We start from the raw sequence: 249487 nt of genomic DNA, 5'->3' as shown, positions 1-249487 counted from the left end.
TTATAAGTTTTATTACGAACCAAAAAATTGTCGATTGGATTTGACTAGAATTGCAACTCTTGTGTAGTCATCACGGACTGTATGATCGATCTCGCTTAAATCCCCACCAGAAGCAAGGGAAAGAAATCCTTCTGTTATAGTGTATGCAGTGTGTAGCCCCTGGAATCCCAGCACCGCAGCGTCTAGCAGCGTGTCCGTGTACAGCTGTCTTCATCAGAAGGGACTTGCATTTGGACAGTGACATTATAACTTCTTTAACAGGATTGGTGGTTATATACTTTACTTACCTGTCACCTGGTAGGAATCAGAAGGAAAAGTGTCGTGTCTTAATATGTGCTTCGTGAGTGAGTTTAGTTGTACTCAGCAATATTCTAGCTATATGGCGGAGGTTTGTAAATAATCGAATCTGGAGCAGACAATCCGGTGGTCAACGGTATGAGCATCGATCTTCGCATCTGGGAACAGATGGTATGTGCCAACATGTCAGCTTGTCTGACCACCCGATCCCGTTAGTCGACTTTCACAATGGACAAGCATGGTTACTGAAGATCGATCAGTTCTAACCCTGATCTTCACCCAGCAAACCTTGTTACCTTTATTTCAAGTACATGTACACCATATGTAAATATTCCATTAGGTCCAGAATGAAATGCATCAGTATTGTTCATACGATACGTGTTTTGGGAGTAGAAACCAGTAGCATGATCAATTTCGAGAAAGCTAATGTACCAGTTCAACAATTCAAAACATATAGGAACTGCATTTGCTTCTTTATGATTTCAGAGAACTGTTATGAAGCCGGACATTGTTCTGACATTTCTCGTGCATTGTTGTGCTTTAGCTCTGCCGTAAACACCTTATTCTCCTGCATTGTTGTCCTTTAGCTCTGCACTAAACACCGTATTCTCCTGCCATGTTGGGCTGTAGCTCCGCACTAAACACCTGATTCTCCTGTCATGGTGGACTGTAGCTCGGCACTAAACTCCTTATTCTCCTGCCATGTTGGGCTGTATCTCGGGCCTAAACACCTTATTCTAATGTCATGGTGTCATTCTCCTGCCATGTTTGATTGAAGCTCTGCACTAAACACGAGACATATTGCGCCACATATAACCATACGTCCAGTTCTGTGCTGTTAATTATCTGAGATCTGTCAAGTATTTGTTGGAGTGCGATAAAGGGTACACTACTCATAGATCATCATGTCGACAGACAGCGAAAAGCTTTATGCAGTCATGTGAACATTTTGTGAGCCGTCCTGGATATTGAGAAAGTGAGGTAATAAAGTCTGTTGAAGTGCACTGTGGAAATGAATTGGTTGGTGATAAATCCCCATTTGTGGTTTTGTACAGTATTAATCTACTAACGATTGAATATGGCTGCCATAGTAGTTATATCTGCCTCCCAATGTTATCTTTTCAAATTTGACAGTCTTTAGTCCAGGGCTCTGCGAATTTGAACGGTCGACATCCATGGTTCCTTCAGCTCTCCACGTCCACTGCACAGAAACGTCACTGGGCTTTCCCTGTGGACTTGTGTCTCTCAAACACTGACAGAACTGAAATCTAAACTAACTATACTTGAGCAAAATATGCTGTTAATATAATAATTAATTAATGTTAATGACGTTGTAATTATACTTGTATTCAGTATACAATTTTCAAAATGGAAATGACATTTGACATATCAGATGTTGGATATCTGTTGTTAAGTCACACGAGCTTCTATGTACTTATGGTACATATATGTAGGTCCATTTATGGGATATAGAGAGAAATTAGAGGATAACTACGTCCGTCGGTCAACCTGCCAAATTTCCGTCCAATGGTCAAGTCGCGACCAACATAAAGTATTTAAGGTTTACGCCGGAGGCGAACTACCGTCAACAGGTCATATGTGTACCTGTAGTGTCCAGCACCTCATCCATAATGTCAGTGTACAAAACCCACTCTCCAAACAGCAGACACTTGACCTCGCCATGACACTGTTACTCTCCAAACTGTCAGCCGGGCTGATGCTTACAGTTGATATCACCTTCACAAACAAACGCGCGCGCTCGCACACACACACGCACGCACGCACGCACACACACACACACACACACACACACACACACACACACGGACGTGCACGCACATATATACAGAACACCCTCATGCTTCTTGAACCACCGTCATCTCAGAAATTTCGCTCACATCTGATGACCTACATGACACGTCCCTGTGCTATGTCGGGTTTCAGTCATACTTCTAAAAAGTGACAGTCTTTCAGTATTTTGGTTGAATCTATTCTTTTCCTCGTGCCTTGGGTTGAGCTAATGATTAGGATTAGTCCGCCGTCATATTTCCCGAGAAGCATCTCTGGAAGCAATTGAAGCTTGCATCTTCCCAATGTAAGTACGTAATAATTCAGACCCCAAAGGATTTGGCTTCGTTTAAGCAAAACCAACTGTCACAGCGAGGTGTCGTCAGGTGTAGGGTGCTTGGACTAATGGCCATCTATGAACACAGTTTGTTCTTGTTTAAACAATAACTGGATAACCCGTCGTCAAAGAAACGTTAAGGAGATTTAGTTACGAGACACTGGACATTCTGGATTATAGTCTTTCAGGAGTATCATTGTGAATAGGGTCTCTTTCTTATGTATTTACTTTAGTGTATATTTCAGAGTGGCACATCATTTGTTGGCATGTCTGGGTCACGATCATATCAGACCCATTGTATAACATTCCATCTTCCTAGCTGAATCAGACTTCATGTCTGCGTCGGGGAGTTTGGATATGTTCTAGAAAGCTAACACATCCGTACATTGTGCACGAACTTGTGAAACATTTCTCATTTTCGTCTCATATGCTTTTTATGGGATCTAGCAGATTTTGAAGTGGAATGTAAAATGTTTGGTGGAACTAGTGTCTGAAATATACGTGTTTCGGACATTGGAGAAAGTTCATACTATAGAATTACCATGTAAGTGTTCAACTCATTGTAACAGGACAAAAATATGAATGAACATTTTACCACCACCTATCACACGTCACCGGGTCAGGATCTGCTGGCCTTTGGTTGGAATCAACGATTTGCCACGATAGCTTGTTGGTCATCGATAGCTTGTTGGTCAGCTTTAACTTGTTGGTCAGTGATAGCTTGTCGGTGAACATTAGCTTGATGGTCAGCGTTAGCTTGTTGGTCAGTGATAGTTTGTTGGTCAGCGTTAGCTTGATGGTCAGCTTTAGTTCGTTGATCAGTGAAAGCTTGTTGATAAGTGATAGCTTGTTGATCAGCGTTAGCTCATTAATGAGCGATAGTTTGTTGGTCAGCACAACACGTCCACGATCACAAAGCACTAAGGTGATCTTAAGTCACCTAGATAACCTTAGTGCAATGTTAAAGAATGGAAGTTAAGGTTAACCTTAGTAAAGGTTGCATCATGACAGGAGACCCTGGTCACGTTGTGGCAATGGCATTGAGCTGCTTCTGAAAGTGACGTCCAAGACACCTGACTATTTTCAGTATGTTCAGGGTAGCGTAAAATGTGAGAGGGTTGTTTGTATTAAAAGTATCACACATGCATAATAATTTCGTCTGTTCTTGTTTGGTTCGCTAAAATAGGTTATTACGAGACACACAAATCGGATACCATGAGAGAAATATACCCTGCATAATTCCATCAGTTGCCGGTTAGTGTTTGTGTATGAGTAACTTAGTTTATCAACGTGAAGATGAGTATTGATCGAGGACAGAAGGAATGTCACATCTTCAAATTTTAGCCCACTTTTAGATACAGTGTCTCATTTTGGTCTAATCACTTTTATCCCCCTAGGGCATTCTGCGGGTTAACTTATCCGTGTTGTAAGCGGGCAGGCGAATGAAGTGACTGTAATGTATGGATAGGCTTCAGATCATCGACCAGCATGGCAAGTTCTCATGGCTTGTCCATTGAGTGTTTGCTCCAGAAATCCTAAACCCCTAGTTACCCCACAGCTCACCCATCTAGTCACTCGACAACTTAACCCACCACTTACACATGTTCTCACTCACCCACCCATCTAGTCACTCCACATGTACTCCTTACTTGTCATCCACGGTTTCACCCATCTAGTCACATTACAGCCGATCTCACCAACAGACAGAACTGATATAACCACACCAAATGTTACGCAGGAAGCATCACTCATTAGGAGGAATCACTTTCTTTCTATGTTGTGAAATGCACGGGTTATTACATACCGATTTCTGCGTCGAGCCAAGACATAAATGCCCGGTTCTGCCACAGTTTTCAATAACCCATTCCGATATAAAATATTGGTAAAACTTTATCCAATTATCCCGTGTTAATACAGGCCCCGTTCTGTCACACCGTTCTGTCAGAAGAGCGTACATACATACAAGCCATAAAGCTATTACTTCGTGTGTGACATTACTACAGCAGAAGTATCTACCTGAGTCAACAGTGATGGGAGATGAAGCAGTGCTGATCTCGGGTATCGACCTGGCCACTCGTCCGTGCTTCACAGATATTCAGCATGTAAGTGAGTGAGTGAGTTTAGTTTTACGCCGCACTCACCAATATTACAGCTACATGTCGGCGGTCTGTAAATAATCGAGTCTGCACCAGACAATCCAGTGATCAACAACATGAGCATCGATCTGCGCAATTGGGAACTGATGACATGTTTTCAACCAAGTCAGCGAGCCTGACCACCCGATCCCGTTAGTCGCCTCTTACGACAAGCTGAGTCGCCTTTTATGGCAAACATGGGTTGCTGAAGGCCTATTCTACCCCGGGACCTTCACGGCTCTTCAGCATGTAAATATTTGGAAAAGGTCGCCGTTTAGATATTATCACGTATATGTTTTCGATATAGTTATAGGATCCCATATTAATCTTTAAAATATACTCCTTCCACTTCTGCCTGGATTCTCGTGAATGTCAACCGTCACAAACACTTGGCAGATGAGGAACTGTTCTTTCAAGGTCTGACTTTATACATCTCATTAAACTAATGTTAAATACTGTTCTAGACTAAATCATGTAAGTTATTCAGTTTGTAAAACTTTGTGTGCTAGTGTTTCCAGAATAATTTTTGCATGTTACTTTATCTAAAACACCCCTGTGTCCACCAGAGCGTTTGGTGATACGCCTAGTTCTGAATCCATGTTACTTCACAAATACTTCAAACCGCAAACTATCGGTAGTTGATATAGGATGCAAACCATCGATAGCTTTTGCTGTTGGTTACTGTGCAGATCAGTTGCGTGGCCTTGTGGATACATTTTAAAGCGTTGGTTCGTTGCCGTGCTTAATACTGGTAAGTCGGAAGAGTCTATGTCCCAGATGTTGAGACGAAGATTTACTATCTGAGAGCAGCTTATTTGGTTTTTGTTCATCAGGGGAGGCCACTCTTCCCGTGTTGAAATATGTTAGGAGATGTGTATCAATTTGACTTCAATGAACTGAAGGCATACATAGGCGTTGAAATGGACTATGACCCAGCTGACAAATTCGCGTTGTCACTATGTTGTACATTCGCTGTCACAACATTATTCTGTGGACTAACGTGTGCGTTGTCACAACGTTATTCTGTGGACCAACGTGAACGTTGTCACAACGTTATTCTGTGGACTGGCATGTACGTTGTCACAACGTTATTCTGTGGACTGGCATGTGCGTTGTCACAACGTTATTCTGTGGACTGGCATGTGCGTTGTCACAACGTTATTCTGTGGACTGACGTGTACGTTATCACAACGTTATTCTGTGGACTGACGTGTATGTTGTCACAACGTTGTGCCCTGACATAATATGTCATTTTTTACGGACCCGTGAAGGTCCGGGGTAGAATAGGCCTTCAGCTACCCATGTTTGCCATAAAAGGTGACTGTGCCTGTCGTAAGAGGCGACTAACGGGATCGGGTGGTCAGACTCGCTAACTTGGTTGACATATGTCATCGGTTCCCAATTGCGCAGATCGATGCTCATATTCAACACACATGAAAAAGCACAAAATATCTTTAAGATGCCCCCTTGTGCCAGAAGGCAGTGCATGCATTTCATGCCGTCTACAGTCTGATCTATTCATATTTTTTCTAAGTTTTTGTCCAATTTTACAAATAACATGCTTTTCTGGGTATCTTCTTATGCAACCCACTGAATGCCACATTAGGCCAAAGTGAGTTATTTTGACATATCCTCTTTGCTGTTGTGTAATTTTGAGAGATACAGAGTAACAGCACTTTCCTCATACATAGAAAAAATATTTGTAATCAGGCTCATGCTGTTGATCACTGGATTGTCTGGTCCAGACTCAATTATTTACAGACCGCCGCCATATAGCTGGAATATTGCTGAGTGCTGCGCAAAACTAAACTCACTCACTCACTCATTTTTCACGTCTCTCAATGGTTAAAGGTATATAAAGTATTTTACGTTTTCTTATTCCTCTAACAATAATAAGAAGAAACATCTCTACTGTATTCTTTCAATCTTGTATGAAAATCATTGCATGACATTCACCGACAGAAAGCATGGTCATTCTTGTGTACTGCAAACGTGACATATAGCTGCTCAGGGCGTTAGTTAATCACACCTACAATGTTTGTTGTGGTATTTACGAGTGTCTCTGATACAGGCCATGTGTTTTTGACACACAATACTCCTGGAAGCGGCAAGCCTGATAAATATGTTCCGGATGTTCTGGGTTGGATATCTCAATTGACAGCTTACATCAGATGACAAGGACATCATAAAGAATACCTTCCCTCTAACAGAAACTGAGGACCATGCTGGAATTTGTCTTTTCAGTCCTTCTTTGTCTTTCCAAATTTGACTCATGGCTTAAAATGTGTGTGAATGTAAACTTGATCTTTCACTATTTTGCTCTGACAGCGAATCCGAGTAACAAACTGAGCTCTTCCGTTGTCTTGGTCAAGTCAACCGCCGTACTGTATGCAACCATCCTCACAAACACAAACTTGTGCATATCATAATTCAGATTTATTTCCGTGAATGTCGATATTATTCAGTTAGCGGGGACAAGACATAGGAGGCAATCTGTTGTCTTGGCGAAATCTGAATCCCAGGTCACCATAAATCCCAATGTTAGTCCTGACCCAAGACAGGAAGACCGTCGTTTCCGTATAAACATGCGCATTAAGGCGTGCGCTTTGCATAACACGTTCGCGTGAATTTTAGCTCAGCACACTCGGTGAATGTGATTTGGCTGGTCTGTCGGTGTGACTGCGGCCCAGATAATTATGTCTCACGGGATCGTCTCTTTTCACCTCGAGCCTCCTCCAGAACCAACAATAAGATAATTACAATTAAAATGTCTGGCGTTAACTGAATTAATGTACCATTTACTACAAAAGTCAATAAAGTGCATTTCAAACTTACAAGTATAAACCAAATATACCTCTGATGTTCGACATTTCATCTGCTGTCACAATACCTTTATGTTCACAAGGACGAATAAGGCAGTGTTCCTATACCGTTGTCAGGGAAACGGATGGCCTCCATACGTCCACCTGCCCCTTACTCAGCCACCATTCTGTATGATTCCTTGTAAATCTGAAGAACAGTAGGCATGAGACACACAATAACTTGGTTGTAAGCGTTGTGAGACTGTTGACATATGGCGTCCTGATAAACGACTTACAGCCCCGTGTATCTGGACTTTCAAACTGACATCCTCTCCTAAAACCCCTGAACCTATGAATGTACAAATTCTAACCTCAGGAGTGGTTTCTCTTCCATCCAGAATGTCTGTCCCTTTTCAGCCACGGCCTTCAAGTTAGCTCATTCCTCAGCATCTGCTATCAAGCACTGTATCAGAGCTGCTACCTAGACCATGAACCCATTCTCTACAGTTGCTTAAACAGCATGTTTACTATAACTGGTGTTAAAGAAATACTTGCTTAAACAGTATGTTTACTGTAACTGGAGTTAAAACAATACTTGCTGAAACAGCCTGGTTACTGTGACTGATGTTAAAGTAATAGTTGCTGAAACTCTTAACTAGCCGGTTTGTAAGGGTACAAGTTTTTCGTGAGTAGAACAGACAGTCACAACAGTGTTCAGCTCAATATTTTGTATGCTGTTTTGGTGGCGGGGTAGGTTAGTGGTTAAAGCGTTCGGGTTCGAATTCCCACATGAGTGCATCAAATTTCTATGTTTTAATACACCTGAACCCGTATTATTCATATTTCAAAATGAATTTAAACAAATATTCCACAAAATATTGTTATAAATATTGCAGTAACATTTGGGTGCCGTCGGTGTTTTCAGGCTTGTCCATCCTGACTCTACAACATTATGGCTATTACACCCAAGGGCGCTTTGTAACGTTGATTACTCCAAACGTAATTGAAAAACACCCATATATCCATCACAGTTATCAAGGGACAGTATCTCTTTACATAATTCATCAAGGGATATCAATTCAGTTCTCACTGACAAAGGTAATGGCATTTCTTGTTATTATAGAGGTTTAGCATCCATTCACTGTGTCGCCATATTTGTGTGTAACGTCACCACATGCTTGTCACAACTGAATGCTGCTGCCATGTTGATTCACTCTTTTGTTGGCCCAGGTCGCCATGGTGACAGTAGAATGTATTTCTAGGCCAAATATGATTATGTTTCCGAAATACATTTTAGAAGTTTTATTACGAACTAAAAATTGTCGATTGGATTTGACTAGAATTGCAACTCTTGTGTAGTCATCACGGACTGTATGATCGATCTCGCTTAAATCCCCACCAGAAGCAAGGGAAAGAAATCCTTCTGTTATAGTGTATGCAGTGTGTAGCCCCTGGAATCCCAGCACCGCAGCCTCTAGCAGCGTGTCCGTGTACAGCTGTCTTCATCAGAAGGGACTTGCATTTAGACAGTGACATTATAACTTCTTTAACAGGATCGGTGTTCAGGCTTGCTTATTTGGTTGACACATGTTATAATATTCCAAATTGAGGAGATAGCCGCTCATTCTGGTGATCATGGAATTGACAAAACTGGAATACTTACAGATCACCTTCATACAGCTGGAATATTGCTGAGTACTGCGTAAAACTAACTCACTCAACTTCTGTACCACGTCCTTCTTCTGTTAAAAGCAAGATCAACAGTAACAATTGACGTTTTCTTAATATCAGAGATATGTCAACCTCTAACTGAAGATTCTAATATGTGCTGCTATAGGAGAAACCCTTTGTTCGTAAACCTCACCAGTCCAGACATTTTTGAAATCACTAAAGCTTATAGATAAAACTGAAACTGTCGGCGAGTTTAGACGTCTTGTCGCTTTCGCTTGTGCCTTTCGCTGTTACTATGATATATCACATTTTACTGCTGGGCATTCTTTATGATTATCATGTCATCAAGCTAAGGTAAGTAGAGTTGTGTAATGAGTGGTGAAGTGGGGAATGAAAAAAATACAAACCAAAACAGCACACACACACACACACACACACACACACACACACACACACACACACACACACACACACACACACACACACACACACACACACACACACACACACACACACACACACACACACACACACACACACACACACACACACACACACACACACACACACACACACACACACACACACACACACACACACACACACACACACACACACACACACACACACACACACACACACACACACACACACACACACCACCACCACCACCACCACCACCACCCCCACACACACTCCCCCAAAACCAAAAGCTTTGAAACAGAGATACAGGACAGGAGGAGTACACTGTTTTTCGTCTCCCCTGTTACAATTCAGAAGGAAAAGTGTCGTGTTTAAACAATATTCCGACCTACCATTGTTGTGCTGTAGATGTGGACTTAACACCTCATTCTCCTGTCATGTTGGACTTCAGCTCTAGCCTAGACGCCATGAACATTCACGTGGCATATTGACAAGCCATACCAGTCCTGGAGCAGATGACCCATGTTACGCCATGTGTAAGTATATGTCCAATCCTGCGATTTTGATTCTTTGTAACCTGTCAAGGATGTGTTGCAGTCGGAGGAAGGGGGGCAGTTCACAGATGTCCATCTCGATAGACAGAAAAGCTTCAAGCAAGCATGTTTACATTCTGTGAGCCGTGCTCGATATTCACAAAAATGAGGTAAAAGAATCTGTTGACGTGCGTTGTCGAAACAAACTGATTGTATTACAAATCCTCTTTTGTGTTTTTGTACTGTATTAATCTACTAAGGATTGAATATGGCTGCCTCAGTAGTTATGTGTTATCTGTTCAAACGTGACCGTCTTTAGTCCAGGGCGGATTTAATGTTCTAATTTTGTTAATGACGTAATTATACTTGTATTCAGTATTCAGTTTTCGACATGGAAATGATATTTGACATATCAGATGTTGGATATCTCTTGTTAAGTCACACCAGCCTGTCAGTGGGTCCACAACACTATACTGGTATTTATGTGTAGGTCCATGCAATGGGATATAGAAATAACTTAGCGGCTAATTAGGGACGTTGGTCAACCTACCAAACTCCTGTTCAATTGTCAAGTCTCGACCAACATAAAGCATTTAATATTTACCCCGGAGGCGAACCACACCACCGTCAATGGGCCATGTGTACCTGTAGTGTCCAGCACCTCATCCAAACTCCAACTGCAGGCATCTGACCTTGCCATGACCCTGTCACTCTCCACACTTTCAGTAGGGCTGATACTCCCAGTTGATATTACTTTCACACACACACACACACACACACACACACACACACACACACACACACACACACACACACACACACACACACACACACACACACACACGCACACACACACACACGCACTCGCATGCAGACACACGTGTGCACGCACACACACACACGCAGGAGATAGTGACTCATCATTTGTTGGCATGTCTGGGTCACGAACATATCAGACCCATTGTATAACATTCCATCTTCCTAGCTGAATCAGACTTCATATCTGCGTTGGGGAAGTTGGATATGTTGTAGAAAACTAACACATCCGCACACTTTGCACGAACTTTGGAAACATTTCTCATTTTCGTCTGATGTGATTTTTATGGAATCTAGCAGATGATAAAACGGATATGTTAATCATGACAGAGTCATTACTCTTGTTTGGTCTCCTTTTGCCAGCTAATGTGTTAGATGGAACAAGACCTTCGATGGTCAAATTTAACTCATGTACAATGTAAATGTTTGGGGGAACTATGGCCTGAAATATACGTTTTGGGGCATAGGAGAAAGCTCATATACTTTAGAATTAACATATAATCGTGTTCAACTCATTGTAACAGGACAAAAATATGACTGGGTATTTACCACCACCTATCACACGTCACCGGGTCAGGATCTGCTGGCCTTTGGTTGGAATCAACGATTTGCCACGATAACTTGTTGGTTAGCGTTAGTTTGTTGGTCAACGATAGCTTGATAGTCAGTGATAGTTTGTTGGTCAGCATTACCTTGTTGCTCAGTGTTAGCTTATTTGTCAGCATAACACGTCCACGATCACAAAGCACTAAGGTGATCTTAAGTCACTTCGATATTTTTAATGAATGGAAGTTAAGGTCAACCTTGGCAAAGGTTGCTTTGTGAAAGGATTCGAAGCTTCTGGTCTCTTTGCGCTGCCAGCATTAAGTTGCCTCAAACTGATATATTTTTGAAAGTGACGTCCAAGGCATCTGACTATTTTCAGTATGTTCAGGGTAGCGTAAAATGTGAGAGGGTTGATTGTATTAAAAGTATCACGCTTGCATAATAATTCCGTCTATTCTTGTTTGGTTCGCTAAATTAGGTTATTACGAGACACAGAAATCGGAAACCATGAGAAAAATAAACCCCGGATAATTCCATCATGTGCCGTTTAGTGTTTAAGAAATGAGTAACTTAGTTTATCAACGTGAAGATGAGTATTGATCGAGGACAGAAGGAATGTCACATCTTCAAATTTTAGCCCACTTTTAGATACAGTGTCTCATTTTGGTCTAATCAATTATCCCCCCAGGGCATTTCTCGGCTTAATTGGCCCCTAGTACTCTATCCGTGTTGTAAGCACACCGGCGGATGAAGTGACTGTAATGTATGGATCGTCGACCAGCATGGAACGTTTAGATGGATTTTGATTCTGATTGCTGCCCACTGTGTGTTTGCTCCAGAGATACGGCACTGGATCACCGGAAGAAAACTAATAAACAACTCACTGAAGAGTAAAACTCCGGTGATCCTACAGTTCAACCTCTCACAAATCCAAGTGTTTGACAGACCAACCACCCACTTACATATGTGTAGTTCATTCACTCAACAAAACCTTTACATGTTTTCACCCAATCTAGTCACTCGACAGTCCATCCACTTACACATGTTCTCTCACCCACATTCTTACACATGTTCTGTCACTCACTCACCCATCTAGTCACTCGTCAACTCACCCACGTACATACACATGTTCTGTCACTCACTGACCCATCTAGTCACTCAACAACTCACCCACGTACATACACATGTTCTGTCACTCACTCACCCATCTAGTCACTTGACAGCCCACCCATTTACACATGTTCTCTCTCACTCACCCATCTAGTCACTCGATAGATATTCCACATATTCTCCTTACTCGTCACCCACGCTTTCACACATCATGTCACTCTACAGCCCACCCCATCCAATACTCACTAGCTCGCAGATATTCTTACTCCAGTTGTCTTGAGCCTGTTATCTGTTGCGACAATACACAGACACAGATTCTTCCTCTGTATGAACATATCATCATATATTTCCTCAGTTATTCAACAAAGCAGTGAGATCCACCATACACCTAACGATAGAGATAAAATGTCACAGTTGGAAAGAATCACGTCAGCCGTGAATACTGGACAGAAAACATAACCTGCACAAAATGTTAAGGCTTAGTGATATAAAATGAGAACAGCTGTATTCCAATGTCAATCAAATACGACGAGACCCGTTTCCATCACTACAAGAGATATCTGCTAAAAGCAGAGTCCATTGAACAATTCCTCACAAAGCCAATAACTGCTGTCTTGGAGATGCGCCCTACACCCCTCAACACGAAGCTGGAGCAGGCGTTTACACTTAAGGTGGAATGCTATGCTTTTCAACGACACTTGGACGTTCTCATCTGTGAAGCATCAATATACAGGATGTGACTATTGTATTCCAAACATCCAGTAAATGGTTACGTTTCCGCCCATAATGACAAGTGAGTGAGCAGGGCACACCAGAACCGGGCTTCAGACGTTGTACCCATGTCTGGAATCCAACAATAACCAGTCACTGAGTGAGCTACATCAGAGCAGGGGGCACCAGAAATGGGCTTCACACGTTGTACCCATGTGGGGAATCCAACAATACCCAGAGGAGTTATAACAAGGAAAAAACTAACTCTCATATGCATACATTTTAAAGTTGATTTCTAAGAAGTAGTAACTGTACCTAATAGTAACTAAAGTATTGTGGTCATGTTCACAGAGTAAACTCCCCGAAAACACGCTGTGGGCATTGTATACGAAACTGCTGTCAAAAGCACATTTGTGGATATGACGTTTACCAACACTCTAGTGGAGTGGTATCTCTAAAGGAATCGTTAATGCAATACACACTAGGATAATAATCTACCCCGAGGTCCACACACTTGTGTCACTGTTGCCAGAAGGCAACATCTATGACAACTGTTTTGTCTCTACCATAGAGGAATACAAAATACCCACGGCTGCCCCTAAATGATTCACAGAATCGACTGTGTCAGCCTCGATACAACGTAAAGTCTCACGTAAAGTCTCACCTGAAACGTTCCTGACCAGGCATCACTTAGAATCTGTCCGTCTGAAAACTATATCAATACAACAGTGAAACAAAGCAATAACTATAATTAACACCATTCCTTCCCCAACTGCGATATTCATTTCTTAAAGGAAACATTATTTGAACGTCTATCTTAATCATTGGGTATCTCCATTGTCCGATTCCGACTTACTATAAGCAACTGTTTATAAAAATCATGATCAGTGTATCCAGCCCGGCATGTTGTACCACCACAAAGACATGCAAAGGCAGGGCACTCGGTCGCATGACATATCACAGAAACGGAAAAAGATTGGAAATGATTTGGAAATGTCTCCCACGTACAACGCAAAGCTTGGTCCCTTTCCGAGACAGCAACAATTCAAGCAACATTTTTGAGATTTGAGAATCCACACTGCACCAAAATCCATTCAATTTCAAATAGAGTAAGTCATCCCTTTCATTATATTTAGAATAAGGGGAAAATCTACGCGATATTTACTGGGCGCGGCAATACAGCTCTGTTTTGGAATCCAGAAGAAGAAAGGGACGGACAGGTACTGCCACAAGTTGATACCTATGGTACCTGGTATTACATCACAAACATTAAATATGGCAATTTGGGCTTTCACTTGTTTCAAATTCTTTGATTACAACGTAAACATATTAATGTTTAAAACAAAGTAGCAACTGAACAATACTCACCACAAAAACCAAAACATTCCCTTCACCCTTTGAATAAATACACAATTTATGGACTGTTTGCCTTTGTTGCACATCTTGCTCCAGGAACGCAAAATATTGTTGACATCGAGTTTCAGTTATATTTTCGTATTCGATTGATATAATCACTCGAAATGTTACGCACGAAGCATCACTCATTAGGAGGATTCACCTTCTTTCTGTGTTGCGAAATGCACGGCTCATATTAGTCCAAGAGGAGGCAGCGGAAAAATCTGATGTCGTAGCCTCCCCAGTAATGATTTGGTTTGACACTATTTTCAGTCAGTATGATGTCTTGGGCTCATGAAAAGGTCTGTAATACTCTCAGATTGTGGTATCAGGGTTTTTTTCACAACCATTTTTTTGGCGGGGGTCTGTGAGCATTTTCATGACATTTGGTTTGCTGCCGGACAACATCTCAAAGTTAATCATGGATAGTTTTACTACTATCAATCTGATCACTTTCATTTAGCCTTTGTGTATTGCTAACGGATGTAGAATTTTTTTGACATATTTTTGCTTTTGAAAATAATCAAAATGGACGCCATTTTGAATTGTCGTGTGTTGCCTTCTCTGCAGTTAAATCTACATAAACATTAATATCGAATGTGTCCATTTACATTCAATGTTGATACTTTTGATGTGTTTCCACACTTGTCTCTTCTAGAGTAGTGGCTTTGGCACAAAACAAATAATTGTGTGTGGTCTTGCCGGGGTAATATAATATTTTACAGCTTATTCTTTGAGACAGGGGGTGCGATTCTCCGACTTTTCTTGGAAATGTGTGGTGGTGATTTATTTATTGAAAGTTTACATTATTCCTGTTACTGGAATCAGTTGTTTTCGTTTTATGTTTACTTCTAGAGTGACAGCATGTTATATGGAATTGTTTCATATTACCCAGAATTCAAAATGGCTGCCAAGATGGCAGCCTTTGTAGTTTTACTACTTCCAGTAGAGGACTAAATTTGTACTGATATATGAAACAAACAATTCATTTGCTGTCACATGTATAGAAAAAAAACAACTAAATTTCAATGTTATGGTTAATAAAAGCTTCACATTCCTAAAGTATTTGATGAAATAACATTATCCAAAGTATTAAAAAACTATGCTTCACGGTCGATAACTGCGTCAAAGCTCTTGTTGCAGAAGTTCAAAGTGGTCTGTCAGATAACTCTTAATCACTTTTGATACATTCAGAAGCTGACAATTAACTCACTCTTCACTTTCTTTCATATCATATGTGACATTACGTCAGAATTGGAGTCATCTCCAAGCCAAAGGTGTTTGGGTAACAATCACTTGCCATGCAAAAAGACATGTGTCTGTGCACAATAAATCAGTTCATCTGCATTGACAGATCTCTCTGCTGGCATGCTGACCTTTTGCATTTACTCGACGTCAGTTCAACCAATCCACGGGGAGTAGAATCCCTCCACATCAGAACACCAGAAAAGGCATAAGCTGACCATCACAAATGCTCCAGCCATGGTCAACTGATGAAGGAATATGATTGGCTGCACGTGGTAGTTTACTTGCTCAGAGTGGTATGTTAGACTGTTGGATGTTGGTGGGAACTATTCATGTCTTGTCTCATCTACAGACATCACCGGATTGTTTGGTACATACATTGAACTAAAAGTCTGTGTGATGTGGTCTGGTAGTGTTGGTAGCCTTCTGTATCGTAAGTTCTGGATTGTAGATATTATAATACGCCCGTGTACTGATGTATTTTTGTTTTAATGTTGGACTTGTTTCTGGATGTGTTTCTGTGTTGGCAGTGTTTAGCACTGTATGGCACTGTATGGCAAAAAACAAGCACTCCTACACGGCGATAAAGTCGGGGACATCCTATTTCCATGGACAAAAACATTTCTTCTCCAGTTCACAACTTTCAAAAACAAAAGAACGAAACAAACAAGCTGTGCGGATTAGGTTATTAATGTCATCATTCCAAACATGCAAGAGTACCGAATCCTCGAATATAAACACCAACATTGTTGCCGCAGAATGTGTCTAAATTGACCTTGTTCAAATTCACATCCACATCCACATCCAGGTACACATCCACATCCACATCCACATCCACATCCACATCCACATCCACATCCACATCCACATCCAGGTACACATCCACATCCACATCCACATCCACATCCACATCCACATCCACATCCACATCCACATCCACATCCACATCCTGCTCCAGAAGAATCTCTGATCCAATTCTGTCCATGGAATGTCTTCTTGACAGTCGTCCTGCCTCTGGGGAACTTCAGGGTCCATTTCCGACCCCCAGGACGATGGCATCCACGCTCCTGATAATAAAGGTAAACCTATTTTACATCATTGGTACTGTGTGTATTAATAATAATATATATCTCCACGAGAAACAAACTCGAAAAAAAACTCAAGTTGTGACTTGCAGTAGACGCCATTGTAAACAAGGAGGCATTTTATGTTTCCTTTAAACGATCGTTCCGTGGGCGACGGTTCTATTAATAAAGGTAAACAGTATTCTACATCACCTATACTTCCCACGCATATTAAGACTGCATGAGTGTTGTTTTACACCGCTTTTAGCAACATTCCAGCTGTATCACGGCAAGAAACAATTCTCATATGGGAAATCGAATTAGGGTTGTTTGGAGCGTCATAAGCGAACGCTTTAACCATACGGTTATTCCATGATCCCAATAGATTTAAATGCAAAACAAATATGTCGGGTCGTGAAAAACAAAATGTATTCTAACTTTTAAACTGAAATATTGAAATGCTTTACCAACAGGTGGCCGCGCAGTCGGCCAGTACTCTGACTCTCAAAGTGACCATCCGGGACTTGCTTTGTCTCGAACTACCTACTGAAGGACGGAATGGTGGGTTAACACTAAGTTATGCCATCTATAGATAGCAACGTACAGGGCATGCACGAAGGGGGCCCTGTCTACACTACCACCTAAATCTACCAGTCAAGTGCAGTCAGCATTGGGCCTACTAGGGATGCTGAAAAGACTGGGACCACAGAGTGTGCCAACCCTAAACTAGCTGGGTTGCTGTAACAACCATCCTGACTGTACAATCAGGCCCTAGCACCGAACGTACTCCATGTGCAGTCGACTGGACGCGTAGAGCGGACGTGCGATGGAGCCACCATGAGACAAAAGCACATCCCATCGGTCCCTCGGAAAGCCAGTGTACTCAAGTCCAGGTGGAAGGGTTTAGAGGGACACAACACCAAATCGAGAATGTGCCAGGGTTCCTGCGCCTGAAAGAAATGAGTCATGCATAAGCATCAGGAATCACATTTCTCGCGTATGTAGATTGGTTTAACAGCAGTGAGTAAGTGTGGTTTTATGCCGCTTTTGGCAATATTCCAACGACGGGCTTAAGAAGTGGGAGTGGGATATAGTACTTAAAGGTCACATGCAACGTGAAACACTTTGCATATTCTGATACCTTTTGGTATGCACTTACCGAAACAACTCAACCTAGTTGAAAAAAACTATATATATATATATATATATATATATATATATATATATATATATATATATATATATATATATATATATATATATATATATATATATATATATTTGCTGAGTGCGACGTAAAACTAAACTCACTCACTCACTCACTCACTCACTCATATATATATATATATATATATATATATATATATATATATATATATGTCTGGTTTATTGAGACCTATATATCTGCCTGCCTGTCTGACAATATGCAATACACAGCTTTAATCATTGACCACATGCAATTTGAACTTAACACCTATACACCATAAACAAAATAAATTGATTTATGACTCGTGCACCCGAGTCCTGTCTCTGCCACATTATGTAATTAGGCAAACATATATACACATGTACACGTGACACGTTTTATGTCTGTGGGTTGCAAACAAACTACATCCAATTTTCTCGGATGACTGGATCTGACGGAAACTGGTGCAAACTCTTGTCAGTTTCAAGTCCTGCTTTGTACTTGGACGAATGACAGTTTCCAGCCACGTAGTAGTTCACAATCTCTACTGAAATGATTTTTGATTGGATCTAAAGCAAATTCAGTGAATATGTATTTACAGAACCAGACATCTCCACATACATTCTTTATGGATTATGTGTAAATGATTTTGTTTGACAGCAGTATGTGAATCCATACTGAAACGACGCATCAAATACAATAAATGAAGTTGTTATCCATATAGAATCTTACCTTCTTGTGACTCGCCATACTTCTAAAATGCCCATCAAACAGATCATCATTCTGTACACACAATTAGCCCTCAACGTATCAGCAAATGAGCCAGCCAATCGGAAGCCGTCGTTAAACTTGAGTGCATCCTTATCCGCAATGACTGGGCTTCGTTTCGAGGGAAGCAAGCCCAAGTACAAAATATTGCACTTTTGAATCGCGAGTGTGCGCTTATTATTTGCTTATTTGTTTTTTCACAAGCGGCAATGTATGTTATATATCATGAATAAGTGATAATTGTGTTTTAATTAATTTTTAATTTTGCTGGTAGAACAGCCAGGTAATCAACAAGCGTGGGTTGTGAAGATGGGGTCGTCTCAAAAGCCGTTATCTGGTTACCACTTGAGATGTTCAATGGGAGTCTATCTCAAATGAGTTCTATTGGGTTTGAATCGCAATGATAGGGTGGCAATCACAAAACTGAATGAGCATGTTCTGTAAGGCTCTCATCAACCTTAAAGACAGGTGTGGTTATATTTGACTTTATGATGTCATACAGAACAGGTTTGGTTGCTTTTTCTGGATACGATATTGCTTTGTTTTGCAACCATTCTATCATGTCCCCCTTCTTACTGTTAGATGTTGGGGCCTTTGTATTACGTACTTAAACGCCATGATATGGGGCGTTATCCATGACAATCAGACTTTTGGGAGGCAGTGCTGGAACCAGTTGATTTTGTACCCATTCTAAGAAAACCATCCCGTTCATATTGGTATGATAGTCTCGGTTGTCTTTAGATTTTGCTTTGAAGACTAGGAGCAGCCGGGTAGGAATCCCAGCAACCAGCATGGAGCACAATCAGTGGCTCTCCCTTGCCGAGTGGTAATTTTCTGGCACAGGACTCTGAAGAGGAGCTAGCGAACCACTGTGTCCCTGTGACCTCTCGCACAGTGCACGTCTATTTTCTGAGCCTACTTTTTTGTAATGGAAACCAAATTTGTGAAGCAACTTCCATAATTGATATTTTGAAATGACCAAAGGATGATTTGTCTCCATGTGCTTTTTCAGAATACGCAGAGAGACAAAGGTATTCTGTTTATATAGAGACTTAATGGTGTTTCTAACCAGCTGTTGTTGAAATGAATCGACTTTCTCAAATCGTGTGGGTTTTGAGACTGTCCCCTCGGTTGTGCAGGCTGAATCGGTACAGTTTTTCAAGATAGTTTTTAACTTCCCCTCCGTCATCCCAACAGCACGTGCAGTTCGTAAACGATACCTAGCCAAAGCATATTGATGCCTACCCCTTTCACCTTCGTTTTTAAAAAGGTAAAATACTTTGCAAATAATTGACATAGTGTCGTGTGATAATCTCATTGTTTCAGGTACTGCAATCACGAATGTCTGGTTTGCCGAGCAAATCACACGTGTCAATTTCTTCGTGCACCTTGCCCACCTGGCTGTTCTACCAGCAAGAGGCCCTTCTCGTACAAAATGGCGAAAGGTGACAAGAAGTTTTGTTGCATTTATTAGATTTTGTGTTAGTGAGCAATTTATCGGTCTCAAATGGAGTCAAAAGGACTAGTATGTTTGCCGTGAAAACGTATCGATGACTGTCTCTTTAATCAAAAAAGTAAATCGAATAAAGTGAAATTAAGATTGCAAATTCCTATAATTTTACCTTGCCAACTGAACATCTAATTATCAGAATTTTATTCAACTTAGGATGAAAGTTGTTTAACAAACAACACCACCATCACATTCAACAATACATGACACACCACCACCGGCATTGCATGGGACAACACAACATCCACCGATGCATTTGTAGTTCTTAGGACGTCCTGACACCACTAATTGCGACAAAACGACAAACACCACTACCACCACTGGAACACCCAAACCACACCTGTCTCTGTATGCATGTCATCATCAAGATATGGTATGGTGCTATGGTGGACATTGATGGGTTTGTTCATCCTTTCCTTGCGCAAACTAGTTCAAAGGCGTGTTGTGATGTGACATGCGTCCTAGAAAGAAAAAGTAGGATAATACCTTTTGAATGAATTACACCTCTCGATATGGATGAATTTGACGTTAGATGAATGTGCATTTGAAACCACAATATTGACACCTATGTGATTTACAAAGTATATATGATATACTCCCAGGTTTGCGATATTCTGAAAAACACAACAATATAACTAGTCAGCTACTTTTTCCAGATGATAAGATGTTATATTTACTAGCCAGTGTTTAGAATACCACTAGGCTACATTTCCAGCTACTTGTACTTTTGCTGAATCAGCTGTCACGTTGATACAAGTCATGGTGTGGATGCATCTTCCAGTCATCGTACATTGTAGGTTAAACATTTGTGGATTTAGATCTGGTTTTACATAATCGTAGATTGTACATCTGTTTATTCAGATTTGCATCTAAATGATCGAAGATTGTACATTTATGGATTAAATCTTCAGATTTATGCCCTTAAAAATTAAAGATATTCTTGTGATCATCCGATGTTTTCATGACCTTTCTTGTGTCTTGTTTCAAGGAAGGGCATATTCGGTAGACTGGATCAACTGCACAAAGTGAGGACATAATAATATAGGACTTCACTAAACGTGAGAATCCTTGAGAATGGCTTTAAAACTAACATTCTGGGGATCGAACCTACACTAATTGTCAAAACGCTTCACTCACTTACTCACTCAGCTATTCTGGACGTTGGGATTTGATGGCCGCGTTGTATGCGTATACAATCTGGAACATTCTCTAAAATGACACTGAAGTATTTTGACCTGTTTCCAAAGTGTGTTAATAAGACGCTGTCGGGTGTAATAAAGGTTTGATTTGGGACGCTTTAATATTCAAACTGTCCACAAAATACAATGACCGACAAAATGCTGATTGTCACCTATTTATGTGAATGTAGTTGGTGTGTTTCAGATTACTTCAGTAAGACAATTCCCATTGTCCCATGTTCTACATGTTCTAAGATGGGACGGAGTGATAACACGCCTAAAACAAGATTGCCATATGACGAACGGAATCGCCGTACTTCAAACTTAATGGGGATGTGTGCAGACATAATATACTTAGACATCAGTTGCAATACGGTTGTACACAGTCTCCACCAGGCTAACTCAGTTCGGAACTCAACCGCGTCATGTTCTTAGTTACTTTGGTATCCCGTGCAAATATTCTCAAAACCAAAAATGAATTGTTCTTAAAAAGCTTGTCGTACATTTCTACTCGGTTCTAAAAGAGCGCAATGGATTCTCATTAAGTTCTTCTCGTTCTGTGTTTATGTAGGTAAGAAAGGAGGAAACGGACAAGAACTTGTTGGGTGAGGCAGCATGGCCGGACCAACAGAACTCTATCGTTCGTTCGTAGGTGCGACAAGACTAGACTTGTTGAGAGGGCCGCTGATTTGCCCCAGTGTCTTGGTAGTGGTGTGTTTTTACCAACAATCCTGGGGTCAGTTTCACAAAACTCTCGCAAGCCTAAGATCTCGTATCTTTTCTCGTAGCTCTTGTACCTGGCATACTGTAACATAGGAGGTGCAAATGCTACGAGAAAAGTTACGAGATCTTAGGCTTACGAGAGTTTTGTGAAACGGGCCCCTGACTTCTTGAGGATCATCTTTGATTCCTTCCCCTACTTTGACCGACTCTTGCATGGAATAACTGTCCCAAACAGCATCAACTCTAAAGTAGTCAGTTCGATTCCGAACTTATCTTAATGCATATCACCCAAGTCTCAAAATCTCGAAGCAGTTCCCTTTCTGCACATTTGCAATTTTGCCATTCCATTAACTATATGAAGAGCTAGCATTCTCTCCTCTGCTAATAGGGCAATGAAAGACCAGACACCCCCGTGTAAAGTTCCTCTTACAAACATCTGATGTTTTTCTTGATGTTCCATCTGAATGAGGCACTGTAAAAGGAACACCAGAAACGTCAATGTGCTATTCAGGATTGATGGAACATTCATTCAGTCTTCCAAATTAATGACGTGTCATGTCTGTATCTTATGAACATTGCAAGTGGAGATGTTGTCCCAAAGGATATAATTCATAGCTTCTTGCATGTTGAAGAGAGCAAAAGGATTAATATCATATGTAGTCAGCTGTACTCTTCCAAGACAAACTTTTGGTCACCTTTACATCGATAAAACCTGAAGCTGAAAATCTTCTGCATTGATTCCCACAAAGTCTGTAAAGCAGAGGGATGAGAAGCTCCACACAACAAATGGGTCACAATTTTGATGTTCACGAAAAGGGCTTTACATCTTGTGGACAGGTTTCTAATGTTATGTATTTACCAAATAATCTAGTGATGCTTATAGATTAAGTATTGACAAAAACTCCCGCCAACATCCAACAGTCTAAAACGTGTTATTGAGCGAGTTCACCACAATGTGCATGTGTGGATACAACTAATCATGAAGATTCCTTCACCAGTTGGCCCTGGTTGGAGCATTTGTTATGGTCAGTTTATCCCTTTTCTGATGTCGAGAGGTCCTGCTTCCCGTGGATTGGTTGAACTGACGCCGAGTAAAAAGTCAGCATGCCAACAGAGAGATCTATGTAAACGCAGATGAACTGATTTATTGTGCACAGAGACATGTCTTTTTGTATGGCAGGTGATTGTTGTCCGAACAGTTTGGCTTGTAGATGACTCCAAATCTGACAGAATGTAACATATGACATGAAAGAAAGTGAAGAGGAGGGTTAATTGTAAGCTTTTGAATGTGTCAAAAGTGATTAAGAGTTATCTGACAGACCACTTTGAATAGCTACAACAAGGCCGAAGTTAACATTTCTCAATTAAGGGAGCACTATCAACATTAAAAGGGTGTTAAATCAATACGTTTATTCATAAAAGGTAACCTGTCAAAAACTTCTAGGGAGCAGGTGTACCCCTGCTTCCTCGACCCAGTACAGTCAGAGCTTAGACGCAGTTATCGGCTTTGAAGCATACTTTTCTAACACTTTGGATGATGTTATTTCATCAACTATCTTAGGCAAGTGACGCTTTCATAAACCATACCATTGAAATGTTGTTCTTTTTCGATACTGTATAAAACATTTGACATCAAATGAATTGTTTGTTTACAGATCAGTACAAACTTAGTCCTCTGCTATGTGTAAGTAGTAAAACTACAATGACGGCCATCTTGGGAGCCATTTTGAATGCTGGGTAATATGAAACAATTCCATATAACATGCTGTGACTCTAGAAGAAAACAGGAAACAAAACAACTGATTCCAGTAACAAGAATTATGTTAACTTTCAATAAACAAATCACCACCACACATTTCCATGAAAAGTCGGAGAATCGCTAAAATCCCCTGTCTCATAGAATAAGCTGTAAACACATTATATTAACACGACATGACCATACAAAATTATCTGTTTTGGGCCCAATTTTTATGTAAATTTAACTGCCGACAACGGCGACCATTTTGATTATTTTCAAAAGAAAAATTAGGTAAAAAAAAATTCTACATCCGTTAGCAATACACAAGTCAAAATGAAAGTGATCAGATTGATAGTAGTAAAACTATCCATGATTAACTTTGAGATGTTGTCCGGCAGCATACCAAATATCATGAAAATGCTGGCAGCCCCTCGCCACATAAAATGGCTGTGAAAAAACCTGATAACACAATCTAAGAGTATTACAGGCCTTTTCATGAGCCCAAGACATCATACTAACTGAAAATAGTGTCAAACAAAATCAGTACTGGGGAGGCTACGAAATCCCATTTCCCTGCCCCTTTTGGGATTCTCCTCCTGGTCTATATCATCCCTCGTTCTGCATCCTGCCGTTACATACATGTCCATATTAAATCGCGAGTTCGGGGAATTGGCTCGCTTGGCAAGAGGTAGGACTATACCAGCCCCCACACAAAACAACACCTGAGTAAAACAAACAAGGAGTTTATTATACCGCGGTCACAGGATGATCTTTTTACACTATCATTCGATAATAGTGTGTGTTGCAATTATCGTTATCAGTCAGCTTTCAGAGAACATAAACATCATACATAGATTCGTTATACATACTAAATTAATCACGATACACACCCAAAAGTATACAACGTAATGTCATTGTTAAATTCTCTACACATCAAGTCAGAGGGCGTTTATACAATCTACATTGTCACGACTCAGTTACAAAAGAGCATAGTAATCACAACGTAATGGTTGATATAGAAGAAAGTAAAGTTACATACTTGAGTGAATTTACTAGACAGCCGCCCCCTGATTTGTGACTGTCATCCGTATTATATACATAATCCATCTGTTGCAGATAATCGCGTTTACAGATATAACTTACGATAAGGTTGTTACTGTTGGCTTGAGATTATGTCATTTAGACGGGCCGTGGCATCGATAGCCAGTCGTGAGTATGCCACGAAGATACACGTGGCACGCACGTGATTTGACCAGCGTTAACTAGCCGTAAAGACAGATACATGCACTGCACCTTGGTTCTGTTAGCTTTAGAGATACTGGTCACGGACTAAGTCCGATGCTCGTTATCACTATGACCCTTGATAGGTCTAACACTGAGGAACGTGGTCAGTTGGTCTGTAAATTTCCAGTTTCAATAACACATGTTATGAAATATTGATAAACCTTTATCCTCTGTCTCGTGTTAATACAGGCCCCATTCTGTCACACCCAGATGAACGCACATACATACACCCACCATAAAGGTATTACTGCGTGTGTGGCATTCCTACAGCAGTAGATACCTACGTCAGTCAATAGTGCTGGGAGATGAAGCAGTGCTGATCTCGGGTATCGACCTGCCCACGCGTCCGTGCTTCACAGATATTCAGCATGTAAATAATTGGAAAAGGTTTAGATATTATCACGTATGTGTTTACGATATATTTATAGGATCCCATATTAATATTTAAAATATACTCCTTCCGTTTCTCCCTGGATATTCTATTGAATGTCAACTGTGACAAACACGTGGCGGATGAGGAATTGCTCTTTCTAGGTCTGACACACATGCGACACAAACATACAAAAACATCCAAGCTACAAAAATGCAGGTAAACATTTTTTACAGTAGACACCTCAACTTGTACATGCCTACAATAATGTTTTAAAACTCACAAAAACAACCAACATTTTCAGTCGGATAATATAGTGACTCGTATAATACAGTACATGCCGGGGTCAAGTGCACGCCAGCGGACAAGAATGACAAGGTCTGCGTGAGGCCGGATATTGAGTTGCCCTTTGTGTCAATTAGACATGAATAATATAAAGCATTCCTTTTTCGCAGGAATCTCGATATCTGTTATTTTCAACGGTCACATCTTTCTTACAATCTTCAAAACAAACCACAGCCCTTTCTTTTTTATGTCCTAAAACGATTTTTGTCATTGAACAACATGTATACATTTTGATCGTATGACAAGTTAGTAATTTAATACATTATTATGTATAATGGACGTCTTTAAAACATTATAGCTCTGTTCTTAATCCATGTTCCCTGGCAAATGATTCAAACCGCAAACTCACGGTAGCTGAATGGGATGAAATGCATGGATAGTTCATGCTGTATGAAGCAGATCAGCTAGGAAGACATAGTGGATTAAGCGTTAGCTCGACGTTCTGAAGATTGGGGTTCGATTCTCTACATGGGCGCCAAACAGTAAGAACTGAGAAGAAAGGCCGTGGTTCTGGTAGGAGTTATCAAAATGAAGGCGATCAGAATGGTTATATCTAATCTTAGGTAATTGTCTTGATGGAGAAATGTTTCTACCTTCGGCTGATCTGGATTACAGTATGATGGCATAAATATTCATGGTTCTTCAACAAAGCGTCTTGCATCGACCCAGTCACTCTGGGGCACTGGTACGTTTCTGTCAAGTCATTTACATCAATCTGTTTTCAAGACAGTACACTCGCACCTGTCAACAGGCGTCACAGGAGTATATAGATTTAATCCCAGTCTTGGGTGGCAGCATCGTGTTTGTAGCTTCAGGTACTTCATCAAGATAGGGAATGTCCAGATTTTAGATCTGTGGTGTGCAGAACCTCCAAGATTTGTCAAAACTTTATTTAATCCGACAAGCACTCTACATATACCTCTCCCAATGACGATTTTACGGGATCTGACTCACTCCTTCTGCAGCGCCTCGCCATGTTCAGCCAAAGCTGTCACCGGCCTGTGTTGTTGACGCTAGAATCTCAGTATCACATACAATGCAAGGGATATCTGGCTCATTGCTGGCCAGGGTATTTATGTACTCTATGCTGTTGGAGGTGGACGATGCCATGAACGATTCATACACATGACCACCAGACATTGTTGTCTTGAAAGATGAAATGTCGATGCAAACGACTTACGAACGGGACAAAAAGGGGTGACAAGTTTGTTGTACAGAAAGTACTCTCCAGTGTCCCTTCAAATACGGTGGCGGTTTCACTTGTGAGAATCACTGACATCTGTTGACAATACGACTCTCTGAAAGCGGCGATAGAACTCACACTCCCCATGCATTGAGATGAAGACGACGTCTAGTCATCTGACCCGGACGTAGTACTGCTGTTGCCTGATGAAAGCTTTCAGAAATTGATTTGCCGTTCATGCTTGATTTTGTAGAGTCCGGTTTCGGATCAATCGAGCCTGTACTCTTGTCGCTGACCTTCGACAATCTTTACTTGGTCTGTCGTTAACATTTTTGTGTTTGTTGGTGCCCCTTGTTCCACAGTCTGCTAATCAGACTGAAACATTGAACGCATTGCACAGCCAGTTTCCAGCATGCCAACAGTCGGTAGTGACTCGAGGTTGCAGGTGCCACATCACTCTTTGATACACACACAGGATGAATTGAATGAATAAAAACACAGCCATATGAGAAACAGAATTAATAGGAAACGTAGAGATAATGCTCAATTAATCGATCTTTCTTAACATGTTCAAATCGGGCAAAAATGTGACCATGCTGCACTTGTAACTTGTAATATGTGTTTGGGATGTTTTACGAAACTAATTTAATATGAAGTTTGTCTCTTACACTATTTGTTTGTTTGCTATTTTTTCTAAAACCTGATATCAATATAAACATTTTATTATCTCCAAGATATAAGATTCAATGCAAATGGAATATTTTTCATTTAAATTAATGTGGAGGCCATTAGTGGTAATCTTTTAGGATGCCCCATGTCCTGTCCGTCTTCTATCTGTTATCAACATGATATACTCTATATCCTGTAACAAAAGAAAGCGAAATGAATTTCTGATGAAATGTTATATTTCTCTATCCTGACAAAACTTCCCCAGTGTGATAAGTGGTTCGGCTACACGTAAAGCGGGTAAAATGTATGACTGTCGGATTCCAACTATGCCGTAAGCATGTGTTAAAGAATCAGTATGACATGGTGATGACATCATAGTGATGACTTACGCCGATTATCGTATTATGCTCTACCGGCTGCTTATGTCATAAACACATGTACATGGCAGTCAGGTGTTCACCTGAAATATAACGGTAACCATATGGAACAACTAACAATGGTGACTAATGTACATTACATATCATACATGTACTACACTGCCAGTGTCAGATTACCATTGACTAATGTACATTACGTGTCATACATGTACTATATTGTCTGTGTCAGATTACCATTGACTAATGTACACTTACATTACGTATCATACATGTACTATACTGTCTGTATCAGATTACCATTGACTAATATACATTACGTATCATACATGTACTGTACTGTCTGTGTCAGATTACCATTGACTAATATACATTACGTGTCATACATGTACTATACTGTCTGTGTCAGATTACCATTGACTAATGTACATTACGTATCATACATGTACTATACTGTCTGTATCAGATTACCATTGACTAATATACATTACGTGTCATACATGTACTATACTGTCTGTGTCAGATTACCATTGACTAATGTACATTACGTATCATACATGTGCTATACCGCCAGTGTCAGATTACTATTGACTGATGTACACTTACATTACGTATCGTACATGTATTATACCGCGAGTGTCAGATTATCATTGACTGATGTACACTTACATTACGTATCGTACATGTATTATACCGCCAGTGTCCGATTACCATTGACTGATGTACACTTACATTACGTATCATACATGTACTGTACTGTGTGTGTCAGATTACCATTGACTAATGTACATTACGTATCATACATGTACTGTACTGTCTGTATCAGATTACCATTAACTAATGTACACTTACGTTACGTATCATAGATATGTTATACCGCCAGTGTCACATTACCATTGACATTGTACATTGACATTATATCACTTATAATGCATGTGCGATTTGTGTAAGCTGTGTTCTGGGGGGAGATGAAAGCCGCATCAGGGAGTGGTACTGCATAGGCACGTCGTGTCGATGTCGTCACCGCTGTTGCCTCGAGGATGGTACAGTGAAGTCGACTCCCAGGCTTGCTATTTCAAGAACAGACAGAAATATCAACACCAGCTAGCCTGCCTGTCGGCAGTGTGGCACAACCCCACTAATCAGGGCGTCTCGAGAGTGGTCGGCATCCCTCGGCCAATATCAGAAATCAAGCAAGAATAGGAAAGCTAGAAAAAATTCTTTCGTGTCCAATAAAGTGGACAACTTTGGGGTGTTGTGTTCCTCCTGCCGTTGGCTATTTGCCAATTATGTTTTAAAAAGAGACCGTTTGCATTTCGCTGTCCGGTGAGGACAAGATGAACACACACATAAAACACTCACACGCATTCTCCCACCCTCTCTCTCAACCCCACACTCACTCACACACACCACCTCCACCTGTATAAGATTCCCCCAAGTGCCAATACCATGGCATGTCTGACATCGTTTTATCTTACATGAGTGTGAAGACGCTGCCGAATGCACCGTAATGTGTCTCCATAACAATCTGAACCGAGTCTAGTAATTCTCTGTTGGTTCTGGACAGTGTGTGTGACAACCTCATTTCCACCTCTTTGCACGACAACCTCCTCCTCGTCATCGACTACAAAGCTCGGGAGCCGCCGTTGACGTCGCTTTAAACAAACTTAGAATTGCACTAATACAATACAAGCTGTAAAGTCTCGTATTGATCTTGCGTGTAGCTAAAAACAATCCACTACAGTATTTCTGTTTCAGGACGCAGTTTTAATTGAAACTGAAGTAAGTCTGGCTGAGCACGCTAGAGTCAGGTCGTCTTGTCATTATTAGAAGGAATCGTCTCCCATGATTACAGAGAATATGGCTGGGAAAGTGGCACCCATCACCTTTGAGCTGACGAAACACTCCCCATTTTTACATCATATCTACCACTCCAACACAATGCTATGTTAGAGCCTTCCTTGGGCCATTACAGTCAATCTGTGTGCTGCTTCCTCAACTCAACTTGGAGCGACGCCAATCTCCACATTATTGTAATTAGAATCCAAGAGTGGTTAAATCACGCTAACCCCAGGTTTAGGTTCCTCCTTGCATATATGCATCTCTTTGTCGTACCAAGATCAGACACCTGAACCGATTAAGGAACTACAACGGTTCTGAGCTGTCGTGCACAAGTCCATGTCATGATTTTGAAACTGACGGGGGTCGGGGGCCAGGACATGTTTTCACGTTTCACGAACTCCTGATGATATCACTGTTGTGTTGATGCCTTATTATCTGGCCCACGAACACCGGGTATCACTATGTGTATTCGGAAACAAATAGCGTCTCCAATCAAACAATATATATATATATATATATATATATATATATATATATATATATATATATATATATATATATATATATATATATATATATAAACAATCTTAAACAAAGTCTGTTTTCGATTCGCCTCGCCCCGTTTCTCCATACTCCTCCTTGTCTCGCCCTCTCGTTCACTCAGTCACTTGCTCGCTTCCTCGCTCCCTCGTTCTCTCGCTCACTCATTTGCTCGCTCCCTCGCTCCCTCGCTTGCTCACTCACCCACTCACTCACCCACTCACTCACTCACTCACTCACCCACCCACCCACTCACTCACTCACTCACTGGATCGATAGACAGCCGCTGGAGTGATTCCCGAGGATCACAACATGAGCGTGGAGCACCAGGAACCGGATATATTGTGACCCGCCATTAGCCCTATCTGTATCAATTATCTAAAAGCATTACTCGAATGCATTAATGCCAGCAATGAAGCCGAAACAGTCTGTTTTCATCCTTATCAGGCAGTGAGAAGAAACATCACCATGCGGCAGCCGTCATGTGAGTTGATCTTCAGAATGACGCCTTAATTGCAGCAATTGGTGATGGATTTGATCGGAAAAGAAATTATCTGATCCAGATAAAAATGAATAAGTTTATCTGTGGTCTATTTTTAAAAAAGAAACAAAAACCCCAAAACGTTTAGAGATGAAAACGAGATAAAGTGGAACATGTTATGAATTATAGATGCAGATTGTTTTCGTTCATGGTCGAAAAGGTCGAAGTCAGTCCCACTTGGTTAGATTAATATTGTGTTTTCTGCAGGGATAAATCATTGTACGTTCTCGTTCCTTGTCAGCGCATTGTCATCATGGTTTAGTTTAAGTTTTAATACTTTTGAACACGATGTGAGTGAGTGAGTGAGTGAGTGAGTGAGTGAGTGAGTGAGTGAGTGAGTGAGTGAGTGAGTGAGTGAGTGAGTGAGTGAGTGAGTGAGTGAGTGAGTGAGTGAGTGAGTGAGTGAGTGAGTGAGTGAGTGAGTGAGTGAGTGAGTGAGTGAGTGAATGGGTGGGTGGGTGGGTGGGTGGGTGAGTGCTGCCATTGTCAGAAGATTCAGTGTGATCTGTAATGGTAAAAGGCGGCTACGATCTATATTCTTTACGTCATTCTGCATGCAAGAGCATCGTTTTCCCAAGGTTAGCAGACACCGGGGAACTTCAGTCACCAAGATCAAAGCAATAGTTTACAGTTCAACAGCGTTTGAAACCAACAAATATATCTATAGTTCATATACACATTCAATACATCTCCATATCTTTGGCGAGTAGGTCTTCCCGGTGCAATCTAAACTGTGACTATATCATAAAGTCTGGGGAGATGACTGAATTTCGTTTGTAAATTTGATGTATAATAGATATGCATTTTAACTCACGATTCCTGTTGGTTGAACGTCTTGAGTAGTAAGTGAATACGCAAATCGATCGCCAGATCTCACTTGAGACACCAGAATGTGTTTGTTCCCTGTTAAGGTTGGAGGACTGACGCCAAGCAAGTGAAAGTGTTTGGCCACGTAGACCAGGGCGCACAGCGGAGTAGTCGACAGTAGTCATCGTCGTAGTCAGTGTATGGTACGGGGGACAGATTGGACCCGCGTAGTGCTTCATAACAGAGTCCTCTGTGACGAGGCGACACAGAGGAGGGAACAATAGAGTCACTAGCTTCAGAAACACATTGCCATTAAGTAAAGGGATTGGACAAGTCGCAAAGCTTCAATACTGGCAATGAGTATGCAGCTCCCCGGCTAGCAGCCCACTGACAGGTTAGTTTATCCTGGTCTATGGGGACATATCGTCCTTAACACCACCTACCTCCACTAATACATCACATCTCGGCAGACCAGTGTCCGAGTTCTGCCAGTCTGGCCCGAGCAGCAGACGATTGGAACGGCAAGTGTCCACTACCTTGACAGCCAATAGTTGCAGGAGGAGAATTGTGAACTGTGTGCTTCAGTCTTAGTTTAGGTCTGATCTGATCTGTCAGGGAACGAGCTGACTGTCCGTCACCGTACCCTTGTGGTCAACGGTATGCCCGACATTCAATACCGAACAGCCCGTGTTCTCCTGGATGGGATTATAAAGACAGACGACTATTGAATCTGCTAGCGTGGAATTAAAGACTGGTCATTCATTGCGGTTGAGATAGTCGGTGCTCAAGGGGATGGGTGTATCGGGCTATGGGCCAGGAATCACAAGAGCTATAATCGTTGTGTTGCCGGTTCATCCATCATCGATCAGGTCAGGATTCTTGTCCATGTGTGTGGAACTAGTCTTTCTGTGTGCAATAAGACAACGAGCATGAGGCACCGCAGCAGCAGTGCACGTGAGTAGGTAAATGTTACTTTTAACTTGTCGTCGTTGGCCATCCAACGCGAACCCCGGATGTTAACCGGCGTTGGCAGCACACAGACCTAATTTGGTAAGTGACAAAGTTGTACACTTAATTTCCTCCCTTTTACTTCATGCCAGCAAGCACTGTTGTCAGGGGACATCTCGAGGGGACGCCATGTTCGCTGGAGGACGAGTCCGTCTCATACTCCCTCAAACACATTATGTTCCATTCCACCCTGCCCTTTCTGCAAGCTAATGCATTCACTGAAGCAAGTCTAGATTTTTTCAGGTTCGGCATTTCCCATCTCACTGGGGCTCCTTCACTCAGTCTACTATAGGCCGGTATGATTTGATGTGTTTCTAGTACAGACATGTACATGCAAACAGCTCTTTCGGGTGGCTGAAGCTGTGTGACAGGGAAATCATGTTTAGTGGATAAGATTTAAGTAGCTGGTGTCTTACATATATGTATAGGAACCAGTGTTAAGTGGTTGGTTTCTCACATATGGGTATAGGAACCAGTGTTAAGTGGTTGGTTTCTCACATATGGGTATAGGAACCAGTGTTAAGTGGCGGGTGCAGATATAGATGTACAGGAAGAATTGTTTATTGGCTGATGTGTCACATAGATTTACAGGAACAAGTTGAAAGTGATTGGTGCCATACATAGATGTGTAGGAACCAGTGTTAGGTCGCTGGTGTCTCACATAGACGTATAGGAACAAGTGTTGTTTGGCTGGTGTCATACATAGACGTATAGAAACACGTGTTAAGTGGTTGATGTCATACATGTGTAGGAACAAGTGTTAAGTAGCTGGTGTCTCACATAAATCTATAAGAGCACGTCTCATTGGGCGGTGTTGCCCTTATGTGAGACATGCGACCAATTCTCACATGTCCATCATTCGCAAGTCGGGGCAGATACGACACCCACTCTCACTTGTTCACCATAGCGGCACTGGGTCCTCTCTCACGCGGCTATCTTGTTGTACTCCTTGAACGCTTTATTAGCTGGTATGAGCCATGTTGTCTTCCAGGCGTTTCAAGGCTCTTATTCTCACCTTCAGTGATCTTGTCATCCTGTTGAGAGGAGCAGGGCGGCTGGCTACGTGAGGAAGTCTTCTTTTCTTAAGTAGACCAGGTGTTGAGACACGTTTTTTTCTGTGTTTTCATGGTACCGTGTTGAGAATTGCTTATGTGTGAGTGCCTGGTGAAGTATGGACAAATGCTTCTGTGTGAGTGTCTGGTCATGTGCGGAGAACTGTTTCTATGTGAGTGTCTGGTCATATGTGGAGAACTGTTTCTGAGTGAGTGTCTGGCAATATGTGGAGAACTGCTTCTGTATAAGTGCCTGGTCATATGTAGAAAATTGCTTCTGTGTAAATGTATGGTCATATGTGAAGAACTGTTTCTGTGTGAGGGTATGGTCATGTGTGGAGAACTGTTTCTGTATGAGTGTCCTGTCACAGGTTGAGAACTGTTTCTGTGTGAGTGTCTGGTCATATGTGGAAAACTGCTTCTGTATGAGTGTCTGGTCATATGTGCAGAACTGTTTCTGTGTGAGGGTATGGTCATATGTGGAGAACTGTTTCTGTGTAAGTGTCTGGTCATATGTGGAGAACTGCTTCTGTATGAGTGTCCTGTGACAGGTTTAGAACTGCTTCTGTGTAAGTGTCTGGTCATATGTGGAGAACTGCTTCTGTGTGAGTGTCCTGTCACAGGTGGAGAACTGTTTCTGTGTAAGTGTCTGACCATATGTGGAGAACTGTTTCTGTGTGAGTGTCCTGTCACAGGTGGAGAACTGCTTCTATGTGAGTGTCTGGTCACATACGGAGAACTGCTTCTGTGTAAGTGTCTGGTCATATGTGGAGAACTGCTTCTGTGTAAGTGTCTGACCATGTGTGGAAAACTGTTTCTGTGTGAGTGTCTGGTCATGTGTGGAGAACTGCTTCTGTGTGAGGGTATGGTCATGTGTGGAGAACTGCTTCTGTGTAAGTGTCTGACCATGTGTGGAGAACTATTTCTGTGTGAGTGTCTGGCCATGTGTGGAGAACTGCTTCTGTGTGAGGGTATGGTCATGTGTGGAGAACTGCTTCTGTGTAAGTGTCTGACCATGTGTGGAGAACTATTTCTGTGTGAGTGTCTGGCCATGTGTGGAGAACTGTTTCTGTGTGAGTGTCGTGTCACAGGTGGAGAACTGCTTTTGTGTGAGTGTCTTGTTATGTGTGAAGAATTGTTTCTGTGTAAGTGTCTTTTCACAAGTGGAAATCGCTTTTGTTTAAGGGCCTATCCTAAGTTGGTGCTGCATTCCTCACACATCCAGTCAGACTAGATGACCATACATAACCAAAGACGCTACTGACCTTTAATCAATAACTTCTGAATGTGCTAAAGGGAGTATTACCTGGTCAGAGATTCTTGTATCTATTCTCGATTCATCGGGACTTTAGGGAACTAGTTGTACCAAACGTGTTTCTCATCACCGTGATTAATTAGAATTATTTAGATTGTAAACAAGGCAACCTATGACACACTCCACCAGTACAAGTTCTGAAACGATGACATAATTTAGCAAAACAGGTTCTCCACGACACACTCAAACAAACTGGTTGTAACACCATGACACACTTCAAGAAACAGGTTGTTACGCCATGACACATTCCACCGAACATGTTGTCAGACCATGAGACACTGAATGGGATCATAAAAAGCAATGCACATTTTCGTCGAGGGTAATGGGAAAATGGACAGTTAACAATGAAATATATTTTTCTGTTAAGGGAGGGACATGGAATTTTTTCTTTTAAAGACATGGGGAAGGCCTTAGAGAATAGGATTATAGAATGTACGCTAATTAGCTTACCTACCCGGCATTGTCCATGACGACACAGCGTTCTGGTCAAGGCAATGTTCACAGTTTATTAATACCCGTGCACTAGAACAACGACCGCACATAGTCCACGTTAATTGTACGCCGCCGAAAGTCATTATTAGGGGAGTACTTTTGATCCAAAGCGTAAATGAGATTGGATAAGGACGCCGAAAGTAAAATCATTGTCATTCCTGTCATCCCCATCCTTGTCAACACCCTGCCTCGGTCTCTGTGACGATGTCGGACAAAACATATCGCATAACAAGATGCCACATGATGTAGCCCCTTGTTAGGCCAAATTGGCACACGACACCATTCTCTGGATATCAAATATCAAATGGCAAATGAACACAATCACGCATCTCCATGATGTAACATTAATGTAAACAGGCGTTGTCATGCTTACTTTGGTGAGATGCTCCATCGACCAACAAGAGACAGGACTTCAATATCTGACATGTGGATATTACATTCAGAATTGTTTGACTGGTAACTCTCGCGAGTCGTAAAGTTGTGTCACCTGAGCACAAGACTCCGCAGAGAAAACGAGCCTGGTTTCAGTTGTTGTTTTCTCTTCTAGATATCGGTGCTTAAAATACATTATTGGTATTACAGAAGGCTGCTAGTGTATATTCTCAATGACGCATACACTCACAGTCATAAAGACTATGATAACTGCTGGACCTTGATTTGCGTCATTCTGAAGAGTCTCTTCATTATTTCATCAAACACGACACCTCAAATATCATTTTAACACCACAATGACGACATAAAGAGTACTCTACGTCAATACAAAACCGAAAGTCCATTGATAACATGACAAAATCATTTAAATTCAAGATATTCCAAGATCCTAAGATTTGAAATGATACTATAGCCTTGGGGTTTTGAAAGACGCAGTTCGCCGTAACGTTTGGCTATCGACAGTTTGGGAATCTACATTGAAACGCTTCGGGAAGAGTGACTGTAATTTGAGTATTATATCTTCTTTCACCACGGATTCTGTGTCTTTGTTTCATCATAGGGATAACTTTCAGCATTCAGACACAGTAATAACAACCTGATGTAGTTATGAAGACCTATTTTAAGGATATGGAATTTTTAAGGGCGGTATTTTTGGGAGGAATTAAGAAATATCTATCACTGGTTTGTCCGTTTCTGCAGACAAACGGAGGTGTCACGAGTGATGATGTAACGGTCTGGTCTGGGATACAAGCTGTGTGCTAAATACCCTCTGGCCCACTAGCCCGTGACTAGTAGAAATCCAGTCGGGCCACTGTCACTAGCCTGACTGGCTACAGACGTTTTGTAGGGACGTTTTGTAAATATTTGGCTCTCTCCGACTTGTTAAGTTATGACACACTGTTAAATCATTTAAGATTATGGCCAGATAAAGCTGTTCATCATATCAGCAACTTAATGAAGAAATCTCTGTCTGTATACAGATTTTGGTCTAATGGGTTATTTTGTGGGCTGGTAACTTTCAAGCATATCCCAACTGGCTTATATCTCACACTGGATACAAGATATTCAAGACACTGAACAATCACGACTTTCATAGCTCGTGTACTTCCTGATTTATACATGCATACATGCCGACAAGATGTATCCGGGATAGTACTGGCACAAACAACAACAACTCACCCACCCTTTCCATAGCTAAGTACTTAGACTAACGTTAATCTCTGAATACATATAATGTTTAGATTGTAGCGAATAAACCCATTTAAATTGAAAAGGAGTCCCAGGGAGACAAGAGATCCTAAACCTGGGAAAATCTAGGGCTTTAGCACTGCAGGGAGGGCTAGTCTGGTCACATGGTCCAGGGTCTGAGAGACAGGCTGCTGGGGCTTTAGCACTGCAGGGAGGGCTAGTCTGGTTACATGGTCCAGGGTCTGAGAGACAGGCTGCTGGGGCTTTAGAACTGCAGGGAGGGCTAGTCTGGTTATATGGTCCAGGGTCTGAGAGACAGGCTGCTGGGGCTTTAGCACTGCAGGGAGGGCTAGTCTGGTTACATGGTCCAGGGTCTGAAAGACAGGCTGCTGGAGCTTTAGCACTGCAGGGAGGGCTAGTCTGGTTACATGGTCCAGGGTCTGAGAGACAGGCTGCTGGGGCTTTAGCATTGCAGAGAGGGCTAGTCTGGTTACACGGTCCAGGGTCTGAAAGACAGGCTGCTGGGGCTTTAGCACTGCAGGGAGGGCTAGCCTGGTCACATGGTCCAGGGTCTGAGAGAAAGGCTGCTGGGGCTTTAGCATTGCAGAGAGGGCTAGTCTGGTTACACGGTCCAGGGTCTGAAAGACAGGCTGCTGGGGCTTTAGCACTGCAGGGAGGGCTAGTCTGGTTGCATGGTCCAGGGTCTGAGAGACAGGCTGCTGGGGCATTAGCACTGCAGGGAGGGCTAGTCTGGTTACATGGTCCAGGGTCTGAAAGACAGGCTGCTGGGGCTTTAGCACTGCAGGGAGGGCTAGGCTGGTCACATGGTCCAGGGTCTGAGAGAAAGGCTGCTGGGGCTTTAGCATTGCAGAGAGGGCTAGTCTGGTTACACGGTCCAGGGTCTGAAAGACAGGCTGCTGGGGCTTTAGCACTGCAGGGAGGGCTAGTCTGGTCACATGGTCCAGGGTCTGAAAGACAGGCTGCTGGGGCTTTAGCACTGCAAGGAGGGCTAGTCTGGTTACATGGTTCAGGGTCTGAAAGACAGGCTGCTGGGGCTTTAGCATTGCAGGGAGGGCTAGTCTGGTTACATGGTCCAGGGTCTGAAAGAAAGGCTGTTGGGGCTTTAGCACTGCAGGGAGGGCTAGTCTGGTTACATGGTCCAGGGTCTGAAAGACAGGCTGCTGGGGTTTTAGCATTGCAGAGAGGGCTAGTCTGGTTACACGGTCCAGGGTCTGAAAGACAGGCTGTTGGGGCTTTAGCATTGCAGAGAGGGCTAGTCTGGTTGCATGGTCCAGGGTCTGAAAGACAGGCTGCTGGGGCTTTAGCATTGCAGAGAGGGCTAGTCTGGTTACATGGTCCAGGGTCTGAGAGACAGTCTGCTGGGTCGTATATACAGGAACTGAGAAACGAAATGGCAAGTGCGGTTCAGCAAGCGAAATGAAACACAGAGAGACAATATTAATTCCACTTTCTCGCCACGAAATTAGTTTTACTTTCTGAGAGTTATAGTGTTGGTGCAACATTGGTGAATATTGTTCGTGGAACAAATAGCTTGAATTACATGAATCATTGATAGGAAGTATTTGGATGTGCTGCTATAGTTATCACAGTTAACGAGAGTGGACAAATTGAATCCTTCATATCGCATTTTTGCGACACCTGAGTGGACTTGAGCAAGCAGCCTGTTGGTCACGAGGCTGTGACATTGTCACGTAACGTCAGAGCTTGTCTCCATCAGTCGCTGGAACTAAAACAGTGGGTCGTTAATATTTGCATAAAAACCTTTGATTTTCATGTAAGAAATATGTTTATGGTAATGGGGACTGTTCTAAGGTCGTATTATGAAATACTCTAATGGCATTGTCACGTTATCGAGATGGAACTCAAATCAAAATGCTAAAGAGGAAGCGAATGAGAGCTGGTGATCTTGTCTTCGGGTATTTTCTTTCGCAACACGAGAATGCCCCTAACAATATGGCATTTACGACAGTGACTGCGTCATTAAGAAATCGAATGGAAACAGCAAAGCAGATAGATGGAATGTGTGTCTTTTACTATAGTCCACCAGCCCAAAACATTTCACACTTCCACCTTTGCATCTCAGGTACCATAGGAATTCATTTTTCTTACTTTTCAAGTTTAATATTGTAGATGATGAAACGGTTAGATTTTTCATCCGTCTCATTATTCAGTAATAAGCAAAGGAGCTACATTTACCCGGCAATACGCTGCCCGAGGGTTATTAACAAGACATGGCAAAATGTGACGGCTGCAATTATTAAGACGAGCTTGCTGAACCTGAAGTCTGTTTAGAACGCCCTAGTGAGTCTTCCGTCGGCTTCATCTGGGAGTTGACACGCACGTTGTCGTTGGTCACGTCGCTAATAACTGCCACCACCGAGTGCTCGGCTCAACACTCCCTGAGAACAATTTACAAACGTATACATAGATAACACATACTCGGGTCTAATGCACGTTAATATTACTACCGTTTATCTTCTAAAGTAATAGTGAGGTCAGCGCTCCTAAATACAACCGCTGATGGTTTCATGTCTAGGCGTGTAAACAACATTGTCTTGGTCTTTGTTTTGGTGTTTCATGTAACTAGATTAAAACCTGACTGTTCGTGACTTTAGTGATGTTCTTGTTTTAGCACATCACATGAACGTTTGCACACACTCCAAACCTGATCAGGTACCCGGAACAACGGTATACTGTTCCATTTGTGAGCACATACCACAAGACGTTAGTAGATAGCTCACAGAAATCCGATCAGCAAACTAATAAAGGAAAGGGGTGTTTTATCGATCTATTAATGTAGCAAGTACACGAAATGATCCTTATAACGCTATGAACGCATTTTATAGTGCTACCCGTGTCTCCTAAATCCATACCTGTTGTACTGTTCCATGTAGGCCACCTCGAGGCTGCACATAAGCCTGTACAATTATTTACCTTCAATAAAGCTATAGACTAACTTGCTGTGTGATCTGTAACATTAAGGGCAGTTACAACCACAATGTAAACTCGTCAGCATGTACAACATATATACGACATCGAATACCACTTACCCACGTACATGTGGAAGGACGTATGGCAACACCATGCAATCCTTGAAGGACATCCTCGCGTTGTCACATTGTCGGGTTGTCTCTCTCACAATAACAAGCAAAAAGTGGTAAAATTTTCCAAACAACACCCCCTATTTTCCATAGTGAAAACTCCATGACCATTACCCATGGCAAACGAATGCATGAAAACCTCAACTTTGCTCACTTTCTGGATCAACAGAACCTTGACGAACACTTGAAATCGAAACACAAAAAGAACACAAAACCGTAGTTTATTCATAGACGCAAACATGACATAGTTTGTAGTGCTGATACCTATGTTGGCATGGCGTTAACGAGTGTGGTCAGTTTCAAGATTCTTACATACCATCCCCATGTGATTAGAAACCACATTGGTATCAACAATTGAACACAATGTCAATATCTGATGTAATTTCTGCCAAATGCAAGAACAATCTTGACCTTCCTCATTCAATGAATAAGCCGTTGAGGTTAACGCTGAGGTATTGCGTGGGGTACAGTGAGAAGTAGGCAGCATACACCTGTGATGAATGGCCTCCACTGACCTCCTATCAAATCAAGAACTGAATTTAAACTCTTGTGTTTTGTTTACTAATGTCTCCATGCAACAAGTCCAGAATACCTACAGGAACTCCTCATCCTTAAAATCCTAGAAAGACAGCGCCGCTCTCAAATTCAGAACTTGCCCCCTACGCCTCGCTATAAACTTGAAGCATTTGGAAGGAAATCCTTTGCTTCCTCTGCCCCTTCTTCGTTGACCTATCGTATTAGTGTATTGCTTTCTATTCATGATGGAGGGCGTGTTCCAATACATCAAGATTTTACACTGGAAGATCTCCCAATCGACCCATTTTGCCCCAAACATGTTTCTATAGGGTGCTACCGCGTTTGTTGTAAGAAAGCACCAACGGCACTTGGACGACGTGGTCTCATGTCTGATTGGGCGTGTGTTGAGAGGATGGTCATCGAAATGTGGTGCAACAACCCGGTCTGGGATGTTAGTAATGCACCGTTGTCCATTCAGATTTTGTCTGGTCGCCACAAGGTCAAGTTTACAGTCACGTGAGATGCATTTCCGCACCATCAAACACGAGCTCTGCCGCGGGACATGAAAATGGTTTTCGGCTAAGCAATGGATCCATCCCCATAATCTAAGATTCCAGTTGCGTCGAGCGCTTCACACGGATCTGACAGCGCTGCTTTGTGCAATGAGGATAACAACGGTCGTCTGATATACCAAGTCCATTTGAAACGATTTCGGAAATGTTTCACAGACGACAATCTGGAAGCGACTCTGTGAAACGCCACTAGACATGGACCGAATAAGTCTTATGATGCTGATTGGGTTCTGCATCCTCCACGGCGGCTTTAATTTAAGTTTGCCGGTGTTTTCTGGCCAGTGGGCAGATATACGATAGATGGCAACCATCTCTTGCCTTAGCCCTCAATGAAATGCAGCCATTCCGAATATCGGTAACTTGGCATATTTGAGCAGCTGTCACCTGTGAAGGTTCAATATATGTGTTTATGAAAACTAAATTATTTAATGCTCCTAGTTATCGTGATCTGCGAACAGTTAGTGAAACTTGATATTTTGTAATGACGAGTACACATAATGCACGAGTTGCTCGCCTTTGATCGGGGTACGTGCATCTATAAGGTCGGTGTATAAGGTACATACACGGATCAAAAATGATCTTGCAAGCAATAACAATTCTGATATGATCATATAAAACTATATGGTCATCTACCGATAACGTGTTAGCATGTCAATTTCGTACTTTCTTTGTTTACGATACTCGTGAAGGTCCGAGGTGGAACAGGCCGTCAGCAACCCATTTATGCCATAAAAGCCTTTAAAACTACTGTGCTTGTCGTAAGAGGCGACTAACGGGATCGGGTGGTCAGGCTCGCTGACTTGTTTGACACATGTCATCGGTTCCCAATTGCGCAGATCGATGATCATGCTGTTTATCACTGGATTGTCTGGTCCCGACTCGATTTAAAGACCGCCGCCTTAGAGCTGGAATATTACTGAGTGCGGCGTAAAACTAAACTCACTCACTCTTTGTTTACCCCGTTTTGATAGAAAACGGAGTGATAATAAACCATCTGGAATATGGCGACATTGTTCTGATAAATGTATCATTATGAAAACAATAGCCTGAAATGTCGGTTTTACTGGCACGTAAGTCATTTTAGATAGCTTAGAAGTTATAAATCAATATATGACGAGTTGATTGCAGGCCTTGCTGTCTACGAACAAGCGTAAACTAGGGTTACAGTAGCGTCCCTTGTGAGACGGGCAATTACTCTCGCACCCGCACCGATGGACAGTCGTGAAATGCGATACAGGAGATACAGTACGTACAGGCAATTGTTACTTGACCTATGTGTAGTTACGGCACTGTCTTCCAAGCAGGTTTCAGTTTCTTTTCCAATCAGGATTTTGTCGGAATATTGCTAAAAGCGGTGTAATACAGGTACTGGTAATAGTTGTAGGATTGTAAGGACGGCATTGTATTGTTAGTTTCAGCGGTGTGCGTCTACGAGACGCGTCCCTATGTTTTCTCGTATAGTAATCTGACTCATTGCAGTGTAGAGCTGATACTCTCTGTTCAACGCGACTGATAGGGGAACTTCATCCATTTACCTTAACGTTGTTTACAGAGACAGAACATGCTAATCTTAATCAACACTATCCAGCGCGCACATATCCTGCATGATCCCCGAACATAAACATTATCAGCAGCTACCCCAGTTAACGACGTCCATTAGGACGCTTACCGTTATCTCGTATAGGTGCGCATCATTTCAGCAAACGCTTCGGCACTAGAGTTAAACATTGGTAATAACATGCCCATCAACGCGACACCAATCATGTCATGACTGTTAAAGACCAGTAGATATTTCAAACCTACCATGCACTTCACACTGATTAGTTACTACTCGTCAACGTGATATTCCAAACACGGCATGCATGTTACAGTGATGTTTTAATTATTACATACTCGTCAACGTGATATTCCAAACACGACATGCATGTTACAGTGATGTTTTAATTATTACATACTCGTCAACGTGATATTCCAAACACGACATGCATGTTACAGTGATGTTTTAATTATTACATACTCGTCAACGTGATATTCCAAACACGGCATGCATGTTACAGTGATGTTTTAATTATTACATACTCGTCAACGTGATATTCCAAACACGACATGCATGTTACAGTGATGTTTTAATTATTACATACTCGTCAACGTGATATTCCAAACACGACATGCATGTTACAGTGATGTATCAGTTATTACATACTCGTCAACGTGATATTCCAAACACGGCATGTACATCTCCATATGATCCGTGAGGGACAGTCACTATATATCATTCATGTTAAACAATAGGTCGTATGCTAATGTGAGACATGGTCAGTGTAACCTAAACCTATGAAGTCCATGCATATTTGATTCTAACGCCAGACCTTGCATATTGATATGCCATCCACAATATGCATAGTTATGTCAAATGCTATTCAGAATACTTGGGCAATTAAGCATGATATGAACCACTTAAGATATGGACATGACCACGATGCAACAATGAATTGCCACCCCCACCCTCTCCCACCTTCCCCCTTCTGCTCCCCCCTGTATATGCCCTGCATGATACCGTCATCGCTGTCATGTAACAGTTCCGATGATATCCTCCCAAGTGATCAGTATCGTGATGTGACAAGGGTGTCTGTCATCAGGGGCTGCAGTGTTATAATCTCTGGGAAATGCAATGATGCACTGCTGTAAACCCCCTGGCTGACAACCCATCAATATTCATACATCCATTATAGAGCTAAGAGGCAATGGAGTCCACAATGAGTATGACAGGCAGGTCGTGCTAAGTGGGGACATCCCAGCTGTAGTAGGACCATCTCGGACGTAGTCTCGTGTCTGGAAGAAGCTTGTAAACACTGGGGAACCTTGGTCACACTGTTGCGGTCTGGACAGAACTAGGAAATAACGACCTGTCCAATATTCATATGGACGGGAATTGGGGATTAACTATAACCGTGTATGAAGAGTGTTGTAGGATAGTGAAGAGTTATGTATGTATGTATGTATGTATGTATGTATGTATGTATGTATGTATGTATGTATGTATGTATGTATGTATGTATGTATGTATGTATGTAGGTAGGTAGGGAGGGATGGATGGATGGATGGATGGATGGATGCATGCATGCATGCATGCATGTTAGGAAGTTATTAGATAAAGGAGCCGTATTATGTTTAGGGAGCAGTGTTAGATGACGATGTCATGCATTTATGTGTAATAACTGGGCTGTAACAATATGCAGTATGGGAATTGTGGCCTTTCAATTTTGTGAGAGCTGTTGGAATATTGAACTGCCTTGAGCCATCAGTGTGGGTCATGATGTTGGAATATTGAACTGCCTTGAGCCATCAGTGTGGGTCATGATGTTGGAATATTGAACTGCCTTGAGCCATCAGTGTGGGTCATGATGTTGGAATATTGAACTGCCTTGAGCCATCAGTGTGGGTCATGATGTTGGAATATTGAACTGCCTTGAGCCATCAGTGTGGGTCATGATGTTGGAATATTGAACTGCCTTGAGAGTAAGATTGTATGAGCGACTTATCATTCTGTCCATTTGACAAAGACTACAACCGTCCGTGATGTTATGGTATGTGTCAGGTCGCCTCAGATGAACTCGATATTTCGCCTCTACTGTCGGCGACTGGTGCACTGCACTCACACCGAACACACCTCAGGGGAGACCGTGTGGCGTTATAGATGTATCCTCAAAGCAAGAATCAGTCCTAAATAACAACGAAATCAGATTTGATACGCAGTCATGTCAGCTAACATAATCACCAAACCCTGGTGACAGATGCCCTGTGCACGTGCATAAACCCTCGTTACTAGTCAGTGTAGACATTTACACACATACACTTTATATACAGGTGTGATATGACTTCATAAATCAGACCTCGGATTCCAGTAATTACTGCCAGTTTATTTCCCAGCTGGAAGATAAACCCACATATCTGGCAGACACATCTCTATGCTGGATGGCTCCTGTCACTCCAGTGCTTGTAGGTGTTATTACACACAAGGGTTGTGAATCATCTTGGCTGCACAACATTTACACAGAGTGTTGTTTCTTGCTTATGGATCCAGTCCTTTCTGACAACCTCAATAGCCGAGATCACAGACACCCGAGGATATAGTGTCGGCTGACATACTCTGATTTGTCAATGTAACAAGTCGGTTGTTATAGCTATCACTTCCCACTGCCTAACAAAGTACTGTATCGATACTAGCTGTGCGGAGATACGCCATACTAAATACTCGGAAAGAAGAGTATTTTGTCCTCGATAACGTTGCCTTTATGTGCGGGTAATTGTGCAAGGTGACAACTTTCTGTCGAGCCGGCAGTCAACGCTCTCAACGTCCATTCATACGCGCCAGTGTGCATCTATTCCCTGGCGTTCCAAAGAGAGTAGAGTCGTCACCTCGACTACCTGAACTCCATTACGTCTCCCACGTCCTCGGCGATTTACGTCTCCAACAAAGATTTCGTTTGGTGTTCTGTTGATGTAAGAGTCAGAGATCTGACACGACGTGGGAATTTCTGCACTCATCCTCAGCAATCACGTCTCATGGTGGCTGGACATGTAAGAAGTCTCAATCGCCAGAACGTATCAGAACAGAAGTAATTTTCGGATCTGAACAGTAGGTATCTATCCAGCTGTCTGATAAAGGCAAGCATAGCGTAAAACGGAACTCGCCAGAAGTCTGAGCCTCGGAGGCAGGAAAGATACGAATTATGACAGTTCGTCGTCCACGATGACGCGTAGGGTCACAGTCTGACGACGTAGCGATAGTAACAGTAATCCCGGGTCTGCCATGTCAGGTGTTGAGTAACACGTTTTACTCACGTTCCCTGGAGGTGTTGATATTGGGAATTACCAAGTTTAGTGTTGTCACCCGTGTACACTTCACTCGCCGTGTTTCCACATTCCACTTGACTACAGGAGCAGGTCGCGGTGGAGCAGACGACAGTTTGAGTTGACTTGGGAGACACTGACAGAAGCAGTGTGTGACGCGTGTAGACACATCTGAGTGAAGTATTTATACTTTCAGATTCCCCGTCAGCTCTTACTCGGGGTACCGCGAGGGTAAATAACGCTGGGATATGTGAATGGGGTCATTGAGCCGTGCGACTCCAGAACGTCAAACACAGTGAACGAGAATCTGTATCGCGGTGACCACAGAGGGGGCGGTGCCAGGAACACTTTGGAGACAGGAATGCGATAACACTGGGCATTATTTCAGAAGGATTAACTGCACATCGTACAGCACCTGGGCGTTGTAGTGTTAATTGCAACTGACCTCAGCTGAAAGGCGATATTTGAACGTGTTTACAATTCAGATATATATTTCCGTCGTCCAGAGAAAGGCTACTTGAGGAGGTAAGGCTGTAGTTTGTCTTATATTGCCATAGTGAACCTAGCCTTGTTTGTTTTCTATATTGAGCAGTGTATGAGAAGGCTCGCATGCCACTAGTGTTCAGCCCATATACCTGTCAGAACCGAAGCCGAGTTTTCTCTTTGAGATTAATCACCGTTCTCTTATCGTTTTATTGAATTTGGGGAGTCAGCTGTTTAGGAAGAATGTTGCTGGGAACACTCACAGTGTGACTTTTCTAACGGTGATGTTACAGGTGACACTCACAAGGTGTTGGTTGTCTAATGATGATGTTACAGGGGACACTCACACTGTATTCTGTCTAACGGTGTTACAGGAGACATTCACGGTGTAGATTGTGATGCTGAAAGGGACACTCACACGTTGTAGGTTGTCTAACGGTGATGCTGAAGGGGACATTTACAATTTGTAGGTTGTCTGAGAGATGACACTCAAACGGTGTATGCTGTTTAACAATGGTGTTACAGATGACACTCAAACGGTGTAGGCTGTACAGCGGTGATGTTACAGATGACACTCACACGGTGTAGGATGTTTAGCAGTAATGTTACAGATGACACTCACACGGTGTAGGCTTTACAGCGGTGATGTTACAGATGACACTCACACGATGTAGGATGTTTAGCAGTAATGTTACAGATGGCACTCACACGGTGTAGGCTGTACAGCGGTGATGTTACAGATGACACTCACGCGGTGTAGGCTGTACAGCGGTGATGTTACAGATGACACTCACACGGTGTAGGATGTTTAGCAGTGATGTTACAGATGACACTCAAACTGTGTAGGATGTTTAGCAGTAATGTTACAGATGACACTCACACGGTGTAGGATGTTTAGCAGTAATGTTACAGATGACACTCACGCGGTGTAGGCTGTACAGCGGTGATGTTACAGATGACACTCACACGGTGTAGGATGTTTAGCAGTGATGTTACAGATGACACTCACACGATGTAGGATGTTTAGCAGTAATGTTACAGATGGCACTCACACGGTGTAGGCTGTACAGCGGTGATGTTACAGATGACACTCACGCGGTGAAGGCTGTACAGCGGTGATGTTACAGATGACACTCACACGGTGTAGGATGTTTAGCAGTGATGTTACAGATGACACTCAAACTGTGTAGGATGTTTAGCAGTAATGTTACAGATGACACTCACACGGTGTAGGATGTTTAGCAGTAATGTTACAGATGACACTCACGCGGTGTAGGCTGTACAGCGGTGATGTTACAGATGACACACGGTGTAGGATGTTTAGCAGTGATGTTACAGATGACACTCACACGGTGTAGGATGTTTAGCAGTGATGTTACAGATGACACTCACACGGTGTAGGCTGTGTAGCAGTGATGTTACAGATGACACTCAAACGGTGTAGGATGTTTAGCAGTGATGTTACAGATGACACTCACACGGTGTATGATATTTAGCAGTAATGTTACAGATGACACTCAAACGGTGTAGGATGTTTAGCAATAATGTTACAGATAACACTCAAACGGTGTAGGATGTTTAGCAGTGATGTTACAGATGACTCTCAAACGGTGTAGGCTGTACAGCGGTGATGTTACAGATGACACTCACACGGTGTAGGATGTTTAGCAGTAATGTTACAGATGACACGCGGTGTAGGCTGTACAGCGGTGATGTTACAGATGACACTCAAACGGTGTAGGATGTTTAGCAGTAATGTTACAGATGACACTCACACGGTGTAAGCTGTATAGCAATGGTATTACATGAGGACTGGGTGATCCTGTTCCTGTGTGTTAAATTCAGTGAGGATTGATCTACATGTAAACAGAGTAATGTAGTGTGATGTGATTTCAGTAGTATTTATCCAAAATAAATATGCACACTCATACACATGTTAGGATACATCGCAAGCAATGATTTGTGCACCCATTCTCAACGTCACGCCATACATACAATAGACCTACCGTAGGGATGTTGATTGTTTCAATCAATATGTACATTATACATCCATCAGTTTACAGGCATAATTTGAGATATGCATTATTACAGTCATACCCAAAGTGACAATCCTCTGTGACACATGGACGTGAACAAGATTCACCAGGATCCCTTCTAAATACATACTGACGACGGGGACAGCATCGATCTGAGTACAGGGAAATCAGTCGGCATGTTATGTGTCGCGGTATATGGATGATTTCAAATCACGCATAAACAACATACGCGGATGTTTTCAAACCAACGCATATACATTAAGTGATCATGAACGTATTCGTTAATCGAAAATTACAGATCGTATGACGAAACATACATTGATTACATCGCTTCTCTTCCATTCCATAATTCAGCTAGTGCCAACACTAAACGTTTACATCCTCATATGGCCCACCCATGACCATTGTAATTCAGCTAGTGCCAACACTAAACCTTTTACATCCTAATATGGCCCACCCATAACCACTGTAATTCAGCTAGTGCCAACACTAAACGTTTACATCCTAATATGGTCCACTCATGAACACTAAACATGACTCAGCGCTTAACCATAAGCGTTCGCATTCTAACCGAAGTCACTAAAAGAGTTGACCACCACCCCTTTAAATCCACCCCCGCCCTGAGCACCTCGATCAACTCTCCACATCCCCACCCTCCTTAACTCGACCACCCAAACCACCTTCTTCCAGCATATCTCGCATAGCCTGCCTGCTGACCACATGTCAACGTGCACTTATCACAAGAACGGTCTAAACAACCGGATATGTCTGGTTGATTTTGCGCTTTCCGTTTCTTGACCTTTCCTGAACGAATTCTTGTATTCCGCGAACCTAGCTCCGGTTGAAGATGTGAAAGAAGCCAGGTGATCGATTTCTGACATTTTATACTACGTTGGTTTGCGTTCTTATCAATCTTCACTGGTCTCGAGTCGACGCGGGCAACGAGATAGGGTGCATCATATCCTTGTCTTCCTAAGTCCCCGATTATCCAGTTCTGTAGTGGCGAATGTGTGACGGTTATTTGTCATAATACAATGAAGAAGTCCTTCAGAACTGGCTTATCGAGGATACGCCCCCCGGGGATCTGGAAGTAGCATCCCCATTCTGACTGACAGTTAAATGAAGCTATGAGTCATTCAATATTGTAGTTGGTGGCAGAGTAGGCCGCACTTCGGAGAAACATCTGTGACACTTTTAATTAATTTGTGTGAGCTCGAGCTAATCAGGTATCTTTAACATAAGTTGTAAGTCCACACAGCCTTATGAAAACCTGTATGTGATGTAGGGTACTATGACCTCATCTAAAGCTGTATGTGACGTAGGGTACTATGACCTCATCTAAAGCTGTATGTGACGTAGGGTACTATGACCTCATCTAAAGCTGTATGTGATGTAGGGTACTATGGCCTTATCTAAAGCTGTATGTGATGTAGGGCACTACGGCCTTATCTAAAGCTGTATGTGATGTAGGGTACTATGGCCTTATCTAAAGCTGTATGCGATGTAGGGTACTCTGTTATCACATTTCAAGTTGTCCTTGGCACTGAGGGATTGCTTTATGCAAAAGATACAGATGGTGTTGAGCGGTACAGTCTTACACAGATGTGATCTGAAACTGTAATCGGCAAAAGTAAAGTATTTCCTGTGATTCAAGGCCATATATAAAGAAGAACAGGAGGTAGCATAAAACACCCAATAAAACCACGAAATCAGTACTGAAGTGACGCGTATGTCCCTCGATGTTTTGATGCAAAACAGCGGTAAACAACGTCTATCATCAAGTCAGAAGCATGCCACGTGCGTCACACAAGGTCACATGAAGCCAGGTGAAGAAGGAAGAGCAGGAAGAAGTTTCCGTGATAAATGATCGTGACATCCATGTTAGAGGGCGTCGGAGCTGTGGCTGTTTGCCGCACTGGAGTGTTGTCAAGTTTCGGGATGGTCACACCGATGTCCCGAGGCTGTTGCCGTAGCTGTATGTCACTCACTTGTCACAACTTTATTGCACTACACTGTAGACCTTTGAGTACACCGGAGAGGTGTTTTAAGTAGTCTCCACGAGGTTTGTCACCGCCACACCAGTGCTTGAACAGCACACTGATAAACTGGAATTTCATCGCGTCTAGTTTTCCTACAACAAATATAACATTAAGTCAAAATGTTGGTCACATACTTTCACAGTGAAGACCCCCAATAGTGTGGATGTGATACAGAATCCCTCCAGTAGTTTCAGCTGAATTCATCCGCCAATTGTCTTGCAATACATCGTGTTGTTTACGTGATATTTGATTATCAGCGTCGACAGTCATAAGTAGAAATGCATGTTTTCAGGTAGGCCATTCTTTGATGTACACATTCTGTTTGAGGATATAACTTTGAATGCATATGATCGCAAAGAGATAAGCGTTCATAAAATCCTTTTGACTAATAAACAATATTCATTACGATTGTTAGTATCTATACACGTGTATATTAGGTGGACACCAGTTAACCACGTCTTTGAAAATTGGATTTTATTTTATGATGGATAGGGTCCGGAAAAGTCGCCATAAATCTTGAGTGACCTGTTGGATAATACCCTTCAAAGAATACAGGTCACTAAACTCACTGATTTATTATTCCTCTGTTTAACCAGCGGCCATCTATTACACGGTGTCTGGTGTAATGCTGCAGCAGCTGGTTATTGACACTTGTGTCTGTGTTATACATGTTCCGTCGAACAGCAGAAGGGTTGCCCTCTAACGCTACCTCGCGTATTTTATGTGAGCTTCATCCAAGCAAGAGTCTTTTGCGCCTGCACAGAGGTCAAGTTTTGTATTAACCTTACTCCGAGTACAGAGTGTTGCAGACAGACACATGGTGTTGCCATCCTTTGTCTGTAACTTGTAATGCAGTTGTCTCGGTACTAGGAAGTCAGACTTTACAACGTAATATATTTTCTCATAACATGTGTCAGACTAGCCTGGGCTAACGCTTCGTCTCTGAAAATTAATACTTTTGATGGAAAAAAATGGCACTGTTTAAATCAAAAGTAAATGAGGTCTGAAATTCCGAACTTAAGGAAATCAACAGTTCTTTCATTCATTCCCTGTGTGTTTCAGAAAGCGTTGGGTTTTCGATAGGATTCATTCTCATGGGAGACAACTCTTATAAGCTTCATTTGATTTCGAGGCCTGTCTGAATGCCAGTGACGATACGTGGTCAAACATCCCAGGAGATGTAGTCATTCTTCACAGTGTGAGTTGTACGATGTGTCCCAACAGTGGTAAATGGCGTGATCCTGTAGCAGGCTATACTGTTAGACGCCCTGAGTTACATGTACTCACGTGGGGATGATGAAGCCCCGATATCCTGACAGTACACCAAGTAGAAATAACAGGAAAACAGTATTTTATTTTTTATAACGCGTTCTTCGGTTTTAAGGAACGAAGAGATTACAAGGGAAGGATTCTGCGCGACTGACGGGAGGATATCTATAAAATTTTAGAATGGATATTGTCCCGTTCGCACATTGGTGAACCATAGCGACAAAGCGACAATGTGATCTTGAGGATACCACACACACCCGCTCTCCATATGACGGAGAAGACACCATAATTATGCCCTGTAGGTGTCCGTGCACACAAGGCTATTGTTGGTGGTGTTTGCTCCCAGTGTTGTACACAGCCCGGTGTCCGTTATGTAGGAGGAGTGGTCTTATACTTAGATGTACGTGATGTGGTGGAGAGTCGGAATGGGGGAGAGTGGTCTTATGCAGAGATACACGTGATGTAGGACAGAGTGGTCTTATACAGAAGTACATGTGATGTAGGCGAGAGTCTTCTTATACAGATACCAACATGTGATGTAGGGGAGAATGGTCTTATACAGAGGTACGCGTGATGTAGGGGGGAGTGGTCTTATATAGAGGTACCTGTGATGTAGGGCAGAGTGGTCTTATACGGAGGTTCGCGTGTTATGTAGGGGAGAATGGTTTTATACAGAGGTACACGTGATGTAGGGGAGAGTGGTCTTATATAGAGGTACACGTGATGTAGGGGAGAGTCCTCTTATATAGAGGTACTCGTGATGTGTGGGGGGTGGTGGTCTTCTTATACAGATACCTACACGTGATGTAGGTGAGAATAGTCTTATACAAAGGCACTCGTTGTGTAGGAGAGAGTGGCCTTATTCAGGGGTACTCGTGATGTAGGGGAAAGTGGTCTTATACAGAGGTACACGTGCAGGAGGGGAGAGTCTCCTTATACAGATACCTACACGTGATGTAGGGGAGAATAGTCTTATACAGAGATACTCGTAATGTAGGAGAGAGTGGTCTTATTCAGAGGTACATGTGATGTAGGGGAGAGTGGTCTTATACAGACGGTATTAATCAGGCGGTAACAAGCTGGCTACACTTGACTGAAATGTATATTCTGACAAGATATAAATTCTGTATTTACACTGACCGTTTGTTATTTTCAAAAAGTAAATACGTTTCAACAAACGAAATCCCCTTTCGCAAAGCTTGAGAAAATACGCAGCGCAATGCTGTTAATGGTTACACGTTCACCATGTCTGTAGATATCAAGGTATGGTTTGAAGTCAGGGGATCAGCCAAACTCGCAAGACACCAACACCATCCGTCAAGGGCGACTTGAAAACTTGAACGAATAGAGCTGTTAGTTCAGAATGTTTTGGATTTAATATATATATATATATATATATATATATATATATATATATATATATATATATATATATATATATATATATATATATATATATATGTGTGTGGTCATTTGCTCATAAGCAGTTTGCAAACTGTAGCAAACATTATATACATATATACTGTGCTCTGCACATATTTCACACAAATCCATAGTAAGTATCAAATCCGAGTAAAAACTTTCTAAACTAAAGCGTTGAGAGGCCCACTAATGGTGACTGTTTTATCTAGGGTATTATGAGATTTGACTGTAAGATATTTCATCAACTACTTCCCCATCTCTGTCAAGATGCTGTAATCATCCTGGTTTGTCTTGCCTCTCCAATAACCAACACATGCATTTCTCAAAGACAGTGTTTTTGGTTTTAGCATTTGCTGGCTGATACCGATAAAGGAGCACCACTGTTGACTAGTTCCGATAAAGGAGCACCACTGTTGACTAGTTCCGATAAAGTAGCACCACTGTTTAACTAGTTCCGATAAAGGAGCACCACTGTTGACCAGTTCTGATAAAGTAGCGCCACTGTTTAACTAGTTCCGATAAAGTAGCTCCGCTGTTTAACTAGTTCCGATAAAGGAGCACCACTGCTGACCAGTTCCGATAAAGTAGCGCCACTGTTTAACTAGTTCCGATAAAGTAGCACCACTGTTTAACAGGTTACAATGAACGGGTTCCATTATGTGTTCAGCGACTGAACCGTTTCACTTTTCCCATCAAATGTAGTAGTAGTAAGTAAGTAATAACAAACTTTATTACTGGAACATAAGAATCACTGCACAAGCATGCGTCATAGGTGCAACAACGAAGTAGACGGGCACAAGACGTTTTTGCAGTTATGCAATCTTCATTACTATTAAGGATCTTTATGACAAGACACATGGTGCAGCATTCTAAGTTCTACGGGGTGACACACCTCTAGTATTCTTTAATGAAGCAGAATTCCAACGCTGACCCAACTTGCTGTAGATAATGTGGTTGTAATTATGGCATCAACAGCTCGATGCTAACAAGCAGATCGAGTGAGCATGATTTTATGCCGCACTCAGCATTATGACGACGGTCTGTAAACAATCGAGTCTGGACCAGACCAGAGACCAACATCATGAGAATCGTTGTACGTATGTGACACGATGACGTACATTAAGCAAGTCAGCGAGCCTTACCTCCCAATCCCTTTAGTCGCCTCTTAAGGCAAGCTAAGAAATTGAAAGGAGATGGTGTCATTTGAAGTTCCGGAGAGTTTATCGAGGTTGTTGTTACACGTAATGAGCGTTATACGAATTCATGTGCACGATAACATAAGCCACTCGACTGAATATTAGATTACTCCGTGCTCTGCGGCCGGTGTCGCCAGTATACACTGGTAAGTCACAGGCTTCTTATGGTCGACTTTCCAGACACATCTATGTATGTGCCGTGTTGTGTACTGTTTGAATTACATCCAATGCTTTATCATACCACTGCCGGCCATTTGTTCACTGGGGCTTCACGTAGGGCGTCAGGTAGGTTCTGTGTAGAGCTGACCTGATACGGCAACAGAGAACTATGGCTTCTAACAGAGATGGGCTTAGACACTGCCCATGTCGATTCATAGTTGTACGGATGAGCCTAAGTGACAGCTTCAAGTCAGTACCTTTGACTCGGTTCTTTACAGCTCGCAGTTATATGGATGGGATACAATGACTCGTTAAATAATAAACAAACCCACATTGGTACGGGGGAGTGGTTGAAATGTTCCGAACTTCTTTTTGCTCTGTGATTTGTGAAAGACTAAACGACAGTCAAAGCAGCGGAAGAAAATTAGTGTCACCTCTCATGGAACCAAAATCTGTTCAATCAGACAGCCAAGTGGTGGAGACCTGTCATGATCAACATAAAGCTAATCACCTTGAGAAACTCAAGAAATTCACTCATGTTCACCTCGCCCGACACTTGAAGACAGCTATCTTGCGTGCATTATGCAACTACGCGTGACGTCACTCCATATTGCCAACAATTCCAACGCAGCCCATGGTAGTTATCTAAAATAATGTGCCGTCGAGGATGCTGAGCATCCAGTGATGCTGAACCAGTTATTCCAATGAGCCATCTGAATGAGTTCCTTACATATTGACTTCGTTTTAGCCGGACGGTGGGTGTAGACTTCTTTCCCCATACTTTTAATACTTTGTAATGCTAAGTACTATATTTCTCCCTACTTAAAAATCCAGTTATGTACAGTCTGCAAGAACGATGATGATAAGGTGGGGTGTGCATGTATGTGTGTATGTGTGTTTGCGTGCGTGCGTGCGTGTGTGGAGAGGGAGAGGGGGTGGGGTGGGGGGGCATGTTGTAAACTTGCACTAGTGGGTCGTCATTGATTTATGTACACACATATTTTAAGGAGAGTTGATGTCATTCTCGTTATATTTCTCTGCTTCTCAAAGCCAATCATCATCACAGTGAGAACTACTTTACAAAATATACAGTTACATTTTTGAGCCAGTATCTGCGAGATAGGTATCAAGAATCACGTACTGCGGGGCCACCGCCATCTAAATGCTCTCTGGGCAATATGTAAGATTGTCCCACATACAGCTACAAGCAACGTCTGCGATTGCCCTGTAAACTAATGACTTCGCTTATGGCGAGGCCCATATCGTCAGAGGCGATCCACCGGTGTCGCTTGGTCGAGAAGAAGGCTCTCAGAAATGCGGCCCCGACCTTGGTGTGTTAGTCCGAAAACATGTGGATTGTTGGTCGCACTGATATTGAAACGGTATTTTTCCGTTTTATTGGCAACGGTTATTTATGAAGGTACATATTGGCTCACCTTTGCCGTCATTCTACGGCCATCACGTCACCATCAATTATCGGCTGAACTATAACAACAGACACGTGAGAAAATTATTAACATCGCCATGGTTACGCTCCTGGTGTCGTTACAGACATTGCGAGTTTCACAGTTAGGCTATTTAACACGATTAAAAATACATCCGAGGTAAAGTGGCAGACTTCGTGTCAGACGACAATGTCTCCTTGGCATATTCGTGTCCTACTGCGGCTGAACCTCTGATGAAAATTTTTATTCCGAAATATCTCTACCACAGAAATCCAAGTCCCAGGAACTGCATGTTGATGTAGGATCTTAAAAGAACTGGCATTTGTTCATGAAATAAAACTTAAACGTTTTAGAACTTCTGAACATTAACACAACTGAAATACTTTTTAAACGGCATTTTCTCGAATGCTCCAAAAATCTATTGACCGCCTACTTCTTGAAAGTGGGAAATGGAAATGTTAAGAAAGCCCCTCATATAGGAGAGCATAGAAGAAGACCTATCTGTTGAAGTTAACCATAAACTGTATGAAACGTACTGCATCAGCTGGTCAGGGGCTGATACAGGTTTCTGAGAAAGGGGTGGTTCGAGGTAAATTTTCACCCGTTTCACGAGAGTTTCATTTCAGGGCAAATTAGGGGATGCACACCACTGTATCCCCCTCTGGATTCGCCTATGCTGATTCTGTAATGTGGTCAGTTGTGTTTAATAACATGCCGTGTCCCCTGTTATCTGCTACCCCATATTCTTCTCGTAGTTCTGACCACAACAGCCTTCCAAAATCCCTGTTCCCCCATCCCTCTCTCAGTCAGCGAGACAACGTTCATGCGGTATCGACTGACCACAATGATGCATTGGCAACCTGAATTGGATAAGCCAATCTTAGCATATGGATATGGAATTCAGTTGTTACAGGGGCTGTGGGTGCACTTGCCACGGCGGGACATGCAGCTTCTAACCACGTGGGATTGCGGGTGGTTGCAAAGAATACCCGTGAAATTAAGGTTGGGAGTCTAGCATTGATGCACATGTTCAGCGGTGTATGGACTGGGGTTGGCACTTTTTAGATATAACATTATAGTCATTATAGTCTATACAGTGGAAGCTGTCTAAACCGGCACTCGTCGGGACTGAGGAAATAGTCCAGTTTAGGCAACGTGCTGGACTGTACATCTGATTAAATGTTCAAGCCACAGACGGGACTGAGATTTTAGGCTGATGTTGACACCTTGCCGGATAGGACAGATGTCGGTTTGGACAGCATCCACTGTAGTTTTAGATCTCGTGGATGTCATAAAGTGTTGTGGGAATGAGCAGTTTTGTAGTGATGAAGTCTGTGTTGTAGTCATGAAAGCATTGTCGTACTGATGAGGATATTGTAGCGATGAAGGCATGGTTGTTTTATGAAGCCTTTCTTTCTAAAGATGAAGCTATCGATTCAGTGGCAAAGAAGGTACTGTAGTGATGAAGACATGATTGTAGTGATGGAGGTATTGGAATGCTGAGCAGGGCATCGTTATCATGATGAAGGCATTTGTGTATTATGAAATGTTGTTGTAATGATGAGGAATTTGTGGTAGTGATGAAGTTACTGTTGTAGTGATGTACGTGTTGATGCATTGACCAAGGTATTGTTGTAGTGATGATGGTATTGTTGTAGTGATTAAGTCACTGGTGTAGTGAAGATGATATTGTTGTGGTGAATGCATTGTTGTAGTGATGAAGGTATTGATGTATTGACCAAGGTATTGCTGTAGGGACGAAGATATTGTAGTAGTGACGAAGATATTGTAGTAGTGTTGAAGGAATTGATGTAGCGGTGAAGGTATTGATGTAGTGATAAAGGCATTGCTGTGGTGACGAAGGTATTGATGTAGTGACGAAGGTGTTATTGTAGTGATGAAGGTATAGTCGTAGTGACGAAGTTATTGTATTGACGAAGGCATTGATATAGTGATCAATGTTATGTAGCGATGACTGTATTGATGTAGTAATGAATGTAGTGATTAGTGTATTGATGTAATGGTGAATGTATTGTTGAGTGATGAAGGCATTGATGTAGTGATGAAGGTATTGTTGTGGTGATCAAGGCAATAGCATGGTAGTGAAGGCTTTGTTGACTGAACAGGTTTTACTTTAGTAATGGAGAGGGTGGAGAAGAACTGGGTGTGTTTTAATGGACTGCTATAGTATCATCACTAAAGTATCATTGTAGAGATGAAGGTAACAGAAACTAAAACTACACTTAACTTCGATTACAGCTATGCTCATGTATATCAAAACATCGACATAAGCACAGCAACGTTTATTTATCGAACTAGCGTGCCGTTTGTGTCTGTTCTCTTGTGTCTAAAAATACTTCCTTTCATGCCTGTAACATTGCCAATGCCGGTTGTCTGGGTGAATGAGTAGGGCATACGGAGAGGTCATCATTTGTGTACCAAAGGTTTCCTGGTCGATCGTGGCATTCCAATTATTCGGCAATGAAGAAATGTTACGTGAATATGTGACGCTTTTCTATCTCACCCTGTGTCTGCCGAACTTAATAATGATTTATACCCGTGATAAGCTCGAGATCGGGATCGTGCCAGACATATATATGGCTTTTAGGGAGCCCTGACTTCCTGGTGTACTCAAGTCAGATTCATAGGGCTTCTGGCGCTGGTTCCTGTACAGGGAGGACTCTCTCCAGTGACAATCGAAGGGTGTCTGATATTAGTTCCTGTACATGAGGGACTGTCTCCAGTGACAGTCGTAGGGCGCCTGATATTGGTTTGTGTGTAGGGAGGACTCTTTCCAGTGACAGTCGAAGGACGTCTGATACTGGTTCATGTACATGAGGGACTCTCTCCAGTGACAGTCGAAAGACGTCTGATACTGGTTCCTGTACATGAGGGACTTTCCCCAATGACAGTCGTCGTGTCTGATATTGGTTCCTGTAGAGGAGGGGCTCTCTCCAGTGACAGTCGTAGGGCGTCTGATATTTGTTTATGCATAGTGAGGACTCTTTCCAGTGACAGTCGCGGGACGTCTGATACTGGTTCATGTACATGAGGCACTCTTTCCATGTGACAATCGTAGGGAGTCAGACGCAGGTTCCTGCACAGGACGTCCGTAATGGTTCCCAACGGAGGAAAGTCGCAAGTCTGCCAACCAGATCCCAGAGAATGTATTTACAACGGACACCAAATCAAGTCTTGAATGATTGGACAAGTGTAGATTGCCTTTTCTGAAGTCTGGGCCCTTTTCGATTATATCTTATTTCATTATTTACGCAGTTTTGTAAACATATACTTTTTATCAACATAACTGTATTGCTGGCCTACTTTAGTCTGGAAAAAGTCAAAGGTAAATGGTAAAGTGGGGGTTGTGGGAAAAGGGCTGTATGAAGTCCATCTGAAAAATCAAGGATGAGTCCAGCAATTCGTGTGTTTCTAATCTTGTCAAAACTATTAAGCCCCATCTATGCCCGTAAACACATAAATTTCTAATGTTAATGTTGACATGCACGGTATAACACCTAAAATCAAACAAATATTATTTCATCAGTGAGATGACTTAATGCATCAAACGCTTGTAATTCACTTGGTCGTGGCGTCACAATCACGTGCGAGGAACTTTGTTTGTAACGCCCATCCATTGTCATAGTGGAAGGTTCGAGATCAACATAGTTAGCACCTTACACAGTGACGTCAGTTGGGTAGGACGGTGATCTGTCACGCAAGCCCAAGTCTTGCGCCCAGTGCTTGCTGTCTGTAGCCGTAAATGGTCTAGATGTACCAAGACTCAAGCTCAGTGGATGTCTGAAGGGTAGCAAGGGTTGGTTTGTGTTGCGATGTTTGAAGGACAGCATGGGTTGGTTAGTGTGGCGGTGTCTGAAGGACAGCAAGAGTTGGTTAGTGTGACGGTTTCTGAAGGACTGCATGGGTTAGTTAGTGTCTCGGGGTCTGAATAACAGCATGGGTTGGTTAGTGTGGCGGTGTCTGAAGGACAGCATGGATTGGTTAGAGTGGCTGTGTCTGAAGGACACGATTGTTTGGTTTGAGTGGCAGTGTCGACAACTTTGGTCGGTTAGTGTGGCGGTCTCTGAAAGAGAGCGTTGGTTGGTTAGTGCGGTGGTGTCTAACAGGTAGTGTTGGTTGGTTAATGTGGCGATGTCTGAAGGGTAGCTTGGATTGCCCAGTGCCGTGGTGTCTGAAGGGAAGCGTGCGTTGGTTATTGTAGCGGTTTCGGAAGAGCAGCATTGGTTGGTTAGTGTGGCGTTGTCTGAAGGACAGCATTGGTTGGTTAGTGTGGCGTTGTCTGAAGGACAGCATTGGTTGGTTAGTGTGGCGTTGTCTGAAGGACAGCATTGGTTGGTTAGCTGTATTGGTCTACGCTCTGCACAATGACGTTGTGCAGCAGTGTCAGAAGGATTGCAGAAGTTGGTTCGCTATAAATCAACATTCTTTTAACTAATTTATGATGTAAATCAATCGCTTTGCTTCTGTAACAGTTTCTGATAAATGTAGATGAAAAAAGGTCACGATGGAATGTTTTTTTATGAGTGTTTAAGGTCATGAGTAATTCTGTTTATTCCCCCACTTTATCCAGCGGGGAAAATAAGATAAGAAAATGTTTTATTATTCATAGTCGGAATGAAAGTTCAAGACGGGAAACAGAAGAAATACGGACAGCTTTATGGACTGTTGTGGCGAGTGTTCTTCCACATGTTTATTATGTTACATTCAATAACAACATGCAGGAATGTCTACACATTATAAACCAAGAAAGAAATTTACAATAAATCAGGGAGTCGAAACTCTTCGAGTCATACGACTGCCGCAAACCTGTATTAAACGTCAATTAAAACTAATGATCATATTTTACAATCATTTTAAAAAAATTATATCTGTCGTAAGACCAAACTTAGTTTTGTCATTCTAAAACACGGCACAGTAGGCTTATGCTACGCTTATAACGAACTCAAAGGGACCACCAGGTCAATGTCGATTTGACCGTAGTTGGATAAGTAGTTGCAGTTGGACAAAATTATACCGCAGGTGGCCTGAACATAAAACTCCATTTCAGTATATCTGTCAGTTAAGAGTATATTCGTTTTAAGCCTAGTTTTCTGTATTTGAAAACTCGGTTGATTTATCCCCCAAGCTTTAAAATTTTGATACTTAGTATGATCTGCAGAGATAAATCATTGAACGTGCGCGTCATCGCATGACTGGCAGTGTGTATATAATGAGTTCGTGTGTCAGTGACGAATTAACAATAATCGATAAGCATTATCTCATCTGCAACACCATACTAAGATCAGCACAATATATCTCGAAATATGAAGTGGTTGGAACACCGGTCTGTAGCAAAGTGTTAGTAGAATCGACGCTGCTGCCATGACAGTTTTCATACATCCTGTTTTTTCCTCTTTTTGCAGGGACATCGCCCAGTATGGAGTACTAACGGTTTTACTCGCAGTTAACGCTAAAGAAACGTTGCTATGCAACTGCTCATCAGCACCGTGGCTCTCTAAGAATAGACCGTATTTGCGCCAATCGGGTGAGGATTGAGTGTGACGTCACCGACTTGTGTGTACAATGCCACCACCGCTCAAAGCGTCCGTGGCCACGACTGCTACAGCGAATGCTGGCAAAGGCACGACATCGTCAGGCCGCGGAAACACCGGCGTACAGTCGGACCGTACAACTCACGCGGGGGGAAATACCGCCTCTAAAACGCTGAACTCTTCAAGCCTGAAAGGAAGTGGGAGCCGGCCCACGGGGGTGCGAGTAAGTGCCACTACCGGCGGCGGCGGCCCCTCCCCCAAAATTCCAGTCAAAAATATGGGGAACGGTGCTAGCGTCACACAGGTGGTCATCGATGGGGAAACCCTGGACTTGGTCAAAATCAAGTTGCTCATCCCGTCCATGAGATCTGATCTCAAAGACAAGGATGTGAAACTGGCTGTATATGAGAAGGAAATTAAGGAGAAGAACAGGGTGATAAAGGAGAAGAATTCTGAGATTCAGAAATTAAAAGAAGAAGTTCACAAACTGAAATCAGTGTTACAGCTGAAGGTGGTCAATGAAGATGGACGGCCGGATATATTGGCCACGATTCAGGAGGGACCCGCGGTATCAGAGACCAGGTCCAAAAAACAAGGCGTGTCAGGGGAGAGCCCTATGTCATCTCAGGGAATAATTGAACTGAAGCACTTCGAGAAAGACTTTAGGTGAGTTTTGGTTATTTGTTACTTTTTGTCTGTGCATCACTTTATATGCACTTTATAAGCTTTTACACTGTCAGTTAACAGCCAGTTGCATGTTAGGCCATTGATGCCCTACAAAGGTATGAGTAGGTTCTGCAGTCAAGCATACAGTATCACTAAACATTACAAGTCAGGACACCCTAAGTCCATTTATTTAAGAAATTAAGAAAAATGTTGTTGAATTTTTAAAAAAGTTTTGATTAAAAGTGTATGTATATTGATCTCATTCAACGTTTAAGGTACCATTGGTTTTCACTCAGTTAGAATATTTTTTTACGAAAATTAAGTATGTACCATGACAGTACACATGCAGATATTGATATGACATACAAGTTCATAAATATTTTGAAATGTTGACTTCCTTACACAGGGGTTCAAAAATATGTTGAAAAGCCACTTGCCACTGGGCAAGTGACTTCAAGAAAGCAACTTGTCCTGACTGATTTTCAACTTACCCTGATTTTATGACACCATGCTTGATGCTAATGATTATTGGCTATTTATCGAAGAGTGATAATTTCACTCTCTTCTAGCTCTACTTTTTTATGATTGTTAAATTCAATAGCGTCATTATAAGTGTGGAAATTATCTAGTAGTCCAGGGACAAGTAAGATACCATTATTTTATTGCCCAAAATGAAAACTGACTTGTCCCGGGCATCAGGCAATGGGAATTTTGAACCCCTGTTACAACGTGAAATGTTTGTGATGGTCCTCTGTGTATATGAAATGGAACAGGTCTATTAATATCCAGTATCATGTGTGAAGAACAGGGAGAAAGCTAAGACAACGCTGTGTAATCAAGATAATAAGAAAATTGTCTAAGTCAGTCTTATTTAGAGAGAAGACTCCAAAGGGATATTTCCCTTTGAAGACTATTTGGAATGAATACTTATCTGACAGTAGATCCCTCCTCTTTCACTGTTCTAGAAGTTTATTAGACAATCATTAAGTGATGTAGGCAATTTTTTGGAAAAAGTCTGAATTATTCTTTCGTCCAAAAGTAACCATCAATTAATGTGTCTGAAGCCAGGTGGTTCAGGATGGAAATCAGAAGTTACCTTTTAACACTTAGACAGTTATTTAGTCATCTACCTGTATAAGACCACATATCCACTGTATTGTTTCATTTCTATTCAAATTGAGATAGCACTCATGGGTGTTTTCAAAATCATCTTCAGATGTTTCACAGATTGGATGATTGTGTAGGGTATTCCCAAAAGGTCATGGTAATCTGAGATTATGGATTCCAGGGACATCAATATCATTATAACAGATTCTGAGGACACTGAGTGAGAATTACTTTTGACAACCAAGCCATAGGGGAAGACTCTATCAAGGTGGTTGATTTTGCTCCTGGCAAGAAAGTGTTAACCAAAAGTACACACACACACTTGATTGAAAACTTTACAATTCATAAATAAAAATTTAGCTATCATTCACAGATGCAAATTGTTTTCAGGAATATTTTACCCTTTGTATATGGAAATTAATTGAAACCTTTGTCTTTCACCCAGTTTATACCACTTGAAATTTTATGGAAATATTTTATGCAAACTGTCGACACTGGGTATCAATCAGTACACACAGGACATAATTCAATGTCATTATTAATCAAATGTTTTGACTTCTCTTCGTCAAGATATGATAAATTCTCCATTGGGAAGTTCTACTGCAAACTTTCACAACATCATGGAGCTAGGTTTGGTTCTCAAATATGTACTAACGGTTGAACTGTCTGGCCCTGTATGTGTGAAGCTAATGTAAGCAGAGATTCTAGAATGGACAGTTATAAAGGCTGTTTGTATGAGCTGCTGATGAATGTTGTGCCATGCTGTTTTTGAAAGCCATGTTGACATCTGAAAACTGATGATGACATCTGCACTGTATGGTTGTTCATGCATTTACATCTTCACAACATCAGATTTGAATGTGAACATATGGGGACAAGAATAATGTAGTTGGACTTGTTACATATTTTCAATGTCCCAGAACACACATTGGGTGCCTTGTAGTAATGGGGCTCCTTTCATGAAGCAAACTTTTGTGAGGTTAACCCTTACTCTCATTCTGTAGCATTGTACTAAGGTTACTTTCACTAAATTAACCTTAGTGCAATGTTAAGGACTGGGAGTCACGGTTGGCCTTAATAAAGGTTGATTCGTGAAAAGAGCCCTTGAAGGATAGAAACTGAGAGACCAGGGGGAGTTAGTGGGGCAGCTGTAGATTAGTAACAGGTGTGTGCTTGTGTTTACTGAGTATTGCGTAATTCCTAGTTGTTGAATTGTCTGCAGAGGCAATAGTATGTCTTCTTTCCCCATTCCTATTTTGGCCCCATCATCTGAGCGTTTGTGGCGTGGGGTGAGCATTGTGACGCTACGTGAAAAGACCACTGGCCGAGCATGGAGGCTGGTTGTCATAGAGATGGATAATGCTGCTCACACATCCCACACAACTTTCATTAGTTTCAACTACTGCATGTCAGTCTTAGACTTAGACATTAACCTGCTGGGATCAGATGATGTCTGTGTCTGACATTATGACTTTGTCTGATGTCTGGTGTCTGTGTTGATGACTTTGTCTGATGATATCTGGTCTCCAGTGATGTATATACATGTATATGATGATGGCTTGTCTGATAATGTCTGTGTCTGATGATGTCTGTGTCTGATGATGTCTGTGTCTGAAAATGTCTGATGATGTCACTTATCACGGCGGATCATTGGCCCTCACTGATCAGTGATATTTGGGTAACATGTCGAATCATGGTCCTCGCTGATTTCTGATGTTTGGGTAACATGTTGAATCATGGCCCTTGCTGATCAGTGATGTTTCGGTAACATGTCGGATAGTGGCCCTTACTCATCAGTGGTGTTTGTGTAATATGTCTAATCATGACCCTCACACGTCAGTGGTGTTTGGCCCTCATTGGATAGGTATAATTTTTCCGGAGGATCAAAAGCACGAGTAAATTATGGGTTTTATATCTGTAGATCACCAATACTGGCCATTTATGGGTTTAATGGCATAATTGGGAATTGTCTACAATGGATTCTCAGGTTCTTATTGATTATGAGTGGATGCCGTCTACACAACCAGAAATGTTTCAAGGGTGAGACCAAGGCCGACATTGATCTCAAGTGTTTCTTTGACATTTCCAGGGGATCAAAGTGATTCTTCATTTGTAAACAGTTGAAAACTGTGTTGAAACTGACTACATTAAACATGTGAAATAGGCTGCTTGGCACTGGGACTGTCTGGGTTCGTGCATTGGAGATATCAGAATTATCCTGAGAATTTTCCACTAGGCTGAATACTGGAAGATAGTGTTGTTGGTCGAAGGTTTCTATGAGAATATTTTAGGTGATGTGTGTCTGAAATTACAGGTGGGCTACATTTTGAGTGAGAGAAATGTAAGTGCTTGTGCGTTGAGATGATGGATGAAAAGGTTTGCCAGAGTCATTGCAGAACAATTCAGTGTCAAGTATATCGACAGTTCTAAATGAGCTTGTCATTAAGGAATCATTAACTGTACTGTACTTTCAAGTTTAGCAATTCTGTGATGACTCAGTAACAGTATATGCCAACTGTTCTTTCCTCTTTTGCAACAACTTGTACCAATTGTGAGAAGCTTACAGGGAAAGAAATTAACAGAAACTAGCCAGCCAAGATGGTCTCAAACAGGTATCCTAGGGAGTTGTAGCATGTTCTGTTTGAGGCATTGTTGTATGTGTTATTATGTGGGCCAAGAAATGTTCAAGGATAATCTCTATTATAGGCAGTTTTCCTTGAGGAAAGGTGTCCATTTGTCAAACTGATATCAAACCGGAGTTGATACAGATTCAACATTGTAAACCTGGCTGAGCAACAGTGAGTTAGCTCTATGTTGTCAGAGATGCCAACATCTACGATTTTATCATAGTCACTACGAACTTTAGACTCAAACTACACAATTACAACTGCACTTTAAATTCTATGAAAAATGAAGAAAATTCATGAGAAATTGGATATATAGGCAAAATCATATATTTTCATTGTTAAGATACATTTCCGCCAATATGAGATTACAAGAAGTAATGTAATCCAGATAATTTGGAAGTCTGCTGTTAGAGGTTTGTGAAATTAAAACTTTACTGTTGATAAGTGGCATATTATCTTTCTCAGAATCCATCCTGATTTTAAGTATTTATTGACTGCCAATTTTTCACACTACAGTCATCCCTCGCAATAATGCGCTTCGCGATACTGCACATTCCGTTAAACCGTGGGATAATCAGTGGCTCCCATAAAAAGGTTGTACTGCGATCACACCCCTTCACGAAATCGAAAATATTTGGATATTTGAGGCTACTATTTGCAACACTTGGGGTCAGCATCTCTGCGTTGTGTTTGTTGCAGTAACATGACAGCACACGTCTGCATGACTTGTACTTCCCTTCAACATGAAGCCATGTGCCACTGCATATTAGTCCTCTGTCCACTAAATTAATAGTCCACATTTGTTGGTCATGCAGTCACTAGAAAAGGTTCCCACCAACTGACTTGGTTAACACATGACACCATATCCCAATTGCTGGATTTACAAACCACTGCCATATTGCAGGAATATTGCTGAGTGTGACATTAAACTAAACTCACTGTACCGGTTAAGGGACCAGTTTTGTTCCAGACTTGATTATTCTGGCTGCCTTCATACTGCTGAAATATAGCTGAGTGTGGCTATGTGAAATAAACCGAAGGCCATGGTGATTCTTGTTCTGATGACGGACTATCAATTACTTCAAATCAGTTTTATTGTATAAAGCCAAACACTGGATGCAAAGAACACAAACACAGTGATGATGAATTGCTCCTCAGAACTGATCGATACTGAGTGAAATTTCAGAAGTCTTAGGAATGTAAATTCTAAAAGCTTCATGGATTTTGAAGCACTACTGTTTGAACCACAGCTATCGCAGGGAATTTCTTCACAAAGTTCAGTAAAGACTAGGTGTGCCTGTCGTATTAGTGAAACAAACTGATGACTTGGCAGAATATAAAACACAAGAAATCAGCATACAAGAAGCCTGAGCTATCATCATCTGTCCTTTTCTATAGTCTGAATTAGCATTGCATTGATTAGAATTTCAGAAGGAATGTTATTACTTCCCTGTATCAATGTTATTTTGTTCATTGGTAACAGATATGAATGAAATTAACTACACCATTCCACTTTGCATGTAACAGTTTAACCCAGCATTCCCATTAGCACGGGTACATTGCTTGCATATTCATTGTTTAATTCTGTTTCCCATGGCTTACCCTTATTTTCAATTTAGTGAATGCAAAACCAAAATATTATTTTCTTTCATTGAAATTAATAGCAAAGCAATCACAAAGTTTCTACATGATCAATACTTTTAGTGCCCAGGGGTTGTGTTCCAACAATCCAACATATCATTCAGTAATTGTTGTTTCAGACAGAACAATGCTTTGAGGTTTGGTTGGAAGGGAAGGAAGAATACATTTAAGGAACTACAGATCTATTTAAGTTAAGGAAAGTTAGATAATAAAAACCTAGAAATCTAACAGAACTTTAAGCCGTGTGGTATAAAATGCATAGGATATTTTAATTCAGTAAAGCCTGCGTTGTCATATCCATAGATAGCCTAGATTCTGAGGGAGAAGATGGTCTCCATATTTCATGCTTCTTGTAAGAGTCAAATGAGTGAGTACATTTTCAAGATTGACTCAGCATCATTTCAGTCAAACAACATGAGTTTGATTTCATACATTGACTTAAGTATGTGTCATCTGTAAAAAGTGAGTGAGTATATGGCACTTTTGGCAATATTCCAGCAAAATCACAACATGGGACACCAGAAATGGGCCTCACTCATTGTTCCCATGTGGGAAATCAAACCGGATCTTCGGTGTGACAAGCTACCCTCAAGTGTAGGTGGTGAAGGGATACCATGCCATGTGGACTGGTGCTCATGCTGGTCCTCACTCAGCTACTTACAGCTGATGCAATATGCATGTCGTTCACTTTGATGAGAAATACCTTTACTCATTCCTTTTAAACTTACAACGACGGGGCTGCAGTTCCTTGTATCAAGTCTTCTCGCAGCCATCTGAATAGTATGGCTCCATTACTGATAGTCTTTCATGGCTGGAAGGCCATGAACCCAATCTCAAGTAGTCCGTGGTCATCTTTTGGCACAGGCAAAGGTCTTCAATACTCAGATTAATCAGTGATGAGGATGGGTCATATGACCAGAGATGATGAATGTGGAGAGTATTTAGTTACACTTGTTTAGTCATGTAGTGGATTTGAGCACACTATGAACAAGAGCTGAAGATAAGCATTGGAGAGTAGCTCTTGATTGAGGGCAGCAGTCATATTGTCGCTCTAGTTGATGACACCTTGTATGAAATGAGTAGTATTTAATACTGATTTGAACTGTTCTGTTATGTCACAGTGTGTCACCTTAACATGGGATGAATGATATGAACTGAATGATCCCCTGTGTCATACATTGGTGGAGTTGCCACCCTTACCCATACCAGGATTTAGGTATCTCATTTCCATAATAAGATAGTTGAACTGTCTGAGTATTTCATTGTTCTCAACAGTTTAATCAAATTATATACATATTTAATCATATCCCAGGTTAGACTGACCTACAGCGTCATAATCAGTATGCATGTCGCAACTGTGTTGAAGCTGTCTGGCTAATGCAGGATGACAACAGTCGGCCAACTTGCCTGACAATCACACTAATTATTGTGAATAGTTTCCTTGTTAGTGCTACATTTGTGCATGTGATTTGTGATCCCTTGACTCAACAGTAAACAAAGTGCCACCCCTGGGACAGCAAGTTGGCAGCAAGGATTTAGATAGACAGGCTCAGCAGCCAGGGCAGTATGCACTGCTCTATCAATATTACAGAAATGTCAAGCTTATCTGCTTATAGGTGTGACTTACATTATTGCTTCATGAAGATACCATTATTTTACTGATAACAATTCCAAGAAAGAGGGTTGAAGAGGCTTTAATGCTTACTTTTAAACAATTGCACTAACTAAACCAATTTACCCAAGATCCTCTTTTAAGATATACTGGAACCCAAGATACCGTCTTGTGGTAGAAAATTCAGTCAAATGTATATGGATGATTGATTGTCATAATTCAGATTAAAGATAATGTCCCGTTTGTCCATTGTGCTCATGTATAGGTGATTCCAATGATGTATTGTCTAGTAGGAACAAAGTGCTCCTTTATCCCATGATCAAACTCGGAAATGACTAAACTCTACACTGCCTTCAATAGGTCTGATCATGTTATATTGATCATACAACATATATCATTCTAGGAACAAATACTTCATCAAAATTGATGCAAGAATTGCTAAAGTCATCTGCAATTATTTTGGATTTGGATGTGGGATCTCATGTGACAAGTTGGCCAAGTTTGCATTGATTTTTATTCTTTACACAGTTGGATGTTGATATCCCAACTATATGTGAACAGTAGTGAGTGAGTTAGAGCAATAGTGCATCAGTAAGGCACCTGTCTGTCATGCTGAAGGCCGGGGTTCAATGCTTAGGTTTGGTTCGCGAGGTAGGTACACATACAGTATCCTTGGACAAAATACTTATATATATTGTCTCAGCTGATCCAGCTGTAAAATGGGTATATGTGAGGATGTGCTGGCGATGTGAGTGTTTAATTCATGGCGCCTAACAGGCAGCATGACTGTGAGGTCCCCAGGGAGTTGAATAAGTTTTGGATAATATCCTGTGACTGGGGATAGTAATGTATGTAGGGGAATGAGCAGGCAGTGTGCCTGTATATGAGTGCCATATAAACAGACTTATTATTACGATTGGTTCAAGTTGGAAGTCACATTGGCTGTATTTCAGATAATATTGGAAGAGAAACCACAGGAAATTTAATGATCCATCATACTGTAATACTCACTTGAAGTATCTTTCTCAAGAGAACTGTTTTAACATGAATCAAACTAAATACTGATAGCTACTGCAAATCATGTTAGATAGTCATTAAGTGGAAGACAAAGAGTTTGATCTAATTACCCAGCCAGCAGTGTTCATTCAATCTCCATGTTCGCCTGAACAGACTGTCTCCCTGGGGAGTGGTGGTATCTTAGCCCTTTATGTATAACAACTGGATCGGGGATAAACATTTTCTAAATATGCCCTACATTTCCCTGCTCTGAACTGTGACATGACCTGGCCATGTATCAATACAATTTACCATTTGTACACAACATGGAAAGGTTATCAATCTAAACGATTAGTAAAATCCTACGTTTTGCTATGATTCATCAGGAATTTATCACTGGAGTCATTTTGATTTAAGGACTCAAAGGATTAGAATCAATGTTGTTTCTATTTCTTAACTTTCGTGATGAAATGTGCCCCCTGTTTTTGAGTTTATATGTGAAGTATCTTGGATCTTGGATAATGAGGTCAATACAAAAGTTAACTAGGGCCCCTGTGATAATATGTGTTGGATGGTTAATACAACAGTTAACTAGGGCCCCTGTAATAATATGTGTTGGATGGTAAATACAACAGTTAACTAGGGCCCCTGTGATAACACATATTGGATGGTTAATACAACAGTTAACTAGGGCCCCTGTAATAATATGTTTTGGATGGTTAATACAACAGTTAACTAGGGCACCTGTAATAATATGTGTTGGATGGTTAATACAACAGTTAACTAGGGCCCCTGTAATAATATGTGTTGGATGGTCAATACAACAGTTAACTAGGGCCCCTGTAATAATATGTGTTGGATGGTCAATACAACAGTTAACTAGGGCCCCTGTAATAATCTGTGTTGGATGGTTAATACAACAGTTAGCTAGGGCCCCTGTAATAATCTGTGTTGGATGGTTAATACAACAGTTAGCTAGGGCCCCTGTAATAATCTGTGTTGGATGGTTAATACAACAGTTAACTGGGGCCCCTGTAATAATATGTGTTGGATGGTCAATACAACAGTTAACTAGGGCCCCTGTAATAATATGTGTTGGATGGTTAATACAACAGTTAACTAGGGCCCCTGTAATAATCTGTGTTGGATGGTTAATGCAACAGTTAACTAGGGCCCCTGTAATAATATGTGTTGGATGGTTAATACAACAGTTAACTAGGGCCCCTGTAATAATATGTGTTGGATGGTTAATACAACAGTTAACTAGGGCCCCTGTAATAATCTGTGTTGGATGGTTAATACAACAGTTAACTAGGGCCCCTGTGATAATCTGTGTTGGATGGTTAATACAACAGTTAACTAGGGCCCCTGTAATAATATGTGTTGGATGGTCAATACAACAGTTAACTAGGGCCCCTGTAATAATATGTGTTGGATGGTCAATACAAAAGTTAACTAGGGCCCCTGTAATAATATGTGTTGGATGGTTAATACAACAGTTAACTAGGGCCCCTGTGATAATATGTTTTGGATGGTAAATACAACAGTTAACTAGGGCCCCTGTGATAATACATGTTGGATGGTTAATACAACAGTTAACTGGGGCCCCTGTGATAACACATTGGATGGTTAATACAACTCTTAACTAGTCCTCCAAAGATAATACAGATCAGTTTATTCAGTATGTTGAACATAGGTGTCTGTGTATATGTTGGAGAGTTAAAGTTAAATTAGGCAGAATTATTGGTATATGTCAGAGAGTCACTGTCACTACATTTTAGCACCAGTTATGGCATGATTCTGATTGCATATATAAAAGAGTTTCTAAGTACCAATTACCAACACAGGATTTGGTGAAAGCAAATTTATTGATTTAGTGTTAATTACTTTGTTCATTGTTGTGAATTTGCTGTTAAAAGGAAAAAAGAAATGGTTCTGCTGTGCCTCTCCCCCATATCCCCTAAAGGAATTTCAGTAATGAGAGTGTTAGATACACTCATGACTTGCATCAAAATGGATGGGTTAATGTTTAAAAGTCAGAATGGAATTGTAATTATGTTTGACAGTTTTTCAAATTGTTGAGGTACAAATGGCATTTGTGTGTTGAACCTAAAATAGAACAACACCCACTCTGACTTGTATAACTGACAGTGAGGCCTCCATATCAGCCGGAAGTCCCTTCTAAACTCTGCTAAATACATTATTGACAAGGTATTGGCAAGCTGTGGTAATTGTCCAGATTTGATCATCCACACCTAGTGCTGATGCCATTGCCATTTACAAGCATTAATCTCAGCAGTCACAAACAGTAAATATTGATGTTGATTTTCTGTTGGTGAGATCAATAGTCACTGATTGAGTAGGTTCAGGTACCGACTAGCTGTCGTATATGAGCTTTTATAATCTGGCAGGAGTAGAAAATATGGGGACTATGTACTGTTACAAATAGATCACTCGGTCACACTGTGTCTCTAATGTGATTAAATGTAGAACTTTACCATGTTACCACATACGGTTGAAAAAGTTACATCAAATTAATCCCAAAGAATATACAGATTTAAAACTCAAATGTGTTATGTTGGTTTGTTTACGGTTTGAGAATAAATTTTAGAAATGTCTTTATGTAGCTCAATTTATGAGAATAAAAGGCCCAAAGAGATCACAAGAATTCCTAAAAGAAATGTCTAATTGCCCTTGACATTTTGTGTCTCTTTCAGTAAATAATTTAGTGTAAAGTATTCTTCTATTCATCTGTTAAGCTACAGTGAAAGAGTGTAGGATATCATGGTTAACATGAAGGGTAGAAACTGGCGCAAGGTATACCTTTCTTTATGTCATAAAGCAATGGGTCAGGAGCATTTAGTGGAAGTTGAAGAAGGTCAAGGCCACACTTGTGACCAAAACAGTGACTGATTTGTGCAATGGCACTTTGTCCTGATGGAAAAGCACACTATTGTATTTATCAGCTTTCCATTTTGTTTCATCCTGTAACTGCCACAAGAGTGCATCATAATATCCTGAGATTATTACCTGACCTTCCAGAGGACATTCCAGTATGTTGACACCCGTGGTACTCCAGATCAAGGTCATGACTATAACAGCTTCTGGGGTGATATATTCCTTCTATTGGGCTCATGTCAAATGATTTGACTGTGTTTGAAATTGAAATGGTGAAACTGGGTTTCACAGATTATAACAGGATTATTTCTGAATTAGTGTTGTAGGGGTAAATAATACTGACATACATTGTGCCTGATGCAGCTTTTATCAGATGTCACAATCTTTGGAACCATGAAGCTGGCACTTTCTTATCAGAATGTTACCTGGTATTGGAATGTGATCTGTGTGGTAAATGCTTACTGAATATGATGCTTAGGCATTCATTCCTGTCAAACCTTCAAGAGCCTTTCTGCACAAAAACTCAGTGTTGTTGCATCTGTCAATGGTGGCATAATAATGAAGATGTCAATGTTTCTGTCATCAATATCACAAAGAAAATCTATTTAATAATACTTTTTTTGTGAGATATTAGATAAACAGAACTCATAGCATGCCATGCAATTTATATCCTGGATGACGCTTCAGTGCCAGGAAAATACCCAGTACACTATATGTCATCAGTGTCGGTTCTCTTTGTGACAAGACTGAGGTGACTACTTGGGGATAGTAGACACCAGTGAGCTGAACACACAATCATGTAATTCATGAATAGTTCATGAGATCTGATATCTTCAGATGGTTCAGAGAGCTGCCACACAAAGAATACGACATGTAAACAGGTTGAATTTGCTACTTTCTGGTTAAAATTCATGAATTCTAAGTGGTTTGGGCATTGTTTATGTTTTTAGAATTTTTTGTGTGTATTTTTCATTCATTTCAACAGACAAGCTGAAGTGTGGGAACCAGTAGTATAATACTGAAGTGATGGTTTGGGACAACCATATTCTGAGTGAACTTTAGTTCCAAAGGGTAATTACGGTGTAATCATAATGTGCATTAGTCTAGAATCTTTCAGTTGCCATTACCTATAGGATACTAATCCCCATTGTGTTGTACATGACTATCATCCATCCTGAATGAGCTGTACAACAAGAGCATTTCTCATCAGTACTGTCATTTACAACCTGTGAAGATCTGGGTTAAAATTGGTCTTCAGCAACCCAGGCTTGTTGTAGGAGACCACTGACAGGATCGGGTGGTAAGGCCTGCTGACCTGGTTGACACATGTCATGGTACCCCAGTTGTGTAGATTGATGCTCATACTGTTGATCACAGGATTGTCTGGTCCAGACTCAGTTATTTTCAGAACCTGCCATAGAGCTGGAATATTGCTGAGTGCAGCTTTAAACAAAAAACATACTCTTTTATGTTTGAGTAAAACCATGTCCGATGACCATGACCTATGTAAGCCCAGGTCAAGAAACAAAGACAGGTGGTCTTACCCTATGCCAAACTGGGGTTAGGCGACAACTGTGCGTGCAAGAAGATGTATGTAAACATAAGCAACATCACAAAGTGTCTCCGAGTGGCAGATACTGATACTAATGGTGGATATGCCCAGTAGGTCCTGGTAAAAGTCCATCGGCGGAGAACATCCTCATGCCAGATTGTCTGTTATATTAACATAAGGAAGTAATTAATTCATCAGTGTTTGCCTCATCTGTTTATTATAGGACTCTGACTGAGGAAAAAACATTTGTCTATGTTCTTTCCAAGAGGGCTGTTTCAGTGAGATAGGATGTCAGTATAAATGGATTTATATTACACATACAGCAACTTGATACAGTGCCTCAATCCAGCAACATCCTGAATTGTATGTTTGAGTATACGGATTGTTTTCATAAGCACACATTGTATACAGTGAAACTCATTACTTGAGGTGGACATGAAGCTTCTGGAGTAGATTTACAGGATCCAGATTAACAAAAGCACATGGTTGTAAGTTGGCATACTAGCTATCCTATTGACAAGTTGTTTTCATGACAACAGCATTAACATTTCAAGAATTAGTTCATGGTGACCTGTGCTTTTGGAGATACGATGAAACTCTTTATTCAGTTGCAAGTCATCTTTCCCAAATGTCATGGGACATTGCTCATGATATCAATCACTGGGTGATGACTTGGTCTGAACTAGGATGTTGTCTTCTAGCAGTAAGAATACTGACCGTGGTATTGATCCAGCATGTTACAGTGCCTTGCCATATCTGTATGTGTAGCCTGTTTTCAAAGGTTTCTTTGGATTTCTACCTCTTGGCATTTAGATCTTGAACAATAGCAGTGTTTTATTGTTTTGTCAACCAAGAATTTATTTAGTTAATGCTTTTCTATGGTAGGTCAGGCAATTCCTGGATTGTACAGCCGTGTGTTCCTGGTTTAATAAGAACTCCCTGTGCAATGTAAGCCCTTTACAGTGATCTAGAGCCTCATTTGGTTAACCACCTGATAGGTCTGTTGAGTCAGCAGTTTCAGGTTACCACACCACCAGAAACACAGGTAATTTGCATGGCCAAACCAAATTTTCAATACTGACAGTTTGCATAGAGGGTTACCAATCTGGCTAGACGATTGACTAGTATGTGACTGTTGTGATGGGAAGCTGTAGCTGGCAATTCCATAGCCAAACTTTGGCTGTACACCGCTGAATGACTGGTGATTCACAGGAGCTTACAATGCCATTGCTGATGCAGATTGCCAGCAGTTTCAGCTGGTAACAACATTACACTAAATCTTCATTGCAATCTTCCCTTGATAAGCTGATAAAGTGGCAAGAAGAGACAATACGTTTGCAAATGTAACTGGGGATGTGAGGTTATCGGGAGAAAATGCCGAATGGGCCTGCGAACATCATCTGCCTCAACATCATTGCAATTACTGGTTGAGAATCACTTGCAGTTGAGGTTGTGGTAGGTGGGATGTAAAATCTGACATTGGCTTTTCTTGAATATTTAACTGTGGAGAGTGGTCAGATAAACTGTTAAAAATCATTGGAAGGTCACAACCCAAGTTCTCCAATCTGTAGAGCAGTATGGAGATTGTTATCTCTTCCTTAAGGCCACATATGTTTACAAACACGATTTGATTGCAGTGGATGGATTGATTTTCCTGATATAATATCCATAACTCCTGTCTGTGAAAACAGAGGAGCCAGTTTCTATGAGGTTATCAAGGATGTAGGTTGTGCTGGTGGCATGAGGCAGACTCAGTCAATTGAAGGTTACAACTCTCCATACAATGCTTGCCCTGAAAGCAAAGTGAATCCTGATGGTGCAGAGTTTGTGCATGTCTGCTGTGGTTCAGCTATCCTTCAGTTTGTCAACTTGTGTGAATCTATAATAATTCAAGTTTCTTGTATTTTCTGTATCCTTTTGTTATTTTGGGAAGACCAAATTCTAGGGGTTGTAGTAATTGAGTACCAATATGAAGCCCTTCAGTTTCATGTTTATTACAAGTGTTGTATATAATTATCTAATAAATTTAGTAACACATCTGGCCCTGTAATCCATGGTGCTCTAATGCATTGTCTGTGCATATTTTCCCTTGAGGAACACCAGGAACCTATGAGGTTGAATTTCTATTGTAGATTGCCCGTAAATAAGTTTTTCAGCACTGGAGCAGTGTCAGTAGTAATCTGAAAGTGATGAACATTTAAGAAGTGCATCACTTCAGGCCTTTGATCACACACCATGATATAATTCCAGTACCAGTCAAAGCAACATGAAGAAAACAAATTCAATTAAGGAAACATTTGGTTGAATCTTATTTAAAGAGGGTATTTGGGGCACAGTTGTGACCCTATTTGGCATGAACGATGAAACAATGTTCCAAGTGAGAATGGACAGTTCTGAAGTTTATTTCAGCTCATGTATATACACTGATAGCTTGTATAACTCCTTCCTATATTTGTATGCTATCACATGAAACAAGCATCACATCACAAAATACTGGCAACTAATCACCTGATGCCAGCAATATCTCACACAATACAAATAATATGTCGCATATAACTGGCAACACATCAGATAAAACAAGGAAATATGTAGCATGACCTTACATAAAGCAACCATGATATCATATCCAACTGGTAACCTGACACTACACAGTTTCAGGCTGCAAGTAAAACTACACATCAGACAGTTAATGTTACATGTAAGATGAAATTATTGTGTGTAAGGGATAAAGTTCCTACTGATCTGGATGATGAATGACCTGGAAGGGATGATGCCCCCAGTGATCTGGATGATGAATGACATTGAAGGGATGATGCCCACACTGGTCTGGGTGATGAATGACATTGAAGGGATGAAGTTCCCAGTGATCTGGATGATGAATGACATTGAAGGGATGATGCCCCCACTGATCTAGGTGATGAATGCCATGGAAGACATGATGTCCCCACTGATCTGGATGATGAATGACCTGGAAGGTATGATGTCCCCAGTGATCTGGATGATGAATGACATTGAAGGGATGATGCCCCCACTGATCTGGGTAATGAATGACATTGAAGAAATGATGCCCCCACTGATCTAGGTGATGAATGACATGGAAGACATGATGTCCCCGCTGATCTGGATGATGAATGACCTGGAAGGTATGATGTCCCCACTGATCTGGGTAATGAATGACATGGAAGAAATGATGCCCCCGCTGATCTGGGTGATTAATGACATGTAAGGGATGATGCCCACACTGGTCTGGGTGATGAATGACATTGAAGGGATGAAGTTCCCAGTGATCTGGATGATGAATGACATGGAAGGGATGATGCCCCCACTGATCTGGATACTGAATGACCTGGAGGGATGATGCCCCCACTGATCTGGGTGATTAATGACATTGAAGGGATGATGCCCCCACTGATCTGGATGATGAATGACCTGGAGGGATGATGCCCCCACTGATCTAGATGATGAATGACCTGGAGGGATGAAATCCCAACTGATCTGGATGATGAATGACATGGAAGGAATGAAGTTCCCACTGATCTGGATGATGATCTGGTGAAAGTATGATGTCCCCACTGATCTGGATGATGAATGACATGGAAAGTATGATGTCCCCACTGATCTGGATGATGAATGACATGGAAAGTATGATATCCCCACTGATCTGGATGATGAATGACATGGAAAGTATGATGTCCCCACTGATCTGGATGATGAATGACATGTAAGGTATGATGTCCCCACTGATCTGGATGATGAATGACATGTAAGGTATGATGTCCCCACTGATCTGGATGATGAATGACATGGAAAGTATGATGTCCCCACTAATCTGGATGATGAATGACATGTAAGGTATGATGTCCCCACTGATCTGGATGATGAATGACATGGAAAGTATGATGTCCCCACTGATCTGGATGATGAATGACATGTAAGGTATGATGTCCCCACTGATCTGGATGATGAATGACATGGAGAGTATGATGTCCCCAGTGATCTGGATGATGAATGACATTGAAGGGATGATGCCCCCACTAATCTGGATGATGAATGACATGGAAGGGATGATGTCCCCACTGATCTAGATGATGAATGACCTGGAGGGATGAAATCCCAACTGATCTGGATGATGAATGACCTGGAAGGAATGAAGTTCCCACTGATCTGGATGATGAATGACATGGAGAGTATGATGTCCCCACTGATCTGGATGATGAATGACATGGAGAGTATGATGTCCCCACTGATCTGGATGATGAATGACATGGAAAGTATGTTGCCCCCACTGATCTGGATGATGAATTACATGGAAAATATGATGTCCCTACTGATCTGGATGATGAATGACATGGAAAGTATGATGTCCCCACTGATCTGGGTGATGAATGACCTGGAAGGATGAAATCCCAACTGATCTGGATGATGAATGACATGTAAGGTATGATGTATCCACTGATCTAGGTAGTGAAAGACATGGAAGGGATAAAGTTCCAATTGAGCTGGGAGATGAATGACATGGAAGGAATGAAGTTCCCACTGATCTGGATGATGAATGACATGGAAAGTATGATGTCCCCACTGATCTGGATGATGAATGACATGTAAGGTATGATGTCCCCACTCATCTGGATGATGAATGACCTGGAAGGATGAAATCCCAACTGATCTGGATGATGAATGACTTTGAAGGGATGATGCCCCCACTGACCTGGATGATGAATGACCTGGAGGGATGATGCCCCCACTGATCTGGATGATGAATGACATTGAAGGGATGATGCCCCCCTCTTATCTGGATGATAAATGACCTGGAGGGATGATGCCCCCACTGATCTGGATGATGAATGACCTGGAAGGGATGATGCCCCCACTGATCTGGATGATGAATGACCTGGAGGGATGAAATCCCAACTGATCTGGATGATGAATGACATTGAAGGGATGATGCCCCCACTAATCTGGATGATGAATGACATGGTAGGGATGATGCCCCCACTGATCTAGATGATGAATGACCTGGAGGGATGAAATCCCAACTGATCTGGATGATGAATGACATGGAAGGAATGAAGTTCCCACTGATCTGGATGATGAATGACATGGAGAGTATGATGTCCCCACTGATCTGGATGATGAATGACATGGAGAGTATGTTGCCCCCACTGATCTGGATGATGAATGACATGGAAAGTATTTTGCCCCCACTGATCTGGATGATGAATGACATGGAAAGTATGTTGCCCCCACTGATCTTGATGATGAATGACATGGAAGGAATGAAGTTCCCACTGATCTGGATGATGAATGACATGGAGAGTATGATGTCCCCACTGATCTGGATGATGAATGACATGGAAAGTATGATGTCCCCACTGATCTGGATGATGAATGACATGTAAGGTATGATGTCCCCACTGATCTGGATGATGAATGACATGGAAAGTATGATGTCCCCACTGATCTGGGTGATGAATGACCTGGAAGGATGAAATCCCAACTGATCTGGATGATGAATGACATGTAAGGTATGATGTATCCACTGATCTAGGTAGTGAATGACATGGAAGGGATAAAGTTTCCATTGAGGTGGGAGATGAATGACATGGAAGGTATGATGTTCCCACTGACTTGGGTGGTAGAAGGGAAAAGGTCACACTACAGGTCACTATAGTGGTCAGGTATTTATTCAGTGAAAGATATGCTTTCAAGGATGCATCTTCTAAGAGAATAGCATATCTCTCTGGGTCTTCATCTTTGGTGATTTAGTTTGACATCCAGAATTTTAGAATGTGTCTTTTTCAGTGCTTACAAATATGGCAAAAAAAGAGTACACTTTCATTAGCATCTTTAGCTATGATTCATTTAGCTGTTCATTCAGCTAGAGTTATTTGAATATAGCTGTAAGGGAAAAGTCAAATGAACAGTTTCATGAATAGATAATATTCAAGGTACAAAAATATGTCTTCTCATTCTTCACATCTTTTTGTATACAAATGCAGTCGATAGTTTCATTAAGGAAGCTGATACAAGTAGAGTCTACAACATACACTGGCAGCATCTATACAGAAATATGCCTAATAGTCTTGTAATCCCTTCATTGGATTGGGAGTTCAATAGGATTTCCTTGTATGAACTCAGGGGGTAACAGAATATCACTGTAAGAGCTCGGGCAAATATGATATCTCCATATAAGTTCAGGGGGGCTACAGGATGCTTTTGTATGAGCTCAGGGGGCAACATGGACCATGGATATTGCTGAACGAGCTCAGGAAAACCAAGAAATCTCTGTGTAAGATCAGTGGGCTACTAGGTACTTTTATAGTTCAAGAAAATGGAAACTCATTCTCATATATAGCTTATTCAGATTTTGGGTCTGAAAAACATGCAATGTTTGAAAACCATGGATCTTTTGCGCAAATGGATCTTTTGTCACACAATATGCCTTCAGTGAAACAATTTCCAATGTCCCAGTATTTAGCGAATCATTCTGCTTCCACTAATGAGTGGGTAGGATTTGATCTGGGATGTTGAGGTCGTGGACACTGAATAGATCCTGGTGGGAAATGTATGACTACAGATTCTGATTACACTCAGATAAGAGAGATTTTGTGCTACAACAGTATTGCATGGTCTGATTGGTGAACCTACATTAATTCCGAATGCTCCCCAAGATTGGCAAAGTATCAGCAACCTAGGCTGGACTGCTATTGACTGGACACAAAGCAATTCCACAATCTGTGTTTGAAGTAGGGCTATTGCTGGTGTTTAAGCCCTAATCTAATTAGGAAAGATTCAAGAGGGGACGCAAATGGTGAAGTCAACATCATGGTCAGTGTGATCAGAATCAAAGATTTCTGAGGAGAGTTGGGAAGTCCCTGATCAGGCCTGTGAGGGGAGTGAAAGACAGAATGGTTTTCCCATTGGTCCAGTGACAATTGGGCCTTCTACTTGTTTAATTGCAGACAACTACTGTCAGACATTTGGAACCTGATGGCTCACCTTAATCATTGGTGGTGTAACTGTCTCACCTTAGTCATTGGTGATGTAACTGTATCTCACAGTATTTATTGGGAGAGTGATGTAACCGTGTCTCTGATAATTGTTGTGAGAGTGGTGTATCTGTCTCTCTTGTTAATTATTGGGAAAGTGGTGTAACTGTCTCAAACTGATCATTGGGAAAGTGGTGATGTGTACCTATGTCTCATCAATCATTGGGAGAGTGGTGTAACTGTGTCTCACACTGATCATTGGGAGAGTATTGTTATCTATCTTATGTTAATCATTAAGAGAACACTGCAACTGTATCTCATTGATCATTGTCTGCCATGTTAGTCATTAGGAGAGCGGTGTAACTGTGTCTCATCGATCATTGGGAGAGCAGTGTAACATTGTTTCTCATCGATCATTGGGAGAGAAGTGTGAATGGGTCGCTCTTCAATCATTAGGAGAGCAGTGTAACTTTGTCTCTCATTGATAATAGCCTGTCTCTGTTACTGGTCCATCATACCCTGTCTCTGTTACTGGTCCTTCATACCCTGTCCCTGTTACTGGTCCATCATACCCTGTCTCTGTTACTGGTCCTTCATAGTCTTTCTCTGTTACTGGTCCATCATAGTCTGTCTCTGTTACTGGTCCTTTTCCATTTTAAAACCATGTTTACTCAGTGAGAAAAAGGTGTTCATTGTAGTTGGTGCTAATTTGAGAGTTTCCTCACAGCAAGGAATGCCATGTTTTGCTATTAAGAAGGGGGAATTCAGGTTGTTTTGAAGGGTTTTAAGTTATATTAAAAGTAAACACTGTCACAAAAAAACAGGTTTTTTTTCTAAACACAAGTCGATGTGAGGGATGTTGGTTTGACTGGTATATGTGTCTGGTGGTCAGAATGACCACTTCAGTTACATAGCAATGTATCTGATTGACAGCCAAGACTAGCAGGAGTGTGGGGGTGTGCTGATTTGATCCATACATGGGGCTAAGTGAAGGATTGTGTCCTCGGTGCAGTGGGGGGCACACTCAGTGATGTGGACCTTACTGCCCAGGATGAATATCTTTTACCAAACTCCTGATATGTGCTGGCAAATGAATGGGTGTTGAGTTGGATGAATCACTCTTGGAACTTGACGGGTAGATGGAAAGCAATTTTCACTCTCCCTGTCTGATCTCCATAATGGACAGTAAAGAGTGGTATAGAATCATAGCTGAATTAAGCCCACACTTGATCAATCTTGCCTAATAGAGTCCATCTATCTTGTGAAAGCTGTAATAATAACGTCATTCAGCCAGGATGGCAAAATAACGTTTCCCATCATACTTTCTATCAAGGTCAATGATTTCCTCATTGTGGGCCCAGTCATGTGGCTGGTGACAACATCATTGCCAGCAGTGTGTCTAGAAGTGACTGGTGCTAGACTGTAAGCAACATGGCAGACGGTGGGGAAGCCCACTGTTGTCAAAGTCATCACTTTAACAAACCTGGTGGAAAATAGCTGGCAAAAACCTAGTGAAGCTTGCTAGCCATTTATGGCAGAAAAGAAAGCTGAAAGCTTGCACTTGACATTGTTAGAGGAGAAGCTGTCCAAGAGCCATCTTTAGAGGTTCTTCTGTATTGTGTCTAATGAAATTGTTCATTAATGGAACTAAATGCGATGTTCCTATATATAAAACTGAAATCTGAACCTGCTGTCTGATGAAGTACGTATGATTTAGAGTGCCTGTGCAATGATGGCTCTTTCAACATCTGAGATGAACTAAAGCAAGTCTACCTTTTATCTTCTATAGGAACAACATGGAAAACACCTCCAGTGGGAAATGTTCAACTTAATGAAAGTGCATAAAACATTCAAAAGCTTGGTGTGCGTTTTAGTAAACTGTAGAGGCCAAAACCATTTGTGAAACAAGTCTGTCAGAATTATGTATATGTCTGTTGTTTGACTTCATTTTTTTAAGATCTGTTCTCTCAACCAAAAACAATGAACTGTAAAATTTCTTCTTCCAAGCATCATGATATAAACGCTGGCTGTTGATTCCAGGAACATTACATGCATTGCTGTGTTTTGAAGTAGGTATTCCCCTCACACCTGATGTAGTAGCTATTACTGATGGCTTCCCTCATCAGTGAGAGCCCATGAGACATGCTTCACACAGTATTGCTCTACATCACTTACACGAGCTGTAGACCAGAGAGAATGAAACGTTGAGAAAAGGACTGAAACAATCATTTTATAATGAACACATTCCATTTTGTGGTTCTGCGCACCGATTCCTGGACTGTCCCCCAAGGCATCAGTGTTCTCGGTGAAAGTAGGTCTGGGTACTTGTTTGACAGTGTATGCAGTAAATCAGGAAATTAATGCTTCACTAAATTAATGTGCTTATAGACCTTAGGGCTCAAATGCATCATGAAATTAATGAGAGTAACCCTATCTTTGAACTTTTAAGACACATCAAGACTGTAGACGTAGAATCCAAAGATATAGTACAGGGTGATAACAGTTCAATTAACTTCAACTCCATGACATAGGAATCTAATATCCAGGAAATCAAAAGTAGGGAAACTCAGAGGACATACTCTATTGGGAAAGGCCAAATCACCAAAGACTGATGTATGGATTTTAAGAGTCGTTACACACATAGGTTTGTAACAACTGAAGATATATGAGCATCGTTAGGTATTAACCACCTCTGTTGTTATAATACAGAAAATATTAGCTATATGTTTGAGCTCTGTTTTGCTTTCTTCAGTGTGACAGGCTTGACAAGAAAGATGTGGTCATACATACTTGGCATCAGTTATTATAACTGCTTGGTAGACTTATTTAAACAAGCTGTACATACTTGACAGTAAAGATTGCAGGAAGCACTAAATCTTCTGCTGAAACACATTGTTTATCATGAACATTGTCAGGTACATCATCTTCCACACAATACATACTGAACCAACCTAACATGAAAGTATAATGTATAGTCAAGATAACAATACACCACTTCATGTATGCAAGCATAAAAAACTAATTTTTTTCCAAAATAATTTCATGAATTACAGTACTGCAGACTGTTTCATTCCAAAGCAGTTCAGCATGTCTGTGTTTGTAGTTGATACACATGCTTAATGCCTCTGAATTTTATAAAACGTATATATATACTTCTTCAGTCATGCAAGATTATAGGAAGGGTATGTGTTTGAAGCATGTTTCAATGTGTGAGGGAATTAACTTTTATTTTCCTTTCGGTTCTGGAATGTCAGTGTAAAGTCTGCCATGTAAGGATGTGTTTTTCATACCCAGTTCTCATACCCAGTGTTTGGATGAACGTTTTGGTGTTTGCACAAGTAGACTGAGAAAAGATATTTTGTTACTTGTTGCATCCACCAAAAGTGACATTTCTGTATTCCACACATTGTTGTGATCCTGTGCACTTTGAAATTCCCTGTATTTTAAGTGCTGGTGTATTGTTAGTGGAGATGACCTCAAAAGATGTAATCAAATAACTTCCTGGTGCTTCTGAAGCACCAGGACTGAACATTTGCTTAACAGCAAGACCTTGTTTGACAATATTTATGAACATGTGTAAAACCATTGGTCAAAAGTGCTTCAAGTTTTGAATGTTTATGTATATCTCCTATTATGTGTTTTTGTTAGTATTAGAAGGCTGCCAAATATTTTAGAGGTAAGAGGTCTCAGTTGGGAGCATGATCGAACAATCCAATCATCACAAATAGGGTTGGTAAACTCGCTTCATTTGCCACATACCCCATCGTGATGGGATACAGTACATATTAACTCGCATTTATCACACACACTGAGCATCAAAACACGAAATCAAATCAGATCAAGTGAGTGGCAGAAATTTCTAACCATGTATATTTAAGGTGGCATATCAGATTATAAGGTGTCATATTTGATGTATTTGCTGCCAGTAATTTCAGTCTCTGTATGTTATGCCTGCGACCAAGCAATAAATGGAATAGACTAGCCAGCCAGCTTCCAACCTCCCTACCACTCACAGCTCATAAGTTCCTCATCCCTGTTCTAGACACATGGTCAGATTCTCACACACACAGATCTGATTAGGAGGAATGATGTAGATAGACACTGACACACTGGCTCTGCCTGATCCCAGAACACCCACAGTCGTGACCTAACATTGTCTGACACACGACCATATTCAGCAAATACACGGCAAACAGTAATCAATTGTGCAAATATTGGGAACTGCAACAATTTCCAGGAGCAAATGGGCTCCCAGTTCTTTACCTTATTGATACAGGGGATGCTGTCCTGGCTTAGTGGAAACAGGAGGAATATAGCCAGGGATTCAGATGTGGCACTTTCTTCTCTGGTCTTCATTATTGTGCAGTACACAGATTACTTGATATTACATAGACATTGTCAGGCATGTGATTATTGTTCCTGGTTGGCAGTGGGTAGCGTAGATAGTACTGGAAACCACTAACCTCGGCCCAAAGGCATGGCAAAATAATAGTGGTAAATTTGGCCTGGTTGAGAGATTAGCAGCATGTAGAATGAGCACTCATTGTTTAGCATCAGATCATTCACAAACTGTAACTGGAACTGAAGCATGTTTATGAAATTCCCTCATGATTCGACCCATGAAGGTCCCGGGGTAGAATAGGCCTTCAGCAACCCATGCTTGCCATAAAAGGCGACGCAGCTTGTCGTAAGAGGCGACTAACAGGATCGGGTGGTCAGGCTCGCTGACTTGGTTGACACATGTCATCGGTTCCCAATTGCGCAGATCGATGCTCATGTTGTTGATCACTGGATTGATCCAGTGGTCCAGACTCGATTATTTACAGACCGCTGCCATATAGCTGTAATATTGTTGAGTGCGGCGTAAAACTAAACTCAATCACTCTCTCACCCTCATGATTCTGGGATTCAGCTGTGATAGTGCTGATGACATGTTACCACTCACAATAGTCACTACCATAAATCATAATGTTTGTGGACGTGACAGGAATCTGTGGTATAGTGCACTTCATAGACTTATTTATAAATCCTAATCTGTTGGGTAACTTATGGGACAGATTCTGGTCTTTGACCTGGAAATGGAGAACCCTAGTGGCCTGCATCAACCTCCCTCCAGCTGCCCTGGCCTAGAAACCAACCAGATGGGAGCACAAACTGTAGAGATATTTGTTCAGAATTGATTCAGTGACCGGCCTTCATTCTAAATCCAAGTAGACATCAATTAGGTTGTGTTATGGTGCTAACCCTTCTCCACCTAACCCAGTCTCCACTTCACTTCCTCCCCATTAGTTCATATCACAGGTCCACAGGTGTCACTACCTAGTGAGGGAGAATTGATTTGGGAGACCCTGAGTTACACATCGGCAACAGTAGGGCAACACTTCTTGGTGATAACAACACTAATGATGTGAGGAAACATTGGTCTAACTAACCATGAACAGTGAAGGAAAAGTCCATTTGTTTTTAATTACTGTTGCTCAGTAATTCTACTTAAATGCACAAGAACTGTTTACTGTATCCATCTTTTTGTCCCCTGAACAGATTAATCTAAAATTGAAGGATTTTGTGATGTTGACTGTATTCAGGTCAAAATCCTTCTCAGTGTCATATGTTAGAAGTTGCATTAATCTACGTCTCTTCCTCATGGTTACAGACAGGATCCTCACTCTGGCATCACATGACATTGCCACCTTCCCATCCTCATCACTTGGTCCTCCATACTTGGTATCCAACTGTTGGCTTGTGCTGTTTCTGTCCTACAATGCCCCAATCGTTTCTTCTTTCTTGGCCTCATGCACTCCTGTCCAGAGGAGGTAGTTTATCTCAGACTGGGGGCTCCTCACAAAAGACTCAAACAGAATACAAGTCTTTGATCATTGATAGCTAATTTGTCCCCTCATTAACCACCACTGCAAGACGCAGGTCCTACTACCTTCATCTGTATCATATGCAGATATTTTGATTGCATAATAACATTTGATCAAACTTCAGAAGCAGTGTATCCTTCTCATTCCTGGCTGCATCAAGATCCATCTCAGCACTAATATAACTTAACAAAGTTTGGAAAGATTTAAGACTTTCTGATCAGAATGTGGAAGGTCCAAGATTGGGTTTAGTTACAATTAGGCTGTTGTTTAAGTGACACTGTAGCTGCCCAAATGGATAATGTTTACATAACATCTCTTGTGACATAACATCAATTCTGGAGTAGAAGTATCAGCGAATCTGAAGCTTTCATCCCAGCTTGGTCAAGATACACATCTGAAAATAGTTGTCAAAAGTCAATACCACCAGAATCAAGGGTGTGTTTTGTGTCTGGCCTGCACAACATCACTCTGTGCAATCAATTGGTTATCAATGGCATCTAGATTGAGGAAGTGGTGAAGGGCTGTGATCAGTCCCCCTGCAGGTCAGACTTGAAGATTACTGTCATAACACTGTTAATTATTGCATGGCCGACAAAGTGCAAAGGCAGTTACAAACAAACATGTATTTATTGGCTTTGGGATTTCTATAAAACTCATTTTGAAGTGGAGCATGATGTTTTTTGGGGGTCTTTTTATATTTCAGGTGAAATATAAATAGTAGGACTAGGCAGGAATGATTTAATAATTTTGCTGGTTAGGCTCCATCAAGTCAACCTTTGTTGAATTGTTTGATTTTCATAGTTTTTTATCTTCCAGCAAGTAATATGTTCAAAAGAAATCAGAGCAATGGTTAACTTTGGTAATTGGTCTGATGTTGTCATTCAGATTCTTTCTGTAGTTTACCATTGTGAAAAGTAGAATTGATGTCATTTTTTCTCATCCTTTCAGATCAAAGCAGCTTATCAAAGATGCTATTCTTGACAACGACTTTCTCAAGAATCTGGATGCAACACAAGTTCGAGAAATTGTTGATTGTATGTACGAGAAGAAAATATGCCGAGGTCAGCACATTATACAAGAAGGAGAATCAGGACAACATCTGTATGTCTCAGCAGGTGAGTCATTCCAACAGTTGGATAGCAAGGAAAGAAACAATATTTGAACCAAGATGCTTCACACATCTCTGACAATGTGGGAACAAAGGTGTAACATCTAATCCAGCATTTGCAGTTGCAGCCAGTGTGCAAAATAGACACTGGACTACTAGCCAGTGGATAGCAAATATCCAGTTGGACCAGTAAATCTCTGGTCACTGGCCCCATTGGCTTTTGAATTTTCATGGGGTCATTTTGTAAATCTATCACTTTCTCTGAGTTGATAACTTATAATACACTTTCAAGTCATGTAAGATTATGGCCTGATAAAAAGTGTTCATTTTATCAGCATAATGAAGAAACTCACGTCATGCTGATCTTATTCTCATCTATTTTTGTAATCTTATACTTTGTTTCTGCATTCAGATTTTGGGCCAATGAATTTTGTGGGCTAGTAACCTTCAGGCATAGCTAGATCAACTGGCTAGCACAATTTGGAAACTATTATGCACACGGATTGCAGCCACATTTATCAGGCTATTCATGGCCATTACTGTGACAGTTTTCTAACAGACTATAATGAAAATTAGTTTGTGTGTGGTTGTTAGTCTTAAACATGTATGTCTCTATGATCTTAGTGTTTATGTACAAAATATTTGGAAGTGCTTGAAACTTTTATTCAGTATCTGTATTTCATAACTGCCGTTCATAGTTTACTGGCAGAGTTACTTTTCCCAACAATTTTGCTTGAGTTAGCTTCGATTTAAGAAACTCACTAAAGTAAAGCTTTATTCAGTAAAGTGTATGGATCTAGTCCCCAGTAATAAGCTCTTTAGATTATCTTTGCTTTGATATTCAACATTAATCAATGATTTCAATATGTTTCCAACACAAGGTTTTCTGCTGGTGCTGTGTGTCACTATTGTAGTGATATATACAAAGCATCTGTCTCATTGGGGAGCCTGTTCCTCTTTTGCTGATTAAAATGACATAATGTGATGCAAGTGGAACCTTCCCCAAAGACGAGCACTTACTGATGATTGTAAGAAGGAAGATTGTTAGATGATGCTAGTAGGCAAGTAGTAGCTGATGGTGTGAGTGATGTGTTGTGTGTGAGTGTATCCCTCAACCCCTGCTGCATTCTCATTACACCATCTTGTTCACAGACAGCGTATCAATGTGACAGAAATTGATTGTTGGATAAGTGAACATATTTCCTGTGGACTTCACAAGTGTTTCCTCTGAACATCAGAGGCCATCTATTCTGGTCAAGTGTTTGGATGCGAGGCCTGTCATCACACACCTTGCTTCATCCCTCCAGTCACTGTGCTGTGCAGGCCATGGCTATACAATATACTAGCATTAGCTGCAACAATTGGCTCTGGCCTTTTATGTTTTATGTCAGAGGATGTCAGTGCTTGTTTGCTGTTTCATCAACATGACTATTGGGATCATTGTCTGGAAGTCTGGTCCAATATTAAAGTCACAGTGTTATTTGTGGTGTCTTCTGTGCTGCTGATTAACGAGGTGGCTGACAGTGCTGATTAAACTGTTTTATTGATCACAATGGAATACAAGGGTTGGGTAATAAGCATGAATCGTGGTAAATACTTAAGATACATTAGCTTTAGTTGCTGTGTATTAATGGCACAGGAAGCACTGTTGGTTGGACACATCATCAGTGATTCTCAAGTGTTCTGCATCCATTTATACCCAATTGTACAGGCCAGTCTGATTAGATAGATTACAGTTAAGTAAAGAACTTAGCATGGCATTCAGTACTATTTTGGTTCAGGAAAAAAATAATTATCCTCACAAAATACATTTAATCAGCTGTAGCATTTCGCTTGTCATTAGAGTTGACAGGAACCAGTTTGAACAGATATATTTGAAGCATAAACTGATAGTCATCTGTCATTCATAAAGCACATACTGCTATCTCAGAGTCACTCTCTGATTGTTGTCTGATGTGAGACTGTTTGATTGCTTGCTGTCAAACATGGGATGATAGTCTCCTTCACCTTTTATTTCTTCCTATCAATGGCTGGGCTGTTCCCTGCTGTCCACGTTTGAGGGAAGTATAATATAGAATATTGTTATCTACAATCACTATCTTTCTTGTAATTGTACCAACAGCCCTTAACCATGAGCAGTGCTTTCTACTGAAGGTGCTGGTGGTTTTAACCTTGCCCAATACCATCCCTCACTCTCCAAGATTGTTTCCACAATGATTCTGCAGGGACTTTCCAATGTTATGCCTGAATCAATATCCTGTTAATTGAGTGTCGCAGAGCGTGTATGCTTGGACGTTTTATTGCTCAGCTATAGGGAGAAGTGCACATCTATTGGTTGTCCATCCGCACAACTCAAGCTCAGTTTCATCAAGATTCCTGCCAACCACTTTTTTGTGGCCATCTGAACCTGTTTATTTCTCCCCTATAACAACAGTTCATCAATAAACCTTATGGTTGACTTGTAGGATGTGAAGAGGTAAATGCTACAAGAGCGAGCTCTGCATCAGTGCAGACTTTACAACCTGTTCTCCAGTAAATGACAATGAGTGGAACGGAACTGATTGCTGGTTTTGAAGAGCTATTGGTTTTATAGAACAAACATGAATGTGTTGGCTCATCAGAGCTTCAAGATAGTGTGCTAGAAGATGTCCGAGTGAGTCACTGGACATTTAGGTACGTCAATCACCATGAACAGGTGCTCACCAGTTTGGGGTTGGACCCAGGTTTTACCAATCTATGAAAGGCTAGATGACTCTGAGTTAATTTTTTATACGTTTCTTTGTACATGTTCATATGGTCCATGGTTCAGATATCTGGAAATTTGTTTATCTTCACGATTTCAAGAAAAACACACGTGTTCGGATAAACGAGGCATGACTGTATTTACATATGTTCTGTAAAGAAACAGATGTGATACCCTGAAGCCCAGAGTTTAGTGAGGCCAACCATCACGCTACACCTGTTAAGCTGGGTGTAGGATACAGAGTGGAGGGAGTGGGTCATGTTAGCGAAGTATCTTTGGCCTGACTTCCTAGAACCAAACAAACCCAATACTGTTTGTTCTGTGAATCACCAGATGCCCTAAGCATTGTCATTCCCAAGATGACCTTGGTGTACATGGGGCCTTAAACCTTCATTAGAATCTGTGTAGGGAGGGATTGTTTCAGTGGGGTGCCTGTGGGTCCACAGTTGTGTACTGGCTGCTTCAGCATCTGATCAGGAATCTCTAGATACCCTGCGGATGTATACGTCTGCTCACACTGTCCATTAGATCAGTGTATACATGCTTAGCAACAGGAAGACACCGCTAAGCATGACAGGAGAGAACAGCATGCATGCACAACATTACTTTCAAAACACTGAATACATTTCAGCATGAAAACAGTACTGATCCATTAACAACTGTAAACAATATCATGACCTCAAAATAATGGTGGTTTTGATTTGAATTTATTGGAAAGATAGCTGGTGTAATATGGGCACATTTCTGTTGAGTTTTCTGGAGAGAGAGAAACTTGAATCTCCAATAAATGTTCTACCCAGTTGCTATTGATGTACTTCTTCCTCAAGACAGTTTCACCTATGGGTTCAATAGCATCAATCTCTTCTTCGGTTAAACAAAGAAACATTAAAACAAATCAACAAATTCTTTTTATTTCGAGCTCAGGGTTTTTATTCATTAGCACATGTCTGAGGGAATGTTTGTTTTAACAATTACTGCGTCAGCTCCAGCTGCAGGAGTGGCCAGTCTGTGCTGTGTTTGTTACCACACATAACTAGCTAATATTTCTTTACAAGACCTAAAAATAAGATTTGTGTTGCTTCAAGAAAAAGGCTGATAACTGCGATAGAGCTTTCAATGTTTTGTGTTTGATGCCAAGGGGAAGTGATTACTCCTGGTGGTGGCTCTGACTTCGGAGGGGAAGGGCCATCACAGTCATTCACAGTCACCGTCAAATGGAGTTTTTATGTCAATAATCAATTCTCCGATTATGGCAAAAATGGTTTTATTGCTTGAGCCAAGAGGGAATTGATTCTGGGCGTTTTGTTTAATGGAGTAAGGCACAATGTCGACAGCTCCCTAAGCTGGAGAAATAAACACGTTGACTCAATATGTCATCAGTCACAGGAGTCAAGTGAAACGTAGCTCTTTAGAACTACCTGTTAAATTATCAGTGCTTAATAAAAGATGTTGAAAGTTTATTGATACTGCAAATTGATTAAGATTTCAAACAAGTAAGTGGAAGTTGACATGCAGGCATGAAGTCAGATTGCTGGCACATGTCCTAGCATGACTAAATCTCATCACACTTTACTTGCTTCAACTGAAAGACATACAATTAATGTCTGATGGCTCATAAATGTTTGTGATGATGCCAAATTGAAGTTATAATCATACATATGTCAAGAAAGACTTAAATTACTACATCAACAACAGGCAGGTCTGATGTACATGAAAACTGGAGGAGTGAGTCAGTATGGTTTTATGCCACTTTCACCTGTAATCCAGCAACATCATGGCAAGGGACACCAGAAATGAGATTTACACATCTGGGGAATCAAACACAGGTCTTCAGCATGATGAGCAAATGCTTTAACCACTAGGCTACCCCACTGACCCCAAACCTTTGAGATAGCATTAACAGATAGTGATAATCTTTGTGATATCTCAAATGATATGTATTTTAACTTAGGTCTTAAGTTTGTGGTAGTTAGGATTTACTATAGGAATAACAGGCTTGTCACACAGTACAACAGTTTCAGTTCTGAAGTTTCAGCTGTACTTTAAGTAGAGTCAGGAAGCCAAGTGATAGAATTGAAGGTGTGATCCTTGATATGGATGGACACAGTGTGTGAAGAACCACCTTTCTGTCTAGTCTGTGATATTTCTGGCCTATGAAATGCTCAGTCACTCACTCACTCATTTGTCTTCCAGAGGGAGAACTGGAGGTTCAGAAGGAGGGTCGGACGCTGGGCAGGATGACACCAGGACGTGCATTTGGGGAGCTTGCAATCCTCTACAACTGTACCAGAACTGCCTCTGTCAAGGGTAAGTAACTTAACAGCTGGGGAAAATCTCTAGAAGTGTGAACCTGTGGCAGTTTGGAGAACTTTCCTTGAGTTTGATAAGATTTGGCTTCAGTATGACGCTGGTTACATATATTGAAAATACAGCTGTAATCGTTTATGATTTTTCATGACACAATTCAAAACTCTACAACATGGACATGTTCCATGGATCATCACTGGCCAAGAATTGAAAACAGTGCACTACAAACTCCTCATGAGATCAACTCTGTGTCCATCACTATGCATCATCAGTCAGTATTCATCTCAGTCAATGTTAACTTTACTAACGTGTTTATTTCATATCAAAATTGTTCACACTGATGTCCAGTCTCATCATTGGTACGTCAGCCTACCGTATCATTTGTACACCAGTCTACCCTTATCATTTGTGCACCAGTTTCCCCTTATCATTTGTGCACCCACCTCCCTGACACCCCAAAATTCACCTTCTTGACGCCATGAACTCCACTTGCCTGATATCTTGAACACCCACCTGTCTGACACCCAGAACTCCCAACTGTCTGACACCCTGAACATCAGCCTGACACCCTGAACACCAACCTGTCTGAGACCCAGAACACCCACCCATCTGACACCCTGAACACCTTCCTGTTCGATACCCTGAACATCCATCTGTCTGCCGCCCCAAAACGCCCACCTGTCTGACACACTGAACACCATCTGCCTGATACCCTGAACATCCACCTGTCTGCCAACCCTGACCCTGATGTGTATGTTGCAGCGGTGGTTGATGTGAAAGTGTGGGTGCTGGACCGCCGCATCTTCCAGGCCATCATGATGAAGACTGGTCTCCAGAGACGAGAAGAGAGCACAAGGTTCCTCAGAAGGTTGGTGCCATTCATCACACTAAACCTTTTAGTCTCAAACAAATTAAGTGATTCCCTGTCACTTACCTCTAGTCCTTTCATTCCATCCTTTCTTTCATGGGTTCTTGAGTTCTTGGGCTTTTTTTTTGAGTTTAGCAGACATTTACCTGTCATGATACAAGGTGAAGCAATTTCAGGGGTATTTGTCGATCTGGGGTTATTTATTACAAACCGACATGCCTAAATCACTGCTCATATGGACAACAACACTGGTTTGCCAGATAGGGCAGAATTATATTACATTACGATTTGATGGCCTTCATCCATTTAGTCATTCAGTTATTGACTGAAAGTTTAGTCAGTACTGAGTTTAACGGAAAATGTCCAGGATGTAGGAATCTTGTGGATACACTAATCGGACAGTTGTTTTGCATCAATATTTACCCTTTTATTCCCTGGTGACTAGATGATATTGGGGTTTGATATTTCCCTCCCAAGGCAGTGTGACCATGTATGTGCGTGTTGCAGGAACTCATGTGTCTGGCATTGTGCTTGTCTGGTGATTGCGTTGACCATCTTGGCTGCTGGTATGGCAGTAATGAGGTCCATCTCCATCAGCCATCTCCCAACAATGGGGAAGCAGAACAAAGTGTGCATTGGGTGTCCATAGAACTCTAATTGCCATGTTTCATGTTTGGGGTGGGCTGTCCCTGTAGGCAAATGCCAGCAGGCTGTCAACTCAGATGCTCAATGCAGCACCAATTAGTGGACTGAACATCAGACTGAGTAAATGAGATATTTAATCTGGTGCCATGTAAAAGGGGGCCAGGTGTCATATAAAGAGGGAGTGTCATGAAGAGATGTCATTTAAAGAGAGATAAATGTCATATGGACAGATGAATGAAGAGGGGGTTCAGTTGCATTCTAAAGGGTCAGGTGTCATGTAGAGAGGGATCACATCTCATGGAGAGAAAGACAAATGTCATGTGTAAAAGGGTCGGGTATTGTAAAAAGCGTTTCCTGCCATGTCATGGAGAGAGGACTCAGGCATCATGAAGTTATTTGTTTTATAGTAGCAAATGTTTGGTGTCATGAAGATTATGCATTATGTGGAATGCTGTACAGAGATTTTGAATAAGGGCTAGTGTCATGAAGAATGAGGTCAGTGTCATGTACATAATGATGTTAACATGATGTAGCAAGGATTAGGTGTCATGTAGAGGGAACCAGTTAGATACCATGTGTATGGGACCAGTGTCATGAAGAATGAGGTCAGTGTCATGAGTTACATGTCACAATGACCCTCAGGTGTTATGTAGAGAAGACGGAGGTATTGAAACTGGTGTGATGTAGAGAGGCTGTCAAGGCCCAGACAGTGTTGTGAAGTGGGAAGGCACAGCTCTCGATGCCAGAGCGCTGATGTCTGTGTCAGATGAAGGAGTGGTAGTCTGGTTCAGAGCTTCAGCTTACACATAATCGCGGCACAGTTTTAAAAGGTCTCCATCCTTCTGTTGAACCCTCTAATAGATAGTTCACGTGAATAGGCATCAACAAGTGAATATTGATTTGTCAATAATCAGTTATATATAGGGCCCCTTTCTCAGTAATTTGGCCCATATTCAAAACCACCCTCACTGACCAAGGTATCTGTTGACATCTGTAAAATTATGGTATCTCAGATGCCTGTGAAACACAGACTGAGGCTGGTGTTCGAGTTGCTGTGCCTTCTAGCATGTTCTGTAGTGACTGACACCTATCGCCTCACTGTTTGTCAGTGGCCATCACTGATATTAATGTGATTCGATAGATGGGCCTTACACACTGTGGTCTGGAATCACAAAATGGAAGTCTTTAATGAAATGTAGTATTTCATTACATTGTGAAGCACTTGCCGTGTGCTGTAATTATGGCTTGACATTCTGAGCAGGATCGTCTCAGGCATCAGTGAATTGACTCTACTTGGACTTGAAGAGTGAATCAGACATTTCACACAGCCAATAGTGCCTGACCACATCACTTAGTCAGCCATCGGTGGCCGGTCAGGGAAGGCCACCTTCAGACAGTAATACACTAGCAGTTGGACTCACAAGGCCTCTAATTCAACTCATTAACCATCTTGCATCCTGTTCCGTTAGTGAGATTAGAGTCTCAGATGATGACTGAAATGTGCGTGCGTGCTTGCGTGCGTACGTGAGTGTGTGAGTGCGTGTGTAAGGATTATGGTATCAGTAACGTATTGTCTGAATGTCATGTGCGTGCATGTGTTTGTAAGAAGTATGGTTTCAGTAACACGATGTGTGTGCGTGCTTGCATGTGTATGTAAGAATTGTGGTTTCAGTAACATGTGTGTATGCATGTATATGTAAGGATTAGAGTTTCAGTAACACAACATGTGTGTATGCGTGTGTGCATGTGTATGTAATGATTAGGGTTTCAGTAACACGATGTGTGTGTGGATGTGTATGTAAGGATTATGGTTTCAGTAACACAATATGTGTGTATGCGTGTGTGCATGTGTATGTAATGATTAGGGTTTCAGTAACACGATGTGTGTGTGCATGTGTATATAAGGATTAGGGTTTCAGTAACACAATATGTGTGTATGCGTGTGTGCATGTGTATGTAAGAATTGTGGTTTCAGTAACACGATGTGTGTGTGGATGTGTATGTAAGGATTAGGGTTTCAGTAACACAATATGTGTGTGTGCATGCATGTGTATGTAAGAATTATGGTTTCAGTAAAACAATATGTGTGTGTGCGTGCATGCATGCATGCATGGGTGCATGTGTCTGGTTATGGGTTCTTTTCCTTTGGGGGACATGGTAGAGTTGTGTTTTTCCACTGTGACTTCTTTAGAGACACTATGTCACTCACTCAAGGACATCACTCACCCTCATGTTGGGGATGGCCATTGGTGCCAGATTGTATGGCTGAACATTAACTAACCAGATCTATTGTTTATGTCATTCCTTTGAAAATACTGATATTCTATCATAGTTTAGTCAATGGTTTGCAGCAGTAGTCCCTTCAGATAGCTGGCTGTTCAGCTAACTGATGCATGTATTTGTGAAATGTGGTTGTGTTGTCTTACGAAAAGAGCATATTTCCTGATGTGGGTGATATGATGTCTTTTTAAAGTACTTGTGGCCTCAAGGGTGGCCATATCAGCATGCATTAGGTCCACACTCAGCAGTTCTGTGTCTGCTATGTAGTTTCTTCAGACATACTTTCACTTGCTCATGGAAGTACTCTTTATGTGTTAAGAAAAAGTGCAACAATTTTGAGGAATGGTTCCCTCGCCCCACAGGTCTCTAGAATCAATATGGAGCTTTTCTCCTAGCCGTTGCAAGTGGTGTTTTCCTCCTCAGTCGTGGGTCTATTATAGGTCATTTGTAACACTGAGTGCACTGTTTCTTGGGGCAGATTTGTTTGCAGTGAAATGATCAGCAGCTCAAAATAAAGATGGAGCTTATGGTCATACATTGAGAAAAGTGACAGAAAAAATAATTAATAATGCAATATAAGAAAAACAAATTGAATGTTTGAATTATCACATTACATACAGCCCTAACTATTTAAGGACACATTTTAAATCTCAACTGTTGAAAACACGATATAAAGCAAATCTTATGTGATCATGTTTTATGGTACAATGTGAATTACAATTGAAATGCTTGTCATTGTTTCCAGTGTGCCTTTACTAAAGAATCTGCAGATGGACAAACTGGCCAAGATTGCTGATGTATTGGAAATAGTGAGTAATTACAGTCAATCCTGGTTCATAATCACCCTTACATGTATTCATTGGACAAGATATTTTCATGTATTACAGATATGTCTGTCATGTTATCTCTTTCCTTGCTGTACACCCAAACACTGATAGTTTCATGGACACTTGGACTGTTTGCAACTCGTGGCTCACAGCACCAGCTCTACAAAATATGGGCACCTAAACATTAATACAGATAATATTTTAGTAGCCATAGTGACATCAACTTTTGTTTGTGACTGTTATCTCTTGTTGACACTTTTTATGTGACAAATGTCTCTTGTTGACATTTTGTATCTCTTTACCTCTTGTTGACAATGTGTATGTCTCTACCACTAGTTGACAATTTTATTTTTAGTCTATATATCTAGGTCAGCTATGGAATTATTTCTGTTCTGACTCTATGTATTCTAGACTTAGAGTTTGGAGTACAAACAATTAAAGTATTCTTTCCTAAGCTTAGATAGCACTTCCAATGATGCACTTAAGACTATTTGATGTAATGAAGGATGATCTTAATGTTCTAAAATCAGACACAGACTGTATAAGATGTCAATTTATTTAGGATAATATCAGGAATTGGAGGAAATAAGTTCTCACATATCTTAGTGGACATCTGAACCATGGTATATGCATTTATTCCTGGTCTTTAAATCACTATGGAACTGATGCAGAAAAAGTTACCCTAATCATCATTGCCCAATGTGTTTCCTATTGTAAATATATGTGCACAGTAGCCCCGCTGGTCAGTCTGATATGGCATATGTCTGTCTAGGACTTCTTCCATGAGGGGGAGTACATCATTCGCGAGGGGGCCAGCGGTGACACATTCTTCATCATCAACAAGGGGGAGGTAAGTACAGAGTCTCTATTATAGGAATATTGTCAGGAGTCAGTGAATGCATGAGTGGGTAAATTACAACACAAGTTATAGCAGTGTTCTGGCAATACCACAGTGTGAAGGAAATAGGTTTCTCACTTGGTGCCGATAGAGAGAAGCAAAAATGTAAGATGTTGTATATCTAACGAAAGAGGAATACATTCTGATTCCACAACATGTCAAATATTTCTTATCTCATACGAAAATCAGATATGTGCCCAACATTGTGTAAACTATGGTGCAATTGTATTGCAAACATGTTCCCAAGTAGCGCTGTAACTTCTGTAAAATTTTGCAGTATGTCTGAAATTTAGGATTGAGATTTTTTAGAGGCATTTACGAGTTGGTGAATGTTTAAGACAAGTATTTGGATGGCGACTTCATTTTTATTGTATAACACAACGATTCAGTTCACTTGAAGAAGGGGCAAGGAGTAGCCCAGAAATATTGTGTTATACAATCAAGAAGTTGTCATCCATGTACTCGTCTTACATGTATTCATTGTTGATATGATGACACTATCCATGTGATTTAAATATTGAAAGTTAAGTACTGTTTATTTTGTAACTGTTAATAAAGTGAACGTAAACTAACAGCCGTTATTTTGTTTTCAACAGTGTTGTTTTGAATTTTACTGATTAATGTAGCTGTCATCAACACCAAACTGACTCTTGCAGGTGAAGGTCACTCAGACAATACAAGGTTATGATGAACCGCGAGAAATACGCCGATTGAAACGTGGTGACTACTTCGGTGAAAAGGCATTATTAAGGTAAAGAGGCATAGCATATTATATTGTATATAAGGCATGTTCACATTATATAGCATTACATCAAGACTGCCACACTAGTGTCAACAGCTGTCAGTATCAGGACTATACTGTCCAGTGATGTAAGTCCACAAGAAAGATTGGCACATGCTTTCAGTACACTATGTATCATTATTTGATATGATCGTATATTTGTTGAGATTCCAAAAGTTCGAAAGGAGTGATTTCCTCAGAGACTGTAGAGATTGAAGCAGCCATAGATCTGAGTCCACATATGTAAACATATGCATTATTGCTACACAAACATATTTATAGTCAATTTCTGTAAAAATATGACAAACCCTGACCTGAATACAACCAAAGACCTTTTGGGCTACCTTGGCCATGAAGATCCAGGTTAGAACTGATCTTCGTAACCCATGCTTGTTGTAACGGGTGACTAACGGGATCGGGAGGTCAGACTCACTGACTTGGTTGACACATGTCATCGTATCCCAATTACATAGATCGATGCTCATGCTGTTGGTCACAGGATTGTCTGGTTCAGACTGCCACATAATAATTGAAATATTGCTGAGTGTGGTGTAAAACTAAACTCACACATTGGAATAAACTGATTAAGGCACTACAGCACATCACTGAAATGTTGAAACTGAGATTTCTAATCAGTATCATGAGCTGATGCCTCTGGAATGTCGTCCCCGAGGATAGCAGATGCTTCTCATGCTGACTGCACAGCCAGTACTGATACCTAGGTTGGCAATAATGTGACAGGTCGACTCAAGGTGTTGGTTGGGTGCTGATCATTTTCAAATTTGTTTCAGTGACCATTGCAAATCCTTGCATAGCACCAATTACAGGGTACTGATTGGTGATTACTTTTCATATTAATGTGATGATAGTGTCTGATCTTCTGTTTGCCTACTTGCATGTTTCATTTCCTACACGGAATCACATTTTGCTCTATAGCACAAACACAAAACTGTGGATGGTGCCATGTTAATAATCACATGTGTGTTTGGACAATTCCATGTAAACATGAGCTTTACATCATACATGATTTTCCTTCTAGCGAGGACTGCCGGACAGCCAGCGTGATTGCCCAGGCCCCTGGAGTCGAGTGTCTTACCGTAGATCGAGAGTAAGTAGCTCTACTGGTTTATAATTTGTACAAGAAGTAACCATTTTCATGAAAGACTCAGTAGGTTTCTAATTATTTCATGGCACCATTCTGGTATTGTCATGGGGTGAACCCACAAAGAAACTGGCTCTACATCTTGTATCCATTTAGCAAATCAAAGCTGTCTTACTAATGTGATCAGTGAACATGTTATCAATTCTGCTGCACCACTGTCATCCACTTCATGAAAGTACTCAAACTTGTTATATTTGCTCAAACTTGAGTTCTGCTGCAAGTTAGTAGATGTCAGATTTGATATTTGATATCTGATAAACCTTCAGTATGCCCTCTATGTTAAGGACATATACTCTCAATGTACCCTTTGAACTGTTATAACATCCACAGTTTCCAACATAACATAGCTGGTCAGGACATCCCTAAATGACTGTATATGCACAAAATGTTTGGCTTGTATGATTGAAATTTGAGGATGTTATGAAAAACATCATTTGCTTGGCAGTCTGTTGCTAATTATAAGATTGAAAAACAGATCATCAAAACAAAAAATCTTTGTTTCTTAGCTAGCTCAGGCTTCAAAGTTGTTCTGTATTTTGGCATGTATTTTCCAAAAATGGAACTGATATTATTAATTAGAAAATTCTCCTTAGCTTCTTCTTATGGTTAACAGATCAATATTCTTTTTGTTTCAAACATGAACTTCATTGATCATGTGTTTTACATAAACTGAGCCTTGAATGTTTTTACTGAAGTTTATAGAGGAATGGGACTTTTGCTTTTCAATGCACTGGTTATGTGTTTCCAGAAATCAAAAGTGAAGTTGGTAAACTAAAAGTTCTTTTGACTTTGCTTATAGGGAGCTTGTAGTGTAGTTTCATAGTTTGTATTGGATATGTGAAGTCAACTACCACCTGATGTGGATAGTCAAAGTAGCATATGGTACATTTCTCTGACAGGAACATTTTAGTACTTTCAGCACATGGTGGAAAAGAGACTGCTTCTGTTTTTACAAACACCTTTGTACGCAGTCGTTGAAGCTCCATGACTTAGTTCCACATGGCTCCCCAAGCATCATGTTCAATACAAATCTGGGAATTAACTTAGATGAAAACTATATTACCCTGCAGTTGAAAAATATATTACTCTGAAGGTGATATAGATTTGCACTTGTTCAGCAGCAGTGATTCTCATTTTCATAATGGCAGCCATCTTTAAAAAGGCAAACTACATGATGTTTGATGGAGTGTATATGTGAAAATGAGTTGATGTTTTAAAGCTTTCTTTCATGTTCTGATTCCATGAAGGCCATTTATGTACCCAGTGGATATGTATTGATTTCCTTTAGGAGGAAAAAGTTGCAGTGCCATCGTGGAATTAGCCTTTGGTAAAGCATATCCTGCTATGACTGGTGAGTTCCACAATATGGAGGCTCAAAACACTCATTTCAATAGGAGTTAAAAGCTTGAATAAAATGTGGTTCCATGGGAAGGGCTTCATTATGTTATTGTTGTGTGATTCAGTACATGCATTGTTATGATTGTGCCAACATTGCTCACCGCTCCCACCATTATGGAGCTGTCTCAAATTCATGTCTTTCCAAGTCGGGGAGAACTTTTCCCATACGCTTGCAATAAAAACCAATTTCTTCTGCACTTGATTAATGTGAACCTTGTTGGGAGGAAGGGATTTTTCTCTTTCAAGAGCAATGACAGACCAATCATAGATGAGGAATGGCATCAGAGGCGACTGACTGTGGGAGAGATTCTGTGCATCACAGGGTCGCTACAATGTCATGGTTATTCAGTTTCATCCTGTCAATCAACACAATGAAGGACAGATTTTCAGAACCATAAAGCACTCAGTGTCCACTTCAACAGCTTCAGCTCAGAATAATGAGCATTACTGGACATGTTTAGCCATACTGGAGAGTGAATATGTCTTTGTCCAAGGTTTCCATGACATTTTATCAATGTCATTGCAATGGCATGTCAATCTCATTGAATAATGTAGTACATTCGTCTGTATGTCATGATGCTGACGTGTTAGTACCTGCTTGTTTAAGGTATTAATAACCTTCTCGAAGTTAGGTTGTTGACATGACAGTACCTCACTGTCAGAGGTATTAATCGCATTCACTACGTCATGATGTTGACATGTCAGTACCTCATTGTTTGAGATATAATTGACATTCTCTGTGTCAGGATGTTGACATGTCAGTACCTCATTGTCTGAGGTATTAATGACATTCTCTGTGTCAGGATGTTGACGTGACAGTGCCTCATTGTCTGTGGTGTTAATGACATTCACTGTGTCAGGATGTTGACATGTTAGTACCTCATTGTCTGAGGTATTAATGACATTCTCTGTGTCAGGATGTTGGCGTGACAATACCTTATTGTCTGTGGTGTTAATGACATTCTCTGTGTCAGGATGTTGGCGTGACAATACCTCATTGTCTGAGGTATTAATGACATTCCGATTACATATGATGAAAGAATATGTTTCATTGATGTGTGAAGTACAATGCCAGTGAGAGTTTGTTATATACAGTTATATTTCTACTCAGGTTTGATACATATTTAGGTGAGTTACAGTGCCCACAGCACAGGTTCAGCGGCCTACCCAGTAGTGTTGGGAATTGGTCGAAGTCTCACAATTTATCATTGGTTCATTATGAATGAGCAATCATTGAAGCAACTGGAATGCACCATTTTTCAGATTGTCTCATTCAAGTTGTTACAGCAGATAAGTTTAACATGATGCAACTTGCTCCTTTAAACTAATGACTCATAAATGATGAACATAACCTTCCTGGAGTGTTCAAGAAATGTTCAGTCATTATCTTTCAGTAAGTGATGTGAGTTTCCTAAGAATTAAACACATTTGCAGGCCCTGACAACTTCTAAGATATGTTCCATCGTCAAGTGTTTCAAACACGAAAACAGTAGATCCAAAATCATTTGTATTCACTTGTGATCGAGTAAATGTGATTGATTGCTCGGTCGTTTGGCCACTGTGACCAGTCTTTGATTATTTCAGTTAATCAGAACATCACTACTATTCAGTTTCCTTTTCAAAATTTGATAATCTGATCTATAGAAATGTGTTAGATCCAGTAGTAGGAAGAGCACCATCACTCAGCAATCACTAGCGCCTTGCAGGGTGACAACAACTGATCAAGCTTGCTTGTCAGTCCTGCTGTGTCACTAATGTGAAGATGTGACATGGTGAAATTGCCAACTTGAACCTGATTAATATGACAGGAGGCCTAAAAGATCCCTCGTCGAGTTAGACTATTAATACCAGGGGAACAAACAGACGGTTATTAATGTATAGCTGTAAGAGGATCATAGTCTGGGACTAACCCCAACTGTTTCTGTATGTGAAACATGCTGACATTGAATTAGTAAGCTGTGGTGTCCACTGCTCTCTGTGTGCCGTGATGCATGTAGCCTGTAATCACGGCAACCAGCAGGGCACAGATGCAATCACGTCTCCATGCAGTCATCCAGCAGACATGGTTATTACACTCTGCATGGATTCAAAACATAAAATTATCCTCCGTCCGATTTCAGTAACCTTACCTCATTTGGCATACCCACATCACCCAGCAGGACCAATGCAGTGTGCATCAATACGTCTGATGGTAACATTCTTGCACCAAGACTAATTATCCAATCCCGTCTCGATAGAGGATTATGACAATGATTCTATGCGTTGTTACTCAAATTGACCATTCGATAACTCAACATAATGGGTAATTGATCACAGAGACAAGACACTACCTCGATATGCACAGACACTGATCAATGTAGAGTGTTCAGCCAATACTTTCTCTTACTGGCAGACAATTTCCTCAGATAGATCTCATTGATCGTTTAGTTATGATTATCAGAAATCACACTAGATGAAAATGTGTATTTATCATTTTGGCAAAATAATGAAATTCAGACAAATAAATGCACAGGATGTGTGTAAGCCTGAGCATGTGGTCAGATTGCCAGGTGGCTCAGCTATAGTTTGTTGTTGTAACGTACAGAGCATCACTCACACTTGTGAGAATGGCCAACGTATTTCTACCTTTGAACAGATCCTAAGAGCAAGATTAGTATCAAAATGTGTTTGCAGAAGCAAGAATTCAATGAATTTGGAAGAATGGCTGTTGAAAAGTAGCTCTTAACAAATCAATATAATCAAAGTCTATCTAGGTTACATAAATATTTTGCAATGTGATCAGACTATCCTCTTGTATTGATTTTGCTATGTCATGAGGAAAGAAGTTTTGCTCATTTATATGTTTTTATTTTAAATATTTAATACTACACTTAATTTTTTTTAAAAATCATCTCATTGTTATTATCTTAAAACCAAATCATTGCATGCATAAATTGTAGATTATTTCAGTGAAAAATACTGTCATTTGATATTGATGAGTTCATTTCAGTCATTTAATGTTTCCTGCAGTAAGGGATGGGTATGATAGAAACACTGAATACGTTTGAAAGATGTTATTTCCTCAACAACAATTACTGAGTTATCATACTCAAACTGCAACAGATATATCTTTTGTTGAGTCATAAATGCATCCATTGTTTCTCAAACAGTGTTCACAATGGGGGACACTGTCGGGTAGTCAAGTGGTTAAAACATTTCATGTCAAAGACCCAGGATCAATTCCCCAAATAAGTACAATGTTTGAAGCCAATGTCGTGTGTCCCCCACGATATTACTTGAATATTGGTAAAAGCAGTGTAGCACCAAACTCACTCACTCACTCATTGCAATAGATGCCTATTGCCATGGCAATGAATAATGTTGAGTGGATGCTCATAACATCAGCCTTGATTATTGCTGGATTTGATGTGAGCCAAATTAAATTATTTTTTTTAAAAAGAATTAAAAACAAAAAGTTCAAAAACAAATGTTTAGGTACACCAAGTTCTTTAAGACCACACAGTATAATTGCTTGATTAAATTGTGCATCTACTTTCTGATTTGTTGACATGGCATTTGTTGTGTTATGTCACAGTAATTTGTGTCTTCACAATAATAATGGTGTGTTGGGGTAAAACATTACCAGTTATTTTGGGACTGTTTTTGTTCTCAAAGAAAAAAATGAACTATTCTCAAGAGAATATAGTAAGATGCATCGTCAGAAATGTTGTATAAAATGTTCCTGTTTGGAATCAGTGTGTTTGAAGGCATATCTTCGTTCCACAGGTCTTTCACACAACTTATAGGGGAAGTGAATGAACTGAAAAATCGGGACTATGGAGATGAAGCACGAGGTGCTCAAAGGTAAGTACAGCAGTGTTCTCTTTTGTCTTCTCTTGTTTTGCATAATAGCAAGACCAGGTGTTGTAACACCTTGCAGAAGAATGTTCCATCCTTTTACAATGCTTGTGTTTTGTCTTACAGTGTTGTTGTGTGATTAAATGGCATGCACATATTTCATTTGAATATTTATGTTTGTGATGCAACATGACTATTTCTGCACCGTTCACACATAGTAAGTATAAAGTCACCGGTTATATACTATACTGTCTCATTGTCTATGCACTCTTTACCATACCACATTTCCCCACCATATACACCCTTCCCTCCTTACACATGCCAAATTTCCCCACCATATCCACCCTTCCCTCCTTACACATACCATATTTCCCCACCATATACACCCCTTCCTCCTTACACATACCATATGTCCCTACCATATGCACCCTTCCCTCCTTACACATCTATACCATATTTCCCCACCATATACACCCTTCCCTCCTTACACATCTATACCATATTTCCCCACCATATACACCCTTCCCTCCTTACACATCTATACCATATTTCCCCACCATATAAACCCCTCTCTCCTTACACATACCATATTTCCCCACCATATATACCCCTTCCTCCTTACACATCCAGGTCGTAGTGTCTCATCCACCCTCTTTCCTTGTCTGAGAATATTAGAACCAACCCCAACATCAACCCCCACCCTAGCCACAGCCTCAGTGTTAAACCAGCCTCACTCTAACCCCATCCTCACCCCAAAACCAGCCTCACCTTTGTCACAGCCTTACCCTATTACCAGCCTCACCCCAAAACCAGCCTCACCTTTGTCACAGCATTACCCTATTACCAGCTTCACCCCAAACCATGCTTCATCCTAACACCAGCCTCATCCGTAGCCCAAACCTTCCCCAAATACCAGCTTCACCTCAACACCAGCCTCACCCAAGCTTCACCCTCACCTTAACCCATTTATACAAGTTAATCTCAACATGCTGTCAGCTCCAATGTTGAAACTAGGCAAGACTGTCTTCAGCTGGAGACAATATCCATTAAATGTCTCTCCACTCATGACTGTTCCAATCCCTTTCCTGCTGCCACGTGATATTATCAGAGATCCTTAGATGGCCGTCTTCCTGCTGCTGCCTAAACTTGTCACCATCTGTCCTGTCACTGTATCAGGAGTCACAGACACACATGCCCCTCAAGTATAAGACATTTCTCGACAGTGTCTGATACCTGTGCCAAGTTTCACTCCAGTCATAATCACTTCCAGTCTTATCAACTTCTTTCATGATCCCCAGGATGTCAAGAATCACCAAGCCAATAAAAGAACATCAAGCATCAAGTGTAGTCCGTATGGAGAAAGTTAACACAAAGTAAATCCTTGACATCTGTAGCTTGAGTTTTGACCATTAGAATGTACTCGATGCCCTCTTGGTGGCTTGTGCTGCTCTCTCGCATGCTGCCTGACAGAGCTAGTCACTACAGACATGGTCCCTACATTTCAGATATTATCCACTTCTTCATTTTGTGAAATCAGTAGATTTTGCTTACTTGTATAAGATTGCATTTTTAATATATGATGAAAGGAGATTGATTGTTGCATGTACCAAGGTCTTCCCCTCAGATACTGCAGTCATGGCTGGTGCTTAGCATGTGACAGGCAGGTTAAGCCTGTTAGGCCCAAGTGATGCTGTTCTTGATCTTCCTCCGACAAGGACTGCCCTCTACATGCATGTGATGTGGCTTGAGTTGACCTCCTGTAATCCTAGGCCTTAAATGCATTAGTAGATGGTTCTGGAGTCAGTGGATGTGACAGGTGCTCTACTTGTTCACCAGTTTGCCAGGCTCTCCTTTATTTATCTATACCTGATCAAATAACCTGAATTTTAACAGCTTGATCTTCATGTACAGTATGTGTGGATTAATTCAGTATGACAGTTAATAACCAGCCTTTGTATTATCATCTATAACAAGATCTGTTAGAATTGACATGTCATTTAAAGATGGCCGAAGATATCTCTAAAGCAATGAACAAAGTCTGCCAATTAACTGTCAATCAACTGCAGGCAGTGAGAAATCATATGAGGGATCTACTCCGTAATTTCCAAATTGGGCATGGCAGGGGATGGCAGTGTTGCTGTCTAAACAAGTCAGGAAATGACAGTGGCATCATAAGAATTTAAGACATTGTAAGAATCCCTTGGCAACCATGCATTGTTAGAATCCCTTGGCAACCATATATTGTAAGAATCCCTTGGCAACCATATATTGTAAGATTCCCTTGGCAACTATACATTGTAAGAATCCCTTGGCAACTATACAATGTAAGAATCCCTTGGCAACCATATATTGTAAGAATCCCTTGGCAACTATACATAGTAAGATTCCCTTGGCAACCATACATTGTAAGAATCCCTTGGCAACCATATATTGTAAGAATCCCATGGCAACCATATATTGTAAGAATCCCTTGGCAACTATACATTGCCAGAATACCTTGGCAACCATATATTGTAAGAATCCCTTGGCAACCATATATTGTAAGATTCCCTTGGCAACTATACATTGTAAGAATCCCTTGGCAACTATACATTGTAAGAATCCCTTGGCAACCATATATTGTAAGATTCCCTTGGCAACTATACATTGTAAGAATCCCTTGGCAACTATACGTTGTAAGAATCCCTTGGCAACCATATATTGTAAGAATCCCTTGGCAACTATACATTGTAAGAATCCCTTGGCAACTATACGTTGTAAGAATCCCTTGGCAACCATATATTGTAAGAATCCCTTGGCAACTATACATTGTAAGAATCCCTTGGCAACTATACATTGTAAGAATCCCTTGGCAACCATATATTGTAAGAATCCCTTGGCAACTATACATTGTAAGAATCCCTTGGCAACTATACATTGTAAGAATCCCTTGGCAACCATATATTGTAAGAATCCCTTGACAACTATATATTGACCAAGTTATGAACATTTGTCTGACTCCTCAAAAGAACCCTACAGCATCATGGTCCAGAATGGAGGCCTTGATTCTCCTCATAGAGACAAAGGGTGTCTGAGACTTGTCAGTAATTATAGCATTGCAGTGATGCAGTAAGGTGATGTTCGTGCCTGTATTGCAGCGAGAGAGCAGCTCCCACTGTGTTTAGTCAGGCAGGGCCACCAAAGGCAGATGATGAAAGTATAAAGCCTCTGAAGTAAACATGAATCTTTGGTAGCTAGTAGATATGTAGCTCAACAGTATGGATTTGTAGGCCCTTCTAGACAATACTGTAGTAGTGATAACATATTTTAGATAGAGTTCTCTTTTGAATATTTTTATTTCTACTGGAATTAGTCCTGCTTCATAGACTTAAGAAGGGCTGTTGTTAGGTTATATCCCACTGGACATCTTCGGCAGATTGTGTCCGGGATATTCCCTATGTAGTCTTCAGGGAATGGGGAACTGATAAGGTCTTGAGAAACCTTCTTGTAAGTTTAGATCAGTGAAATAGTTCTCCTTCCTTTCATGTGGATCTGCATGGAAGGTATTAATTTTGGACAGTTCATTCTCAACCAGATTCTCATATTTTTACCTTTATTATATTTAGTGATGAACACATTTATTTTGTAATGTTTGTAGCCATGTGACAATACTGTATTTATGTATTTTTTTTATTAAATGTAAAAGACTACAAAAAAGGTGAATAGTTAATAACAGTCCTTATACAGATATGTCAGATATATGCATGAATACATTCCTTCACAGTATTGTTCAGGCACAAGAATTGCAATGTATGGTAATTTGGTTCAATTTTCACAGTGTATTCCCTTGTTGTTCATTTCTGTTAAATGTCAAAACATTATTCTGCTGCAGATTTAACATTTTCTACAAAACTGCGTGTATATTAAAAATTTCACTTGCTTTGTCCTACTGCAATCTGAGATGTAAGATGTAACATAAGTTTGCTTGTTCTGTAGCTGGTCTCCTTTAAAGCAGGTATAGGTCAGCGAGAGTGGAACAGCCATTTAAGTTCTCTTACTTGTAATAGTGTGGGGATGAGTCTTCAATAAGCAGTATATGAAAAGTCAGCTTCGGGTGTAGGGTTTCCACAGACATCTGGATATTTGAGTCATGCAGTTTACTGTTGCTTTGCTATAAATCAAGATTAAGGCAGAAGAGTAACAATAGTCTTAGCTATCATCAGTATATCGTTGTGAGTGTACATGACATTCATTAGTATATTATAGTGAGTGTACATGACATTCATCAGTATGTTGTAGTGAGTGTACATGACATTCATCAGTATATCGTAGTGAGTGTACATGACATTCATCAGTATATCATAGTGAGTATACATGATATTCATTAGGATATTATAGTGAGTGTACATGACATTCATCAGTATACCATAGCGATTGTACATGACATTCATGAGTATATTGTAGTGAGTGTGCATGACATTCATCGGTATATCGTAGTGAGTGTACATGACATTCATCGGTGCATCATAGTGATTCCACATGACATTCATCAGAATATCAGTGGTTGTGCATGACATTCATCAGTATTTCATAGTTATTGTACATGACATATATCAATGTGATTGTGCATAACATTCATCAACACATCAGTGTGATTGTACGTGACATTCATCAGTATATCGTAGTGATTGTACATGACATTCATTAGTGTATCTATGTGATTGTATGTGACATTCATCAGTATACCACAGTGATTGTACATGACATTGTACATTAAATGTGTGTGTTTTGTACTGTTATATTGCGCCCTTGTGAGGGAACAAGTACCTACTTAATGCCCCTATTGTATATTACATGTGTGTTTGTATGTGTGTTAATACTGTCCTGTGAGCAACACACACCTGCTAAATGTCTCTGTCAGAGTCAATAAATGTGAGTGTATTTTATAATGCTGCATCTCAGTGAAGGAATAAGCACCTGCTGTGTGCCTATTGACATTAAATATATGTTTCTGTATGTATGTGTATTTTGTAATATTGCATCTCTGTGAGGGAACAAGTACCTGCTAAATGTCTCTATTGTACATTAAATATGTGCATTTGTGCTGTAATACTGTGTCTGCTAACTACATGTATTTTATGACTTGTAACCTTACAGACAGAGCGGCACAGAGACCTCACTGCAGACGTTACAACAAGAGAAAGTGGATGCAGAATTCCGTCACATCAAATTAGAAGATATTGACATCATAGCAACGCTTGGCATGGGTGGCTTTGGGCGTGTTGAATTGGTAAAGTTATATTGTTAGTTTACAGGCAGTAAACATATTGCTGGCTGTTTTTGTATGTATTAAAGAACAATCAGGACAGTATCAGCTGCAGAACGGTTGTATCACTGACTGAAACAGTTTAGATCTGTGGACACAGTACTCACAATCCTCCAGTCCACAATGGAACCATGGCTGCAGTTGCCTTTGAAGTGCAATTTATTGAACATGCTTTCAGTTTGGCAAAGAAACGTTTCCCTGATGTAGAATCAGCAGACGTCTGATTTCACCTTTCATAACACCCACCAATAGTTTGTTCCTGAGGCTCTGCGTTATAGTGGCATCGTCTGTAAACCTTTAATCTGTTGGTGTATGGACGAAACAGCTGACCACTCTCTGAACCTCCCATTTCCACTACTGCATCATGCTGGAAAGAAAATCAATTCCTCAACAGAATTTTAAACCAAAAAGCTCTTATGAAATTCTCTGAAGCTTTTTACTAGATTGATGGAAGTAAATCCACTGCTCAATGTTAAGCTTAAGTGCAGTAATCATCCAACTCTACTCCTTGATATCTGATTAGCTTCACTTGAGTTGTCTCCTCCATGTAAACTGTTGTTCTTCTCACAAGTAGTAGTCAGGAGGATTTAATGGCTAGTCATAAACTGACTGGACCAGATTCACCGGCCTGTGTTTCATCAAAAGATTACATCAGGATGTATACCTGCTAGAACATAGCCTACAGACTCAGACTGGGTCCTTGATTGTTACAGTAATTGATTTAGGGAGAAAACCAACCATGGAAATTGCTTACACATTATGAGTGAGTGATCTCAGTAATCAGGTCAATATACACTGTAATAGCATGTCTGCTGTTTGGATGCGATGGATATTTACCAAATATTCCATTACTGTCTTCAGTGGCAGATATCAGTGTCACAAGCATTGCAGTGTATTCCTGGTTTTCTTATCAGTTACCAGCTGTGTTTAAGGGAAGGGAGTAAGTAGTACCAAGGGTGGGTACCCTGGCATCTTGCTGCTGGACTCTGACACTGCTTTCCAAGATTGGATCCATAACATTACAAACCACATATTAAATGTTTTCCATGTTCCAGCATGGTTTACAAGTACTCTTTTTGTGGTCAGCTAGGTAACTACAGTCTTTTAAAATTTGTAGTAACCAACATATTGATTGTGGCAAGTTCTTTGTAGTAATGGTTTGTTAGCTAGATAGCTACTTAATATTAAGTGAGTGACATAACCTTTTCCATTATTATAAACAAAGGTACACTCCCATTCTTCGCCAGCTCCCAATTCTCTTCCTTGGCTCTGGATCAGTGAGATGACTGAATTTAAACTGCTTTCCCTTCAGTAATAACATAGGCGCATAATATCTACAGAGCATGATAACAAACTGGAAAGATCTCACTTGCTAGTCGTCCCTTTGTATAAGCTCAAAATCTTTGGTGCAAATTCATTTTCTCAAGCTGCTGCCACTCTCTCCCATCAGACCTGAAACCTCTCCATCAATGCCTGGGTTTTGAAGTCCAAGCTCAAAATTTACCTCTTCAAGAAATATATGAACACCAACTCTTGTTTACATAGAACCTGTACACCTGTTATAAACCTAGAGAATGTTCCTGTGTTATGTGAATGAGGCGCTATGAAAGTACACTTATTATTATTGAACATTTCTGCTTTAAGTTGTCCTTTGTCCAGTCCAGGTCATCTACTCAAGACAGTTGTTCCTGTCACATTCATGTTTTATCTGACAGTCAACTTAACTCAACAATTCCATCCATCAACCACAATTTTTTGTAACATGCAATAGGTGTTTCTTCAGCGGTGTTGAAATGAAGCCATTCTCCTACACAGTATTGACCCACGTTAGTCATTAACACCAGTGAAGACCCATCTAGTCCTGCTTCTTGAGGTGGTGGTGGTGTTAGAAGACAGGCATTGATGCAGATACTGCACTTGAATCAGACATGACAAGAACTAAAATATAACCCACATACAAAACAGTTTCTACCCTTTTAAGATAACATCAAGACTTGTTTTCATTTAAAGTGTGGTGCCATGACTTTGTTTCCACTTCACAATCTACTTTACTGAATTCATGGTTCGTGCAGAACAATGCAAATATGGCCGACAAAAACAACATCAGTGTTATTTACACATTTTGTAAGAGGCTATTGTTACAAAGCCAGCATTATTTTCTATTCTCTGTTTAGATATAAATCTGAAAATAATAAACTTAATTTTCATTATCATTTGCTTCAAGGAAAGTTAGGAAATTAACTTCCAGTCAATGCTGGTTTAACATTTAATATGTTGTTCTTGGACTTGATTGAATAGGGGTTTTTAACCCTGAAAGTCTGGACATATGACAGTGCAGTGGAGAACATGTAAGCTTAATGTTAAAACAAAGGTTAACATGCACCTTGGATCTATTCAGCTTATGAGAATGTGGTGCAACATTGTAGTGTTCATATGTACAGAAAGCCCACTTGCTCACTTGTGCTTCCTTCCATGCAGGTTCAGCTGGCCGGAGACAGAAGCAAGACATTTGCGTTGAAGTGCCTTAAGAAACAGCATATTGTAGACACTCGGCAACAGGAGCATGTGTTCTCCGAGAAGAAGATCATGATGGAGGCCACCACTCCATTCATAGCAAGGTACAGCTTTAAACATACAGGAAGCAATGATTGCATGTTACTAGCCTAGGAAACAAGCCCCCTATAGGTATCATGTAGACAAAACTCTGGTCAATCATATAGACGAATACAGCACAAAGGTATCCATTTCCCCCTCCAACTCATTTTCTGTTATGTGCTGTATTTTCTTTAGCTTCTGTTTAGAACATACAGGATCAGGGTTGAATGATGGCCTTGAGTGATGGCCATTAGTAGTGGTTTTTTATGCTTTCCGGACAGTATAGTCTCAGTCAGCTATACTTCCTAACAAACATTTACACTCACCAATGTAAATATAGCCTTACTTCAGTCTAGTGTTATAAACTTGATTTTATAAAATATTCCATAATGTTTAAAAGTACTCTTTACACATGAACTGATGTATGGTAAAACAAATTTGTAATATTGAAAAGATTATTGTCGTAAGTTCAAATATCATTGAAAATTGGTGAAATTTGGTGAAAACGTTACACCAAAACACAGCTGTTCACATGCACAATATTAGCTCCTGCTTTTCAGCAAGTTGATCCTTGTGCGATTCATCTGCATACAGTTTGCACTTGGTTCCTCCAAGTTTTTTCACTGAGTCTAAACTTATGAAAGCAAGTATATTTACTAAAATTAGCAGGCGATGTATGGTGTGCTAGATGTCACAGCCATTGACTAGCACCCTCACAATAGCACATAGAACTCAGTTGGAGTCACAAGCCTGAAACAATTCTTAATGACTAAAAGATTCAGATAATACTGAGTAACAACAAGAGGCTTCTAGTTAATGTTTGTACTAAAGGCAAAATTCACACAAACCAAGTGTGAGGACTTTGTACTGAAGGTATTTGAAGTAGATATTGTTCTTGTGTTGTTGTGTCCTGAAGACCTTACAGATCCTGCTGGGGTTCAGTTCAGACATGACGGGAACCTCTGCTGTCTCAACCAGTCTGAACACTTGTGGCAGTGTTTATGCATGACTGTGTAGATAAACTGAAGTAGCTGCTATGGGAACTCTGTAGTAGGCACATGGTGTAGTGGGTGGTTACTTGTTCAAGGCACTGTAGTATCAAAAGGTTTCAAGAGATAATACTTTTTCTTAGCCTACTGCTAAAGTGGATAAAAGTAGGACAATATATGCATCTGTGTGGAGTGCCCATATTAAGCTGTATAGTATTGCCATGGGCTAGCTCAATAAAACTAGCACTACTTCATTTGAATATGCATTGGGCAACATAAATGCCATAATATATGATTTGATGTTAGACCTCATGACTTAAACATGCATGCATGGTGCAGTGTAAATGTAATAATCTTGAATTTGCTGTTGGACCTCATATAATTTCATCGCCTTTAAACATAATAAAATGGAGAAATACTGATACACAAGGAGCAGTAAGCAAGCACAGGTTTGTGATCAATCATTTTAGATATTGGCCAAATTTGTGAAACTGCATTTGCTGAATCCTGGGGCAGGGCCCGGTCCACTTCATTACCTGAACATAAGGGTCACTCCTGCCCAGCACAAACCACTCCACTGACTGAGTTAGCCGCAAGATTAACTTTTGCTTCAGGTCATGAATCAGTAATGACCCATAGTTGAATAAAGACTGGTAGCAAAGTGTTCACTTTGATTTGGCAGTGAAGTTAATAAAGTACAGCACATTGAACAAGAGTTGCACTCATGCTTCTACGTCTACTTATTTATCAAGAGCGATCAGTGTGGTTCACTACAAACTAGCTGTCTTTTGTGTGTGGGATTTGGGATTGTTTCTACCAGTGTTTTCCTGTATATATCTGGAAAATAAGTAATGCATCTCAGCACTGCTGATGCATGATATTACTCTGGCACCCTGTAAGTGATGCATGATATTACTCTGGTGCCTTGTTGGTGATGCATGATATTACTCTGGCACCCTTTAAGTGATGCATCATATTACTCTGGTGCCTTGTTGGTGATACATAATACTACTCTGGCACCCTGTAAGTGATGCATAATATTACTCTGGCACCCTGTAAGTGATGCATAATATTACTCTAGCACCCAGTAAGTGATGCATGATATTACTCTGGTGCCTTGTAAGTGATGCATGATATTACTCTGGCACCCTGTAAGTGATGCATCATATTACTCTGGTGCCTTGTTGGTGATGCATAATATTACTCTGGCACCCTGTAAGTGATGCATAATATTACTCTGGCAACATGGCACCCTGTAAGTGATGCATCATATTACTCTGGCACCCTGTAAATGATGCATCATATTACTCTATTCAATTCAATCAGTTTACTGCATGAAGGCCAATGGCCCATATACAAAATATATATGTATAGTATGTACAACATACACAACACATGACATACATTACAGTGAATTTCTTCTCAATATGAGCACATGATGAACACAATAAATAGAGCTGTCTCATGTTGTAATAGGGATGCTTTACTTGAAAGTATTGAATAAAGTTTTGTAGCATTCTTGTGTGATCGTAGCCATGGCGGGAAATACATCTGCCTTAAATCATTATATACAGGACAGATAAATAAACAGTGAAATTCATTCTCAACAGTGTTACAGAATGGACAGAGCCTTTGTGAATTTATAATAGATGAACATCTTCCTTGATTGATATGTAGCTCATTTAGACCAAGTCTCAGGCGTATGAAAGAATTACGAAGGTTTTGTATTATGTAGGTTGTATAGATACAACTGTGGTTCAAGTAGAGATTTAAACTCACGATAACAGTCATATCTTGAACTTTCATATAGTGATGAATGCCAGTCCTGTTTGAGGATATTGATAACCCTGGTACGAAAATGTTTGCTAAATCCATTAACATCGCCCAGGGTTTGGGATAACCAGACAAATCCAAAGCCGTATCTAAACAAAAGACTACGAATATGGGGTGCCCAAGTGTTTTTACCAATATGATAAAGATGAACAATCATGTTGTAGGTTTTTTTTGGGCAGACCATGTTCTGGAATATTTAATATTTTACACCAGTGCTTTAAACAGCAAGAGTAAGAAATTATGTACAAAGGGAATCTCCCACATGCACTGTACACCATACTATTAGGGGTAGACACACCAACATTCAAAAATCTTTTACAAGCAAGAAGGTGAACCTTTTCAATAACGGTTCAACAGTCATATGTTCATCTTTAAAGTACCATTTCCCTATGGCTGCTGTTGGGCCACCCTTACGAAAAACAACAATCTTTTTCTTTTCAAGATAAACATCAAATCTCCAGTTATCTGAATATTGTGATAATCTGTTAGTTTGCCAATAACAGTGCTTGACATTAGGATCACATCGTTGGCAAAAAGTAAAATAAAGAGTTCAACAAGATCAGGAGATAATTGGATTATAATATTACTGTAGCACCCTGTTGGTGATGCATGATATTACTCTAGCACCGTATTGTTGATGCATGATATTACTCTAGCACCTGTTTGATGATGCATGAGATTACTCTGGCACCCTGTTGGCGATACTTGATGTCACTGTGCCTCCCTGCTGGTGATGGACGATGATGCTTGTGATGCATGATGTTCCTCTGACACCTACCTGGTGATGCATGATATTAATCTGGTGCCCTGTTGTGATGCATGATGTTCCTCTGGCACTGCTGGTGATGCATGATGTTACTTTGGCAGCTTATTTGTAGTGCAGGTAGTTCCTCTGGCACCCTGTTTCTAGTGCAGATAGACTCTCTGGTATCCTGCTTCTAGTGCAAGATAGACCCTCTGACATCCTGTTTCTAAAGCAGATACACCCTCTGGCATCCTGCTTCTAGTACAGATAGACCCTCTGGCATCCTTCTTCTAGTGCAGATAGACCCTCTTGCACCCTTCTTCTAGTGCAGATAGACCCTCTGGCATCCTGCTTCAAGTGCAGATACACCCTCTGGCATCCTGCTTCTAGTACAGACAGACCCTCTGGCATCCTGTTTCTAGTGCAGATAGACCCTCTGGCATCCTGTTTCTAGTACAGATAGACCCTCTGGCATCCTGTTTCTAAAGCAGATACACCCTCTGGCATCCTGCTTCTAGTACAGATAGACCCTCTGGCATCCTTCTTCTAGTGCAGATAGACCCTCTTGCACCCTTCTTCTAGTGCAGATAGACCCTCTTGCGACCTTCTTCTAGTACAGATAGACCCTCTGGCATCCTTCTCCTAGTGCAAGATAGACCCTCTGGCATCCCTCAGAGTCAGGTACCTAACAACTAGCACTCAAAGTCAGATGCCTATCCTGCTCAGCCACTGCACTCCCTTGTGGTTATTCAGGCACTCTGCCAGAGTCTGTACTTCAGTTAACCAGAGCCATGTAAAAACAGTTTATGTTACTATACGAATGTTTTGCAAATTTGATTTCCATTCTAAACTGTCTTACTGTCTCTTTAAACCATTATCCATGTGTCAAGGAAAATATATAATTAACTGTGACAGAGGGTAATTTCACAAAAAGTTAGATACGCAATAGCGTAACATTTTAAGATTTTATTCTGAAAAGGTTTTTTATTTTCACTGTTTTGGGGTTTTTTTTGCATGTTTTACAAACATTTTGAAAATAATCATTACACATTTTATCAAGGCTTGAATGAGCATTCTTTGTACAGAACACTGTTTGCTTGGTCTTGTGTAGCCATTTATTATTCTTCATCTTAGGTTATTTTGAATTTGTATAGTTGTGTGTTTCATATATCATTATTTGACATAGTACCATTCCTACACTGAAAAGGGTGGTCATCTCTTAATGATAATTGTAATAATACATTTGCTTTACGTGCTTTAAGTGTAAGCTGGTTCAGTCCTTTGTTGCTGTGAGTGAACCTACGTGAGCTACTTTATGTCGGCAGTGTTGAAGTGGATATAAACAGATGTTCATCACAGTTATTGATTCCACTTCATTCTCCAGCTAATTCTGTTGATATATTACTGTAATTAGCATCAATGACATTTGGAATCCAGGGAACTTGGACACAGGTTTTCAGGTAGACAGATGAGCAATTACCACACATTAGAATTATTTTGTAAATTAAAGACACACCAAAAATAACCACAGTATGATGAAAATAGGTGCGTGCTTATGATGGAAAAAAATATAAATATTAATTGATGTTATGTTCTTGGTTACCTTGGAAACCAATTTGGTTTAAATTGCTTTTCCTAATTTAGTCAAGAAAGCAACAGCAACAGACTATGAACTTAATAATGACTGTCATGCAACTGCTTCTGTCTGCTATAATTGCAACAAGTGAAGGGCCTTGCAATCTGGATAAACAGCTTACAGAGATTCCTTGTTTTCATTTCCCATTTTTATCAAATATCATCTCGCTGTTTGACATTTATTGTTTGACGTTACTTGATGAAATATGAAATAGCAGTGTAGGGCATGGGGTTGAAGAAGGATGTGAAGGTGGATGTGAGTTTATATGGACAGCAATGACTGTCCACTTCACGTAGTGATACAGCCTACAACAGGTAGATCAATACAGAATTGATGTCTTCTGTTAGACATGTGATAGCATCCCCATTACGCTGCTGTTGCTGCATTCTGGCACGGTGGCCATGACGATGTAGCCTCACTGAGCTGGTCTCCTGTAATATGGTGGTATTTGATGACAGGATGGAAATATACCAGTCGTCATTGTAAGCCGTGTTGATATCTGTATGACACACACGGAGAATGATGAAGATATATGAAACGCTAAGCCGAAGATGATGACTGACAGTTATCTTGTTTAATGCAACTAATTTGCGATAGAATTGAGCCAACAGTTGACATGAGTAGGATACTACATGTAAATTCTAGACTAATTACACTAGGAACATTGATGCCAGCATTAAGAGCCTCAATTTTTCCTGGTTCTGTCTGAGTCTAACAAGAGGGACCTAAAATAAATGTTGGTAGATCTGTAATAGGTTTTCAGTGAGACTTTCTGAGACTGTTTCTGTAACTATTCCTACTTTCACACAGGTGAGAAATATATACATGTAAATTGTATTTTTGAAAATTTTGTGACCTGGTGAATATCCAAATAATTGGATTTAAATGGGATTGTGGGGTTAGTGAATAGCATTTGTTCAGCATGTGTTAAGGTAAGGGGAATTGAAAGTGTTTTAACATCATGTGTATGTGTCTGTGTGTGTCTGAGTGTGTGTGTGTGTGTCACACACGAGAGTCCAATAGTGTATTTTGTGTGTGCATGCATGTGAGGCTGCTGGTACTAGTCAAGACTTTTGCTGGTTTGGCAGTGCTTGTCCACTGTCACACTGACAAGGGTGTCGTTGCTTGTCCACTGAGACACTGACAAGGGTGTCGTTGACTAACTCCTTACCTTAACTTAGCTTACACTTGTCTTAGTGCTAAGGTGACTGTAACTCCTTACCTTAACGTAGCTTACACTTGTCTTAGTGCAAAGGTGACTGTAACTCCTTACCTTAACGTAGCTTACACTTGTCTTAGTGCAAAGGTGACTGTAACTCCATACCTTAACTTAGCTTACACTTGTCTTAGCGCCAAGGTGACTGTAACTCCTTACCTTAACTTAGCTTACACTTGTCTTAGTGCAAAGGTGACTGTAACTCCTTACCTTAAAGTAGCTTACACTTGTCTTAGTGCAAAGGTGACTGTAACTCCTTACCTTAACGTAGCTTACACTTGTCTTAGTGCAAAGGTGACTTTAGCTCCTTACCTTAACTTAGCTTACACTTGTCTTAGTGCAAAGGTGACTGTAACTCCTTACCTTAACGTAGCTTACACTTGTCTTAGTGCAAAGGTGACTGTAACTCCATACCTTAACTTAGCTTACACTTGTCTTAGCGCAAAGGTGACTGTAACTCCTTACCTTAACTTAGCTTACACTTGTCTTAGTGCAAAGGTGACTGTAACTCCTTACCTTAAAGTAGCTTACACTTGTCTTAGTGCAAAGGTGACTGTAACTCCTTACCTTAACGTAGCTTACACTTGTCTTAGTGCAAAGGTGACTTTAGCTCCTTACCTTAACTTAGCTTACACTTGTCTTAGTGCTAAGGTGACTGTAACTCCTTACCTTAACGTAGCTTACACTTGTCTTAGTGCAAAGGTGACTGTAACTCCTTACCTTAACGTAGCTTACACTTGTCTTAGTGCAAAGGTGACTGTAACTCCTTACCTTAACTTAGCTTACACTTGTCTTAGTGCAAAGGTGACTGTAACTCCTTACCTTAACGTAGCTTACACTTGTCTTAGTGCAAAGGTGACTGCAACTCCTTACCTTAACTTAGCTTACACTTGTCTTAGCGCCAAGGTGACTGTAACTCCTTACCTTAACGTAGCATACACTTGTCTTAGTGCTAAGGTGACTGTAACTCCTTACCTTAACTTAGCTTACACTTGTCTTAGTGCCAAGGTACAATGACACCCAGTACTATATATGATTGTCTAATGACATAGGCAAGGGAAGCAAATCACTGCTCTCTGCACTGCACAACATATTTTAAATTTTATTTTATTTATTTTAAAATCTTGCATGTCCTAAAGTGGGGCACAATAAAGATGGAAATGTTATAGATGCAGAATAGCCATAAGAGCTGCTAGTAGTAATGTATTATTGTCCCAGGGCTGTCTATGGTATTGAATGTAGAAGAATTTCATTGTTTCTTTTGTGTTGTGGGTGATCTTGGTTGTATAAAGCACTCGATCACTCAGTCATCCACAACAGGTTGTCACTGCGACCTCATACACTACATACACAAATTCAGACACTCTTGTCACTTACTACTTATAATATGACTTCCTGTGTTATTTAAACATGCCACAGGTGTTGGACTGTCTTGGGAAAATTGATGTTGGCACCAAGACTAAGTGGGCCTATCAAATTTCTAAACCGACTAGCCATGAAAACTGTAACAAAGCTTGTAGTAGGAGATCACCGTCAGTTTCTTCATCTATACAATGCATGTTGTTGCAGATTGTTCAAGACTTACAAGGACAAGAAGTATGTGTATATGTTGATGGAGGTGTGTCTGGGTGGAGAGCTGTGGACTATTCTCAGAGACAGGTGAGCAGGGACTATCTTGTGTTATGGGTTTTTGGACATGAATGTCAATTGTTTTCTCAAGCTGTGTTCAAGTATGCTGTGTTTTCCCTTTCATCTTCACCAGAAGCAGTTTTTATTACTTAGTTCACCTCTCGTGAAAGCCAAGTGATCTTAGTTCATTGCACCTCATACAATCAAGATTGAAATTTCAGTACAGCTGACTGGTATCCATCTTCAATACATCCAAAACTGAAAGGGCCAGAGCTCTGGGGAGACATGATATGAAGTTTCATGGGTTTTTTTAGGCATTTTAACTTGCAGTTTGAAACTGCACATTTGTTCCCATCAAATAATGCCTCTCAATTTTGTTGATGAGTTTTGAATCAAATTTTCCAAACTATATCATATATCTGTATCTGTAGTACGCATTTGAGCTCAACATTTCTCTCATGTGTAAATTTTACTTTGACCATGGTCCTCAATCATTTCAGAATGTATTTCCTTGCACTGTAACCATCTTATCATTAGAAAATAACTTAATTGATCAAAACAATTTAAATGTAACATGCTGGTTCGCACCATTGATTACACTCGTACACTGTTTAAGTTGAGATGAATTCAGTTTTGTCCCCCATTGACAATCCAGGTGAGCTACAGTGATGTGTGACTTCTTCATGCATGATACCAATAAAGATCCAGGTTAGAATTGATCTTCAGTAACCCATGCTTCTGGTAAGAGATTAACAGGATCGGGTGGTCGCTGACTTGGTTGACACACATCTTTGTTTCCCAGTTGCATAGATAGATGATGATCTTGTTAACCACTAGATTGTCATGTCCAGACTCATTTATTTACACACCACCACCACTAAATGGAATATTGCCAAATGTGGTGTGAAACAAAGCCCAAACCAAATGCATGTAGTGTTTCAGGTGTATGATTACATGCTCTGTCTCACTGGAACTGAACAGTACGCCGTACTGAAGAAGGATTTGTTTTCCTACAGCAAACTGATGCATGTTGGTCTGTGGTGTTGCTTGCTGCAGCTCCCTCAAGCTCTGTCCTATCGATCCCTGACCTACTTGACAACACTTATGATAAAGGATGTGCAAAATGCCATGACAATTACAGTAGTGTTGTTGAAACCTTGTTCATGTGTGCATTCATACACGTCTATTGATGCTGTTGTAATTACATGCATTATGTTTTGCCACTAGGGGGAGTTTTGATGACAACATGACAAGGTTCTGTGTGGCATGTGTCTTGGAGGCGTTCCAGTATCTACATAACAAGGGCATCATCTACCGAGACCTGAAACCTGAGAACTTACTACTTGACTCTAAAGGCTATGTTAAACTGGTAGGCACAACAAAGTGATTCCTGGGGCAGAATAGGTGTCCAATACCACAAATATTTTATTCTTGCCCACATAATTCCATGCTTGTCCTCAGTCCTCATGCTTGTCCTCAGACCTTGTGCTTGTCCTCAGTCCTGTTGCTTTTCCACAGACCTCTTTCTTGTCCTCCTCAGTCCTTATTCTTGTCCTCAGTTCCCTTGCTTATCCTCAGTCCCTTAGCTTGTCTATAACAATGAAGGCAGCATGGGCCAGCTAGAGACAGTACTTACAGTAGTTGAACTCATTGTACATTGGCTTGTTTAACCTCAACCTATACTTTCACATCTTGTTAATTTGTTTATTTATGTGAGTTACAAAGTACTTGCATCTAGCAGTTGAAAAATGGTTTATGCAGAACCCTTTGACAGCAAAATCTGATCTATGACACAACTTAACAAATACCAGGTTGCTTTCACCTGACTGATGGTTGAACATTACATGATTGGATACAGGATTTTGAAAGGAGGGGTTTCAGGGAGTTCGAACCCACAAAACCCATATTGGCTCTGCCAATGCAAAATATATCTTCATTGTGATCATAAGTCATTTTCAAAAGGTGGGGTTCAAACCCAACCCCCACAACCATTTCTGGATCTGCCAATGCATTAATAATGTCAACCAATTGATTGTCTTGCCCACTGAGCCTACAAATTCACTATATACCCTAGCAATTTTTCACAATGCCCTTTGTCAACATTATTTTGTCAAGACTCACTTCATATGATTTCATGCCTTTTAATTAGATCGTATGTATTCTAGGTTGACTTTGGGTTTGCCAAGAAAGTTGGCTCAGGTAAGAAGACATGGACGTTCTGTGGTACACCTGAATATGTAGCCCCAGAAATCATCCTTAACAAGGGCCATGACCATGCTGTGGATTACTGGTCCCTAGGGATCCTGATGTTTGAGCTGCTGACAGGAAGGTGAGTGGTGAGGAGACACAGGGAGGTGGTGCTTGTTCTGGGATTCAGCAGATAAAGCTTGACAAAGGAAAGATAATTGATACATACAGGTTACAGTCCAACCCACCTTGCTCAAGGTCACTGACACTTATTAAGAAAGTCAACTTCATAATAGTTCATTTAAGTTTCTGATTGCTTTCAGAAAATGAATGAATCTTTTTGTTGACATTCTGACAAGTTTGTTTGTGTATGAAATTTATGCAAAAACTTTTCTTCCAGCCCCCCTTTCTCTGGCTCTGACCCAATGAAGACATACAACGTGATAGTAAAGGGAATTGATGTGATTGAATTTCCACGGAAGATAGGGCGAAATGCACATACGCTCATCAAGAAGCTGTGTCGAGAAAACCCTGCAGAAAGACTCGGCTACGGCATAAATGGAATAATGGAGATTAAGAAACACAAGTAAGTTGCTAAGGCCATGCATATCCTTTCACAATTAGATGTAGCAGGGTTTCTCAGTATTGGGATCAGGTGTTTGTCAGTTGATGTCACAATCAGATATACTCTGGCCTCTCAGTATTTGGATCAGATGTTTGTCTACTGATGTCACAATCAGATGTACACTGGAATCTCAGTATTGAGATTAGATGTTTGTCTGCTGATGTCACAATCAGATATACTCTGGCCTGTCAGTATTAGGATCAGGTGTTTGTCTGCTGATATCACAATCAGATATACTCTGGCCTGTCTGCATTAGGATCAGATGTGTATCAGCTGATGTTAGCGATGGATATGTAAGACATGGATGAGTATATTGGGATCTCATGCTGAATCAATACTCAGTCTGTATGGATGTGATGAAAATGTCATGAATTATGACAGTGAGTCTATAACAACATGATGAATTATGACAGTGAATTTACATCAATATGATGATTTTTGACCATGAATCTATAACAATATCACAAATTATGACAGTGAGTCTATAACAACATGGTGAATTATGACAGTGAATCTATATCAATATGATGATTTATGACCATGAGTCTATAACAATATCATGAATTATGACAGTGAGTCTATAACAACATGGTGAATTATGACAGTGAATCTATATCAATATGATGATTTATGACCATGAGTCTATAACAATATCATGAATTATGACAGTGAGTCTATAACAACATGGTGAATTATGACAGTGAATCTATATCAATATGATGATTTATGACCATGAGTCTATAACAATATCATGAATTATGACAGTGAGTCTATAACAACATGGTGAATTATGACAGTGAATCTATATCAATATGATGATTTATGACCATGAGTCTATAACAATATCATGAATTATGACAGTGAGTCTATAACAACATGATGAATTATGACAGTGAATTTACATCAATATGATGATTTTTGACCATGAATCTATAACAATATCACAAATTATGACAGTGAGTCTATAACAACATGGTGAATTATGACAGTGAATCTATATCAATATGATGATTTATGACCATGAGTCTATAACAATATCATGAATTATGACAGTGAATCTATAACAACATGGTGAATTATGACAGTGAATCTATATCAATATGATGATTTATGACCATGAGTCTATAACAATATCATGAATTATGACAGTGAGTCTATAACAACATGGTGAATTATGACAGTGAATCTATATCAATATGATGATTTATGACCATGAGTCTATAACAATATCATGAATTATGACAGTGAGTCTATAACAACATGATGAATTATGACAGTGAATCTATATCAATATGATGATTTATGACCATGAGTCTATAACAATATCATGAATTATGATAGTGAGTCTATAACAATATCATGAATTATGACCATGAGTCTATAACAATATCATGAATTATGACAGTGAGTCTATAACAATATCATGAATTATGACCATGAGTCTATAACAATATCATGAATTATGACAGTGAGTCTATAACAATATCATGAATTATGACAGTGAGTCTATAATGATGTCACAAATTATGACAGTGAGTCTATAATGATGTCACAAATTATGACAGTGAGTCTATAATGATGTCACAAATTATGACAGTCTGTAACAACATGGTGAATTATGACAGTGAGTCTATAACAATATCATGAATTATGACAGTGAGTCTATAACAATATCATGAATTATGACAGTGAGTCTATAATGATGTCACAAATTATGACAGTGAGTCTATAATGATGTCACAAATTATGACAGTGAGTCTATAATGATGTCACAAATTATGACAGTCTGTAACAACATGGTGAATTATGACAGTGAGTCTATAACAATATCATGAATTATGACAGTGAGTCTATAACAATATCATGAATTATGACAGTGAGTCTATAATGATGTCACAAATTGTGACAGTGAGTCTATAATGATGTCACAAATTATGACAGTCTGTAACAACATGGTGAATTATTATAGTGAGATTAAGGGGGGACATCTGTGTAGAAATGAAAATATGGTGCAATTAATCTGTTTTCTCAAATGCGATTTCAATCAACTCTATCCTAACAGCAATAAGCATAGAAATGTGTTCTGAAATTCTGGATTTGTAAAATGTTGTGAACATGTTAACCTAGCAGAACTATTGCAGTTTAATGTTACATCATTTCTGAAGGTATCGGTTTGAGACACGTCATGTGACCAACCTACTTCGGGGCATCAACACACTTTACAACTGTAGCTTGTTTTCAAAGTTTGACATGTAATGATGTTAGTTTGTAAGTAATCAGTGCCAAGCATGGTCGTATAGAGTTATATAATCAAGGCTGAAATTACAGTGTTGTGTAACATTATGCCATGGTTCTGAGGATTGCCTGCTGTGGAAATACTGAATACCAGTAACTACTCACTTCACTTTAAGTGAAGGGCCCTGGACTTACACAAACCTGAATACTTCACATGTAGTTAAAATATGGATCGTTTAGACTTACTCAGTAACAACAGAAACCTGATGACCCCATTCAAAAATCACACTATAAAACCATAAGTTTCATGGTCTAGAAACCTCAAGATTGTGTCTTAAATCTTAAATATGTTTCCATATTAGTTAGACATTCATCTTCATCAGAGTTGCTTCGATTCCTTGCAGGTGGTTCCAGGGCTTTGACTGGGATGGTTTGAGCAAACACACAATGGTGCCCCCAATTGTTCCCAAGGTGAGGTGTTGTCAGGTAGATCTGGGACAATCGTTAATGCTCAACCTTGGCATGTGTTGTCTTCTTAGACTTTATCATGGGAAGGAATATTGAACATTTACTCTGTGGACCATTTCTGAAGGAGTATTTAACCATTATCGGCGCCTTGCACTTATGTCTGTTTAGCCCTTTTAACTTATCATGTAGCATCTCCAAGGAGATATCGTTTTCACAGGAGATTTTGTACAGTGCCCAGACATCATCGATTTCATGACTCACAGTGCTGTGACATAAAAAATCTGAAAATGCTATGACATTGCTGTACTGCAAGTCTAATGGGAGTACCATGTTCAGAGATATATAGTTTTCACTAAAAACTAATCAAGAGTGATTTTTATGTTAAATGGAATTTCAGCCTTGTGTCTTCTCATATCAAATGTATCAACACTTGTTGATTAAAGTAAAACTATCCTCAGCAAGTTATGGATGTTTAAAAATTTATCAATTCATGGTGATAACAAAAGACACTCAGTTGAGATCTCTGCATCATGTTTGTATCCAGTAATATCCTTTATGTATACAGTTATATCCTGTCTGTCTACATTTATGTCCCACATATATTGTTGCCTCATGCCTTGTGTATTCATGTTGCAGATCAAAGGTCCTGCTGACTTCAGCAACTTCGATAATTACCCCGCCGACATGGACATTCCACCAGATGAAACTTCAGGCTGGGACAATAACTTCTAAATCACTACCCACCATCATGCCCTTCAACATCATCATCATCATCATCATCATCATCATCATCATCATCATCATCATCATCATCACAGCATCATGTACAGACTTCATCCATCTCCTCATGCCTTCTCACGCCATCAGCAGCACTACATTATGCAGTCACATGACAGGGTACACATGTCACATGATCTACCATGTCACATGAGAGGAGTCAGTTGCATCACAAGATCTGCCTTGCTTGTTGTCACATGGTAGCAGCTAAGCCTGCCGTGTTGCTGGATACAATCAAGTACTAGGAGGACTTCTTCTCTAGCATGTTGTTATGAAAGTTGTGTAAATCTGCATGTCTAGCTTGGCCTGTTCTTAATATCTGGTAAGGGTGTTGGACATGACAGAATCTTGGCAAGATCACGATAGCACTAAGTATGTGTTTTGTATGTAAATACAGATAGGTGATCACTGGCTGTAGATTGACTAGTGAGCATGTGTGCTGGAGAAAGTATTTGCACTGATGTAGATGTATGCTGGGAAAAAGTCCCTATGTTGGAGAAATTTCCTTCACTGGGAGAGTTGCTGATCTCAAAGCATTTTCATAAGTTCATTGATATTATCTCCTTTCCTTTAACAGCAGATCTAGACAACTTAGATAGTAGGGGAGGTAACTAAAGGTGAGAATTACTGTAAAGTATAAGGGTTGTTGCCACAGACTGGGAGGATGTGGGTATTTGTGGATACAAGTACATTCCACAACTGTACATCAGGGATTCATCTGCAGTTTCAAAGCAAGTTCTTATGGCTGAGAAATTTGATAATTTTTGTCTTTATTTACGTACATGCTGAAAATTTTCTGATTAGATGTGCTGCAAACATGGGACTGAATATCAGCCTGTGAACAGATCCAGCTAAATCCCTTGACACCTTTGTGGCATTTAGAATGAGTTGTTATTTTGTTGATATATTCTACATTTAACTGTTCAATACAGATATGAAATATGCATCCTCGAGTGTCCAGTGAACAGCAGACAGTTCTCTTCACTTATGAGATTGCAGAAATTCTGTGTCTTCTACCATATCACATGTCTGGTAAACTCCTACATAGAGTAGTGTTCAAGATTCCATCATCAGCGACAAGCAGTGACATATGTAATGTTTTGAAAACATTCTATAGGTTCAATAATTACCATGACAATATGCATGTTTCATTGATGAATTATTTAAGATTCGAGAGTTTGGGTTCTGTTTATTATAATTATGATTATATAACAACTTTCTGCTTCCAAGATGTTAACAAAATAATATGTTAGCTTCCACCTCACATGTAGTGTTATCTCCCATACTGGATAGCATTTAGAATGGTCTCCCTTTGTTCTCAGTGATTCTCAGGATGATCAAGTAAATTGTAGTTTACAAGTAATGACAGCCTGAAGAAGACATTTCTTTTCGGGGGCTACAGATATTATAGAACTTTTAAATATTTAGATGTTTAGATATTTACAATGTCAAGTATCAAACATTAGTCAACACTTTTTAAGCCATGTACCTGTATTTGCAAATGTATAACTGTATTTTCTACAAATCAAGATCTCCCATGGATGAAATAATCAGTATTAGCAGGACATCAAACTCAGGTTTTGATATTACTGTTACCAGTTACCTTGTGAAAGTAGTGTCATCTTGTAGTGGTGGGGACCAGCCTCTCCAGATGTAGGTTGAAGGAGCAATACAGCTTGGTTAATATAGGATCACAATTTCATGTTGCCTGGACCTGTGACTGTCCACATCCAGGAAATTACCATTTTATGGGTATTCCCTAACAAAGTATTACATTTAAGTATAAATAAATCATGTGAATTGTAAGAAATATATAAGTGTTATTGCAAGTCTTAGTATTAGAAAAACAAAGAAAATATTTTAGGTGAGAAGTTGCAGCTATGACAGTTTTCTGATTTTGAAAGACTGAATCAAGTCTAAATGCTGTCGGAACACATCAAAAGTTGATGTCAGTTAAGAGGACCTTTTCTCTCTCTCTCTCTCTCTCTCTCTCTCACTCACACACAGACACACACACACACACACACACACACACACATTTTGACCTAGAGAAAAAAACACTATATAGATGATGGTGCAATTCAATTAACGTTAGGAAATTACACCACAACCATTCAAGCAACATGAAAACTGACCGAGAAGGTTGTAAATGTTTCCTCACATGAACTTGAAAGACATGACAATAACTACTGCCTACTCCACATTGGGGAATTACTTTCTATCTTATTTGTTCTAAACATGGGTTGAAAGATCTGCATGGTAGTGTTTGGATTAGAATGAATGTAGCATAGCAAGCTTGAAAATAAACATTCAAGTGCGCCAGACAGCTTGGATATGACATGCTGATTAAATATATCAGTATAGTGTTTGTTATAAATGATGTAAAATGTTTATCATATCTGATATTATTTTTCCTGTGATATTGTTGTTAATGATATTTATTGTGATACAGGTTTGATGGCAAGGCTCATGTTTTCCTACATGCGACAACTCATATTGTAGATGGTTAGATGTGTTAAGATGTACAGAATGTGAATGTCACGTCCTGTTGCTTGATAGTGTGGGAATTACTTATGCTGATAATATTGTTTCACTTTTTCAACCTGTGACAAACTTTGGTGTTTGTGAGATGGAATTTACATTCCAGTAATTTCCATCCACACACGATGTTGTTATTTGTTATGTGAGTATATCGCCATGGATACAGCTTGTTATGGAGGATGATGGTCACATGTCTTGCATTGTGTGGGAAAGTCAAAACATTAGTCTTGATGTATAAAAGCCATCCTCTTTCGTAGTTTGATTACCTGAAACACAACTTACGATTAAATATGATTTATTTCCTGTATGTTTTTACAGTAGTGACAACATGCAGTGACTCATTCTGTATCAGTGTAGTATCAGCTGTTATTTTACCTCACACATAAATGTTGTTTTCTGTTTGGCTGAGTGCTTGTCTGTTAATTTCAGTTTTGAGTCATGTATGATATGTGGAAAGTAAAATGTTTTACGAATGCAAATTACAGGCTTCAAACAGAATTAACATTGATGTGTTCGGTAAGATAAGTATATCCCTCAGCGGCCATGAGTTGATGTACCCTTTATGTTTATTTATCTTAATTAACATAAACAAGCATCTGGAGTACATCAACCCGTTTCCCCCTGTGGCCATGAACAACTTATAATATCTGTATACACATGCTGATATTGATATGTAGCATGTACTGATATGTGTATACAAATATCAGTTCACACATACACAGATATACATCTATATCATAATTTTTTGTATATGATCAATATTCATGTAGGAAAAATTCTGATATATGTACATGCATATGCTAGTAGCAGAGTAAACATATGCAGGCATAAATATATGCTATACTGTGATATGTGTATATGCTTATATCACATGCTGATATATACTGATATACATCTACTGAGTGCATGTAGTCACATGGCCCAATTATGTGTTATTTCATGATAATGATATGCCATGTGTTATAGCTGACACAGGCATTAGGTACATTTTCGTTTCAGTGTCTTCACTTCTGAATCCAGATGCAATTTCTCATGGATATGATTTAATAAGTTGTATAAACAATTTTAGATGTTTGTTTGTCTGTTATGTTGCTGTAGCACATTGTCTTCCTGTTGTGATATTTACCTCATATGTTTGGTTGGTGAAACATGATAACTCTCAAGGGTCAAGACTTTTCTGTAAGGCTGTTTACAAGTTCACAGAAAAACACTAAGTTGCGTATCTTATGACAGTAAACTACAGTTATGGTAAACTCACAAATGGACTAAATTTACTTAAATGTATTTGCAGTTTGTTACACACATTTTCAACTGAATTATACACCAGGTACATGATACCAAAGAGTCAGTGTGTTATACCCAGCAGTTTGTTATAAGTGTGTTCTTTATCAACATAGTTTATTGTATGTTGAGATCTTTCTTTTTGCCTTGCATGCATAACAGGATGTGGATTTTTCATCACTCTAAAATTAAATTACCATACAAGAAAGTACATACCGTCATAATGCACCTACCTCCTGATTTCATGATTCACTAACCTCCTGATGCACTGTGTCATGATCACCTGACTCTTTAAATGCAATATGCATCAAAATACACACTTACAAAAGACCCATTTTCCAGGTATTTAAATACTGATGGAGATTCAGAAATCAAAATGAAACAAACTGATCTAAGAATACCATGTTACATATTTGCTGCAATCAATGAGGTTCTTCCTTAATGCTTTTCTTTAAACTGGAACTGGCCTTATCTGCTCAATCATAATGGATATTTGATTCCAATAGCATGTTGGTATTGACTCAAGTCAAATCATACTGTGATGTTATGAAGGAATTATAAAGCCTGGACCAGTACAGACAACACAAATCATCGGTGTGAGGAATATCAGCATTTGAAAACCTTTCAGAACCGGTAATAAATTATCATATTTGTGTACTATTGAACATGAGAATCATTCAAGTTACATACATTGACTCTAGATTGTATCTGAACCCTGGGGAGCTGTTTACCCTATCATAGCATCTTGTTGTACACTGTGTGATCATGGACATTACATGCATCCTCCACCTTGGCTTACCTCTGCATAAATGTCTAAACATCACTGTTCCAGTTTAATCCATGCCTAGACGACAATGTTGGCACTGTTCCCTAATACATGTAGTGCATACTGGTACCTAGGTGACCATCTTTCCATCATTCTGTAATCATTGGTACCTAGGTGACCATCTTTCCATCATTCTGTAATCATTGGTACCTAGGTGACCATCTTTCCATCATTCTGTAATCATTGGTACCTAGGTGACCATCTTTCCATCATTCTGTAATCATTGGTACCTAGGTGACCATCTTTCCATCATTCTGTAATCATTGGTACCTAGGTGACCATCTTTCCATCATTCTGTAATCATTGGTACCTAGGTGACCATCTTTCCATCATTCTGTAATCATTGGTACCTAGGTGACCATCTTTCCATCATTCTGTAATCATTGGTACCTAGGTGAACATTTGGCATCATTCTCAAACTATCCAAACTTAGGTGGCAAATCTCATATCATGTTGTAACAATTCATACCCAGTTGACCATTTTGTCATCCTGTTCCAACAATCCACAATGAGGTGACCACTCTGTTCTCATAACAATCCTACCTAGGTGACCACTGTCTTATCATTCTCATAACAATCCTTACCTGTGTGACCAGTCTTTTCACTCTTATAACAGTCCTTACCTGTGTGACCAGTCTTTTCCCTCTTATAACAATCCTTGCCTGTGTGACCACTATCTTATCACTTTCATAACAAGCCTTACCTGTGTGATATACTTAGGTAACAATGATACCACAATTCGCCAACAATCCATACCTTTCTAACAATTTTGGTGTCATTTGCTTACAATGCAACCCTGGGTGACCATACTTGCATCACCAATCATTCTATCCTACATTACACAGTCTATATCTGTGCTACCTTATATCTATATTTACCTTATTACATCATCAGTAGTATCTTCTTAAACTTAGGTAGCTTATATGTAGAATAGCCCTTATTACAAGGTATTTGTAGATGAAACAGTTCATTTGTAAGACAATCTACGCTTCCATAAATTATCTCTTTCTCCCCTCACCTAGATTAGGGTATGCCTCACAAGTAGAAGTGTTTCACATCCCTCAACAGTGTTTCACTGGAGTGTAGTGATTATACAGCTGTGGAATACAGCATGCAGTGTTAGAGTGTAGTGATTATACAGCTGTGGAATACGGCATGCAGTGTTAGAATGTAGTGATTATGCAGCTGTGGAATACTGCATGCAGTGTTAGAATGTAGTGACTATGCAGCTGTGGAATACTGCATGCAGTGTTAGAATGTGATTATGCAGCTGTGGAATACTGCATGCAGTGTTAGAGTGTAATGATTACACAGCTGTGGAATGATATGCTGTGTTTACAATTCAATGATTAAGACACAGCTGTGGAAGAGTACAAATAGGTCATTACTGGTGTAACTCTCAGCTCTGTTATCATATCCTGGTAGAATGAGATCAGATCTTGATATCTGCATAACTAACCATATCTGTATATTCACCTAAATATTCATATCCTGATATTTACATAACTATTCAGTTTTTTTATATTTACCAACATGTTCAGATGACAAATAAAAACATAACGCATATAAACATATCCACACATTCATGTGGAATGTGCATATACATTCCAACTTGTATTTTAATGTTAATAAACTGTCAGGTTTTTCGACAATTCTTTGTTTATTGGATTCAGGTCGGAAACTTCAACATGTTAATTCTAAGGGAATCATTGAGGAAACGAAACTAGTGATTTAACAAGCAGCTAACATTGTTGAGGTGTTTTCCACATATCATTGCTGTATTATCTAACACTTCTAGTGTGTAGTGTTGAGTGGAACCAACTGACAACTGTCCCACTTTATTGTAGCAACCTATGCAATGTAGTTAGTCAATTGATACAGATGTACAGAGACAGTGAATTGATACAGGTGTACAGAGGCAGTCAACTGATGCTGGTATATAGAGACTCAGCATTATGTGGGTGGTGTCGGTCACTAGGTTTGTTGGGAATGTTGGGACTACCCATGGAGTTGATGTTTGTCTCTGGTATGGTGATATCTTCTTCCAAGTAGGAGTTATGGTTTGAGGATTGCTTCCCTTTCATGATACAGGTAGACACAAGCATGCATGCTAAGTAGGCCACACAGGAGACTGTGAAACACTTCTAATGACAACATTGTGATTGGATTGAATCACATGATCAAGTCATGTGACCTCTGACCTGAAAGCTGAACTGTGACCTAGCCACATCCAGATTATATTTTTATATTACAAGGCTACAGCTAGTCTTTATGATTGCATCATGTTAGACTGAATAAATCTGTTGACATATTCATACTGAGTTTGTTGTATGTTGTGTCTTACAGCCCTGGAAGACGTTGCACAGTGTAATGGTCAGGTCCCCATGTGGAACTGTCCTGGAGTTAAATGTTCCTTTATTGTTTCACCCTGTGTGGGCATCATGAATAAGTCATCATAGTCATTTACTGACTGGACGCATAACAGCTATGCCTGACTGAAAAATGGCAAGGCAATGTGAGTTGGGTATGCTTTGTACGATCTATCGTGTTAAGGGTTGTCTTTGTAACCAGTAAACCAGTAATCACACAATCTATTGTATGGTCTCTGATAATACCAGCATTACATCACCACTTCAGAAATAGGCTATACATGCCACGTACAATCACATACGTCCTATTACTACAACAATCACTTACGTCCCACTCCCACAACAATCACTTACGCCCTATTACTACATCAAGCACTTAAGTCACGCTCACACAACAATCACTTACGTCCCACTCCCACAACAATCACATACGTCCTATTACTACAACAATCACCTACGTCCCACTCACAAAACAAACACTTACGTCCTATTACTACAACAATCACATACGTCCTATTACTACAACAATCACTTACGTCCCACTCACAAAACAAACACATACGTCCTATTACTACAACAATCACATACGTCCTATTACTGCAACAATCACTTACGTCCCACTCACAAAACAAACACTTACGTCCTATTACTACATCAAGCACTTACGTCCCACTCACACAACAATCACTTACGTCCCACTCACAAAACAATCACTTACGTCCTATTACTACAACAATCACTTACGTCCTATTACTACAACAATCACCTACGTCCCACCCACAAAACAAACACTTACGTCCTATTACTACAACAATCACATACGTCCTATTACTACAACAATCACTTACGTCCCACTCACACAACAATCACTTACGTCCCACTCCCATAACAATCACTTACGTCCTATTACTACAACAATCACTTACGTCCCACTCACACAACAATCACTTACGTCCCACTCCCATAACAATCACTTATGTCCTATTACTACAACATCCACTTACGTCCCGTTCCTACAACACCCACCTACGTCCAGCTCCTATAATAACCACTTACGTCCCGCTATTACAACAATCCCTTACGTCCAGCTATTACAAAATTCCTTACATCCAGCTCTTCACTTACGTCCCACACTTCCAATCACTTACGTTCCTCTTATACTACTCCCACGTCCCGCAACAATACACATCCACTTGGAGTACAAACAAAACAGAGGGCACTGTTAATAGCAATACCATCAGCGATAATAATGTTCGCGGAACAGCAACAAGCTTCATGCCTACAAAGCAAGCCAAGGCTGGATACCCAATGTGAAAGCATTATCTTCACACAACCACTAATCTTGATGTAATGCGGGACTTGCGCTTGTCCCCCATATACAGTTTCAGAACGTTCCGTAAAAGTCCGGATTAGTTTCTGCTGTCCTTGGAGATTCCACTTTAATCTTGACTCAAACAATAATCTAAATACAGTAACTTCGACACTACTGCGATTAGAAAAAGCATTCCACGCATATAACAATTGTCAAAATAACATACTAAGAACTTCTCCTGAACCTAAACAGAAACCATGTAATAAGATTACAACGTTGTTTTACAGAACGTTACTGATACACTCGTACCATCCCTTCTCCCACTGGGTACATTTGTTTTAGGGTCTGTAGCGTATGCTAGAAGTTACCCATGGAGTCTTCATTGCAGGTGTTTCCTCCAGTCTGGTTGTCCGCGATGGCGAGTGAGACTCACCAGTGATCTTTAACCCATCATCTCCCATTCACACGAGACCCTAGTCATAGAATGTGGACGGTCAGTGAACATTTCTTCCATTTCTTATGCCAAGTCGTGATCATCACCAGTGATCTTGATGGGTTTCGAATAGTTTAAACTTACTAGTGTCCAAAGAACCAAACACATCATCTAAAAACGTGGGATCTGATTTCCAGTGGCGTAGCTTAAAAGTATTACGTAAAGCAACAAAGTACAGAAAGTAAGCAAACACCGACGTTTTGTCGAAAGACGGGAATTGTGTATGTACCGTACATTTTACAAGCGCCTCTTTCATTTTGGTGGACCAAAAACAGTCATGTTTTCTCTGCATATATAATATACTACTGAAATAGTTAAGGGTTGGGGGAAAATGATTGTGCATTACATAAAATTGCATAAAAAGGGTCATAAAAGGTTATAAAAACGACCAGGAATAAACATGTATGTAGCAAGGCACTGGACAACACACAAATTCAAACTGCGCGTCATCTGTATGGAGACGTTTTCAGCAATAATGGTAACACGCGACATTTGCCTCGGATACATGAGTCCACGCGTGACCGACAACCACACCTCATCGTCTGTCACAACTTGTCACTGGCAATTATTTTACAAACAGAAATCATTTTCCAATAATCTGGAGTCCAAGAAAGTCTGTTCAAGTTCCCGTCGGTCCGCTGGAGGTGGTACACGGTGTTTCAGCTGACGATCAAGATGATCTCACAGACGTTCAGTGAAGTTCATGAAGCTGTTGATCACTGCATTGTCTGTTCCAGACTCTATTGTTTTACAGACCGAAGCCCCCATAGCTTGAATATTGCTGAGCGCGACTTTGACAACAAATTTGAGTGATGTTCTCATCATACCTCGCACAATAATAAGGTGTCAGGCAACTGACAGGAATCCCAGTGGAGTCTTTACCCCGGTGTCCTACCAAAACGTCTACATGCCAAAACCAAATACATAGCACAGTGCACAGCTAATCCCCTGTCCCTTACCTCAAGTGCACTGGATGGACTAGTCCGAGTAGTTAGGCTTAATTGGGCATAAGATCAACTTGAAGTATAGAACACGAGGTAATAAGAGCAAAATGAACTGTCTGTTGACATGTAAATATCATAACATGTAATATATCCACTACGTGAGCAAGTTGAAATGCCACAATATAATGTCTGATTCAGGCAAGCTTTAGGAGGTGACCGACAACATCTAGAAATTGCAAGTTTTCTGCCTGGTGAGTAGCTTGTCTTTCAATCTCATCAGTCGATAGGACAATGTCTGGTTCAGTCTGCTGTGGAATCCCTCCAAGTTGTTGGTGCGGGTCCGACTGTCAGGTGATGATTCCAAAGTTGGATGGGGAATCTGGCGTTATCGTCGACCCACGTGGAGACAATGTAGTCGAAGGCAGTAGCTCTAGGCACATCTGGGACCGACTCCATGGCACCAACCCAAGTATCCTGAACGCAATCTACAGGGAGAAGGGCAAGGTCGGAGTTTTTCTGATCCATGCCTGGTCAGCAAGGTCTTCTTTGTATTGAACGGCCAGTCTGGAGTCTTACTCAGTAAGGAATAAGTTGTTCCTGAACATATTCTAATCCTCTACTCGCAACTACTCCATCTACAATCCCACCGAAGACTGTTCCATTATACCCATGGGAACGTGCACATTTATTCTCCGTTGACTTTTTTGTAGAAGTTTACCTCAGAACCTTTACCTCAGATATCAGCTGATACTTGAGTCGTGTGAGCCTCTGGTCGAGTTCTGTGTGCTGTCTGTTGCGGTGCTGGAGTCGAGCACCATCGCCATCTGGACCTGGGCCTAGATCTTCGAAGCTCTCTAAGCGCTAAGATAATCGTAAGTTTTTGTTAACGCATAGCACTTACAACTATCTTATCGCTAAGAGAGCTTCGAAATTCTCGGCCCAGGATGTTCCTCTGAAACTTATCTATCCTCTGAAACACTTTCACAAAGTTCGGGTGTGCTCGTTGGACGATATTATAGAGGTGTGAATGTCATCCGTGAAGATCATCATTCGTCCTCGGACCTCAGGTCTCATGGTGTTTCCACAATATGGCACGGAGCTTGACATGATCGTCAACCCACATCAGGCAATCATGGAACTCCTATTTCTGACGGGGTGTCGTCCATCATCCCAGCCAAAGTTTCTCGGATCATGGCTACTGGGAGGGGAGGAAGTGTCGTAGCACTTCTTATCCATCTATGAATATCCGGATCCTGCTGAAGCCAATTCTGAGCTTTGCTCCAGAGAGCCTGTGTGTAGTGGAAGTATCATCCAAGGACATTAGGGTTGCAGAAGACAGTCACAACACAGCGTTGAGTCCATGGAACCGTGGGGCAGCAGTAGACCGGGCCGTCCATGTAGACGGTGTCCAAGTCCTGCGGGAGGGTCTGAGCTTTCGCCCGCTGCCGCAGAGAACAAGCAATCTTCAGAGCTACTTGTTGGTGATTGTTTGGAGACTAACTCCAAACACAACGAAACAGCAGCTCACTTGTCGAGGCAGCCGCTTTGGACATTTTCGGTGCACGTCTGTCGTCTGTTGTTAGGTCGATACCAGTATCCCTCCAAGATAATCTGCAGTCCTCCTTTCTGTGATGTGAAGTATTCAACTTTCGTTGGATTTGCCATGCTCTGCAAACCCAAAGTTAGGATACAAGAATTTTAAAGCAATACATTTCCTTCTCACTTTGAATAACCCCTCTCATGCTGCTCTTTAGTCTCCCTCTTATGTCAGATGGTTCTTCTTAAATTAAATGCATGAAAGCTTTCATAACGCAACTGGACAGTTACTCTTTACTCCTTTAATCTCACTGTAGGCATTAGAGGACACTAACTGGAACAGACCACTTGTGTACAGGCAGGGATAATCTACAAACATATACATATATAGTCTCCCTGGTACAGGTAATAGTTTTGCTGTCACAACAAACTTTGTAGCTATAATTTCTATAGCTATTTTTCCCTGTAGGCATTAGTAGACCTAACCTCGGCGTCAGTCGTCTTTTTTTTAAGAACGATAAAACAAATCAACATTCCGACTGCTTCCAGTCAATACTTATTAGTAGGACTCACATAATTGAATATAAAGTAGTTTTGTCATCTATATACCACCAACTACTAGAATGCCACTCAAACTAAACTAATCAGTTTACCTCTCACTGAAGCACGTCCGCGCGTACCTTCAGCCGGAACTATCTGTCTATGTGCTAAAACTGACATACATCATGTTTGTAACAGCATGCAATTTGCTACGTGTGGATCTAAGGGTTGATTGTATTGTGACACTGTGGCGGCAAGTCCATTGAGTTCTTCACACCAGTGACACATGAGTAGTGCCTCCACAAACACCCATTAACCACACCTGGGTTCAGCCTCACAAACACGGCTCGGTAATTAAGGTGATCCTGTCGTCTATTGATAGCACGACTGTGTATATCCACAAACAGTAGTTGTATCACAACAGGTGCGCATTGTCCTCCGGTTAAATAGCTAGTCAATTACTGGAATAATCAGACTCATTACTAAGTAATTGTGTACATAAGTCTTATATACACAGTTTGTCATACAGAGATCTTCGAAGCTCTTATGTCGTCAGTTCCCAAGCCTCACGTGTAACCATGTCATATTTATATACAGGCTGAATAACACTAACTCTCACAGGATTATGCGACATTATAAATAGTCCACCAATGATATTTTACGTGCACCTGTTGTGTTTGATCTATTTATAGATCTCACACGGCTGATATCTCACACGGCTGAATATGTTTGGTAACACTTGTGAGAATGAAAAGACTTATTTCGGCAATTTTTGAGGGGTATGTATACAAAGTGACTTGTTTTTAAGTAAATATGTCTAACTAGATTCTCCAAATGGCTCCACTGAAGATAATCTGCAGAAATAAACAGTTATACTTTATCAGGCCGTATTGTGTATCAGTCAGTTGGAGCAACGTAAAAACCTCAAAATGGAAAAAAAGTTTTACGATGACATTTTTTTTCATAAACCCTTTCATTGACTGCAGCCGCCATAGAGCTGGAATATTGCTGAGAGCGGCGCAAGATTAAATACTCACTCACTGTTTTACTGTATACATACATTGAATACCTATGGATACATGTATTTACACACACAAAGTGAGAGAAAGAGAGTGAGAGTGTTTCTGAAATGATCACAGTTAAACGGGCGGTCCGTTATAGAGTTGCGATGAGTTTTTATTACTTCCAATGTTTACTTTATAAACTTATATGTTTCTCAGTTCACTATGGGGGGAAAACACGAAGTCAAATTATCTCCCCTTGGTGAACCGGAAGTTGTAATTCACTTCAAAATGGCTTCCATCTAGAAACAAGTTGTATTTATGGAATGATGGATTTTGGTTAGCTGTTCGGGATGTAGTGTACCCACAGGTTTGTGACTTTACGTCTTCTAACACCCACGTACAAGACGCATGTTTACAACTTTAATTTGAGCATTAAACATTTGCAGCGTTCCAACCGTGCGTGTGTTTACAGCAAGTCTACGCAGCGTGTGTTGAAAGTTATGAAACCTGCCAAATTGCCCAACAAAATGAAACTAAAAACGACGGAATGATGAAACTAATCGACATCGTTACACATATAAAATTGAGATGGTCATCTTTTGGTAATCAATGGTTGTATTTTAGACCCCTGGTTTGCTAAGATCAATGTACAAAGACAGGTTTTTACAGAGATGACAAAAATGAACATTTTAAATCCATATGTGACGTCGGTGTTTCGCAGTAACTTGAGTAAGTAAACCGAGCCGGGTTTTTTCCCTTTACATTTTGTGTTCTTACTGTGGATAATCCTTATCATCATGATCATGTCGTACATATTTATTTGTAATCATGGTATCACTGTGTACAATATGTGTGAAGTCCTTTTTAGGTGCCTCTGTGTTGAAAGTACAAATTCAAATACTTTTTTGGTTGAGTCCCATCTGGGATTCCAACCCTTTGAGCAATGTTGAGGGTGCAGGTTCGAATCCTGGATGGGACTCAACCAAAACAGTACTAGAATTTGTACTTTACTAACAAAGTGAAATTCCAGACATGACATAATTATTATGTTCTCCAACATAGACTAATATTGTATTTTCCAAAGAAAACACTTAAATACAATTCTTGATATTCACGCAAAGTTTTGTGTTGTTTAAATTATGAAACCAGTTAATTTTGTTGTGTATCTGGCTTATCATGCTCACAAAATGAAATGAAATGTAATAAAAGACTTATCCTATGAAAAAAAGTATTTACAGTTAAAAATTACACTCACAATAAAAGGTATAAATGCTACAGTGTTAGTCATGTTAATTTGCAAATGAAAGTGTGCAGATAGTCATATACTGATGGCATTGCACAATGTATCATAAAAGGTCAACAGTTCTATTGTTACCTTTCTAAATTTTTAAAATTGGACACATGGTAATGTTAAATGGATTCACCACTGCTTTTCTTTTGGCTTCACACTGTTAAACAGAGTGAACAAGGAAAAGGTTTATATTTACCATCTAAAAACCCTTAACGGTTGTGATGAAACTGAGATTCATGAAACTGTCATTGCAATTGTCATGAAATTGTGAGTATATGTGACCTTGACAATTAACTGAAATCTTTAATTTTGCAAGCAAGCATTGGAGTGAGGTGGGAAGGGAAGTCGTTTGGCATGAAGATACTCAACTGTTTTCAAACTCCAAGAAACCATCTCATATCAGTCCAACCTGGTCAGCTGCAGCTCACCAGGACCTTTTCACATCTCTTACCTCACATACAACACATTCAAGCGGTAAGGGCATTTGATCACCTAACTGGTAACAAATGATCTGTTAATTATGAGTGAGCGAGTTAAGTTTTACGCTGCACTCAGCACTATTCCAACCAAATGGCGGCGGTGTGTAAATAATCAAGTATGGACCAGACAATTCAATGATCAACAACATGAGCATCTATCTGCGCAATTGGGAACCGATGACATGTGTCAACCAAGTCAGTGAGTCTGACCACCTGATTCTGTTAGTCACTTCTTACGACAAGCATCATGAGCATTGTCGCCTTTCATGGCAAGCATGGGTTGCTGGAGGCCTATTCTACCTTTTTGATTATGAAGTAATACATTGTCAGAGTGTATCAGTGTGTAGTACTCACCCACAAAAACAGTTTCATTGTCTGGAAAAACAGTGTCATTGTTAGGATTAGTGCTTGGAGCTGGTCCCATTGTAATTCTGAATAACAGTTACGTATGTTCGTAGCCCTATGAATTCTTAACTTTGATTGTAGTCTATGTCTTAAGAATGGGCTTAAGAAGTTCGTAGGCTACGAACGTTTCGAGAATAGATAGCTTGGTTATTAGTTTATACCTTGAGACGATTGCTTTCTGATTGGTTTTATGTAAGTCATTTCAGAGTTTGGTCAAAGTTTGTGAAAGGTTGTTCTGACCTAACCTATAGGAGGATGTTCTCATATCTTTGTTCAGCAAGTTCAAGATATCAGATTTCTCCATGTTAACTGAAAATGCCTATAACTAGTGGGGAATATTCTGAAAGAGTGTTAGCATGATTAGTGAATGCCATCAATCAGTGGGATGTTTAATGGGAAGTTATCCATGTGTAAAAAGGAACAGTGACAATTTGCAAATCAATAATGTAAAATATGTTTATGATGAACCATGACCAACTGTGCATTATTTCTCCATTTCCACTTGCACTAAATGTGTTTAGCAAAGCTCAGTTATATCTCTGTTTATGTCAGCTGCAGTGAACTGCGAATGTCTTTTGTAATGTGGTTGTGAAAAATGTGTATTATTTGTAAATGCTAATGATAGTTAGTCACATTATCTGTTTATTTTAGAAGTAAATAATATACATTATTAACCCTCTATAAGTTTGCTGAAATAGATGTGGTCTGTGTTGTCATGGTTATTGTGATAGTTGTGTCATTGACTATGAGTTACATGTGTACTGATTTCTTCTAGCCACTTCCTGCTGTAAGATGGGAGAAGATTCCCCTGCTATAGGAGTGTTCTGGGACATTGAGAACTGTCCAGTCCCAAAATGGAAATCAGCCTTGAGTGTAGTTCAGCGGATACGTGACCGCTTCTTCCATGGTCATCGAGAGGCTGAGTTCATGTGTGTTTGTGATATCTTAAAAGAACGCAAGGACATCATAGAGGAATTAAACTCAGCGCAGGTAACAACAGATATTTTGCTCAAGTTGTGGTCATACTCAGTGATGAAATTAAGCGCGTGCATACACTCTGATTGTAAATCATTTTTGAGTGAGTTTGATGCTAATGCACTTGTTATTTACCCGCCATGTTCATGGTGTATAAATACTATTTGTTGTTGAAGTTCGGTGACAGAGGATAAGAAACACTGGATTCAATATGGTGACGAGTCACATCCTTTGTGTTGTCGTATATTAAATAAACGTTTACTTGAAGTTGAACATGCATACATGCACACACACGCGCGTACCCCCCCACCACCACCCCCCCCACACACACACACAGAGGGAGAGAGAGAGAGGTGGCATCATCTGTTGTTTCCTGAAGTCCTATCATTGCAGAGTGATGTCGTGTCGCACAGAGAGAGAGAGAGAGATGTGGCATCATCTGTTGTTTCCTGAAGTCCTAACATTGCAAATGATGTCATATCTGTTTCACAACTGATTTCATTTGATTGTCAAGATAAGCTAGTGCTGTTGCGCAGTTAGGGATCTACGCGTTTTTGATGGGTCAGATGCTTATGTTATTTTCCTAAACAGAAGCTGTTGTGTTACAGGTAGATATTATACACATCAGTGCCAGCAGTAAGAATGCAGCTGACGACAAGATTAAACAGAGTTTACGACGGTTTGCTGACACCCATCCGCCTCACACCAAAGTTATTCTCATCTCAGGTAGGCCACTGCTGACTGTCAGGCCATGAGCCTGCAGCACAAGCAGCACATAACACCACATTTGTGTGTGCAAGGAGAATTAAATCTATATAGGGTTTCATATATGGTCTGTCATCTATTGTTAGTTCACACAGATAAAGAATAAAGAGAAAACCTGCAGTGCAGTGAATTTGTTAGTTTGATGTAAAGGATGACTAAAATGGCCAGGCATTTTTTATCTTCTGTTTTTCAGGTGATGTCAACTTTTCTATGGACCTCTCTGACCTCCGACACCGAAAGAATTTCCATGTCATCCTCATCCATCGTGCACACTCTCACCAGTCCCTCATCGCATGTGCTAACGAGCACTACTGTTTCGAGGAGCTTGTAGAGGATGTTCCATGTCGATCACCATCAAAGGTAAGCAGTTTTGTACATGAAGAAGGGAACCATCCAATACAACAAGATTAAGCCCTTTTGTGCACTCTTCAGTTGCTATGGTATTTAATATGAAATTGAAATTAAGCACTTAAGCATGGGTGAGGTTTGTTATTGTTTCTCCTAATTTTGTTTATTTTATATTTTCTCTACAACATAATGTCTGATTTGAAGGAGGAGTTATGCAAATTTAATCACCACAATAATAACTCAGTGAGGAAAATGTGTACTTGAAGCACAGAAACTTTACCATATATGAAACAAGATCAACTCACTAACCACATTTGTGGTATGGATGAAGTGGAAATGTCTAATCCTGCGCTCTGTTGTAACGGGCAGTTTCTCCCACCATTTGTGGTGAAGATAAAGCTATTTTAGTTGTTTTGCTCATCGTTGTTACAACTAACTGCTAACTTTATCAAGTGTTTGTACTTGCAGACATTTGAGGGACTTTCAGAAGTAGAAGTGCGGGGCTTCCCCTCCCACGTGCACTCTGACAAACTGAGAGCCCGACTGAAGAAACTGTCTGAGAACTGTGGCGGGCGTATCACTAGTATCACCCAGGACTATGCCTTGCTCAAGTTCAGCAGCCATGAAGTTGCTCTCAGGTGAGTACCTTGAGTATCTCATCCCATACGGTGAACCCTGGTTTCCCAGTTGAGCACTGTAACAGCAGGGGTACAAAACTTGACCTAGAGTTATCCCGGGCACTGCTGATACATTAGCAGAATTAGCTCTTTGCTACCAACAACTCATGTTTGGTCCAGATCTGTTGTCAGCATCATTCTTTAGTATCTCCCATGTTTCTCAGGCTAGAAAATAATTGTTGACTTATCCAAGTGTGATGTAGTTCTATCCATACTGCCCAAAGTATATCAGGTAGTGCACCAGTGTCTTGTCATTGCACAATGGAAGAATTAGCTGCTACCATAACTATTTACATGAAACATGCAATTGTTTAGCACTGGATTTTCTCTTCTATACTCAATTATTTACAGACTTCACACCATGTAGCTAGAATATTGCTGAATGTGGCGTAAAACTAAATTCATTCACTCACTGAAACACGGAATAAGACATAATGGTAATACATGTAGTTTGCAAGTGCTACCTCTTCCATTCAGCCCAAATGGCATAGTGGTAATGTCAGTGGCTTGATATTCAGTAGGCTTGAAGAAGAAAATGGATTTTGTTTACAGTTTACATAAACTCCTGTGCCATATTTGTTGGAATTTATGTTTCAAACTTTATGATTGATGTAAATGACTGTACATGGCTGAATCTGACGAAGCAAAACATTCAGAAGTAAGTAGCCCAAATCATCTTTCTTTGATTGTCATATATACTTCGATCATAACTTAACGCTTTCTGGGTGAACGGACACTCAGCATATGCATTAAATGTTGCCAATATTTGAAAACTCACTCCACTGCATTGGAGCAAATCTGGTGCATTCACCCACTACAACACTATATGGTGTACATTATTTAACATTCAGTAACCATCTACACACATATAAATGGGCTTTCTCAGCTTCTTCCATTTTATGGAATGAAATATATTTCAGACCTAACATTAGCAGTATTTGGAGAGACAGGGAGCACATTGATATTTGCATTGATTTTGATGCATTTGGAAACATTCAACTCAGAATTGAATTACCAGTTTGTATGTATACAAACTTTTCATGCTAAGTGCTGCAACCAAGGTTAGTTGAAACAATATGTATAACAGTGGGTAAAACCGACCTTTGACACTTCACAGACTGTCCACATTTGTTTGTGGCCATGTGGTTTATCACAGAACGTATTTACCCAGAATATTTTGGAATGGAAATTAAATTTACAATATAAGAAATGCCATTTCATCATGAGACATTAATGTTAAAATGTAATTGTGGATTCAGTTGTCTGTTGGTAGTTTTGTTGTTGTAGAAGTGCTTCAAAGTCTTATGTAACATTATTTTGCATTTATTAGTTAATAATGATAATTAACAAAGCAATTTTTTTAAGTTGCATGTTTGTTGCTGACACTGGCAAATTATAATGTTGAACTGTTTCTGGTGAGTTTCATTAATGTAAGCAGTTCTTGCATTGTGTTTCCAAGTTATATTTTCAAATGTGCTCATGATGGAATATGTTGAGAAGATTACTGTGAAGTGAACCCACCACTAGAACAGTGAGGTGTTGGGGCCTTGTGAGGTGTTATGTAACTGATTGGCATGTGAAGGCCTGCTGTGTCTGGCCCCTGGCTGGTACAGGCATGGGAAGTGAGCAATGCATGCTGCAGGAACATTGTGTGCTGAGAGGCTCTACAGGCTGGGCCACCAACCACCTCACATACAATTACACACAGTATGGTCAGGCTTACAGTGCTGGGTGATATTTCAGAGCTCAGAAGAGAATGGACGGAGAGGATGTGTATGGCCAGAAGATTATTGCTCAGATACCAGCTACATCCAGCACTGGAGACAGCACAGTAGGATCACCTCAGACAGGTCTGTGATGAACTGCTTTTGCTCATACGTCCAAAAATGTTGACATCTTTTTTTCCAAGGCTGAATACCAGTAAACATGTGTAATGGATGTGTGGACAGTTTGTTGCCATCCGTCTGTTAACTGAAATCGGGGTCTTTGCAGACTATGTATATAACCTTCTGTCTGTGTATGACAGAGGTCATGATGCATACCTGTGTTTGAATACATGGACAGGGTTTCTCTACTTAACATTTAACCTCTGTCACTGACCCGAGTGTGTGTAAGAATTGACATTGTTTTCCTACCGTCCTTTGATGACCCACTGTGTGGTAGGCCTTTCTAGACTGTGCATGTCTGGGGAAGAGGAAACCTAACACTCTGCAAATAACAATCTACATAAACAACAGTTTTAACTTCTTAATAAAATACAGTAAATAGGATCCCTTGGACCTTCAGTAAGTTCTGGTAACCTGGACTTGCAATATATTCTAGACTTAGTCTTGATGAAACTTGGGAAACCTTCAAGTATGTTCCAAGTACAGAAAGTCACCTAATGTCAGCCACTATTTGAAGAAAATGCAGCTTTTGTCACAGTAGATCAGATCAGTTTGGAACTCTGCGCGAAAGTCATAACCCAAATATTACTCTTTTTGAATCCCTAAGTTTGAATACTATAGAATCATAGTTTAAAGACTGAAGTCTCTCTCTCTCATCCCAACCTGTCCACCCCCACTACCTTACCCTCTCATTTTTGTAGGATCTGATATGTTTTTAAGAAGTTGATCTGACCACAAAAACAGTGTTAGGTACAAATGAGGTAAGAGTTCTGCCCAAACCTCCCACCCCATTCAAAAGCCAAGATTAAAAACTGACATGCATACCTGACCCTAAATATACATTTGATAACCTGGAACAGGTATGAAAAAAATAATCAGAAAAAAAAAAGGGTTACGGGTGAAACTCTCCCCACAAATAAATAGGTAAAATTGCATTTACAGAAACCCATACTGACAACAGCAAGTTTGGTTTTACACCACCTTTAGCAATATTTCAGCAATGTCACAGAGGGGGCACTAGAAATGGGCTTCATACATTGTGTGCAAGTAGGAATTGAAAGCTGGCCTTAGCGTGTTGTGTGAAAGCTTTAGTCACTAATCTACCCCACTACATCCATACTGGTAACAGGTGATTAATAGTGTTGTGTCGAAAATACAAATGAATATGACAAGATTGGAAAGAGTTCCTTCTGTTCCCCCATATTCTTTCTTCCGCACATTAACCGTGTTAACTGAGCTAATGCTAAGTGGTTTAACTCTATATTGCTTTTAATAAGTTAATTTGAAGGTTTTTAGTTACTTCTGTGAGTCCTCTAGTAATTGCTGCTAGGTATTGTTAGTAATTCTAGTGTATCAATTTGTAAATATCATTTGGGATGAGGAAACAGGAGAAACACAAGAAAAAGTAGGCTGTATTTGATACCATATAAATGTACTTTATGTGCGTCATGTACTTAGTTATAATATTGTTAATTTTCCAGGGTATACAAAGAGGTCAAAACTTTCGATGCCAGGTTTTGGAAGTCCTAAACATTATAATCGACACAGCAGTCCATCCGGGGACAGAAGGACATTCCGCAATAACTCCCCATATCGCGGGTGTCTGAGTGCACCTGTAGCCAGTGGGTACACCTCGAGCCCCGAGGCCAACCACAGACAACCTGATTTTGAAGCTGACAAACAGTCAGACAGCTATTCAACGAACGGGAAGCGACCAAGTCGAGAGATGTTGATGTTGCAGCAGCAACGCTACCAAGAGAGTCAGCACAAGCTGAATGGGGGCTGCGGAGCAGGGGGAGATGCTGGGGATGAGATGGACAATACAGGTGAACTGGACAACCACAGATATGCTCAGCGCAGTGGCCACTGGTCAGGAGATGAGAAAGGGAAAATGCAGAGCTACAAGAGAAGACATTTTAGTGGATCTCATTCTGATGAGCACACTGAGAACTATCACTATTATTCTGCCCTTAGCCACAATTCCAGCTTCACTTGTGGGAGCAGCAGCCCTAACCACAACCCTCAGCGTGCCCGACATGGCAGTGGTCATTATGGAAATCGCCCCAAGAGTGTCCCCTATGAGTTGGACTACCCATATGGCTCTTCATGGCCTCCACCACAGGATAATGAGTTCTTCCACCGAGGGAGTCCAAACTTTCATTCATATAGCCCTCGACGTTACAACTACATGAACTCCAACCAAAACAATTGTAACTACCAACAAAACAACTACCACAACAACTTCCATAACAACATCAATAGCAGTAACAGCTTCCAGCCCATCATGCCTGGTGTGTCACCCCCAGGCTCCCCACTCACTGATGGCTCCTCCCCTCAGGGAATGGGTCCAGTAGAGCTGGTGGTCACAAACCTCGACTACAACATCAGTGCCAAGGAGTGGAGGAAGATCCTTTTTACCACCTTCCATCCTCATGTCAAGGTTGGTAGTTTATAACACTGAAACATGTTTAACAATCAAGAAGTGTTTTCCTTTAGTTTCCTTCAGCAAGTTTTGATCCTTTAGAGTTTGGTTAAGAATTGCATGATGAAAGGGCATTCTGGTATTGGGTCTATAAAAGGTTCTAGGAGAGTAGAAAATAAACCAAAATTAATCTTGAATATCAAGAAGCCACAAGGTGTTATTTGATGAGACTGTGCAATAATATTCAGACTCTAGTGGCACTTAGCCTACCTCTTTCAGTAAACCAAGATGAGCTTGTGCACATTTCCAGATTCTGAGGTGTTGGTTGAATTAGTATTGAAGTCTAATAAAAGAATGTTTTGGGTTTTTTTCAGGTTTTGAATGTGCACGTAAAGACCCAGTTGGACAACACTTGTATAGGCATGATTAAAGTCCCCACCATTGAGGAAGCACGTTTCGCCATCTCCCAGTTTCACAGAAAGAAAATTGGCTACAAGCGTATACAGGTCAGCCTGAAGACAGACGATGCCCACACAGCCAGTGTGAACATCCGGGCTGAAGCCATCGCACTACTGCAGGAGTCTAAGGGCAATGTACTGCCACTCTTCAAGTTCATTGAACTGTTTGACAAGAGGTAAGCATATGACATTGAAACTTGGAGTCAAATCTTTTCTGAAATAATTTGTTACTTATCTTGACTGCGAGTTGCAAGTACATGTTTATGAATGTCCTCTTGTAAGGAATAAGATAAGGAAAGTGACTTACTTCTAAAGAAATTCTTGTGATCAAATATGGTTTCGTAGGTTAGCACTTGTATTCCTCATACATGTATATTATTTGTCACCAGGTACCACAAGTCCATCAGTGTATCAGAGCTGTACAAGATGCGTGATACACTAGACATCCGTGAGCAGGGCGGAGCAGGTAGGATGGTGTATCTGGCACCTGTGCTTTCTAAACCCCCAACCCCTCTAGAGGCATCAGACACAGATGGGGAGGAAGTTCTGGAGGAGCCTGTGTGTGCCAGTCACTGCCCCGAGGGAAGTGTGTTCTACGCAGAGGCCATGAACTCGTCCATGTTGCCCAATGTCCGCATTCAGTTGAAGACACTTGCTGCCCAGGTCCACTCTATGCTGCAGTCTCACAATGGCCACATGCCACTTATGAGGTGGGTGACACAGACAAAAGATTATAAGGCACATCCTGCTTCATAGATGTTACTCATTGACTGGATAGACTGCCAATTCAACACAATTGCTCCCCATTACCCAACCCCCATTTGTGTTACAATAGGTCTGTTTTGTTTTGTCAGATAATCTTTGAAACTCAAAGACAGGTGCATATTTAGTATTTTGTCATGTCACCATGGGCAGCAATGCAGCCTTCAGTGTGGCCCAGTATAAAGAAGTTATAAAGTTGTGATCCATGCTGTCCCAATATGGGACCACCTCTTCTATAATTTCAGCAATATTTGTGAGATTTTTCTTACTGACACTTTCCTTCATGTGTCCCCAAACATTTTCTATTGGATTTATTTCAGGGCTATAGCTTGGCCAATCAATTGTCATATTTTGGGTACGAAACCAGGCAGGTGAATGCTTTGAAAAATCTTTTGGGCCATTGTCGTCCTCTAAAATCCAAAACTTTCCATAGAATCTATCAAGAATATCTGTACCGCACTGTTTATATTCCCATCAAATACGGAGGGCTGTTGCCCTTAACACAGATATGCCACCCCACATGTTAAATTTTGGACTGTACTTATCGCACTGACAGTTTTTTGTCAGTTTGTTTGGTCCAGAATTTCAGTGTGTTAGGAAACAGCCACATCTGACAAAAACATTGTTCCAGTTGAATTTCTATGCTGTATGCACCAGTTCAACCTTTGTTCCTTTTGTTCAGGTTTCATGATCAGTGATCATGATCATTTCATGATCATTTTTCTGCCCATACCTGTACCTCCCTGGTGCTCAATGCCTTCTTTTTCCATTTGCAATATTTTTCAAAACATGATAAAACAGTGGACAAAAGGATGCCTGTTCTACTTGAAATCACTTTAGCTGAACTGATGTCCTTGTTATAATACTCTAAAATCAACTTTCTTTTCTCAAAATATCCATACTGAGGATCACTGAAAATGTCGCCTGCTAGCAAGTAAACAAAGGGGATAACTCTTCACAAACTAATGAAAAAGGATTAACAGTTGTTTCTCTTGAATGAAACCAAGTACTTGATAGCTGTCAAGATTGTTTATGCTAGAAATCCAGTTGAAAATTTTCTGTTCATAGAATATAAGCAGTGTAAAACTGTACTGATCACTAACTAATATTCCTGTTCCTTTGGCCAGTTTCCCAGCCTGTTATGCTGCTGAGTTTAGTCCCCTGGTGTCTGTGAAGGAGGGGGTGCCCTTGGAGCACCTGATCAGCTGTGTGCCCGGCATACAAGTGCAAGTATCTCGACTGGGTGTCAAGAAGGTGCAGTGGATGGAGAACCAGCCTCCCCAGGCAATAGGTGCGATTACCATGACAACCCCTTTCAAATTTTTAATTAATTAGTTATAACAAATTCAGCAGTGCAGCTTATTTGTAAGTACGGGTCAAGGTAGACACTTTGAGGAAATAATATATATATATGCTTTGTTCCAGAGTTTGGTCGTCAGTCAGCTACAGCTAGTCCCCTCCTGTCCCACCAGCTGGGGCAGATAAGCCGTGAGGTGACCGATCTTCTCAAACACAGCGCCAACTGCAGAATGCCCGTGTCCAAGTTCATACCAGCATATCACCATCATTTCGGACGCCAGTGTCGTGTAGCCGACTATGGTTACACAAAACTCATGGAGCTTTTCGAGGCTATTCCATATGCTCTGCAGGTAAGCTGTTAATAAATGTCTGACAAAATTGAAACGTTTGACTTTCAATCAGGTTTAGTGATTTTTGTATAGAAGTGTGTCAAAGTTTCTGATGTAGTAGTGTGAGAGTAGTCTTTTGAAAATATGTATGTTACCCTGCAAGTCTGGATGATTGAGTCTGTCATGATGATTTCAGCAGTGTAATGATGCATACATGATAAAGATGATTATTCATGCAGGGAGGTCAGTAATTTGTTATGGCAAGAGTGGGGTAGAAGTGATTGCAAGCATCACCAAAAATACTGGGAATGATGTGAAAGAGGGAAATAATGTAAAAGTGTCTTTTGTCTTTTCCAAGTGTTCAGTAAAAAATACGAGTGGTACCCAAAGACTCAAGTTTCAGAGTATCTTCCGTCGCAGATTCCTATGGAAAAAATAAAAGTAACACTGGTTGTTTCAGGTTCTAGGTACCGGAGATCGCAAGATCCTGACTTTGAGTCACCGTGCTCAGATTCGTCGCTTCACTGCTGATCTACTCAAGGTGTTGAAAGGCCAGCCTGCTAAACAGTTGGCAGTAGAGGAATTCGCTGAGGCTTTTGGTGAGCTCATATTTCCATTCTCTACATTATTCATAAATAGACTTTATGACCCGCCTATGAGTCGATTTGATGGTCCAGTTGTATATGCCCGCTATATACTGAATATTTGTTCAAACTGATAGAAACATTCAGTTGTCTGAAGTGAATGCACTGAAAAAGCAGATTGTAAAGGTTTAGGATTTATATTGCTATCAGTCTGTACACTGACGTGAAGACCATGTGACAGTCAAAGTGTCTGACTACGATCCTACAATTACAGAAGCTGTGTTTGGCAAGACTTGGGATGTTACGGAGTACGGAGTCTGTTACATCGAGGATCTTCTCATGGAGATCCCTCCATCAACTCTGCTGGTGAGTCCATACCACTACCTCAGTAATAGGCACAGACATTATTTCCACATTATAGCAGCAGGAACTGGTTTCCCTAAATGTTTCAGGATCCAGTCATTAACTTTATTCAGTAGAGCAAATAGGTGACATATTTAATCTGGATAAGTCCAGCATGTACTTCCTGTCTGTGATTTTTGCATTGTTACATGGTCAGTTTACCTGGATACTTATGTTATTGTACTTTGAACTTCAGATGACTGTGGAGGAGGGCAAGTCCTTCATTTCGGTCCCTAAGAGAGGTAGGTCACACAACAGGTTCCGATGTGAAGGTCAAGTACCAAATTTGATTATAATATTTATGTAGCAGACATGCACAGAGGAGGATGTTATCTACAACTTCCATCCATGTTCAGAATGTTGGTTGTATCTATCATCTTATGGTTATCACTTGGCTTGATACATGTGTATATATTTTAACTTGGTAGTATCCATTCATATGTTTTCAGAAATCATATGAAAGAATTTCAGTCTCATAGAAACTGAAAGTAATACCTAATGGCAATCAGGGTAGAACTTGTATTAGTTATTCAAGCTTAATTGTTTTCAGACCAGACACCAGATGAGATAGAGCGCACTAAACAGTTTGCACTAGAAGTAGTTGATCTACTTAAGCATAACCCACGATGTCGCATGCCATTCAACAAGTTCATCCCAGCATACCATCACCACTTCGGAAGACAGTGCAGAGTAGCAGACTACGGCTTTACAAAGCTTACCGACCTTTTCGAAGCTGTGCCTCAGGTTGTAGAGGTAAGCCCTTTTCATATCAGATCGTATATTTTTCCCTTACTAGCCTATTTTTGGCATTCCCTGCTGTCATATAGCTGGAATATTGCGAAGAGCAATGTAAAACCAAAACTCACTCACTCTTTACTAGCCAGAATACCATGCATATCAATGGTGAGAATCTGTAGAGTCAGTAATTGAGGAAAACAGTTTCCATTTCAACCATATAAATTTTATATTGTTTTAAAATAATAAATACAGATTATGATTAGGTCTGCAATATAACCTCTTATCCAAGTCTAGTGACAGTATCTTTTGTCTGTAGAAGTAGCCTGAAGCAGATTATACAAGGAGCCAAGTTGAGGCTATAACTGTAGCGGTGTCTGGACAAATACATGTGGTGTGAACACTAACCATGTTTCTTGTACATTAGCTGGAGGAGGAGGGTGATGAAAGGCTCCTGCGACTCACACAGCCAGAAATCAGGAAAGTTCTATCTGAACAGATCACTAACCTGCTCAAGATACAACCAGGTCATGGCATGATAAAGGATGAACTTCTACCAGCCTTCACTCGTCAGTTCGGCTTCAACCTTCATCTACAAGATTTCCAGGTGGTGTCACTGGATGCTCTTCTGGCAAGGCTAAGACACATCATCAGTGTGAGTACTGCCATTGTCATTTACCAGACCGTCCTCATCAAATACCTCTCACTTGACCATTGGGACTGTACTTGGCATCTGATGTGAGAATGTGGAATTCTTCTTTTCCAGATTGAGACTTACAACAATGTGGAATATGTTGTGTTGATGAAGACCACCGAGTTGCCTCCCCTTGCTCTGCGTGTCCTACAGTTGCTGATGGATCAGAGCTCAGGCTGCCTTCCCCTGGTGGAGCTGTGCAGCTGGTACAAGACCACTTTCTCTGAGGAGTGTGATGTCCAGACCATCAAGGAAGAGCTTGTGGATTTTGTTCATGTATGTCCACCGTTAAGATTCAAACCATGTATTAAAGGTTATGATGTTCACTACATCAGTCATTCCAAAGAAAAAAGAAAAAAAAGAAAAATTTAAGTTATCGTTTTGCCGGAATAAAAGCTACGTACTGTCTAGTAGATGGAGCAATAACATATTTTTAACAGCAACGTGTAAAATTTTCACCTAAGCTGTGACTACTTCCAGGTGTCGGGGGACGATGACGGCTCGGCAGTGATTCGCCTGACAGCGCTGCAGACTCTCGCTCGGGACATCCGCCATATGTTGATGCGCCATGGCCGAATCCCACTCCATCAGTTTGACAAGATATTCTTTGAGGTGCATGGAGTGGAGATAAAGCCAGCACTGCATGGGTTTGACTGCACCCACTCCCTCCTGCAGGCCATTCCGCATGTTGTGTCTGTCCGAGGAAAGGGCAACCGTAAATACGTGCAGCTGTCCCCAGCCATTAAAGTGCCAGGTCAGTTGATAAATAGATGTCTCACTTATAGGCAGCAGTCTGAAATCCACTTTGACTTGTAAGTAACTTATTGGAGAAAATTTCTCAATGATATAGAAAGTAGTGGTATTATCAAAATGTTATGTTACTACATATAAACTGGAATTGAAAGTCATTTAAGGTGACTGACAGTTTCTGTCTTGCTAAACCCTTGAAAACCACCACTCGCTTGTTTCCATAGCTACACTGCCAGCCTCACTCAAAGGGAGTCCAGCTCGCATCTTCTTTTCTGGGGACCACAAGGCTTTGAATGCAGGAAAAGGAGAGTCCTCCAATGATTCTGGGGTCAATGATGGTTTAGGTAATGCTCTTCTTTGCATCAAGTATGGCATCAAGATTACAACTTATTTGGACTCCTGAGGTTCTTTAAGTGGTGCACCTGTTAAAACTTTTCTTATAGATCTTATTCTGAATACTATCCTGCAAAATGAAAATATCTGCATCAATATGCTGAGTAAAATATTGATTTTTATGTTTGATCATAGAAATAATTAATGCATGTGACTCTATTGTCACTGACCCTTTCAGACGAGGACATTGACACGTCTCATGTGGATGTACTGAGCCAGCCAGTGCCCTCGGCCATTCCATCCCCTGAGCTCAGACCAGCTCTTCATCATACGAAGGACCTCATTCAGCTTGACTCACCACAAGGTGCATGCACTTTTCACTTATATGCTTCATAGCTCCTGAAGATAGAATGAGAACTGTTCAACAATGAAAGAATTTCATGTTTAGCCAGCAGTTGGTTAGCTGGCAATAATCTGCAATATTCTAGCTGTGTGACAGTGATCTGTAAATAACCTGGTCCAGACCAAACAATCAAGTGATCAACTGCATCGGCATTGATTGACACACTTGGGATACGATGATGTATCGACCACAGTCAGCAATTCTGATCACCCAATGACATTAGTTTCCTCTTAACATAACAAAAGATCGATTCTTACCTAAATCTTCATGGCCATTTAGCAAGCAGAAAATATTTTGCTTTCTGGGTGCTGTGGCTCTGCAAGCTATCCATCTTCTATATGAACAACACTTATTGTAGACAATGTAAATTTTAATATTGAACATACTGAAACACCAGAAAAGCCCTATTACCTCCAGTATTGCATGAAATCATCAGTCAACATTATTCACGCCAGGCTTGCAGTATACTTAAGATTGTATTTTCTGTCAGTCATGCTCTTTCTTTTCCAACGCAGTTGGCATGCTGTTTGAAGACTTTGATGGATGAACTTTTTTTAACTTTGTTTAAAGTGGTTCTTTTATCATTGAGTTTTGTTATGTATTTTTAGTTATGTTGTATGGGGTTGTAATGGCCATGTCACATAGTGATAGGGTTCAAGAGTGGTACAGTATGACTAACAATAACCATTACACTGTTCTAAATTGTGATTTGTGTTGCAGACCAGGACATCCTGTACTTGACTGATGAGGAAAAGCGAGGACAGAAGACACCACTGTGTCTGACTCCCACATCCGAACTATTGCAGTTTGCTGCCCAATGCCTCGTCATCCGACCGCCAGAAGGTGCTGGCAACAGTCGGAGCACGTCACCAGCCATTGACAGCCAACAGGGACTCACTAGAAATAGTGCACTGACCCTGGCTGTCACGGCAACGGAATCAGGTGACCACGACTCCTCTTCATCCAATGAACTGCTGGAGCTACTGAAAGGAGGCTGGTGGAAGGCAAGCCCAGAGCAACTGGAAGAAGTAAGCAGAACTTTCCGTGTCACAGCCTCTGGACGAGAGAGTCCAGCTGACCCTGCACTCCGTAGCCATGGTCACACTCCCAGTATAGAGCCAGCGGAGAAATTGCCCAATGGTGAAGAGGCTGGGTCTAGTGCCAACACAGCTACCTCCACTTCAGTGGAAGTTCCTGCCCCTGAAAGTGGCAGCATAAATACCACTCTGAAGGATGCAAGTAGCAGTTTTAGCAGTGATGAAAGTAGTGAGCAAAATGCTGCCCATGATGTGTCATTTGACGAGATGTTTAAGATGAGTATGCCCCTGGAGACCAGCTCTACTAAGTCCAGCACAGGGTCTGCCACAGACACCCCGGTTTCCTCACCAAGGAAGTCGCGCTCCAGGATGGCGGCAAGGTTCGTCAACCCCATACACAATGACAGTGCTTGAGCCAAAGAGTGTCTCGTAAAGGAAAGTGTCAGGTTTCAAAGCAGTTTGTAATGGCTGTTGCACTGCTGTGAAAAAAACCCAAGAAACACCTTAAAAGACCTGTCTACAGCTTAGCTTTGTATCACACAATGGAAGTGTACCATGAAGTATTGGATGTCCAGCTCCTTGAGACACACTTAACAAGGCTGTGTTGAATTGTAAAGGAAGGGAACTCTTACAATTTTGTCATCATGCTTGTCGCCTGTACTAGTCATTTAAATACTGGGGATGAATCATTTTACCCTGTAAAACAAGTTTTACGCTTTTAGAATGATTACAATCCTAGACCTGGCATCTTGAAGACACATTGTGGATTTCATCACTGAATTTTAGTGTTTTAATTTATACCTTGACTTAAGCTTATTGCTTTCCATATCTTCCTGTATGAGAAATGTTTTAATTTTGGTAATTCTTACATGAAGATTGAACAAGATTTAGAAAATGAATTTAATTTGAATGTTAGGAAGAATGTCCTATTGAATTAGTTCTGCCATGTATTGGAAATACAATACATATATTCTTCTTAGAGTACAAGCCACATTGTATCAGCTAGTCATGAAGTAGGGTTAGGTTTGTGTACTTGTGTATCAAGTACTTGTTTCTATTTTCCAGGACACGCAGTGGAATATGTGTTGTTTATGTTCAGTAGCGTTGTAGAAGAAGGGACTTTATGGAACTCACACCTCATGACCGCAGTTGAAGCATTGCAGTGTTGCTGTATCTCAGTCTGTTGAAGAAAACAGATTTTTGTTGAGTTTACAGATATTATCAAATCTAATAATTACATTAGTTTTGCTGTTATGAGGATTTTGAAAGCTGTTGCTATGGTCACCAAACTAATCCAAATGATTCCTGATTGGTAGCCATGGTTACACAGCGTGCTGCCTGAATGCAGGCCAACAGTGGACCATGTAAACGCAGTCGTGACTGTATCATGGTCGGCCAGGTCAAGGGTGATGGCGCTGTATACATGTGTATACACGAGTTCAAGGTTTTTCCCTTCTTTGGCAACTTGTCTTGTATGTATGTTACAAGTGTGAAGGTCAATATTTAGTTTCTAAAAGTTATTTTGTACTTATTTACTTTTTTTGCCATATAAGTACATTTTTGTATGTATTTCTACAAGCTACAAGTGCTACAGTATCATGTATAGGTACATGATTGTGGTGATCTGGTACATACGTCTATGTATGGTCATGTGCAAGAGGGCATGTGGCCTCTGGGCAGGCCTCAGATAAGCAAGTTGGGAGGCAAAATTTGACTAAGGAAATCATGAAGGAATAGGCTTATGATACTTGAATGAAATCCAGTCACAGTCATTCCTGCATGTGTGCATGCAGTGTATTGTACAGGAATCTCAATGAATTTGTGGCTTTTCAATAATAAATGTGCAAAATGTATTAAGTTTTGGATTTATTTCCTTAGCTTAGCCAAGCTGTCAAACCTCGGTTGTCACAGATATTTCCTGATTACATGAGATTTGCCATGACATCCCTTTGTATTAGGCAGTGAAATGTGATACAGTGGATGTTAGGCTATCGAGACACAATGCGTTTAGTACAACACGCCTTGCATGTGTACTCTTGACAAGTCTTATTATATTTTAGTTGCAGAAGAAGTTGGTACAATATGTACTCAAGCGAATTGAAAACTTGACATATTTACATAGTTCACATTTATTTTCATTGCAAGCATCTCTCTGGAAACAATACAGAGTGGATTACGGCATTATTTTGTTAGAAAATGTATTTCATGATGTCATAACCCCTAGCAAAACATTCACAGTGGAATTGTGGAACAAAAACTCAGCAATTGTGACCTAGGGTAGTCATGACTTGTTGTCTCTGTATGGATATGAGAACTGAAGAGGACACTTTTGGCCAGTCAGATCTCAACATGGTCAGCAAATACTGGTTGACTGATCTGATGTCACTCATCTCAAGTCTCAGCAATGCGAGTCAAGTCGACAACATTGCACTGACTCAAAAGTGTACATCTTCTCCCTGACAGTTCTTGGCCATTAACAGTAAGGTACCAAGCAGAGCAGTCACCTTTGGCTCAGTTAAAATGGACATAATCTCTACCCTCTACCAGCTTCAGTGAGGCCAAGTTCTTCTCAAAACTGCCACTCGTGAAGTCCTGGGAAAGAGAAAAAGTGGAACAAGTTCAGTGGCCTGTCAACATTTTATTGAGAAAACCATGTCACCAATTGCATCAGTACACGAATTTGATGAATGAGATTGAAATACAACAAATCTGTCTAAGTCCATGGATTTGGGGTTGCATAAAATAAGTTTGATCTTATGATCTTGCTCAGTGATTGGTCAACTGTATATCAACATACCCCAATGGTGTGAGATGTTCAAAAGATCACACACTAGTTTGTCTGCCCCTGCCAAGGTTATTTACAGGTTGATTAATTGACAAATTAGGATTACGCTAAATAAAAAAGTGAAATGTTTCTCAGGCATTAGTGTGTCACTTTTATTTGTGGACATAACAATTTTTTATTGCCATTTGAAAAAAAAAATTTGACTTGGATGATCGGGATGTGGCCATTTATCCACAATAAGATTGTCTGTAAAAACGAGTGTGACTCACTAGCTGTTTCGAGCTGTTTCTGAGAGAAAGAAATAAAAGTCCAACCGCCCTTATCACTTTTGAAAAAAATGTGCCTGAGAAACTTTTTTGTTTTAATATACAGCCTTACCTGTTTCACACAGATGATAAGTGGTGGAATGGCAGTACTAAAATGCATGATGGGAAGCTGTGGTTTCGGACGCTCCTGCAACAAAACGTACATGTGACCTCACAAATATACAGATAAGATAAGGTCACTTCAACTTGCTGTTTGTGAATATTCTCATGGCATATGTTTAACCTATATCATCAATTTACAAGGGCTTCGTCCAGTTAGTGCTGTAGTGGAAGAAAACCAAGTGCCAGTATTTTTGTATCCATCTTCCTGGCATCACTGATGGGAATTCACTTTGGAAAGGATTCAGCTAGAGGGGTTGCCTCCCTTACCTTGGACTCCTCATAGATGTACACTCCTTTACTGATCTTCTTGACATCCACATCACAGAAACCACACACCTGCAACACCAAACTCACTATAGGGCCACCCAACTAGACTTACACTATGGCTACCTGACCAGCAAGTAATAGCACAAACACAAAAGTTGGTTGGATGGCTACATATATTGCCACAGAAGTAACTTTAAGGCATGGAATGTTGAGAAGAACCTAATAGCCTATAGCTGTCAAAACCTTTTCATGCATAACATGATGTGTTAAAATGGTTTCAGAACCTGCTAAAGGTGAATGAGTGAGGACCCGTGAATGTTGCGGGGTAGAATAGACCTTCAGCAACCCATGCTTGCCATAAAAGGCGACTATGTTTGTCGTAAGAGGCGACTAACTGCTTGCCATTAAAGGCGACTATGTTTGTCGTAAGAGGCGACTAACAGGATTAGGTGGTCAGGCTTGCTGACTTGGTTCACACATGTCATCAGTTCCCAATTACGATGCTCATGTTGGTCACTGGATTATCTGGTCCAGACTAGATTATTTACAGACCGCCGCCATATAGCTGGAATATTGCTAAGTGCAGCATAAAACTAAATTCACTCACTCACCCAGTGTTTGACTTTAGTTTTATGCCGCACTTAGCAGCAGTCCAGATATAGCGGTGGTCTGTAAATTAAATTGAATCTGGACCAGACAATCCAGTAATCGAAAGCATGCACATCAGTATACAACTCTGGGATACAATGACATGTCAACCAAGTCTGTGAACCTGACCACCCGATTCCAATAGTCACCTCTTATGACAAGCATGGGTTATTGAAGACAAATTCTAACCCAGATCTTCACGGGTAATATCTGCTTATCCTGTTGTTCCATCCAGTGTGATTATGTTGTCTGACAAAACATCAACTTGCAAAGTTTGAGATTTATTGGATAATTGGATGACGAGTTATTTACAACAAGAGTGTCATCAGAAGATGACATATCAGAAGATGACATATCCTCCCCAGCCCCCACAAATTTGAAAGGATAAATAATCCGACAGTTACTTATTTTGTTTTTAGACCAAGTCTGAAATGTTTCCATGGAATTCATGAAAAATATAAATGCCATATATCTGTAATCAGAAAAAGTCACCATTTCAAGATCTGTCTCATATATCTGCCAAGATCTTTTGAAAGATATGAAATGGTTTTCGAGTTGTGCTCCGGAAATGAAGTCAGCAACGTGCTCATGGAACCGAGAAAATAATACATCATAAAAACCTGTAAATAGCAAAAGGCACCACTTTGGGGTCTGCCAAGTAACACTGACAGATATTAAGAAGTTTTTGAGTTCTGCTCCAGAAACGCAACACACCTCTCACTTTTGAAACAAAGTCTGAATCGTTTCCATGGAAACCGAGAAATTAAGAAATCACAAAGACCTGTAACTAGCAAAAGGCACCATTGCAGGTTCTGACTGGTATATCTACCAAGTTTTGCAGAAAAATATAGAACGTTTTTTGAGCTATGCTCCGGAAACAAAGCACATCCCTTCATTTTGAGACTAAGTCCAGATGGATGGATGGACTTAAGGACAGATGAGGCATCAACTATGTCATGCCGGGGTCATAAAAATATGGGTCCACATGCATTTCATGCCAAACTATAGCTGGATAGGCATCTGACATTGTGTCCTAGCAATTAAGTACCTGAATCTGAGATGTTAGTTCAAATTATACCAGAAGGTTCATCAACATACTCTTCAGAAATGTTACTACCTTAGTTTTGTACAAAGTGATAGGATATAGTATAAATTGTTTGATAATGGTATTAGAATCTATACTGAAATGTTGTCATACAGATATTAAAAGAAGCTGAATTCCATACAGTTGCTACTTTGAGATAATTATATATCTAACAATCACAGAATGAATTCCTACCTTCTTCTGATTCTCAGGTGTAAGAGAGCGGAAGAGTTTCCTCCCTTGTTTCCCAGCATTCCAGATTGTGAATTTGGACCAATGAGAGAGGACTTGTTTCTGAAGGAAATCTACTCTTAGATTCCAGATGGTGTCTCTGAAGAAAAGCAACAAATCATAAATGAAACATAAATGTTAGAGAAGTTATAGGGAGGTTTCTCCATAGTCACTGCAAAAATTGTTGTGCAATACCAGAAAGATATATTTCAGGGGCCCGTTTCACAAAACTCTCGTAACCCTAAAATCTCGTAACTTTCCCCGTAGCACTCGTCCCTCCTATACTGTCACATAGGAGGTACGAATGCTATGAGAAAAGGTACACGATCCTACGCTTACAAGAGTTTTGTGAAACAGGGTCCTGTTATATCATGGACATATGGATAGTATTATGGATATACAACTTCTTCATTCCGTATAGGCGATGTCATGACACAGATTCTAATGTTGCTGTCAAGTACATGTAAGGGTTTCATTTTCTTGCTTGCATAACAATGATTTTAGAATCTACATCAGAATGTATATGAAAATATCACCTACACAAAATATAGAAGCTGTATATCCTTAAAAATATAGAAAGATCTGAGGAATGTTGGTACAGTTTATTTATTTTGTCATGTCAGCTGCTTGTGTCAGACTTACTCGTGCACTGAGAATGTTGTGGCTTGTGGGTGGTATCTATAAGTGAGCAGGTCCCGGTCTACACGCACAACATCCCCACCCAGCTCCAGGTGTCGGTGGAAGAAAATCAGATCTTCCGGGACCCCCTTCACAAATAAGACGAATGTCAGCAATATTTCAGCAACGCTCACCTTGTGGAAGTGAGAGTCATCTGAACAATGTATAGCGAAAATCTAGATATACATAGAATAGCTGTTCAATGGAACAGTAGATACAACACCATAACACTTAAGATAAGGTGAACTACAACAGGACTGCTTTGAAAAACAGCTACAAGAACGTGAACATTATTAATCTATTCAAGCCATTATACACATTCATTATATTACATGGCATATTATCAGCTAATATCATTAGAATCCCATTAATTTAGCAAAACATCAGTCAAGCTTTGGTCTGACTTTGGTCCCTGAACAGCACTAACTTCCCTTTCAATAAGCGCTTTCTGCAATGCTAAAGCTCTAAATGAAACAAGTCCAGATTTCCCTAGTGGACTCTAAAAAGAGGCATGTACAATGTGAGTGAGTAAGTTTAGTTTCATGCCACACTCAGCAATATTCCAGCTATATGGCATTAGTCTGAAAATAACTGAGTCTGGACCAGACAATCCAGTGATCATTAGCATGAGCATCGATCTGTGCAATTGGGATACGATGATGTGTCAACCAAGTCAGCAAACCTGACCACCCAATCCCATTAGTCGCCTCTTACAACAAGCACAGTCGATGTACAATGTGAATGACCCCCAACCCCCTAAAACATATGTACAGAGTATGTGATAAAGTCTTAGATAAAATCAATGACGCATCCTCCCACATCCTTAACCATAATTTCTCAGGATTTTTAATAATTTTCATAACTGACGTCCTCCAGTACATAAGCACAAAACTGATAGCCCACCACACCACAATTAAATTATGAATGGTCCCAAAGGTTCATTCTAAATGTCTGTTCTCCTACCCCTACCCCCACACCACAATTAAATTATGAATGGTTCCGAAGGTTCACATTCGAAATGCCAATTCTCCTACCCCTACCCCCACACCACCACACTACAATCGAACTTGCATATATGCAGAGACTTGGTGTAAATCTGGTCCAGCTTCAGACCCACCTTTCCACCTTCGTCAAAGCCACCGACTCTGTTGAACACTTTCCTGGAGCAGAACCATGTAGGCATGATGACAGTTGGTCCGTGAGACGTGAACACCTGAGGAGGCACATGCTTATCATTGTTGAGGTAATTCATGGTTTTACTCAAGCTAACAGTAAAACTCCTCACGGTGTTATATGCTCATGTCCCTCCCAGTCTCTGTTATTTACAGTTATATCAAGGTGAAGTGAGGTTAACATAGCTTTCAAGAATATTACACTGATACAGTGGCATACATGAAAGCTTGGCAGCTTGAACTTGTCCTGACCAATACAATATGTGAGACAGGGCTGTACAGTATAACTGGTTTACCAGTATTTACCAGGTCAGACATGAAAACAATATGTATTGTGATTCCCTGATCAAAAATTGGTATTTTGTCATCCATTTGAAAAACTTTGTAATACTTGGAAATCTTTGGCTATTTCCGTTTAAAACAACCGAAATGGCAACCCCAAGAACAAACATTTTAATGTGGTGCCAGTCAATACTATGGCAAAGGCTTCATTATGGCAGCATTTTGAGCTGAAAAAGTTTTTAAAAGTGATTCAAAGGATTTTTTTAATCAAAGCTTAATCATGCACTGTGGTTTTGTTGCGTTTTTGCTTTTGAAATAAATCATTAATTCAATTATGGGTAATTTTGTTTTGTTCAGAATAACTTCTTGAAACATGCTACAATACATATCACAATACATACTTTCACATCGCAAATTAATACAATATGTAAATTCTCTGTAATATACACACCATACCACATCCCCCGCCCCCAGTGTGAAATAGCATGGACTATCCAACTAAGACTGACATTCGACTGACTCCATCTCACAAGTCCTTGTTGTATCCCTCTACTGCAGAGTGACAGGTGGGAGGGTAATAGGTACCCTCGTTGAAAATCTATTGGCAATGGCACAGGGTTGAAACAACCCCCATTTATTATTCCCATCTCTGACAAGATAGATAAGTGAAACATACAACTGTATGGATGACGTCTTCTTGTTTATTGAGTTAAGCAACATTTTGACATAGATTCTTACATCGTCATACATCAACATCGAAAATATCGGTATGGAAAAATTACTATACGTGAATTATTTTCTGTTTTTTTGACAGTTTGTGTAACACTACCTGGAGGGGCAGCTGGTCTTGAGACAGGGAATTAGCCCATCGGGTGAACCGAAGGGTCGAGTCAGCAGGTGTACGATGAAAGCAGCTGCCGATTACCTAGAACACAGCATTGCTGTACATCAGGTCTACATGCAAGTCCTGTTGAGGAACACAGCATTGCTGTACATCAGGTCTACATGCAAGTCCTGTTGAGGAACACAGGCCTCCTTAGTCTTGCACATTTCCACATCTGTGTAAAGCTACAAATAGTAGGTAACCCACATTTTCCTAAAATGGCCAACCTTTAGAATTCAGCGCCCAAACCTTTACAAAAATATTACAATATCCTGTTACGTGATTTGTGAAGCTTTTTCACAAAAACCATTGGCAAAACAATGTTTCATAACGACAGACTGATGCTGGATCACCAAGGGTACCTCAGTTCCTCTCAGTGACATGTCATCTTGTTCAACACAAACTGCCACTGAATAGGCCCTGCAGTGTTGGGAATTTACAATCTTTGTTTGCTAAATGTAGCCTGTGGCAGCATGTTTTTGCATGTTCCAGATTGAGAATGCAACTATATTTTCAATATATTTTATATTTCGCTGTAATGATATATAGTAGCATCACCAACTGTGCTCACATCTCCCTCATTCCACAGTGTGATCTACATTATCCTTACAATGTTCACTGTCAGAAAATCACCCAATGATCTTTTCAAAAACATGTCATCCATATGTATTGTGAATTCAATGTCTGACACCTACAGAAGTTGTCAGTTCAGGCCAAGTTGGATAATTCCACAGCACTTGGTAACTTGTAGACTACGGATTGGGATAAGTGTGCCATAATGGAATCAGTATCTGCCTGCAGATTATGACCATGAGACATCACATTTACCTTTAACCTTTGTAATTGTTCACGACCTCTATGAGTGGCATTTAGAATTTGGGGGAGAGTTCTATTGATATACAATTCTTTATTATTAATGTAACAAACGGTTCAGCGTATCTGCTAACACATTATCAAGCAAGTGACCTGTTTGACCCTGTCCATTCATTTCCTATAATATGTCAAGCAAGTCAAGGAGGGCAAATTTAAACACAAAGTGTTTCACATAGCTCAGTCAGCTAGCTGATGAGGATGAAGATTGACAACTTCTATCTTGCAGTGGATGCGACATTTCAGTGTAGATTCTAAGACTGTTATCAACTATCAGAATCTACACCATAACGTTGCACCGCAAGAAAGAAGTTGTCTATCCATAAAAGTCTTCATTCTCATCATACCAACTTCTAAAATGCCACTTAAAGAAGATAGCTGGTGGATTAACAATCCACACGAGAAGTTGTAGTACTATATCCAAAGGGTGCTTCCCTGAAGCTAACTTAATCAACTAATCACTCGATATTCAGAAAGTTTGTAATTGCAGGTAAAATGGTAATGACTGCTTGGTCTATTGGAGCCTCCGACCTATTTAAGTTTCTACTTTCACTAAGTGTTGTCCCCCCCCTTCACATCTGAGAATAATCATGGACTCACAGCATTGGGGTGTGCCTTGGCAGCTTCCATCTGACAGCTGACTCGGTCACAGTGCATCACATCGTCCTACAACATACATCTCTACTCTTTAAGCACAAAATGGACAAGATATGATTTCAATGTTCTATCAATGACCTGTGTTTTGTCATATTCTGAATTACTGGGGGTAGTCTTAGTATCTAATTTTCCTCCATTTGAAAAAATTTATAGATCATGATCTTGATAATTTTTACTCACAGCAGTGATAAAAGTGAAATGGTGTTAGTTTTAAATAGAAATCAAGTTAAACATGGTAACTTTATGAGACATGATTAATACTACAGGGGAATCTGCCAAATCTGTCTGTTTGTAAACCTGTTTCCTCCTTAATCCGGACTATTCTCTGAATCCCAGTAAAATTGTTCTTAACGTATCATTAAAGCTTGCTGTGTAATCTGGACTCTCTCAGCAATGGATTACAGACTACAATAGCAGTCCCGACAATAAACTTGCTGAGAGAAATGCTCTGTATTCCAGACACAGTTGACTTAAAGAACAGTCAGTTGAATAAATATCTCCATTACTTCTGTTCTCATGAGTGTTTCACATACACTTCATAGTTATGGCTGACTGATTTGTAACTTTGTGACATGGTGAAACTTGTTGATACTTGTTGATTCAGAGGAAGCCAAGGCCAAAACCCAAAGATCTCACTGAGAAAAACAGGGTGTATGACAATGTGCATGCATATGTGTGTGTGGCTTCTTGTTCTAGCCCAGACTTATTCCGCTTTTATAGTACTAGTCCACTGAGATACCATGCCACCATGACTGAATACCCCATTCAGACACATTACACTGGCTCTGAGCTGACCAGTCCTTGTTGTACCCATTAATGCCAAGCGCCAGGCAGGGACCAACAAGTACCATATTTTAATGCCTTGGGTAGTGTCTGCCAGTAAAGCCTTTTCTCTCAGCATATACAGTGTCAGTAAAATGTGTACTCATGGCATTGAGTAGTGTCTACCAGTAAACCCTTTACTCTTGCCATGTACAGTGTCAGTAAAATGTGTACTCATGGCATTGAGTAGTGTCTGCCAGTAAATCCTTTACTCTCAGCATGTACAGTGTCAGTAAAATGTGTACTCACAGCATCCAGGAAACACAGGAAGTCCCCTGTACTCTGTCTAACAGCCATGTTCTTTGCACGTCCAACTGCAAAATAATGACTTAGTTGTACATTATAAAGATATAAACACACAAATAAATAACACACCATAAATATTACAGCTTCACAAAGCCCTTACCTCCCCTTGGCTGTGTGTCTGTATGTCCACCTGTGATAACTTCTATACCAAGACGCTCCAAACGCTGTTTCCATTTCCCGATCAGGTCGCTTGTACCATCCTAAGACAGAAGTATCAATTGCTGAACAAAGAATGCTTGAAAATATTTCCCTAACATACATATCTGTTACCTTGAGGGTTTTCTTGTTTGTGTTACAGAACACAGTATTGTATCTCACCGTGCTTCCATCGTCATAGATGGACAGTTCTAGACGGCCACTGAATGTCTGCTGTTGTACAGACTCCAGACACTCACACAGCCATTTGTCTCCATTGTAAACAGGGACCACCACAGTCTGTAACCAACAAGGACTTCATTACAACAAGTATATTCAATACAACACATAGCAGTTGTATATTTTCTGAACTACAACACATCTTCACTACAATATTCATAACAGTCATCATTGTAATCACCTGACACAGCTTCTGCTCAATCCTCACGGTAGCATGGTAGGCTAATGACAAAGGCATGCCTACAGCCTAGGCTTCATTCCTGACATGGATACAATATGTGAAGCATATTATTGTCATGTCTGATGTCTTCAGCTGTGATAGTGCTTGAATATATTGCTGACAAATCTCATTCTAATCTGCATGCAGAGCTGTGGCATTACAATATCATTATACCAGGCCACAAACTTCCATCAATACATCACATGTTTCAGTGTAACAAGATTGTCAAACTTAAATAGTGAATATTAAAAATTTGTCATCGTATTCACACCTCCTGCAGACTAGTCCTACAGGAATCGATCATAACTGAACTACATACCACTTTAAAGAAGACAGTATCAACATTGTGATTGATGGAAAGAGTTCCTCCCGTTCAGGATGGCCTAAAAGTCGGACCGGGCCAGGCCCCTGCAGGCCAAATGTATTATTGGCTAATAAACCCATTAATGAACCTCATGCCTACAAATGATTAATGCAACATACACCCTTGATATTAATAATCAATTTTCAGCCACAAACGCGTACCATATATAGTTTACTTCAAGTAATTTGCTAAAACTCCTGTAGACGAGTTTCCTATGAACTGGCTCACTGAGGTTACTTCTAAAATTAGAATCGATATATGAAACACAATTTAAAATGCCTAAATATTTGACTTCATTTGAATACAGGTTTCCTACGTCTATATCCAATTAATACTACCCTTTAAATTTACTATTCATAGTATTTAAAGCATGCATGATACGATCTCTTCCACACATTCTAAACATCATCTCGACCACAATTGCTCGGTCCAGCTTGGCCCAAGTTCTCCAAACCAGCTTCAGCCAAGAACATGCATCTTCAGTTGAAATTAAATCCATAGATTGGTATCATATCTACCTAAATATCACTTTGTAATATTATCAAATGCAACATGTAAAGAAAACTGGCCCCTTAAATTGAAGCCCTTTTCTCACTCCATTCTAAACATAGCCTCAACTAAAAGTGTTAAGTCTCTGTTCGGCCCGACTTGGCCTAGGCTCTAGAAAACAACTTACACCAACTTCTAGAATGCCCACTAAACAAGTAGTTTTAAGGTATGCATTTGGAGAAAGTTAGGTGAGGTGCTGGGGGGTTAATGAAAACATACTTCTCCCACTGCTTTCGAATACTTTGTGTGAATTTAGAAAAATGAGGTTTGTTATATTTTCTAAAGGAAATTGTAAGAAGAAATACACTTTCATGTCAAATTGTACAATGTTGGTTTTTCATCGTTAACTATACATTTTCAACCAAACCATACCTCGAATTCTAGCTACCCAAATGCGCAGAATTCGTTTTAATATTCTGCAATCCATCTTTAGTACTACCCGGTGGACCGGCCTGGCCCGACTCTCCTTGGCCCGACTTATTGGCCATCCCCTCCCGTTCCCCAATCACAAATAATATTCATAAGCTGATATATTAACGACGCCAACCCAACATAATACCAGAGGACTCACACAGAAAACTAAAATCCAAAGACCTAACATATTCGCTGAGCTACTTAGTGTTACCTTTGTTAATCTCAGGAAGAAATAATATGAGGGAACGGAAGGAACTCATTCCCGATTTTACAGTCATATCCGTTCTTACCACATCAGCCATTATCTGCTACACTGTATCTGACCTGTAACCACTGCATCTTTTTGAGTGATGTTCTCGCACACGTTGACATGCCATGTCAAGGGTACGTTACTCTATTACCTTCTCTTCCTTAACTTTTCATAAACACCGCATCAAACCAGAGTTCGAATCGCATATCGAGCTCATTCCTGCAACAGCCTTTTACTTTTCCTTTGACAGTATATAATATTGCTTCCATTTTTTTAAAAAAAACCCAAACATTTGCGAACTTTATATGTCAATTACATTTATAATTCACATAGAACAGATTGGGATTTTTACTAAACAATATATTTAGTGTCATCACATAGCACATCCACTTGACTTTAGAATCAGTCATTGATATAATTATGTAATTGACCCTAACATATATATGCAGGACACATACCTGTTGAGGAAAGTGACATTTTCATAAGTGAAGTTGGTTTCAACACCGGTCAACGACTGAGACAGGAGTTCTCTCCCTTCAATCAGGACTGTCATCTTTCTGTTGGGATCGCGGTGGGTATTTCACACCAGACCTTGGCGGTGCAGGGTTTATCCCCTACTGCCGACAGACTGTGTATTCATATATTCGTAAATATCACAAACAAAATATTGCTCACAGTAGGTCGCTGTCACTGAAATTTGTTCCCATCACTTTGCAGCTTTTTTCAACAACCCATATCTTTTCTTTGAAAAGGCAAACGGTAGGGAGTTTCTACGTGTTTATATTGGCGTGTAGTTTGTCCCACTTTCGTTCAGCCGGGTCTCGTGCTTCTCTCACTCGTCTCTTTCCCATTTATTATCTTCACGAATTATTTGATTTAATTCACAACGACACATTATATGTAATTAGTGTGTCCTTGGACTCTTTAATCGCTCCTCTGATGCATAATTTTGCACAAGTACAACACGTTGTCTCTAACAATGTTCACATTTATAACAATTAGATATACCTATAAACTAAGTTGAATCAGACAGAAACTTACAAACATGTGTAAACATTGTTTGCATAATAATTTGTAAAAAATATTAAATAGCAAAACAGGGTTTCTTACTTTTCGCTTTTCGCTTATCTAGACTTGCATTAGTCTGTCGTACAGACCCTGAAGTATAAATATCCAAGAAAGCCCACACAAGTCTAGAAAATGTGGCAAGTCTAGATTTCCATAGCTTCAGGAAATGAAATGAAGAAAGTCTCAGGGCTCCATTTCATTATATTATTTTTTTCACTACGGGCGTTTTTTCTGTGAAATATGTTCATTTCAGAGACTAGCTGTTAGTGTAGACTTGCATCTTCGAGGGAATGAATTACTGTCCGTTCGTGACCATGGATGGGCTCAGCATTCAGTACAGCTTTGGAGCAACGTAGGTGACGGAGCTGCTTCCTTATAAAAAGTCATCATTATATATCACACACACGCACGCAAGCACGCACACACAAATCAGTGTGTGTGTATGCGCCTGTGCCCTTGACATTTCATCCCATAATTTAACTATGGAAACCCCACTCAGACAAAATATACTCGTAATATTAGCCTCTTAGCAGTGAAAACGTACGGATGAATTTCACTTTTCACAAAAAATACGATATCGAAATAAGTGAAATTAACATTGCGAATCCTCATAATTTTAAGTTGCCAACTGAACATCAAATATCAGAATTTTATTCTACTTAAAATAAATGTTGTTTAACAAACGATCATAGGTTCAAATCCCTGTCATCGATTTTCATTACAATATTATACATTATCAATTACAAGGAATATCCAATGACATTGATGACAGTCCTAATTCGTCTAGCAAAAGGCACTCGCACGACCCATGCTGAAGAACTGCCCCGACAATGACAAGTCCGATTCTCCACCAGTACCAGCTGTCTGCTGGTTTGAGGGAACGTTAACGTCTGTCGTGGTGAAGGCTCCGTATGCTAGGTACGCTCTATGGATCTCAATACAGTATCTGGGGCAATCAGTGGGCAACGTCATAAATAGGATGCACTGATATCGTCGTCGTGCCACATTTTGATAACCATCCCTTCGTCAACTGTCCTATATTGACGCCTCACATCGCTAGACCAACGCTGAATTGGCTGTCAAAGAATACATAACATTGTGTTTTTGTGCTTAAAATATCTGAGCGTGGGTGGTCCTTGATTAATTCTCACGTTTATGATTTGCTACGAAGTGGCCAAGAACACAACCACCCACCTTCCGCTCTACGAGCTGAAACTGTTTCCAATGGGCCACGAATAGTCTCTCCTAAACGAGCGAACAGTCTATATGGAACGTGTGGAAGTCATGGGAACCTGGTGTACGTACACCACATGACGTTGAATGTAACATGTTTTAGGAGTTGGCACCGACACGACGGGATGTTTTCTCAGTCGTAATATGGCCGCAACATCTCGTAAAGTGTGGGGAAATAGCTAGAGTTAGATGATGAACATATTTGAGTTTTCGTCTGCTGACCTTTGCAGCCGATACATTCATGTTATTTGTAAATCCCAATGTTGCGTGGAGAAAAAACAAGAAACCACTGACAGATTAATGCGACAATGTGGCTGCCATTTACGCCATTTAATCCGGAAGGAGAGTATTGATGTTCCGGGGAAAGAGAAAACAGTAGGAGTATGAAATAACAGCCCACAGTGGTGAGCAGGTGTGTCTGGTCGCCGCGGGGTAGATATCTAATATAGCGCATCCCGGGGGAGCGCGCTAGAGATGGGAGTTGGGGTTGTCCTTTTCTGGGGAGCAGTTGTTGAGGGGTCTCGTGGGACCGTGATTCATCCAGCACCGGTGAACACACGAGAAGGGAAACACAACCACTGGGCTAGTTTAACGATTACTCTCTGCAAATGTGTAATACTCACAGAAAGAAATCTCAAATGTGAATTGAAAGGAGCCCGAGTTAAATGAGAGATTCCGAAGAGGGAACCCTGCACTTTCTTGGTTTAGGGTATTTGTTTGCAAAGCAACCAAGACAAGGCTAGAATCTGGCATGAAATAATATTTCGAGGACCCATGTACTACCAGTCGGTATTTAGTGTAACTCGTGACGAATTAAGGTGTTCTGACGTACCTTACTAGTGTTTCCGCTCTTTTGTACCAAAACGTTCAGCAAGGTATTCGATGAAATGGAACCATTATCTGTAGATGACAGATGTAAATTTGAGACAAACACTAGCAGCAGGTGTTTTGGGTACAGCGGATCGGGAGGCGCCATGACAGCACGAAGTCCACACACAGGCCAAGACGTCAACAAACAGGAGGAGGTGAGGAGGTGATATGACCTCGGCTGCACTGTAATATAGTTTATTACTATTTGAATGACACTGTAGTATTAAAATGATATTGAAATAATATACACGTTGTGTTAACACGTTTCACACATCAGCCCGTGAAGATCCGGGTTCGAAATTATTTTAAGTAACCCCTGCTTGTAACAGCAGAGGCGACTAACAGGGTCTGTAACATGGTTGACACATCGTATCCCAGTTTCAAAGATGCACATGCTGTTGACCACTAGCTTATCTGGTCCAGATTCGATTATTAACAGACCGCCGCCAAATGGCTGGAATATTGCATGGTGCGGTGTAAAACTATACACACTCACTCGTTTCGAGCATCATCGCCCTGGATAAAAAGGTGCGTGTGACGTTCTAGGAAATGGTAGCCACTGCATGTGCCGCTTAGTCTCTATAAATATAAAACTGCGATAGATAAAATAATATATCTTGAAAAGGAGACACGATGAGGCGAGACACTGAGACCCTTCGTTTGGCGTGTTTGCATTAGGCTGCATAAATAAAATTCTCAAATGTTTCTCAGGCACATTTTTTCAAAAGTGACGATTGCAGTAGGACTTTTCAAAAAAAAATTTGATAGAAAAATGTGAAGAGGGAGAAATACATCTCTATTTTCTCTCTCAGAAATACAGTTTGGAAAGTTTAGCACATGTTAATAATTGGCGTATATTCAGTTACAGACATTCGTTCTTCTAGTGGGCAAATGGATAATCGTGACTCGCCATAGCGAAACAGCGAAAACATTTCACTTTTTGATTTAGCCTGACAGGAAGGGTTGGATGGAAGGGGAAATGGCATGGTTCGGGAACTAAGAGACAGACCAGTCTGTTGTGACCTCAGAGATGCTACTTTAATGACCGGCCTTCTGCGTGTAAGCTGACAAAAGCATGGAATTACGACACACATCCCCCTTACGTGGATGGAGACAATCAGCTGATGATCCGCTCTGTCCTCAGCCCGGCATTTAACGTCGGGATTAGTACTTGAACACCACTTGGCACCGAGAGGACATGTTTGTCTGTCTATCATTTATTTGTATGAATACCGTGTGTTGCTGGCACATTTCGAACTCACCAAATCCACACCGCAGGTTAACGAATGTCTCTGCCAAGGACAAAACCATGTTGATTTACCAGTGACATATTCAAGAACATACGAACTAATAGTTTTACGCTTATAAACGATGCGATCGGGGATTTAGTCAATATGAAGGTGCGATTTACACAAAGTGAGCAATAACATCTGATTTTACTGATATTACCTTTCATAACAATCAATGTATTACAATTACTACGACCATCAATATTGATAGGTAACATTTCGGTGATTATCAATGTGTTCAGTTTGTGTTTGCATGAATTGTGTACTCTCCCCGGGACATTCCAAACCCGAGTAGCCAAATAGTGACGTGGTCGGACAAAAATCAAGAATTGTTGTAATCTCTAGGGTAAAAATTAAAAGTTGAATTAAAAACGATAATTTAAACAATAATAAACAACTGGCTGATGTCCTTAATGTCCGCTTATCTACACTTGCCCCTTGGAAGGATAGAATTACCCAGGACACAGCACTGGAAGGATAGAATTACCCAGGACACAACATTGGAAGGATAGAATTACCCAGGGCACAGCATTGGAAGGATAGAATTACCCAGGACACAGCATTGGAAGGATAGAATTACCCAGGGCACAGCATTGGAAGGATAGAATTACCCAGGACACAGCATTGGAAGGATAGAATTACCCAGGACACAACATTCAGTGTAGACTAACGTGTAGACTAACGCTCAGTCTCTGAATATATAAAAAGTAATGTGGTTCAGGGACTGTGAGACAGACTACACTCAGTATGGTGTCCTCCCATTAGCAAGACACTTTAAAACAATAATGTCACAGCTGAGTGCACTCATTAAAGAAGTAATTAACCCCTCTCCTAAAAATGGACTTGCCTTACTATAAAGGAAATAGAACAGACTCCAATGTGTTTGACCAATCCTTTATAATAATAATTGATACTTATTTGACACATATTCAGTAACAGTTCATAATTCGACCCATTTATCACACAGCAACAGACTTTAGACCATCTTTATAAGTTTGCCAGCAGCATCCAAGAACTGGAGTGGAGTCTTGACACCTTGGGAAAGCGGTTATCAACGTCCGTGTACAATCGTTTCCTTGCTGGTGGAGCTGCACCTAGGTCTAACTGTGACAGCTTGATCTTCTCAGATTTCTCTATCTTCTTGATGATTTCGATAAACAGGATGGCGATGGGTCAGGGAAGCTTAAGGCGATTGTGAATTCCCTCCAAGTTGTTGTTTGTTCTTGGGCCTAATGTCTGGTGATGGTTCCACAGCGAAAGAGGGAATCTGGGATCAAAATCTCCCCAATTTGTGACTATTTAGTCGTTGAAGTCGTCAGTGACTGGTTCATGGACTTAATCCAAGCATCCTGCACTTGCTGGAAAGGTAACAGAGAAAGGGCAGCAGCTCGTCTGATCCACTGTTCAACAAGGATGTCATCTCTGTATCTTACTGCAAGTCCTAGCTCCTGTGTTTACTGCCAAACTGGATGCGTGTAATGGTAAAAAAAACACCCCTTGATGTCTGTACCTGGGAACTTTGTACGGGGGGCTCTGATATCAGCAACTTCAAAGTCCACCTGGAATGTCTCTGGATTGAATGGCCGGTTTAGCAGTTGTTGAATCTGGACCTTCAACTGGACAAACAGGTGTTGGTACGTTGTAGTCCGGCGATCAGTAGGCAAGGCATAGACGAGTGGATAGGAAATGCTCCTTTTCTGTGCATGAAGAAAGTTGATTCCAGAGATAAGGACATGCGGAGAAAGCGCCATCCATGTACACGCTGGACGCTGACTGGAGGATTCTGAGTTGTTCCTCAGTGGAAAATACGACCGTCTTGTCTTCTTCGCTATCTTCAAACAGCAAACACCTGTCACCATCATTGGTCTCTCTCCATTGTGATGTGATTCGAACTCCAGCTCCTGTTTCTGGGGGTTTTGGAATGGTGTGACTACAATGTCTGCACTGCCAGCGGAGCTAAATGACGGGAATGTCAGGATCGTGTCTCAAGACCTCGTCGTTGTACAGGGCTGACATTGGAGTGGTTGGTTCTTCTCTTGCTCTCTTTCTCAAGCTGCCAAGGGATTGCACTCTTCCAGTATCTTCTCCTGGACGGTAATGTTCCGCGAATTTCTGACACATTTTCCAACTGTTGTGCACTTGCCATTGCATGTCTTCACGACACGTCGCCAGTGAGTACAAGTCTGTAGGACTTTGTTCTTGTAGTGAAGATGTCCCTGATAGATACCTCTCTGACCTGTAATAAACTCGGCTTGTTGCAAACCAGCCACGATTGTGAGATGTTCACAAGCTAGGGTGAATTTATATATGTAATAAGTAACATTTAAGAAAGCATGCATGTTAAGCAATGTTTGAGTAGACTATCCCTACTAGTATTTTACAGTTTCTTAACTCCATACTCCGTGATAATCTTCAAAACAGAATTATTGGTCTACTCTCCTTAATTAAGAGGGTAGACTGGCTGTATTTGTTTAATTAATCACCCTTCTCCACTACCTTAGAATTGGGTGTCTCTTAAATGAGATGTCTCACTTGAAGCTATCATACTGGTCAAACGTTAAATTGGTTAGACCCATCGGGGCCTGGCGTTTAGTCGTTGAAATAATTTAATAAAAGATAACATCGCTAACGGCATTCTGCTTTTTGGAACCAAGTCTGTACCTATGTTTGTGAAACAGAAAAGGCAAAAGAAAAACGCTTTTTGTAATTGTATGGTCGCCGAGTATATAACATGAGTAATGATACGAGTGCTCTGCCATAATTAACAACCGTGGTATGTCGGGACTTATGACAGGACTATTTCTCGCGTCTCTCCTATCGCTATCGAGGCGTAGAGATATTGGAGTGACGTGGTTACAGAATGTGTGGAATGGGACCATTCACCATTCTACTGTTCCCCTAGTGTAACTACGCACTTGTATGAGGACAACGACACGACGATACTGATGTTGAGTGTATATACGGAGATAGACATGGCGATACGCGATTGGTGCCGACATCGTGCACTGTAGCCCCTATCGTGAGACAAGCAATTAAAACAACCATTATGGCCGAGATTGTTTACAAGTTTTTGTCCCAAATTCCATTACATAGATATCCGCACTGCCACTCGACATAAGATATATATATTGATATGTCGTTTTCGTTTTATCAAGAGGAGGTTCGCAAATGGGAAACTTCAAGAAAAATGGTATCATATAATTGAAACGTTAAGAGTTACAAAAGACAATGATTACTAGTTGTGTCCAATTTCACGATTGGTCATGTAGTTCAAGTGGCTAAAACCAAGAAGTGTATTGCCATGTAGGTCACGTACGTAGTCATAAGGATATCGTCATTAAGTCCAAGAGGCTAGTAGCTAGAAGAGTATCGTCATTAAGTCCAAGAGGCTAGTAGCTAGAAGAGTATCGTCATTAAGTCCAAGAGGCTAGTGGCTAGAAGAGTATCGTCATTAAGTCCAAGAGGCTAGTAGCTAGAAGAGTATCGTCATTAAGTCCAAGAGGCTAGTAGCTAGAAGAGTATCGTCATTAAGTCCAAGAGGCTAGTAGCTAGAAGAGTATCGTCATTAAGTCCAAGTATCGTCATTAAGTCCGAGAGGCTAGTAGCTAGAAGAGTATCGTCATTAAGTCCAAGAGGCTAGTAGCTAGAAGAGTATCGTCATTAAGTCCAAGTATCCTCATTAAGTCCGAGAGGCTAGTAGCTAGAAGAGTATCGTCATTAAGTCCAAGAGGCTAGTAGCTAGAAGAATATCGTTATGTAGCCCAAAAGGCTAGTGAATATGTTCATTTAGGTCAAGGGACTAGTTGCTATAAATGTATGGTCATGTAGCCCAGGAGGCCAGCAGCTAGAAGAATATGGTGCTGTTTCCCAACGAGCCAGTAGCTGGGTGAGCGGTACGGTCTTGATTCGAATCTTAAGTTCGTTTTGATTATTTTCCAGGTGAGCAAAGTCCAGTGAAGCCATGTCCAGGCGAGCAAAGTCCATTGGTGCCATGTCCAGTGAAACCATGTCCAGGGAAGCCATGTCCAGTGAAGCCATGCCAAGTGACAGGCCTACCATACTAACGGTAAAAAAACATCAAAACTCAACTCATATTCACCAAAACAGAACACAAATCACCAGAAACTGCCACAATATCCTCTAAAACTGAAACAAACCCCCTGTAATGGAAAACCAATCGTTTGAAATGGAAACAAAACTCGCGTATCAGCTACAACAGCGCCCAAGAACGGTCGCCGAGCGCACGAAACGGCAGTCACAACATCCAAACACGGCAACCACAGCATCCCGAAACGGTATAAATATCATCAAAGATGGTGGCGAGGGGAGACAAACAGGCTATAGTCAATAATGTTTTTCGTCACTATGAGTCTAATCTTGAAACTTTGATATCGGGATGTAGCGCATCAACCCCTTATTCTATTAAGCTTCCAATCTGTGTTCAGACTTCTCAGAGTCAGGCTTGCAATTCTGCATAATTTGGTGCCCCGTTCGACCGAATAGGGTTTGTTCCGAAAATGTCAACGTCTGAGTGTATTAAGTGTGAAAAGAAGTTAAAACTCGGACAACATTGCGTTACCATCAGAGAAAGAAACATAAACTTGCTAATAATTTCAATTGTGAAGTGTGCATCAGGATGGTTTTTCATTTTGCAATGTTTTCATCTCCATGTTCTTCAAAATTTTCCATACATCTAAATATTTTTACACCATTTAACAAAAAATACAATAAAATAACACTTAAATTGTGGTACAAACATTCTTCGAAAGTCTCAATATGTTGCCTCCTGTGGATTTGAAACAGAAGTCCTTGCCATAATCAGTGGATTGAGTTTGCACTCGTTCACTTTATTGTGAAAGTCAAAATGGCACTTAGATGTACAGTTCACAGATAGTGATCAACGTTTAAAATCATCAACATATATTAACGTTGAATGTGACTGTATGAATACTTTATAAAAAAAAACAAGAGGAAAACCAATAGCACGACACATTGTCAACAAAAAAATACAAAACCGTTTCGGCCGAACGGGGCACCAAATTATGCAGAATTGCAAGCCTGACACTGCAGAATTGCAAGCCTGACACTGACACTGGAAGTATGAACATAGATTTGAAGCTTAATAGAATAAGGGGTTGATGCGCTACATCCCGATATCAAAGTTTCAAGATTAGACTCATAGTGACGAAAACATTATTGACTATAGCATGTTCGTCTCCCCTCGCCACCATCTTTGATGATATTTATACCGTTTCGGGATGCTGTGGTTGCCGTGTTTGGATGTTGTGACTGCCGTTTTGTGCGCTCGGCGACCGTTCTTGGGCGCTGTTGTAGCTGATACGCGAGTTTTGTTTCCATTTCAAACGATTGGTTTTCCATTACAGGGGGTTTCATTCAGTTTTAGAGGATATTGTGGCAGTTTCTGGTGATTTGTGTTCTGTTTTGGTGAATATGAGTTGAGTTTTGGTCTGTGTGAGTTCGGTTTTGATGATTTGTTCACCGTTAGTATGGTAGGCCTGAGTGAAGCCACATCCAGATGAGCCATGTCGAGGTGAGCAAAGTCCAATTAAGCCATGTCCATTGGAGCTTGCAGTGGAGCCACCCCCGCGTTACTGTGCTAAACCCAGTGGTGTTAACCATCGGTTGTTGCAATATTCACGCAAAAGGTACAGCGCATCTGGTCACTTTTCTTTCTACACGGTTGTCACATCCACACTGATACTCACACCGTTGGTCACATATGTAGTCCGTCTTCTTATCATGAATCAGTTTATTTAGATATTAGATTTCCTTAGTGCAAACTTCCTTGATCCCGAAAAATCCTTCCCCATAAACCCAAAGGCACATTTTACACTCAACCAACGGATAATAAATCATTGTTATAGCTGACATATTCTGTCATAAAATGAAGTGAAGTTTTCTCAAGCGGTTATTCCATATATTTATGGCCAAAGTCTGGTTTGAAAGATCTGAAACTACGATAACAGTTTTCCTACAAATTGAAAAAGAGAAGATAATACCATTATCTGAATTATTTCAAATTAGCTGTTTCATGTTCTGTTCCTTTGTGTTCCTGGGTGGATACCGCGGAGTTGTTCAGACCCAGAGGAACAATGGCGGCACGAGAATTGAAGAGTGGAATGCTGGGCGACAATGAAGCGTGACGTCACAGATTGTTAGCTCGACATATCTATTGAGAGTTTACCCGATGGTTATGATGCATATGACAGAAGGTGGCGACTTCGGGCATCCCACATAATGTGTCGTGGAGATGTTATCTGTTTGCTATTCAAGCAGCGGGATCAAGGGCGTGCACACACCAACTACCCCTCCTGTGGGACTGTCGCCTTCAGCACGGAGCTGACAAGTGGCCCTCCTTTTAACTTCTGAATGCTGAAGACTAGTAGCTGGAATACCATGGTAAATGATACGTCACTTGGTCAGAAAAGAAGATTTATTTCATGTTCCAATAGACTTCAAACTTACATTTATTTTCGAAACAAAATCTGTAATTTCGTCTTGATTATCTGTTTGAGATTAGATTTAAATTCGAATCGGTAAGATTACAACCACATGTTCAAGTAAGCATACCGGCAAGAGAAATAAAGATCTGTTCCCCGATACATACATACATACATACACACACACATACACACACACACACACACACACACACACACACACACACACACACACACACACACACACACACACACACACACACACAAGACGGTTCTTATGCTATGTCCTGTAGTAGTCCATAGATCTGAAACTTCAGAAAAATCAGAAATCCTTAATTCAGGAGATTATTCCAGTAATTATATTTTGACAAACGCCACCATAATCTTTAAGTGAATTAAACTTAAGTGCATCAAGATACACGTCAAACGTGCTTAAGGATATATTCGCCAAACACTATGTTGATGATCTCTACATGAAAGCACTACATGACTCTCGTCAAATAAAACTGAAAATTCTTTTTGAGAGGATTGTGGAAAATGATGAATGTCATTCTGTTGTCGCGGCGTCTGTTCGCGCCTCAAAGACATCCTCGACCCTGCGCAATTCCATAATTACCATCATGAACTCACGCCGACCACCAGCGCGTGACAGTGGCCATGACGTCACCAGGAATGGTGGAATGTGTTTGAGACAAGGCGCTGTTTGTCCACACTCATTATCATGTAGTGCGCATGCTCAGACGAATAAGGTAGCACTGATTTGAAATGACAGGCGAAATGCTTCGTGTTAACTTTGATGTTGTTAGAGGAGATTCCGTTCACACGCGAAGAGCTTTCCTGGCTACAAGGGTATCCTCAAATATCTGTCAAAGCCACGTCGAACCGAACAAGCCGTTATTAATCATTTGTAATTGCTTTTAAGTATTGCAGACAGGTTGTGAATGCATGCCAGTGTACAGCCAACGTACTGCATAAGAAACAGTTATTCATTTCCCTTCAGCGATGTTTACACTTGATATGAATGGTTCATTCCACACAGAGTCTGTGTTTGGTTACGCAGGATTAAACAGTTCAACATTCACAGTACATGTCAGTGTTTTGTAGAGGGGTACATATCCACGTTTTCATGCACGTATCTTACCTGCCCACGCACGCACACACACACACACACAAACCCCCACATTTTGACCTACAGAAAGAAGAACACAATACAGATGATGGTGCAGTTTGATTAACGTTAGGAAATTACACAACAACCGTTCAAGCAACATGAAAACTGACTGAGAAGATTGTATATGTTTCCTCACAACCAGACTTGAAAGACATGACAACTACTGCCATGAGGAATTACTTTCTATCTTATTTGTTTAAAACATGCATGGGTTGAAACTTCTGCATGGTAGTGCTTGGATTAGAATGAACATAACAAAATCGAAAACCAAAATCCAAATTGAGCCCACAGCAATCCTTAGTTTCCTATGGCGATCTAGATTCGTCATATCATTCTTCACTTTCATCCGGGGACAACCTGAGGTCCGTGAGTGAGGTCACTGAACGTGCAACAGTTCCGCTGGGGAAATCATCTGTCATTGAGCTGACAACTCAAAGATGTCATCTGTATATGATTTTACGGCCTGCTACATACTCCCACGTGAACAGGGGGTCGCTATTCTAAGCCTGTCTTGTTCAGGGATTCGAACTACAGATCGTCTAATTGCTAGAAACGTTGCCAACGTTAATGTCATGAGTGCAGGTCACGTAGATCATGACAGGGTTTCCAGCGTGACGTGTACAGCTGGTTTCCAAACGCCAGATGTGTGACATGACATGCTGCCTTTAGTGAGTGTACCACACATGGCTATCTTCAGTGGGTTTACATGACGTGATGCCTTTTGTGAGTGTACTACATATGGCTATCTTCAGTGGCTTTACATGACGTGATGCCTTTTGTGAGTGTACGAGACATAGCTATCTTCAGTGGGTTTACATGACATGCTGCCTTTTGTGAGTGTACCACACATGACTATCTTCAGTGGGTTTACATGACATGCTGCCTTTTGTGAGTGTACCACACATGGCTATCTTCAGTGGGCTTACATGACGTGATGCCTTTAAGTGAGTGTACGACACATGGCTATCTTCAGTGGGTTTACATGACGTGACGCCTTTAGTGAGTGTACGAGACATGGGTGTCAGTGACTTTATATGACGTGATGCCTTTAGTGAGTGTACGACTCATGGCTATCTTCAGTGGCTTTACATGACGCGATACCGTTAGTGAGTGTACGAGACATGGGTGTCAGTGACTTTACATGAAGTGACGCCTTTAGTGAGTGTACGACACATGGCTATCTTCAATGGCTTTACATGACGTGATGCCTTTAAGTGAGTGTACGACACATGGCTATCTTCAGGTGGTTTACATGACGCGATACCGTTAGTGAGTGTACGAGACATGGGTGTCAGTGACTTTATATGACGTGATGCCTGTAAGTGAGTAAACGAGACATGGCTATCTTCAGTGGCTTTACATGACGTGATGCCTTTAGTGAGTGTACGACTCATGGCTGTCTTCAGTGGCTTTACATGACGCGATGCCTTTAGTGAGTGTACGAGACATGGCTATCTTCAGTTGCTTTACATGACGCGATGCCTTTAGTGGTGTACAAGACATGGGTGTCATCAGTTTATGAACGTGACATGATGATTTTAGGTGTATGTGACATTGGAGGGTTTGTTGGGTGTACTGGCGTGGATGTATTCAATGAGTGAAAAGACAGGTGTCGTCAGTGGTGTACAGGGTATCGATGTCGAAAATGGGTGTGGCTGTATCGGCATCCTGTAACATCAAGGACTGATAATGGGTCAAACACAGTCTTATCTGTTCTGGATGGTTTGATTGATCTATCTCGAATATTTCGAATCTGATTCCGATATAAAAGGTCGGAAAAGGAACAGACCATCAACACGACTTCAGGGACCACGCCAGCGTGACCAGGAACGTCACGTACGACGACCACGCCCTTGTTTCCTCCCCACGTGCTAATAACCTCCATGTAGTTTTACCCCGTGTTTGAGATGAACTCGATAATGTTTTCTTCACGGCCATCACGACATAAAGCTTACCGCCGCTCGATGTTATCTGCCTCACATGAAACGCGGTCATTACCATCACCTAAACTGATTGTGAATTCTCTTTCTGGCAGAGATCCTATCAGATCCACGAGCCTCAACCATGATTATAGTCTGTCAGGTGAGATCAGTCGCACTTTGCGCGGGGCAATTCATCTACAATTAGGTACCAATAATACATGCCACCTTTTTCATGTCCTTTTGGGATCGTGTTGTTGCACATCAAGTGTAAATCTAAACCAGGTGTCAAATGTAATTAGATAATATTACTGTTTAGTGCTGTGTCTACTATATACGTTGACTTCAACTATAAATAGCTAATTGTGTTATAGAAGATCACTAAAATTCTAAAACGAAAACAACTCTATAAACCGGAAGCTGACGTGTTTTCCCAATACGCATGACAGCTGATATCACTCTATCGCTTTCCTTCAGCTATACAGTTGTGTGTGTTTATGAAACGAAACTCAGTACGTCAATCACTCACCGTATTATCATAACGCAATTGCGTTTGGTTTTATAAACAGGGACCGACTGGACTTATGTTATGACGTGTGTCAGTTCAAGGAGGCTAGGGTGTTGTTATATTATCGGGATGTTATGACAAACAGACAGTTGAATGTTTTGTCTTTAGGGAAACCCTATCAGGAAACGACCCTCGTTGTTGACAGTCGTTGCTGACGAGATGCCGATTCGAAACGTCTGTTATGAATTGAAAGTGAGATCTTCACCTCTGATGCGACCTCAGTCTTGATCCAGATGCACCCTATATTAAATAATCTTTCAAAATAAATACCTAATGCTTTTTGTGGATTGTTTTGTTATGCATCTGGTGACATTACGTTATCCAGGATGCACTTTGCATACCGAGAACGATTTGACTGAACAATCAGATTTCGAATGTTGATCTTTATGAGTAAGCATAAGACCTTACAGTAACTGTACGTACAACTAGATTTCAGAAGAGGATATTTCGTATCTTGGATTTGTTTCAGTTTAAGGCACCTCTTGGTTTCCTTATGGACAAAACCTAACGGAGCAAACACCACAGGAAGCCTTTGTTGTTTGGTTTAAAGTTGTTATGTAATGCCGCTTTCAGCAATGGTCCAGCTATATGTCAGCTATATATCCGTAAATAACAAACAACTGGGATACGATATGTTGTCAAATGTGCGAGCCCGACCCCCCAATTCCGTCAGTCCCCTCTTATGACAAAGATGGGTTACTGAAGACCAATTGTAAACTAGATCCTCGCGGAAGCACTTGTTAAGGCACTCTCTGAGACTCAGGGTCACAACTGGTCCTCTATGTCCAGATCGACTAAAGGAGGCAGGTGGCCACACCTGGCTGATGGTATGTCCGTGGACCATGACGATATGTTCTGGCTGGTGGTGATAATGTCGACAACTCTTCAGACTCGATTACAAGCATGCTGGTGTGATGTAGTCTGACCGCTGTGCCCTTAAAAAAAGAAAGACATTTTGAAGGTTAGTCAGGCGAAGCTCTAGGCCGTCTTTTGGTCCAGACTCTGAAGCCTGGGCTGGATCAAGTTGAGATGCTGTGTCCACCCGTACCTGATGTATTGCAACCCGGAACAGTGACAGGACAGATAGAGGGTCGAGCTGCCCGGTATACCCCGTTATGGTGCCGGCATCCCGCTATACCTGGATGTAATACCCAACATGGCGGCGGGAGAGCCCCAGTATACCCTGTTATGGTGCCGGCATCTCGCTATACCTGGATGTAATACCCAACATGGCGTCGGGAGATCCCCGGTATACCCCGTTATGGTGCCGGCATTTTGCTATACCTGGATGGATGTAATTCCCAACATGGTGGTGGGAGATCCCCAGTATACCCCGTTATGGTGCCGGCATCTCGCTATACCTGGATGTAATTCCCAACATGGCGGCGGGAGAGCCCCAGCATACCCTGTTATGGTGCCGGCATGTCGCTATACCTGGATGTAATACCCAACATGGCGTCGGGAGATCCCCGGTATACCCCGTTATGGTGCCGGCATCTTGCTATACCTGGATGGACGTAATTCCCAACATGGTGGTGGGAGATCCCCAGTATACCCCGTTATGGTGCCGGCATCTCGCTATACCTGGATGTAATTCCCAACATGGCGGCGGGAGAGCCCCAGTATACCTTGTTATGGTGCCGGCATGTCGCTATACCTGGATGTAATACCCAACATGGCGTCGGGAGATCTCCGGTATACCCCGTTATGGTGCCGGCATTTCGCTATGCCTGGATGTAATATCCAACTTGGTGGCAGGAGATCCCCAGTATACCCTGTTATGGTGCCGACATTTCGCTATGCCTGGATGGATGTAATTCCCAACATGGTGGCGGGAGATCCCGGTATACCCCTTATGGTGCCATCATCACGCTATACCCGGATGTAATACCCAACATGGTGGCGGGAGATCCCCGGTATACCCTGTTATGGTGCCGACATCTTGCTATGCCTGGATGTAATACCCAACATGATGGCAGGAGTTCCCCGGTATACCCCGTTATGGTGCCGGCATCTCACTATACCTGGATGTAATACCCAACATGGTGGCAGGAGATCCCCCGTATACCCTGTTATGGTGCCTACATCTTGCTATGCCTGTATGTAATACCCAGCATGGTGGCGGGAGATCCCCAGTATACCCCGTTATGGTGCTGGCATCTCGCTATGCCTGTATGTAATACCCAACATGGTACCGGTAATTCGCCGGTATACCCTGTTATGATGCCGGCATCTCGCTATACCTGGATGTAATACCCAACATGGTGCCGGGAAATCCCCGGTATACCCCGTTATGGTGCCGACATCTCGCAATACCCGGATGCAATACCCAACATGACGGCTTACAGAAACTCATGGTCTTACATGTTTTCATAGCCACAAAATATTTCATCCCTTAAACTTAGTCAGTGATGGATATGCATTGTAACAAAGCTGCACTAGTAGTCTTGAACAGCTGTTCGTATCGAGACTCATTTTACAGGCCACATCTCGTCGTTCGATTTCAAGACCACTCTCAGCCATAACAGAACTGACCATAACCGCAGAGCAGACACCCACGAACGCCCTTCTGTAGTCTGCCACACTGGTAGAGAACAAACATGTCCACTACAGCCTATGCAAGTCTATAATGTGTGGCGACCTAGAAATGAAGAAATGTCTGCGCTCCGTTTTGTTATATATTTTATGGATAACTTTGTTTCGATAAAATATGTGCAATTCAGAGACTACATGTTAGTCTACCTCTAGTGGTGAGACCCGGTCTTTTGTTCCCTAGGCCTCAAAAGGTCTGCCCATGCAGGTTAGCATACGGGTTTGATTCCAAGTATGGTTGTAATCCGTAAAGTCCATTTCTGCTTCGTAGTTATAAAAGGCTGTTACAGAGTGCTAAGGTAAAACGTTTCTCAATAGCACACTCGCATCATAACCTTTGCCCACCGTCATATTGCTAGACTATTGTTGAGTCCCTCATACCCTTTGTTGTTCGTTATTTAACTTAGATCCACATAAACGTATGCAACCTGTAAATATATAAAACCTAGAACTGACAACCCAGTGATTGATATTATGGACAGTTTACCACGCCGTCGGGATGCAATCGTTCGAGTCTACGAGCCTCACCATTTGACAGATTTAGTCGCCTTTAATACACATCAATTCAAACTCTGTTATATATCGCAATATTCCAGCTATATTACGGCGGTTGCAATATATCCGTCATTATGAGACGTACCAAAATAACCGTCATTATGAGACGTCCCAAAATAATCGTCATTATGAGACGTCCCAAAATAACCGTCATTATGTATCGCATAAAGCAAGTCAGCGAGCCTTACGTTAGTCACCTCTTACGACAAACGTGTTAATGAAGACACAATTCTAACTGGATCTTCACGGGTAATTCAAGCCGTGGACACCTAGTTTGGGGTTACGACCTCTGTGAATGACTCCCTAATTAGCAGTTACACCTGTGATTATGATCATCTGGTAACAGTGTGCGACGATGCGGCGAAAAACAGTGCCAACACACTTGAACCAACTATGTTAAAACACATTGTGTTATCTGCACGGATACATTCTGTATAGGACTGAGCAGTGAGACATAGTTCCAAGGACGAAGGGCAAACATTCGATGGTGTCTGTGACGAAACATACACAGGTCTAGTTAGAAAACAATTTATTCGGTTTGAGCAGAGATCGCGCAGGCTTATCCGTCCATCATGTCCCACATGGCTCATAAGACCCAATGCCAACGTGAATCGCCTGGTTCCGTTAGTCCTGGGCCGATCCCGCTAAACCTCCCGGCACCTGGCAGGCAGCCGAGCATCTCCTATGTTTGCTAATGAATAACCAGGTAATGTTTCAACTTTGAAGAGGACTAGGCCGGCATATTTTCATGTGTCCTTGGATTCGACTTACGATATGTTTTAATCTGTCTCTAAATTCCATTTTTCCTGTTTTGAAAAAAAAACCTGAGCATAAAATACATCTTAGCAAAATTTGCACGGTACGTTTCCTGGAAATGAAAAGACCATGAAATTAGCAAGTGCCGCTTGCAGACAAATAATTGTCTCGCACAGTTCTGCGTACCTTCCACTGTTGAAGGCAACTCGAAATCCAACACTCACTCACTCACTCATCTGATAAGGCGGTCAGTGTTCCTCAGCCGCCTTTCCGACACACACTGGCGGTATCTTCCTTGTTGATCAAAACGATACATTGTTAAACGACATACCTTAACAACATATTTTCCTCTCGCGCGACAACATGGGTACATCTGTTACACTACCATGATCTCGCTCAGCTCCTAGTTGTAGACGTGAAAATAAAACCGCTTAAAGAAGTTTTATATTGTGGAAATATTACCATCAATAAAGTGTTATATTTTTCAAATCCCCTTTTGTGTGTTGGGTGCGTGGTTCTTAAAAGACCTGTGCGGAGATAGGAAACAGACAAGCTCTTAATGGCGCATGCTAGGCGTCCGAGACTGAATATTGTTCATGTTGTCAAACTATATTTCCCTGTCAAGTAAATATGTCTTTGATATCTCTGTGGCAGTGTGTGGTCACTCTACAACTTTTCATATTTCCCTAAGTTCTGAAGGAGGTCGCCTACACTACTAACACTTCATAGTGGATAAATATTTACTGACGACCCATAAAGTGGCTCTAAATAGAATTCCTGAAGCAAGGGTTACAAAACACCTTTCAAATACCATTCTTCGGTGAGATGTTCAATAGGAGTTCTGTAATAATGCAAAAGCATACACGTTTTATCGTGATTGAAATAGCTCGAGGCTTATGGAGATTATTTTCTTCAGATTTTTGCTGTGCTCAGTTTCCTCCGAATAGGTGACACTGAGTGCCGGGTTCTTCCGACCAGATCTGGCCAAATACCCCGGACACACTGACGTTAATGGATTCTTATTACACAGGCTAAATGGTCGTCTCATTCTGACTCGGCGAGGTGTAACATGGACATTCAGATGTTGTGAGGTGGAAAATAGGGGCTTCTGATGCCTTAGCAGGGCTCTGAGATGACCATCCACACCCCTGGGGTGTGCCATGGGGCAACTCAAGTCATCAACAGGCGCTTACTGCCGAACAAGCCCCATCCACAGCACAAAAGGCTGGTAATGGCCTACAAATCTTCGCTAGACTTGACCGAGCCAATATTACTTAATGTCAATAAACGTTTGATGTTATCAATCATAAACCTTTGTTCAGCTGTCAGGCTTAACGTCGGTTATATGTTAATGTTTTCCTGTTAGGGGTGGAGGTTATGCCGCGCACGTGTTGAGGTACGAGGCCCCGAGGAGCCCACCCCGACAATGAATAGTAAGTGTGTAAAGAACTACTTTACCACACTGAGGTCAAATGTAAGGGTCTGAATAAGTTGAATATTTAGTGAAAGTGGTATATACATAAACGTACCATTTTCCCCGTAAGTGTTCCAACGGATGTAAAGTGTGCTTGTATACTTCTTCCTTTAGGGAACTGTTCTAAACCTCATTTTGCAGAATATTTTATTCAGTCTATCATATGACGTATTGTAAAACAAATTCGTACGTGGAAAAGATTATTGTTATGAGTACAGTCAATGATAAAAATCAGTTGAAAGTAGCACATTCCTAACAAAACCTTACACTAAAACGCAGCTGTTCACATGCTCGACATCTGCACATGCTTTTCAACACTTTGATGCGTGATCCGCGTGCAGTTCATCTGCATAACGTTTGTAGTTGTTTCCCCCAAGTTAGTGGAAAAATCAATCTTCAGTATAACCATATATAACTGTATCATATCGTGAGTGTTTTAAGTAAGTCTAAACTTTTGAACTGAAGTATATTACAGCTCCGCGGTGTGTTTATGCTGGCAACGGAGATACAGTGTGTAATAATAAAAGTACCCTAAAGTGTTTGCATTGAATATGGAGCTAAAATGTGCATATATGAAAGCACTTAGCCTTGGTCCACTACTGAGTGCTAATTCCATACATATATAGTAATTCTATCCTTTAAAGAGACAAGTATTGATAAGGTGACAGTACATTGAAGGCCCAAGTACCAAAGTCTGTTATTTATATGTTTAAGAAATTATCATAGAGACTATTTACTATTACCTTAGAGATCTGTGCTAGTGTAGAAAGCACTCTCCTGTGTAAAATACTGAGGTTAAGTGTGTAAACTTATACAGAGGTAACTAAACGTGGTTTAGAGGAACCAGTTGTGTTTTTACGTCACAATCAGTGGTTCCTGTAGTAGAACACGGGGTCGCGGTCATCAGTTACTAAATGGACAGAAATGGGACGGTTGGCTCGGAGTTGACGTCATGCAAACCTGCTGTTGCGATGGTAACACTGTATAAACGTTTTTCCATCGTATCAGGCAGCTGGACATAATGATGCGCAAGATTAGAAAAAAACATTTCTAGATTCCTTAGTGAGGTGAAGGGCATCCAAGGGAGATAATGCTGTCAAAAATCGAGTCATCATCACAGCAGGATTTCAACATATGGTTCAAGTGGCAGAACTCAGATTTAAACGCTTTGTCGTCGTCGAGTGGTCTTGGGAACATTATGATGCTGAGATATATCACACTTCAACAGTGTCGACAACACCAGTTCGGTCACGCTCCGGGTCTTCTCGAGCCAGCAGTGTCTGTTGTACCTCCTAATGTACATTACATCCAACGTCACACCAGGTGGTGCTCCTGTCAACGATGGCCCCTCAGTCTGACAGCTCTTTATGACAGCAGGCGTCGAGAACAAAACAGGACAACTTATAGAACTCGTCACAAGTGAGATTAACGTACGTCCCCGCTTCCTATTCCCGCTTATCAAAGAGATTATTGCTATATACTGCTCTGTTGTGATAATGTTGTAGGTGGTATCGGATGGTTCGACAACAACACTGCTGCAAGTCGTTTTTATCCATTTAGAACCCAAGGAATTCCAAATTTCGCGTTCCAAATTTTTAACGCTTCAACAAAAGGCACCTAGATGTCTAGTAGCAAAACAACTCGGTTTACGTTAGAAAACATGCGTTGTCAATTCTATTCTTGTCATCTCCTACTAAATTGTGCTTTTGTCCAGGTTAATCTATTTCACTATATCATTTCTCCTACAGCTTAGTCCCCACTGCAACGCTAAAGCCATAAATGAAGCAAATCCAGATTTCACCAGGTTCTGAATCTCTGGTCTCCCTAGGGCTCCTTTTCAATCTAAATGGGTTTATTTCTTACAATTAAAATTATGTATATTCAGAGACTAAGCGTTGGTCTATTATCCGGGTTTGTCCTCCCACGAAGAGAAGCTTTCGACAGAAATTCTAACCGAAATTGATAGATGTGTGTTTCTCAGCGACTGTAATCCCAACTATGTAGCCATTCAAACACCTGAATCCCCGTGAATGGTTGCCGTGCCGGGTGTGTTGCATGTGCAACACTATAGGTAAGTATGAAAACTTGTAACGTGAATATCGCTCTATAGATGACACAAACCATTTAACCGAGAGCGTTATGTCACGAGCTTGTCGTCCCCCATCCCTTGCCCCCTTCCTTGTCGCTATACACACCGTGGGAACGGCTTCAGCGCTGCAGTGAGAGCGGCTGGCGACATGTACTTATAATACACTGCGGGTGAACGGAGACAATGCGCACGAGTATATGCGCAAGCAATCCTTTGCTCGTCGAACATTTAAAACACATAGTGCGTCATGCACACGTACTACACACACAGGGTCGGTAATGTCGTACAGGGTAGCCTTGGGCAGACACCACGGCTGCCGATGTGTAGACACAGGTTACATACTTGTAGATGTACCGGGTGTGTGTCGTTGCAGCGTGAGAATGCAGTGGTGGCGTTGTGAGGGTGGTCTCTCATCCAGGTGCACTCTGGGTACATTGCTCTAGCACCAGCACTTACTACAATGCTCATCACAGATGATGCTAGACTTGCACAAGTCTCTAAGGTGAAAAGGCCTTCCGTATGAAAAAGACATCTTCGCCCCTAGCCACATGTTATGAACGGCCCCTAATAATTTCGATGATAATTTTGAAAAAATAACAGACTGTGGTCCTCCCCGCTTATCTAGATTTGCCTGTTGGATGCCTCAGTATTCAGTACAGCCTTAGAACAAGGCTATGATGAGGAAAGTATCATGAAAAGCCTGTAGCTCACTTGTCTCTGACAACCTCCTGGGACGGTGGGTTAGTTTAGTGGCTGAAGCGTTCGCTGGTCAGCCCAAGTCTGATTAGCTATAGGTACAGTGTTTGACGGTCACTGCTGATCTACCTCCATCCTCCCCGCCTCCACTCCGACACACACACACACACACACACACTGCTGTGATAATGTATACATGTCTATCAAAATATAGCGACCAACAAGCCCTTACAGTTGTAAGATAAACAGTGGGGTAAGCTGTCACTACAAAGACACGCACATGCACACGACAGCAGGCACACAGATGTTGTGGCGCCACATTTTTCAGAAATAACAAATTTACAAACATGCATGCACATGCAGCAAGGAATACACAGATAAGATTTAAGGATAAAATACTAAATAGGGTATATAAGAACATTTAGCATATTTGTTCTTAGTGAGTGAGGACCCACAGAATAGCTACTCAGCCACTCGTGCATACCATAAAAGGCGACTATGCTTGCCGTAAGAGGCGACTAATTAGATCGGGTGGTCAGGCTCGCGGACAAGGTTGACACACGTCATCGGTTCCAATTTGCACAGATCAGTGCTCAAGCTTTTGATCACTGGATGGCCTGGTCCAGACTCGATAATTTACCGCCGTCCTATAGCTGGAGTATTGCTGAGTGCGGCGTAAATCTACACTCTCTCACTCTTGATGGGTGAGTATGGTTTTACGCTACTTTTAGCAAAGGTTCTGTAATATCACGGCGGGAGGACACCAGAAATAGGCTTCACACATTGTACCCATGTGGGGAATCGAATCCGGGTCTTCGGCGTGAAGAGCGAACGCTCTAACCACTAGGTTACACCTAGTTCTTTGTGGTTTTATGACCCTGTTCTTTCTTCATGAGACAATACATAAAACTGTAAGATACGTATTTTTCAGCATCATTTTATCACCGAAATGCGACAAAACAATTGTATACATATAATTGTAAAAAATATGTATAATATCACTATATGGTAGTCCATAGTATGAGGAATCAACGAATTTGAGGTTGTCCCCGTGTGTACAGATGTTGCTGTAACAAAGCTGCATGCAGTTGATGTTGTAGTCAACATACTGGTGTTACTGAAGCCCAGCAACTGCCTAGTGTCACGACTTGCCTCTTTGTGACACCAAGGCATTCGGTACAGCCGCACGATCCGGAGGTCATTCTGGCTGTTCAGTCTGTGTGGGATCGCTTCGTCCTCATCATGACCAGACGAATTTATCTTGTTCCTGAGATGGATCCGATCTAACCACCAGACATGACGTGGCTGGTGAACCTGGGTGGCAGGTTGTGGGTGTCAGCGCAGAGGGTGGCGGCAATGTCGCTAGCACAGGGGCTAACGCGACCACTGCAGAGCAACGTGTCATTGCAGATCAAGCAGGCAATCTGGAAAGCCTTTTGGGAAGGAATGAGGTAAACCGTTCATAGCACCTCAGCCATATGAACATTCCAGGAGTTCGTTGTTCAGAGCCATCTCGAGAACACTCTTCCATTGTTCATAACGAGGGGCACACTGTAACATTGGTCGACCGAGACGGACGCGGCCTGTGAACAAGAACTGTCCCTCCCCATGCCTGATTCCACAACGGACGGGGGCGTGTACCACGCCCTTTAGCTCGTGGGGACGGGTCCATCCAGCTGCTGGTTTCTGGAAGACAGCCTCTATTTGGGATACCATCTTGGTGACGGAAACCTGGATGTGACTGACCTCATCGTCGTGGTTTACGTCATCAATCGTTCCTATGGCAACTGCAATAGACAAAAAACGAACTGCTGATATTTGAAGTCGTGTAGTAATCGTTTCAGAACCGTTTAACAAATAGCCGTTTTACAAATACCTCAGCCTTTGACGGTCACGTACAAGCCATTAACACGCGATTAGAACAGCCTATATGGCATCTGAACCTTTCAACATCAAATAACTTCACCATCTTAGGATGGTGCTGTTGGAATCCTCCCAGACCTATGACTTCTACATCCGGGCAACAATGGAATGTCCAGATTTGGCTACCTTCTCTAATCAGATCAAGCTTTGAAGTAGCCGCATCGCACCTGTATGTGGCCCGAGGATAGGGTCAGCGCAGATTATCAGGGTACTGATGTCCACACAGGACACCGGTATGGTCTATGAATCATGACAAGGTCAGGCCAAAGGTCTGTCACTAATCAACTCTTCACAGAGAAGCTTGAAATTGTGAGGCGCTTTGTGGAATTTCTTTCTGGGCCAGAATACACATAACTCCGAGAATGTATACATTCAATCAAACCTATGATGGTATCGACGCTTAGTAATAATTTATGAGCTGAACGTATCTGTAGTTTCTTCTCAATGTGATGGGTCTAATTCTTACCAAAATCACTGGAACAGTAAGCTTTGAGCAGCTCGGCATCGCTGCAAGGTCGACAGTCTGTAACAAGAAGGGTGGACATTATTAGTTTTTTTAAAGGTTCAGTCTTGCAGGTGGTGATAAACCTGCACAATGCCCTTGGGGGATCGAGGCCCATGTTCGATCCATTACCGCAAAAGCATGTGTACTACGAAGTCAGGGCTAAAGTAAATAAAAACGATTTTTGGCAGGTACTTAAATATTTTCATTTCTTAAATAGAAATCGATCCGCATATTTATGCCATCGACTTGTTTAAGATAAAACACAGAAGCGTGCAGTTCCAAAACGGGAGACAACACAAGTCGCCTGGCGTGTGACGCTGCTTACACATAGGACACGTGCGATCAACACGCAGGGTCATGTATGGCAACATTGGCAGCAATATTGGCAATAGTTCGCAGTGTGACTGTGTTTTGAATGTGCACTTGTCACAATAATGTGATCGTTAGTGACAGTTAATGAACAATACTAAAATAAATGACCACGGGAGGCTGTTTAAACAAACCTTAGAACAAGATATTCACAAATTTTGAGGTTATCTTTCATTCGTAATGGTTTGCAGGAAGTCGAAACAATGCCTGTCAGCAAACCGATGGTCGTTACTGCGCATGTCATATGATTGATGGTTGTCACGCGAGAATAACGGAGGAGGAAATGGTTACGGCGACAGTCGCCGATGAACGTGAACACATTAAGAGCCTCGGTGACAAAAAGGCTAGGTGATAGGTGCGTACTTTAGTCTAACATTAACACAGTAACTTTGTAGCTGGAACAATCAGATCGCTGCTGATAGTGGCGCGGTGTTGAAGACATAGGCGACTAATGACCGAACAGCATACACTACAGTCTCTGCACAGATAACCCGACTCTTCCGATCATTTTACAAACTACTCACCTTCCATTGGCCTGTACCGAAGACCTCTGGATGTTTTCTCAATGTCGTAGTGAACGTTGACTCTCGCAACACCAACATCGTGGCTTCGTTCAGTCTCTAAGTACAGGTGTACTGGTCCGGAAGCAGATATACAATGTTCCTTGCCTTGACCTCGCGTTGTAAACAAAGGGGATAATCGAACTTCAACGTCATCGAGAATTTTCAGTCTGTAATTTCCAGGAACTTTGGTAACCGTTTCTTGGGAAACAACCGTGTTAACATTCTCGCTTTGAACACGGATACAGAATCTAGCATCTCCTGCAGTGGATGTTGCGAGCTCCATGCGAACAGCACCGTAAGCATTAAGCCATGTGACACGACCCTCCTCACATCGAGGCTTGACGTTCAGGATAGCTCTCTCTCCGCCATCGGGGTCACTGAAGGAAAGTAAAAAATGTGCTGTTTACATAAATAGTAGGGTATGAAGGCATGCACGTGGATAATTAACGAATGGAAGTCTCCTTCAGTGTATTTCGGTTAAACGGTAAACCGATGTATTTGCTGGTTGTTTAACGCCGAACTAAGCACATTGGTGGTGTGCAATGTCAAGGTCATTGTGGGCATGTAAGTGTGGATTATTCCTTCATCTGGGTGATGATTGCATACTGTTGGCAGTATTATCTGTGTGTAAACCCGTGTCTGGACATGAGACTGGTGACTTTACAAGTCTAGAGCTGCGTAGGGTATAATTGTGATGTCTACTCATGGTCAAAGTGATAAGGCAGATAGTGGTGACCAGCTACAGCTTTGACAGCCATGATAACGTGATGACGAGGCAAACAGACCTTGTGGATAGATTAGCGTAATCATACCATCGCCTTTACACAACGTACACAGACGTGCCTAAACACACCTTCGGTAATTGTTAAACACAAGTTTTTGCAGAACATAGTCTGCCTCACAATCCCTGAACCATCTAGTCCTCTATGCAATGCTAAACCCCGAAAAGAAGCAAGTCTACATTTCTCCATGTCCAGGCTCTGCACTCCCTGGGACTCCTTTTCAATTTAAATGAATTTATTTGATACAATCAAAATTATATGTATTCTGAAACTAAGCGTTAGTCTATAACTGAACATTGCACTTGTAGTCTTCGGTGAAAGAGAATCTGAGTGAGAGTGGTGTTACGCCGCTGCAATATCACTCCAGTTCCACCGCGAATGTCCATATTTTCCAACAGATTGTGATGATGAATGACCACCATTCGGCATATAACCTTCACTATACATGCACAGCCTGAGTTAAGAAACTCTACTTCCATTTCATTCTCGTCATGCTCGTGCACCCCACCTCCTGCCTTTCCCCTCCACACAAACATGCTGTTGACTTTAGACACAAGCAATAGCCCTCATCGTGTCAACATTATGTGAACAACGTGCAGCTAATGGCGTCAAGGTAAACAATGGGCGGCTGTTGCCATAACTTCCCCTCATCCTGCACCAATTTGTTTTGAGGCCAGCGTCTCCACCGGACACATGTGCGTGACACATCCGAAGGACAGCTGAACACCCATTTTTATCGTGAAATAAGAGGATTGCAAAACAATAAATGTTATGGCATTTATACATCCAGAACTTATATTTAAGACCATCAAATGAAATCTTCATGTACTACGTAACCATCAACAGCGGCAGTTAAACGAAGCGTCCGTATAATCACACAGTATATCTAGTACATGGTATACCGAAGTGCAACGAAATCTCAAATGGTCCAATAATGACGTTCCAAACCCTGTTGGGTGAACTATGAAATACAAGGAAAGTTGTATCCCATGCGATATTAATATACATGTCTCTCTTCACAAACGCAACTCAACCACCCCTCCCCTAGATCTGTCCTCCCAACGTAACGATTCTGACACATAGGTGGATATACGTTGGTCAAAACAAGAGGACAAGCAGGTCAAACTAGCGGGGACGTCCACGGTGTTTAAACTCAGACACGGGCATCATGACACAACGGCTAAAGCGACTACAACTACACAGGTTATGATGGTCGATACTGAGGGCTGAAAGTATGTTGTAGCGAGAATTCCACCTGTGTAGTCGAGATCGTTGTAGCCACTAAGACACAACTGTCAATACCAACATACAGGTGATAAACACATGTAAATCACTACCCCCAACATTTCCTATCCACAGTCACACGATATGAGGACAAATAAGCCAACACCTTAAAATCAGGAACACCCCATGACTAAAGACATGAATTGCTTGATCTTAGTTCACGTGTACCTGTGCAGACACTATCCAACTTTTACAGCACCGCTCTGAAAAAATGTGCATAGATACACGCATAAAAGAGGAGAGAACATCTCGGACACATCTTCAAGAGGCGTAGTGTATCTGACAGCTGCGTTCACGTTTACTCAAAATAAATGTTGACACTGTAAATAACTTACCTGATTGTACAGTCGCACTGACTGCATATATTCTGTGACAATATTCCGGGTAAGGACACACTTAACACAAGTAAGCACGGGTATGTGATTAGCTCCATGCTGGCGATACAGGTAGGTCTGAGTAATGAAGCTCACTTATATGTCCCTGAGTAAAGTGTGTCGTCCAAGCGTCACTATACAACGAAGTGTATGCAGACTGACCTCCACGTGCACGCCCGCTCAGCTGGTCAAGCTATATACACACGACGCTCGCTTGTCTGAATAAACACTACGTGCGGAAAAGCTTTGATTGACGCATGTCACCCAGCCCTCAAACCAATCACAGCATGCGATAGCAAAACAGATAGCCAATGGGAACGAACGGGAGGGGCATTCATGTTTTCCCAACTGAATTGCAATGTAACTTTATTGGTATAATTTATTACTTTTAACTAAATTTGATTACACCAAAACCTTATTTAGTAAAATGAATAATAAAGCTTTGCAAACAAGCATGTGAAAACACATTTTTTTAAAATGAACTGTACAAAAAATGTTGAAAATCATTTTAAGTTGTATTACACGACAAGTTAAATACCATCCAGCGTGTGGTTGCAAGAGGTGCGGTTATGCCCCTGTGTTGAAACCAAATACTGCTATAAGTGCATGATAGGGAGCTTCAAGTGAAACTAAATCTTTTCTAGAAAACTTTAAACGTGATTAATGAAATATCCAATTTCTTCGTCCAAAGTGCATTTCCGGGTTTAGTTTGAAGGCGGGGGAAACCTCATTTGTACAATTTATCTTGATACAGAAGTAAGCAAACACTCCCCCGGAAAGCTGTTGCAGGGCTTACAACAACGTTTGTTGAGGGGATTATCTTCTGAGGCCAATTAACACAATATTGTGACAAATCTTAAGGAAGGTAGAAAAATATAGGATCGCGACTTCAAGAAAAGCTAGCATTTCATGATCCAGTGTGCTGAGACAAAGGTGCCACTCTATCCTTAACTACAACCCCGCCTTGCAATTAACCAGATTTGATGCAATTAAATCTGACATATTCATATACACACTTGAATGCAATGCATTACAGCGGATTGCACGCGGATTACCTGAAACTGCTCGTGCGTGAAGTCATCGTGATATACGTGTGTACAGAAACTCCCAAATCTCGCCAGGTCACATAAAATCGGGACATCAAATTGTTAAAACCTTCATAACAATATGCTATCACTTCGTAAACATTTGAACTCTCATGGCAGATATTTTATTGCTTTGACATTTTTACGAGAGATGTAGTTTCAGTCAGCACCTGGTAATATGATATTTGCCATTTAGACTTCGTTGTCATATAGATGTAAAAGCATGCAGTGTAGTTGAGTACCTGGTATCTGGCAGTCGAATTCATTGTATTCATAGGACATTTCTACCCCCGACTGCTTTACTGATACGATAAAGCCAATACAACACCGCACTCCCTTGTCCAGACAGCCATGGTTCTTCTGCTCAAACCAGGGACACCATACACGTGACTCTACTACATCCCAGCCCCTGTGTATGCTATGCTAATCTTCAATAAACTATCATATTAATGCATGTCAATCACCTTTATCGCCTGAGAGACACTACCTCGTTTGGTTCTTCTTTAACGCCACAGCGATATTCCAACTGCATGGCGGCGTTCTGTAAAAATATCGAATCTAGGCAAGACAATCCAGTGATCAACAGCACGAGCATCGGTTTACACTAGTGGGATGCGATGACATGTGTCAGTCAAGTTTACGACAAGCATGGGTTGCTGAAGACCAGTTCTAACCCATCTTCTTCATCATCTAATACCTGCGTTGTCATCTGCCGATAAGGATACTTACGACTTGTAAAATGAACACTCGATTTGGCATGGATGCATTCTACTGCTATAAAGAACCTGCTGTGTTTATATGATGTGTCAGTGCTTAAAGGAGGACTTACTTGGTGTTGGTGTCTCAGCATAGTAAGAGAACCGTTCGTTACAAGAAACGTGGCCTTTCAAGTGGCTTTCTTGAATTTAAAGAACAAATAGAAGTACATGCGTCTAACGATTAGTGATTTAACATGCGTTTAATAGCACATGTTCGTTTCAAATTCCACATTAATTATACGTTATTCTGAAGAAAATATTGAGTGTATGGTTCTATATCATCCAACACCCATGTCTATAAATACCAGATGAGTGAAATGGCTCACAACTCTGCGAGCCCGTCCCTACAGCCTGGATACGTTTTATAACATATAATAATTAATTAAAATAATGTCTCTTTTTCACTTAAGTATTTTATTTAAGAACCTATTTTCTTTGAGTGGCCTTTAGAAGTTGGCGTGCACGTGATGACAACGAATTAAGTGAGTTCTATGGATATACAACTACTTTAATCTTAACAGGAGCGACTATCACTTGCTTCATACCGGTATTGGTTGCTACTTTGAAAAATCGATCATATAAATATATAAAAATGTTACAAAATTGTATTTCCATAGAACTCTCCTCGTTGTCAACAGAAAGTTTCCACTGGAAAACTGGATTGGAACAAAGGACTACAAACGTTATCAAAATGTTTCAGGACCGAAAATAGTTGCCGACACGCTACATACCCCTATCACATGTATCAGTAACGAATAACCATTTGTGTTTGTTTAAATATGGTGAATACATCTGGCGACAGTTTAGTGACTTAGCATACAGTGGAACAGATTGCTGTTGTTTGTGCCACAGTTGTTCCCATCCTAGAGGCATGTCACATAGTATTGTGCTATACCCTCTTCATACCCAGCCACGAGTGTATTGTGGTAGTTGATGACATGCTGTAGGTGAAGGTGTTCTAGGTAATATATCCCCTAGCTTCCACCAAGCTGCATCGTGGTTTATACAACCAATAACACAACGTGTCACCACCCCCGACAATCCGCTCTCAGCTGATCCTGCACCTCTGGCACTTAATTGATATCTAAGTGGCAGGTATTGGATCGCATTGTTCACTAATTACACACAATGTAAATTTCATCAGGTGCGAAAATCACTAGTTAGTTTTCTGTGTCTCGCTCCCGGGGTCAATTATAATGAGTAGTTCCAAATTTGAGTGGTATCAAATCACACAGCGGTCCAACAATATGTTGGACAACAATGGCAGTGTAAGCTATAGTCGTGACTCGGAGTGAAGTTGTGACAGTATGTGGTTAAGTAGGTGTCATATATATTCCTAATGTAACTTTTACTTTGAAAAATACGCGTCCGGATGCAAAATATGTGTTCATGTTTACTGAAAATATTCCTGCATCCATTTTGATTCTGCCTATGGGTCTCCGGTTGGTATTCGTTCCCAACAACACACGCCCCTCGTAAGTGGGATCTGAATGGATGGGGGTCGGTGGGGTAGCCCAGAGGTTAAAGCGTCAGTTCGTAACGCCAAAGCCCGGGGTTCGATTCCCCACATACAATATGTGAAGTCCTTGTCTGGTAAACCCACGTGATATTGCTGGAATATTGCTAAAAGCAGGGTGAAACCCACCTCACTCACTCAGTGGGTGCATGGGCTTACCACACATGGTTGGTCCACCTTAACCAAACGGTGATTTTGCTCGTAACTTCAATCACTTGATTGTCCCATCCACAATCGCTTACAATCAATATCTTGACAGTTACTAGCTGTTGCGCATGAAACCTTCGTGCATTTCGTTTCTTGATGTAGGTTCTGCTGACTTCCGTCACACCGTGATATCATACATAAACGCTTTACTCTATAAGGGTTTCACCACCCTGTACCGTTATTTGCATCGGCTACTCCATTTCCAATCCTAACCTTTGTTTTCATGTATTAGGTATGTATCAAGTGTCGTATTATAATCACTATTTTATAACCAAAGCCTTGTGCACCAATATGATATTAAGAACTACATATAGTCATATTGTACGAATAAAGTTCCCGTTGTAGTGACCAATTCAAGTGATTCCATTTTTTCTGTCTCGAATATCACATACACATGAAACGTAGGCAATAAAAACTTTAACACCTTGTCTGGAGGGGCTGTAAACACCACCCCCAACCCCCCCACACCCCTCCCCCTTTCCCAGGAGTGGCCACCTTCACAATGACTTACGGCAGTCGAAGCACGTCATAAATATGCCCTTGTCAAACACACCACAATTTTATGAAGTGCATATCTGCGCGCATGCGTGTTGAAAAGATGCCCTCAAGTAGCCGGAATGTCTAAGTCAAACACCTTAATGACATTGCCGGTGTCTGCTTCTTCCACGTCTTGTAAGTCGATGTTGTCAGCATGTCGAGTGTTTGATATAACGTTAAACGTGCCAAATGTGCTCCGTTACGGGAGAGCTAGCCTCGAAAGAGACGCCAACTGATGGTATCTCTAAGCAAAGAGCAGCCTGCATTCAACAACAGCTAGATTCAGTCTGATAGCACATTATCAGGTGTACACGTTACTGGGCAAATATAGGAAATTGATTATATAAACGAAAGAGTATTGGCTTTATGCATGATATAGTATTTTTGGAGTTGTATTGTTTTGTTTCTGAAGGAAGATCCATTAACGTTGAGCTGGGGTCAGCCTCTGTGACAATTGTTTGCTCAGGAGGAATAGATGCTATCGCAAATCTGAGTAGGTCGCGTAGACAGATAGCATGCGCAGAGACAGTCAAAAACACCGCGCAGAGATGTTTACCCACCCATATGACGGAATCCCCGTGCATTAGAAGATGAAGACTCCATACCCCGAATGGCGGCTTGTCACGTGAAGTTGTCACCGATACCTGACGGTTATACCAACAAAAGATACCTGCGCAGTCAGCGTATGTCAGGCTGATACCCGGGTACATGTATCCAGCAGGTACTAAAACGGCATTCTATTCGTGATAACAGGGTACAGCTAACACGAAGGACGAAGGTTTGGATGAACGTAGAGCTGGCCTGATGGGTGGGAAGGAAGGCGGAAGGGAGGGGAGGAGGTAGCATTGCGAGAGTGTTCATCCACCCTGCCCATGACGACACTGAGACAGATACGTGATGGTCTGCAGTACGACACCCACGGTACTGTTGAACGCTTTAATTGTTCTCTACTTTGGGCATTAGATATCACTGAAAGTATGGAGCACTAAGGATGGTTTCAATAATACATTTGCCCCTCGTCCTTGTCCCTGTTATTGGGCCTAGCGTTACCCAAATCCAGCAAATGCTCAAGTTCCTTGCGGTGAGACGCCCAAATGCACCCAATGCACCTATTATCCATGAAATATTTACATTTCGAAATTTCGAAAAGACCCGAATTTCATGGTCAGCGTGTGTTATTATTATGTATAGTCTGAAATACTACAAATATTCACCGACCTTCTGACACTGTTGCCAAAAGGACGATGGCATTTAACTTCGTAGTGAGTGACTGAGTGGATTCTGTTCAGTTTTGTCGTTAGTGCAATCACTCACACAGTAGCGTGTCAAATTTAGACCAAATAATTCTGTGCTTCATATTGTATGTACATACAGCACCTGCGCCATTGATGCACGGGTCAGCTAAAGCGCTAGGCCTGATCACTAAATCGGAATGGTTTTTGTGGTCAAACAAGGCTTGTTAGAGATCACTTCTACCACTGATATTAGCCGTAGCTGCATTTAAGGTAGGTGTAATCACGAGTGGAGAAAAGAAGGTGGAATCCGTCCCACCTAAGAACATCGATTTAATTCCATGTATAACATCTCCGTGTTTGGTCCCTATATATCATCTCTGATCCAGAGCCGAAGACCCGGGTTCGATTCCCCAGACGGGTACAATGTGTGAGGCCCATTTTCTGGTGTCCTCCGCCGTGATGTCGCTAGAATATTGCCAAAAGCGGCGTAAAACCAAACTTACTCACTCACTCTGATCCAGATCTCCTTAGATAGCCGTCTTTGAAAGCCTCCTTAGGCCCATGTCCCAAATCTATCCATAAACAGAATCTCCGTCTTAGAATTCCATAGAGAATCTCAGACTTAGATCCCCGTCTTAATCGTTTCTTCGATCGTCTTCTCAGTGCATTTTCGATCCTCGTCTTGGACAATCTTAGATATGGCATTAATTTTTTTTATTAAGATGGTCGTTATTCTTCATTGTCATAACGTATAAATGCTTCCTGATAGTTGTTTACTTCTCTGTTTACCTATATCGTGTACACCTTTCCACACATAGGCAGGCCCGGATGGGTGCTGAGCTCTGTAGCTACACTTGTGTTTGCATAAACACATCTGCATGATCAACGGTTTGTCAGTTCCTTGAAAGAATTTTTTCATTCATTCTGGTCTTTGAATAAACAACGAACGTCGCTTATCTGAATCAGCGGACATTATTGAAACCTTAAATTCATCATGTAAAGCCTTGTCGATGTTTGTAGGATTTAGAAAACACAGCAATAACACGTATGTATCACACGAGATTAGCTATATCTGAAATCGATGAGTATTGATGGTGATCCGGTGTCATTGCCAACCTCGCTTCGCACAACGGGATTTCCTGTGACGGATGGACGGTAAACCCCGTATCTCACCCACGTGTTTCCTTATCGCACCCCAGGGAATGTACGGATCCCTCGCCGCATGGTTTTATCAAACGTAATCTCTTTGTACCACGTGATTTGTTCATTACGAGGAGAGAAATCTGTATTTATTAGGCAGGTGATACTTTTGCATTCTCTCCACGTAAACCAAATGCTTTAGATAAGAACTCAACTTCCTTCGTGGAACCAAAGGGGCAGGAAACAGACCAGCATTTGGAAAACATTCCAGTTATTTCATCTGAACTTGCTAAAATTTCAAGTATTTTCCTCCTTGTTTCAATATCTGGTTGTCAATCTACAATTTTTCCTCTTCTGATTGTCAGTTGTAATAGATGGCCAGTTCAAGCCATCTCAACATCATATTCAGTATTGTAAATACATGTTTATAATGTGCTAAATGTAGCAGGGACCTTTAAACAAATATACAGGGCTATATATGAGGGCTGAATGGAAATGGCGTTTAACGTGTTCCTGCAACTACTAATTGAAGAATTTTTATTTTTAGTAAAAAGTGAGTGGCCCTCGTAACCATGCTGGCTTCAAGTCTGATAAAGCTGCCAGACTTCACCATTCACACAGTGGTTTCAAATCTTTGAAGGGCATTTAGAAGTGAAATACATAGGAATGAAGATTTTTATGGATATCAACTTCTTTATTATGTGAACACAACGTTTCGGAGTTTATGCTTACTCCTTCAACAGGAGAAGTTGATATCCATAAAAATCTTCATTCCCACATAGTGGTTTGATCCACATCATAACATTCCTTTCCCTTCCACCAATCCGGCCCTTTCTTCGGTGCTGAAACCTTAAATGATGCAAGCGTAAATATCCCCAGCTCTTAATCTCCCATTAAAATGACACATATATTCAGAGACCAAATGTTGATTTGTCCATATATATTCAGATATAGTTTAGAGAGTTCACACAGCCCTTAATGTGCCCTCCCCTTCCTGTTTGTGACACGATCGTTATCGGTGTCATCAAATTAGCTTTACTTTACTTGATAGATTTTGATCCACATTATTATTTTAGCCATTTGCAGTTGAACCCTCCTTGATTGTAATCCCAAGGAAGTGTAGGTAGGTGAGGAGTGTTTGTTTCCGGACTATAGCGTCTTGCCTGGGGCTGGATATGAAACACTGACCGCCCGAGGGTGGGGACGAGGTTAAGGCGGGGTCGGGGATTCGTTTAACGAACTTATACGACCTACAGTCTCAACTTAATTCCCCGGAGCCAGTGTCTCGTTGTTGTTTTTTTCAAAATGTTTATGATATATTTCGTTTTAAATAATCCCCGAGAGTGGTACAGAGCGCACTGCAGAGAGATAGGACGTTGTAGATGAGGAGCTGTCGGCAAACAATCGTCCAACTAATATGTGTTTGTTCCTGGGGTCATAAATCATTGTCTGGAGATCTACGTACGTAGGGGTGGCTGTTATGTCCACTTTTATTGTCTTTCAGACTCATTTTGACAGGAAGCGATAAACACATTTACACGAAGATAAAACATCTCTCTGTTTTGGGTTTTCATGAATGATAATGTTATGTGTATTTTAGTGGTACGAGCACATGTTATATCTCCTATTTAATGCAAGCAGCATCGCCAAACATTGCATTCCGTATGCTAGAATGAAGCCTAGTCCCCATATATAGGACTGTTCTAATTGTGACAGCAACAAAAAGGCCCATTTGAATTGAAAAAGAACCCCATTCAGATGGGAAATTCAGAACCTCATAAAATCTAGAGATGGTATGGCTTTGCCATTGCAGGTAGGGCTTGGAGGTGGGAAAATAATGTGTTTCAGCAAAAGTCGTGACGTGGTCCCAACTATGACCCCAGTAGCGCGTTAAAGAAATAAAAACGGAATATCGAATTCGCTTCAGAGTATTTCCAAACTCTTAGTTCCCCCATTCCCATGTACCGTTCCCCTTTAATTGCTTTTTAATTCATTATCCAAATGAGCTAAACACTTAAGATTGACCTCAGGCAGAATAATCCCAGCAAACTTTGACCACATAAATCAGCTGTACAGGTAGTTCTTGTCAAAGGACCATATGCTGGCAGTCATCAATCTCCAAGATGACCCATTTCTCTCAAACAGAGGGGTACTGTGACGTCACAGTGGTCAGTGTAACAGAGACTGACCAGAACCCTGGGGCGGAACAGAGGATACGAACAACGACTTGTGTTTTCTTGATGAGTATCAATCAGCGTTAATGTCCCCTGAGGGCCGAGGGACAGGGAGGGGCTCAGCCCCCACTGAGTGAGTGTGAAGGGGAGAGGGAGAGATTTTGTATTTTGATGCAAAACATCAATCAGTTTGATTTATTGCCACTCAAAGTGACATGTTGCTGTGGTAATACGCTTTGGATACTTGTCCTAGCAGGAACCCAAACCAGCGGTCATTGTCCACTGACCAGCACAGATACCATTAGCAAAGTACACACAGACGCCGCCCTCTTCACCCCCTCACGTACCCCTCGACGCAGGCCCCCGTCCCTGGCGTCCTGACAGCCCGTCCACTACGTGATGGATGCCTCTGTTGGTGATTATTGTCATGCATTGATTGCATGTCTTCTATCATGTACCGAACGTTTCAATAAGCCTTTATATCTCTGGGTAACATTGTCAGGTAGCTGCCAACAAGATGTATTCCCTTGTAGCCGATTCTCTCACCGGCTAATTCTATTATGTGGGGTTATGTGGATCTAACCACATCTACTATGCCAGTTTACGTTTAATTATTGTTTGGTATGAGAAAATTGAAAGATTTTCAACTGCAGATGAAAAGCATGAGGAGGGAGGTCTATATAAAGAAGTTCATCTTTGTGAATACCCATGCATCATGATTCTCACAACTAACTCAGTAGCTACCTCGAAGAGAGTAAACATGTCGCATTTTACTTTTCTGTGCATTGCATTGCGTCAATGAAATTGTACATCTCGTGACAGTTCTTTGGTATTTGTGATATTGATATTGATATCGGCCACGCATCTTCCTGTGTTAAGACCTGCTGTCATGCGTCATGCATCTCCCTGTGTCCCAAGACCTACTGACATGTATCTCCCTGTGTCCTCAGACCTACTAACATGCATTTCATTATGTCCCCAAACCTACTAACATGTATCACCCTGTGGTCCCAAGACCAACTGACATGTATCTCCCTGTGTCCCAAGACCTACTTATAATTCACCACCCTGTGTTCCCAGACCTACTAACCTGCGTTCCCATTATGTCCCCAAACCTACTGACATGCATCTCCCTGTGGTCCCAGACATACTGACGTGCATCTCCCTGTGGTCCCAGACCTACTAACCTGCATTCCCATTATGTCCCCAAACCTACTGACATGCATCTCCCTGTGGTCCCAGACCTACTGACGTGCATTGCACTGTGTTCCCAGACCCACTTGCATGTACATTGGTTTATTGATATACGTACAGGAATTTTTTTTGTTTTCATTTAATACTCACGTTTTGCTTGTTTGATCCAGTTAACCGGACGTCACGCTATCCGGACGATTTTCGAGTGAACGCAAAACATCCGTGTGTTCCCATACCTACTGATACATCTCCATGTGTTCCCAGACCTAGTAACATGCATTCAACCGTGTTCCCAGACCTAGTAACATGCATTCAACCGTGTTCCCAGACCTAGTAACATGCATTCAACTGTGTTCCCAGACCTACTGATACATCTCCCTGTGTTCCCAGACCTAGTAACATGCATTCAACTGTGTTCCCAGACCTAGTAACATGCATTCAACCGTGTTCCCAGACCTACTCTGATACACCTCCGTGTGTTCCCAGACCTCCTGACATGTATCTACCAGTGTTCCCAGATCTTAAATCGTATTAATTCAGTCTCATTCCTGAACCCATCTGCAAGCAGGAACTTGTACCCCAACACCACATGTGCTGTCATGAACCTCGCCACAACGTCGCCCATGCCCCTCAACTATTGTGATTGTATTGTCAGAAGCTTCAGTTACACGAAGCCCACGCGCTGAAACATACATGAGGAGCAAGGGGATAACTTACACCCCAAGACAGAAATTTATGAAGTGCATCAGTAAAGAACAAAGAATCAAATCCAAAACGATATGGTATACAAGAGCAAATATCAGAGGGCCAGCAGCGTGGTATTGGTAGAGATCGCGTCGAGATTAGATTAATGTAAAGTATTTCTTCGTCCAAGTCCATTGTAATATTAACGTTGATTATACTGAGTAAAATCAAATGCTCGTATATTTTTGTATAACTTTGTATAACTAGTCATGCACATAATTGTCAGAAAACCATGCACATACTTGTCAGAAAACCTGACCTGTGTTAAACTGGAGAGTGAGTGTGTATATGACAGTGGTTTGAGTTTCTGCTCCCAGGGACCAAGAAAGTCTCGTGTAGCACCTCGTGGAGTATCTCGCGCCACACACATGAAATGTTGCTATCTGGTGTTCCAGTACCCCGCCTTCCTCTCACTCCCATCAGCAGCTCATTACCCCCTATAGAAGCGGCAGCAGGACCGTCAACACAACAACCACCAACAGGTGGCGCCAACATCACAGACATTGCTGCAATAGCAACAAAATGGCTTCTAAATAAACCAAACCAATCCTGGCCAATTAGACATAGGACAACAAGCGACATCTAGGTGGTGTGCTGATGTGTTCAGGCGGGGACTAACAGTAAACAAACACAAAGAGATGACCCCCAGGTGGCAGCACCAGAGACCAGGGGGTGCAGGATATTGCCCACAGATGGAAGGGGGTACATTCACATTCACATTCACATTCTTGTCGACCACAGTAACAGTGATCGGAGCACGTCAGGAACGTCGAAATATAGATAACCAATTTCAGTTTGGATTTAATAACTAAAACAAAACACCCTATAATTTGAGCATACATGTGCTTCCAGTTGTTAACACTTACAGAGGTGACAGATTACGCCAGTAATCAAGCATAATCGATATTGCTTGTTGTATTAGAGCAGGAGCTGGATTTTCGAAGCTCTCCTAGTGTTAAGACTGTCGTAAGTGCCATGCTTTAACACTAACTCATGACTATCTTTGGTCTAAGAGAGCTTCGAATGTTTGTATTTCGTGTATTTGTTTGAAAACATCTACGTCTTTGGTGACGGCCGTATTTATGGGTAAGTGTGCTGGCCGAACAGGGTGCAAACTACAGACGTGGGATTCGAACCCACTAGACTAGATCAGAATTGGTCCACACAAGCTGTAGCCCCAGCAGATTGAGGGTCCTTGGAAAGCAAGGAGCGCGTGACCTTGACCACTGAGCCACCCGTGTCGACGTTAGGGTCGACATATATAGCACTACTAGGAACTGTTACCATGGATAATTGTGTACCAGACTCCTGCAGAGTTTCCGGGGGGTGAAACAAGCACACTGGCAGTCCTTCCTCAATGGATTAATCAATCATTCGTTGTCCGAATCCCTCAAAGAACACATCTGTGTGTGTGTCCCAGTCACAAGTAGTTTCATCTACTGCTGTCATTGTCCCACACATGTACGTCATTTCCTTCACGTTCTCCACTTGTACCCCATACATCACGTGACTCCTCAGCGTGTTGACATGTGCACGCCATCTAGCAGAACAAAACACGTGTGACCAATAACCCCCTCCCTTTATGAGCCGCTAATGACTGTCTAGGTGGTGACATACGCTCGTGCTAGCTGTAAGACCATTCCACAGGTGTCAGAAACAGTGGTAGGAACATCGTACGTCTAAACGATTGTCATGACAGTTCTCCAAATACTAGTACCCATAAAGTGCCAAAACTGACTTAGCAGGACAGAGAAAAATGTTAACAGTTTATAATTATCTCTTAACTTTAAAATTAGTCCAATAACTGCAAACAAATAAACGTTGAAAATTAAATTAACATATTAAAATCTGTTATCTTCACCTTTTACTGTTGTATACACCATCCAGCTGCCAGCTTCATCGTTGTATGCACCATCTAAGTGATTGCTTCTCTGTTGTATACACCATCTAACTGCCAGCTTCACTGTTGTATTTTCGATTTATCAGGATCCCGACTCTCCTGTGGCCTATCACAAGCATTGGTAGTTGTTTGTTTTGTAACTAACTTAAAGAATCGTATATCTTATGACAATGTGACCAAGTGCATGATCACAGTGAGTGTAAATACAGCTTATTTATTTAGCGTGTGACCTCCCAGTTACATCACTACACGCCTGTTGACTCCACAAGCACCTGCCCTGGCAGACTCCACCTTGCAATCTATATGTCAGCATAGTATGTCTGTGGCTTGTTACGGCAAATTAAACTATCCATGCACATTCGGGTACCTTCTCCGGTTTTCAGAACAACCGGAGAAGACAGTGTTTACACTGCAGTTCGTTAACTGTGTGGGGTCGTCATTAAACTATATAGCAAATGAAACAGCGATAAGAGAGACACCGATCAAATTAATGGTCCCTTTGTAACAGTAAGTAGGTCGTCACTATGTGCCACTGCACACAGGCTTTACCGTTGCATAAATGATCATTAAGCACTCGGTCATGACGTGGGACCTTTTCCGTTCATATAACTGTGAACTGTCATTTTAGATTTATTAAAGGTCCAATTGAAGTGAAATCCACTTCTCGCTAAAACCCCCACCAGTGACAATGCAGATTAGCGTCGTTCTGACTCACGGGGCGACAAACAGTGCATCTCGATGTAACCCCGGAAGAGTCCATCCGAGGTTATCATTTTCTTGATCGCCTTGCTGTGTCTGAAACAAGGTGTACAGATGATAAACTACCCGCAGATGCTGAGGACCACACCCGTTGCCGTGGCTACTGTGGTGGGTGGGTGCTGGGTGTCAGGTGGGATGACTGTGGTACTAGGTCGGCGTGGAAGTCACATCACAAGACAAGACATCCCTATCTTTACCAAGTATTGTTTTCCACTGATAGATGGAATTACAAGCTGGGTTTTATCTCATTTCAGACTTTGTGGCATTCCTGTCACGACCGACATGAAGATATGCCGACTATAGACGCCTTAAAAGAGGTCAGGTGACACAGTTTTACAAGGCCCGCTGTTGTCTAAAGTTGCGTCCTTTTCGTTGGTTCGAATCCTCGAATCGACGGAGGTATGATAATTGGTTTTTTTTTCAGTACCAGCCGCTAGGCATTGATTTGAATCCTTGTGTCGACCTTATCATCACCGTCGATCTGTTAGTACCAATTGCTTGGGAAGGTTTCGTCCCTTACCCACGAGATGATTATCCGCTTGTAGCTGGTTCTAATTTAGAGATCGTGTTCATGAGGTCAGTACAATAAACGTATGTCCATTCTAACCAGTTTAGACTGACAAGACAACATACACATTGAATTCAATTCAGATCTGAATGTTTAAGTGATCAGACGAATATACAATGCAGTATTCCTCCTAACTTTAGAAGATGCAAAATATTTTTCTCGAAATAGGTGCATCGCCGTTAACGGTGTCATTGATATGCCCTCACCATATCGACTTATGAAATCCGGGGAGGGTCTATACAAACATGTAGTTTATATATGCGTCCTCCTAGTCTCACGTCCTCCCAACAGGTACCAGACAGTAAAGGCAATCCTCAGGCCCATGTGACAATGAAGCGTGATGTAAACGCTCTTCGTGGTATACCGAATAGAGCATCTGTTGGAAGGTTGACCGTCAGACAGACGATAAAAGTAGCATATTTGTTGTCACCTTGTCTTGTCGTAATCGGATACAGGGACAGGTCAGCATAACGTTTCTTTGTGGAGAATGCATGTTAAAGTATGGCAGGGTATCTCAGCGAACTAACACCCCTAACACCGGCATTTGTCCGGGACAGTAGTCACAGTACAAGTCTACACACATTAACGTTCATTCACGCAATGCCATATGTAGCGGTAAGTGTTAAAAACAACAACGTAAACATCTGCCTCACCCAACGTCTTCTCCAAGACGTCATGTAGCTGTCGCAGACATTTTACATGAGTTAATGTTTCTGCCATATCACGTTACTTTATCGCTTAGCCGTGGAATGCTTAGTATTATACAAGTTGAAAAGAGCAGTGCAAGCTGCAGTTATTGTTTTGTTAAGATGTCATGATAATGAAGAACAGTTCCCCACGGAGGCTTAAACAGGTGCATCGGCATTAACGGCGATTCTTGTCAATGATGTGCCGTCACCGTGTCGACTTATGGAGAGAGGGTTTATTAAAAAATGTAGTTTAAATATACCTCCTCCCAACAGGCACCAGTCAGTTAAGGCGATCCCCACGTCCACGTGGCCATGATGCGTGATGTGACGTGACATCGCGTGGCGTGATGGCACTGAGCGACCTCTAGCGGGACTAGAGATCACGACGGGTAACTCTTATGTCGCCAGGGTAATAATAGGAGTCGGGAAACAAAATGAGGCAATGGCTACCTCATCATTGTTCATCATGTTGATGTGAAGATGAGTGTGAGCCCCGGAATGGCCGTTTTCTGTTGCATGATTTAACAATCCGTTCCCCTAAAATGATTATCAAATCATATTCGCAAGGTGCATCTTCGTCCGCGTCACGGTCCAGTCGCCTGGTTTTACACATGAATGTGTCTTCGGAACAGCGGGGAAAGGGATTCTTGGCATTTCATCGTTTTCACAATAAATACACTATTACATGGCTTGTGACAGGCTTGACATATGTATGGGCTAAATTAGAATACCAGCATCACGCGGGCCATTTCCTCATAATAACCAACCACACAGGTACGTCTGGCGGCTATATAACACTCGTAGTACAACGTTCAGCTTCATCATATTTTTAAAAAAACAAATGTAAATTTTCATGCAAAATGTTTTCTTCAGAGAAGCTTTTCGACTTATAATTCAAAAGGTCATCAAGGGTGTAGTTTATGCCAAACAACAGCATCTCTATTTAAAATAGCTCATTCGGTGATTAACCAAACGATCTACGTTGAAACACATGCTATTAAAGCAGATCTGTTGCACTGATGTAACCCGTACATCGCCAGGCACAGAATCTGTCAACAAGCTGAATCTGTACGACGTACCCGTTAAGAACTCAGAGAGTAGATATGAGAAATATTCATAGATCGACTCTCTATGCGGGGCAAGTGAAAACACCAGCAAGGATAAGAGAAGAATAATGCTTTGTTGACATTGTCGGAACAAAGTGGTAACATTAACACCTCGTTTGAACAACCACCATTCCGAGTCACCACGGTGCAGTGCAGTTCTATTATGAGATTCTATAATCAGCTGATCTCAACACGTGCCAGGTCGAGTTGCAAGTGGCCACTTCCGGTACGAGCAGACGACATATATCTGTAATTGTTACGTGCCAATGTTTGTGTTTGAGCATTTCCTGAAGTCAAAGAACGACCTTTGCGTGCTTCTGCTCGCGGAGATGTTGCGGCCAAGTCCGAATTACTGTTGTTGATGACTTGCTTTGAAGTCTCTACGGTCGACCTCGATTGAACTCGTTAATAACAAAATCTATTTTCACTGCACATATACACACCGGCTATAAGACCTACTCCTTATTCATCGAGAACACTGACGGAACCCTAGTGGCCTGGTGGAGCATCAGAAATACAGTGAGCTGGTCCAGATCACTCGTTCGAGACGGTTAGGTCTCGCTTACTCTCTCTCTCTCTCTCTCTCTCTCTCTCTCTATCTATCTATCTATCTATCTATCTATCTCTCTCTCTCTCTCTCTCATTTTAAGTTGATAAATGTATTGTGTAAAAATAAATGGACTATTTCTGTGAAAGGATCAACAATCCAAGAACGACACATAACATTACCGTCGTGACACGGATGAAATAAAAATCTTACAAGAAATCGGACACCTGGAAGTTCCTGACTATGGTTATCGGTCCAGGTGTCGAGTGTTCATGTCGGGATTCATGATACGCCGGTGTCAGTGTTCCCGCGGTCACGTTCGTCAGGTGTATGTAAACATGGTCAACACCGTAGAATAGCATCAAAGTGGATTGGATGTTGACTGTTGTGGGGATGAGAACACACGTCTCCGTCCAGAGCACGCGCTGTGTCAGCAACGTTAACGTCTCAACAATGACGTTAGTAGTCGTTTCCCGTGTAAATGACGTCCAAGACGCAGACCTGTTACTGTTCCCTATGTTAGATAAACAACGGTTGATCTCTCTAGCCAAGGGTGTTCACACGGGTACAACCCTACTATAATCACTTTATGAGATGTTATCGAGGGGACGTTTGCGGGACAATACTGTGGTGTACATGGTAAAACGAAGTGTGAGGTATTCGAGTCTTACATCAGTATTCCAAATCTACTAAGGCGGTCTGCTAAAGTGGGAATAAGCCCCGGAGTAAAGCATTTCGCAGGCGCATTCCACTTACGTAAAACCCAGGAAGCCAAGTATACTGCAGGCAAGTTTGTCTTACGGTCCCAGAATTACATTATTTTCCATTCCGACCAACCCTATCTGCAATGCTAAAACCTGAAACGAAGCAAGTCCAGATATCTGAATCTCCCTTCTCATTGAGACTCGTTTTCAACTATTTGTTTCCATCAAACGTCTATATATTTACAGAATAAACATTAGTCTAGGTGCTGACAGACCTACAGTCATAATCGTCGCGAACCGGGATTCGAACCCATGAACACGGTTCTCTGACGTGCCCAACACTGCAAGTCGATTGTCGCGTATTGGACGACAGGGTCTCCCGTGCCGCGTAAGATGAAGAGGAGGTCCTCCTCAAACACACTTCTGATGCATTGCAACTTGTCCATAAACGTCAAAACCAATCTATATCTGCTGGTGTGGGTATGTGGGTGAGTTTAATTTGACGACACACTCGGCAATATTCTAGATATACATGTATGTGGGCGGTTTGTTGATAGTCGGAACTGGACCACTGGGCAATATCTATCTTCTATCTATCCATCTATCCATCTATCTATCAATCTGTCTGTCTGTCTGTCTTATAAATAAGTAAACGAAACGTTGAGTTCAGGTTATGGATTTATCACAGTAAGTAACTTCATTCAAAGTGTTCAGCAGACAATGAAAGCCATTTTCTGTTTTTGACGTGCCTGTAATTGACCGAACTTACCTATCCTCTGACCCCCGTGCACCCCGTCTATTGTCCAGGTGAACAGAATCAAAGGACGGAGAAATACAAAATGGTAATTTGGATTCAAGGTAATTTCCGAAGGCCAAGTCCCTGTGGGAAGAGGTAAATGCAATTTTGGCCAATTGGATTTGTCTGCAAACACCGCGGGAGTCCTAATAACACGCTCAATAATGCCCGGATATTCGTAAGTCTCCCGAGTGCTCCTCCTTTATCCATCCACAGACCGGCGAGTTAACTGCGCTTACAAATTGACTTCTTACCCGAATAGTGACTTCAAACAAGGCCGCTTAAGGAAGCGACGCATATACCTGGTGATTAGAGATATTCAGGTAAATTACCTGTACTGCTCTTGTTCTCTGATTAACCGCGGAATTGGAGGGCGGCGAGGTCAGACCACCAGGGTAGCTCGAGGAGAAGCATAATTGACCAGGTGCAGGACATTACCTGGTGGACTACCGCTCGGTCTGTTCACTTATCTGTACACTGCATACTCGAAAAGTGATACGGCGTTGTTTTACAATACAGTGTGTGAGTGAGTTTAGTTTTACGCCACTTTCAGCAATACTCCAAAAATATCACTACCGGGGACACCACAATTGGGCTTCACACAATCTACCCATGAGGGGAATCGAACCGGGTCTCCGGGGTGAGGAACAAACGCTTTAACCACCGCCGCTTTATGCCACAGTGCTGGGGACATAGTTGTCCCGAAATCCACAGCTATCAGTTTACCTTTAAACCGCATCAGACACAACTAAGTTGGCATGAATAGGGCTTTCGTACAAAACCTAAAGTTTAATTATAATTCCTTTTCAAAATTGTAGCCTCACAATTTTGAGTGATGGGGTTAGCGAGTGAATGGGTCAGTGAGTGCGTGAGTGCGTGAGTGAGTGAGTAAGTTTAGTTCTACGCAGCACTTAGCAATATTCCAGCTATATGGCGGCGGTCTGTAAATAATCGAGTCTGGACCAGACAATCCAGTGACCAACAACATGAGCATCGATCTGCACTATTGGGAACCAATGACATGTGTCAACCAAGTTAGCGAGTCTGACCACTCGATCCCGTTAGTCGCCTCTTACGACAAGAATAGTCACCTTTTATGGCAAGCATGGGTTGCTGAAGGCCTATTCTACTCCAGGACCTTCACGGGTTGGGTCAGTGAGTGAGCATGGCTTGACACCACTTCTAGCAACCGTCAGCAGGATCACAAGGGAAACCACAAGAACAGGCTTTAGGACTTTAGCGCCAGTGAAGGAGATTGTTTTGGGTCAGGTATTGTATTAGTGGTTCATCAAATGAATCATGAAAAAACTGGCGTGGCGATCAAATAATGAACTGACATAAAACATCATGCGATCGGCAGTGGATTAATACGGTACCCATTTGATAGAAAGTCACGTGATCACGCTATTATTAAGATAATGTTAAAGCGAAAGATGTGTATTTGCTTGTTTTTTAAAGGTTATTTTACGTTCAACCAGAGTCAGCATCTTATCAGATTTTCTCATATCTACCGCTCACAGTATTCTAATACTTGTCTTTGGACTGAACCAGATCGTATTTACCCTTTCCGAGCACGGTCATTGTTTGTCTGATACAGGAATGACACTCTCTTCCTTGTCGTTAAACTCCAGCATATGAACGAGTGCACTTGTTATGTATGTTCCGGATTGGACATCGTCCAGTCTCTTGCGGTCTGCCTACTTGCTGGGAATGTGTGTCGGTTTCTACATACATCTGTAAGAGGCAGAGACCATGTGTTATATGGTCTCTGGAAAGATGGTACGTATAACAAAACGTCGAAGATACTTTCTAAAAGTCTTATTCACGTTGGTGACAAGCGTGGCCAGACGCCGGCGTAGACCGTGGCAGGGCTAAGGCGCGTTTCCTCGCCAACGGTGACATTAGCCGTGACTGTGTGTCTGTCAGTCTGTGGCTGACATTGACGCTTTGTGTTGAAGACAGGGAAAATATGGAAGTGTCAGTGTGTATCGCCGGAGACCCTATCAGTCATTGTTGGCTAGACCTACAGCGACATGGACGCTGTTTTACCTGTGTTCTTGTGGTGTTTTTGCGAGTTCAGGTGTGTTTTGCCGGACAGGCGGAGTTGGTTAATATCTGGTAATGGCCCCTCTCCCCATTCAAGCGGGCTACACAGGTGGACACATGGGGAAGAAGTGCTGGTTCTTACAAGGTCTCCAAGTTTCACTCAAGAGTACGAATGGTCCTGATAAGAGTCCAAAGTTATCATTCACCCATAGTGCCGAGATATTTGGTACATTTTTATATCTGACGTATGTGACGAACACCGGCCGTTTTCGGTGACAGGTACAAACATCAGAAATGAAACTTAATTCTGATAAGTTATGTGACTATTATATTTAGTATATATCAATGAATAAGTTAACCCTCTTGTAAAGGCTGCATCTGTGACAATTTGGGTTTTGTCCTATGTTTAGTTCTCTCTGTGTGTTTTGCCCTATGTTTTGTTCAGTCATACTGTGGGGTTTGTCATTTATTTTGTCCTGTCTGACCATGGGTTTTGTCCTATATTGTGTTCTGTGTGGGTTTCGAAATATATTCTGTTCTGTCTGACTGAGTGTGTTGAGTCCTATGTTTTGTTCAATGATTTAGTCGACGCGCGTATAACGAACTACGGTTTTAACGAACAACAAATAGTTATATCTGTAGTTCACTGTATGTGACAGTTGGTACAATCTGTGTAAAACGTCAGTCACTCAGTTACATATTATCAGAGACCACGTGATCTAATATGTTGTTACTGATATTATTAAGACCTTTGGCCAAAAATCACTGTCTGTCTAAAGCATCAGATGCATTAGCTCTCGCTCTGGAATGTTGGAGACACACACTTGCTTCCTATCCTTGAAAAGGTTAGTCATATCGTTAGTTTTCTTGTCGTTGGGACACCGAGATTAGATCACCAGGCGTCGCTGTGTCTCGCTTTGTTCAACAGATGTTACATGTTCTTTGGTTTCCGGTTGCGCTGAACATCGGCGTTCATATCTCGAATAAGTGCAAACCTTATTTTCAAAAGTGGTTATCAACATTTCAGATCATAAATTGAACACTTTCCAGTTGATATCAGATTATCGCCATGTTTTCCACAACTGTTCAGGCAATAACGACAACTGTTGTGTGCCTCTGATTCGACCGAGATACCCCCTACTCCACCCCTGTCTCTCTGACCCACCCTTAGAGATACAGCACACAGCCTGTCCCTGCCCGACACTTCAGTCAGATTTATGGCCCTTAGGTGGGGTTTTATCAAGCATCAGACGATCACCAACCCCCAGGCCGTACCCTCGCATACAGGAGGGGTTTGAGGTCAGCCACAGGAGGAAGCTCGCTTTGATGTGTTCCTGAGGTGACCTCAACTGACACAAAACGTCGTCTTAATAACCCTCACTTCCTCCCGCAACAATTAGAGCTTTCTGTAGATAGCGTGCTTGTATGTGACAGACAAGCAGTCACTAAGGTGAACGTTTAGAATATCTTGGTTCACGCAGACTGGCCATTGCATGATGCATCTGCCTCACTGTCCCCCGCCCTTTCGCATCACTAATGCACAACCCCGAAATGAAACAAGTCTAGATTTTCCACAGGCATTGGGGCTCTTTTTCTATCTGAATAAAGTTAGCTGTTTCCGTCCAAATCATGTTTTCAGACACGTAACATTAGTCAAAATCCAAGTTTGTATTCGGTCCGTCACTGCGCCTTGTCCCACGCTACACTGGATAACACAGGAAGCCTCGATACGGTGAACAATGTTCATGCGTCCCCATCACACTGGAGACCACAGAGTAACGCTTAGACTCTGAATATATATAATTTTGATAGTAGCAAAAAATAAAATATATAAATTGAAAAGGAGCCCAAGGAAGACAAGAGATTCAGCAATCCACATTAAATCAATGCTTGATTTAAAGCTTGCAGTGGGGAAAATAATGAGGTTCGGGGACTAAGAGACAGAGAAAGGACTTCAAAACGTTTAAACGGGGTAAGAACTTATCGTGTCCCAAATCAGACTGCGACGTAAACGTCAACTTGAAGCCAGTACAAGGAACAGCTTGTCTCAACTCGACATCAAAGTCAGCTATAGTCAAGTATAAAACCGTTACAAGCGACGAGTTGTCTTTTCTCATTGTCAGCTAGCGAAGTACGTATGAAGCTGAAGGTGGTTTGTTTTCACACCGTGACACCAACGTCAAGTTGTGGAGACCGCAGCCGATCAAATCGTATCACAATTGCGGAGGACGGTGCTCATGCTGTTGATCAGTGGATTGTCAGGTCCAGACTCTGGTATATACAGACTGCCATCTATGACATGAATATTGCTGAGTGCGGCGTCAAACAACAAACAAAGTGAAGAATGAACAAGGATCTTGAAAGAACTACCTTGCACTTCAACTTGTATTTGGACTCGCACATCGGCTTGTTCATAAATGTGAAGACAGGGATTTGCATCTTCTGTATTTAGATGAGCAGTTCCAGAATCTTGAAAACGATGGTTGCATTTCTCGTCGTTCTGGGGTGACAAACAAAGACGGCAGTGCTTATCTCTGTTGACTTACATTCCATGGGGACGAGAGGAAACAGTAAATGAAACTCAAGCCATTGTCTAAATATTCCCAAGGAGTAATCGATGGCGCGTTGGTAACCTACACCATTGTGTGCCCCATCCTCCGGGCCGTCGTTTGGGGGTCCGGGCACAGGGTTATTGGGGCGGGGTGAGGACAGGCTGATATAAGGAGGCTGAAGTCGACTAGAGTGACATTACCTATTGTTTCAATATGTCCCAGGTCGTGACCGGCTCTGGGTGCCATTTTGGCACGTGCGTCTTGTTACAAGAGCGGACGATATGTGATTCCTGCCATCCTAAAATTTCTTTGTTTGAGATATATGTGTGATATATAAAAACGGATGCGATACTGTTCTTTTCTGAAACTCTACCCTGGGTTTCTTGTCCCTGGCAAATAGAAGGCATCCTCGATGACGGTAGAAGATGGCGCAAGCAAATACAACCATATCAAGCAGAGCTTAAGCTACCGAAACATTCCCAGCGTGTTGACAAATATCCCCCCTTCGGCTCGCCAAGCTTGCATTGTGCACATTCCATGTTTCACTTCTTTGACTGTCCATTGTTCCACACTCCGACATCGTAAGCTCAATACAGACTCCATACCCAGACCCACAGCACACGGCTGTTATTTACCCCTGAGCGAAACGAAATTCATACCGGAAATATAAGCCATAATTCTTCCAGTACGTCAATTCTACATGCCAAAACTGTGAAACCTTGCAATTGTGTATGGTATACACTGGCTTCTTTGCTCACGGCAAATCAGGTCCATCTCAACCTCTGTGGGAGGCGATCCGTGCTGAGTGTGAGCTTTCGTCACCGCTCGTTCCTTTCCGTAACCTGCAACCATCGGAATAACACGAGCTGGTCACGAATGAAGTGTCGCTCTACCCTTGACTCGTTGCGAGGCAGGAAATGCATATATCCCTCGACATCTCCACTTCTTTGATGAAGGCGTAACATGGTAATCTCTTAAGACACCTCCCTCTCACAGAATAGTTGCGGTGGGCTAGCCTAGTAGTTCGCGCGTCACACCGAAGACCTGGGTTCGATTCCCCACATGGATACCATTTCCAGTGTACCCCGCCGTGATGTAGTTGGAATATTGCTAAATCTAAACTTACTCACAATCGCAGAACAGAACATTTATTACTTTCAAGCCACTAACAATGTCACATGAAGAACTGATCAATATTATTAAAAATAGATGCATTGTGGCAGGACATTTGACTATACGTATGTACATACTAACTATAAATAGTATTAGACTTGCAGCTTAGCAGTACTTGAGAATAAAGTTTACTTAACTTGCAAATTTACTGCAAATTTGTACAGTACGAAGTTATAACACGTCTGGGTGAACATGTAAGTATGTCGACAGCAAAGGAACGACTAACATCTCAGTGTCCCTCATACAAAACAACGACATTAATCTATGGCATATTCTTCTGTAGCAAGAGCTCCTCAGATAACACCTCGATGAATAATGTGTAAATTCCCAGTCGGAGAGTTTCATGTCTTGGTATGATTTTGTCTTGGGGTCAAGTCAAACTATATGTGCATCCATTTACCTACCAACATGTCCTCATCTGCAAAACACCAGGGAAGATCCAGGTTAGAATTGGAGTAGAATGTGACTAACGGGATCGGATGGTCAGACTCGCTGATTGGATTGGCACATGTCGTATCCGAATTGCGAGGATTGATGCTCATGATGTTGATCACTGGACTGTCTGGTCTAGACTAGATTATTTGGCTGGCGTAAAACTAAACTCACTCATTCATCTGTGGTAATCAAAAATGAGAGAAATCAATGTTCTTAAAACAGTATTTGAAATATTAGACTACTCCAGTGATTCACGTGTCAGTGACTCAAAATACCGTGAAACTTTTGGTTTCCTGTCACGGATAAGCGGTGACCTTTTCCCCATTTAGCATGTTCATAAGATATGCTTAAACCTTTCTTGCGCCCTCGTAAATTGTGTCCATTGACTTTCTGCTGACCGACGTATTTGTATGGATAATATTGTATGGACAATCCTTTTGTGAATATTTTTGGAGTGACTCCATGAATTGTTAGCACATCCACAAGATCCATTGTGTATGTGGGGGCATTACTTCAAGGTCGGTGTCTCATTTACAGTAAATCAGGCCCGTCTCGTAAAATCTCAATCAGCAACACGTTCACATGTGACCCTGTTGACCCTCGCACAGCAGGGGTCAGGTGTGGTAATTAGGAGCTAATCGACCCTTCCGTGCATATCATAAATTGATCCCACTTGTTGAGATACGACGAACCTGTGGAGCTGTTCTCGTTATGGCAGATGTCACGTGACAAACTGGCCGCGAGACAGCCAATGAGTGTCAGGCTTGCATGTAAGGTCGACGGGGGTCCTCGAAGTTTGATTAAAATAAGTTAATCTAATGTTTTGGTTGGGTTGCTGTCACGCGCTCAGTGATGAAGGCAGCATCTGCATTAAGAGTAAAGATGGAGATAAGATAGTCCCACCATCTGTCCCTCCGCTCAACCTAATCCCTGGAATGAGCCGTGTCAGCGTGTCAAGGGTTGAGTTTGAATCCAGTTTGATTGGTACGTGAGTCGAACATGATCACAGTATCAAATATCAATGTTTCCCAGACTCAGACTTCTATCTACCCCTTCAGCAGCTGTTGGTATCAGCCACCCAGTCACCCAGAAGTCCTATAGAAAAGCCGCAACAAGAAATATCGGACTGTCGGTGTGGGGGCTTAATACTGATATCACACCATGTACATCCTTTATCGTGCTTGTTCAGATGTAAGTCCACTGTGCATGTGAATGCTAATGATCTGGATGGTCATTCGCAATGCTGGTGGGAAATTTGAATGAAGAATATGTTCTGCACATTGACTCTTAAAATTAGTAGAGGAGCTTCATTTGTAATTAACGATTGAAACAAATGGAAGATATATCGGGTTCAATCAATGTTGATATGACAATAATGAATGTTATGAGAGTGCGTCACTCTATGACCACAGCTGTTCGTACTGTAGTCGCTCTTGACAGATGATTGTTGTATCACATGAAATTTGTATTTGTACAATTTTCTTTTTCAAACAAACAAAACGGCTACAAACAAACACCAATACCTGTGTGATGCAAGATGGTTGTTAAACTTACAGTGATTTATCGACCTTCTTGAAAACAGTCAAAATATAAAATACACGTTGTATTTTGGTCAGGCGATAAAGAGAGCGTTCATAAGATATCTCTCTTTGATAAGTTTGTGGACGCTTATTCTTCCTATCCAAACTGAAAGTTCAGGTTCCAATACCGTTTTTAAAGAGTTTTTTTTAAAGAATATATATGAAGCAGCTCTATTGGAATTAGGAGATGGGCTCCAGCTAATGGTCTGAAGGGATTAGTATATGGTTCAAGTATAACATATAATATTTATATTTTGAATTACACTCTGATAATACACGTCATCATTGTCTTACCGACATGTTCATGTAGCAAGAGATATGAGCCAAGCTATGGTGACAACCCATACGATGGGAGCATATGTCCTCAGGCTAACTTGTCAAGGCAATTAAATGTTCCGGGTGGTCATGCTGGATGTTCATGCTGATTTCGTGTATGATGTTCTCATACTCTCAGTCACTGGTTTCACTTGGCCAGATTAAGAAGGTTACAGCGTCAGTGCTGCCGAGTGTGGCGTGACACTAGAAAACAGTGGGGTTTCCACGGATACTTGACCAACATCAAGCTCATAACATATTTTACAGAAAAATGTTTCTAAATTTTAATAACAAAATATATTAAAAAGGATTCCAAAGACTTTCTTCACTTTCAGGAACTGTGGTAATTATATTTATAGAATTGCTTCATATTATAGAAATTCACGATCTTTATTGGATAATGTTGTTTCAGGCTTCTGTATGACAGAAAAACCGCACGACTAATTTTGGTCGGTCATTGATCGAGTCGTAATTCATAATACCGTACACATTACACTTTCAAAATGATTTCCAGGACTAAAATTGTAACTTGGTATAATTAGTCCATGTGATGATTTGTTGACTGCATCAGTGTTTGGTGCCAGAACCAACAGTCCTCTATCTGTACCCTATATTTCAGTGTGACTCGTGATATAGACAGGTCTAGTACTTGTTGAAGGTGGAATTACCATTCCCTAAGACAATGGCCATTAGGATGTCGTCTGTTGGCTATAGACCGCTTCATCGTACCGTCAAAATGTCGTCTGCTGAGATATATAGTCACGACACTCCTTGTTTATGTGGTGACGGGCAGTCCAGCCCCGGGTAACGTCTCCCTAACAGTAAAATGGGTATCGTTTACCGACAGAAGTTGGAATTCTCATTAAGTAGGGGTTCGTCCGAGTTTTAGCAAGATTGTGAAAATAACATCTGGAGATGTTAGCCATTGGTTAAACAGGTAATAATGATCTTTCACTTGTCTGTAATTGTCATTCCAGGGCCTCGCACCTGAAGATGACCGGTCCGGACGCTGGACGCAGATGTTTGACATTCTGACATGTTGACACCTTAACTCCAGTAATGATGACATCCAAACTCCCCCCTGCTCTCTAGCACCCCTTACAGCTGGAGACGCCCCTCGACCACATATTCCGGGTAGAGCGGAGATGTTGACTAGGGCGATGATGAGGCTCCAAATAAACAATGTCGTTAACCTCCATAGGTCAGATGTCTTCATTTGAAAGTCGATGATCTGGTTGACTTAGACAATCATTAGGAAGAGAACATTGTGCTGCAGTTCATTTTCTCAGAAAGAGTAAATCATGACATGTTAGACTTGTATTGACAGACAACCAACAAGAAAGTTAATGCACTGAGGAAGATTGTGTTTACTTGGGAGAAAATGTACGGTCTTTCATGGCAGATGATAAACTATGAGAGAAAAAGATCTGTGAAAAAATTCTAACCGCAGAATGAAGAAAGGTATTTCATCAGTGGAAACAAATAACGGTACACAATTATTCCATGTATGAAACGTGTATGCACCCAAACCGCTGGTCAGGATGGGTTCATTATTCAATACTTCTGATGCGTTTGGTATGTTACCATGTTAGGTATCTAACAATCACATTCAGGAAAAATTACTGAAAATCCTATTAGGAAATTTATCAAATGGACGCATTCTATAACCTCTAGAGGTTTGGGTTATTTTGTGTTTTACTTGGTTTTACAGAGTACTGTAGCAGCTTGCCAAAAGAGAAAACAGAAAAAGCACGGAGACTACATGCCGTTGTAGATTGCCCCTACTTTAACAGATATATGTTCACTGTCAGGTTTCGTTCCCAGTATGATATATCTACTAGGAGTCATGCAGCAACAACAGATTTATGAACACAACTCTTGTACAACCTCGGCAAGATACGAATCGACCTCTTGCTCTGTCGTCCATCACCCTACTGTCTGTCCGTGTGACCCGTAACTTAGTTTGATTTACGAATGTGACATTTTTATGTATTTACCAAGTTTGTCCTGGTGTTCCAAGTGTTACAACAAGTGCCAGTGAATCTGTTCATTGGACAAATATGTTACATCTTATATACTAATGAACCTAAATACATGTTAAAACTGTTTAAAAGTTTAGATAAACAGAATAACCCACAAAGTGATTCATTTTGTCGTTTGAAGTCTAAAATATTTAGATTATGTAGGTGTGTTTCGGCGGCGTGCAGCCAGGATGATAGTTCACTGCATGTGTTTAGACGCTAAACGTGTTTAGGTAGAACACAGCATGTGTCTTCCGCTATGGATTTAAACCCGTACAGTGTAGTGATCACAGTGTATCTGGGGAAAGAGTGCAGGCTAAACAACAGATTTAGACGCATTACGTTGTATAGAGTGGTTGGTATGTCACAGATTTAGTTAGTTGTGCGTTTGATACAGTGTTTGAAAGGTTCAGCATGGATATAGCATTAAGACCAGGGACACTGTACAATAGGGACTCCCTGTTAAAACTCAGAGCCCATCGTTCAGCTTGAAAATAACAGTTCCCAATGGAATATTATTTCTGGAAGATAAACTATTAATATCTTATTGCACTATTAATATCTTATTGCACTATCAATATCTTATTGCACTATTAATATCCTTATTGCTGCAGGATTTACGTGTATGCGTTACTGCGGACGTCATCAGATCCTTTACTTTGCTCCATTGTGAATCAGTGAATGGGTGACATGTCATTAACGCTAACGTCTGTAACGGACACCGATCACAGTGACTGATAATGATGACGAGAGTCTAGGGACAGTAGCGTTTATATATGTACTAAAGTAAATGGGAAGAGTTGATCATGGCTGACACTCAACTCAAGAAAAGATGGTGAAAAACTGCTACAGGAGACACAGTTTTCTAGATCATAATAAAATTACGAGAACAATACCATTTGTCTCTGTAGTGACTGAACGAGGGAAAGTAGCGCCAGTTGTCTGCTACACTCCGAGAAATACTGCCTCCCATGTAAAGTCTGAAGACGTTTTCTAAAGGAGGTGATACATCAATGTTTTCCAGTGCGAAAAGGAGCCCATAGGCTTCATTTGACCTCAATCACCTAGATCAGCGATTCACTTTCTGAAATGATTTTTTTTGTTTTTATAAATCCAAGTAAAAGCAAATATATGTGAACTGTCTTAAACACCAACACATAGCGCTCTTCAATTACGTTAAAGCATCAGTCTTTCACGACTTTAACTTCACGACTACATTGTGTAGTTTAGTTTGGAAAGGGAAGAAATCTTTCATACACACATCACACAGACTCATTTCATTTTCACTGAATTAAAGTTGTACCGCCATGTTAGAGAATTCCCTGTTAACTATTAACTTCTCTCCAATGAAATTGAAATAGCAGGCGAGGTTAGGTGATTTTGGCCTTGTACTGTGTACGCGCAATAACCATCGTTTCTTTTCAGAATGCAACATACAGGCCAACCAAAGAAATCTTTCCCACTGTGCAGAAGAACGCAGAAAATCACGTTGCTATTTCCACGATAAATGTGGGCTTTTCTGCCTTTTTCTGTACAGAGGGAAAGTTTTTTTTAGCAGGTCTTGTCAAGTCAACACCCTGCCCAACAGACCTCCTTGATGACGTTTCGGGATGCTTGCAGTTTTACTATGACAGGTGCATTGGAGTTAGCCGTGGGCCAACCCCTCTTGTCAAGCGTTTCATATCTAATAACATACAGGGTGTTATGTATTGTACATCGCGGTATGATACCGGACAGAAGGCTGCCCCCCTTCGACCCGGGGCGTTATCATCTATATACACAGATATTGTCCTGTCATATTGCATTGTGGGAGGAACATGTTCACTGAGCGTGCCCGGCGCGAGACTCGCCGCCATTTCTGTTAATGCATTGTGGGAAACAAAGCAAGTGGGACGTCACGGGTAGATAAATTGATGGAATAATCAGGGACCAGGGCTTGAAAGCTGGCTTGCACAGAGGACACAAAACAGAGATCAGAGGGGTGTGTCGGAGGTAAATCAGAAAGACAACACCCCCTTCACAACCCCACTTGAAATATCTGTGTCTTTTGAGTTGTCAGCTCGACCACTCGAGGTGTCCCCGCAAACACTACCCCCAGATAAGATAGTTGTTGTTATATGGAAGAAGAGCCCTGCATGTCTCCCGAGGACGAACCCCTGTTGAATGGGGCACTATGCATTGTCCACCCGAGACCCTGCTCCCTATGGCGAGATCAAGAACAATCACAACAGTGGACAATGCGTAATGCACCATGATTAACAACGGTTGAAGTCCAACCTTCACTTAAGTAATTGTCCACTATGTTGACACTGTTTTGAAGACTTTAATTCATTTAATTGCACTGGAGTTGAAGGAACGCTGTAAACGGGTCATTTACTGTATTTAACAATGGTGTATAATATACGTTTTGCTCAGCGTGTTGTTGTAACTAATCCTGGAGAACAACAGGCATCAAGAAAAGTTTGTGGAATATAGGCGATATATGGATGCAAACTCCCATCTGTTCAGTTATGCTGCATTTAAAGAATAAGTTACGACATGCTGTACAGTCAGTTATATTTAACCTGCAGAGTAAATAGCAACGGAGCTATATACGAGTCGATAGTGTGATAAACTCCACACTCAGCAATATTCCAGCTGCATGGCGTTCTGTATTAAACAACGGACCTGACAATCCAGTGATCAACAACAGGAGCATCAATCTGAGATACGATGTCAGCGAGACATCCAACATCCCGATCCCGATAGTTTGCCTCTTACAAGAATGGGTTGCTGAAGAATTCTAACCCGAATGTTCACGGGTCGCTAACGCTACGTAAGCAATACTTGTACTCGACCAGCAACTAGTCTCTTATATAACATATTAGACAGTGAAGCTGTTAAATTATATCATTAAAATATTACTTAACCCATGGACCCTCTTTATTTTAGGAAACGACAGAAATCTCGAATTGTCAAAAGCAATACGCTAACTTTCACTGTAATGAATGGATTGGATTTGTGTCTTGATCTGAATAACGGATTAGTATTTTCTTTTGTAATCTCATTAAATATTGTTGTGCTGTCATGTGAAAATCGTATTCGGAAATGTCACACACTTATTACTCATAAAATATAAATATACGTGTATGGTTTTTAAACTCTAATCGGGTTTTGGTATGCATGTCGCTGACAGGTTCGTTCGTTTAATGGTTGCGTGAGAAAGCAAGGATGTGTTGATGTGTACAAATATTTTAGGACAATTTGTTTTTCAACTCAATTAACTGTATCCGTTTCGGATTCCTTTCACCGGAAAATTACTTTTTACAATACACTAGCAAAACCCAATTAGTCTGAAGTGTTGGAGTTGTAGACAAGGTGACGTTACAGCATGAAAAAGCACCGCTTGTCATCTCAGGATACTATACATGTATAATCGCCCACCATTGATAACCCTTCCTGTCACATCAGTTTGTAAAAGTCGCTGATGGCGGATGTCGACGAAATATAGTCAATATAAACTCATAATAATGTCACAGAGATTTCATAGTTCTTTAAAAACATGGGATCCCTATGTGCACTAATAACACAAAGTGTATTGTTTAGCAAAAAATACTATTTTTAATTAAGTATAATATTCACAAAAAAGTGAAAGTTATATCCTCGCTCTACAGATGTCGGATTCAATTACCCGCGAGTGTCACTTTATCCTGTGTTTGTTCTCATCGCTGATTGCATTGTTTCTGGTGCAGAGCTGTGTGTCATCCCTTCATCTCACCCCGAGGAGCTTTAGTCCAACAACAGTTAAGTCTTATACAAGGCATGAGTGCACTGAAGCTAGTATATAATTAAGAAAGGTTTACGGAAATAATTAGGGGTTTGTGGTCCCTGTAAAGTACTCCAGTGCGTGTGAGAGTACACTTGAGTAGCTGCGATGAATGTCAGCGCATTCCTGGCGTCCCTCGCAGTCCCCCATCGAGTCCCCCATTTACATCCCCACAGGTGCGCGTTCTCTTACAGCTACCTGGGTAAACACTGACCTTCTCTTCCATGGGCAGAGATTTGTCGCTGAATGACCGTTATTATCCGACTCTGCATCTGGCGTCCTCAGAAGACTAAATATGATAGCTTGTTGGGAAACGAGCGATACTGAATGAATTCGTGCATTCAGTTAAAGTATCAACTATACAGTTGGCACATACTGTACATGGACAAACAAGGGCATTCATCTACAACTTCTGTACGGTAGCATTTACTTAAGAAAAATACACTTGAGATCAGTTGACTCATTCATTTTCTATTGCGATAATGGTCTAAGTGACAGAAAATATACACCTGCTCATGTTTTCTGGGAACTGGAAGTTTAAATGCGGTTAAAAGAGGATTAGTTTCAGAAGAAGCGGTGTTAGTATTCCGCAATAAGTAACGAAGAGAAGCGATTTGCTGTATCATAGACATGAACAATACCGAGATAATTGCTAACATCCCTTAGTACTGTGGATTGCTTCTAGACGTTTCACCTTGCACGCCAAGCGGTGTGACTCTCAAACTGGGAGCTTACTAATAAGTGGGTACAAAGACGCTGATCTTCGGGACACGGGTGACAGGCCGCACCCGACTGGTACCGGGTGGAATGGGTGAGCCGGTACAATCGGGGGCATCCAGATTCGACGTAGATGGGCAATTTGTCGCCTTGGATGACTCATGATGCTTCAATGTGGACCTCATGCCTCGCTTCAGTGACAACATGTCGCTGTTTAACACAAGGCTACAATCAGCCTCGGATGTTGGTACAAAAGAGTTTCCATACTCGCCGATCACCTAATGTAAAGATATCGTTAGTACATTGTACACGGTTCGTACTCTGCACGGCGTAAGTTAATATTCCACGTACCTGGTGTGTTGTGAGTAAAAGGAAAATAAGGATATGTCTATGCAATTAAACTGTACTGGCAGGAATGTGTAATTAACTAGTTTATGAATCAAATATCTTGGTGGCCCCGCTTGGTCAGGAATGTGGTGACATGAAAAGATTTCCACGTAATGCATCTCAGAGTAGCAGAAGCTGCATAACTCAATGTCAGCGTCTCCGTCATGTGATCATTGGGATTACACCTGTTGAATCATATGACTTTCTTCCTGTACAGCCCAAGGCTGCCCGACACCTGGCTGTTCTGCAGAAATATATATACCATATATGTGCTGCACAATAAATATTTCTTTAAATACTTGCAATTTAATAATGCAGATTGCCTTTCGATGTATTGTGCACGATTGCATGGTGCTCTTGATGCTTTGTACAAGGTTGCATGGTGCTCTTGATGTAGTGTACAGGATTGCATGGTGCTCTTGATGTAGTGTACAAAGTTTGCATGGTGCTCTAGATGTAGTGTACAAGGTTGCATGGTGCTCTAGATGTTGTGTACAGGACTGCATGGCGCTCTGGATGTAGTGTACAGGACTGCATGGTGCTGTTGATGTATTGTACAAGGTTGCATGGTGCTCTAGATGTATTGTACAAGGTTGCATGAAGCTGTTGATGTATAGTACAAGGTTGCATGGTGCTCTAGATATAGTGTACAAGGTTCCATGGTGCCCTTGATGTAGTGTACAAGGTTGCAGGGTGCTCTAGGTGTATTGTCCAAGGTTGCATGGTGCTGTTGATGTAGTGTACAAGGTTGCATGGTGTTATAGGTGTATTGTACAAGGTTGGATGGTGCTGTTGATATAGTGTACAAGTTTGATTGGTGCTCTAGATGCATTGTACAGGGTTGCATGGTGCTGTTGATGAAGTGTACAAGTTTGCATGGTGCTCCATATGTGTTATACAAGGTTGCATGGTGCTGTTGATGTAGTGTACAGGGCTGCGTGGTGCTCTAGATGTAGTGTACAGGACTGCATGGTGCTCTTGATGTATAGTACGAAGTTACATGGTGCTCTAGATATATTATACAAGTTTGCATGGTGCTGTTGATGTATTATACAAGTTTGCATGGTGCTATTGATGTATTGTACAAGGTTGCATGGTGCTCTAGATGTAGTGTACAACATTGCACATGTCCTTGTAGGACCATTGGTTGTTTTTGAAAGAATATAACGATACTGTCTATAGACACAGATTGCTTCAATGCAGTAAGTTAACTCCACAGTCCTACCTTTCACCGCTGACTATTTCACTTGTTTTAAGGCTTGTAATGACAACGTCCCACTCGCCACATTAGCCAATATTTATTTTACAAGCTTATATACATCAGCAAATAAGAAACTTTTTCACGAGATAATATGTAGTAAGCAAAGGTGTTTCATCTCGGGTAACACAGGTAATACATCCAACCCGACCTCCCGACATATTGTAACATTATATGACGTCATCTGTCGAGGCAGGCAATATCAGTCAACGCATTAGTGGTACATGCTCTGTCATTGTGTCTGTGCAAAACACTGCTTTGTACACGATGTACAGCCGTAATAACGGCTTAATCATGACCGATAACACCCATCAGCCGAGCGCTGTTCAGGGCCGATGATTGCCAGGTAAGCGCCTCCGTGTCAGCCTGGACAATGTCATGGTGGCAGTGAATGGTGAGGGTATTAGAAGGCTGTCGTCTCCTTCGCTCATATCTAGTCGTACACTACATAAGTATTTAAGTCTGTGGAAAGTTGCCTTGGGCTCGCCCGTCTTATATAACACACGGCCGTCTTAGTCGAAAACAAACCAAAATTACACACATGATAAGGCTATGTGATTGTTACATACCCATACACATGAGAAAAATCGATGTGAAGTTTTATGCACGTAAGGCATTTTTTCTTTTTACATTTATTACGGCACTATCCTAGCAATGTATATTGCATTGTAAGTAATCCACTTCGTGTTGGTAGCTTGACGTGTAGTCAAGGGGTAGCCTTCCGATACCCAGTTTCAGCCCTCAGTTTCACCATGGCGATACCCAGTTTCAGCCCCCAGTTTCACCATCGCGATACCCAGTTTCAGCCCTCAGTCTCAGCCTGCCGATACCATGTTTCAGTCCCCAGTTTCACCATCGCGATACCCAGTTTCAGCCCTCAGTTTCAGCCAGCCAACATGACTGGGGATTCCGTTCACTCCATTCGATGATGACATGCTTTCAACTGCGTCACAAAGCCTTTCCACCCGATCTTTAGCTTGTTGGACACCCGAATCCCGAAGGGTATCGTTAGTATGCGAAAACACTGATACACCCGGGGCATGAAACATCTTTCACAATCACTTGTCCCTGAAATTACAATCTTAAGACATACAAGTCGTGTTATCTAGCCTACCTAAATACTTCGTCTTGCCATATGTGAATCGAGATCTGGGTACATATTGCAATGTCTTGAATTAATAGTTATCTGGACGCAGTAAACCAGTAGCTAACAGCATGAGCAGCCATAATGGGCTCTGAAAACTATCCAAATGTAATATGGTCCTCCGCAGACCTTGAATGCCGGGAATCCACCCAACAGGAACACCAAACAGAGATGATTTGACGTCGGTTCAAACCCAGTTTCAGTTCAAACCAGTGCACTGCGTGTCGTTAAAAGTTAGATATCACTTGACACAGCTTCTTGTAACATTAAACAATATCACGGCAGGGCACAAACGGACTTCACCCAGTGCACCCGTGTGAAGAATCGAACTCCCACCTTCAACCTGGTGAGCGAACGCCTTAACCACCAGGCCACCAAAACCGCGCAACGTAAGATATGGTATTACAACGTTTTCGTGAGGTATCAGACAGGTGCGAACAATATACCAGTGTGACGAACCAGATCGTCCTTAACGTGTTTTAGGTAGTATATTAATGAATGGACAATGAAGAGGCCAAAAAAAAACCCCGACCACATGAAGACAGAATGGCCTTTCGCTCCAAGGTATGAAAGCGCTGGGCATGACATAGCTTCAAGCTCCGCACAGCGCCAGTGTAAATTTTAGATATAGCCATTTTAGTCACGGGCCATGATCACAAGGATTTTACATGTTGCAATGGAGGACATCCTCATCTGATATGACTTCAGCACCAAGCCATGTGTAGAGTTTTCCACCGCGGTAGATGTCTTTGTTACTGAAAAACGGAGAGAGAAAAAGGATGCGAAGATCGGGTGTTGCTATCGGGTAGCCTGGGAACTTGGTGCTTTAGCCTCATCTATAGAACAGAGATGGGCCTTTCTGCTCTCTGGCGACGTTAACTCCCGGGGAAAGTCGCTGAGGTGTGTAGATGGGACATGATTTAAGCTAGACAGCCATTCTGTCTACTGTTCCATTGAGGGTCTTCCCAGAGGGGGCTTTTGTCCTGACCAACGTGGACGGGTAACTGCCTCTCAAGTCTTCAGCAACTCATGTATAGACAGATTTCATCTTTATTATACACCATAACGCTATGGGGTATCAGCAGGACAGGGCACATTCTCACGATAAGCATCTGAACTTTCTCATAATTGAATTGAATAAATGCCACATGTATACTATTACACATATTTTTACGGAATTCGTTCATAATTCGAATTCTTGTCAACAGTCCACTGCACCCGTCCTTATGACAGCTATAGTGCACACTCTCTTTATCCAAGAAGGATTTCGTGTTAGAACTGATACCCAGAAATCTATGACGGTCTTAAGTGATGATGGGCCGGTTAGTCATGCTTGGTGACTGGGTGGTGAACTGTGCCCCGATGGTGTAGAACTGCTCGCTGCTCACAGATACACTCCCTGGTTCGCTGCTCACAGAGACACTCCCTGGTTCGTTTGCCCTAAACTCGATCTCTTACGGCAGCTGCAATGCCCTTGAAGTTGCTTCCAACACACACCAATGTTACCCTCAGCCCTTAGTTGAAAACCATCGCATCTACCTTGACACCCTTTGCTCCCCCGTCATTGTCACACCCAATATCAACAAACTACACTGCAGAGATCCCAATACTGAGTTGCTAACTTCTTCCCACTTGAAGCACGAAAACCCAACGTTGCTGTGAGATATGTTAATGCTTCAACTGTAGGAGGAGACCTGTAGGAGGAGCCTGTCACCCTTCCTAGAAGTATTTTAACTTCCGCCTAGAGTCATAATTATTTGTTCATATCAAAATATTAAATATTCCCAGACGTAGCGTTATTCTGCCTTGGTGAAGAACGCTTAGTAATATTTACTTCTGATCAAGATAGCGTTGAAGCCATTCACCGTACAACTCTGGTGGATATAAAGATGTGTGCTATTGCCATTCACCGTACAACTCTGATGATATAAAGATATATATCCCATACATACACACATTGTTCATAGGGAAGCTCTGCCTGGGGTTATCACTTTCAAAGAGGTCCATGATATACTTTCACAACAGTTGTGTATATATATTGGTGTCACGTAGATGGATTTTAAATATGATATACCGCTTCGGGCTCGAATATATCAGCTAAAACAAAGTGTATCTCAACGACAGTCGAGGTCTGTCACCATGTCACAGAGATCCCGTGCAGTCAAGTCGGTGCCTCTGGGCGGAAAACTGGGATATTTATATCTCGTCAAAACAGTCAGGCCGTCAAACACAATGTTTATTATTCCAGCTTGTTTTGTTAACAGAAATTTTTAAATGAGTAAGAGTGGAAAGGGTATCTGTTCACTCTGCTTGTCAGCTGATTCTGTGATCCACGTGGCCAAATGTCTATGTAGCTTGTATACATGTAGATTTGAAGTAACAGGTGGCCACGCGTGTGAAGGCACACCCTGTCGCCAAACAATGTCGTCTGCTGCACACAGAACTTGGAACTTTGCCAAAACGTCCAAAACCAGGCCAAAGTGTCAGTAGACAAACACTGAAAGACGACACGAGTCTTTGCTTAAGTACTATTGTTACATGTGTTATTACAAGCGTGTGTGAATGGATGTGAATGCATGTGTTACGTGTTCTTGTGTCTCTATCGTTCTCTGCATCTGTTGTATCCTGTATCCATCTGTAGTATCGATCAGCTGTATCCCGTACTGGGTCCAAAGTATTCATACATTCAACCCAACTGATTGTGTAGTCAGTCTTTTAATATTTCATCATTTTATACAAAATATAACGATTCAACAACAAGTAACAATTTGGTATCAACAATATGTACATAAAGCAAATGAAAGGTGTGATATGTGCGGGAGGCTTTAAAAGCAGGGTTAAACTGTCAAACTCCACATCCAGAGAACGCTATACGGAGCTGGCGTATGATTAAGTATGTCGTTTCCGCAAAGGGTCGTTTTAAAAGCATACAGCAAATCCTTTGACCCTCGAATGTCGTATCTTTATATCTGTTTACATATTCATGAATATAATTAATCCGCAGTTATGGAAAGCCGTACAAGGTTTATCACCGTCAGCAAGCCAAAATTATGATGGTAAAGCCGAATGACACTGAATGAACATTTCTGAGTGTTTGATATGCAAGATTTCGAATAAGTTCACCAGAAACGGATCGAGACTGGGCAGAGGACAGGTGACTATTTAATGACTAATTTCGGTCATAAAATTGTTAAAACGCGTTTAGAGGTTCCGGAAACATGTGCACAGTTGCATTTTCAGTAAATGCTTGTGAACGTGAAAGAGATGTCAGCGGAAGCAAGGAATGTGTGAATATCTCGTTTTTTGAGTTCTCGTGTCGATGGAGGGTTGTAGTTGATGGGAGCAACTGGAGCATATTGCCGTTGTGTCTAGTGACAACATACATGTACATGACGCCGTTTCAGTATGACGCCATCATCGTGGAGCTAGAGGGGTGCTGTTGATGATGATGATGATGATGCAATGCTGTGTGAGTGAGTATGGTTTTACCCCGCTTTTAGCAAAATTCCAGCAATAGGACGGCGGGGGATGCCAGAAATTGGCTTCACACGATGTGCCCATGTGGAGAATCGAATCGAACCCGGGTCTTCGGCGTGATAAACGAACGCTTTAACTACAATGCTACACCACCGCTAAGCAATGCTGTATGAAAGTCGGTTGTCTGTATTCGCTATGAGGGTGGATGTATGGTTGCAGTGCTGTGAACTGAAGGTGGTTGATGATATTCTACCAACGACTTCACGACGGCCCTCGACAATGTTGCGGTCATAAACCCCAGTGGGGAAAACGTGAATTGGATGTGATATGTGAGTGGTACTAGCTGATATAAAGTTTGGTTTAACAAGGGTCTACTTTGGGTTGAAGGGGACGGACACTTCGAAGATGGACATTTCTGAAACGTTACAGTTGACCCGGAAACCAGATGGTCCCAAAAGATAAAGGAATGTGGATAGAATGTTCGGCAGTGTAAAGAATTTAAATGAGAGCATGAATATGTATCGTCTTGAATGTTCGGTTGTTTCTTCTTCCGAACGGTGTGCGCAATGAATGCATTGTGTCACCAACGGAATGAGCCGTAGGTTAGTTCTGTCTCTGAAGCAAGCAGCTACAGGTAGTTCATAAATACAGGACTTTGTATGAACAAACTCAGATCTGTGTTCTATATACATTTGGTTTGGTCGAATCCGTCTGCCGCACTCTCAAAGCAGGAATGACATTATGACATAAACGATTCTACAGAGACTAGCACAGATGAGATCATTTTGTAATGGACCCGCCCCAAACTGTCTGCTCATATACCATTCGTTCGCCATCTTTAAACACTTCGCAGCTTGAAACTGCCGCCATTTTTCATTGGTCAAGACCCTGTTAAGGGTTCAGTATAACGGACAATAGGCTATCACAGGTTGAGAGAGCACATTATGTACAGAATCATTGAGTCCGTCACGTGATCAGGGCACGCACAGTAGACATTATGCACTTCCGGTTTCGAGTTTGGAGCGTTGAAACAGTGTATCACAGAATCACAACGACAGTTTCCTCTCACAATACACGCGGTGCACTAGCACGCGCGATGGGTCCATTGTGTGGGTCACGTTAGGTCGCTGTAAGTAAACAGTTTCTTGTGGATATGGCACATAATGATATGATGTCCTCTCTCGGATCAAGAACCGTAAGAACATTCCACTTCATCATTGAAGAGAGCCATCTCCAGAACACTCTTCCACTGTTCATAACGGGGAGCACAGTGTAAGACTGGTCGACCCAGACGGACGCGGCCTGTGAACAAAAACTGTCCCTCCCCATGTTTGATGCCGCACAGGTGCGGAGCATGAATCCCACCCTTCAGCTCATGGGGACGGGACCATCCATTGTCTGGCTTTTTGAAAATGGCTTCCTTCTGCGAAAGCAAGCGAGTCACAGACACCCGGATGACGGAAGTTTCTTCCACGTCGTCATGACTGACGTCATCCACGCTGCCGACTGCAACTGGAATACAAAACATATATTTTAATACATAAATGGTACATACACCCTACAACGACCAAAACATGTACTTAAGCCATAATGATGAATTCCCCTACATTCACTGCATCGGGCAAGTCGTCATTACACTTGATAGCTGCACAGGCACAAAAAGATTTGAAATACACACACAGATGAAGATATAAAATTATCTGTATAATTGTGTGGGTGCACGGCGCTCAGTATAGTTTCGCTCACACAGCCAGATGTTTGTCTCTAGGAGTGATGACTCACTGCAACACGGATGCATCATGCATGCTATGGGTTGTGTCGGGTCGTTTCGTGCTAAACACTATAGCCAAGTATAGAAAGGGAGTTTTATCTGTAACAATCACAGTACCTACACGGACGGAACAAACCACGTTAACAGCTATGGGTGGTAACAATGACAGATGGAAGTGAATTCGACAATTACATGCGAAGTGGCGGTGGTGTATTCACTTACCTATAGAAAGTTAAGAATTAAGACCTACATCACACGCAGTCGTCTTTACGGCAGATCGATTTCTAATGCAGAGTCACGTGAATTCGTGTAGGGTAGCAGTATCGAACGGCAAGTGGGTATGGGGTACAATCTACTTCTGTTACGAAGTTAATGCCTCAGGTTGAAACTGTTCTGCCAAATACGATTTATAGCCCTGCGTACCCGAGAGCGAGGTCCAAAGGGGTGTCGGATTGCCGACAAGGGCGGGGCTGCGTGTTGGCGAGGGCCACTGACAGCAAGTGGACAGTCTAGGAGTAATGAACAAAGTGATCCGACAGATCGGGTGTGTGATTGAGACTGTATACATTGTTCCTTTGCGACCTCTCCATCAAAGTTGTGCATGCTGAGATGTTGCTGGATGCAAGTCTGTTTTGATGTCGGTATTGAGTCAAATTTGTTTTGCTTTTGTTTGTTGTTTAACGCAGGACTAAGCAATTTTCGGGCAATAACACGGTGCAATGTAAATAATCGAGTCTGGACTGGACATTCCAGTCATTGAAATCATGATCATGGATCTACTCAGCTGATAAACGACATTCATCGGCCAAGTAAGGGAGTGTCACCGCCCATTCCCGTTAGACGATTACAACAATCCTGAGTGAGGGAGGGAGGGAGCCAGCCAGCGAGCAGTCGGGTGGATGAGTGAGGGAGTGTGCGTGTGATACGAAATAAACCTTATTGTTCCCATATGAAAAAAAACAAGAAGCCATGCCCTCAGATTACCCGTTGGCTTCAAGATGAGAGGTGGCGAACGTCAGCACTAATTCTGCGATAGGCGTACATAATATTACGTTACGTATAACCCCTTCAATGATTCACTAGCTTGACAACTCACCGAAATCACTGCTGCAGTAGGCCCGCAACAGTTCTCTATCCGTACAAGGACGGCACTCTGTAAACAAACAAATTGAAGGTAATAAAATTATCATTTAAAAAACATAATAATCCCACTGTCAATATACTCAAAACTAGCTCAGTCGCGGGTTCAATGTTGAGGGGGGTTTGACAGCTTGGCCAACAGGTCCCAACACAACCCGCTTAAACCGCTGGATGTCAAGTTGCTGCTTTCAAACTTATCTCCATAGCTCGATTCAATTACGAATAACTCGAAATATCATTTCAAATATTTCTACAGATCAAACACGTGCGCTTGAATAAGGCTGCATTCCTCACGGCACTAGATCTCCGGCTGGGTGAAGGGCTGAATGACTAGGACAGTGTGTATTGGAGGAGTGTGGAGTGAGAGGCTTTATACAGCATAGGTTCCCAGGCTCTCTCAATCATCAGATCCAAGAAGGGGGTGGGGTCGGATGTACAGGGTGGGTGTTTGATAAAAAAATGTATTCAGTGGGTGCGGTAATGCTTGTTTGATAGCATTCCAGCCTTATGGCAGCTAACGGTTATTACATTTGAAAGTGTATTTATACTTCCTGCTACTGGTTTTATCTTATTTATCTCTTATCATCCATATGTTAACAGCTACATTTTCATGTCTTTAGGGTTAGCAGGAGTCCCTTTGTCTAAATGTCCGGTCTATGATATGTATGAGACGAGCAGTTTTAATTACACCAAATCGTTTTTCATGTAAAGATGTGTATTGGGCCAGTATTAAAAAACGTTGTTACCCTTGGACGAACTGTGTAAAGGGTGTCGGAGTAGGTTAAAGATCGTCACGCTAAAGACCCGGGTTCGTTTCCCAACATGGATGCAAAGAATGAAACCAATTTAAAGCCCTGATATTACTTAAAGCGGCGTAAAACCATATTCACTCACTAAACTGCGTGAGGCCTTTCTTTAGGTTCCAGCCTAATGTTTTTTCGGAGGTATACCAGTTGATTAATTCTACCTCAGCCAGCTCACGGCAACAATAGAGTCCATTGCACCAGGAGTGACTTGAAAACCAGTTAGTCGGACGACAAGTGAGATTTAACCGTCTACGGTGACAGGATATATTTCTCTGTGCAACTGATCAGGATTACCAGCCATAGGTTTCTCCTCTGTCACAATACCGCGTCCCCTGTGTTAGGAAAAGTCGATACGTTTCCGGGTAACCACACGGAAGGAAAATATCCTATGTGAATTTTATTTCTTCAAAAACTAAATGTTTTTTCCTGACTCCCCACCGTGAACTAGGCTTTATGGAAATACTATAGCACGAATTACCTTGTTTTCTAAGGGTGTTGTCAAACTGCTAGAAGAAATTACAATCGATAACACCTCGCCCTTTGTGAACACACCTGCTTTCACAACAATAGGTATTGCTCCTCGGAAGTGCCTATAATATTTCTTTTCTCAGTCTAACAACTGGTATGGTTGCTTTTAAATGTTTTTTTTAAATTTTTAAACGTTTTATGATCAGAGTTTTATATCAAAATCTCTGATAAATAGTAAGCACGCTGACATTATTTAAAGGCGATAATATAAACTACTTGTAAAATGTGATCTAACAATATATATACTAATAGAGATGCTGCGCAACGAAAACAGATTATCATTGCTGTGCGTTTCGCCACTGGAGAGAGAATACTTTACGGTTTTCTGTTTTCACCAGATATATGTGTGTTTTCCTACACACGGCACCGTGGTCGCTTCCTGTGTCACGGTTGTCAGTATTCACCTGCTACGTCATCGAGTCAACTCACCCGTCGTGTCACGGTGACCATTCTTAGTTTAGACGGACTGTCCTGGTGGTGGCATCCATAGGTTTTAATATTTACGGAGACTTAAAGTCGTAATAACAGACAGAATGAGGTGGGCTCAGCCCATTTTAGCAATATTCCAATAATTACTATCGCTGATCGTACACATGCCGTGAGGAGAACCAAACTAACGCGGGACAAACTAACGCGGGACAAACTAACGCGGGACAAACTAATGCGATCACATTGCTGACTGTAGTTTGGTTAATGTTTGCTTGGATGTTTGCTTGGATGTTTGCTTGTTGCTTAAGGCCACATTCAGCAATATTCCTGCTAAATGACGATATCATGAACATCGATCTATATGCGATTATGATACAATGACATGTGTCAGCCAAGTCAGAAGGCTGACCACTCAATCCCGTTAGCCGCCTCTTACGACAAGCATGGGTTGCTGAAGACCGATTGTAACCCGGATGTTCGATGGGTGACAACTTCAGTATCAGAGATGGGACTGACACTGAGAACACATTCGAACGACATTCAGAACACATCTCACCTTCCATGGGGCTGTAACGTAGGGTACTCGACGTCTTCTCCATGTCATAGAAAACTTTCACCTTGGCCACTCCCGTATCTTCGGCGCTACGTTCAGTCTCCAGGTACAAATGAATTGGATCGGGGCCGGAAATGCAAAATTCCCTGCTGCGCCCTCTAGTTGTAAAAAGGGGAGACAATTGAACTTCCACATCGTTCACAATTTTTAATTTATAATTCCCATGTGTCCTTGACAGCACTTCTTGTGATGCTATAGTTTTGATATTTTCACTTTGTACACGAAGACAATATCTGTACTCCCCTGCGTGCTGCGGATTCAATTCCAGCCTGATTGCACCGTATGAACTTAACCACGTGATCTGACCTTCAAGACATTTTGGCTTGACGTTAATGATGGCCTTTTCTCCATTGTCCGGGTCACTGGAAAACAAAAACAGATGTATAACAATATGCTTCAATCCTCCAGAGGAAATGCATTAAATATGTCATCTGCCTTAGAACATTTCTCATGATGAAATATAGTAAACGTCTTGGTGCAAAGCGAGGATCTGGTGTGACCAGGATGATCAAATGTCTTCTTGCGCATTAGGCAAGGACAGGTGCAACTCCACACAAGTGAGTGAGTGAACTTACTTTTACGCCGTACACAGCAATATTCCAACTATATAGCGGCGGTTTGTAAATTATCAAGTCATGACCTGAAAATCCATTGATCAACAGCATGAGCATCGATCTACGTAGGTGGGATACGACGATATGTGTCAACCAAGCCAGCGAGTCTGACTGCCCGATCTCGTTAGTCGCCATTTACGACAAGTATGCTTTACTTAAGATCAATGCTAACCCGGATCTTCATGGGGGTACTAACCATTATTTTGCATATATCAGACTCGTCAACTACATTAAGTGGCGATACAGCTGTAATGCTGTTGACTGCATGAATCTGAACACAAAAACTTACATTCATTACCCGACCACAGTATTTGTAGTTCTAAGCTCTTTGGACCTCACGATATATCAAGCGTAAGACAGCGCTTCAGGTTGATTTACAGCGCATTTGGCGACTACAGAAGTCCCCACAGTGATCGGGGCTACTGTGGGCAATGAAACACATGACTGCTGTCGCTTTTATAGGTTGTCTAAATGAACCGAGGCAGGACATAAGTATAGACGTGAAAGAGCGAAAAAAAGGACAGAAAGAAATGAGGTCAAGCTGTTGTCCATGGCCTATAAATCAAATATAGTAAGGTAAAATATAAACATTATTTACAACATTACAGTCTAAGTGGCATATATATTGTGTGAAATTTACCCAATTTGTATACCGCAGTTAACACCATGGCTCAGCTATTTTCTGTTTATTATTAATACATTCGCAGTTTGTCATGGCTACAAGGCCAGGCCACGGTTATGCATTCATCTTGTTGACACATGTAATGCGGGTTATCCACTGTCGAGGTGCAGGTCTCTCCAGAAGGGAGGGGGACAGGTTTTCTATAATCTGTCGTCTGCCACATTCCACTTCAGGAAAGGGTCGCCAGGAGCAGACGATACCTTAAATAGGGGTGTTTGTGGCGGCCGACAAGCTTGGCTGACGTACAAGTTGTCAGCGGTGGTAAACAACGCCTTGTAGACTAGAGAAGGTCGTCGTATGTGGTACCAAGTGATACGGGACTCCCGTTCGATGGAGGAAATAGGACCGAGCCAGCAATTTTCGACAGTCCCAGGGCGAAATCAACCAGACAAGCAACCTTGTTACACCTCGATACACAAACACCAGACTTGCGATGGCGTTGTATCTACACAACTGGTACATCCATATCTGGTAATTGGCTGACCTCACTTCAAGACCCTCGTACGTCATGTCTGAAGCTTCTCATTTCATCACTTGAACACCTCTGGTACCTACACAGACCAGTGATGAATGTATTTCCGAACCGATGACATCGCCGTTTGCAAGGAGTCAGTCGGCCCAAAAGAGTATCCAATCACCAATATACCACCAATACGTTTATTTGAGGTATTAGGGAACACCACGGCTATCAGAACTTATGAGAATACACACTGAAATCTATGTGTTATTAGCTAAGCAAAAATCAGTAACATTTTATGTGTTTATGAAAACATGAGTTTGTGCCAATAGTACTTCCCGAAGCCCAGAATGTCGTATACGGGACGTGTAACAATGTTGGTAGCATACCAGTTACACCATCTTTAAATTACAGGTAATATTTGTATTTGCATTTTCTATTCGCATGCTGTTGATCATTGCGGAAACATGCCATCTTATCTTATTTACAATTGGCTCAATTTCAAAACTGGCATAACGGTGCAGCCCGGCAGAGTAGGAACGCGGCGACTATTGGTACCCCTCGTCACAAGTACCTCTCCCCTACAGTCAGAGAAGTGACCCTGCAAGAAAGCCATCCGAGACACGGAACAATCCACGTCCTGGAGGAACTAATCATACAGGTGATACTCTAATCACATCCGAGCCAGTCCAGGTTGGCTTCATGGCACCCAAACACGGCCTAATATCAAGCAGGCACGCACTATGGGCCACTTTAATTAGGGTATTTGAGCTGGTTTCCGTGCGGCACGTCATTACACACACCAGAACATTGCTATAACCGTAACTACAGAGAGACTAGCGTGACGTCGGTTTTTGAAACCATTTGAAGACTGGGAATGGACAACACAAACTTATATCAAGACCTGGCTATCTTCTATCTCCATGGGGAACCTTACACTGTATTATACGTGTATGTTACAGCTGTTTAAACCTACACTATCGCATGCATGACGGGCTGAGTAATCGCTACCATCTCCGGTTTTATTCAAAGCGATGGTTTTTGTGAAAGCACATACCTGGGACTTGAGTCACTCGCCATCTCAAAGAGATTTACTCAGCTCATGACTGTCTGTAGTCATATTTGGTCAACAATGTAAACTGTCAGATTACCCAAAGGTTCCATATGTCTTGATTCAGTTATATGTGCATAAAGAAATGTCTTTTCTATTGGTTCACGGCATGGTAGTTTAAAAATTTGAATTTAGTCTCAGTGTCTCTTGGATGTCCTGTCGCTGTTGGTTCGGTACACCTTGCAAAGGGGCGACCCCGACATGTTAACTTCCATCCAGAGGTCACATAAACTGACATTGGATAATTAAAGACATTTCTGAGATTTGTGTAAACAGATTGTATTTTCTTTTAATCCTCATTAATCTCTTCGGTCGAGTTGTGTAGAGAGTTGTTGCTGTTGTCGGCGAGAACAAGGAAGACCGCCCAGTCCGTGTGTTTGGTCATGATGCAACTACCATCAAGGGCAAACTGTGTCAAGTGGAAAGGTAATTCCGGCCACAAACAACCTGTGAAAGGTGTGATTACCTGACTCCATCCTCAAGGTGTAGAATGTCCCCACAACAACAGTCACCGTGAGATGGAAGGTATGGGGAGGGACCCCCGACCCCCATCACTTTGCCTCCGGTTATTTGCCCCGACTGATAGGGCTGGCGGTGGGGTAGAGAAATATTCCTCAGTATTGAGGGAGGCGGGACAAACGCTGGCCGGCGAGAGGAGTAGAGAGAGTCGAGTTACAAATCAAATATTGTCGGGAATGTGGTCACATACCTGTAGAGGGGGACACAGAGGGAGGGACGGTGGGGGAGTGGGACGTGACTACAACCTTACTACAGCGACTCTCACTACAGTCAACTTTGTCTGTAGGTTACCATCTGAGACATGGTCATCCGAGACAGCTTCCCATCCACTCGTCACAGACAAGTGTTCATCTCGGTGGACTCAGGTCCCACAGGCGAGATATCGGACCGTGTTAGCGGGATCCAGCTACTTTCCTCCAGCACACTCCACCTCCGACTGGGATGCTACACCTCTGTAGTCCAGCTCTAGCGGTACATTCTACACAATAGTAACACGTCATCGTCTCAGCCCGAAATTCCCGAACTGGACGCTAGGATAAGACCTAACTGTACACTCAACTCCATACTTCCTTAAGTACTAAGATTTTTATATCTCGTTTCGACCTGGTCCTACAATACTACTACAGTTGATACCAAATATAGCTTTCACGCTTTGTACCTATTTGTGAAGGCGGATCCTGGTGCCAGCTTGCCGATCCAACGTTGGAAGGACTCTACCAACTGTTCAGAGCCAGTACTGAGTCGGAGGACGGGTTCACGTTACTCGAATACACGTTTGTCACGTCGTGAACATGTTTCAAGAAAAATGTTTTCATAAATCCCATCTGTTCACATTTGCATGCTATTTACTTTGCTATTAATATCAACACATCGTGATCGTGACATAAACACCCACAAAATGTCACAGACATGAGCCCCTCCATGGAATGCAGGACATCGCCAACAACCATGAACCACTCCTCACGATATATAGGCCCTGACAGATGCCATTATCAGCCCCCTACTTTGTCAAATACCCAAACATGCTAACCTATTAACTTCTTTATTACGGCTTTAACCGTGGAGAGATTGTTCTATTGGTCTCGCGTGTTTGCCGTGGTGTCTGCATTCTCCAAAAGCTCTGCATGTTATCACCGCCACTGCTGCCAACTCGTCACTCCACAGTCCCACAGACACTGTAGTGGTACCAAGCAATCCCATGACCGTACACACTAGTCTGTCTCACAGTCCCTGAACCACATTTTTTTTTAGCTGACTGCCAAGACTTCTCTGCAATGGTATTTGTTACTATCAAAATTATACATATTCAGAGACTAAAACTGAGTCTACTGTACTACTTTACATAGCTCTACAGCATCGGTGGACTCTGGAACCGAGTTATATTTAGCAACTGCAAGGGTAGGATTACAAA

The 249487-nt window shown here is 41.2% G+C and overlaps 6 protein-coding genes across 7 annotated transcripts in view; 2 read left to right on the top strand and 4 right to left on the bottom strand.

The window, feature by feature from the left end:
- Positions 1–37542: 37542 nt before the first annotated feature.
- Positions 37543–38745, bottom strand: LOC137283821 (uncharacterized). Its single transcript, XM_067815506.1, has one exon. It carries the CDS (start codon positions 38743–38745, stop codon positions 37543–37545), a length of 1203 nt encoding a protein of 400 aa, XP_067671607.1.
- Positions 38746–46011: 7266 nt separating this feature from the next.
- LOC137283645 (cGMP-dependent protein kinase 1-like) lies at positions 46012–130987 on the top strand. Of its 2 annotated transcripts, XM_067815250.1 has the most exons (19): positions 46012–47006; positions 61954–62748; positions 88986–89152; positions 94082–94195; positions 94958–95063; positions 98734–98797; positions 99588–99665; positions 100370–100464; positions 101534–101602; positions 106820–106897; positions 108190–108264; positions 112028–112160; positions 114675–114814; positions 122780–122869; positions 124067–124208; positions 125005–125168; positions 125427–125612; positions 128291–128357; positions 128991–130987. In XM_067815250.1, exons 2-19 carry the CDS (start codon positions 62114–62116, stop codon positions 129084–129086), a joined length of 2499 nt encoding a protein of 832 aa, XP_067671351.1. In that variant the 5' UTR covers positions 46012–47006; positions 61954–62113; the 3' UTR covers positions 129087–130987. The 2 variants fall into 2 exon arrangements, with proteins under 2 accessions (XP_067671351.1, XP_067671352.1); XM_067815251.1 differs by lacking the exon at positions 108190–108264.
- Positions 130988–143657: 12670 nt separating this feature from the next.
- LOC137283313 (meiosis regulator and mRNA stability factor 1-like) lies at positions 143658–160860 on the top strand. The gene is made up of 21 exons (XM_067814766.1): positions 143658–143742; positions 144928–145142; positions 145736–145853; positions 146086–146252; positions 146709–146878; positions 148661–148767; positions 150285–151243; positions 151600–151859; positions 152073–152393; positions 153573–153736; positions 153871–154094; positions 154534–154672; positions 154932–155023; positions 155256–155301; positions 155610–155812; positions 156222–156449; positions 156561–156764; positions 156969–157242; positions 157463–157582; positions 157810–157935; positions 158695–160860. Exons 2-21 carry the CDS (start codon positions 144945–144947, stop codon positions 159423–159425), a joined length of 4851 nt encoding a protein of 1616 aa, XP_067670867.1. The 5' UTR covers positions 143658–143742; positions 144928–144944; the 3' UTR covers positions 159426–160860.
- A 264-nt stretch (positions 160861–161124) lies between these two features.
- Positions 161125–172451, bottom strand: LOC137283314 (queuosine-tRNA galactosyltransferase-like). The gene is made up of 12 exons (XM_067814767.1): positions 172337–172451; positions 170443–170559; positions 170225–170324; positions 170068–170132; positions 168940–169005; positions 167416–167511; positions 166250–166345; positions 165097–165221; positions 164419–164554; positions 162492–162560; positions 162175–162249; positions 161125–161603 (listed from the first exon to the last, which is right to left on the bottom strand). The coding sequence occupies exons 1-12, from the start codon at positions 172346–172348 to the stop codon at positions 161523–161525; spliced, it is 1038 nt and encodes a 345-aa protein (XP_067670868.1). The 5' UTR covers positions 172349–172451; the 3' UTR covers positions 161125–161522.
- A 23509-nt stretch (positions 172452–195960) lies between these two features.
- Positions 195961–201072, bottom strand: LOC137284252 (meteorin-like protein). The gene is made up of 4 exons (XM_067815994.1): positions 200799–201072; positions 198359–198774; positions 197427–197483; positions 195961–196824 (listed from the first exon to the last, which is right to left on the bottom strand). The coding sequence occupies exons 1-4, from the start codon at positions 200894–200896 to the stop codon at positions 196508–196510; spliced, it is 888 nt and encodes a 295-aa protein (XP_067672095.1). The 5' UTR covers positions 200897–201072; the 3' UTR covers positions 195961–196507.
- A 37556-nt stretch (positions 201073–238628) lies between these two features.
- Positions 238629–249487, bottom strand: part of LOC137284312 (meteorin-like protein) — a 12739-nt gene continuing 1880 nt past the window's right edge. Inside the window, exons 2-4 of the mRNA XM_067816080.1 lie at positions 244637–245055; positions 242274–242330; positions 238629–240918 (exon numbers count right to left, since the gene is read on the bottom strand). Coding sequence (XP_067672181.1) covers positions 240593–240918; positions 242274–242330; positions 244637–245055 — 802 coding nt within the window. The 3' untranslated portion in view covers positions 238629–240592. The remainder of the gene's footprint in view (positions 240919–242273; positions 242331–244636; positions 245056–249487) is intronic.

Source organism: Haliotis asinina, chromosome 5, assembly GCF_037392515.1.
Source record: "Haliotis asinina isolate JCU_RB_2024 chromosome 5, JCU_Hal_asi_v2, whole genome shotgun sequence".
Taxonomy (NCBI): Eukaryota; Metazoa; Mollusca; class Gastropoda; order Lepetellida; family Haliotidae; genus Haliotis; species Haliotis asinina.
Note: the sequence above shows the minus strand (reverse complement) of the source record. Positions and strands in the feature narration are given on the sequence as shown.

What these genes read in the sequence shown, in the direction of transcription:
- LOC137283645 (XM_067815250.1), top strand. Translation starts at nt 62,114, where the DNA reads ATGCCACCACCGCTCAAAGCGTCCGTGGCCACGACTGCTACAGCGAAT. An exon ending in TCATCATCAACAAGGGGGAG is followed by an intron (nt 99,666 to 100,369) that starts GTAAGTACAGAG and finishes TGACTCTTGCAG; the next exon opens with GTGAAGGTCACTCAGACAAT. An exon ending in GAAGCACGAGGTGCTCAAAG is followed by an intron (nt 106,898 to 108,189) that starts GTAAGTACAGCA and finishes CATGATCCCCAG; the next exon opens with GATGTCAAGAATCACCAAGC.
- LOC137283314 (XM_067814767.1), bottom strand. An exon ending in TCCTGTGTTTCCTGGATGCT is followed by an intron (nt 169,006 to 170,067) that starts GTGAGTACACAT and finishes TGTATGTTGTAG; the next exon opens with GACGATGTGATGCACTGTGA. An exon ending in CCAAGGCACACCCCAATGCT is followed by an intron (nt 167,512 to 168,939) that starts GTGAGTCCATGA and finishes GCTGTGTTCTAG; the next exon opens with GTAATCGGCAGCTGCTTTCA.
- LOC137283821 (XM_067815506.1), bottom strand. Translation starts at nt 38,745, where the DNA reads ATGCTAAAGCCCCAGCAGCCTGTCTTTCAGACCCTGGACCATGCAACC.
- LOC137284252 (XM_067815994.1), bottom strand. Translation starts at nt 200,896, where the DNA reads ATGGAGCTAATCACATACCCGTGCTTACTTGTGTTAAGTGTGTCCTTA. An exon ending in TCGGTACAGGCCAATGGAAG is followed by an intron (nt 197,484 to 198,358) that starts GTGAGTAGTTTG and finishes TTCTTGTTACAG; the next exon opens with ACTGTCGACCTTGCAGCGAT. An exon ending in TTACTGTTCCAGTGATTTTG is followed by an intron (nt 196,825 to 197,426) that starts GTAAGAATTAGA and finishes TGTCTATTGCAG; the next exon opens with TTGCCATAGGAACGATTGAT.
- LOC137283313 (XM_067814766.1), top strand. Translation starts at nt 144,945, where the DNA reads ATGGGAGAAGATTCCCCTGCTATAGGAGTGTTCTGGGACATTGAGAAC. An exon ending in CTGTGCCTCAGGTTGTAGAG is followed by an intron (nt 155,813 to 156,221) that starts GTAAGCCCTTTT and finishes CTTGTACATTAG; the next exon opens with CTGGAGGAGGAGGGTGATGA. An exon ending in AGCTTGTGGATTTTGTTCAT is followed by an intron (nt 156,765 to 156,968) that starts GTATGTCCACCG and finishes GACTACTTCCAG; the next exon opens with GTGTCGGGGGACGATGACGG.